Here is a 230,000-nt window from a genome sequence, read left to right as displayed (position 1 = left end):
TTTCATATTTTTAGGTCACCTGGGTATTTGTGATCTGCTTTTGTTTGGCATTATCTGTATTGCATAATCATTTGAACTTTTCAACTTTTTCCACCACAGGGCTAATTTTTACCAGGTTTGGTGTATTGTATAGGATAACAGTAACAGTACTTTGGAATTTTTCTGCTCCTGGCAGTGAAGTTCATTATTGTGAACACTTCTCCTCCTTTATGGCTTATCGGATAGATTTGAGACTTTGTACAGTGCTTCATTGCAATCATTTTCCTTAAAGTTATAGTGGATCTAAGAGGGGTGGAGGATGTAAAATAGTTTGTGAACACTTCTCCTCCTATATGGGTTATCGGATAGATTTGAAACTAAATTGTACAATATGCTTTATTGCCATTTATAGATGTGCATATTGTTGGGACAGGAGGATCCAATTAATTTCCTTAAAGTTATAGTTGATCTAAGAGGGGTGAAGGATGTAAAATAGCTTGTGAATGCTTCTCCTATATGGCTTATCCGATAGACTTGTAATTTTGTATGATACTTCATTGCCATTTGCAGATGTGCATATTGCAGGGACAGGAGGATTCAATTGTTGTTATAGTGGATCTGAGAGGTGGAGGGTGTAAAATATTTTGTGAATACTTCTATGTGGTTTATCGGAGTTCATAATATCTATGTTTCTGCTCATGCTTTCTCCTCCATACCACGCAGTACATTAAAGGGAGGAGGTTTCATTTGGAGCACTTCCAATTTGGGGAGCTAGGGAGACATTTGTTTTTCATAAAAACAATCTCTAGTTTTTATCAGTTTTACAGTTTCCTTTGCCCACTTCAACTGTCAGAGTTTAAACATGCTTTTTTTAGTGTTGGTGAGGTAGATTGTAAGACCCTGGGTTTGATTTTAGATCCCATCAGCTTCATTAAATTCTAAGACATATACAATAGGTAGCAACTGTTCCTCAGCCCGGCATTAGAAGCAAAAATCAATAAATCAATAGAAATAGTGATTATTCCTTCATCGAGTGCCCGACGTTAGGAGCAAAAATCAATAGAAATAGTGATTGTTCCTTCACTGAGTGTCCAGCATTAGAAGCAAAAATCAATAAATCAATAGAAATAGTGATTATTCCTTCACCAAGTGCCTAACATTAGAAGCAAAAATCAATAAATCACGAGAAATAGGGATTATTCCCTCACCGAGTGCCCGGCATTAGAATCAATAGAAATAGTGATTATTCCTTCATCGAGTGCCCGACGTTAGGAGCAAAAAATCAATAGAAATAGTGATTGTTCCCTCACCGAGTGTACAGCATTAGAAGTCGATGGTCTTTTGGATATGACCTTATAAAGTGGAGGTTCTATGTCATGGTAGGTATAGGCATGATAAAAAACTATTCCTGCTATGACTTGGAGTGCTATAGGTCAAAATTTGTGGCACTTCACCAACAGATGATTTCAGTGAAATTCCGTCAACATCTGTAATCTAAATTAATTCCGTGATACTCAGGTGACTGTTAAGACCCACTGTTTACCAAATTTGGTATTTTGGATCTTTAGGGTAAGGGCAACAATAGTACTAATCTTGAGGTCCCTGAGGTGCAGGGCTAAAACTGATTTAAAAAAGGCATAATCTTTAGTGTAGATTTAAATGCAATTACACCTAGTGTCATGGTGGGGATACAAGAGGGGTTTAAATCATCTTCTTCAGAACCACCAAGGAACAGTGTGTCAGATCACTATGGAAGCATCATCATGTGGTGGGGATTAAAGTTTATATTCACCATGACTGCCTGGACCACAAGAGAGGTTTAAAAATTTTGCATAGGATTATATGGGAATATTCTTTAAATGTCTTCACGAGAACCACCATGATTTTATATGTCAAGTTGATATGCAAGCGTTCTTGTGCAGTATTCATGTTTGTTCTATTTGGACTTTTTAAGTATTGGGAAGAATTTAATTTTATGCAAGAAAATCATAGAAACAAACTATGTTTGCAAATTCAACAGACCAGTAAAATAGATACTAGATTTCCTGTATCCTGTAGAGTTATAGAAAGCCTAAAACTGTTTCGTTTGTATTTCAGACATCTAGGTATGTCCTATGCTTTAGCTACCACAGGAGCAGTTGGAACAGCCTTAACTATCAACAACATGGTTAAGGTAATTTTCTCTCATCAAACATCAGTAATTAGCTCACCAGAGTGAAATTCATGGCTCCAGGGTAAGGGATTAATGTACCAGGGTAGGGCTAGGTAGGTCATACAGAGAAAATGTGTATCTTTTGAACTGAGTTCATAATAGAGACTTCTATCCATATTGTGAAACTTGTGGTGTAACTTTTGGTCTGTAGGTAAAAAATGAGATAATTTCTCACACCTTTGTAAAGAATCGAGACACATACAAAGTCCTTCCTTGGCACAAAGGTTGCTTATAGACGAGGTAGTGAGTCTCGGCCCTTTAGCAGTATCTAGTTCACTGGTATATATAAACTGTTTTTCTGGCAATAATCTTTAATGAGGAGTCTTTAGAAGCTGATAATCGACACAAAGACCTGTTGTGCCTATACATTGAAGTAAGGTCATTTTTGGTCAAGGTCAAGCTCACTGATGAAGAGTCACAGACTGTTACTAGAGAGTTTTTTTGGTTAAAAGGGATATTGTCACGTTCTTGAACCAAAATTATTTGATGAGGATGAAAATTAAACGATCTGAAACTTATAGGTTGTTGTCTAGGCTATAAAATTAGAGGTAATGATCTTTGCTTTTGATGACGAAAACCCTGATAGAATCTTTTTCACAGAGTTTGTAAAGATGCATTTTTCAGAGTGAGATTCGATTGACCATTAAGACATCGGCCTCTTGTTTATGATGCCAGGTTAATTATGATTCAGAGCCTATTGAATATCCGCCACTGGAAATCTACCGAAATCTATATAATACTGTTTGATGTTGGATCCAATCAGATTATTTCATTAATTTTATCTAAATTATGAATGACTAATTCAGTTGTAGAAATGACCTATCAAATGAAATGTTCCCTGTGTCAGCGTCACACATATTCTGTTTCCTTTTGTAGAAATTCCCTCCTCTGATTGGTCGATTTGTACCATTCACAGCAGTGGCAGCAGCCAACTGTATCAATATCCCCAGTATGAGAAGCAGGTAATGAAAAACGTCGATTGTGGAAGAGTAACTTCATCTGATATCTGTTTGTAGAATGGGTTAATTTCAAAGTCTTCAATTTTGTGAACAATTAGATATTGAAAGAGTCAAACTTTGTACATGTATGATGTATCCCAAAGATAAAACTCAACTATACCAACATGTATTGAGATGACCGTACTCAAAATGATGGTCCATGATCTTGCCTTTTTTTGAAGAGAAAAAATTCCTATTGAAAGATTTTAATGAAATATATGGTGACAAATGTTAAGATGATGTATTCATTTATGGCACCACACTACGCTGTTCCTTGTAAATACCATGGACAACAACCCCCCCCCCCCCCCCTTCCCTCTAAGGCAATGACAGGCTAGAGTTGGGGTTTGCATGGGAAGTATGTTCAGCTGAGCATTGGGCCCCATGCGTTTCTTGTGTTCAAATTGCTGAAAGTACTTTAAATCAGAGTTTATTTCAATCTTGCAATCAAATTTTCTTTCATTTTGACAGAGAACTTATGAATGGAATACCAGTATTTGACGAAAATGGCAACCGTTTGGGAGAATCTAAGATGGCTGCCAGAAGTGCCATATTTCAGGTGGTGGTATCCAGAATTTTAATGGCAACTCCAGGAATGAGTAAGTTTGTCTTATATTTGCAGATGAAGAAGGTTGGGGTCAATGACATTGCACTGATTTCCAAAGAAAGTTTTAGATTACTGTTTTTGTATTGAAAGTAATCAATATTACTTTCATGCAGTTTGTCACTCAGAATTGCTGTCTGTGATCCTCCATCACACATTTAAACATTTACACGTATTATTCGTTATATTACACATTTGAATATTTGAAAATCAAGTATTCACAGAATTTGTTTGAACAGCACTATAAATTGAGATGTCATGTCTTGGTAGGTGATAAGGAACCCATCAGTAAGACCATGCCTAAGGAAAAATTCATTACAATTCAACAAAAGCTGATGTCTCTATGTGATGTATTATTAGTTATCTAGATTCTTGGCAGAGTATGTGGACTCACATTTCCTGCCAAAGTTTATATTCTCCCGAGCCGTTCATGTATATAACAAATATGTCCTACAGCCAAGCGATGTTTATAATGTTTGTTGTACGAAGCAGTTTTAAAAGTATATATGTAGATCTATCGAAGCCATTCTATATCCCATCTATTCTTGGCAGGGTACATTGCCTCATATTCCTGGCTTGTCGTCCAGTCAAATGCCTAGATTTTCTTTTACAGGAGGACTTAAAGGGACTGATTCACGATTTTCCCCAAAATTTTGTTTTTCACTTTTAATGATGAAAATCTACTGTCTATTGTGTTTGAAATATTTCACATGAAAATTAAGGTTATATATTATCACAGAAGCTCATTTTAGAGAATTTATTATTTGTTTTGTAAACAAAGATTTCGGTATGCTATTGTTTACAAAATTTTCAAAAGAAATGGATATTGATCTAAGTTTGTTATACTTTTCACATTTCAAGCATTTTTAGGATAAAATGTGTCAGGTAAAAGTTAAAATTTGTGACTATGCAAAATTAAGATGCATTATATTGCAAAATCAATATTTCACTTGTTTGTTTACATAAAAAGACTCGAGTCTTTGTTTACATAACACAGATTTAAGGCTAAAATACTGCTTTTATTCTTGCATTCAGAAGGTCACAATTTTGGCTGTCAACATTAAATGGGTTATATTTTTAATGTTTAACATCAAAAATGAAAAATATTTTTATCAAAAATCGTGAACCAGTCCCTTTAATTATATATACTGTAATCCAACTTTTATTCGCGTGCAAGAAAATTTTGCGAGATTTGCAAGAACCTCATCCTCACGAATATTTCTCTTCGCAAACCAGCCCTTGAATATCTGTCATAGGCTCGAAAAAGACTCGATCACGAAAATTACTCGCCACGAACCAGTTTACCACAGGTGAATCACGAAATAAAGTAACCGTGAATAAAAGTGGGTTTACAGTATATATTTCATACAAAGTTAAAGGGACTGACCCAAAATTTTCTTTTTCACTTTTAATGATCAAAATCTACTGTGTAATGTGTCTAAAAGATTTCACATAAAAATTAAGGTTGTACATTATCACAGAAGCTAATTTTAGAAAACAAAGATTGCGATATGTTATTGTTTACGAAATTTTCAAAAGAAATAGATATTGATCTAAGTTTATTATATCTTTCACTTTTCAAGCATTTTGGGGGTAAAATATATCATCTAAAAGTTTAAATGTGTGACTACGCAAAATTAAGATGCTTTATATTACAAAATGAATATTTCACTTGTTTGTATACATAAAAAGACTCGAGTCTTTGTTTACATAACATAGATTTAAGGCTAAAATATTGCTTTTATTCTTGCATTCAGAAGGTCAAAATTTTGGCTGTCAACATTAAATGGGTTATATTTTAAATGTTTTAACATCAAGAGTGAAAAATATTTTTTATCAAAAATCGTGAACCAGTCCCTTTAAATTTCTGTAAGGACAATAATCATTTAGACAAGTTTCCTTATCTATAGCTGCTGTGGTTTGCATTGTCTTGACAGACACTGCTGTTTATTCATACCAGTCACATGTAATTAATTAACAGATTTATTATTTCAGTGATTCCACTGTTTATATATACCAATCACATGTAATTAATTAACAGATTTATTATTTCAGTGATTCCACCCTTTATATATACCAATCACAAGTAATTAATTAACAGATTTATTATTTCAGTGATTCCACCCTTTATAATGAATCAAATGGATAAGAAAAGTTTTATGAAGGTAAGATATGTTTCATGTTTTTGTCAGAAAGAATAGATACACGTCAAGCAGATTATTATCTGGAAGTTTTTTAATCCATCAGAGAGATCCATTAATGCTATAATGTTCTTTATTAATGTTTTTCTCCCAGAGTTTGTCTTACTATAATGTTCTTTATTAATGTTTTCTCCCAGAGAATGCCACTATATTGCTCTTTGTTAATGTTTTTCCCAGAGAATGCCGTGGCTGAATGCACCTGTTCAGGTTCTTCTAGTGGGATTTTTGTAAGTATATTTTATTTCACTTCTACGAATCTGTTTTATTAGCTCACATACATGTACATGTTTAGTTTTTGAGTCTCACCAAGAGACGTATGACATAAATAGTCTAACTTTGTTACTGATCTGCATCTAGATTCTCTCAGTGTGTTGTTTTCACTTCAGACCAGACTAAAGACTGATTACTAAAAACCGATTTACCTCTCGGATTTCATACTTATGATAATCTGATACATATCAATACACAGATAATCCATATTCCTTAGTAGGTCAGTATAACCATTACGCGATTACATCGCTCCACGGGTTACTTTAATTGTTAATTCGAACCCGAACGATATAATTGCCTGTGAGTGTAACAAAGGTCAAGGTTGCTACCACACCAGACTGGTTTTTATGTATCTCCCACATTTCTTGTGTATTGGAAAAGCAATGCATTCATTAAATTTGGGTTTTTTCGTTTTCACCATGCAGTTTAATTCTTCAGTGTCGTGCTTTGTGGGATTTATTCACTGTATATTGTTTAACGTCCCTTTTGAAAAATTGATTCATTGTATATTGTTTAACGTCCCTCGAGAATTTTTCACTCATATGGAGACTTAGGCCTATATGCTTGGCACTTACGGCCATTGAGCAGAGGTGATTTTTATTGCACCACCCCTGCTGTGACATGGGGCCTCAGTTTTTTCAGTCTCATTCAAAGGACCTCCTCATTTAATTGCCTCTTATGACAAACAAGGGTTACTGAGGACCTATTCTAACCTGGAACCCCATGGAAAGTGCTTTGGGGGAAGAGCATGTTTTACAAACACCTCTAGCCGTAAGAATTTCTAGAAAAAGTTTTTGATTTATATACACGTATCTGATAATGGATGAAGTGCAGCAAGGTAAAAAAAACATGGAGGCATATCTTCTCACTTAAAAAATGATTCGACTTTTGTTGTTGCAGTTTGAGTGCTATACAAGGGCCTGCCACTTTGATATTTCTTATAAAGCTTTTTGACACCTGCTTAAAAAATTCTAAAGACTGGTTGAAGCTACATAATAGATCCCACGATGAAATTCAGAAAATTTACAGGAGTCTTTTGGAGAGGCTTGAGCTGAAAACTTTTCTAATCAAAATTTGTAGTCTGCCTGTGTGTTGTCTGTTATCTTCTTAGAAATAAACTTCATTCTCAGATTTCTTATTTTACTTTCACTCATGGTGAATTTTCTTCTCACATTAGTTACACCATTATCAATTGCATACAGGGCCATTTTCACACAAGTTGACACTTTGCTTACCATTATATGACTTGTAAGTATATAGCGCATCGCCCTCAGCAGCAGTTCCCTTTTGGTCAGGAAGTAGGGAGTGGAGGCCCCAACTTTTGGTCAGGAAGTAGGGGATGGAGGTCCCAACTTTTGATCAGGAAGTAGGGGATGGAGGCCCCAACAAGCCAATTTTGTATCATATTATAAACTGAATGAACCAATTTTCAAAATATAGTATTTTAAACACTAGGTAAAGGAAGACTTTCATCTCACCTGAGCTCAAGTGAGCTTTTCTGATCAAAATTTGTCCGTTGTCTGTTGGTGTCGTTGTAAACTTTTCACATTTTCATCTTCTCCAGAACCACTGGGTCAATTTCAACCAAACTTGGCACAAAGCATCCTTGGGTGAAAGACTTTCAAGTTTGTTCAAATGAAGGGCCATGCCCCTTTCAAAGGGGATATAATCACAAAAATGCAAAATTAGGGTAGGGTCATTTAAAAATCTTCTTCTTAAAAGAACCACTGGGCCAGAGGAGCTGTATCATGAAAGCTTTCTGACATAATGCAGATTCAAGTTTGTTCAAATCATAGCCCCCGGGGGTAGGATGGGACCACAGTAGGGGATCAAAGTTTTACATAGAAATATATAGGGAAAATCTTTAAAAATCTTCTTCTCAAAAACCAATGAACCAGAAGAGCTAAGATTTACATGATAGCTTCCTGACAAAGTGCAGATTCAAGTTTGTTCAAATCATGGCCTCCGGGGGTAGGTTGGGGTGACAATAGGGGATCAAAGTTTTATATAGAAATATATTGGGAAAAACATTAAAAATCTTCTTCTCAAGAACCACTAAGTCAGAAAAGCTAAGATTTACATGAAAGCTTCTTGACAAAGTGCAGATTCAAGTTTGTTCAAGTTTGTCCCCGGGGTCGGTTGGGGTCACAATTGGGGATCAAAGTTTTACATAGAAATATATTGGGAAAATCATTAAAAATCTTCTTCCAAAGAATCACTAGGCCAGAAAAGTTTACAAAAAAATGAAAACTTCATGACAAAATGCAGATTCAAGTTTGTTCATATCATGGCTCCCTGGGGGTAGGTTGGGGCCACAATAGCACAATAGGGGATCAAAGTTTTACATAGAAATATATTGGAAAAATCTTCTTCTCAAGAACTACTGAGTCAGAAGAGCTGAGATTTACATGAAAATTTCCTGACATAGTGCATATTCAAGTTTGTTTAAATCATGGCCCCCGGGGGTAGGTTGGGGTCACAATATGGGATCAAAGTTTTACATGGGAATAAATAGAGAAAATCTTTAAAAATCTTCCCTCTCAAGAACCAATGGGCCAGAAAAGCCGACATTTACTTAAAAGCTTCCTGACATAGTGCAGATTTAAGTTTGTTCAAATCATGGCCTTGGGGGGTGGGGGGGGGGGGTATAGGTTTTGCATACAAATATATAGGAAAAATCTTTTAAAACTATCTTCTCAAGAACCATTGAACCAAAGAAGTTGACATTTACATGAAAGCTCTCTTACATAGTGCAGATTCAAGTTTGTAAAAATCATGGCATCCAGAGGTAGGTTTGGGCCACAATAGGGACTAAGGTTTTGCATGCAATTATATATGGAAAGTCTTCAGATATGGGCCAAGGTGACTCAGGTGAGCAATGTGGCCCATGGGCCTCTTGTTTGTTGAAATGATCGAAATTTGGTGTTGATTTTCAATATGATCTAAAAGGGGAGGGGCTAAGCCCCACTGGTTTCAATACCTATATATATATTAACAAATACAAAAATTGTGTAGATTTAATACAACACTGATAGCACTATTTCTTGATTGTACCAAGTAGTCATTAATCTACAGAGTAATGCTAAAATAAGTGCCCATACAGCATGTAAGCATCAGTATGTAATGAATGTACCAAGTAGTCATTGATCTACAGAGTAGTGCTAAAATAAGTGCCCATACAGCATGTAAGCATCCGTATGTAATGAATGTACCAAGTAGTCATTAATCTACAGAGTTGTGCTAAAATAAGTGCCCATACAGCATGTAAGGTTTGTTCAAAATGCAGGGCCTTAGTAGGGTTTATAGTTTTACAATATCCCAAACTTCTTAGTCTTTATTTATGAGAAGATGACTCAGGTGAGTGTTGTGGCCCACGGGCCTCTTGTTCATGTCTACTATTACTATTCCTTTCTTTGTTTTGCAGCTTAGTTTTTGCAACGCCCCTATGCTGTGCATTGTTCCCACAGAAAAGGTGAGGCTCTGAGACTGTCATTTTTATACATCTTTTCTGTATATTTTTTATGTATGGGGAGGAGGCATTTATGTTCTAACATTGTTTCATCATAATATGGTTTTCATAATATTTCATTCATTGATGATATTAAAGTTTGATGACTTTAGTTACAAGTTTTAAATTCAAATGTGTAGTCCAATTGCCCAGAGACTGCCTGCTTAATTATAATGAATTAGAATCATCTACCAAAATTTTGGAAATTTTTGATTCTTGGTATTTAAAATCTAAGAGATAAAGGAAACGGAAGTAGTGAATTTCATTTCCTGTGACCCGTCAAGGCTGGGAGTTGTGGAATATGCAAATTACCATGTACCCTAATCTACTGATCACATATACCCCTAAATCAAGGCAGCTATTCCCTAATCATAACTTTCTGTGTTTTGATAAATGTAATGGTAATGAAATCTTGACTTTATCATATTGATTTTTTATTTCTTTATAGTTCCTTAGCTGTTAGTCACTTAGAGACAGAAGTCCGGGAGAAAATTCAGGCCATGCCAAACCCACCAGAGAGAGTTTACTTCAACAAGGGTTTATGAGGATTCAACATTCTACTATTACTACTTAAAGTGAAGTTCAGGGGACCAGCTGGTTATTTTCAATATATCCAAAGTTCAAAATAAATTGAGTTGATCTCTTTTCATCCATTTTGGAAAAATGGACTGTTGATTTTTTAATTTTTCATCTAAATGTGTAAGTGTACTTATAAGTATATTCCTACACATACATGTAAGCAATTCCAACCTTTCTAATGTGTAGTACAAAGAACTGCCCTCAGTCTACATATCAACATGAAGGATTACAGACTCAGAAGAAATATCATAAAGCAAATGTACGAAACTTTTTATACCCAGGGACTAGTGACAGTATGGAACTTTTTATACCCAGGGACTAAAGTGACAGGCTGTTTCTATCTCCTCCAACAGTTTTCAGTCTAAGACTTTAATTACAATCACAAAAGTCTTAGAGCTTATTGTCTGGAATTTATTTTCAACAGAAAATTACAGCTTCCTTTATAGACTATTTATAAATTGATTATTATGAACAACTTGTCATTTTATGAAAGAAAACTACTCTTTTAAGTTATATTTATTTCTTACAGGCCTGGTCACAAGCATTCAGTATTATACAACCATCAAATAAATACTCCATAACTTAAGGTATAGTTTTAATGTATGATAGACTGTTGAACTTGGGAAGTTTTTTAGTGAAATGATGCATTTCAGTGAACTTGAGTTGGGTTTTTTTTTTGTGGCTTTGCACAAATGACTGGAATGGATGTGGAAGTTTTTTATATATATATAGTTTTTGGAATTTTACCACGTTTTGCATTTATTTATAGCCTTCACATTTTCATTTTACCTCCTGTAACTTTGAAAAAGATCATTAGAAAAACAACAAAACATAAAATTGTCCTACATAATAGAGTATGGGGGCATTAAATGTCTCCCAGAAACACATATGAAGTTGTATTTCAACATCATTATAATGTTTTATACACCTCATTTAAATCAACTACAGGGCATCATCTTTGCTTAGGTCTTATGAAAATTTGCTGTGAATTTTGTGGATTTAACCACTGGTTATTGTGTGATAAACAATGTTTTAAGAATAATGTTTTAATATTAAAACATATATTGTGCACATAATGTATATGGTGTGAAATTATTTTTAATGGTTGGCACAATTTGCTCAATTAAACTTTTCTGATCAAAATTTGGTGCATCATCTGTCATTGTAAACTTTTCCACATTTTCAATTTTTTTTGGGGTTTCAAGCAAACTTGACACAAGGTGACCTTAGCTTAAGAGAATTATGGTTCATACTCTTACTGAGGAGAGATAAATGGGAAATGGTATGAGATGCTTAGAAAATGCTTAAAATAAAAGCTTCCTATTACAGGATAAATTTAATTTTGTTCAAACCATGACCCCTGGGACCAGAATGAGGCCACAATAGAGTGTAAAAATATTCTCGAGATCCACAAGGATAAAAGTTAAAAAGGGATCAAATGAACTTTAAAAGTATCCTTTTCCAGTGGAGATTCAAATCTTATCACATCCTGATGCCTTATATAGTTTTCTCTGTAGGAAGTACAAATCATGCAATATATTACATTTCTGGATTTGTCTGTGAAGTCCAATGATGTTTCCCGCTTTGGCCATTGTTTTGTGGAGTAAATTGAAATTTTAATATATTGCATGATTTGTACTTCCATATAGGACAGACCAGAACCAAACTAGCCGACCATGTGAGAGTCCACAAACAACAAATACGGGACCCGTCCGTCAGGAATACACCCTGCTGTGAACATTTCGATTTATGCGCCAATGGAAACTTTTTAATATTTCCGTTTTATAAAGTTTTAGAAAATGATGAACACTTACGGAGAGCAAAAGAGGACTATTTTGTAAAGTTATTCAAGCCGAAATTGAATGTAAATTAATTATAACTTGGATGTTATATCTCAAGTCATTGCTTTATTTTTGGCGCCTTCTTGACTTTAACTTGCGCCAATTTAGTATGCTGCCTTTATGACGTCACAATAACGATGTCTTAGCTACAATGTCATAACAAGTACATTGTACTCTTTTTGTAAAACTTGTTACATTCTGAAGAGCCGAACTACATGGCGAAAGCGCTAAGTGTAATTAATTAAATGTGGATCATGTGTACTTAGTCATTATTGGATATATCTTATATATATATATATATATATATATATATATATATATATATATGAGTTCTAGATATCTGGGAAAATTATTGAATAATATACATACAATGTATTTCTTTCTACGGTATGTATGCAACCATTGTCAAATGCTAACAATGCATCATAGATCCCAGCCTTGGTGAGACAAATTGAGAAGACTGGATGTGGACTGGTCAAACAAAACTAAGAGACATGGAACTTTTCTCAAATTTGTCCTCCTTTCAATTCTTGATGTTTAAAATCAATACTGTATAAATGGTGAAGCTGTGTAAGTGATGAAGCTGTGTAAGTGATGAAGCTGTGTAAGTGATGAAGCTGTGTAAGTGGTGAAGCTGTATAAGTGGTGAAGCTGTATAAGTGATGAAGCTGTGTAAGTGATGAAGCTGTATAAGTGATGAAGCTGTGTAAGTGGTGAAGCTGTATAAGTGGTGAAGCTGTATAAGTGATGAAGCTGTGTAAGTGGTGAAGCTGTATAAGTGATGAAGCTGTATAAGTGGTGAAGCTGTATAAGTGTATAAGTGATGAAGCTGTGTAAGTGGTGAAGCTGTATAAGTGATGAAGCTGTGTAAGTGATGAAGCTGTATAAGTGATGAAGCTGTATGAGTGATGAAGCTGTGTAAGTGGTGAAGCTGTATAAGTGATGAAGCTGTATAAGTGATGAAGCTGTATAAGTGATGAAGCTGTATGAGTGATGAAGCTGTGTGTGTGGTGAAGCTGTATAAGTGATGAAGCTGTATAAGTGATGAAGCTGTATAAGTGGTGAAGCTGTATACATTGGCATGTATACTTGTAGATGAGTGTATCCAAAAGTTTATATGCATTGTATTAGAAACAGATTTCAAGGTTTGGTATAAGTATAGCAAGAAGTTTGGTAAAGAATTGGACATAGATATAAGACTGCCATGAACTTGTAAGAGGCAAACGTCAAGAACATTTCAAAACCAACATAGCAATACCTTATTTGCAAGATGATCGACCTAGATATTCTGTCGGTAGACAAAATATTGTCCCTCTGTGTCTTAAGAACCATTCACTTGATGGTAATGATATTTCATGTGTTGGTTGTTTATGAGCAGAAGAGGACCCCTATTGATTTTGAGGTCAAAGGTCAATCCACTCAATATAGGGAGATACTGTCTGCTCAATATCTGAGAACCCTTTTCTTGACAAACATCAAACTTGGTACACTGGTATACCCTAAGGAGTAGATGTCCCCTATTGATTTTGAGGTCATATAGTCAAGGGTCAATCCACTCTGGACATGGGAAAATACTGTCTGGTCAATATCTTAAGAGCCCTTTGCTTGACAATAATAATAATAATAATGATTGGTTTTTATATAGCACCTTTTCCAGCGTATGCTGCTCAAAGCACTTTACAATGCATTATTACCCTGGCAGACCTTATATCAATCTAGAACTTTCTCAGCCTCTTAGGAAGCATACAGTGCAAGCTGCCGTTACAAGCGCTAGAGCACTAACATTCTAACAATACCTTTCACTGTCTATAGCCAGGTACCCCTTTTACACTTGGGTGGAGTGAGGAAATTCATGTAAAGTGCCTTTCCCAAGGACACAACGTCAGCCCTGCCGCGACCAGGACTAGAACTCATGACCTTTCGGTCAAGAGTCTGAAGGTCTAACCACTAGGCCACCGACGCCACATCAAACTTGGTACACGTACACTAGTATATTTGAGGAGTAGATGACTCCTATTAATTTTGGGTTCACTAGGTCAAGGGTCAAACTGGACATAGTAATATATTGTCTCCTATATTTTATCAATCATTTGCTTGATTGTCACCAAACTTGGTACTAGCTGGTACATCATAATGAGTAGATGGCCCCTATTGATTTATAGGTCACATGGTCAAAGACTTTGGGTCAATCCACTCTAGACATTGGAATATATTGTCTGATCAATATCTTGGATTGTTTTGGCACTACTATCTATTAGATAATGCATATGTATAACCTTTTCAATTTTGCACCACTGGGGGTGGGGTGGGGTTATATATGTTTTACAAACATTTAAATTCATTTTAAATAAAACATTCTTGTTGAAATCCTATTACTGTAATGGAAATGCACAAAGTTGAGTTGTAGACTACTTCTTTGCCTAGCTGTTGACAGAATATCAATTTAACACCCCCCCCCCCCCCCCCAAACACACACAAAATACAAGGTAGAGAGAAAATCATATTCTGAAACATGATGATGAATTTTATGCCATTTTTGATAACGTATGGCTCAAATTCTTTGTCTTGATGTAAACATTAAAAAGTCTTGCTTTGCAAAGATATTGGAACACAAGCAAATAAAACAGTAATGAAAACAGATTAAACTTTATTAAGCCTATGTCAAAATTTAATTGTCCAAAGGTACATTATGTAATACATATATAAACAAGACAATCATTGGCCTTCATAATGGTCACCTGAGTTAAAGACAACAGAAAACTGAAAACTACACTTAAGACGTGTCACTAGAAGTGAATCTCCTTCAAAATTGGGTTTATTGCAGTTTCTGGTAGTTGGAAATCCTCAAATGTTAAATGTAATAGGTATAATACACAGTAATCAACCTGCACTGATCACAACAGGTCATCACTTGAGTGACCTGACTCAGACGACCTATGAAAAGTTAATTCTTTTGTTTTAGAGAAAATCTACTGAAAATACACAAGTCAAGTTTATCACAGTCAGAATGTATGTGTCTCACAATTTCCTTTTGAATACGGATTAAAAGAACGATGTCTACGTCTGGTCCACATCCTGGGTAAGATCCACTTTAACCATACTGGTTGCAGTGGACATTCCACCTCCCCGTAATCCGGCCAGGAAAACCTTGGGATGTGGCACGTTGGTGGAGGCATCCGTCTTTGTCTGGGTCTCTTGTTCCCTGTAAAAGTAAACATTATCCGTTATTGTGAATTCTTTATTTTAACGGGGATCTTATATTTATTGCTATTTGAAAAATTATAGACAGTGTAGATTTTTGCTTGAGTTTTCCTGGATATTCCTATGTAAAACTTTAAATGCCTATTGTAGCCACACCAGGCCCATGTCTAATCTTGAATGTACACTTTATGAAGAAACTCGGATCTTGTATCTATGACAATACTTTCATCTTGATTCTACACTTTATGAAGATGATATCCTTAACAAATTGAACCTTTGTTGTTCTTGTAAAGAATATCTTTAAGAATTTCCCATAACATCTCACCCAGATTTTCACTTAAATCTAAGATGTGTCATAATCCTTGGGCTGAAGTAAAGAGTTTTAAAGGTTTTAAGCTGACCCCTATAATCCCCCAAAGACATTGAACAAAAAATAACCAAGTTGGCACCCTATCCCCCAAAGATGCTGTACAGCAATTTTGGTAAATTAATCATGCAGTCTCTGAGAAGACATAAAAAAAATGCTCAAAAGTTTACAGCACATGACAGCTGATCTGAGTGACTTAAAAGTTTACAGCACATAACAGCTGATCTGAGTGACTTAAAAGTTTACAGCACATGACAGTTACAGCACATGACAGCTGATCTGAGTGACTTAAAAGTTTACAACACATGACAGATAGCTAATCTGAGTGACTTAATCAATGCTCAAAAACTGCATTTTGTTATTCAGCAGAATGAACATGAATTAAGTACTCAGAATGCATTCATTTCATATTGTGTATATGTGGAAACCAAACGTAAAATACTATCTGAAAAGTTGACCATGAATTATGACTTACTTTGGAGGCCAGACTTGAATGGCAGTGTCCCTTCGCATGTTACTGAGGTTGGTTTGCACTGAATGAGTGATGCGTGTTCGAAGGTTGGCCTAAAAAAGAAAAACACATCTTGTAAAAACTGAGAGTCCATTGATAAGGACTCTCTCACAATACTTTCTCCACTGTCAAAAGTAATTATTAAAATATACAAGGTTACATTGCTAATGGAACTTATTTTGATATCACTCTGATGAAATACACCACACAATCATTTACTGAGACCAGTTTAATAGCTTTTCTCACCACACGGCCATTTACTGACCAGTTTAACATTTTCTGACCAGTTTAACAGTTTTCTTCACCAAACGGTCATTTACTGACCTGAGTTTAACATTTACTGACCAGTTTAACATTTACTGACCAGTTTAATAGTTTTTCTCACCACACGGTCATTTACTGACCAGTTTAACATTTACTGACCAGTTTAACATTTACAGACCAGTTTAACATTTAATTACTGACCAGTTTAACATTTACTGACCAGTTTAACATTTACTGACCAGTTTAATAGCTTTTCTCACCACATGGTCATTTACTGACCAGTTTAACATTTACTGACCAGTTTAATAGTTTTTCTCACCACACGGTCATTTACTTACCAGTTTAACATTTACTGACCAGTTTAACATTTACAGACCAGTTTAACATTTACTGACCTGAGTTTAACATTTACAGACCAGTTTAACATTTAATTACTGACCAGTTTAACATTTACTGACCAGTTTAATAGCTTTTCTCACCACATGGTCATTTACTGACCAGTTTAACATTTACTGACCAGTTTAACATTTACTGACCAGTTTAATAGTTTTTCTCACCACACGGTCATTTACTGACCAGTTTAACATTTACTGACCAGTTTAACATTTACAGACCAGTTTAACATTTACTGACCTGAGTTTAACAGTTACTGACCAGTTTAATAGCTTTTCTCACCACATGGTCATTTACTGACCAGTTTAACATTTACTGACCAGTTTAAGAATTTTTCTCACCACACGGTCATTTACTGACCAGTTTAACATTTACTGACCAGTTTAACATTTACAGACCAGTTTAACATTTACTGACCAGTTTAATAGTTTTTCTCACCACACGGTCATTTACTGATCAGTTTAACATTTATTGACCAGTTTAACATTTACTGACCAGTTTAATAGCTTTTCTCACCACATGGTCATTTACTGACCAGTTTAACATTTACTGACCAGGGGTGCGTTTTACAAAACAATTTACGACTTGCGACCAACTTTACATAATGGGATTTTTCAGTTTATTGCAAGATCATTCACTCTAAATGCAAAATATTTTTTTTTAAATGTTGAAAATTAAGCCTCAGAAAAGTTTTACTTCATTCACTCAAAGAAATAACAGTGTAATACAATTTAAATTAAGACTTGCGACTTTGTCGTAAGTTTTGTAAAATGGGCCCCAGTTTAACATTTACTGACCAGTTTAATAGCTTTTCTCCTGAGTTCCCATTCATTCCACTCGTAGGACTTGACAATATTGGACTCCATGAAATGTGTGTCTGTCTGTGTGCCACTATCACACTTAGTGACAGGCTTCTCTATCATGCGGCCTTGATCCTTTCCCTGTCAATAAAGCATCACACGACTCTCTTAATACCACTAATGTTGCACATTTTGAAATACTGAATATTTATTTGTTAACTATATTCAATTGAGACTTTTCGGAGGAGTTATCCACCCTTAGTAAAAATAAGAAAAATCTAATTATCTAAAAACATGTGCAGTAAATGATAAATTTTAATTCATATTTTCATAAAAAGAAAGTTTATGTAACTTTTTATCAAAAGATTTGTATGAAAATATATTTCTTTTAAAAAGATCAATATCTAATAAAGCACGTGCATGTTCTTCCAATAGACTTCAATGTAAATATCTAGGTGAAAATCAAAATTTTGTGAATTTCTATTGTGGATTGTTTTTGTTCATTAAACACTTCAAAATGATTACAAAAATCATACCATCAATATATTAGATATGAAATATGATCTTCGAAATATTCATTGAAAAAGTTGAAAGCCCCAGGAAATACCAAATATCAACTGAGAGAGTTGAAAGTGAAATACCAAATATCAACTGAGAGAGTTGAAAGGGAAATACCAAATATCAACTGAGAGAGTTGAAAGGGAAATGCTGAATATCGACTGAAAGAGTTGAAAGGGAAATGTGAATATCAACTGAGAGAGTTGAAAGAGAAATGCTGAATATCAACTGAGAGAGTTGAAAGGGAAATGCTGAATATCAACTGAGAGAGTTGAAAGGGAAATATGAATATCAACTGAGAGAGTTGAAAGGGAACTATGAATATCAGCTAAGAGAGTTGAAAGGGAAATACTGAATATCAGATTAGAAAGCTGAAGACATCTCCATCTACACAAAATCTATCATTACTTATATTTCACATTTCAGACTTTTCTACATTCTACATACACAGAAATGACACACCCAAGTAAACACTATACATAAAATTCACTTGATTAATTTTAGACAAATGTCACAGGTCAGTGTGCCGGTTTCGAGATATGTTCGAGTTATTTCCCTTTGAAGAACTCTCGTACATAGTAAGGCGCGAAACAACTTGTTGCACGCGGGAGTGGGACAAATATCCATCACTACATAAATAAATGTACTCAGTATGTTTCTCATGCGCTGTTTCGTCACCTGAACTCAACTGATACACAACTAAGTAAAAGATAAGTATTCAGGGAGTAATTAAATACATGAAATTCTTGTTATATCACATAATTTCGTTGATTGTAGGTATCATATCACTTTCAAATATGACATTGTTTTTATATTTCTACTTTAGTAAAACATTCTTTCGATAGTATTTTGTATTTCCTACATTTACATATTAAAAGAGAAGCCGCTTTTAATACATTTCATCGTCTTCCTCATTGACTGTAGGTTCACTCTATCCCACTTAGGCACTCAAAGTTCCACTAAATGTACCTCCTGCACAGGAGAGCTCCTATCTCGAAACTGGCATATTGAATCTTGTCATGCAGCATTGATTAGCCTGATATCCACAAATGTTGAGGACTTGATAATCTACAAATCTAAACACAGTAACACTAATATCCCCTGTTTCGTTACCTGTGAATACGGTGTGATTGAAGCAAACTGGGTGTGTAGTTCTAACAGCTGAATCAGTTCTGGACTCTTTTTAGCAGCTTCTGCTACCAGTCGAATGTAACTGTCAATGATAAAACAAGATATTACATGTATATTGAGTATTTTACAAGAGGCCCATGGGCCTTAATGGTCACCTGAGTATCACACCAGGAAAAAATGACAAATATCAATAATCTACATTGTTAACAAGAATGGAACACCGATATATTGAATGGAGAAAAATGGATGTCTTCGATGTAAGCAAGTCTACAAATGATGGTGTAGAGAGTTTGTACCATTACTGGGTTGGGATGAGAACAGAAATATTTTATCAAATTTTCTTTTTGGCCATGTACATCTATCTTTTTAGATCCGACACTGAGAAAGTAGGGTGTTAATGGATTTCCGTTCTTTTATATATATAAATTCTAGTTGTAGGGTGTTACTGGATTTCCGTTCTTTTATATATATAAATTCTAGTTGTAGGGTGTTACTGGATTTCCGTTCTTTTATATATATAAATTCTAGTTGTAGGGTGTTACTGGATTTCCGTTCTTTTATATATATAAATTCTAGTTATAGGGTGTTAATGGATTTCCGTTCTTTTATATATATAAATTCTAGTTGTAGGGTGTTAATGGATTTCCGTTCTTTTATATATATAAATTCTAGTTGTAGGGTGTTAATGGATTTCCGTTCTTTTATATATATAAATTCTAGTTGTAGGGTGTTAATGGATTTCCGTTCTTTTATATATATAAATTCTAGTTGTAGGGTGTTAATGGATTTCCGTTCTTTTATATATATAAATTCTAGTTGTAGGGTGTTAATGGATTTCCGTTCTTTTATATATATAAATTCTAGTTATAGGGTGTTAATGGATTTCCGTTCTTTTATATATATAAATTCTAGTTATAGAGCTCCACCCTTGCACTATAATCCCTGATCCCAGAGACATGAATTTCATTATCCCTGATCCCAGAGACATGAATTTCATTATCCCTGATCCTAGGTGCATGAATTTCCCAATCCCTGATCCCAGAGACATGAATTTCATTATCCCTGATCCTAGGTGCATGAATTTCCCAATCCCTGATCCCAGAGACATGAATTTCATTATCCCTGATCCTAGGTGCATGAATTTCCCAATCCCTGATCCCAGAGACATGAATTTCATTATCCCTGATCCTAGGTGCATGAATTTCCCAATCCCTGATCCCAGGGGCATGAATTTCCCGATTTTGGCGGAGGTCTCTCTCATTATTATGATTATGAAATCAATTTCATCATTTGATGGCCAGCTTAATATGGACACTATAAAAACATCAACACGAGAGGGTCTGGATTTCCGTTACTCCATGTGGATGGCTACAGATGATTAAATTGTGGTGCTACTAACCTTTCAGGATTCTGTGTAAATTCTGTTGCTGCATTCTTGTTGTAGAAAGCATAATACTGGTCCTTGTATCTTAACACTCCCACTTCCGGATTTGATGGTATCAGAAGGCGATCATATTTTGCTAAGGATAAAGCGCAGTAACCCTGGAGAAGAACAAAATTAGGTTACAATGTCTCTCAAAATGAAATACAGTTGTTGGCCAATCTTTTTTTTATGAGAAATTCTTTTTATTGCAATTAAAAAAAAATGTCATAAATTTTGCAACATAATTACATTAATAAAATTTGTGCTTGAATGCAAAACTTTTGCAATCAAAACCAATAACTTTTAATACAATTAAAGGCAATAACATAGTAACATTTATAATTAAGTATTGATTTAGGAAATGATTATCTTCTCATTTGTTACTTGCAATCATTAATGCTGATTTGATATGGTTACACACTGTGTTTTACTGGCGATGCGTTACGCCATGAAATTTTTACAATTGACATTATGTTTTAAGAAAAATGGTGTTCTGTGCTAGCTACAAAAATGTAAATTTAACCCAGTCCCCTTCTTCGCTAGCCAAAGGGAGTGGAGTGGACTGAAAGCCCAGTCCCACTAAATATAAAATTCATGTTTATACTACATGTATATATACAATCAGGTCTGAACATGCAAGTTAAACTAAATCTCATTGTGATGGCAAGTATCACAAAAGGCCCCACTTTGTGGCATCATCTGCTAAATTCAACGTCCATAACTTTCAAAAATAGCTCCAACTTGATCTGTAACCCACTGATATACTTAAGTTTTATGTGCTATATATTTTGAATACAGTACCTGCAGGGATAGCCAAATAAAGTTCGGAAAAGCATTTCCATGGACACACACATGGGTGAGCACAATAGGGCACCCGAAAAGGTTGAGAATTGAATTGAATCTTCAATAGGAACACCACTGATGGCAAGAGTTTAGCATAAACTCTACCCGACTTGTGGAGGTGAGCTAACACAGGAGAAATTGGCTGCCTTTCTGCCTGTTTCTTTACTATGGATATACTCACCCTGTACTGGAGTGGCAGTTTGGTAAAGTTTTTTGTGGTTTCTGAAAACAACCAGTCCGAATCTTTGAAATCCTTGGGATTTATTCTATTTTCAGGTCCAGATGTCTATAAAAATTGTCATAGAAAAGAAATAAAGCTCTCTAAACACATTCATTAAAACATTCAAAATTGGATCTGCTCAAGCTGCATACAAGGGTTGTTTAGAAAGTTCACTGACTTATGATGCATATGACGCGAGCCTTCCCATTTATAAGGAATTTAATTTCAGGGTTAAAAAGACTTGTCACAGCTAGCTAACTCCTTTGCGATATCTGAATTTGGTATAACCAAATTTCTAAATGACAAAAACAAAGGATCTTGATGGGATATGCAGAAAAAACTTAGTTATATCCATATATTTGCTACATTCACATTCATACTGCACAAGTTTTTTCTAATACTATCAAATGCTGTTTTATCCATGTGTGAAATATCTCTGGGCCACAATCAAAAAATATTTATATTGGCAAAGAAAAGTTGAATATATGAATGTAATGTCACATCCCTATCCCTTTTGATTAAGTACCTAATCGGAAATGGAAATCTATATATAGCCTGCTCTCTTATCATCACCAATACAGGTCAGCCATTAAAGGAAATTCCCTCTTACATATCACAGTCTTTCAAACATGTGGTCCATCTCATAATTTATCACATTTTTCTGTGACTTTGCTACAGTAGCACAAAACTTAAAAGACATCCTGTGATGCTGAATGAAATTTACAGTAACTACTTATAGCACAGGGGAAAATAACTTTCTCATAGACAATGGGGAAGTACTGAAATTATTGATTTATTCAACAATAAATGTATATCATAGACCCCCAAAATTTTACTGATGATTAGCATACACCTACAAACTTTCTCAACAGCCCTTGTAATGGTGACCGATTTTAAAAATATGTGAAGTAATTAAATTTAAACTATTAGCAAACCTCTTGAATTCTCTGCTCATCTGTTTTAACATTTACACCCTCTAAGAATGGACTCAGTGCTTCATCGCTGAACAATTCTCTGTGGCCCTGTAAAAATAACAGAATATATCAATACACAAGGCATAGAAGAAAATGAACACATTTTGTATGGGAGAAGTTTATATCTTTAATTCACAGGGTTCATCTGGTCACAGGGTTCACTCAAATTACATTATAACATTCATCATCTTGTCAGTCTTATGTAATCTTAATAATATAAAAAAAAAACACCCAAAAAACTGATGTAGTTGTGCCTTCTCATAGTTACTATGTTAACCTCAGTTTTAGTTTTAGTTTTATGCTGTTGTATTTATTGTTCTCTGTTTTAGTTTGTTTTTATTGTTTTACATGTAAGCACTTTAGAGTAATAATTGTTATTGTCTTAATTAGATAAAGCGCTATATAAGCGTACATGATAATAATGTAACATAATACATGTACACTATAGATGCAATTTCTTAGAATTTCTATCATTTCTAATACTAAATCAGACTGGGATCAAATTCAAAATCTATTTGTCCAAAATGGATGAGCGAGATCAACTTAATTTATTTTGAACTTCGAATATATAGAAAAATAATCAATTGTGTTCCTTGAATCTAAACTGTTAATTAGCTATCCATGTTTATTCATATTGAGCATGAAATATGATATCACAAAAATGGTGGATTTTTGTAGAGCAACACAAATGATTGAGTATTTGTAAAAACAAGGTAGTAATAATTAAAGTCTAACCGTACACAAATAAGATTAGCAAATTGTAAGGAAATAGAGAAATAAGTTGTGTTTATGACATCAAAATAAAAATTTTTTTTTACAACACGTACAATACATATCAATTTCATTTATTGTATTTCATGTTGGAGTCACTGAAGGAATCTATTGAAGGTTTTTAGGATTTTCAAGGACAGATTTTGACAATCAACACATTTATTACTTTCAAATAACAGAAAAATTTTGACCCATTTGGTTTTCTATTATAATGAGAGATAGAGTTTGCATATACATTGTATGTTCATAGATGTAAATATATAAAACTATATTTAGATATAGAATGTAAAAACCATTTCACCAGATTGGACTGACAGAAATAGACAGATGCAAAAAGATAAAATTCAAACTGAATAATTGAATTTTATAAATGCCTTACCTCATGTGAATTAAGAAAGCATGCACATTTTTAAACAATGAAATGTTGTTGGATCGGGTGATGAAGTACCAGCAAGCATTGCAGAAAAAATTCATAACCCACGTTAGCAGGCTATGCAATTTTTTCCTGCAATGATTGCTACCTTCATCATCTGATAAAACAACCAAGAAAGACATTTTATTGTTTATATTTATTATTCTATGTATTTTTTGAAAATATAAACTAAATTTAAGTACTAAAATATATCACTGACAATTTCATTACTTTAAACAGAACAGTAAAATACAGCCTTTGACCTTGACAATGCTCCATATTTGGTAATGATTATGCGGAAAGGTGATACTAAAAAAACGGATCAAACTAGTTTGCAACAAACATGTATTCATTGTCAATGATGAATGCAATGTCAATTTCAATAGAAATGTAAGATTCAGTGAATATAAATGTTGATGCAATAATAATTGTTTATGTTAAAAATTTTAAATGAGGACAAAACACAAACCCTGGTATATGGTTCTAGACTGGCCAGAATGTTACTTAGAACACTGAGTAAGACCATTTCATCCTGAAACCCACTCCACAGCTGAGAAAGGTGGATAAACTGTGGCTGTAAGAGAAAAAGGATCAATATTTATTAACTTCTTCATATACACCTGAATTTCTGAAAGCATTTTAAGTAACCTGCATTTCCTCTCACTATATTTACTAAATTAAAGTCATAGACTTGTACAGTAACAGAACTTACATAGACTTGTACAGTAACAGTACCCACATAGACTTGTACAGTAACAGTACCCACATAGACTTGTACAGTAACAGTACTTACATACACTTGTACAGTAACAAAACTTACATAGACTTGTACAGTAACAGAACTTACATAGACTTGTGCAGTAACAGAACTTACATAGACTTGTACAGTAACAGAACTTACATAGACTTGTACAGTAACAGAACTTACATAGACTTGTACAGTAACAGAACTTACATAGACTTGTACAGTGACAGTACTTACATAGACTTGTACAGTGACAGTACTTACATAGACTTGTACAGTAACAGTACCCACATAGACTTGTACAGTGACAGAACTTACATAGACTTGTACAGTGACAGAACTTACATAGACTTGTACAGTAACAGAACTTACATAGACTTGTACAGTAACAGAACTTACATACACTTGTACAGTAACAGAACTAATATACACTTGTACAGTGACAGAACTTACATACACTTGTACAGTAACAGAACTTACATAGACTTGTACAGTAACAGAACTTACATAGACTTGTACAGTAACAGAACTTACATACACTTGTACAGTGACAGAACCTACATAGACTTGTACAGTGACAGAACTTACATAGACATGTACAGTAACAGAACTTACATAGACTTGTACAGTAACAGAACTTACATAGACTTGTACAGTAACAGAACTTACATAGACTTGTACAGTAACAGAACTTATATACACTTGTACAGTGACAGAACTTACATACACTTGTACAGTAACAGAACTTACATACACTTGTACAGTGACAGTACTTACATAGACTTGTACAGTGACAGAACTTACATAGACTTGTACAGTGACAGAACTTACATACACTTGTACAGTAACAGAACTTACATACACTTGTACAGTAACAGAACTTACATACACTTGTACAGTAACAGAACTTACATAGACTTGTACAGTAACAGAACTTACATACACTTGTACAGTGACAGTACCTACATAGACTTGTACAGTAACAGAACTTACATACACTTGTACAGTGACAAAACTTACATACACTTGTACAGTAACAGAACTTACATAGACTTGTACAGTGACAGAACTTACATAGACTTGTACAGTAACAGAACTTACATACACTTGTACAGTGACAGAACTTACATAGACTTGTACAGTGACAGAACTTACATACACTTGTACAGTAACAGAACTTACATAGACTTGTACAGTAACAGTACTTACATAGACTTGTACAGTAACAGAACTTACATAGACTTGTACAGTAACAGTACCCACATAGACTTGTACAGTAACAGAACTTACATACACTTGTACAGTAACAGAACTTACATACACTTGTACAGTGACAGAACTTACATAGACTTGTACAGTAACAGAACTTACATAGACTTGTGCCGTAGGAACAGCTGTTTTAGACTGAACAGTTGCCTGAAGCTGCTCCATTCTTGTTGCAAGCTGTTGCTCTAAAAGTTCAACTTGCTGAGCACAACTTATGACATCATTCTGTAAAATAACAACAGTTTTTATTTTTCCAATTATTTTTTTGACAATTAAAAACAACAAAAGATGAAAAGTTGAAAATATCACACTTAGCTATAGATCCATTCTATTGAGAGAGAGAGAGAGAGAGAGAGAGAGAGAGAGAGAGAGAGAGAGAGAGAAGGGGGGTTCTGATAAGAAATTCTCTTTTAAGTCCTTGACTCAGGTGAGCTAAACAGCTAGACCCTGGGTACATACCAGAATAACCCGGAGGAATGCCTCATGCTGTCTAGTATTTATTAATGCCTCCTTCAGCAGCTGTAACGATGGCCCCTCTTTGGAGTCTCCAGACATGCTCTTCTCAATCAAAGCTATCAAAAGACATTCTCACTGTACCATTTAGAATGTTTAAACAAAATTATTTTATACAAGGTGAATATCAAATCAAAAATTTGAATTTGAGAGGACATGATGCAATGTTTTAATGATATGTTTTTATCCAGTCAACCTGTATATTTATTGGCTGATTTGAGAGTTGCTTGGATTTCAGCATCAACATTCTGAGTGGTAGCAGGAACTGCTTCATTCAAAATGGCAGGCACTGTATAACAAAAAGAAATAGCAATAATTATAAACAACAATATTCCAAGGAAACATGTTGCCTGTGATGGTGCTAGTATGAGAGGGCATCAGTGATAAAATTCTCTATGTATCAAATTACATTCAAACAAGACATAGACAAACTTATAGCCCAGATTGATATTCAGAAGTAAAAAACTGGTTTTAAAAAATTCCTTGCATTTTTATCATATGATCTACATAGCCCAAACCTGGAGTCCGAGCATGCCTGGGCCATTAATCTCATTAACTATTAGTATGCACCAACCTTTTTTCTTAAGAGTTCCCGAGTAGGGAAGGAAAATTCTAAAAGTTCAATGCATTTTCACTAAACAATCCTTACCATGAGCCTCCCCCTCGGAACTTGATTTTTATTTTTATTTTACACAAGGGGCTATGAAATGAATTTCAAATTTTTAAGAGAAATTTCTTTCTTCATTATCAAAAACAATATGTAAACAGTTTATAATGTTCCATGTTCAAAAGTCTAGAATTACTTGTTTTCTAAAAAGGAACAATGTACCGGGTATTTTTCAATGTAAGTTCACAGTATGAATGCCTCACCTATGGGGCATGACTTTCAAAATTTTGTATATTTCCATGAATAATTAGTGTAACAGGAAGGGAGAAAATGTGATGGACCAGACTGGGATTCGAACCCGGACCCCATGAATCTCTAGTCAGGTGCTTTACCAACTGAGCTATCTGGACACCAATGATCAAACTCGTCTGATCGCCACATTAAATGTCTTCACACTTGAATGTATCAGCCCAGGATCTTTATCCCCTGGCAGGCATTTTCACCTGTTAACTCCAGGGGTTGTTCTACAGCACCAAATATAACAGGGAGAAAATCAAGACCAGGATATAGACAAGTTTTACTGTATTTCCCAACGTCCTCCAGGTGGAGGAGAACATGACCCTTCATTTGACATTTGAAGAATGAATTCTCTCTGCACAAGAATACTACATGGTAAGTTTGAATAGTTAACATTCAAAACAAGAACAGCAACAGACAGATGACAGACTAACTTTGATAAGAAAATATCACTCAGTTGAACTATATTGCAATCAAATATAATGAGCAAGCTAGAATCTTTATTGACACATTTTTCCATCCACCTAAAACTTAGAAATTAATTAAATCTAAAAACTTTTAAGATGATGAAATTAGTACGTACAGTCATCGATGCCTTCTCCTCCTTTACCACATTCCTTGTTAAATAATCTAATTCCAGTTACAATCATCGTCAGCTCCAGGAGTTGTCTTTCCTTATCTCGCTTTGTCAGTGACATGAAAGTTCCCAGCTCTGTCTGGGGGAAAACACTCTGTAAGGCAGCTACAATGAAGTTAGGGGAAATGATACCAAAATTCATTTTGATACATTAGGAATACTTTTGACTAGTTTGTACATATTGTAACCGGAAAGGGAGAAAATGAAATGGACTACACCGGGATTGGACCCCCCCCCCCCCCGAATTCTCTAGTCAAGTTATCTACCAACTGAGCTAACTGGCCATCGGAGATCAAACCAGGCTAACTGCCTACAATATGAAATCAATACCCCACAAAGGTTACATTCTGAGAACAAGAACTCTATTTTTCACATAATATATCAACTATGAATTTGTGTGTTCAAGGTAACATGACATCAGACATTACACTTAATACAATAAATATGAAGCATTGAATAGAATGAAAATCAATCAATATACATCATATACTATAATCTCATACCAGTTGCCTCCCTGACAACAGCAATATCAGTGGGACTGCCTAATCCGGACCTCAGTAACACTGCTGAGACGATCTTTCTGTACAAACTCTCCAACTCTTCTCTGGTTCTGGCTCGACTGTCGGTGATTTCTCTAATGACTGGTTGTAACCGAGACTCTAACACCCTCCTATGTTCCTCCAGAAAATCAGCTGAAAAGGTTGAGTCATTGTTATTTTTGTATGCAAATACATAATTAGACTTATTCTAGTATGATTTGAGAATTTTGAAAATGTCTTTTTTCTTTCTTTCAACTTACAACGTGTTGTGTAGTTCATGTCGAAATACACCTGCATTTTGACAGTTTCCAGAGAGGGTGATCTGGTGTCCATAAGTCTGTCAACACAGAGCTGAAATTAGAAAATTTGGAAACTAACTTACCTAAAGATACAAAAAGTTTACATAGTGAAACAAAATATTATTGAGAATAGCAGTCTTAACAAACTTCATGAATTTCATACAATAACAAAACGATAAATGCCATTAATATTTTCCCCATATATGTGAATTAATGCTTGAATAAAACTCCATAATTTAAGAATACATGTATATATTATGCAAAAAAGTATTATTACATGTACAAATACATATAGATAGAATCTACCAGTTGTTTGCAATTGTCCTACACTTTCCAAAAGAGACTACCATGATCTTAATTAGTTTGGTGGAGTACTTCTGATTGTTTGTTTTACATCCATTTGTGAAATTTTCACTCATATCAAGATGTCACCAGGTAAAGTCAATCAATCAAATAAGAAATAATCAAATATTGTGCTAATGTGTGATTGGAAGCATGTCCTTAGAATATAACTGGCATTAATTCGATACTTTTTTCCCCATCTGTGAAGTCCCTGGAGTCAGTGTTCAATTTCTTAAGTCAATTATTCCTAAACTGTGTTACCCCTCTTGCAAAGAAAATACAGAAACAGTGTTCACTGCAGCTTAGCATTTCTGGAGGGGGGGGGGGGGGGGGGGTCCACTGATTCACAATACTAATAACCAAAAACAAAGTTACTGGTCCTGTACCCGATCTGTCTATCCTTCTGTTGACTGAAGATTAAATGTAATGTAGTGCATTAAAAGATATTAAAATGAAAATTTTAAAAATCTATTTTGATTTATTAAGAAACTTTCTTCATTACCACATACCTTAATAAGTTTTTGTACATCATCTTTGGTGAGTGTCCGATCCACATTGAATTCATTTGATGGATCCAAAACAACAGCTTTTACCTTTCAAAGATCAAAATAAAGTTACATGATATGAACAATCAAACTTTCATAATTATAATATTTTTCATGAAAAAGTATTATTTGCATTTGATCTAGCAAGTAACCCCTGTACAAGAACTCGCTAAAAGTCCATGGCCTATATATTGTGAATGTGGGCCGTTTCGACCCTAGAATATATGAGTCGAAACGTCTCACCTAATTTTTTTTATTGATAACTGGGACGTTTCGACCCAAAGTTTAATCTTAGACTCTCTAGATCTCTCTCTCTCTCTCCATGCATATGTTTATATAAATTATTTTGTTTTATGTGTTTTTATGAATTGATTTTGGAATGTCAGTGTTATGTATCTATGATGTTAAATAAATATGTTTCAATGTTTGCCACTTGCGTTGTTAGTTATGGAGATTGTGATTTACATAATGATTTTTGTAAAGTTTGAAAACAAATGCTTATTTCTTCATTGGAATTCATTATTATAATAATTAATTGTCGCTGTGACTACAAAAAGCAGCGTGCGAGATAACTGCGATTAAACGTAACAAAATTGGCGCTAATTGGTGGACTCGAAAGCGAAGCCTTTAAAAAATAATTAAGAGGCAGTGTTTGGCGTGGAGATCATAATGATGAGATCAATGTATACACATCCAAATACATATGAAAGTCACCCCATCCAAATACATATGAAAGTCACCCCAAACAACCTTCGCTACACCCTTACAAGTTAGAGTTGTTGACAATTCAAGATGTCTGGTAAGATGAATTCATATTATTCTTCTGAAGACTGATTTTCACATAAGTGTGAGATTTCCTCATTAAGGACATGCGGGATGCTGTGGCCAAAAATAACTCGTCAATGAATATTGTTTCTTTTTTTCATGAAGCACCATCAGGATGTACTTTACAATGTGTATAAATTTCATGGTCACTTTCTAGGTATACAAGGGAGATAATAAGGTTTGAATTACCCCCCTTTTTGAAAATTGTGAATTTTACAAGATAATTCTGATTTTCATTTCAAAAAAATAATTTGATGGAATTTTTATATATATATCTTTTACAGTAATAATCTTTAAAATATATGCAAAATATAAAATGAATAATAATAACATGCTTAAACATAGCCGTATGATAGGAAATTGAGAAAATTGAAGGATTTGGGGTGGAAATTAGTACTCAAAAACAGGGTAGTCCAGATACTAAATGAAGTACTGCTCGAAAACCTCTCAATGAATTTTTTTGCAAACACTGCAATTAAAAGATATTCATATACTTAACTTCCTGTAGAAATATGAAGGAATGAAGCTAATCTTGATTTTGAGGTAGCTAGTCCTTGAAGTTATTCATTGATATGTTCACTTGGGGTTAGGGTTGGCGTAATATTTTTTTAATAATAACTTTCAAGCTTATATTCTTTTCATCTACAACTACTGTTAAAAGTAATGGGAGAGGGGACAATCTCAATATATTTGCACTACAATTTTTTAATTTTTTAAAAGATGCTCATGCACTGTCAAAGACGGGGAGGGGGGGGGGGGGGGGGGGGGGGGGGGGGGGGGGGGGGGGGCTAATGCTTTGTGCCCGTTTTGGAATACATAGTTTGAAACTATATTTGTTTTGATCCTATTGAAATATTTAGAATTTTCATGATCATGGAACAAAAATTGAGTTAATGAAAACAAATTAAAATTTTAATCTTTTTTAAATATACATGTATATATCTGTATTATATATGACTTTGGACAAAACCTCTAGCTCTACAATTGGTCTTCCTTCAAACCACGGGGTTAGATTTAGTTAACGTCAATATAAGCTACTACTTGTTTACAAGATCAACAGTACTTCCGTGGCCAGGGTAGCTAGTGTTGCTTGACTCGATCGCCTCCATCCTATTTTTCAAGGAATTTATGTGTTGCACACATTGTGACTTTGCACTTTTTTCTTTTGCACACGTTTGCTTCTCGCATACTTTCCGACGTGTATAATATTTATTACATTAGTTACCATTTTCGCAGCAGTGTTTCGTAAAGTTAGTAAAAATAATTTGTATTTAAAATAGTTTGAGAGATAAAGCGTACTTAGATTTACATGAAAATGCCTGGGAAAATTAAACATTCCTAGCATGGACGTTAATATTTGACCTAAAGTATCGATCTTCGGCATATGGGGTGGGGGTGGGGTATTTTTCGCAAATAATGATCGATTATAAAAGCATCTGAATTATTCGTACGTTTCGCAAGCAAGATTCGGAGAAATGTGTGCCCAGTTTTAGTTTCATACTATTATAGTAAATATTAACAAACGATCATCATCTTACACTTGCACCGAGTCATTGTTTACAGACGGTTGACTTTCCTTTTGTAAATGCCTAGATTCAAATTGCATGTATATGTAGGAGCGATTTCGGCTATACTATCAAAATTACTGTGGTGCATACTGTATATATATAATATATACAATGTATATGAAAAGGGAGACTTGTAATCAATATGAAATAGAAACAAAAATTATCATTTGACAAGAATTCAATCAACAGATTTACACATGACACTTGACAGCAGTAGCAAATCACGACAAAATATGATGACATTTTCCCCGCGGTACAACGTCGTGACGTACTTTTTTATTGTGACGTCATATAGTGTGTCTGTAGAGCATTGTGATTTTTCTCGGAAATCTTTAACTATAGCTGCGCCCGGTTCTAAACTTATACTAAATTTGCAATCATCACATGATCATCGTCCCGCATATCCTTAGAAATAGACTAAAACCGTCAGATGAAATGAAACACAATTGATCATCGAAACATATGAGGTCGAAATGTCTTTGGGGTCGAAACGTCCTAGTTATATCTATAAAAAAAATAATTGGACGCTTACACCCAAAATGGGGTCGAAACGTCCTAGGTAGAAATGTCTTTGACGTCGAAACGTCCCGTTACCCATATTGTCACCCCAGTTCCACACAACAAATCTGGGAATTCTAGGGTCCCAAAAAGTATACAGAGGCCACTTAATGAGGCCAAACCCTTAAAGAAAATCTAGGATTCTTTTCACTCTTGTGTCCTCTAAAAGCTAGTGCATAAACAAAGCCCATGGAATGACTGAACTGTAATTGTAAAACCTGATGTACATATTTTCATTTTCTATAACTCTGCTTACATATCGTCACTTACCATAAAGGCAACAAGAGTTTCTGACACAGCTTGTCCTTTGCTAGCACATTCTTGTGCGATTTCCCTGATGATATTTTTTATCACACTCTCCGCTTGCGCTCGAGACATGATTGCTTTTTTTGATTTTGTAACTATCTGAAAATAACAACATCAAAGGACTGATCAAGCCAAAAAGCAACCTCGGTGATGAAACAATAATAAATTTTCTAAGTTTAAATGTACCTTTCAGGGGAAATAAAATCCATTAACTTACCAAAATATTACTTAGTCCTCCATATTGTTTATCCCTAGATACAAATGCGTACGCTTGATCCGGAAATGAAAGTCCCACGTGACCCAGATGATGATCTCTCATTGGAAAAACTAATTTATCGCTTATATAAACACAAAACAACGAGCCCGATTAAAAATATTGACGTTATGGTATAAAATACAATTTGTACACAAAAAGGCTATGAAGTATTTTTTGTTTCTTACAAGCAAAAGGCCTACATACAGTACTTGGCCATAAGTATGTTCCCAAAGAAAGTAGATGTATCTTTTTGCTGATGAAATATAGAGTTTTAAAGGAATATACTTTACATGACTCTTTATGTACCACAATCTTATTTATAGTATTCAATGTATTGAACAATTTCAAACTATTAAATCAAGATACATGTTTATTGTTAAATGATGATCAACGTGAAATAGTTCAAATTCACATAACTGGTAAATAATTGGAAGTCGATGTTTTTGCACTTGAAACTTTATCCGCCCTAGATATAAATTAGAAGAATCTAATTTTCTATAAAAATTTGCATTAGATTATTAATTTTATTTCATATTTTTGATAGAGAGAGGGAGTTTATTTAACTTTATACAGAGAGATTTTTATGAAAATATAATTTCTTTTTAAAAATACATGCATGTTTTTCCCATAGACTTCATTGTAAACTTCCAGGTGAAAATCAAAATTTTGTAAATTCCTGTTAAAGTTATTTAAGTTAAACCCTTCAAAATTATATACCTTGGTTACAAAAAATCATACCATTCTTTCATTAGAAATGAAATATGTTCGAGATTTCCCGGAATAATGTTTTAAAGGTGTTTTGTTTGCAAGTTAGATATTTTAGCGAGTTTTTTCCCCCATGGTTTGATGCATGATATTAATATCTTATCAATATTTGCATAGAAGACTGAAATGGACTACTTCAAATAAATGACCTTTTATGTCAAGGATAATAAAAAATGGGACAATTTCTATAAGTATGCAGATTCCTCTTTCGTGTGACGAGAGTTAAGGTTAGTATTAACAAAGTCTTAGTCCAGAAAAGTCTTCACAGATTCCTCACCTGGGAGCAAGGATACAAAGATTACAATCACTCCGTACCCTGACCACTTTGTACCCACGTCATTTCGTACCTTGACCACTTTGAACCCACGTTACTTCAATTATTTGAAGATATCATCAATTCATTTGATGTGCGCAACAATTTAATTAAAGATCTCTTCAAATAATTAATGATATCTTCAATTTTGAATTATTGCACGCATTAATTGAATTGATAATAGCATTAATTCTTCAGCTGATGCGCGCTTTAATTGAATTAATGATATCTTCAAATGAATTAATGATATCAACATGCAATTGAATTGATGCGCACTACAATTCAATTGAAGAGAGCAATAATTGATATAATGCGCACATTAAATCAATTGATGAGAGCAATAATTGAATTGATGCGCGCATTAATTCATTTGACGAGAGCAATAATTGATTGAATGCGCGCATTAATTCAATTATTGCTCTCTTCAATTGAATTAATGATATCTTTGAGTTATTTGAAGAGAGCAGTAATTTTTTTAGAGAGAGCAACTATAAAATTAAAGATATCTTCAATTCAACATATCCACAATTGAATTAATGATCTCTTTAATTGAATTGTTGCTCTCTTTAAAAGAATTGATGCGCGCATTAATTCCGTATACAAAAGCATTGTAAATAATTAAAGATATCTTCAATTGAATTAAAGAGATCCTTAAATTATTTATACCGAGCTCTAAATTAATTATTGCGAGCAATATTTCTACGAAATTGATACTCTCATCAATTGAATTGAAGAGAGCAATAATTGAATTAATGCGCGCATCAAATCTATTATTGCTCTCATTAATTCAATTGATGCTCTCATCAATTGAATTGAAGAGAGCAATAATTGAATTAATGCGCGCATCAAATCTATTATTGCTCTCATTAATTCAACTGATGCTCTCATCAATTGAATTGAAGAGAGCAATAATTGAATTAATGCGCGCATTAAATCAATTATTGCTCTCATTAATTCAATTGATGCGCACATTGATTCAATTGATGAGAGCAATAATTGAATTGAAGTGCGCATTAATTAATTTGATGAGAGCAATAATTGAATTGATGATATCTTCAAATAATTGAAGATATCTTCAATTATTTGAGTTTATTTATGTTAATTTGGCACTCCATAATTATGGTGTAGGGTACAAATTAGTGACTTCTTTGTATCTTGGTGTTGGTGATGATGTATGCAATTAATTATTTGTTCACCTGAAGATATTGATTGGTCCTACTTAGAAGGGAAACCAAGAAATGTGGACAATCCAGTCATTTGGTTTCCTCCTGTCTGTGGTACAGACAGGTTTATCTGTAAATGGCTTTCAGTTTTTGAAAGGATATGATATGATATATCTCAAATCTCTTCACACGGGTATATAGAATGAGCGCTACATGAAACATTTGCTGATGTACAGCCAATATTTTGATTAACGAATGGGTCATTTAAGAAGACCTTTCGAAGGTTCATTTTCGTGTTAAATTCATGTATCCATTTGCCCTTCGCAAGGTCATCGTGGGAAACATCTATAGTAAAATCAGGGCATCGTCGTGCTTATATCGTATTTAATCATTGGCAAATATCACCTAACAAAACACCAAGCTGTCCGATTACCGCAGGGAGGCAAAACAACGACATGGGGCTCTCACAGTGCCGTCGTTTGGCCATCGTATTGTAGTACGATCACATCGGGAACATGGCGTCGGCAAATACAGACGAACTGAGCAGCCCAAGCGTTTTACGTGTGACATGGTAACATGGGTATATAAAGGGCTGGTCTCGGAGCATCTTCCCCGGTCAATCCTGAGCAACTCTACAGATCCGAGGCGTGTGCAACCTTACAGCTTAGATATAAATGCAAGATGGCATATTTTGATGATGCGACAATTAACCAGGAAAACGATATCAGCAGCACTGTTTCCTTTGATGCATCTCTGAGAACACGATGATCAACTCCAACAAGCTCAGAACCTCCTGTACAACAAGCTCAGAACCTCCTGTACAATAAGCTCAGAACCTCCTGTACAATAAGCTCAGAACCTCCTGTTACGGCTAAAACTGTCTTATCTAATTTTGTAATTTCTTGCTATTTGTAATTTCAGCATTCGACATTATACTAATCTTGTGTGGTTTATTCTCCCAGGCAAACCGAAACGAAGGGTGAAATCGAGGTCTATATGGGACCCCTCATGTCTGACTAACAAAAAAGAGAATGCTGTGACCACTTTAGCACCTTAACTAAGCAGCTAGAAACAGAGGATTGGTCCCTCTACAGCTACAACGGTAGATCCTGCGAGGGGTAGAGGGAAGGCAGAAGAGAGAAGGACACAAATCAATCATTTACACGTTGGTACATTGGCTTCGCGTGTGGGTATAACATCATCCGTCAACTTGTATTGCCAAAGCAACTTATACCTATTGCTTTAACAGGACTACACAATAATATGGGTCACTCAGGGAAGGATAGAACATTTTGAGTCACCCAGGGAAGGATAGACCATTTTGAGTCACCCAGGGAAGGATAGAACATTTTCCTTATTAAGGGACAGATTTGTCTGAACAGACTCAGATGTAGAAATTGGATTAAGAACTTTGAAAGATGCTTAAGAAGAAAATCCTCATGTCACAAGGCACCAATGGTGAATATCACATCGTCTTATCTCCTAGAATTAGTTTGTTTAGACTAGCTAACCTTCGAGAATCGCCAACATTTCAGTTCTTACAGACCATTACACAAGATATGCTCAGGCAATTCTGACAAAGAATCAGACTGCGAAAACAACAGCAGAAGCACTTTACAATAATTTCATCGTACATTATGGTATTCCGGCTAGCTTACACAGTGACCAAGGTGCACGGTTTGAGAGCAATTTGATTAAAGAATTATGCCAGATAACAAAGATGGAAAAATCAAGAACAACACCATACCATCCGATGTGTAATGGCATGACAGAACGATTTAACAGGACCCTCATCAATATGTTAGGAACTTTAGAAAATAAAGAAAAGCAAGATTGGAAAAAATATATCTCTTCATTGGTTCATACCTACAACTGTACAAAACATGAAAGTACTGGTTATTCTCCATTTGAGCTGATGTTTGGAAGAAAACCTAGATTACCAGCAGATTTAACATTTGGGTTACCTGAGGAGCACAGCATAAAGGGATCACAGCGAATTTATTACGGAATTAAGGGACAGAATAAAAGAAACATTTGAATTAGTAAAATGACAACAGAATCTCCCAGGCACAAACAGAAAAATGAATTTTGACAAGAAAGCTAAAGCAAAGAAATTTAATATAGGAGATCAAGTCTTCTTGAAAATATTGGCATATGACGGCAAACACAAACTTGCAGACAAATTTGAAGAAACAATTTACACTATCAAATCTCAACCGAATACCGATATTCCTGTGTACGTAATTACAGATGAGGATGGGCATGAGAAAACAATTGACAGGAATCTTATTATTCCTATTGGAACGACATTTAGGCCTAAAGCAGGAGAGAGAAAAGCCTCGGAGAAAGAAATCCGCGGATCGAGGAGAAACAGGACGAACAGAGAAAGGAATCAGATAGTGAAGATGAAGAACAATTTGTCACAATACAAATTGAAGGAGTAGGACACACTGATAAACAGAAGGATACGACTATGGCACCACAGCTATTGGAAATCCACGAGCGCATGATCATGCAGAAGTACAAGCTGAGGAGGAGCTAGCAGAAGATGATTACTCAGTAGAGGAGGTTAGACGTTCAAGAACAAAGAAGAAACCAAAGTGACATGACGCTTATGTTATGTCTCAACACAGGAGGTTGAAAACAGAAAAGAGAGAGCGCAGATGTTAACAAATTTATTTTGCTCAAATATTTTAAAATCTACATCTCCTTTACTGATTGAAAACATTGTACATAGTATCATTAAATGATGGGACATCATTTTATGGAGAGGGGGAGAATGTAGCAGTGGAAATTTTTTGCAATTTTATGATTAAAAGGCGGCCCCCAGCCTCATAAAGTTGCACCCCCTTAACCGCAATTTCTGGATCCGCCTCTGTCGGTTCTATTGAATATAGCATTATATAGAAATCGATTCTTGTACGGGGAGACAATGTAATTTCACTTTATTCCGAGCCTCTGGATAGGTTTTCCAACACAAATATTAACAAAAGCTTATTAACGCCATTTTATCTGTCAACACAAATATTAATAACAAAAGCTTATTACGTTATTTTATCTGTCAACACAAACATTAATAACAAAAGCTTATTAACGTCATTTTATCTGTCAACACAAATATTAATAACAAAAGCTTATTAACGTCATTTTATCTGTCAACACAAATATTAATAACAAAAGCTTATTAACGTTGTTTTATCTGTCAACACAAATATTTTAAAACAACAAAAGCTTATTAACGTTATTTTATCTGTCAACACAAACATTAATAACAAAATCTTAATTATTAACGTTATTTTATCTGTCAGTGTTCAAAATACAGTGTAGTAAATCACAATTTTGCAACCAAAAATTTTGACATAAAAAAATGAGAGCTACAATGTAGTATAACTTTAAAACAGGCGTATATACTGATATCAAGTTTCATACACGCATTGTTTACAACTGCATCGTATTCATGAGGAAATGGCTCTCAATGTGAAGAGATATCAAAGAGTTACTATTAAGTAAAAATATTCACCGTATGTCATTGGTAGTTGAGTTATGTAAACGGGTTTCTCAGCCATTGGTAGTTAAGTTATGTGAACGGGTTTCTTAGCCATTGGTAGTTAAGTTATGTGAACGGGTTTCTCAGCCATTGGTGGATGAATTTAAGTTTTACCAATGACGTACAATTTTAAAAACTAATAAAAATTTGTTACAAAGGTAATCTGCCAGGGCCGTAAGTAGGGTTCTAAATCAGGGGAGGCAGGGGATTGGGGGCCGCCGATTGACTTTACGACTGAAAATGACACTTTTTAAATCCCAATTTATCATGTTTGTGTTTCATTTGTACTATGTAAAGAATCGTAATATGGTGTCAAAGACAAAGGTGCTTGTCTTCATTTTAAACATATATCCTATAATATAACATTTATATAATTTTATTTTCTTTTTTGCCAAAAAATCAGACGAGGCAGTTGCCTCGTCTGCCTCATCGGCAGTTACGGCCCTGCAGTCTGCAGCCTATAGTAGTAACCGCAGTAGTTAATATGTAGAATGTAAATACGCTTTTGATTTCCATTTCTATAGCAAGTTGCTTTGCTTCTACTTTATCCTCTGCATTTTTTTTTAAAGACACTAAATTTTTGCCGATTTCAAAGCGCTTGGTGACGTGTTCAGTTGAGCGAATCAATAAGCTCTGTTACGTTTGGCGCTAAAATATTTAACATCTCGAACCCGACCTTATATAACCGATAAACGTAACATGGTTTCTGGTGACTTTACACGGCAGTAAATTCAAGTGGATACTGAAGATGCCCATCACTTTAAATTTATCAATTATGTGAAATCTGGTCAATCTGGATTATTTCAAGTGCAATGTGGCAAAAGACAGACAAAAGTAAAAAATATGGAGTTGGTAAGTTACAAGTTTCCATAATCAGTTACAGGGATAACATTTTAAAATGCGGAAAATAAATCAGGAAGTGAAGAAATTGGAAGTCATATAGAGCTTCATCATCACTACTAAATGACAAACGCAATGACTAATCAGTGACAATAACAAGCATATGTGTGCAGAGAATAAAGCATCAGTAAACTTTATTGTTTTGATATTTCAAAATTATTTATTGGACTGATGATGCGCAAATTTAGGTTGGCTGCACAGAACTGTAGCTCTATAGGGACTACATGCAGATCCGCCTATCCATCCATTGTAAAAACTTTTAAAACATGCAGTCTACTGTAATTGTTGCCTTTGAATTTTTATATCAAAGAAACCCTAACATATTTCCCCACTATGTATTTGGCAAGACATACCTTTATGTACATGTTTTAATTCTAAAATCCTTCTTGGAACTGAAAACTCTCAGCTTCAATAAATCTCGCCTGTCAATGAAAACTTTCAAATTTACTTTATTTAGTCAAAAAATGCAGTTTTTATACAAAGCAATCTGAAAAAAATTTAAAATCCTTGCTGGACTCAAACCTGTGATCTATAGTTCGATCAGTAGTCGACGTGCTAACCTACTGAGCTACTCAGCTAGGCCATGATTTTCGAAATGAATAGGCAAATATTGCTGATATTTACATTCTCATCCATGTTTTGAAAGGAAGTCGGCCATTACGACGATGTAGAGTACCTCCTTAACAGTTCAGTATATCCAAGGTCAAGGTCACTACCAGGTCAGACAGGTTTAATCTGTATTATGGATCTATGTAACAGATGTAGCAGTTAGGGCTATACGGACTATGGATATTGGCCTGGTTAGCTCAGTGGTTAGAGCACTCGACTAGTAATGCAGGGGTCCTTGGTTCAACGCCTGGTCCAGCCACAGATTTTTTCCTCTCCTACTATACTACGGTTGTTGCCGTTGACAACTCCTGCACTACAGGTTGTCCTGCCAGGGGCGAAAAGAATCTGGGTTGTGTGTCTTGGAGGACAAAGAGAAATTGAAGGAGGGAGGAATGTTGCAGTTAGGGCTATATGGACTGTGGATATCAGCCTAGAGAGCTCAGTGGTTAGAACACCTGACTAGTAATGCAGGGGTCCCAGGTTCGATTCTTGGTCCAGCCATAAATTTTCTCCTCTCATATACCTGTTTACTACACAAATAGTAAAAAAACTTTACACTTCTCGGACTTCATACTGTGTAGGCTGATAGTTAAGGATGCACATCAAGACGCAAATGATCCATGTTGCTTGGCAGGTCATTATGTCCCAGGTCAAGGTCACCACCAAGGTAGACTGGTTTTATGTATGTGTATAATGGATCTAGTGCAACAGATTACTAAAGAATCATTTACCTCTCAGTCTTCATACTCAGGACTTGAAACTAACATTTTATGTCACCAGTCCAGCCGGACTGATATGGTATAATTTCAACCAGTCTGCAGAAAAATTTACCAGTCCACCAGAATTTTCCAGAAATGATTACCGTATTTTGTTAATTTTATTAAAATTGAATAATGTAATTGAATTCAATTAAAGTTGTTCCCTGGGTCAGTGTAGGGCCACAATAAGTTGTTCCCTAGGCCAGTGTAGGGCCACAATAAAGTTGTTCCCTGGGCCAGTGTAGGGCCACAATAAAATTTCAAAGTTTTTTGTAAGGAAGAAAAAGGAAGAAGCTGTTTGAGTTAATATGAAAGTGTACTTTATGTACATGTAACACTCTTGAATCTAGTTAGCAAAGTCCAATGATGTACTTAGGGATGTCTTATGCACACCAATGAAGAAAGCCACGCGTTTTCATGCATGGGATTGTTCTTGACAGTGTATTTATCAACTGTTATGAAAAAACTATTTTAGAACTTTCTAGGTAAAAATTGGTTAAAAGTAGGGCCTGTAAGTGCCCCAGCCCTTTGAATTATACAAGATGGAGGTTATTATCACAATTCACCTTTGAATTAGAACGCTTTACCCGATATAGTATTGCGTTGTGTGACGACACAATTGAATGAGACGATTGAACAATTTGAATGACATGTTTGATGTAATACAACAAGAGTTTTCATTGGCCAATTACAGCCCGTCCACTTTCTCGAGCGGATTCAGTGTAGCTGGAGAACTGTACTTAGCTCTCTGGAAAGATCCACCTCTTATAAAAACCTTCGATTTACGGGTCACAAAAAGCTGCGGACGGTTGAGGCCTGAAATCGGTGTATTCTTGTGTTGCTGTCTCATAAACTCAATATAAAAAAATCTTAACATATTTTCCTACTACTTGCGTCCAAACATACCTTCAAATATTCATTAAAGCCACACACCACCCGAAAACTCGCAGCTTCAAATGATTTCGTTTGTTGACGTAGCCATGTTAGGTAGCTGGTCAATTCGAACTCTTGCTATTGGTATCTATTCATAAAATCGATTGTAAGTTATGTATTCGCTCTTCATTTATTATCAACACGAATAATTAATAGAAATTAAAACATTTTTGTACCAGTTTTTGTAAAGGTAAAATAAGCTCTAGATGAACGAAAATGCTACATAAGGACATTAGATGGAGACCGGCCAGCGCGGCCGCTCATGACTAATGAAAGCCGCACTGTCGTGAGTTTAGCTATTTCAATAATTATCATTTAATAGGACTGGGGTGGTATATTATTTAAACAATTTAGCTAAAATATTTGTGGGGTATTAGTACACATCTAGACACTATTGTGTCAGTATGGAAATGAACCGGGATTTGAATTGACTGGCTACCGAACATGGCTACGTCTACGAATGAAATCATCAAAAGCTGTTATCCGAGTTTTTGGGTCGTATGGGGCTTTAATAAATATTTGAAGGTATGTTTGGACACAGGTATAGTAGGAAAATATGTTAGGAATTTTTTTATATTAAATTTATGAGACAACAACACAAGAATATAACTTTTTCTCTTTCTTCCTTTGAAGTTTTTTTTCCATCTAGCATCTGGCCGTCATGTTTTCAAATGCTGACTACTCCTGTATAAGGGAATTTGGGCGGACTTATACATATGGACCAATGAGAGTTTCTGTTGCATTTCGCAATTGTATTACAAACGGATTCAATTGTGTCATCACACAACGCAATACTATATCGGCCAAAGCGTTCTAATTCAAAGGTGAATTGCGATAATAAGTACTGATAGAGACTGTGTTCTGGGAACTGTAAGAGACTGTGTACTGGGGACTGTAAGAGACTGTGTACTGGGGACTGTAAGAGACTGTGTACTGGGGACTGTAAGAGACTGTGTACTGGGGACTGTAAGAGACTGTGTACTGGGGACTGTAAGAGACTGTGTACTGGGGACTGTAAGAGATTGTGTACTGGGGACTGTAAGAGACTGTGTACTGGGGACAGTAAGAGACTGTGTACTGGGGACTGTAAGAGACTGTGTACTGGGGACTGTAAGAGGCTGTGTACTGGGGACTGTAAGAGACTGTGTACTGGGGACTGTAAGAGACTGTGTACTGGGAACTGTAAGAGACTGTGTACTGGGGACTGTAAGAGACTGTGTACTGTGTACTGGGGACTGTAAGAGACTGTGTACTGGGGACTGTAAGAGACTGTGTACTGGGGACTGTAAGAGACTGTGTACTGGGGACTGTAAGAGACTGTGTACTGGGGACTGTAAGAGACTGGGGACAGTAAGAGACTGTGTACTGTGGACTGTAAGAGACTGTGTACTGGGGACTGTAAGAGACTGTGTACTGGGGACTGTAAGAGATTGTGTACTGGGGACTGTAAGAGACTGTGTACTGGGGACAGTAAGAGACTGTGTACTGTGTACTGGGGACTGTAAGAGACTGTGTACTGGGAACTGTAAGAGACTGGGGACTGTAAGAGACTGGGGACAGTAAGAGACTGTGTACTGGGAACTGTAAGAGACTGTACTGGGGACTGTAAGAGACTGTGTACTGGGGACTGTAAGAGATTGTGTACTGGGGACTGTAAGAGACTGTGTACTGGGGACAGTAAGAGACTGTGTACTGGGGACTGTAAGAGACTGTGTACTGGGGACTGTAAGAGGCTGTGTACTGGGGACTGTAAGAGACTGTGTACTGGGGACTGTAAGAGACTGTGTACTGGGGACTGTAAGAGACTGTGTACTGTGTACTGGGGACTGTAAGAGACTGTGTACTGGGGACTGTAAGAGACTGTGTACTGGGGACTGTAAGAGACTGTGGACTGTAAGAGACTGTGTACTGGGGACTGTAAGAGACTGTGTACTGGGGACTGTAAGAGACTGGGGACAGTAAGAGACTGTGGACTGTAAGAGACTGTGTACTGGGGACTGTAAGAGACTGTGTACTGGGGACTGTAAGAGACTGGGGACAGTAAGAGACTGTGTACTGTGGACTGTAAGAGACTGTGTACTGGGAACTGTAAGAGACTGGGAACTGTAAGAGACTGTGTACTGGGGACTGTAAGAGACTGTGTACTGGGGACTGTAAGAGACTGGGAACTGTAAGAGACTGTGTACTGGGGACTGTAAGAGACTGTGTACTGGGGACTGTAAGAGACTGTGTACTGGGGACTGTAAGAGGCTGTGTACTGGGGACTGTAAGAGACTGTGTACTGGGGACTGTAAGAGACTGTGTACTGGGGACTGTAAGAGACTGTGTACTGGGGACTGTAAGAGACTGTGTACTGGGGACTGTAAGGTTGATTTGATAGATATTTTCCTGTGTATTGAACTAATATTGAAGACTGGAAGTAATTTAAACTGTTGTTTGATTTCAGTTCTGTATAACTACAGCTCCCGGCTGCCACACAGACTGACCTTGAATATCGGGGACACAGTTCACATCGGGGAGGAGTTAGATGGTATGTAGAGTTTGATCATTTCATCCATATCTGATTTGTTCTAATGTTTTTTTTTATTGCAATTCAATAATCAAAACAGAGAACCCCTTATTACTGTTTACCCATGACTGGTTGACAGGGAATGCTTACTCCTCTGAGGCACCTGATCCCACCTCTGGTTAGTTAGGGAAATTATTGACCAGAGGTGTGAAAAACATGAGTGGCCTCTATAATTTCTATTGTTTACCTATGCTGTCATGGGTGTTAAGTGACACTTGGCTAATCCAAGTGATCCTTCCAAATTCTGTACAAAATGTAAAAAACCAGGAACATACTGAATGAATACAGTATCAAACGCCATATTGTTGCCCCATACTATCTTATGGATATAAGCGGTAGTTAATAGAGAACAAACCTGTGACTATTAATGATGATTATTAAAAGATGAATTAATTTTCTTGGTTTCCATAGACTTAAAATTCCTTAGAAATATTCAAATTTTAATTTCATCTTTACTACTGTACTTTTCACAAACGTCAAAACAAATTTGTTAATGATATAAGCGATGAATGTAAACAGAGTGTTTATAGGTAAGAGGAATTCCAATAATATGCCTCTGTGTTTTCTTTATGTATCTTGTTATAGATTTTCAGTTTAGAATTAGATGATTTCAGCGAGAATATTTCTTGTTATTTATAATTATCTGTAGGTTCAAGCGGACTAATTTGATCTCCATCGATAATTGATCATAGGTCACCAGAACAAAGTGAACAGTGAACTTTGTGAATATTGAGATAAAATGTCTCTAAATGCTAAATTCTTAGTAAATCCCTCTAAACTGGCCATTTTTTCAGTCTGAGAGCCGGCCAGTTTAGAGACGTTTCACTGTACCTGATATCAATGTCAGAAAATTGCAATCTTATTTAAACAGCATTATCAAAATTTCACAAAAACAGGTTGTAACGATGTAATAGTACATGTGTTCATAACAATTTCATGAAACTGTTACTTTAAAAAATATACAAAATGTTTGTGAAAATAAAGGAAATCTATCGCATAATTGACTTGATAAATGATTTAATGAAAACAGAGTTATTGCCCTTGGATTCAATATTTTGAAACATATATTAATTGATTATTCATATATAAGATAGACTTTTGAAATATTTTATGGTTAACAAGATCTTTTACAAAGTCTCCCAACAAAATTTGTGTTCCAGTCATGCATAAATCTTATCAAAGCATTGACTTTGCGAAATCTTGTGACATACGTCACAAGAGGGTGGAACTATGTTAATTTAACATTTTCCCATGTGACTACCATTTGCACTTTTGAATTCTTACTAAAATTGTACAACATTAAGTACATAATAGTCCTCTAGAATTAACTTCAGGGGAAAAACCCTATTTTAAACTTCCTTAATATTTATCTCCAGCATAAAACACATTGAGCGGGTGTTTGAAATTCAGAGGCTGATCTAACTACCCCCCTCTGTAAATACATCATGACAAAGATTCAACACATAACATATTCTGAAGCAGCTGTTACATTCAGAACACTGATACAATTATTCACCAAAAAAACACCCAAATTTAAAGGATAAATTCCCTTATTAATTTAGCTCATTCTTGTTATGATGTTAAGGACATAAGAGAATTTCTCAATAATATATAATTTTTTGCGACATTTCCAAACAATTAATTCACTTGCATTCTATCTTGTTTCTACAAAAAATCTTGGGATTCATATTACCATATGTCTCTTTTAAAGTTTGCTAGTTTTTTTTTTATAGTTCATGGTTGTGACAAGTATAAATGTGTAGTCAGCTCTTATAGTACGTGTTCGTAAAGAGTAGATAACCCTTATTGATTTTGAGATCACAAAGTCAAAAGTCAGGGGTCAAACTAATTTCAGATGTAAGAAATTATTGTCTGCTTTTTATCTCAAGAACCCTTTACTTGATAGACATCAAACTTGAATAATATACTGGTACATGTATTAAACACCTAAGAATAGATAACCCCTATTCATTTTGAGGTCACAAGGTCAAAAGTCAGGGTTAGACTACTCTGGACATAAGAAAATTTTGTCTGTTCAATATTTTGAGAACCCTTTGCTGGATAGATATTTCAGACTTATGTGTGTACAGTCTTCAGATTTTAAGATGTACTTTTAGGCCAGGAAATAATGTTGTGAGGGAATTGTATTAAGAGAGGTTATAGTTTATTATCAGCTGTCTTCAAGGTTTGATTGTAAACAGTACAGAATACAGATGTACAGAAATGAAGGAAGAATATCGGTATTTAGAAGATGTGATGTACAGGTATGATGTACAGGTGTGGATGTACAAAGGGAGAATGTCAGGATTTAGAAGATGTGATGTACAGGTGTGATGTATAGGTGTGGATGTACAAAGGGAGAATGTCAGTATTTAGAAGATGTGATGTACAGGTGTGATGTATAGGTGTGGATGTTGTACAGGTGTGGATGTACAAAGGGAGAATGTCAGTATTTAGAAGGTGTGATGTACAGGTGTGATGTACAGGTGTGGATGTACAAAGGGAGAATGTCAGTATTTAGAAGGTGTGATGTACAGGTGTGGATGTACAAAGGGAGAATGTCAGTATTTAGAAGATGTGATGTACAGGTGTGATGCACAGGTGTGGATGTACAAAGGGAGAATGTCAGTATTTAGAAGGTGTAATGTACAGGTGTGATGCACAGGTGTGGATGTACAAAGGGAGAATGTCAGTATTTAGAAGGTGTAATGTACAGGTGTGATGCACAGGTGTGGATGTACAAAGGGAGAATGTCAGTATTTAGACGGTGTGATGCACAGGTGTGGATGCACAGGTGTGGATGTACAAAGGGAGAATGTCAGTATTTAGAAGATGTGATGTACAGGTGTGGATGTACAAAGGGAGAATGTCAGTATTTAGAAGGTGTGATGTACAGGTGTGGATGTACAAAGGGAGAATGTCAGTATTTAGAAGGTGTGATGTACAGATGTGATGTACCCTGGAGATACCAGAGGTGGGATCAGGTGGCTAGGAGGAGTAAGCATCCCCTGTCGACCGGTCACACCCGCTGTGAGCCCTGGGTGTGATGTACAAAGGGAAAAGGGAGAATGTCAGTATTTAGACGGTGTGATGCACAGGTGTGGATGTACAGGTGTGGATGTACAAAGGGAGAATGTCAGTATTTAGACGGTGTGATGCACAGGTGTGGATGTACAAAGGGAGAATGTCAGTATTTAGAAGGTGTGATGTACAGGTGTGATGTACAGGTGTGATGTACAGGTGTGGATGTACAAAGGGAGAATGTCAGTATTTAGAAGGTGTGATGTACAGGTGTGATGTACAGGTGTGATGTACAGGTGTGGATGTTTGAAAAGTGGGAGAAGGGACAATTGTTAGATGTTAGTAGAGACAACCTGGATAAATTCTTTAACATGTTTAACTTATATATATTAGTGTCATAAAATAGTAATTTCTGAAAAAGTTGACAAACTGTCAATTGGTATTATCGAATCAATGCAAGAGGTAAACAGTGATTTTCTGATGTATATTTATGAAGGATTGATGTTTATGGGGTATATGTGCAAGTGTGAAGGAAAAGTGTTATAAGAAACTTCACAGAGGATTTTTAACATGTGTAGTTGTTATACTAAATATGAAATTTAACTCCCCCTTGTTGCTCAAAGTGGATCTGCTTACACAGTTCCCTGTCTGACTGACAACTGACAAGTCTGTCTTTTTTCTCTAAATGTTCTGCTAACAGCCTGCAGGCCATCTAAGCTTTCATGTTGCTGTAATTGTTAACTACTTTCTGAAATCAGCTTGCAACATTACGGGATCATAAATATTTCGAAATGGGGCATTTATTATCCCACTCGAAGATAAATGAATGAATAGAAAATAAGCTTGATTAACTTTTTAGTTTTAATACTTGAAGGTGACCTATTGCTGTTGGTTAGCATCTGTCGTTTGTCGTCTGTTGTGCATTAACTATTGAACATTTCTAACTTCTTGATAACTACCATTCCAATTCTTTCTGAATTTGGTAAAAGGCATCTTTGAACAAGGGAGACTTAATTTGTAAATTTCAGGACTCCTCCACCATTGAGGCCTTACGGGCAGGGCAAAAACTGCCAAATATTGACCTATTTTCAAAAATCTTTATTTCTACAACCACACATAGATCTGTAAAAAAAAAATGTAAAGCAGAAAGGCCTCTACCAGAATTGTAGATTTCGATCATAATTCCCAGGGTAGAGGTTCTGACTCCAGGGCGGGGCCAAATTTGGTAAAGTTTTTAAATAACATCTACTTTAGTGCTATTGATACTAAATTAAAACTGATATTAGAAAGAACAATAGTCCTTTACCAAAAATTGTAAATTTCATGATCCCAGGGGTAAGGGTTTTGGTTCAAGGGTGGGGCCAAAATTATTATAGTGATTATTGTTTTTATCATTTGAAAGACGTCTTTCAATTTGCTGACATGGTATAGAAATTAAAAGTGTATATTTAGGAAAAGCAGAAAAAGGTGTACAAAAATTGTGAATTTCGCAACACCAGGGTTTTGACTCTAGGACGGGTCCAAATTATTCATATTGTGTTAATGTTACATATATATAAAGTCTTTCATCAGTATAGGCACTTTGGGGGGCATTTAAGGTTTTAGTATACTGTTGCTGAATATTAGAATTTAGTTTAGATATATGCAGAGCAGGAATTTTTTCCCTAGATTTTGTAGCCCTTGGGGCTAGTGATGGATACTTTTTACCTAATTCTCTGGTGACTGATAAGACCTGTGGACCTCTTGTTTGTTTAAGTGAGTCAAATTGCATAATTTGTATAAAGTGTATAAAACCGATATACTTTAATAGCTTGAATAAAAAGAACTCACACTTTAAATTTATATTCAAATAATAGCAAGCGAAGCTCGCTCCAATGATTATACATTTGAGTCATGTGATTTGCTCTTCATCAGCTGAAAAATTAAGAGTATTACCCATAATGCTTCTGGAAAAATGTCGCCATCACTGTGGTATACCTCATAGACAATCCCTTAGATAAAACAAATAAATAGTTTGGAAAGTACCACAAATGACTTTAAATTCCAGACAAACTTTCTCATACCTTTGTACATTTTGTTGTGGATAAATGCTTGATTTGAAAGAAAGAAAAAAACCATCGCACCTAATATGACTTCACAATGCACTATTTACATTGATCATGTTATATTTCCCACGTTTAATGAAGAGGCAGATTAAATGCCTAAAGTCATGTTGCAAGATGTTATGGATCCTCACTCTTCTCAACGGTCACACTGTAAAACATTAATATCCAGTTAAATACGACATATATAGAGCTCGCTAAAGATGAATGATGAACCATAGAAAACTTTTGTGGATTGAAATGGAGAATATGAACAAGAGTTTGAAATTGAAAACTTAATTTTTTTTACCTTATATAGGGGGAAAATGCAGTTTAGTAGAATGTAAACTACTTAGAAAAAATTCAAATTCCTGCTAGACTTGAACCCATGATCTGTAGATCTGCAGCCCCACACATTAACCCACTGAGCTATATGTCTCGGTGTTAAGAAGGCGAGAATCGGCCATTATAACAGTGTCTTCCTCTGCAAGATTTTTACAACTCATTGAAAGACAAAATCTGTTGTTTTAGATTGGTTTTTTGGATACAAAATCAAGAACAAGAATGAAAGTGGAATCTTCCCGAAGTCCTACGTTTATGTGCGGGAGGCGGTGGTGGCCAAATTTGGGTAAGTTAAAATTGTTTCTGGTTTGATATCGAAGCTGACATGAGGTTGTAAATATTCTATGATTTATTTTTATGCATGTCTGTATAGCAGCCAATTTTCTCTGTCAGATTTCTTTAAGATACCAATTAAGTCTTAAGGAAACAATGTACATTCTACTGTGTTTGTAACTATTGATTGATTCATTGATCTAGAACTCTCATTTTTTTGCATATCGTCTCCGATAGATATGTACATACTGGCAAGATGCCAGTATGTACATATCTATCGGAGACGATATGCAAAAAAATGAGAGTTTGTATGTTGTTTTACATAGAGTACAGATGTCACCTGCGTTAAGTGACAGCACGGTCACTCCCCTCAAAGTTTGACCAAATATTAGACCCATTCCCATTGACAAAAATTAACTCATTTTTTCTGATTTTAAAAATATATTGTATAATGTAAACTGACATTGAAAAAATTGATAAAAAGAGTCGAGAACTGAAGAAATATAAATTAAATTTTTTTTTTTTTTTTACATACTTATGTTTTAAATTGTATTTGGATGGAAAAGACAGTAAACTAAATTTTCCCAATTTATCAAAAAATGGCGATGATTTTCCCAATTAAAGGGCACTTGGTCCATGTACATGTACCAAAAAGTGCCGTTACAGCCGGGTGTGAAGTGTTACGAATTTGACCTATACATGGCACTTGAAACCATAGCAACCAGGGTTCTCTATTATACCAACACCTGCCACAACAATGGGGAAATTGGTTTTTAAAGTCAAATCCAAAAGACCTTTGACTTTTGCATGCCATATCTCACAGATATGCACTCTGTGCACATTGGACATAAACAGGTGAAAATAAATGTATTGTAAGATTTACTTATATAATATTTTGATGGATAGAGCATTGCAGAAAAATTTGAGTCCACACAAGTAGCACATAGGCTAACTGCGTGGTTTTAATGGTTTGGAGGCATCAACCAAAACAGAAATTTTCTGGTTCCTAGATCAGAGGTCAAATTAGAGGTCAGACTCAAGGATTGGGCTATATGGATCATTTATAGTGAATAAAAAGTCATTGAATTTCTGAAAATCTTCTTGACTCCTGAACATACTGTATGTGTTCTTAACATTATTTAGAATTTGGGGCAGCTGAAGCTGATGAACTTGTTTGGTGTAATCATGATATAGCATTTGTTCTGTGTTCAATAATGGATAAACTTAGATTTTCTTATTTTATTGCAACCATGTCATGATGAACTGGTGCTCTTGCTTCACCACCAAAAGTGCTAAAGTATGGACTTTGATTCAAAATAAGTATATCTTGTGTACAATATTGCAAAAAAAATCAAGTTGATAGTTATAAATAGGGGACTCGCTGTGCCTGTCTACAATGCAGTTGGGGTGACAGTGTTGTATTGAACAAACAAGCTGATAATGTAGTAGTAAAGTGGCTTATGACCAGGTGATGAGTAATATGATCATTCACAAAATCTAGGGCCCCCTTCTGTTCTGTGGGTTGGAAACTTGCACTTACTGCACCATCAATACGCATCACTACCTCTCTACTCGTCAGAGTTTTGTGTGTGATACTTAGGAGACCATTAAACCTCATGAGCCTCTTATTTTACAGACCATTGAATCATTGGCTCACCTGACTGAAGACTAAGTGAGCTTCTCTGAAAAAAATTTGTTCATTATTAGCCATCATTGTTTTTGTTGTGAATTTTTCACATTTTCTACTTCTTCTCAAGAACCACAACACCATTTCCAACCAAACTTGCCAAAAAACCTCCTTTTGTAAAAGGGTCTAAGTTTGCTGAAATATCAGTAACTGCTGAGTCAGGAAACAAGACTTGTGTTTGAAAGTTTTCTTTTACGTTGAAGATCTCAAGTTTGTTCAACCTATATGACCAGGATGATGGAGCCACAATTGGGATTCAAAGTTTTAAGTGGGAGTATATATATATAATATATATATATATATATATATATATATATATATATATATATATAAAGAACAAACAAACAATTATAACACCCAACCTTACGTTTACCCCTAGGATCTAAACGATACATGTGAAAATCAATTAATTAATATATAAAGCACTAAATAATCACAACTAGGTACTGAAAATTTTCGCCCCAGCCCGGGGTCGAACCAGCAACGTACGACACCCACCGCCTAGCAAGATTGTCAAACCAGTGCGTAAGTCCCATTTAGTGTAGAGGGATTGTTTGTTTGCACCATGACCTCGGAAAAAGTTAAAAGTGACAATAGAGGATTAAACCTTGATAAAGGAATTTATAAAGGAAAATTCCTTGTAAACCTCTTCTTAAGAACAGGAAGGGTTCCATTTGTTGATCAACTATATACACATCCTCGCATAGTAAAGATTCTGACCATGTTCCCCAGGGCTTTAAAGATTTATGCTTTTATACCACTTCATGTACGTGTGTATAGTGAATACTTAAACGGAATTATAATACTGCGGGCTGGATCTTATAGAACATAGTTATCTCAATATGTTAGGATGTCTTACGTAATCATGAAACTTGATCCTGTTTGCTTTTGTTTTTGCATGAAATAGTTCCTTGGAACGTGTGATGTCCACAGAATCCCCTATAGCTCAGGAAATTAACACAGTCCTCCGAGAATGGTACAACATATGGAAACAGTTTTACCTGGTATGTACAAATCTGTTCTGCAAAACTGTAGATTTCTAAATATATACGCGAGAAATTTATCATCACGTAATTTCACGATACACATCACTCATGAAATAAAATTATTCGCTTTTAATTTTCTGGTGTTAAAGTACATGCAAGTACTTTGTACTCTTGATTAACAGACGACACACGCAAATTCATGTTCTCACGATTTGACATATATATGAGTCATTTCACCATATTAAGTACTCGCGTAAAATAAGGAATCTACCGTATCATGTGTGGATAATATGTCAAAAAATGTTATCATCACATGCATTATATTTTAATCTTAAACTATTTCCCTCACCAAGTCAGGTGACAAATTATTATCTTTTTGTCAGTAATTTCATGCCCACGAGATTGAAGGTTGGTAGAATATTTGCAATTGTCAGTCTGTCCTAACTTTATTTCTTTAAAAAATATGTCTATGGAATTATGAAATGCATGGTCAGGGTCTCATGGTGAAAATGCTGCATTTTATTTTTTTAACAATATTTTATTGTAAATACCTAGACACCCAACAATCAGACTGATTATATAGTAACGATAAGAAGAAAATCCCTTCCAGAATTGTGAAATTCATGGCATTGAATCAGGTGCGAGGGTGAAGGGGTTTTATGGCCACAGGGTCTGGTGCTCTGATGCGAGGGTGCAGGGGTTTTATGGCCATTGGGTCTGGTGCTCTGGTGCGAGGGTGCAGGCGTTTTATAGCTCATGAGTGAAACCCTAAAGCTCTGTTTGTTCAAATTATAAGCATGCACATGTTTGTGAGTAATGAATGCATATAAATGAGAATATTTACATTCACTGAAGCATTCCTCTTATATTTCTTTTGAACTTGACATTGCTTTCCTCATGCAATAAATACATGTTTGTTGCAAACTAGTTTGATCTGGTTTTCTAGTACCACCTGTCTGCAAAATCATTACCCAGGTTTTTTTTGTAAGGTTTTGATTTCAACGGCCTGGGCCTTCCCAACTGGGAAAAATGGCACATTTGGATGAAATTGGGTAAAAATGTTCTATTCATTGTTACAAAGAAGTAGGGAGAAACCCAAACCGTGCATTAATTAAGCCTAAGGTATAATTGGACGCCCTCTGACTTTCAAAGCTGACCTCATTCAAATAATCAGAGGCCAAAGAATTAGGTTTACCTAACAATTTTGAAGCAAAAATAGTAATTTGTGGGCCTGTGAAGAAGATTTATGAACAATAAGGCTACCCTGCTTTGATTTGTTTTCATTGTTTGGGAATTTTAAAGCAAAAATTGAGGAAAATATTTGCTTTTAGCATTGGGATTGGGGCCTTATTTTGGCCCCTAGCTTGTAGACCCTAAAAAAAATCCCTGTTACCAAATATGGAGTGTCATCAAGGTCAAAGGGTGCATTGGCTGTTCCATTTAATGTAACAAATGGGTCAACCATGTGATATTTCAGATCTTAATTAAGGTCTTCCGTCTCCTGCGGAAGACCTTACTATTATTGTTCGCGTTCTTCTTCTTCATTAAGGTCTTCCGTCTCCTGCGGAAGACCTTACTATTATTGTTCGCGTTCTTCTTCTTCATTATTATTAAGGTCTTCCGTCTCCTGCGGAAGACCTTACTATTATTGTTCGCGTTCTTCTTCTTCATTATTAAGGTCTTCCGTCTCCTGCGGAAGACCTTACTATTATTGTTCGCGTTCTTCTTCTTCATTATTAAGGTCTTCCGTCTCCTGCGGAAGACCTTACTATTATTGTTCGCGTTCTTCTTCTTCATTATTATTATTATTATTATTATTATTATTATTATTATTATTTTCCTTGGTAGTACACGCGTTTTTCTCAGCCATTTCTGGTTCGATTTTCACGAAATTTTCAGGAAAGATGCCGTTTGTTGACGAGACTTTGCTTGCAAAATTTCGTGCTTGACGTCACTTCCGGTCAGGAGTTATCTCTCTTTTAGTGACTTTTTGAAGGGCCTTGTTGTCCACGCATCTCCTCCGTTAGCTTTGAAGCTAGAGTCTTGAAATTTCTACACAAGATAGAGTAAACATTTTAGAAGATTTGTGGGGGATTCGATTTTACCGGAGGCGATTTGCCTAAACGCTCGCCTGGACCTGAAAAAATGGATGCCAAAATTTTTCGCCGATTTCGGCGATTTTTGACCTTTGATCTCCAATATCTTTTTTCTTGCAAATATTTTGTTAAGACATGTAGAACAAAAGTTGTGCACATTTACGAGATCTTTTCGAAAATATCAAGATTTAGGGGCTAGCCCCTTCAATTAGGGATCTAGAAGGGCTCAAAGTCTAGATCAAATATCTCAAAAATCGTTAATATTTTGGTATAAGTCAAAGAACAAAAAATGTTCATCTCAACAATCCAATCCTATTCATATAAAAATTTAGGTCATATGTTACGTAATAAGGGATTTTAAGGGCCAAAACCATAATTTTTTACCCCTTGTATCTCGAAAACGACAAATATTTTGAAAAGCAATAAAGAACAAAAGTTGTTCAGAATGATGATCTGAACAATATGCATATTTCGTTTTTACCCTATGTGGCCCCGTTAGGGAGCTACAGTTTGGCCCCTAAAATTACTTCTAGAAATAACTCGAGAACGGTAAAGAATTTCTAAATACTTGTTGAACAAAAAATGTTTGAAATGTCATGACCTTTCTTACGATATCAAGCAAAAGGGGCTGACCCTTTAAATTAGGGGCCCAGAAGGGTCCAAAGGTTTATGAGAATATCTCAGAAACTATTAATATTTTGTAATAAGTCATTGAAGCGGAAATGTTCATCTAAACGAGCTTGTTCTTATCAAATCAAAAAGTAGGTCATATGTTACGTAATAAGGGATTTTAAGGGCCAAAATCATAAATAATTGACGCCTCATATCTTGAAAACGACAAATATTTTGAAAAGCATTATTGAACAAAAGTTGTTCAGAATGATAATCTAAACAATATGTACATTTCGTTTTTTCCCTATGTGGCCCCGTTAGGGAGCTACAGTTTGGCCCCTAAATATTTCTTGTAGAGATAACTCGAGAACGGTAAAGAATTTCTAAATACTTGTTGAGCAAAAAATGTTTAAAATGACAAGGCCTTTCTTACGATATCAAGCAAAACGGGCTGGCCCTTTAAATTAGGGGTTCAGAAGGGTCCAAATGTTTTTGAGAATATCTCAGAAACTATTAATATTTTATAATAAGTTGTAGAAGCGGAAATGTTCATCTCAACGAGCTTGATCTTATCAAATCAAAAAGTAGGTCATATGTTACGTAATTAGAGATTTTAAGGGCCAAAATCGTAAATATTTGACGCCTCATATCTTTAAAACGACACATTTTTTGAAAAGCATTATTGAACAAAAGTTGTTCAATGTGTCATAACCTATCGATCAATATCAAAAAATGGGTCTGTGGGCCTCATGGCTCGCCTGTAGAGTCGATTTTTGTCGATATCAGTCGATTTCAAAAACTTGTAACTGGTAAATATTTTGTAAGGACATATTGAACAAAAGTTGTTCAGTTTATCGAGATCTATCGATTGATATCAAGAAATAGACCTATGGTCCTAATGGCTCGCCTGTAGAGTCGATTTTTTGTCGATATCGGTCGATCTCAATAACTTTTTACAGGTAAATATTTTGTAAAGACATATAGAACTAAAGTTGTTGAGTCTATAGAGGGCTAACAAATGACATCAAGAAATAGGCCCGCGGGCCTTATGGCTCGCCTGGAGAGTCGAATTTCAAACGAATTTCACCGCAACTTTGCTTCAGAAGCTTATGATATGAAAAATTGATTATATCTAAAGTGTCTTAAAGTCGGAAACTAAATTGGGACTCATTTGTCTTTTCTTTTCTTTTTTTTTAACTCCGAGTGCATCAACAAATCGGACGGAAGACCTACTCGTTGCTCGCAACGAGATCGTGTCTAGTTCTACTTTATATTTTTAAATTATGCATAAAAATATAAATACAAACAATAAAATGTCTTTCTTTGTTGTTTCATTGCAGAAAAAATTTGCACTTTTTCTGCAATGCTAGCTTCCTTCATCACCCTATGAAACAACAAAGAAAGTATTTTATTGTTTAAATGATTTTGGAATGGTTGTGGATTTCCAATGTGTTATATCTGTTGACACACAGATAGAATTGGAATCTGTATGACGGATGCTTGTTATGAAACACAACATCGTCTGATAAAAAGACGACATTAACCTTGGGTATCCGACAATTATTGGATTTTTATGCCCCCCTTTGAAAAAGAGGGGGCATATTGTTTTGCACCTGTCGGTCGGTCGGTCGGTCGTTCTGTCGGTCGGTCGGTCGGTCTGCAGACCATGTGTTGTCCGCTCAATATCTTGAGAACCATTCACTTGATGATAATGATATTTCATATGTGGGTTAGTTATGAGTAGAAGAGGATCCTTATTGTTTTTCAGGTCAAAAGGTCAAAGGTCAAGGGTCAATCTACTCTGGACATAGGAATATAATGTCCGCTCAATATCTTTAGAACCCTTTGCTTGAAAGACATCAAACTTGGCACATTGGTACATCCTAAGGAGTAGATGACCCCTATTGATTTTGAGGTCATATGGTCAAAGGTCAAGGGTCAAACTGGGCATAGGAATATACTGACCATTCAATGTCTAGAGAACCCTTTGCTTGACAGACATCAAACTTGGTACGCCAGTACATCTTCAGAAGAAGATGACCCCCATTGATTTTGAGGTCACATGGTCAAGGGTCAAACTGGACATAGGAATATACTGTCCGTCAAATATCTCGAGAACCCTTTGCTTGACAGACATCAAACTTGATACACTGGTACATCTTCAAGAGAAGATGACCCCTATTGATTTTGAGGTCACATGGTCAAAGGTCAAGGGTCAAACTTGACATGGGAATATACTGTCTGCTCAGTATCTTGAGAACCCTTTTCTTGACAGACATCAAACTTGGTACACTGATACGACTTCAGGAGAAGACGACCACTATTGATTTTGAGGTCACATGGTCAAAGGTTAAGGGTCACACTAAACAGGAATATACTGTCCGTTCAATATTTTGATAACCCTTCGCTTGACAGACATCAAACTTGGTACACTGGTACATCTTCAAGAGAAAATTACCCCTATTTATTTTGAGGTCACATGACTAAAGGTCAAGGGTCAAACTGGACATAGGAATATACTGTCTGTTCAATATCTTGAGAACCCTTTGCTTGACAGACATCAAACGTGGTACACTGGTACGTCTTCAGGAGAAGACGACCCCTATTGATTTTCAGATCACATGGTCAAAGGTCAAGGGTCAAACTGGACATTGGAATATACTGTCTGGTCCATATCTTGAGAACCCTTTGCTTGACAGACATTAAACTTGGTACACTGGTACATCTTCAGGAGAAGATGACACTTATTGATTTTGAGGTTGCGTGGTCAAAGGTCAAGGGTTAAACTGTACATAGGAATATACTGTCCGCTCAATATCTTGAGAACCCTTTGCTTGACAGACATCAAACTTGGTACACTGGTACATCTTCAGGAGAAGATGACTACTAATTATTTTAAGGTCACATGGTCAAAAGTCAAGGGTCAAATTGGACATAGGAATATACTGTCCGTTCAATATCTTGAGAACCCTTTGCTTGACAGACATCAAACTTGGTACACTGGTACATCTTCAGGAGTTGATGACCCCTATTGATTTTTAGGTCACATGGTCAATCCACTCTTGACATAGGAAGATATTGTCTGCTCAATATTTTGAATTGATGATACTACTCTCAATTAAATGATGTGTGTGTGTGTGTATAACCCTTTTCAATTTTGCACCATGGGGGGCATATGTGTTTTACAAACATCTCTTGTTTGATACTGGACATTGGAAAATAGCGAGAAATGTATTCTTCCTAATAGTTACAATGTATCACAGTTTCATTGTGCCTGCATACATTGTACATCTGTAATTTAATAGGAGTTTTATTCAGTGATGTTTTCATATCATTCAGAAATATGTTTAGTTGTTATGAACAGTTGTTTAAAGATGTTCGCACCTGAGATTTGGAGTAATGTGAAGTATCTTTTTGATTTCTACATTGAAGGAGAATTAGGAAATTTAAAAAAAAACTGGGGTTGCAATGCTTGTTATTGAGCTACGGTGTTCTAAACATGACCTTTTTGCACTTAAAATTTATTCAATTAAACTTGATTTGTCTGTTGCAAACTCCCTGTCGAGGCATCATTATGTCACCTACGAATAGACCTCTCCTATGTGACGCAGTACAATATACAGATTTGTATATTGTGAGTCCGCGATTATCACGCAGGCAAATAACACTAAAGAAGTAGTTCGTAGTTAAAAGTTTGAAGATATTGACATTAAGAGCATTAATATAAAAGTATGGAATTTATTTTAAACATAAAATGATCAAAAGATCATTAAAAAGTAGGGAGACTCTGTTCAAATTATTGTGTAATGTAATGAACTTGATGTTTACGTTCTTGTTTTGAAAGTTGTTTACTGTTGACGTTATGTTTTTTTGTCATTCTACAGTGACGTCACACAGTATACACGGCCTAAGAAATCGCTATCCCATAATGCCTAACTGGAAGAGTTTGGTTTGTAAGCAAACGAACTCTGGCGGAAGTTTGTTGTCTGTTGGTGTTAACACAACATAAGCAACACAAATCAACCATTACATAAAATAGATACATAATCATGTCTTCTAACATTACAGATTCAAAAAAATTTTAAAACTAGTAATGGAAATATATGATGACCTTTTTGCACTTGATATACGAAAAACTTATTGAGAGTTTTAAAGGGCATATTAGGAGTAATGTCAATTTCTAAAATTTTACATGATTTTCAAGGTCTGATCTTCCAATTTATGATGGATTTTAAAAAAGTGGGGGTTGGAGATAAAGTTTTTTAATTATTGTCAAAAATACTGAATTTTTATACAAAATTACGAGTAAATTAATTCAAACTTTTTGAAGAATTGGTGTTCTGTTTGGAAAAATATTTCACCCAAGTTAATAAATTACAACATTTGAACTAGTTCCAAATCTCAACTACCTGTATCATAAATTATAAAACTGAAATACAGGAGAATAAAAATAGACGATACATTGGATGAAACAGAAACTGTAACATCATGCAGATGTAGAACTTTTTGATTAATGAATATTTCCGCCACAAAATAATAAAATATAGTCCCTGTCAAACCCTTTCAAAATTTGAAATGACACGAAATTTTTCAACTGCATAGGGTTCAGCAATAGATGTGTTAATATATTTGCACCAATGGGATCAGTATTGAACCAGTAAATACTTAGTTGTAGCATCCTGCGCAGTTGTGCTCAAAAGCTCAGGAGCTAACTTCCTTTATTAGAAAAAATGTTTAATCAAAGTATGGGCCTGGAGGTTATAAAAATTGTTGAGCACATTTTCATACTCTAACTCTGTGCTCTAAATCATACTCATAAGTGAAGGTTATAAAACTTTTATAAAATCATTCTCATACTCAAATGGAGTACATGCTCCAGATTTTTTGAGTATGTTTTGAAGCTTGCTCAGAGTTGTACTCAAAACAAACAAGGCTGAATTTGAGTATGAGTTTTATAACCTCCAGGTCAGATCACCTGCTATGTAAATCTTGTCAGTTTAGCGAAAGACTATTTTTGCAAAGGATTTTAAAATTCAAAACATTAAAGTTCAATGATGAACAAGTGGTGAAGATTTTGGGAGGTAATGACCTTTTTAAGTGCAGATAAGTTGGTGACCAAAGAATAATGCTGTGTTGCTCAGATTTGCATTTTCTTGTATTTTTGCTCCATGCATTTAGATCAAAGCAAATTACTGTAGCCTGTAACGTATTCTGGTGAGACTATAGTAGAAAGTTATATGGTTCCTATCTGACCTTCAGCTGTACAATGCTTCCAGTATTCCTCAATATCGATGAGCCCAGTGGGGGTGTTAGTCATTTCAAGACAGGTTTAGTGCAATGAGTATTAACTCATATAATCTGTGTACCTTCATTTTTATTGTTTGTTTGAAATTAATAGATTTTAAGAGATTCTTTTATAGAATAAGTGATTTTGATTTTCAGTTCCCATGTGAATTTGCCAGAATTGAAATTGCAGTGGATATATTTGAATTGATGCAATGATTTCCAGATTACTCGGCATTGCTTAGTTCATTTATTTTTTTCCTGAATTGGTGCTTGATATTTGACTAAAATACTTGTTTTTCAGGAGCAGAATTGGTGCATGATATTAGACTAGAATACTTGTGTTTAAGGAGCAGAGTTGGTGCATGATATTGGACTAGAATATTTGTGTTTCAGGAGCAGAGTTGGTGCATGATATTTGACTAGAATACTTGTTTTTCAGGAGCAGAGTTGGTGCATGATATTTGACTAGAATACTTGTTTTTCAGGAGCGGAACGAGGAGCTGGAGAAGATCGAGGGGATGATGCTGGAGTTGATGGACTGGAGAAAGAAGATCATGTCCAGGAAACTCACCAATGTAAGAATGAATGTTACAGCAATTAACATATTAAATCATTAGTGGCAGCAAGTAATGGCAGCTACCAGACTGCAGATACAGAAGTCTGTACTAAATTAAATGTGTTAGGACAAAAAGAATGTTGTCGGTTCCTTTTTGGCCGAGTTGCAATGAAGTTGAACTCATTGGCGGGCAGACGGTTGGGCGTCAACAATTGGTTTCCGGATGATAACTCGAAAAGTTTACAATCTAATGAAACTTTGATATATTGTTGGGCACCAGGTAAGGAAAACCCCTCTTAATTTTGAAGAAAAATGGTCAAAGGTCAAGGTCACAGTGACCGAAAATAGAATGAAAATTTCAGAAAAATTTGGTTTCCGGATGATAACTCAGAAAGTTTAAATCTGAATCAAATGGTACTTAACGATATTGTTATGTACCAGGTAAGGAAGACCCCTATTGATTTTGGAGAAAATAGGTCAAAGGTCAAGGTCACAGTGACCGAAAATAGATTTAAAATTTAAAAAAAATTTGGTTTCAGGATAACTTGAAATTTTTTAATTTGAATCAAATGAAACTTGGATATATTGTTGGATACCAGCAAAGCAATGCCCCTATTGATTTTGAAGAAAAAAGGTCAAAGGTCACGGTCACAGTGACCGAAAATAGATTGAAAACTAGTTATATTGTTGGATAGCGGGTTAGGAAGACCCCCTATTGACTTTGGAGACAAAAGGTCAAGGTCACAGTCCTGAAAAAAGATTGAAAATTTTAGAAATATCTGGATCTGCATGCTAACTCTAAAAGTTTAAATCTGAATATTCACAATTATAAATATGCCACATCATTCCTGACTTTACAATGTATCCCATGCAACTCGGCTCATGCACCCCTGGGTGCATATATTGATTTTTATTTATGTGCAGGTGTACGGGTATTGTCCACACTAATGGGCCCCTTTCCAGATAGCTGGATAACTGCAGGGAAACATTATGCTTATTAGGCCAATGGGTCTTCTATTTGAAACACTACTTGCCAGACAAAGTTTTGGAAAACTGTTGATTCAAAGGCTATGTCCATCAAAGATTTCTTTGAATCTGTAATAAGTGACAGTATATTTCATTGTTCTGACTGGTAAATTTATCCAAATGAGATTTTAAAAAACTGCGGCTGAATTATTTTTCTCTTGATATTGACATTGTTTTAGGGTTGATATGAAATCCCTGTTATTGTGTCTAACACCTGATTATGTCACTGTTTTAGGGTTGTCTAACACCTGATTATGTCACTGTTTTAGGGTTGTCTAACACCTGATTATGTCACTGTTGTAGGGTTGTCTAACACCTGATTATGACACTGTTGTAGGGTTGTCTAACACCTGATTATGTCACTGTTTTAGGGTTGTCTAACACCTGATTATGTCACTGTTTTAGGGTTGTCTAACACCTGATTATGACACTGTTTTAGGGTTGTCTAACACCTGATTATGTCACTGTTTTAGGGTTGTCTAACACCTGATTATGACACTGTTGTAGGGTTGTCTAACACCTGATTATGACACTGTTGTAAGGTTGTCTAACACCTGATTATGTCACTGTTTTAGGGTTGTCTAACACCTGATTATGTCACTGTTTTAGGGTTGTCTAACACCTGATTATGTCATTGTTTTAGGGTTGATATGAAATCCTTGTTATTGTGTCTAACACCTGATTATGTATGTCACTGTTTCATTCATTGTCTGGTTTCCTAAACAATCTTTGGCATAATTATAAAAGTTTCACAAGATGTGTTCTATGATTCTATGACATATCTTTTAGAATAGTTCATAAGATGATCAGTAGACGGTATCCAGGTCATGGTAGAATGATCTTAAAGGTCATAGGAAATGGTTTTAGGGTCATTCAGGCTGACTCAAGTGACCGATTACAATCTGATTTCATCTGTTGCCATGCATCTATCATGCGTTAATATTTGAACTTGTTTAATTTCTTAGATACTACAGTGTCAATTTCAGCAATATTGACAGAATTAAGGATGATAAAGAACATGTGTAATTTTCAAGAGTGAATTTGTGTGAACAGAAAAGTCATCAGCACTGTTGCTAGAAACCAGTCTTCGTCTTGACTGAGCATTTTCTTCAGTCCAGGGTGTTTGATGTTTGAGAGAATGCTGTATTATTGTGTATGTTTTGATGCAATTCACTGTCATTATTTTGGGGTGGGTGGGTGATGGTGGAAATGGAATGCATAAACATGTGTTGTTAGAGGGATAATGGCATATAGTAAAACACATTTATAGTGAAGTCCTGGGAATTATTATCAGCGTGTTCACTGTAACCATGTTTTACTGTAATCATGAATTCATTATCAGCGTGTTCACTGTAACCATGTTTTACTGTAATCATGAATTCATTATCAGCATGTTCACTGTAATCGTGTTTTACTGTAATCATGAATTCATTATCAGCGTGTTCACTGTAACCGTGTTTTACTGTAATCACATATAATTAGAATTATTTGGTACGTAAACGTATCTTGTCAGAAATGTATTGTTGTGATATCTTACGTTCAGGAAGAAGTCAAAGATCTTCAACAAAAAGTATCGTCTAGGATAGACTCTGGGAATGCGTAAGTTTTTACTTGGTTTCAATAGCATGATGAAAAGTGTCGTCTTTTTTGCATGCTCAGGGATCGAAATTAACTTTTTCTACCACAGGCTAATTTTAGCCTGTGGGTAAAAATCCACAGGCTAAAATGAAAACCTACAAGCTAAAATAAAAATAATGAAGCAGTGCTCTTTTTTCATATGTTTTTTTTAATCAATGATTTCCCCCATCATTACTGGGCCTAGTGGGTCAACAGGCATCGTTTGAACAAGACACTAAGTTACGTAAGACATATGGTGCAATGTTTAGGTCTCTTGATTATCGCACCTCTAATCCACAACCTATTTACCACAGGTCTAGATCCAGTCTTCAAATTTCATGCCACATCAGGGTTGTCTTATGTGATTTTTCTATAATATAGTGATTTTTCAAAGCGAATCCAGGACTCGTGGTTTTATAAGCAGCACGATCACGAGCCCCATAAACATTTTTGATAATCGTCTACGCGGTGAGCAGTGCACTCATGTCATCACTATGTGACAACCCGACCTCAATATGACAATAAATTAATTTAGATAGGACATTCTCATGATTCTGATAAAAATAGCTACCAGAAGACTTCGTAAAACATAGACTCTGATTTTTTAAAAAGATAAATGAAAAACAAAAACCTCATACTTGGAATTCAATTTAATCACCCCTATAGGTGAACAGGACTTGTGGCACATGTCTATATTTTTCATCATAATGTGATACACGATGTCCGACCTGTAAAGCATTTGTTTGACTCCGATTTTCTTTAATAAATCATAAAAGAAAAATCCGGATAGAAACGGTTGTTGAAATCAGTCGTTCATGTAAGCGTTTGTATGATTCAGAGTGCAAGTTTAAGAAATGAGAATAGCGCATCACCGTATAAAACGGATATGATACGATCATAGTTTGTAAATCACCACTTGCTAAGATTTTCGAATGTCCACTATTTTTACTCGCTATTTTTCAAATGTACTCGCATTTTGTGAGTATTTCTCGCTAATTTCGAGCCCTGATGCTATAAGACCTATCTGATTTTGGTTAATAAAGCCTTCATATATGTATTAATTTGGTTAATTAAAAGGTTGAGGTCAAAGCTTTATAATCAAAATTGGGACTTGCAGCTGGTGAGAAGCAGAATTTAGATTACTTGTGACCTGAAGGTGTTTCATGATGTAGACCCAGGTCGTTGTGATGAAAGAGAGAACTGTAATGAATGGTATGAAATTAATGATGTCTTTGTGTTTGTAGGATGTTGGGTCTAGACTTAGTAGTTAGAGACGAACAAGGAAACATCCTCAATCCTGATGACACCAGCGTTATCGAGCTTTATAAACAGGTCAGTTTCTCCTTTTGTTCAATCAAATTCTTTGTTGCGACTGCAAACCTTCATCAATAGCTATATGTTGAGAGATATGCACAGGTAACCCGAAACTGAGATAGGTGTACATTTGTACACCATATCACTGTCGAATGTGGATAATTAATCAAAAATGATTTTAAACTTCAATTAAACCACCTTAGAAAGTTCCGGTATCCAATGCACAACGGTGTATTTTTAACATTTTTATAAATGATGCACTGGTAAAGCTATCATAATGTACTGACAGTTTATACCATTTGACTAGAAACAAATATTAGAAAGAGTTTATCTTCCCTTGCTCAAAAATGAGAAAAATTGAATTTAATCAGAATTTTGGAAGTAACATATAGATTACTTTGTATATTGTAATAAAGAATTATTTTCACCAAGATCTTTCTTGGGGAATTGTATTTTATTTCATTGATATACATTTCCTGTAGTGTTTCATGGCAGGTCAGCTGAATTCATGATAGAACCAAATGCAGTTTAAGTCTTACTTATAGAATTAGTCAATACATATTACACTGGATGGGCAGCATGTGAATTTTACCTTATTATTTAATTTTACTTGTAAAACACAATTTGATTGGTTTATTTGACTTTATCAACATTCTTTAGGCATTCTTTACACACTGATTTTGACTGTGGATTACTCCATTTACCTGATCAAGATATTGGGCTCATAGCAGGTGTGACCGGTCAACAGGGGATGCTTACGCCTCTTAGACATCTGATCCCATCTCTTGTGTGTCCAAGGGTCGGTGTTTGCCCAACTCTTAATTTTGTATTGCCTATAGGAGTTATGAGATTGATCACCATTCGTTATCTTCACCTTTTCATCTTATAAGTTCCAATGCCATATTGTGTATTTGTAATGACGATATGTCTGGCTCCGCTGTTTCCATTTTGTTGTTGCAAAATTTCAGTTATGATAAAATGTTATGTTGCAATGGGATAATTAAACATAATTGATTCAAATTACTTTAGATTAGAAAGCAAAACAAGTAAAACTACCATCTCTGTTCTACTTTTGATTCCGTAGTTTAATTTTGATTGCCTTAGTTATTACAAGCGTGATGTTGCAATAGGGTAATAAAAGACTCTGCATATATCAGGATTGTTCGTTAGAAATAGGCAAAATAAAAGTTTAATGCAATTCTAAAAACTGCTTTGTAACTTCTCTGTAAGCCATTCTAGATCATGTTGCAATTTTGATACATTTCAACCTCTTGCTGGAGTTTTTCCCCCTTATTTGAAATTTAATGCTGTATTCAAAGTAATTGATTTGTCTAACTCCTCCTACAGTTTTCAAGTGAGGACTGTCTTGTTTTACAGAGTGTTTGTATGAGTATTGAAGATGTGTATATAGCAAGGATTGTGATTTTCTTCAATTTTTGAGAAATTACAGGGTGTTGAACTTCGTCAGTTTTGAGGAAATATTACAAAGTGTGTACTTGGTTTCTCACTATCTAACTCCTTTCACATTTTTCAAGCTAATGCTTTTGTAAACCACTTTAAGATGTAATTTCCTTATTTTCTTTGATGTTTGAAAACATTACGTGTTATTGATCTTAGTCAATTTAGGGGAAATATTTAAGACACAGAGCTCTTGGTTTGTCTATCTAATTCCTGTCACAGTTTTTAAGCTTGGACCTTTTATTCATATGATGCAAGAGAAAGTATGTCGCAGTCTGATGATGGCTGATACTACCTAATAAGCAAAGTTGTACAACTAATGCTTTAAAAACCCACCCTACCTAAGCTTGTGATGGGTGTATTGTGATGGGTGTATTATGTACATTTTCTAGTACTCCTGTTAGATTTGGTGTGAAAAACCATGAAGTACACATTAAGATTGCCACAGTCTTTCTGTCAATTAATTGTTAAGATGCCTGATAAAAGTTTAACATTTTCAAGCAACAAAGTAATCATTTTAGGGGAAAGGTATCTTGCACAAGTTTAAACTTGATAGTATATAAATGGAAAGTGTCAGTTCTAATTCATATGAAAGTCAAATACAATCATTCTGAAATAGAATAGATGTTATAGACCAGAACTAGTCTACAAAAATTAACATACATGTATCTTCATCCTGTGTAGATTGAAGTTTATTGAAACCTATATTAAACCACAGGATTAGGGTGGGTCTAGAATTGAGAATTAAATTTCATGTAGTGGTTTGAGCTATACGGACAGTGGATATCTGCCTGGAGTGTAGGAGTCCCAGGTTTGATTCTTCGTCCAGCCAGAAATTTTCTCCTTTCATGTTACATTTGGTGCTGTTGACCACCCTTGGACTTAGCAGGGGCAAAAGAATCCAGGTTATGTGTCTTTGAGAGTGAAGACAACTTAAGGAGGGAGGAATATAGTGGTTTGAGCTATATTGACAGTGGATATCGGCCTGGATAGCTCAGTGGTTGGAGCACCTGACTAGTAATGCAGGGGTCCCGGGTCGATTCCTTGTCAGCCTTATATTTTCTCCCTGTTACATTTGGTGCTGTTGACCACCCCTGGACTTGCAGGGGAAGTCCTGCCAGGGACAAAAGAATCTCGGTTGTGTGTCTTCAAGTGTGAAGACAATTTAAGGAGGGAGAAATGTAGTAGTTTGGGCTATTTGGACCATTGATATCAGCCTGTATAGGTCAGTGGTTAAAGTGCCCGACTATAGTAATGCAGAGGTCCTGGGCTAGATTCCTGATCCAGCCATAAATCTTCTATCCTGTTGCATACTGGACAAGTACCAATTATTTCTTGGTACCAGTTTTTGCCACTAAGGCTATTCCATACGAAACCCCATATTGATGAAATTTTAGATATACCTAGATGTTGAATAAACTTAGTTGAAATACTGAACCCATTTGTAAAAAGGACATTTATCACAGGGGAGATTTGCATGCAGACCTAATTTTGAATTTTAAACTTAAAAATGGGTATGAATTTGGAACCTCTAGAGATTATTGACCTTCCATAGTATTGTGCATTTGAAAAAAAAAATCTTATTTGATAAACTTTTGGTAATTTTTATTGTGAAGGAATATATTTCACATATTGCTCATAATAGACTGAAGAAATTGTTAAAAATCATAGAAAAGCAGCCACTAGGATTGGATGTAGAAGAGAAATCTTTAAATTTTATTTTCTCAAGAACCTTAAATCTACAATTTGCTAAATTGATATACAAATAGTCTCGTGTAGTGTAAATTCAAGTTTCTCAACCATGACCATAGGTGCAACCTTAGTCACAAGTGGGCTTAAGTTCTGCATAGGAATGTGTGAAAACAAAAGGAAATGATTAATCTTTTACAAGTTTTCTCAAGATAAATGGTATAAATTGTTAAAATGAACTTGTCTTGCTTATAATCATTTAAGTTTGACTCCAGGAGCAGGACTTGGCCACAATAGAAGATTGCATATGAATATATTGTTTTTTTTCCTCTTCCAAATTCTTTTTATTTAAGAACTGAAAGGCCTCTGTTTGTCGAAATAACATGCAAGCATCCTTATGTTGTGTAAATTCAAATTTTTCAAACTTTCAAACTAGTATCTTCCAAGTTTTAGATGTATGTATGAACTCTGATGAGCATTGTAGCCCTTGGGTCTTTTGATTTTATACAAAGTGACTCTGATGAACATTGTAGCCTTTGGGTGTTTTGATTTTATAGCATGAAACAGCATCAGACAGAATAAGAATGGAACAAAATACAGTGTCTAAGGATAGAGATAGCTCAATCACGGGGCCCCAGACATTCAACCTTTTTGTTCAGCTTCGGAATTTCGTATGCCGCATTGGGGAAGATGCTGATATACTCATGAGCTTATACGATGCCAAGTTTAGCAAGTTTATCAGGTAAGATGGAATTAAAGAGAAGAAATATTTTACTGAATTTTACACATTGACCTCAGATACAAATGATGTTTTGTTTGTTCATTAGTGTTTTGTTTTTCGTCCCATTCGAGAATTTGTCACTGTAGAGACATCACCAGCTTTTGGTGAAGAGCCACAATTTTTGACCTGTACATGGGCCATAGTAGCGAGGGTTCTTCTTCATGTAAACTTACTGGGTGTCTTAGGTTTGACACGATCTTAGGATCGAGGACCTGTACATGGGCCATAGTAGCGAGGGTTCTTCTTCATGTAAACTTACTGGGTGTCATAGGTTTGACACGATCTCAGGATCGAGAACCTCCCTGTCGTAGTGAGCACCCTTACTGCTGTAGGCTACTGAAGGATGTTATGATATATAGTAAAACCTTGTTGGACTCATAACTAAGTAAGTAAGTAATTTTTATTTAAAGTCGGAACTATATACAGGTAACAATAAACATGAGCCAAGAGCTCTTTAACCGACTATATAACTCAGATATTTTGCAGTGTAGAGTCATTAAACCTTCTCAGTGGATGCATCTGAGGGTTATGGGGTGTGACTTAAAATTAACCTTTAAGAGCTTAATGAAATCATTTGAAACTGTGACTTTTGGTTGGCATGGGGCTTTATTGAATGTTTGAAGGTATATTTAGACACAAGTATAGTGGGAAAATATATTAGAAATTTTTTTTCACCAGTTTTGCAAGGAGATCTGGTTCTTGGATGGGCTCAAAGAAAGGTTCATTTAGAGGAATTTATTATTTCTGAAAAAAGTCCTATTTTCCCATTCTAGATGTTTAACAGTTGAACTGAATGTGTTTAGCTAAGTAAGCAGGGATTTTTCTATTAAAGTTCATGACCCCTGGGTCAGGAGTTCAGGCTCCCATGACTAGGCTGTGTCTTCAGTATTAAAAAAGGTGTGATATTGTTCAGAGAAGAACTCTGCAATGCAGAAACATTATGTGATGGTCTGTTGATGCTGTTATTCATGTACATTCCAAATTGATTAGGCCAATCTCTAGGTCAACGGTTAAAAAAAGTTGATTTCTTTGCACCACAAATTTTTAGTGGAGCAATATTAAAAGTTAATGCTAGGCACAAATTAAAGGTTTATTAAATCATTTCACAATATTCTGCTAGTTTTTATGGTATGCGATGCTCAGATGACCATTAAACTGCCTCATCATTTGCAGTGAGTGTTTTCCTTCAGAATTAAGAAGCTACAGTGTGATTTTTTTTTCAGTGAGAACTATATTGTTCATTGGAGTAAAGATGGTGTTCCGAAGGATATAGAAATGCTCAATAACTTCAGGGTTGTGTTCACAGTGAGTACTGTATCAGTAGAATTCAAGCTTCCACCATCAGCTGGACAAAGAGAGTTTATTATTTAATTTTTATATTACAGGGACAAATTTATACAGAACTATTGTCATATTCATGAAGTAATTGGTATTGTTTTTTGTTGTCCATGGATTTAAAGTTTTTTGTTTTTTTTTATATCAAAGTCTGTCGTCTGTTTTTGAATTTTTCGTATTTCCAACTACTTCGCAAGAACAAATGGGCCAATTTCAACCAAACTTAACCAAAGAGCATCTGATAGAACGAATTCAAGTTTGCTCAAATGAATGTCCATCCTGCCTTTCAAAGTGTGAAATGGGGAGGGGGGGGGGGGGTATGGGTTTACTAAAAAACAGAGAAAATAGGGTAGGGTGTTTAAAAATTTCAAGAACCAGTGTTCCAGGAAACCTTGCATGAAAATGAAATCTATGATACATGTACTACACTAGGAGTAAGCTTTTGCCAGCAATCACTAAGATGACACATTACATTTGAATATAATTGTGAAGTTCTTTCTTCCCAAGAAGACTTTTTTGCAACCTTATCTCCATGATTAAAGGATGACTGTTTTGTTTTGTTTGTTTATTGGGTAAGAATCAAGTTTCCTGATGATATACAGTATCTAAGCTTTAGAAGGAAACTTCACCTCAGTAGTTCGCATGACTTAAAGAGGACTCATATTGTTAGTCTATATCTTGAAAGGATAACTGATATCAAATGTCACCTCAAATAAGGTAACAAACAGTCTATGTATGCATAATTATCTCCTATATATACATGTAGTGATTTAGCACTGAAACTTAAACATGATAAAGGGGCATGAACACGATTTTTGATCAGTTGAAATTGATAGTTTTTTTAGTTACACAAATAAAGATCTTTTATAAATAAGTGGGTTAAAAATATTTTTTACACAGGATTATGCCCTTTGTATTTACAAATATCTTGCTCCCAAAATCTTGTTGTCAACATGCTTTTCATAGCCAGGAAACCATGTGCAGAGATGAGAACAAGATTTCTAAAAAGTATGTCAAATTGAAATTGAATAGTTTAACATACATTGATAGAAAATCAATTTAGGTAGCAAGCACAGAGAAGAGAGAACAGAAAAATTATGAAAGATTTCTTCACCGAAGCTGTCAACTATGGTGATGGGCTGATAGTTGAATCACAAGACTTGTAAACAGGGCTCTTGCCATCTTTGTGTAAAATTTTTGCAATATAGGGTTTTTGCTATATTTGACAAAATCATATACTATCATATCATAAATTCTTTATACCTAAATTGTGTCCATGCCCCTTTAATAAGAACTGTCTTTACCTACCAAAAAAGTATTCATTGGAAAAAGACAAATTCCAATTTTCTAGCATTTTCATTGAGAGGGTGCTACTTACCCCTTTATTAAGATTTAACCACAAGTTTCACCATAATTATGATGGTATAATGTTCACTCTTGATAACATTTGGTCAGTAATTGTTGGTTTATTGTATAAAAACTTCGGAACAATCGGTGGTCTAGAGCATTCGAGTTCAGAGCTAATGACTTAAGGTGAGCGTTGTGGCCCATGGGCCTCTTGTCTTTGTTCTTTCAATGGCTGTAACAAATTTATCATAATGAATTATTTTCTATCTAGGATCTTGGTTCGAGAGATCGCAACAGAGAGAAAGTCTTTCTAGTCTTCCAGATCATTAGAATAGGTACTGTGTATTATCTACAGTTTTACTCGGGGAAAATAATGGCATAAATTTTGATATAACTGAGGGTATGATGTCATCTTTCCTGATTTGTATTTTAATATTACTGAGTCTTATGAAGAATTAATACATGGATAATATGTATGTTTCAAATCCATACAACGGCAATGGTAGTTTTGTATGATTAAAAACTTTTATAAAAGAGACTAGCTACAGATCTGTAGCTGTCTGAGAAAATATTGGGACAGACCAGAGAACTACAGATCCAACCCTTTATAAAAACCGTCGATTTACGATGCAGAAAAAAAATGTGCACTGATCGCAGTTAGAAAGAAACATGAATAATTAAAGTATCAGGGTTTTCACTTAATAATCTTCAGATGGTTTACAGTACATTCAGTCAAGTTTAAGACTGTTACGTAGTAATGTCAGCTGTAGTACATTAATCAAAGTACTGATAGACGGTTGTAATGTCAGCTGTAGTATAACATTAATCAAAGTACTGATAGACGGTAGTAATGTCAGCTGTAGTAGAACATTAATCAAAGTACTGATAGACGGTAGTAATGTCAGCTGTAGTAGAACATTAATCAAAGTACTGATAGACGGTAGTAATGTCAGCTGTAGTAGAACATTAATCAAAGTACTGATAGACGGTAGTAATGTCAGCTGTAGTAGAACATTAATCAAAGTACTGATAGACGGTAGTAATGTCAGCTGTAGAATAACATTAATCAGAGTACTGATAGTACTGATAGATGATAGTAATGTCAGCTGTAGTAGAACATTAATCAAAGTACTGATAGACGGTAGTAATGTCAGCTGTAGTACATTAATCAAAGTACTGATAGACGGTAGTAATGTCAGCTGTAGTACATTAATCAGAGTACTGATAGTACTGATAGACGGTAGTAATGTCAGCTGTAGTAGAACATTAATCAAAGTACTGATAGACGGTAGTAATGTCAGCTGTAGAACATTAATCAGAGTACTGATAGTACTGATAGATGGTAGTAATGTCAGCTGTAGTACATTAAAAAGTCATGGCATTACTGGCCTTGGTGCCATTACTTCTACTGACTTAAATTTGTCTGTAAACTTTTCTTATTTTCACCTAATATTCTAGTGTAAAAGTCTCATTTTTTATTACAAAGAATTTTTTGGAATTTTCTGAAATGTTAAAGTGTCTAACAAATGTGTTTAAATTGTACACATTACATTTAAAAACTTGTAAATTAAGAGAGTGATAAATCAGTGAAGCAATTTGGTAGTGTCATTTTTACATTTTTATTTCTGATTGTCAAGTAGACTTTTCAAGCAGTCTTAAAATACTAAAATCATTATTTTTGATACAGTATGTGTACATTTTAAAACTGGGTATCACATTTCTTTTAAATTTGGACTTCATGATATTGGTGATATTTTTCTCATTAAAAAACTTACATAAGTTTTATGTGAGGTATGTGTGATATTAAACTGATGTGGTATAAATTTTGAATAAGCAGTGTGATAATTTTTTATACAGGTGTGATGGATTCCAAAGACTTGGAAGATAAAAAACAAACCCGGGGACTTCGCCGTCCATTCGGAGTGGCAGCTATTGATATTACAGAGTACATGAATGGGTCAAAAACCGATGCTGAGGAAGACAAGCAAATCTTCATCCCTTTCCAGCCGTAAGTCTTCATCTTTATTTCTCAGTTCAACTGAGTTAAAAAGGCTAAGTAATTTTGAGGAAGAAGTTTGTGGTGACATCAATACCGGTTTTGGCAAAGGCCTAATTTAGCTCCAAGATTACTTATCAACATTGGCCAAGGCCAAGCGTGGGGATTTAGACACTGTGCACAATCAAGAACCCTGTCTGCCCTTCTTAAAAATCTACCTTTCATATGGGGCCATCCACCTTCCCTCTCAGCTACAGACCTTTTGCTGGACCATGCATGTTTTCACCGGAATTTCTTTAGCAACTGACCACGTACATGTCTTAGTTTTGTATTTGCACCCATCTATATGCTAGGAATCATGGTGACACCATCATGTTGTATATTGACATTTTTATTAAGCACTTGGCTACATTGACATGTATCCTAAAATTATTGTATACATTATCACTTTAAATATGGGGTATTTCCATTTCTTAAAAAAGTTGAATGGGCCTATAGTGCAAATCTGTCCCCTGCTACCAAACAACACTTATCAAAGCAGCCCTATGTATCCAACACAAGAAATAAAGAAAAGGCATAAGAACATGAAAAATAACAGACATTTAAGATAAGATGTAAATAAATCAAGTGTCTTAGTCTTTTAAACAAAGAAACAGTCAAGATATATTCACACACACACCCCTTCACGGAGTATCAACGGAAGATAAACAATTTCCAAATGATATTTTGAACGGATTTTACTGGCAATGTATATTATGTTGCCCCGGTATTATGTTATGTTATTGTGACAAAATGAAAAATGTAATAACGGGGTTCCACTGTACTAAAATGAAAGATTAAGGATTCAGGTTTAAGGACAGGGTTATATGGATCATGCAGTGAAAATTCAATTTAAAAATGTTTTAAAATTACCTTTATTCTTGAATGTTCTAGACTGATTGATTGATTATGGTTTTATGCTGTTTTGGCAATATTTCAGCCATTTTACGGCGGGCGAAGGTTCTGGAAACTATGTGCATATAGGTACAAAAAGCATTAAGACCAATACTGAAAATATTACAGTTGTGGGCTCTGGGTCAGGGGCTGAAGCTCTGAAAGTTTAAAAAAAAAATCACTACTGCAGACCAACTGGTTTAGTAGTTCCGGTCCTAGGATATGTTTTTGTCTCCGCATCAGAACTTCGAAACTAATGTGCGCAGCTCAAACTGTGCTTATAGCTGGACAATTAGGTCATTTGATTAATATCAAATTCATTATTAATTAAAAATTGCTTTATAAAGTTTCTGAATCCTTTTCTGAATACTATATGATGATATACTGTGTGTTGATATTTTCAAATATTATTTCCATTTAAATAGTCATTCTTGTTATCATTTTTTATCTGAAGTAAAAATATGAAAGTCACATTTAATGTTGCTTTAAATATATTTTCATTGTAGTTGTGGAGAAAAAGAGTTCATGGATAGTCTGATCAAAAAGGTTGTAGTTGCCAAGGAAATTAACCATAAAGGGCAGGGTCTCTGGGTGTCTCTGAAAGTGCTACAGGGAGACGTCAAGCAGGTGGGTTTAAACATGGGGTGATTATTTCTCAGTCAAACTTGTCAAATCTTGTGGTGTTCTGCAGTCCTGCATGTTGCACTTTCTGGCAAAATATTTAGTCCCTAAAATTTTCTGTATTATTTTTGTTTAATTAATATCATGCTTTCTGGATATTTCCTCTTCTGTACATTGGTCATGTTGATAAGAACTGAATGTTTATTATCATGAGTAAACCACTCTCATACATGTTTATGTACCTGGGCTTGACTGAACATTTAAAGAGGTCTTTTGAAGGGTAATTAGGGCTGCACCTATATAGACAGATTGTGAAAGATGTTTAGTTGAATATTTTATGAATAGATTTTTTGTTGGAGTATGATCTATTAAATCAGCAGAGGAAAAAACTTGACTTCTCAAAATCTACTGGTGCAGAAAATCCTTAATTTGCATAACAACTTCCTTAAATAATGATCAGACCTGTGATTCTTCCGTCGGAAGACAAAATCTCCCGAATTTGAGCCCCCCTTCCGTTCCTTCCGTTAAAATGTAAAATCTTCCGTCATTTCAAATTTTCAACAACACAAATTTTCTAAGCGCCATTTTTCGATATTGATAAGGAAAAACCCCGAGACAATCGAAAGTCGTCTATTTTTCTGTCACAGTGACTGCACAGGTAAATGTCAATTAACGAGGGTACAGTAATTACTGAAGCCATTTGAGGAGTTTATTTATGATTACACAGCAATTAGTGATAATAAACAATTAGTGGATGATTAAAAAGATTGTTTTTGGCACACGCTCTGGTGATTAGGAAGTGATACCGACAGTTGAAGTCGGACGATCTTTGATGCTGTTGAAAACTTGGTAAGGAGCAGGTGGGAAAAGAAAGTGGGCACTGAAGATGTTCGTAATATGTGTGGACAGAATGACACAGTTGTATTAGAATGGATTATCTCTAACTGAACTGTATATTCAAAGATGGATACGGCAAGACGACGATGGGTGTGCACAGTTCGAATTTTCTCAATATTTATTTACACATGCATGTATAAATAGTACGTGGCCAAGTCTTGTAACATATATTTGTTCACTACACGATTCACTGAAGAAGAAAAAAAAACACGTTTTCAGATATGCAATGTAGTTCTTTTATGTGAGAACATGTTTTTTATACTATTTAGCTCACCAGTGCTGAAATCTCAAGTGAGCTTAAATTTGTTAGTAGGCCAAGATCTAATATGTTGGTCAACTTTTCTGAAAAGTGATAATTGTTATAACTTGTTATCTCTGTAATAAATATATAAATATAACAAGTTTTTTTCTTTTAATTGTGGTTTTTAAGGTATTGACTTAAGAATTATCAATGTTCTTAACACAAAAAAGGAATTATCAATGTTCTCAACACAAAAAGGATCTGATGATTATGAACTCAGACACTTGTAACACAAAAAACTACTAGTAGCATGATTTCATTAGCCAATGAACACACAAAAACGGTAAAAAAAAAATGTCGATAAAAAATCTCCAGTTATCAGACCAAAACTCCAGCTGAAAATTTTCAAATCTCCAGTTGTGGCATGACAGTTCTGTCACAGGTCTGAATGATCCCAATACCAGGATGGGGACATGATAGAATTTTAAAGCTGTGCAAATGAATATATAGAAAAATTCCTTAAAAATCTCCCATTGAACCACTTGAACAGAAAATTTAAGGCATAAATTGCATTGAAGCTTCTCTTCAATGGTCCCGGGTTCGTTTTCTTATAGATCCAAAGATTTATCTCCCATTCTTAGCTACAATAACATACAACCATTTATAGTACAATCAGGCCTACTTTACATTTTTACACAGCCAGGAACTTGTATATAGATATATTAACTAGTAATATTACCCAGGATGTTTATTTATAGAAACAAGATAGAATGCAAGTGAACTGTACCCGAAATGTCACCAAAAAATTTATTTGATTAAGAAACATCATGTATCACCCTAAAGTTTTATGTAAGAGTACAGCTTGCTCCACTTCTTTGAAATCAATTGTTTTGAAATATTGCTTTGAGATATTAGAAATAATTCCCCAAGAACATTTTCTTCTTTTCCTTGGCGTTAATATATTGGTTTATCATACCCCCCGCAACAAGTTGGGGGGGGGGGGGGGTATACTGGAATCGGGTTGACCGTCTGTCTGTCCATCCGTCCGTCTGTAGACGCAATGGTTTCCGGGCTCTAAAACATTATCCTTTCCACCTACCATCACCATATCATATATATGGACTACCCATGGGATGAAGATGTTCCCTATCGATTTTGGGGTCAAAAGGTCAAAGGTCAAGCGCACTGGACATCGAAGTAGCAATATGGTTTCCGGGCTCTAAAGCGTTATCCTTTCCACCTACAGTCACCATATCATACATATGGACTACCCATGGGATGAAGATGTTCCCTATCGATTTTGGGGTCAAAAGGTCAAAGGTCACGCGCACTGAACATCGAAGTAGCAATATGGTTTCCGGGCTCTAAAGCGTTTTATCCTTTCCACGTACAGTCACCATATCATACATATGGACTACCCATGGGATGAAGATGTTCCCTATCGATTTTGGGGTCAAAAGGTCAAAGGTCAAGCACACTGGACATCGAAGTAGCAATATGGTTCGGTTTGTCATGCCATTTGTTTTTTACACTCAGAAAAGAGGTAGTTTATACCTATTACCAACACTCTTTGGGAGATTGGGGTAAGCGGGGGGTATTCTTAGTGAGCATTGCTCACAGTACCTCTTGTTACAACTTGCTCCACTTCTTTGAAATCAATTGTTTTGAAATATTGCTTTGAGATATTAAAAATAATTCCCCAAGAACATTTTCTTCTTTTCCTTGGCGTTAATATATTGGTTTATTGAAATAGCTTATATTGAAATATCATTTAATTTGAAGTAAATTACCAGTCTGCTGAGTTGATAATTAGTTATTTGTTTTTGTAATGGTTATATTGAAGTACCCTACATTAGTCATCAGTGAATCATACAGGTAGATAGGTGTTCCATGACCAGTTTTATACCCGAGACGTATCTATCATGTATTTTCAGTACATAGAAGTGTATTTGAATGAATTTACAAAAGTTTGTAACTTGAACATGACTGTTGTTTCAGTCCACCACTTTGTACATGAAATCTTGTTCCATTCACACAGCAATGTTATGCTTATTGTAGGTAAAAGAGGATTACCCACACTTAGTGGGTCCAAATACTTGTGTCTCTAGAAAACTAGGCTTTCCAGACGTCATCATGCCAGGTCAGATTTTTTTTGTACTAATAAGAAAATTAACTCTACATTTTGATTGTCTGGAATGTTGAAACATTTTCATGTCTGAATTGAATTTTATCTAACGTTGTATTTGAATACATGCTGTTATAAGATCTGTGAAATGTTAAATCTGTATTCAAATTTTGACCCAGGAAAGGGAGGTAAGAAATAGAATTGGTGTTGTTACATGCATCCATATGTTTTTGACTTCTGAATTACTGTAAATGTATTTCATTTTGTTTTGGATTGAATTTCAGTATTTTTGTGTCTGGCAAAAAACAACAAATGTAAATCCAACATGAATTTTATAAATCCAGAAACTCTGTAGTTTTTTTTTTTTTTTTTTAGAAATTCGTTTCATTGGTTATTTATTTTTAAATCACAAATTTCATTGGTTTTTATATTTAAATCACATATTTTACCAGTATTGTCACCATTATGCTTTGTGTGTGTAAATATAGAGCTGTTATGATATGTGGAAGATTTGATAAAAAATACACAGGTGTAAATAAAAATAGATGTGCAATACTTCAGACTCTGTTTCCCTGGGGCCTGAGAGATAAAGCCAAAACCATCAACATTAATGCAATCTTCAAATATCCTCTCTACTCCTGGACATGAAGTTGTCAGACTGTTCGCACGATAGTAATAAGCAATGAATCCTCTATTGTGAAATTCATGACCCTTTGATTTAGGGTTCAGGCCATAGTGTGGGGCTAAGGTCGACATGTATAATTTAGTAAAACTTCTTTACTTCTGAACATCAAGGAGGCAGAATGATTGTATGCTTATAATGAGCATTGAGTCATCTACTAAAACTGAAATTTCATGACTTCAGGGTATAGGGATCAGGCCTCAGAGTGGAGCTAACTTTGTCACACTTCCTATATACATTTATTATTTAGTTTTTCTGTATGATGAGCAGGTGATTGTTAAGGCCCATGGGCCTCTTGTTCATTAAGACAGACTGAATGAAATTAATATCCCATGTTTTTGCTAGATCTGGGGATACCAATGAAGCACATGATATTTATCTGTAATGTGATGGCAGTGTCCTTGATCTTGCCTTTTTCATACATTGTTCTTAATGATATTGTATAGGTTTTCTTTATGATGGTATTGTATAGGTTTTTTCAACTTTGAGGTCTCTTCGTTCACAGGGGATGTGCGTAATGATATTTATGTCACAATCAAAGGCGGAGAATTTACTCGTGGACCAGCTAAAACAGCCGACAAAAATGTAGAGGTGACGATGGTGGTATGCAACAACAAAGGAGAAATTCTTCAGGTATATATGATGCAGCTGTTTCTATGGTGTTCTAGTGTTGTGTCTGCGGAGCATGGCAGACAGGTATATAGGGATCGCACTGTCTGCATCATTCATCTGAGTATACTTTTACAAGAATGCAATTTTTAAGAGTACATGTATATTACGTGACCTTGACATTTATAATGCCTGTGAGATTTGGTAATTAATATTTTTTCTCCTCTACCCAGACCCCATTGCCACCTAGCCAACACCTTTAAAAAGTTTCTATAGAAAGTACAGGAAAATTTACTAAATGGGAAGACACAGCAAAACAGAATGTTTTATTGTGTTCAGAACCATTGTCGAAACCCACAGGTTTTTTCTCCATTACACTGTGTAGTGTAACAGAGACAAAATCAATGGGGTCTGACGATGGTCCAGAGCATGGCAGATTTTAAATGCACATGTACAGAATGTTTTAGCTGGTCCGCCTCGTAATTGGGTAGATGAGTATACTGAATTTAATTGGATTGGTATATTTGCATAGATATTGTTTTTTTGTTAGCTTACCTGAGCTGAAGATGTAAGTCTGCTTTTCTTGATAAAATTGTCATCAGCATTGTAGTTGTATTTGTTGTAAAGTTTCACATTTTCAACTTCTCCAAAACTGCGGGGCCAATTTCAACCAAACTTGGTACAAAGCATCCTTTAATATATCGTTGACCCATGGTTTATTTTACTTCTCTTACCTCCCATGAGTCATGAGAATAAATATTTTATTGAAAGGTGTGTCTTAATCTGCATCTATTGATAGATCGCAAGTGAGAAGTCACATGACACCAATAGAGATCATTTCCTCCACAACAAATTATCATTTTCTATTTAAATACTTGTGACATTTCTTTCATGTCATGTATTCAAAATGTGAATTTTGAATCACAATTTTATACTGCTGATGCCCCCCTCCTCCCACCTCCCCATGCACTCTCTCTCATCAGCAAAAATAGAACAGATGAAGAATATACTCCTGATCAATTTCTGATGTAATCTACGGTACTTATTTTTGGCAAAATTAACAATGAATATAATTTATGTTGGAAATACAACGCAGTGTTTATTTAATCTGAAAGTCAAGTCAATGGATTTTATATCATCTTTGATTAATCTTTTGAGATGATATATTACATGTAGGTATCAATTTCTTGTAATAAGTTAACAAAGAATATGAAAATCACATTTTTGATTAAAATTTGTTTATGTATTGTATTTCACAAGATTACTGTTTACTGCTTACAATTTGAAAACTTTTTAAATGTCTGTAGCTGTAGCGTTTTTATTTTGTGTTTTTGCTCTGTAAATTGCAGAATGTGATAAGCCACGGCTGTGGAGGGGAGATGATGTCACATTACAAATCTCTGATCTACTACCATGAGGACAAGCCAAAATGGCAGGAAACTGTCAAGGTGATGGTTTATGATGTGCAGCAGATCAAGCATTGTCATATTTCATTGCTTCAATTTTTATATGATTTGTAATTTTTTGCTTCTTTAGGTTGCCATATCTACCGAGGAAGAATTTAAAGGGCTGCATCTTAAGTTCACTTTCAAACACAGATCAACAAGTGATGGTAAATTATTGTAAAGCTTGTGTATCCTGTAGTAGCTTCCCTGTGAACAGAAAGTGGAAAACTTGTTCTGATCGTGAAGTTTTCCTATCAATATCTGTTGTATATTTGTGTGTCTGTCAACCAAATGGAAAGTTCAGAGTTTTTCCTTAAGAGATGAGAATTAAAGTACAAATTGAGAGTCTAGGCTGCATGAGTTCAAGTTATTTGAAATGAATATCCTTATAGGACATTAGGATGACTGATCTTCAGATGTCTTGATTTCTTAAGCCAGGACTTTGTACTGGATCCCATGATATTTTCAATGTTGATACTTCATAGGATTTCGTGAACAATAATAGTCAGGAATTCTCGAGGTGTACATGAAAGACAAGATAATATATTACAAGGATATAGTTTTAAGATTCTTCTACAATTGGTTTTTAAAAGTTTTTAGCCTTGTATCCTTCAGGCTTTTCATGTTATTCAGTTATATATACATGTACATCAAATCGGCAAAATTCAAACAGTTGATGACCTGAAGGGAAAACAACCATCCCTTTAATAATCAAATTTCCCACAAATACCCCATCCTTCCTGGTTTTTATGGGAATATGCAGGCCTTAAAATTAAACGAATAGATTATGAATTTTATCTTCAATTCTGTTATGCTTGCATGATAAAAAAAATTGTTTTAGATATGAATTTAATGTGTTTTTTTCTGAATTGACTCAGCCATGATGATGTTTGCCCTTTAACCTTGGTTTGCAGCCAAAGACAGATCAGAGAGACCATTCGCAATGTCATTCATCAAGTTGATGAACAAAAACTCGACGACACTATCGGACACCGATCACAATCTTCTAGTCTACAAGGTAGGAATCGTTCCACATCAAACTGAATGTGTTGTCCTGTAAAATGATGACAATAGTGGCCAGCGTATCGTTAATTGGGTTGCTTGCTTTTTGAGATGTTAACTGTTTACTTTCTCTGAATGTAATGCCTTTAAGGTCACCTGAGTGTACTGACAAGAGGGCACTTATTGCGATCTGTGTCCGGCATTGTGTTGAGTCCTTCATTTCATTTTCAATTTCTCCTCAAATAGTACTGGACAAATTTTTACCTAATTTTGATGAAAAGTGTTTGCCAGGTCGACAACAAATGCAAATTCTGTGGTCCATGGCTCCCTTTGGTCTGAGGGACAGAGCCAAAATCTTTAAAAAAAACCCAGTAAAATCTTGAAAAATCATCTCCTCTATGAAATATAGGAAACAATTTACTGCGTGTGTAGTGATAATAAGCTAGGAGGCGTCTTCCAAAACTTTGAAATCCTTGGTCCCTGGGTCAGGTTTTTTGGTGGCAGGTATTCTTATAGTATGAAATACATTACATCTTACATCACAGAACCAGAATGAGTATATGGTGATAAAATCTCTCCCAAAAATTCATTGCACCTGGGTCTTGGATTCTGATACTAGGTTCCAGGATGGAGCTCTAATGGGTCATACACTGAAAATGCATTATTTTTCGAAAAATCTGGATGTTTAATTACGGAATTGAGCACATAGTAATAATTAGGAGAGATATTGATAGCCCCTGGTGTGTAGGGTTGGTCTTAGTATTGATTGCTCATGTACAATGTAGTAATGGGAAGTTGGAAATTGCTGTCTGGGTCACTACTGTTGAACATAGACATTAGAAGCTCTTGCTTGACACAGGGAGTTTTTTATATGATGATAGAGTTTGTTATTATCCAAACCAAGGTCGTATGGCCAAGATCAAGGTCACTGGAAAAAAAGAAGATTCTCTGGATATCAAAAATTCATGCTGTTTACAAAGTTAATATTGAATATGAGATGAAAACTTATTTTACCACCAACATGTTTGACCTCAGGGTGATGGAATGAAAAACCTGAATTTACTCTACATGAGGATGCTTTTTCAATGTTAAAGAAACTTCATTCACAAAAATAATCATTTGTCAAAAGAAAAATCCCCATACATCAAACATACCAAAACAAATTCAATAGTTTATACTTGTTTCTTGTGTTTTCATCCCAGTCTATATTCGGCAGCAGTAGTAACATCAAATACTAGCATTCAAATAGAATATTCTTTTGTCAAAAAATTGTTCTGATAGTGCTTTTTCGACACTTTGTTTTCTATATTTATAGGTTATAGACTTTGTATGGGAAATATGACGACCGAGTTTTTTGGCGCGTAGATGGACCGAGCTTGTCATATTTTCCCATACAAAGTCTATAATCTTTTTATCATATACTTTCAATTTCATTTAGAAACTACATTGTAACATAATTTTATTTTAAACAATTTCTTTATTTGTTTAATTGAGTAAAAGATGAAAAACACGAAAAATTTGAAAATTAACGGCATAGTAATTTGTGTCTAACTAAGTACAAGTTCAGAAACAAAATTACTACTTTTCAAAGTGAATGTGTTTAATTGCCCTATAGCTTTATTAATACCGATTCTATCTTATTTTGTGCCTACAAAATTACCCATATATGTGTCTTGACTTTTAACCTATGACCTTGAAAAAAAAGTTTTTTTTCTATACATTGAGAATATGTGTACCAAGTTGATGGCTATAGCCTTATAACCATGTAAATTTGAAATTGACCTTTGACCTTGAAAAACCGATATGCTTTTTCCTCTTCACCTCCAACATTTTTTGAATATCCACTACTTTTCTTTTCCTGAATTTTATATTTTTCATAAATCAAATAGTATTTTTCCAGCAACAAAAGTGAAATGAAGACTTTCCATGTTAAAATCTAAAAAAAGAAAAAAAAAAAAAAAAAAAAAAAATCTAAATATTGAGCTTTATTTGGCCTTTAAAGATTCATCCCGGAGTTCAATGCTATCATGTCTACAAATCACTAATTCTAATTCAGAATATTGGAAAAACCTGTACAAAGAGTAATACTTCACTTTAAAAAAAACTCTGAACCAAAAATTTGTCTAACCTGTTTTTCAGTCATTAAAATTCAGTTTATGAAGGCCTCCAAATTCTGGCTAAATCTGCCAAGATTGAAGATGAAAGTAGTGGACAAGATAGAAGATGAAGGGATCAAATCTTCAGTTGATTTGATGAGACATGTTGTTTTCTGGCAAGACTAATTATGGATTGTTCTATTTGTTGCGGTGTAATTTTCTTTACAGGTTTTATAGAGCAAGATTTGTCTGATTTTTTATTAAAACCCCACACTTTTCTTTACAGGTTTTATAGAGCGAGATTTGTCTGATTTTTTATTAAGACTCCACACTTTTCTTTGCATCATTCTCGACACCTGCAGTCAACAAAGGGCACAATATCACCACCCTGTCCACAGATGTTAATTTTGCAGTATCACACAGCTTTCAATTTTTGTTTGTTAGAAATTGTGGCCATGTTAGAATTAAGATGGCAATCTGAACAGATATAATGATTCTTCCCTCATAATTATGCCCCTTCAAAATTTCATTCACAGAGTTTTTTGTTATAATCATTTGAAAGGTAGATGAATACAAGAGGCCCATGGCAGCCTAATTATAAACCTCAGTCTGTACAACTCGTTTTTACTTCTGGATATTTTCTGTGTGCATGTAGTCATGACTCATGATGGAGAAAGAAATTAAAGAAATAAACATCATTTTAGATGATAGATAACTTGAGATAGCCAGCTGAAAGTTTGAAAGATGCACAATTAACATGCAGCACTTCTAATTTAGTTTATTGTTGTATGATGCTTAGGTGGACTGTTAGGCCCATGGGCCTGTTGTTGTTTTACCCCCATGGAATTTTACACTGTTAGTGTCTGAAATGTACGAGTCTTTTTGAGTGTTTCGGCCCTTTGTTGAGTGTTGTAGACCTTTGTTGAGTGTTGTAGACCATTGGCCTCTGATTTTGTTTTAATTTTTGAAGGAGTACAATAGTGCCGACTTGAAAAGTTCTAAAAAAATGAAGGTAAAGTACTATGATGATATTAACCCACTGTCAACTGGAGCTACCACCATCATATACACTCACGTGCGCAATACTAAGAATACCTAATCATTAACAGCTTTCACATCGCAGGAATCCATTGCATTCATTTGACAGGGCTTTCCCACAGGAAGTTGCTCAAACTTTGGGATTTTTTGGTACCTGGCTTGGATTTCTCTAACTTCAGTTACAATCTTCAGTTATTTCAGCAGACAAAATTTTTGTAAAATGCGCTTGCACTGAAGTCCAATTTTGCTTAAATTTTTTTTATTGGGAATCCAGGCCGGAATCACTCAGGTGACATACTGCGATGTGTTTTTGTGTGTTGTAGTGCTATTTGTAAACGTAGCTAGGTTACAACTTTATGCAAAATGCTCGTAGGTTAGCCTACATCTGCGCTTTGATCTAGTATGTTAAAGTTTATTATAGGATTAAACATTCATTTTGAAGAATTTATTGATGTGTAAACTCTGGACATTTTACTCACAAACTGAATAAAAGTGCTTTGCACTTTTATGTTAATTTTGTGAATAAAATGTCCAGAGTTTACACATCGATAAATTCTTCGAAAAGAATGTTTGATTCTTATAATTTCAATTCATTCCCTGTATTATCAACTTCAATAATTTGAATAGTTTCCCCGCACTATGTTATTTGTTTTCAGGCGCGTATGTATACAAAGTGTTTTTGGATTTATTGATGTGTTTTGATTTATCTTTGTCCAATCAAAACAATTGTGATAAATAACATTGGAATTATCCTTTATTAAAACTGTATCCTGCAATCAAACTAGGTAAATAAAGTAATGATGATTAGAGAAGTCAAATTGTGGTATTTATGACTCCTAGATCAGGGGTTCTTGATACTAACGATGCATTGTTTCTTTTAATTTATATTTTTCTTTTGTCCTGGATATCAGACAACCAAAGTTATCATGATGATAAGCACGGGAAATCTCCACAAATGTAGTGAAATTCCTGGCGCCCAGGTCAGGGAGTATGGTTGATTGATTTTTTGATGCCGTTTTGGCGATATTTTAGCCATTTTATGGCGGAGTATGGTAATAGAATGGGGCTCTGTAGATCGTGAAATGGGGAAAAATTTTTTGTGTTCTTAAACATCTGAGTGCATATTAATAATAAGCAGGGAAGTGTGAAGATTGATAAAAGTATGGTCAGTGAATCGCGGATTCAAGATGTAGGGTATGATGATAAATGTAAAAACTCCTGAAAATCTAGCACAGCCACAGCAGGAATTTTATAGTCCTAGAATTTCAAGGGGCTATTCAGGAATTTTTGAGGGGGGGGGGGGGGGTTCTCCCATTAAATTTGGTTTTCATAGAGAGGGGATTTTTACCCTCAAAATGCATTATTTTTTTTACCTTTTTTAAGCAAAATTTTTTGTCAAAAGAAGGGGTGGTGGTTCCGGGACCCCCCCCCCCTCTCTCTCTCTCTGGATCTACCACTGAATTGTTAAATTCCTGTCTTTAATCCCAAAAACTTTGTCTGCATGATTATACCTCAAGTAAGATTTAGGTCACTTAAGTCACTCAGGTAACATATTTTTATAAGAGCCTTTCTATCATTGTCGATTGTAAACTTTGAAACTTTTTCAACTTTCTAAGAAACTTCTTTATATTTTAAAACAAATTTAATGTGAACCTTTTTATGGGTAAGGAAAAAATATATGAATGACATGGTCACTACTCTGAGACCATGTGGGGGTCGGGGGTAGGACCAGCACCTCAAATGAAAGCAATCTTTCAAAATATTTAGATTTGTATGTATTTTTTTTTTTTTTTTTTTTTTTACTTTTGATCATGTGGCAGCAAAACTGAGTAGAAATTAGTTATAAGGAGCACAGAGACAAAAATCGTCAAATTCATGACCCCAAGGTCAAGACTTGAGAACCCAGAATCGGAATAAATGGGTACTAAGAAAATGAAACTGTGTGAAATCTTTTGAATTTTTTTTTACTTCCGGACTTTTTACATAAATTTAGGTACATATAATGAGCAAAATTATGAAAATCATTGACTCCAGGGGTTCATGTGATAATTAGTGTTAATCACTTGAGTTGAGTATCTATAATTTGATAACATGGTATGATATTTCCAATCATTTCTGAAGTTTTAACAATGTGCAGCGGAAATGAACATCTTTTCTGTCACTGTGGCCATTAATGAATTGTGTTCATGTATGCAAATTCAACGATATTTGGCTAACAAGATCCAAATCACACTTGCTTATTAATATTAAGTAATACTGTTTATTTATTTCTGTATCATAATTAATTCAGATATATCACTAACTAGAAATATATAGATTTCTTTAGTTTTTGGTCTGTATTACTTTATTTTCAAACAAAGTATATTAGATTTCTGGCACCATCTTAACATTGCAGACTAGTGTGTTGTTTTTTTTGTATAGATTTTGAAACACTTGGACAAATGAAGAGTCCTTGTGTTAATGTTTTAGTTTTGTATCACAATTTTGTTTACAGGATACAAAACCAATCCTGATTTGATGAAAAGATTGTAAATGAATCGTTTTTGAATTCCATTCAGATTATTAAAGATTCTTCTTTGAATAGTGTCACCTGATTGAGGTGAAGTATTGAATAGTGTCACCTGACTGAGGTGAAGTATTGAATAGTATCACCTGACTGAGGTGGAGTATTGAATAGTGACACCTGACTGAGGTGAAGTATTGAACAGTGTCACCCGACTGAGGTGGAGTATTGAATAGTGTCACCTGACTGAGGTGAAGTATTGAATAGTATCACCTGACTGAGGTGGAGTATTGAATAGTGACACCTGACTGAGGTGAAGTATTGAATAGTGACACCTGACTGAGGTGAAGTATTGAATAGTGTCACCTGACTGAGGTGAAGTATTGAATAGTGTCACCTGATTGAGGTGAAGTATTGAATAGTGTCACCTGACTGAGGTGAAGTATTGAATAGTATCACCTGACTGAGGTGAAATATTGAATAGTGACACCTGACTGAGGTGGAGTATTGAATAGTGACACCTGACTGAGGTGGAGTATTGAATAGTGACACCTGACTGAGGTGGAGTATTGAATAGTGACACCTGACTGAGGTGAAGTATTGAATAGTATCACCTGACTGAGGTGAAATATTGAATAGTATCACCTGACTGAGGTGAAGTATTGAATAGTATCACCTGACTGAGGTGAAGTATTGAATAGTGTCACCTGACTGAGGTGAAGTATTGAAATCAGTTCTAATGATATATTACAATTTTTAATTTTTTAGAAACTGTGTAGCCAAAGTTAAAAATATTGGTATGTAGCATCTTTAGGAAGGGGACAAAAATTTCACATTCCATGTCCCATGAGACCTTAGTGGTTGAATGGAACCCCCTAGAACTCTTTAAAGTGTATGTATGTAGCTGCAATGAATGCTTCAAGGAAAACCTGTGAAATTATTTACCCCTGTGTTAGGGGTTCAAACCCAAGGGTAGGGTTATTGGTGTGTGTATGAAAAAGGTCATGTTCTGAAAATGAATTTGTTAAAGATTGTTTACTCCTGAACAAAATGGAGGCCGATCAGACTTGTGAAATTGACAGGGATCCTGGATCTGGATCTATGACTCATGAAGTAAGGATTGGGGAAAAGTAGGGCCAGTAAATGCAAAACGTTGAGTGTATTATCGAACTGATCTAATGAAGAGTAGAACTGTAAAATTGTGTCTCGAGGAATGGGGTGAGAAGGTTTTCCAAGTGCAAGCTATTGGAACGTTTCACAAGCAAAGGTTTCTTGTATGGAGGGGTGAGGGGAGGGGGGGGGGGGGTGTTGAGGTCACCAAATGTAAAAATTTGATTGGAAAAAATAAGGGATATTATAATCTTAAAAGAACTATTACTTGCGGTTGTTGGAGAGAAAATTCACTTATTGCACCAGCAACAGGTCAATATAGTACTCAGGTGACTGACTATTCGGGCCAGTGGAAATCTCATTTAATCAAAATTAACTTTGCAGATTTCAGAGAAGAAGGAAGATCGGGACAAATTTTCTCCATACCTGGATTTGCCATCAACAAGAGAAAAATTTAATGAGGAGCAGAGTATGCAGCCGAACAGCAAAGTGACGCTTTTCTCAGGACCATTTACTCTCAGTTCAAAAGACAGCTTTATGATTGGTTCATTTGTGTGTTCAACAAAACTCACTCACAATGGTTAATATTTGATGGAAATATTTCACTAAAAACCAATTAGATTTTATGTTGAAATAGGGAGATCAAGTTAGGACAGAAGTCCTCTATCCACCCCCCCCCCCTTTTGAGATGATTCTGTACTATACAATATGTACTATAGTTTCCAATTTAAAACAAGAGAGGGTGCTTGTGAAAAATGGAATATTGATTTTAATTCAATATGGTGTAACAAATCAGTTTGAAAAAACTTTGCATTTTGATTTTTTTTCAAAGTAAATTGAAATTCTTTCAAATTATTGTAATATGCATTTAATTTAATGGTGTGCATTTAAAATTTATTGCTTTTTGCTTTGGGAGATTTCACTGTGCAATTTTGTAACAGGTAATGACCAAAACCTAATCAAATTCCACAAACCGTAGTTGTGCTTCATGTAATCCATTTACTTTGCACTGTTCTGAGGGGAGTTAGTTTGATTATTTGCAGCCTGTTTTTGTCTGTTGTCATGCATTATCTAATGTGTGTTTAATATTTGACAATTTTTCAACCCCTACTCAGATAGTACACAACCTGTTGAATTACTGGGTTAAGGGAACAAAAATTGTGAATATAGTGATCCTGCTTCCCTGGGGTCTGGGTGGGTGTGTGGTAGTGGTGGGAGGGGGAGGGGAGGGCCAAACCTAAAAGAAATGATGCAATCTTTGCTTGCAGACATCAAGCAGGCATGCATGATGTGCAAAGAGGCCTGTACCACAATTGTGAAATCTATGGTCACTGGGGTCAAGGGTTCTAGTATGAAGGTGGAGGTCTGTGACTCTTAAAGTGAAAATGCATTACTTCTGGAAAAATCCTCTTGACCCCTGGGCACCAAACAGCTAGTCTGAGTAGTTAATGAGAGAAGAATCGTTCATTCCCCAGGGTTAGGTATCTGAGTAGTTAATGAGAGAAGAATCGTCTATTCCCCAGGGTCAGTTGTCTGAGTAGTTAATGAGAGAAGAATCGTCTATTCCCCCGGGTCAGTTGTCTGAGTAGTTAATGAGAGAAGAATCGTCCATTCCCCCCCCCCCCCCCCCCCCCCCCCCGGGTCAGGTGTCTGAGTAGTTAATGAGAGAAGAATCGTCTATTCCCTAGGGTGTTTTGCTGCAAAGAAAGATTCAATCGTTCACATTGTGAAAATGTGTTATTTCTTTAAAACCTTTTGTGCCCCCTATCTTAGAAGCAAGATAAATCAGGTGAACATTACAGGCCAGGGGCTCTTGGTTGACTTATGCTTTGTCCACTACCTCTCACTGTAACATTATTTATGACAATGATGTGTTGTAGTTGTTTTGCTCGGGCTCCTCCAATGGCAGGACATTATGTCCGACACTGCAAAGCTTCGAGACCATCTTGAAAAACTCATGATGGTGGATGGAGAGGAAATTGTGAAGGTATTTATGATATACAATACTATGAAGCCATTTAAGCACACTGAGGCTCGAGTAAACTTTCTAGAATAATCAGATGGTTTTATGTTCATCATAGACTGACCATCTTGACAAAGCTCCTGATTCATGATAATGGAGGAAGTGACCCCCAAATCGTACAAAATTCATGCATTTATTGTAACACGGTCTTAAGAGATAGCAGGGAAGACTGACCTGAAGATATTGGCAAATATATCATTCTCCCAGTACTAAATTTCAAGTTGAATATTGTTCACACTTGGTACATGTATATTGGGTAGCAACAATCTACACGATTTGACCTAACTGTACTAGATAAACAACTGTAATGATGGAACTATATTAATTTGTATCATGTAAATGGTTAATGAAATCATTCTGTAAATCAAAGAAACTACCTTGTCTTATAATGTCAAAATATGTATTTTTGGAAAGGCTTGGCCATGAAACTGCACCTGATCATCAAGAAGAAACCAAGAATATGGAATAGTTTAATTGCTTTTGTTTTTCATTGTTGCATTTATGGGTTTATTTAATATATTATATATATAATTTTCATGTCTTCCAAATAGAAGGAAGATAATGAAATATCTAGATTGATTACAGTAGCAAAAAATTTTTGACAACCGATCCTAAACTGAACAATGATAATCAAAGAATTTTGCCCCAGAAGCATGACAGCAAAAACATTGTAGGGACTGAAGTGATTTTATGAATAAATAATATTGAGTTTTTATTTGTTTTAGTTCTTACAAGATTTGCTGGACTCTTTATTCAGCATTCTGATGCAGAATACCATTTCGGACGTTTATGACAATTTGGTGTTTGATGCCCTGGTAAGGACTGGTACAATTGTACTTGGTATACTCAGAATACAGAGGAACGTAATTATGTAATGAAAACATTTTACTGTACTTTGAGAGAATTTTTCAGTGCTCGTGTGAGACTTTCATGGGGAGATATGTATTTTTGTATTTTTTAGCCAACAGTATAAGATGTTCTTTGCTTGGCTTGTAACTTTATATCAAACTTGAATAGTTTCTGTGTATTTCAGGTCCATATAATTAGTTTGATCTCGGACAGAAAATACCACCAATTCCGACCAGTCCTTGATGCTTATGTTGAAAGTTCTTTCAGTTTTGCTATGGCTTATCAGTAAGTTGGAAATGTCAAACTTTAGAGAACTCCAGAGAATTTTTCATCCATTGATATATTTGCTTGGTGTAAAGGCAACCTAGATGGGCAAGAATGACAGTTCAATGTTTTATTCTATAGAAAGAGGAAATTTTGCACATTACTAAATTTAGCTCCTTTAGCACAAAAGCATTCACACTCCTATGAATTATTTACTGTTTTCTCTACTGAAGGATCTTGCTGGCAGGGTGTCTATCATAATAGGTGATCTCTGATTCAGATAAGAAATTAAATGAACTACTAGTTTTGAAAAATTATAATCAGGTTTTGTGTCACATTCTAAGATGAGCAAAGCTTTTCTCGTCAGAAGCTGAATATAGTACATGTACATGTATATTCCTTATTTTATGTATTTGTAAATTTGAACCCAGGAGAAGCTTTTCTCACTAAATCATATTGTTTTATTGATGATTAATCTACCATGACAAGTAAATTGAAGTCCCTGGGAGTACACCAGTTTTGTAATCGGATGAATTGATGCTGTGGTATGTTTTGCCATAAGATTGTACTGCTCTCATTTTGCAGGAAGTTGATGATTATTTTACGAGACTATGTTGACAAAGCCATGGAAACCAATCAGAAAATATTGAAGAGTGCCATGAAGTCCCTAGAGTACCTGCTCAAGTTTATTGTTCAGTCACGGAATCACTTTGCAAGGTAAATATTAAGTTTCATATGAATTCTTGAGTGAAGAAATGATTAATGCTAATTAGGAGATGACTGACAAACACCTTTAAAGTTAGTACTTGGAGGCATCAATATTAATTTTTCTAAGGGAATTGAATTGTACTATGAGAGACCAAGATCAAGTTTTGAAAGATTTCGAAGTGGAGAGGAATGAGATTTAGGTAGGGGGAAAAAGGTCAAGTCATCAGGACCCAGGACCATAAACTGAGAATTTACTGAAGTCTATTGGATTTAGAATCCAATTAACTTTTGAAATGATTTTTATAAGCAAATAACATTTTCAGTGTATGTTTGTATATGATTTGTTTTTATAAACCAGCAATTTTTTATACCCCCCGAACGAAGTTCAGGGGGGTATATAGGAATCACTCTGTCTGTCCATCCGTCCGTCTGTCTGTGCAGATTCTTGTCCGGACCATAACTTCTTTGTTCTTTGACTTAGGCATACCATATTTGGCACACAGGTGGATCACCATGAGACGATGTGTCGAGTGCCTTCATGACCTCTATGTGACCTTGACCCTTGACCTCAAGGTCAAAATTAAAGGTTTTTTATAATGGATTCGTGTCCGGGCCATAACTTCTTTGTTCTTTGACGTAGGCATACCATATTTGAGACATTAGTCTATCACCATGAGACGATGTGTCATGTACCTTCATGACCTCCATATGACCTTGACCTCAAGGTTAAAATTAAAGGTTTTTACAATGGATTCGTGTCAGGGCCATGACTTCTTTGTTCTTTGACATAGGCATACCATATTGACACATGAGTGTATCACCATGAGACAATGTGTCAGGTACCATCATGACCTCTATATGACCTTGAACTTTGACCTCAAGGTCAAAATTGATTACAGGGTTTTGACATAGTCATACCATACGACATGGGTGTATAACCATGAGACTATGTGTCATGTAACATTCATGACCTCTTTATTAACTTGATCTTTGATCTCAAGGTCAAAATTATAGGTTTATACCATGGATTTGTGTTCAGACTATGTCTTCCATTTTCTTCTACAAAGGCATACCATATTTTTACACTCGGGAAAGAGGTAATTTATACCTATTAACAACACCCTTTGGGAGATTGGGGTATGCGGGGGTATTCTTAGTGAGCATTGCTCACAGTACCTCTTGTTTTAATCTGTGGTCAAGAAATCTTAAGTTATAAGTAATAAAGATTTTGACCTAAGTCTATTCTCAGTTTATGGCCAGGAGTTTTGTAGATGCCTTTACATCTTTTCATTGTCCCTTAACACTAGATTACATGTACTTTAAAATAGTCAATTGTTCTTGATTTTTTTTTACAAAAATTTTAGATTGGTATTTTTTATTTTCCTGATTTGTTGTAGATTAAATGATGGCAGAGGAAAGCAGTCATTTGAGTTACAGCTCAAACAGCTTATCAAGTCCATTAGCAACATGATGTTGTACACCAGTGACAACACGCTGGTAGCTCAGGTGAGTGCGTGACAACATGCTGGTAACTCAGGTGAGTATGTGACAAAACATTGGTAGTTCAGGTGAGTGTGTGACAACATGCTGGTAACTCAAGTGAGTGTGTGACAACATGCTGGTAGTTCAGGTGAGTATGTGACAACATACTGGTAGTTCAGGTGAGTGTGTGACAACATGCTGGTAGTTCATGTGAGTATGTGACAACATGCTCAGCCTGGTAGTTCAGGTGAGTGTGTGACAACATGCTGGTAGTTCAGGTGAGTGTGTGACAACATGCTGGTAGTTCATGTGAGTATGTGACAACATACTGGTAGTTCAGGTGAGTGTGTGACAACATGCTGGTAACTCAGGTGAGTGTGTGATAACATACTGGTAGTTCAGGTGTGTGTGTGACAACATGCTGGTAGTTCAGGTGAGTGTGTGACAACATGCTGGTAACTCAGATGAGTGTGTGACAACATGCTGGTAGCTCAGGTGAGTGTGTGACAACATGCTGGTAGTTCAAGTGAGTATGTGACAACATGCTGGTAACTCAGATGAGTGTGTGACAACATGCTGGTAGCTCAGATGAGTGTGTGACAACATGCTGGTAGTTCAGGTGAGTGTGTGACAACATGCTGGTAGCTCAGGTGAGTGTGTGACAACATGCTGGTAGTTCAGATGAGTGTGTAATAACATGCTGGTAACTCAGGTGAGTATGTGACAACATGCTGGTAGCTCAGGTGAGTGTTTCCAGCTTATATAGATAATACTAATACAACATACAGATCTATAGAATATCACCCTATAGATAGAACATTATCCTATAGATAGAACATTATACTAATACAACATACATAATAGAATACCACCCTATAAATAGAACATTATCCTATAGATAGAACATTACCCTATAGATAAAACATTATCCTAAGGCACTGAAAAAAGAAAAGAATAAATGACAGTTTATGAATGAACGTTGATATTAACTTTAATAAAGATGTGATGAAAATGCTTTGTGGTGTAATTAAAAATTGAAATAATCCATTTAAAAGCCCATTTGACTTTGTTTTCTTTCTTTGTGTTACAGGGATCAGCTTTGAAATATATATGTGCCACAATACCAGACATCTTGAAGGTGTTTGATGCTGTTGAACTAAGGTACGACAACCTTATTCAGTCACCTGAATCACTGAGTCACCAGAATCACTGGGTCACCTGAATCACTGGGTCACCTGAATCACTGGGTCACCTAAATCACTCAGTCACCTGAATCACTGGGTCACCTGAATCACTGGGTCACCTGAATCACTGGGTCACCTGAATCACTCGGTCACCTGAATCACTCAGTCACCTGAATATAGGGATGGGCTAAAATGTTTGAAAAATAGCACAATCTTCTTTACTACTAGGAATGAAGGAAAAAACTACCAAAATTGTGAAATTCATATTAGTTCAAGGGTTCAAGGACAGGGCTGTATGGTTCCTGTAGTAAACTTTAATGTTTAAAAATCATCTCTACACCTGAACAACTAGGAAACAGATTGTACATAATTATGGAGCATGGTGACCTCCACCAAACTTGTGTAATTCATATCATAGGTCAGGTGTTCAGGGAGATTTCTAAACTTGTGTAATTCATATCGCGTAGGTCAGGTGTTCAGGGAGATTTCTAAACTCGTGTAATTCATATCATAGGTCAGGTGTTCAGGGAGATTTTTGAATTCTCGTAATTCGTATCTCTTATGTCAAGTGTTCAGGGAGATTTCTAATCTTTTTGCTGTATTCAGTAATTAGGCCACATGGGCCTCTTATCTCTTTCTACATGATAGAATATTTTGTTATGCATTGTGCAATTTTCATTTCAGTCATTTAATGGTGGAGTTTATTAACAATGTGCCAAAAGAGAGACTGACCAAACAGAAGCTGAAATGTATTGATGACCTTGTACATAGCAAATTATTCAGACCTCCAGGTGAGTAGTACAGCTGTGTTTAAAGAGTTTAAGGTAATATGTATATAGATGCATTTATGAAAACAAATGGCCAGGGTGTAACAAGTGTATATCAGAGCTCAGAGTGGTGTAACAAGTGTATATATAGAGCTCAGAATGGTGTAACGAGTGTATATTAGAGTGGTGTAACGAGTGTATATTAGAGTGGTGTAACGAGTGTATATATAGAGCTTAGAGTGGTGTAACGAGTGTATATTAGAGTGGTGTAACGAGTGTATATATAGAGCTTAGAGTGGTGTAACGAGTGTATATTAGAGTGGTGTAACGAGTGTATATATAGAGCTTAGAGTGGTGTAACGAGTGTATATTAGAGTGGTGTAACGAGTGTATATTAGAGTGGTGTAACGAGTGTATATATAGAGCTCAGAGTGGTGTAACGAGTGTATATTAGAGTGGTGTAACGAGTGTATATATAGAGCTTAGAGTGGTGTAACGAGTGTATATTAGAGTGGTGTAACGAGTGTATATATAGAGCTCAGAGTGGTGTAACGAGTGTATATTAGAGTGGTGTAACGAGTGTATATTAGAGCTCAGAGAATAAAATCATCATCAGAGATTAAAATCATCATCAGCTAGTCAGAGAATAGAATCATCACCAGCTAGTCGGAGAATAAAATCATTATCAGCTAGGTCTAGTCAGAGAATAGAATCATCACCAGCTAGGTCTAATCAGAGAATAAAATCATCATCAGCTAGGTCTAGTCATAGAATAGAATCATCATCAGCTAGGTCTAGTCAGAGAATAAAATCATCATCAGCTAGTCAGAGAATAAAATCATCATCAACTAGGTCTAGTCAGAGAATAAAATCATCACCAGCTAGGCCTAGTCAGAGAATAAAATCATCATCAGCTAGTCAGAGAATAAAATCATCATCAACTAGGTCTAGTCAGAGAATAAAATCATCATCAGCTAGGTCTAGTCAGAGAATAAAATCATCACCAGCTAGGTCTAGTCAGAGAATAAAATCATCATCAGCTAGGTCTAGTCAGAGAATAGAATCATCATCAGCTAGGTCTAGTCAGAGTATAAAATCATCATCAGCTAGTCAGAGAATAAAATCATCACCAGCTAGGTTTAATCAGAGAATAAAATCATCAGCAGCTAGGTCTAGTCAGAGAATAGAATCATCATCAGCTAGGTCTAGTCAGAGAATAGAATCATCATCAGCTAGGTCTAGTCAGAGAATAAAATCATCATCAGCTAGGTCTAGTCAGAGAATAAAATCATCATCAGCTAGGTCTAGTCAGAGAATAGAATCATCATCAGCTAGGTCTAGTCAGAGAATAAAATCATCATCAGCTAGGCCTAGTCAGAGAATAAAATCATCATCAGCTAGGTCTAGTCAGAGAATAAAATCATCATCAGCTAGGTCTAGTCAGAGCATAAAATCATCATCAGCTAGTCAGAGATTAAAATCATCATAAGCTAGGTCTAGTCAGAGAATAAAATCATCATCAGCTAGGTCTAGTCAGAGAATAAAATCATCATCAGCTAGGTCTAGTCAGAGAATAAAATCATCACCAGCTAGTCAGAGAATAAAATCATCATCAACTAGGTCTAGTCAGAGAATAAAATCATCATCAGCTAGGTCTAGTCAGAGAATAAAATCATCACCAGCTAGGTCTAGTCAGAGCATAAAATCATCATCAGCTAGGTCTAGTCAGAGAATAAAATCATCAACAGCTAGGTCTAATCAGAGAATAAAATCATCACCAGCTAGTCAGAGAATAAAATCATCATCAGCTAGGTCTAGTCAGAGAATAAAATCATCACCAGCTAGGTCTAGTCAGAGCATAAAATCATCATCAGCTAGGTCTAGTCAGAGAATAAAATCATCATCAGCTAGGTCTAGTCAGAGAATAAAATCATCACCAGCTAGTCAGAGAATAAAATCATCATCAACTAGGTCTAGTCAGAGAATAAAATCATCATCAGCTAGGTCTAGTCAGAGAATAAAATCATCACCAGCTAGGTCTAGTCAGAGCATAAAATCATCATCAGCTAGGTCTAGTCAGAGAATAAAATCATCAACAGCTAGGTCTAATCAGAGAATAAAATCATCACCAGCTAGTCAGAGAATAAAATCATCATCAGCTAGGTCTAGTCAGAGTATAAAATCATCAGCTAGGTCTAGTCAGAGATTAAAATCATCATCAGTTAGTTCTAGTCAGAGAATAAAATCATCACCAGCTAGTCAGAGATTAAAATCATCATCAGTTAGTTCTAGTCAGAGAATAAAATCATCATCAGCTAGTCAGAGAATAAAATCATCATCAGCTAGGTCTAGTCAGAGATTAAAATCATCATCAGCTAGGCCTAGTCAGAGAATAAAATCATCAGCTAGGTCTAGTCAGAGTATAAAATCATCATCAGCTAGTCAGAGAATAAAATCATCATCAGCTAGTCAGAGATTAAAATCATCATCAGCTAGGTCTAGTCAGAGAACATGGGTCCCATTCGGAATTATTCAAACCATTCATCTTTGATAGATCCCTCCTTCACCTTGTCCAAACTGGTTATTTCAAATGCACATCTACAGTAAAACATGGTTACAGGAAACATGTTTACAATAAAGTCATGCTTACAGTGAAGTAATCTTCAGTTGACAGTTTTTTCAAATATATCCAATTTTGGGTGTGTGTCTCATGAAGTCCCTTAATACCATGCTCTTAAGTTTAAATCTGAAAATCTTATCAAGTCCTAGGGAAGGAGATCACATAGTAAAAATGCAGTAAGTCTGTGAACATTTTCTTCAACTCTGAAAGTCTAACACACAGACATGGTGCATAGTTATAATGAGCTTGAGGCCTCTTCCTTAAGTATGAGGTTCATCACCCCGAGTTATTGGTTCCAGTCCTAAGGTTGAAGTCTTTGACTTATAAAGTAGAAATGCAGTACATATTCAGTCAAACCTTGTTATCTCAAACTTGATGGAACTGAGAAAAAAATTCAAGATATCGAAAGATTGGAGATATCGAGGGTAAAATACTTAAAGAATATTAAGTGGTTGGGACTTCTGAATCATGTCCACATATCCATGGTATTCGAGATATTGGTGTTCAAGATAACAAAGTTCAACTGTAGCTCATATGCGTGCTTTGCTTGTTACTAGATGGCTCTCTGGGTTATTGAATGAGGGCACAACTGGAAGTGAATAATTCACAGGGGAAAAACAGATATTTGCAGAGCACACAGATGTTGATGAATTAAACTGTTTGATTTTTGCAGGGTGCCGACTGATTCTACTTCCCATGATGCTGCAGCACACACGGACGTTGATGGAGCAGAGTGAAGAAGTGGAGGACTGCATTGATGTTTTATCTCATATTTTAGATCTGGCATTCCCTAGAGATACAGTAAGCTGATTCATATAATAATACATATCAGGAATCCGCAATTCAAAATTGGCTAAAGATTTAATGAATTAACATACAGTAAAAAATGGTTACAGTGAACATGCTTATAATGAATTCATGCTTATAATGAATTCATGCTTACAGTGAAGTGATTTTCATTCCATGTAATTTTAAAACATATAATGAACTTATTCGATATAATGAATTATATTAATGAATCAAAATGATTCATCCCAACGCTTCACTATAATTGTGTTTTACTGTAGTTATTGATTCATCCCAACGCTTCACTATAATTGTGTTTTACTGTAGTAATTGATTCATCCCAACGCTTCACTATAATTGTGTTTTACTGTAGTAAATGATTCATCCCAACGCTTCACTATAATTGTGTTTTACTGTAGTAAATGATTCATCCCAACACTTCACTATAATTGTGTTTTACTGTAGTAAATGATTCATCCCAACGCTTCACTATAATTGTGTTTTACTGTATTCAAGACTAATAGTCCGTAGAATCAGATGCATTCATTTCATTTAAAGAATCCTGTTATGTTCATAAAGCTTTATGTAGATTCAATAGCAATGCTTGTTATGGTGACAAGTCTAGTGAGGGGTAGTACAAGTTTTTAGCTCACTTTAAACGCATGCTCATGCAGGTGAGATTTCTGATCAATCAATTCAATAAAATAATGTAGTTTTAAATAGGGCAAAAACCTCACTATTCATTTACATATACATTATCTGTGTTAACAAAACTCATTTCTGTGGCAATTGCAATGTACATTGTAATTAAAGCTCTTTATTTATTCAAGCAATACTTTGTAATCAAATAATATCAATTCTGAACAATTGATGTAGCTATCTTTAATAAGAGGCCCATAGGCCTAGAGATGCAGATATGATATTTATATGTTCTCAAATATTGCTTCTTCTTGTGATGGGGGTGTTCCATTCTTGACAGAGTTGTCAGACTTCCAATGATGAGGATATTTCATTGATTGCTGGGATGAGCTTAAGAACTGTCATACAGGCCTGCATCAAACTGGATAAAAGCTCCAAAGAAGCTGTAAGTAATATCAACAGCTGTCACTTCATTCAGCTTCCTTAATCAAGTGTTGTAGATTGTCTCTCACAAATGAAGTTTAGGAGGGGGTACACTGGAAGTTTAGGAGGGGGTACACTGGAAGTTTAGGAGGGGGTACACTGGAAGTTTAGAAGGGGTACACTGGAAGTTTATGAGGGGGTACACTGGAAGTTTAGAAGGGGTACACTGGAAGTTTAGAAGGGGTACACTGGAAGTTTAGGAGGGGGTACACTGGATTGCCTTGTTCATCTGTCTGTCCATCCGTCCTGAGATATGATTTGTCCAGAGTATATCTGTAACACCAGTGATTAAAACTTAATGTAAGAATAATGAAATTGTGCACCTTCTATTTTAATTGAAATTTGTTAACATTCAATTCAAGGAAGCTTTTTTTCCCCATTTTTACTATGTGCGTGTATTATGTTTTATTGTCTAAAGTATATCTTGAAAACCATTTATTCTTCAATGAGCACAAATTGACTATTTCCCACCATCCGATGTGCCCGGGGATGGAGTGGGAAAAGGGAGGTATTAGTTCTGTTAGGAGAGTTAACAGGACAGTTTCAGTCAACTCACAGCCATATTGGCCATTTTGATGTCTTTTGAATATACTCAGTAGGTTAGATTTGTTTTTATACGCCCACATAAAAATGCAGCGTATTATGCTATACCGCTGTTGTCCGTCTGTCTTACCGTTTGTCCGTCTGTGCAGATTCGTGTCCGGGCCATAACTTCTTTGTTTTTTGACATAGGCATACCATATTTGGCACACTGGTGGATCACCATGAGACGATGTGTCGGGTACCTTCATGACCTCCATAAAAATTAAAGGTTTTTACAATGGATTCATGTCAGGGCCATGACTTCTTTGTTCTTTGACATAGGCAAACCATATTTGACACATGAGTGTATCACCATGAGATGATGTGTTGGGTACCTTCATGACCTCTATATGACCTTGAACTTTGACCCCAAGGTCAAAATTGATTATAGGGTTTTGACATAGTCATACCATAAGACATTGGTGTATCACCATGAGACTATGTGTCATGTACATTCATGACCTCTTTATGACCTTGAACTTTGATCTCAAGGTCAAAATTATAGGTTTATACCATGGATTTGTGTTCAGACTATATCTTCCATTTTCTTCTACAAAGGCATACCATATTTTTACACTCGGGGAAAGAGGTAATTTATACCTATTAACAACACCCTTTGGGAGATTGGGGTAAGTGGGGGGTATTCTTAGTGAGCATTGCTCACAGTACCTCTTGTTTGATTAAGCTTTATACACTCATGGAATACTTCTTGTACCTTGTTAACCAATATTCACATAAGGTCATAGCCTGGTGGGTAGATCACTGGGAAATCCGATGCCTGGTGGGTAGATCACTGGGAGATCCGATGCCTGGTGGGTAGATCACTGGGAAATCTGATGTCTGTTGGGTAGATCACTGGGAGATCTGATGTCTGTTGGTTAGATCACTGGGAAATCTGATGTCTGTTGGGTAGATCACTGGGAGATCTGATGTCTGGTGGGTAGACCACTGGGAGATCTGATGTCTGGTGGGTAGACCACTGGGAGATCTGATGTTTGATACTTAATCTTCGCTGTATTTACCTGTATATTACAGTTTATAACCATTTTGTTGTAGATTAAGTGTGTGTGTGTTCTGCTGAGCATGCTGCGCCAGATGAAGGAGAATCACTTCTCACAGTACATGGAGACGGAAGAGTTTGCCTTCCTGATAGATCTGAGGGATTTTCTTATGGAAATTCTCATGCTTTTCTTGGACCTGGTGTCCAACAGTGTCTTCCCAGATGACTGGATGGAAATGATTATGTTAGGAAACAGGTAACTGTAGAGCTGGGTCTCCCGTTAGGGCCCCCCCCCCCCCCCCCCCCCCCCCCCCCCATTAGACTCTGCCTTGGATATTGTTTTGGCCTTGGTGACCTTCAAATGCAGTTATTCCTCTCAGGAAAAGTCTTGTGTAAAGTCCAGGATATTTACTTTTGTTATGGGACATCAATTGTAATGTGTTACCACATTTTAAGTCAGGGGCATCCTCACAAAGGGGGCATAATTCATTTGACTTGCTCAGTTCTCCAAGTGTTTTCTAGACATACATGTATGTCTTGTTTACACAGGTTCATTTTTGTGCAAGTTCTTAGAGTTCAAAATCAGTACATGGAATGGAAGCAGTTTTTACTATTCATACTGAATGAGTGTCGGCAATAGCAAAATGCAATGTGTTCTATTAAAAAAGAAAGTAGAATGCAATGTTTCTATTAAAAAAGAAAGTAGAATGCAGTGTGTTCTATTGCAAAAGAAAGTAGAATGCAATGTGTTCTATTAAAACAGAAAGTAGAATGCAATGTGTTCTATTACAAAAAAAGTAGAAAGTAAAGAATTAGGTGTACATTAAAGGTTTTGATAACATTGAGTGAACTAATGAAAGCAGAGCTTGAAAGTATTTTAATTAAATGCGAAACAGTGGAATGAAGTAAGATCTGTATATATTTGTATATGATAATAATTATGTATATATTTTTTTTTAGCATTATACTGCGTGCCTTGCAAATATTTGCCAGAGTAATACATGAAAGATTTACACAGGAGTTTGAACAAGAGGTTTGTGTGTGACCTTTGCTAATCCAGTCCCTTAAAGGGACTGGTTCACGATTTTTGAAAAAAAATATTTTTCATTTTTGATGGTAAATTTTAAAAATATAACTCATTTAATGTTGACAGCCAAAGTTTTGACCTTCTGAATGCAAGAATAAAAGCAATATTTTAGCCTTAAATATGTGTTATGTAAACAAAGATTCGAGTCTTTTAATGTATACAAATAAACAAGTGAAATATTGATTTTGTAATATAGAGCATCTAAATTTTACATAGTCACAAATTTTAACTTTTAGATGACACATTTTACCCAAAAAATACTTGAAATGTGAAAGATATAATAAACTTAGATCAATAGCCATTTCTTTTGAAAATGTCGTAAACAATAACATACATGTACCCAATCTTTGTTTACAAAACAAATAATAAACTCTCTAAAATGAGCTTTTGTGATAATGTAGAACCTTTATGTGAACTCTTTTAAACACATTAGGCAGTAGATTTTAATCATTAAAAGTGAAAAACAAAATTTTGGGGAAAATCGTGAATCAGTCCCTTTAATGAAAGTGCTTTCCTAAAGGAAATTTGCCATGATTTAATGACCCTCTATACTTTAATTTTAAAGAATAAATTGTAAGAAAACCAAGATATTGGTACCAATAAAATTAAGTACAAGAGGTTTGTGTGACTTGTGCAAGTCCAGTCCCTTAAGGGAAGTGATTTCCTGAGGGAAATTTGCCATTTAATGACCCTCTCTACACTTATCAGAATAACTTCCTGGAAAATGAAAGTTATTATCTTGGTAAAATTGAGTACAAGAAGTGACATATTGGCACAGTATTTTTCTCATAGGGTACAGACCTTGTTATTCCAATATAGAATTCCTAGACCACGCCATTGCTGATTTAGAAAAGAGGGTGTATATGTTAGTATAGAGCAGAGTAATTTATAGCTCACCTGAGCTAAAAGCTCAAGTGAGCTTTTCTGATCACCCATATTCCTGCGTCCGTCCGTCTGTAAACTTTTAACATTTTTGACTTCTCAAAAACCACTGGGCCAATTTCAACCAAAGTTGGCACAAAGCATCCTTACGTAAAGAGAATTCTAAATTGTTAAAATAAAGGGCCAGGCCACCTTCCAAGGGGAGATAATCAAGAAAAGGTAAAAATAGAGTAGGGTCTTTAAAAAATCTTCTCAAGAACCACTGGGCCAGAAAAGATGAAATTTATAGATAAGCTTTATTAAGTAGTGCAGATTTTAAATTGTTCAAATCATAGCCCCCAGGGGTCGGATGGGGCCACAATAGGGGATCAAAGTTTTACATACAAATATATAGGAAAAATATTTAAAAATCTTCTTCTCAAGAACCACTGAGCCAGAAAAACTGAGATTTATATGAAAGCTTCCTGATATAGTGCAGATTCTAAATTGTTAAAATCATGGCCCCCAGAGATCGGATGGGGCCACAATAGGGGATCAAAGTTTTACATACAAATATATAGGAAAAATCTTTAAAAATCTTCTTCTCAAGAACCACTTAGCCAGAAAAGCTGGGATTTATATGAAAGCTTCCTGATATAGTGCAGATTCTAAATTGTTAAAATCATAGCCCCCAGGGGTCGGATGAGGCTACAATAGGGGATCAAAGTTTTACCAACAAATATATAGGAAAAATCTTTAAAAATCTTCTTCTCAAGAACCACTGAGCCAGAAAAGCTGATATTTTCATGAAAGCTTCCTAACATAGTGCAGATTCAAGTTTGTTAAAATCCTGGCCCCCGGGGGTCGGATGGGGCCACAAGGGGGATCAGTTTTACATTCAAATATATATGAAAAATCTTTAAAAATCTTCTTCTCAAGAACCACTGAGCCAGAAAAGCTGAGATTTATATGAAAGCTTTCTGATATAGTACATAATCCGGTTTGTTTAAATCATGATCCCCGGGGGTCGGATGGGGCCACAATAGGGGATCAAAGTTTTACCTACAAATATATAGGAACAATCTTTAAAAATCTTCTTCTCAAGAACCACTAAGCCAGAAAAGCTGATATTTGCATGAAAGCTTCCTGATATAGTGCAGATTCAAGTTTGTTAAAATGATGGCCCCCAGGGGTCGGATGGGGCCACAATAGGAGATCAAAGTTTTACATACAAATATATAGAGAAAATCTTTAAAATCTTCTTCTCAAGAACCACTGAGCCAGAAAAGCTGATATTTACATGAAAGCTTTCTGACATAATGCAGATACAAGTTTGTTCAAATCCTGGCCCCCGGGGGTCGGATGGGGCCACAATAGGGGATCAAAGTTTTACCTACAAATATATAGGGACAATCTTTAAAAATCTTCTTCTCAAGAACCACTGAGCCAGAAAAGCTGATATTTACATGAAAGCTTCCTAACATAGTGCAGAGTTAAGTTTGTTCAAATCATGGCCCCCGGGGGTAGGATGTGGCCACAATAGGGAATCAAAGTTTTACATATAAATATATAGGGAAAATCTTTAAAAATATTCTTCTCAAGAACCACTGAGCCAGAAAAGCTGATATTTACATGAAAGGTTTCTGACATAGTGCAGATTCAAGTTTGTTCAAATCATGACCCCTTGGGGTAGGATGGGGCCATAAGAGGGGATCAAAGTTTTACATACAAATATAAAGGAAAAATCTTAAAGATCTTCTTCTCAAGAACCATTGGACCAAAGAAGTTCACATTTACTTGAAAGCTTTCTGACATAGTGTAGATTTAAGTTTGAAAAAACCATGGCCTCCAGGGGTAGGTTGGGGCCATAATAGGGACTACGGTTTTACATGCAAATATATATGGAAAGTCTTCTGATATGGACCAAGGTGACTCAGGTGAGCGATGTGGCCCATGGGCCTCTTGTTTAAAAATTAAAATGGCAAACATTGTTTGATAATATTGCAGTGGATTTGAAAGACACTATAGAATTAGCATATTATTCCATGACAAACTAGGCAATATCGTTGTATATTACATCCAAGGGCAGATCTCTCTCAGCACAAAGAATGAAATGATGTATCATCTGTCGTCTGGGGAATTGATTTAATGAGTGTTTGGACTTGTTATACCCCCCGCGACAAGTTGTGTGGGGGGGTATACTGGAATCGGGTTGTCCGTCTGTCTGTCCGTCCGTAGACGCAATGGTTTATGGGCTCTAAAGCATTATCCTTTCCACCTACCGTCACCATATCATACATATGGACTACCCATGAGATGAAGATGTTCCCTATCGATTTTGGGGTCAAAAGGTCAAAGGTCAAGCGCACTGGACATCGAAGTAGGAATATGGTTTCCGGGCTCTAAAGCGTTATCCTTTCCACCTACAGTCACCATATCATACATATGGACTGCCCATGGGATGAAGATGTTCCCTATCGATTTTGGGGTCAAAAGGTCAAAGGTCAAAGGTCACACGCACTGGACATCAAAGTAGCAATATGGTTTCCATTTAAATTCTTTAACGGCTTTTTTCATCGCATGGAGATGCTGTGTTCCTAGATACCTTTTGGATCATAATACTGAAGTTTTTGGGAGATTGGGGTAAGCGGGAGGTATTCTTAGTGAGCATTGCTCACAGTACCTCTTGTTCAAATTCCCAGATAACTTTTTATTAGACCAAACTTGTGTACAGTATAAGGTCCATACAAAAATAGTCACTACCTTGGTGCTAGATTTAGATGATGCATTTTCCAATGTAAAATTAACTAGGTTTACAGTGGGAGGTTTCATTTTGAGACTTGGTTGGATTCACTAGAAAATGTTAAACAGATTAACATCAAACTTTTATGGTGCACTATGTAGATTACCAAAGTTTGCTCCAGATTCAGGAGTTGACCCGCTTTTAACAGATGAGTGATTGACCTGCGTTTGATATATGTGGTCAGTTTGTTAAGATTTAGGTCACTTAATATATTCAACTTTGAGTTAAGGCAGGCAAGAAATGTGAATTTCGTGGTTCCTGAGCAGGGGGCCAGATCGAAAACCTAGAAAAATGATACAAGCTTTAAAAGTATTCTTACCTCAGAGAAATCTAGCTGACAAACTGTGTATTATAATAATGAAGGAGGAATCTGAAAATTGTGAAATTCTTAACCCCAGGGGTGCTTGGATTAGACTTGACAGCTCAATGTGTAGTGAAAATGCACTATTGTCTATTTCTTTAAAAATCTCTTGCCACTAGGACACCAAACAACCAATAGAAGCACATAGAAACCTCAGCCAAAATTCTGAAATTCATGGCCCTGGGGTCAGGGGTCAAGTGCTAATGCAAGATTTGATGACTCATTTAGTGGCCACCAATCATTTCCTTAAAGTGACCTACTGGGGTATGAGCTACTGATCTCTCGATCTCTCGATCTCTCTCTCCCCCCCCCCCCCAATTGTCTAGCCAATTCTTTAGAAAATTTACACAGGACCTCAAATTTCACAGGGACTGGACTATAAATAATTTTTAGCTCACCTTTGGCTCAGGTGAGCTTTTCTGATTTGAATCTTTTATGCTTTTTGCAAAAGCTACTATAAGATCATTGTTCATTCAATTATACTTGCATTTTCCAGCTCTGGGGATTTTTCTTCAAGTGCTCCATATCATTCCTCACTCAGAAATCTCTGCAATTAGAACACTTCAGCAGCTCCAAAAGGACCAAAATAGTGTGCAGGTAAAGTCTCGGGTTCCAATCGTTTTCAGAATTCATTTCATTAATCTTATTCATTTGTTAATAATAGTGTGCAGGTAAAGTCTCAGATTCCAATCGTTTTCAGAATTCATTTCAGTAATCTTACTCATTTGTTAGTAATATACGTGTAACGGTTTCCAATTTCAGGTATCGAGATATGAGGAGGGAAGCTGGTTTTGAGATAAGACAAATGTGGTTCCACTTAGGTAAGAATGCATGTATATATGTTTCATAGAACTACATAGATTGATACATTTGAAATGATCTATAGATCAGCTTATTCAGAAACTGTGAGGATTGTGGTACAGGATTTGCGATTAGATAAGAAGGAATTGTAAGCCTCCTCTATAAATGATTTTACATTGTAAATTAAGAGAGGGGTTTGTGCATTATCAGGGTATTGCTTTATAGAAGATTTCCTGTAGTGATCAGTGCATTATCAGGGCCTTGTTTTATAGAAGATTTCCTCTAATGATCAGTCCATTTGATATACCTTGTCCATCTGTGTAATACATTCTAGTAGACACATACATTTAACTTTTTATAAAGTTATATTTTAAAAGTTGAGGAATTTCTTCAAATTTAGAAGTTCTTGTTGGCTCACCTGAGCTGGTTCAGGTGTTAAAAATAAATCTTTAGAACCAATGAACCAGAAAATTTTGAATTTGCATATAGACTCCTTTATTTAGTGCTGATTAAAGTTTGTTCAAATTATAATCCCTGAAGCCAGGATGGAGCCATAATGGGGTTTTTAAATTCATATAAGAATACTGGTGAAAATTCTTTGTAAAACATTTATTCTGAAGAATGACAGGGGTGCAGTTTGTCAAATTAATGTTCAGGCATTCTCAAGTATTGTAGATCATGTTCCCATGATGACCACCAGGGTCTTGGTGTTAATGCTACTGGAGGGGTTCAGAATTTTACACAAGATTGTGTGCAGAAATTCCTTAAAAATCTTGTGAAGAGCCATTGAGATTCAGTATGTCGAATGGAAATTCAGACATCCTTATTCAGTGTAAATTTAGATTACAAATGACATCTCTTTGAAGTAGAAACAGGCATGGTAGATTTTATGGATGTTGGGGAAAAACAGATTAGATCTCTTAATTAAAAGGGATTTTTACTGAATTCCCTTGTGCTCTTTTCATTGGAAGTGGGACTCTTGGAAATATGCATATATAATTTAGTATTTAGTAGACCATAAAGAAAGTGTTTTCTCAGTTAAAAAAAAAAAGATTGCTGTCTTAGCTAGTTACAGAAAATCACAATGTGTATTAACAAGATCTTCACAATGTTACAGGGCCGCAGAAAATCTCAATGTGTATTAACAAGATCTTCACAATATTACAGGGCCACAGAAAAATCACAATGTGTATTAACAAGATCTTTACAATATCATAGGACCACAAAAATCACAATGTGTATTAACAAGATCTTTACAATATTACAGGGCCGCAGAAGATCCACTTCATTCCGGATTTGGTTGGTGATATTTTGGAAATGACATTAATACCAGAAACTGGTAAGGAAAAGTTAAAGCTCCCGAGCTGAAGGCTCAAGTGAGCTCTTCTGATCAAAGTTTGTCTATTGTCCATTTATTTTTCATCCTCCAGTGAACATTTCACATATCAGCTTCTTTAGAACCATCAGGCAGATTTCAACCATACTTATCAGCAAGCATGCTTGGTGAAGAGGATTCAAATTTGTTTGAATGAGGAGTCAGGCCTCCAGGGGAGGAATTTCATTGTATATTAAGAATGGATTGATTAAAACATTTTCTCAAAATCCATTCAGATGCAAATAAACAAAAACTTGCCTGAAAGTTTTGCTCCTCTATATGATGAAGATTTTAAATTCTTTAAACCTTCTTCTCAAGAACTAAAAGGGTTACAATATGTCAAATGAATAGGCAAACATTTTCTTGGAGTATAAAGATTCAAGTAAGTTTAATCCATGACCCCCACAATCTTGGCATGGCCACAAGTTTTACATAAGGAAATTCTTCAGAAAGTGCAATTGGTCAAAATAGTATGCAAGTATCTTCATGTAGTGTAGGTATATGTTTGTTCCCTCCATCATTCCTATATCAGTGTGGGTCTACACAAAGAGTCTGATATAGAAAATCTTTGAAAATCTTCTTAATAACCACCAGGGCTTGATCGTGTATCAATAACCACCAGGGCTTGATCATGTATAAATAACCACCAGGCCTTAATCGTGTATCAACCACCAGGGCTTGATCGTGTATCAACCACCAGGGCTTGATCGTGTATCAATAACCACCAGGGCTTGATCGTGTATAAATAACCACCAGGGCTTAATCGTGTATCAACCACCAGGGCTTGATCGTGTATCAATAACCACCAGGGATTAATTGTGTATCAGTGTGGGTCTACACAAAGAGTCTGATATAGAAAATCTTTGAAAATCTTCTTAATAACCACCAGGGCTTGATCGTGTATCAATAACCACCAGGGCTTGATCATGTATAAATAACCACCAGGCCTTAATCGTGTATCAACCACCAGGGCTTGATCGTGTATCAATAACCACCAGGGCTTGATCGTGTATCAATAACCACCAGGGCTTAATCGTGTATCAACCACCAGGGCTTGATCGTGTATCAATAACCACCAGGGATTAATTGTGTATCAGTGTGGGTCTACACAAAGAGTCTGATATAAAAAATCTTTGAAAATCTTCTTAATAACCACCAGGGCTTAATCGTGTATCAACCACCAGGGCTTAATCGTGTATCAGTAACCACCAGGGATTAATTGTGTATCAGTTAACTGAGTTTTTAGGTAGTGTAGATTTATTCACATCGTGCTCTATGTGGCCAGGGTTGCCGATCATTTGGATTTAATGTTCATATGGGGAAAATGCAACTACTCAGGTGAGGGATGTAGCCCATGGGCCTCTAGTGTGTAGTTTATAGCTTCATGTACTGGATGCAATTTCTTTTGCAATTTACTTGGGATTAAAAGTTTTTTTCTGAAGGATTTAAATCTGAGTAAATCAGAGGTCAATAAACAAGAAGGGAGATATTTTATTTCACAATGGAGGATTTTCACAAATTGTCATGACTGATATTTACTCGTGTATAAATAGGAATTGGATGTACAGTGGAGCCTCGGTAATCCGGACGCTTCACCTTCCGGACGATTTTTCTAGGGAACGGAATTTTTATACATTATTTTGCATCATTAATCCAGAAATTCGCGTTCCGGATCCGGACGATAATTTTTTACTACAAAATGTTATAATGCATTGAAAATTGTACCGTTAATCCGGACGGTAATTTTGTTCAGGGAAGGTCTGTGTCGGACAATTTTAGCAAGGCGTAAATTATAAAGAAAACAAGCCAAACTGTCTAATTGAAGCGATTACCTGTACCCTGTCAACTCCTCCCTATAATTAGGTGGTGTGCGATGATATGTCAATTGGATAGCACGTGCCGATCGAGACATTGTATTGCCAATTTTCGCACATAAGTGTTTTATTGTGTGTAGTGTTGAATTTTGTAAATAAATCTGTAGCATATTATTTTATAGTCTTGATCAACAGCCTAATAGAATTAATAAATTAAACATCATGCCGTAATGATAATGTTTTTAACTGCTACACATATCAGTTGTACTGATTCGTAAATTGATTATCGGCTTATGTAAATCTAAGCAGTGTAGATTATACTTCTAGATTCTGGATTTTATACTTTTGATTGGCGTGAAATATACATGAATGTTCAAGCACATGTACATGTAGTAAGTTTCTAACGTTTAGAATGTCACGCATGTAGAATGTACCTGTGTACGATTGATTCTTGTTATGATGTTGTATAAGAGCTTTATTGCTTTCGAATTTTTAAACTCTGGGTAGAAGTGAGAAAATTACCATTTTAAGGAAAATGACAATTAAATTTTGTATGTACCCGTAATGTTAGTTTCACCCGAGTTTTGTTCCGTTATTATCACATCATGAAAATAATAGGTGCGTGTGACTAGATCAAAGCAGTAGTAGGTCTTGATATTACGAGCTTAAATGATTTTGTTCTCCCGATACTGTCTTGGATAATTATAGAATAAGAAATATAAACTCTGGCAGATCGAATTTGGTTAAAGAATGTTGTCAACTGACATGATAATCACGAAATTCTTATATAAACTTTGAACAATTAAGATTGTTTTAACAGACCGCCGAACCCGTGAATTGTGACAGATGGAAATTACCGGCCTCTTTAAGAAGTAAAAGTGTGATGAAATGTTTGAAGTTTAAATGATTATGTTAGATACTAATGATTTATTTACTTATAGTTTCATAAAGTGCTTCATTATTTGTTTTAGTGCATACGGTACACAGTTTTGTATATTTATTTGTAGGGCTCATATATATGCACAATGTAAGCACAGGCAAATACACTGAACACGTACATTAAATCTTAGTGCTTTGAAATACATGTAAATGTTAACATTATCATAATTTATTTACTAATGCAAATGGTCAAATCCAATTATAGAATGTGTTTAATTCACCATGCATCAATAAAGTAGGCATATATTGGTTACTTATGTAAAGATAGAAAATATGCGATTCAATTATCCGGACGCTTCATTTATCCGGACGATTTTGCTGGGAACCAAAGCGTCCGGATTAAGGAGGCTCCACTGTATATGTAAACCCTGATAAATGTGCAATTCCTCCCCAAACCTAAACTATGTAATCTCTTGCGTACAGAACTGAGGAAAGCAACGATGCCCATTTTTTTTGACATGATGGTGTGTGAGTACATGCAGATTGAGCCTGCCACTAGGAAGATAAAGGGCAACTTTAACCAGGTAGAACATGAGCTGATCATGTGCCTGGACGCTTTAGTGGAGGGAGGTCAAGGCGATGAGGAGTACAAGGATCTCTTCTGTGAAACGTAAGTCCTTCCCTGCAGATCTAGAAACCTTCTTCTGTGAAACATAAGTCCTTCCCTGCAGATCTAACGACCTTCTTCTATGATGATGTGGTCCATAGCTCTATTGTTTTACTGTTTCGCATTCTCAGTTTGATGTTGTAGATGGAACACTCTGTCGTGATATTGAGATTCTGTTTCACCTATCTGAATTTTGATGTGAATTTTTGTCTGTTTTGTGCACACGTTTAATGGCACCAGGATTCTGAATCAAACCCAAGACCTGGTCATGAAGCAAGCACCTAACCACTAAGGCTATCGTGAATTTGTAATGGAGAGACATTTAGTTCAAACATTGCACAAAGGTTGCTAATGAGCACACAAAGGTTGCTAATGAGCACACACATGTATTCTACTCAATTCTGAGTCAAAGTCTCAAACATTAATTAGGTCGAGAATAATTGTTCAAGCTACAACTTTCTTATCAAGCTACATTAGAGGGACAATATTTCAAAGATTTTTTGTGAAGAAAGAGTGTGCCATGACTTTTACTTAAAGTAAATTTATTTGGCCAAGGTCAAGGTTAAAAAAAGTTTTAAAACATTTCTGTATGTCATAACTTTATAGTAAGCCCTACTAGACACGGAGATTGATTGATTGATTATAACCATTTTGTCATGACCTTGGATCACTGTTAATTAATCAAGGTCAAGGTGACTGGTAAACATGTTAGCAATATTTGTATCAGGCTATAACTTTATAATGAAAGGATGACTGAACTCGTATTTGGTATGAAAATTGTGATATTTGCCTCAATCAAAGTTATTTTTGTCCAAACCATGATTTTATAATAGAGAAAATGTTAGAGAGATGAACATCTGAATTATTTTCGATCTCAAAAATTGATCTGAGTCCGAGAAATGCACCCACTGCACCATCAGCCTTTCTGAACAAGATTTCCCTCTCTCCCATTGAATTGAAGACTTGCTCATTAGATAAAATGAAATGTTTCTAGTTTTGTATTTGTTCTTCAGACTTTACAAACTGTGTAGTTATCATGTACAGTACTCTGTTTCTAGTTCTGTATTTGTTCTGCAGACTTTACAAACTGTGTAGTAATCACAGTACTCTGTTTCTAGTTTTGTATTTGTTCTGCAGACTTTACAAACTGTGTAGTAATCACAGTACTCTGTTTCTAGTTCTGTATTTGTTCTTCAGACTTTACAAACTGTGTAGTAATCACAGTACTCTGTTTCTAGTTCTGTATTTGTTCTGCAGACTTTACAAACTGTGTAGTAATCACAGTACTCTGTTTCTAGTTCTGTATTTGTTCTTCAGACTTTACAAACTGTGTAGTAATCACAGTACTCTGTTTCTAGTTCTGTATTTGTTCTTCAGACTTTACAAACTGTGTAGTAATCACAGTACTCTGTTTCTAGTTCTGTATTTGTTCTGCAGACTTTACAAACTGTGTAGTAATCACAGTACTCTGTTTCTAGTTCTGTATTTGTTCTTCAGACTTTACAAACTGTGTAGTAATCACAGTACTCTGTTTCTAGTTCTGTATTTGTTCTTCAGACTTTACAAACTGTGTAGTAATCACAGTACTCTGTTTCTAGTTCTGTATTTGTTCTGCAGACTTTACAAACTGTGTAGTAATCACAGTACTCTGTTTCTAGTTCTGTATTTGTTCTTCAGACTTTACAAACTGTGTAGTAATCACAGTACTCTGTTTCTAGTTCTGTATTTGTTCTTCAGACTTTACAAACTGTGTAGTAATCACAGTACTCTGAAGGACCAGGGCCTTCGGTTCGTGAACACTGTGAAGGAGTTACTGCAGCATTTACTGGAGTACAGGAAGATCATCCAGAGTGAAGTCAAAGAGCTTAGAATGAGCTGTATTGTCAACCTTCTGGTAGGTATTGGGGATCATTTGTAGTTATCTTCAATATTTGTTTGAAAACTTATCAGTTGTTTAAGACCAGAATTATCGTATATGTTTTGCTAATTTATTCATATCCTGCAGACTGTGTGGGTCATATAACTTTCAATTCTTTGAAATCCTGTGATCAGACTTTGTTAATTTATTAATTTTTTTGCTTCAGAATAGTAATTTGATAAGTACCCAATTTAAATATTGATTTAAACTTGTACCAAACTGAATTTTTTTGAACTCCTCTGTCTGATGCATCAGTCTGTGATATAAATATCTTAAGAAATATCTGGAAGCTTTAGAATAGGTGAAGAGGGAATGAATGATTTGAGATTTTGAAATGCGATTTGCTGAGATGCAGACCATTGTAATTTGTGTGTTACAAATACAGTAAAATATCTCTATCTCGAAGTGTGAGGGACTTCGAAAAGACTTCGAGATATCCGGGGGTTTGAGATATTCAAAATCGATCTTGGATATTTTGTTTTGAAGGAGTATATTTGATGCATAGTATGGGATTTGCATTATAAACAAAAACCCTGTTGCCGTTTCTTATAGTTTAATACAAGTTGATAAATTAATATGTGGAATTTCAAAGACAAACATTTCGTTTTTTAATATATATATAAACATCCAATTGAATTCACAATGTGTTTCAAAATTAAGATGATCGTGCCTGTATGCTGACTTTAAGTTTACTGATGTTCAGGCTCGACTGGGATGTAGTTATTGCGTTGTAATGAAAGAACCTATCACGTAAGAAACAAAAAAGACAGATTTAAAAAAAAAACCAAAGTTTTAGATGTTTATTAAATAAATTTTCGTGTTTTCTCTGTACTAGTTTTAATGATGAAGCGTGTATTATTAAATGCATTATCATTATTAAGAGCATTACTTTCAAGCGTACTTCGACGATTTTGTGCGTTTATCTAACCCACATGTTAATGATAGAGCGTGTGTCATTCAAAACACCATCCCTGGAATCGGGTGTATTAGTACATAATTGGCGGTGAACTTTAGCCGTTATGTTGGAAGGCTTCACTAATCACCCAAGCGGTTGAACCATTTATTGCGACCTGGGTCTATTTGAAAAAGGCGAGTGTGGATTAGCGGTCATTAATTATAATTGATGTAGCCGCGAGTGTGAATGTGTGACTTAACGACGCCAGGTATGGTAAGCAGAGCGGAAAATTGACTGCACTACTTCGAGATAAACCAGGTGAATTTAGGGTATGGGACCTTGAAAATATTTCGACATGAGCGGAGTAATCGAGATTACCGTGTTCGAAATATCAGAAGTTTTTTTAATCATTTATATAGGGAAAACGGCCGGGACCGGCGGTCGACTTCGACTCAAGCGGGGTATTCGAGATAAACCATATTTGAAATACAGATATTTTACTGTATATGTATATTGATTTAAATGTGCTATGTTGTGTTTTCCAGAATTTTTACCATGACATCGAGAGACAGGAGATGTATATTCGATACCTGTACAAACTTTGTGACCTTCACATGAAATGTGATAACTATACTGAGGCAGCAAACACTCTCAAACTCCACGTGGATCTTCTCAAGGTAAGGATTGTTTAGAAATCTCCTGGCAGACAGGCCTAGATCCATGTGGATCTTATTAAGGTGAGGATTGTATAGAAGTCTCCTGGCAGACAGGCCCGGCTCCACGTGGATCTTATTAGGTGAGGATTGTAAAGAAGTTTCCTGGCAGACAGGCCCGGCTTTGTGTGTTCAAATGTATTGTTAGGTAAGGAGGATTATAATTATACCCCTTACAACATGGGATTAGTAAGTTGCTAGTGCAAGTGCACATTCAAGAAAGTGTTTGGTAAACTTTTTAAAGAGTACTATATCATATGTATGTTTCATACTACTATGAGACTCAAGGATATCTATTTATCTTAGTCCAGGACAATTGTTGATTCATTGGAACAATGTTGACCATAGAAATATTACTTATCAGATGTTGGTCTTGTTCTTTCTACTTTGATAATAGGTAGAAAATTCCAATTAATATCATAGGTCAAGGTTACAGTTAGTATTTGTACATTTCAATGTGGTGGGCATTCCGTATTGCCAAAAATTTAGCTTGTAGATAGACATTTTGCTTTTAGAATTATGATTGAGAATCTGGGTAATTCAATTTTTCTTCGATGTTATTATTGGTTTCTTCTGTAAATTGAATCGTATTGAATTATGGCATACGTATTACAATATGTATCGTATCGTGAAGGGGGCGTATCGTTTCATTCCTACTAGCTTGTGTGCAGACCATGGTGCCCATGGACTTGGGTTTGTAACCTCACTGAATGAAAAGATACAACTTCATTATTAGTAAAATTGTGTAAAGTATCACTTGTATAATGGCAGAGAGACATGGCAATATTCTAGTGTATAATGAAATAATGGACGGTCAGAGAGACCTGGCAATATTCTAGTGTATAATGGATTAATGCATGGGCAGAGAGACATGACAATATTCTAGTGTACTTCCCACAGAATCTGAGGGGGGCGGGGCATAACATGAGACCCAGAGGCCCACTACACCCACCATGTTTTCCTCTAAATAAATGTCCTTTTAATAACAACCTTGTACTGAGTGGACCTGTAAGATTTGAAGTATGCTTAACATTGTTAAAGCATTGTTCAATTGTACAATTTACAGAAGAAACCAATAATAACATTGAAGAAAAATTGAATTACCAAGATTCACAATCATAATTCTAAAAGCAAAATGTCTATCTACAAGCTAAATTTTTGGCATTCCTAGTCAGTTTGATCAGAATAGGTCTAGACCACATTTAGATTCACACTCTTAGTTTCCACATTTTCATAATAGTGGTGAGACAGGTTTTGGTTCTCATAACAGACTTCCTCCTACTGTAAATGTACATTTTTACACGCAATACTTATTTCCGCTAAGTCCGCAGTCTCAGAAAATCTGCGTAAATTCTTACCAGCAGACTTAAAGTATATAAGTTAATTTCATGTCAGCTACATGTATATACAAATCAGCAGAATTTCATACCCGCAAACCAAACCAAAAATGATAATCCACGAAATTATTACTCCATGGAATTAAATACGCAAACAATATTTGTCAATTATTTTGTTCTCACATGAAGTAGTTTAAGTCCTTACCTTCAAATGATTTGGTGCCCTCTGTAATCTTATCTCGGAATATTCAGGTTACATTATGTGCATTGGGTATTTTGTGTTGACAGTGGACAGATGATGGACTTGAGCCCATGCTGCACAGCACGTGGTATCCGAATGCACGCACACACAGAGAACTCAAAGAAAATCTCTATTATGACATCATCTCTTTCTTTGACAAGGGAAAGGTAAGAATTCAAATATGAACATAAATTGTTATCAGGAAAATCTGTTTTCCTTAGGTGATGAAAATGCAAGGAAAATAGGGTTTACCAAGTGAGCTCATACTCATAGTCAGAATTCACACGCACACTCCATTTATCCAGGGCTCAACACTAACTTTAAAAACAAGTAAACCAGTCGGACCAGTAGCAAGGATTTCATGCAATTATACATGTGCACTTTTGATATTACAATTATACATGTGCACTTTTGATATTACAATTACATGTGCACTTTTGATATTACAATTATACATGTGCACTTTTGATATTACAATTATACATGTGCACTTTTGATATTACAATTACATGTGCACTTTTGATATTACAATTATACATGTGCACTTTTGATATTACAATTATATGTGCACTTTTGATATTACAATTATACATGTGCACTTTTGATATTACAATTATACATGTGCACTTTTGATATTACAATTATATGTGCACTTTTGATATTACAATTATATGTGCACTTTTGATATTACAATTATACATGTGCACTTTTGATATTACAATTATATGTGCACTTTTGATATTACAATTATACATGTGCACTTTTGATATTACAATTACATGTGCACTTTTGATATTACAATTACATGTGCACTTTTGATATTACAATTATACATGTGCACTTTTGATATTACAATTATATGTGCACTTTTGATATTACAATTATACATGTGCACTTTTGATATTACAATTATACATGTGCACTTTTGATATTACAATTATACATGTGCACTTTTGATATTACATGGGTACTGAACAAATTCTTCAAGTGATGTCTTGTCATCTGACCTGAGATACACTCAGTAATTTATTTGGTACCATCATTTTTAGCTCTTCTGAGCCAAAGGCTCAAAGAGCTAATGCTATGGCCATTTGTGTGGTGTGCGGTGTGCGTAAACTTTTTAGAAAAAGGGCTATAACTCAAGAACCCCTTGGCCAATTTTTTTCAAATTTGTTACAGGGTATCATTGGCCCAAGGGCTTTCATACATACTAAATAGAGGGATGTGACTGTTTAACAAGGGGAAATAATCAGGAAAATACAAACAAAAGTAGTGGTTGCTAAAAAAATCTTCTCCTCAAGAACCACTGGGCAGATTATCACCAAACTTACACATAAGGATGAGGATATGTTGTAGATTAAAAATTGTTCAAGGCGTTACCCTGGGGCAAAGGTCGTGGTCTCAAGGTCACTTCAAAGTTGACCTAAATTTATATTTCCTTAAATCTTTGATATTTTAGTCATTATAAGGACTAGGATCATCAAATTTTGACAGTTGATGCATCTTAGGACCTTGTGTCAAGTTGTCTCAAAAGTAGGTCAAGGTGACCTACTTTTTGAATTTTGCAGGTATTTATTTTAAAATTAATTTTGATGCATATCTTGGACACTTTGAAGCCTATGATCATCAAAACTTGTCAGTTGGTGGATCATGGGACCTTGAAATGCGTCAACTGAAAAATAGGTCACCGTGAACTACTTTCTGAATTTTATGGCTTATCATTTATAGATATATTTTAAGTTGTTATTTCAAATACCGAGAGGTTTAGAATCATCAAATCTTGTAAGTTGATGCATCTTGAGGCCTTGAAACATATTTATAAAAAAAGTAGGTCACAGTGACCTACTTTTTGAATTTTGCAGATATTCAAATTTCACATTTTCAATTGTAGATGCATATTTTGGGCACTGTAAAACCTAGGATCATCAAACTTTGTCAGTTGATGCGTCTTCAGTCTTCGGTTTGTGTCGACCAAAAAGTAGGTCACCGTGACCTACTTTTGGTATTTGACAGCTAAATTACTATATTTCAGACACTATTTGACCTACAATCATCAAACTTTGTCAGTTGATGCATCTTGAGTCTTCGGAGTGTATCGACCAAAAAGTAGGTCACTGTGACCTACTTTTGGCATTTGACAGTTATATTTATATATTTCAGTCACTAATTGACCTACAATCATCAAACTTTGACAGTTGATGCATCTTGAGTCTATGGAGTGTGTCGACCAAAAAGTAGGTCACCTTGACCTACTTTTGGAATTTGACGGCTATATTTATATATTTCAGATACTATTTGACCTACAGTCATCAAACTTTGTCAGTTGATGGGTCTTGCATGTTCGAAGGGTTTTGACCAAAAAGTAGGTCACCTTGACCTACTTTTGGAATTGGACGGCTATATTTATATATTTCAGATACTATTTGACCTACAGTCATCAAACTTTGTCAGTTGATGGGTCTTGCATGTTCGGAGTTCGCTGACCAAAAAGTAGGTCACCATGACCTACGATTGGAATTTGACAGCTATATTTCAATATTCAGATACTAATTGGCTTAAAATCATCAAACTTTGTCAGTTGATATTTCTTGGGTTCTCAAAATGTGTAAACCAAAAAGTAGGTCACATTGACCTACATTTTTTGAATTCTTAGGATTTAACTAAAGATTTAGAATACTAAGAGGCTAAGAATAGAAATGGTGGGGTTGTACAATTTATCAGAAGAGCAATTCTAGGCCCTTGGGCCTCTTGTTTTATCTAATTTTGAAAAACTTAAACCTTGGCCATAACTTATGATAGCCTAGTGCCAGGGCTTTCATATTTCACATGTGTTCCTAGTGAAAAGACTTTTCTTTTGGTACCAGAATTAATTAGCTACCCTATGAGGGCATCTTTGTTTCACAAACACATCTTCTTATCATCATTGAGTGCTTCCATATTTTTATGCCCTCCTTGAACATATTGGTTTGCGTCAGTCAGTCAGTATGTTGATCAGTGGGTTGGTAAATCAAGTGTTGTACTTTCAATCTTAAACCTTTGCTTGACAGACATCAAACTTGGTACACAGGTTCTACCAAAGGAGTATTTTGAGGTTAAAGCAATATAGTGATTAAGTACGTCAAGTTACTTTTGATCGCTTGAACTTTGATCTTTTGAAGTTTTGAATTTCTCTAGTGAATCTTAATAGATTTTTGTTGTTTTCTATATATAAAAGCAAATTTAATCTTGATCTCGGGAGCTTTCAATCTCTTATAGTTGTTGAAGTAAAATCAGGGCACATGCACATCTGTTTATTCTTTTTATAAAACAACAAAGTTGAACATTTTATTTGGAGATGAAAGAAAAGATACTGTACATTTGATGATATAATTTTGTATAATCTTAAATCATTTTCATTCATTCATTTTCATCCAACATGTGAAAGATGATTATCATGAAATGTACACTCCAGTACATTTTTCCTTTACATTCCTGTAAATTTTTGTTTCAGATGTGGGAAAAAGGTATAGAGCTAACCAAAGAACTAGTGCACCTGTACGAGGAGGAACTGTTTGACTATGAAAGGCTTAGTGTTATCCTGGTAAGTCATCCATCCCAATTTCTCAGGAGACTCGTTAAATTAGAATTCTGTGCACGCCTATTATCTCGCAGTAGTTTTCTAGATTCTTCTTTCTTGTACTCGAAGCATTTCTGAAAAGACTGATTCATTTTGGAATGGACTCCTTGCTGATACATTTTTCTTACATAATCACCAGTGTGAGACTGACATCAGTCATGTGACATGGCTGTGTGAGATGGACATCAGTCATGTGACATGGCTGTGTGAGATGGACATCAGTCATGTGACACAGCTGTGTGAGATGGACATCAGTCATGTGACACAGCTGTGTGAGATGGACATCAGTCACGTGACACAGCTGTGTGAGATGGACATCAGTCATGTGACACAGCTGTGTGAGACTGACATCAGTCATGTGACACAGCTGTGTGAGATGGACATCAGTCATGTGACACAGCTGTGTGAGATGGACATCAGTCATGTGACACAGCTGTGTGAGATGGACATCAGTCATGTGACACAGCTGTGTGAGACTGACGTCAGTCATGTGACATGGCTGTGTGAGATGGACATCAGTCATGTGACACCGCTGTGTGAGACTGACATCAGTCATGTGACACCGCTGTGTGAGACTGACATCAGTCATGTGACACAGCTGTGTGAGATGGACATCAGTCATGTGACATGGCTGTGTGAGACTGACATCAGTCATGTGACACAGCTGTGTGAGATGGACATCAGTCATGTGACACAGCTGTGTGAGATGGACATCAGTCACGTGACACAGCTGTGTGAGATGGACATCAGTCATGTGACACAGCTGTGTGAGACTGACATCAGTCATGTGACACAGCTGTGTGAGATGGACATCAGTCATGTGACACAGCTGTGTGAGATGGACATCAGTCATGTGACACAGCTGTGTGAGACTGACATCAGTCATGTGACATGACTGTGTGAGACTGACATCAGTCATGTGACACAGCTGTGTGAGATGGACATCAGACATGTGACATACATGTAGCTGTGTGAGACTGACATCAGTCATGTGATACAGCTGTGTGGGACTGACATCAGTCATGTGACACAACTGTGTGAGATGGACATCAGTCATGTGACACAGCTGTGTGAGATGGACATCAGTCATGTGACACCGCTGTGTGAGACTGACATCAGTCATGTGACACAGCTGTGTGAGATGTTCCTGTTTTGTGCTGCTATGACCACATATTTTCTTGATCTTTGTTAGATGGTTAAAAAAATATTGAATTGTTTTCATCATGCAATTTCGATTAGATATAGCTTTCTTGGGGAACAGCCTGGATTTTTTAGTTTATACAGGAAGTGAAACAGTTTTTGGCTTTTGGTTATGCTTTTCCTGACTGCATTCTTATAGTTCCAATGGGAATTCTGATGATTTACTCTCCTGATGTAATGCACTAAACTATGGATAAAATCTGAGAAAAATACTGTAAATGTATTACATTTGGCTGTGTATTCTATTTAGCCCCTTTGGCGGGAACGCAGCTTCCACTAAATCAAGTACATCGCTAAATGCCATCCGTAAATCTAGATGTTTAAAGTAATTCAGGAATGCGCTAAATCAAATCTACGCTAACTTGTTGAAAAAACGATTTCCGCCAAATATCGTAAACGCCAAATATAATACGTTTACAGTAATTCTTTATTATGTAAGTATTAAAAAGGGAAATTCCACTCCTGGGACAAGATTCAGCAAAGCTTTGTCCCAAACTGCAAATCTTGTCCCCTTGGTGGAATTTCCCAATCCCACACTTGTACTAATGAAGGTTTCTATTAATCTCTCTGAATTTCTCTGACAGTAGAGGATAGAAGTGGAACTGATACAACACACAGTGCATTAATATAGATGTAGTTTGAGCAGGAAATAAATACTTAGGTGATGTATTCTGGTCTGCTTTTGTCTGTTGCCTTGCATTAACATTTGAATGTTTTTAAATTGTTCGCAAGTACTACTGGGCTAACTTTACCAAAATTAGCGTGAAGCATTTTCAAGGGAAGATTGAAAAACAGGAACTGGGATTTTTTGGGGGTCCTTGGGTGTGTGGCCGAAACCCAAAATGATGCAATTTGTAAAAATTTTCTTCTGAAGAAAATCTAGCACTCAAACAGTGTGTGTAGTCATGGTAAGCAAGGAGGCCCAAAATTGTGAAAAAATTCCTGATCCTTTGATCAGGGGTTCTGGTTAGTGAGTGTCTTTTTATTCATATTGTGATGTGTTATTTCATAAAAATCTACTGGACAACCAACATAAACAAGATGGAACAATTCTCACATGCTTTGTGAATGAAACAATATTTGCATGCTTTATTGTAAACAGAATGATAATTAGACAAATGTGCTTTGTTGACTGAATGACAGCTATACACTTTAACCTTGGATTCAATTTCTACCTTAATTTTTTTTAAAACCACATTAATTTTTGCATAATTCATTCATTAACGTGAAGTAACCTGGACATATTTTGTGCAATGTTAGCTAGTGCTTTACTTTGTAACCAGTGGATTCTTAATTGTTGATACTGATGTTATGTCAAACCTGTGATATTTAACACGGATAATGACTATTTACCTGTCAGTGATATTTAACATGGGTAGTGACTATTTACCTGTGATATTTAACACGGGTAGTGACCTGTGATATTTAACACAGATAGTGACTATTTACCTGTGATGTGACTATTTACCTGTGACATTTAACACGGGTAGTGACTATTTACCTGTGACATTTAACACGGGTAGTGACTATTTACCTGTGATATTTAACACGGGTAGTGACTATTTACCTGTGATATTTAACATAGGTAGTGACTATTTACCTGTGATATTTAACACAGGTAGTGACTATTTACCTGTGATATTTAACACGGGTAGTGACTATTTACCTGTGATATTTAACATGGGTAGTGACTATTTACCTATGATATTTAACATGGGTAGTGACTATTTCATGCAAAAGTCATGAATGGTTTAGATACAACCAAAAAAAGAGATGGATGTGCTGTGTCATGGTAGATGTTCATGTGATAAAGAACTTAAACAGCTCTGTGTGATAAAGAACTTACACAGCTGTGTGTGATAAAGAACATACACAGCTGTGTGTGATAAAGAACTTACACAGCTGTGTGTGATAAACAACTTACACAGCTGTGTGTGATAAACAACTTACACAGCTGTGTGTGATAAACAACTTACACAGCTGTGTGTGATAAACAACTTACACAGCTGTGTGTGATAAATTATTTGCTAAGGTTAAACATCGATATCAAATGGGATGCAAGATAACAAACAAAAACCAACTCCTAAAGAGCCCCCCCCCCCCCCCCCCCCTCTTAAACACAGGACAAACTTGTATTTTATAAGTTCCTCGGGTACAATACCAGATATGGTGGATTTGTTGATAATAGTAGCAACAGGGAACTTTGAATGGAAAGCACTATTGCTCATATCTCATAATTTTGTAAGGTTCTACTGCTTTTGTTAGCACTTAGATTGTTTTAACTTTTATAGGTTCTTTAGCTTTGGCAGTAAGGTTATGTCTTAAGATTTTTGTGCTTTTTAGAAGATTTAGAGAGCTTGATTTTTTATTTTAGAGATATATAAATCAGATAAGGTATTGAATTCTAACATGTATGTTTTCACAGAAAAGGCAGGCCGAGCTGTTTGCCTGTATCATAAGAGAACTGCGTCCTGACCCGGAGTACTTCAGGGTGGGCTATTATGGCCTTGGATTTCCTTCCTTCTTGCAGGTTTGTGTTGTATCACTATGGAAACATAAGCAAAGAGATTTAAATTAAAAATGTCAATGTACAAAAAATTAGAGCAGAATTTTACCTTTCTACTTTACTTGATCTGGAAACTTTAAACTTTTGTGGCAATTATGGGATCTGTTAATCAGAATTCATTCTCCGCTAACATTTTCCATACACTTCTCCTGAATTTTAGAATTTCAGTAAATATCGTGTTGAATATGCTGAACATGTAGTTATTTTAGTGGGATTCAAATTTTTACAGATTTGATGAAGGAAGCAAGAGAGCTAATTTATAGTGGCATGGAAATTCTCTATTTGTCCATTACTATACATAGAAGAAGTGCTAAATTATGATTACACCGAATAGTGCATCAGTGGTGACTGCCAAATTTTAAATCCGCTAAAATAAGTACACATAGTACAGTATACCGGTACTATTTTGTACAATTTTAATGTTGCCTGTGGGAAGTATTAGTGCTGTAAGATCAGTTGTAGCTTGTCATGGTAAGTTCATCACACAAATTTTCATGTACGTGTTTTGTAGAATAAGGTGTACATCTACAGAGGCAAGGAATATGAGAGGCTTACAGATTTCAACCTGCGAATGCAAACCTTGTTTCCAAATGCAGAGGTAAATGAGTCATTTGTTAATGATAATGGTTTTAATTGTAGAGAAGGCTGTTTTGAATTCATATCATGGTTTACATTGAATCAAATGTCAAAGATCAAAGAATGGTGGGGTAATAAAAGATTAAAACAAATATTTCAAATGGAATAACTGAAATTCAACTTTGGGTCTTTTTCTTGGTGGTATATTCTTCCACAATCCTGGCTAGGTTTAAAGAGCTTGTCTCCTTTCCCAGTCAAACAAACAGTAACTCTACAGAGCTTGTCTCCTCTCCCAGTCAAACAAACAGTAACTCTACACAGAGCTTGTCTCCTCTCCCAGTCAAACATACAGTAACTCTACACAGAGCTTGTCTCCTCCCCCAGTCAAACATACAGTAACTCTACAGAGCTTGTCTCCTCTCCCAGTCAAACAAACAGTAACTCTACAGAGCTTGTCTCCTCTCCCAGTCAAACAAACAGTAACTATACACAGAGCTTGTCTCCTCTCCCAGTCAAACAAACAGTAACTCTACAGAGCTTGTCTCCTCTCCCAGTCAAACACACAGTAACTCTACACAGAGCTTGTCTCCTCTCCCAGTCAAACAAACAGTAACTCTACAGAGCTTGTCTCCTCTCCCAGTCAAACAAACAGTAACTATACACAGAGCTTGTCTCCTCTCCCAGTCAAACAAACAGTAACTCTACACAGAGCTTGTCTCCTCTCCCAGTCAAACATACAGTAACTCTACACAGAGCTTGTCTCCTCTCCCAGTCAAACATACAGTAACTCTACAGAGAGTTTGTCTCCTCTCCAAGTCAAACAAACAGTAACTCTACAGAGCTTGTCTCCTCTCCCAGTCAAACATACAGTAACTGTATGTACAGAGAGGTTGTCTCCTCTCCCAGTCAAACAGTCTCTGTAGATCTGTAGCTCTCTGGAGAAACAGTGAGGGAGACCAGAGAGCTACAGACCTGCCTGGTATACAATTTTTCACTTTATGGGGCAACTTTTTCTGCACATGATTCAGGATGGATATCGTAATATTATTGAGTTAGTGATGGTAATGATAGTAGTACGGATATACTCGGGTGACTCTGAAGTAATGATAGTAGTACGGATATACTCGGGTGACTCTGAAGTAATGATAGTAGTACGGATATGCTCGGGTGACTCTGAAGTAATGATAGTAGTACGGATATGCTCGGGTGACTCTGAAGTAATGATAGTATGGATATACTCGGGTGACTCTGAAGTAATGATAGTAGTACGGATATGCTCGGGTGACTCTGAAGTAATGATAGTAGTACGGATATACTCGGGTGACTCTGAAGTAATGATAGTAGTACGGATATGCTCGGGTGACTCTGAAGTAATGATAGTAGTACGGATATGCTCGGGTGACTCTGAAGTAATGATAGTAGTACGGATATGCTCGGGTGACTCTGAAGTAATGATAGTAGTACGGATATGCTCGGGTGACTCTGAAGGTCCGCAGGCCTCTTATTTATGACAGGTTTAATGCACACCTAACAAAAATGTTTCAAGAATCACTTTGATAGTAGCAAATTACTGATTTGCATAATGATTTACATAATACATTAATTTAACAGCCTTTTGATGAGATCATCAACTCTGTTTTACATTTTGTATTCTTAGAATTTATGAGATTGACCACTGTTCATTATTTTCACCTTTTTCAGACAAGATCTATTATCAATTCGTATGTAATGAAATACTAGATATAAAAATATTATACATTAAAAATTGCTTCAATCTGAATAATAAACAGAAAACTGTAATTTTAGTCATGTGTTTTATGATATGACTATGTGATCTTCATGTGATCAAAGTAACTTGTTGTAAGACCTGTGGAAGATGTTGTTCCTGTGATCCAGTGATAGCGAATTGACTTCCTGTGATCCAGTGATAGCGAATCGACTTCCTGTGATCCAGTGATAGCGAATCAACTTCCTGTGATACAGTGATAGCGAATCGACTTCCTGTGATACAGTGATAGCGAATCGACTTCCTGTGATACAGTGATAGCGAATCGACTTCCTGTGATACAGTGATAGTGAATCGACTTCCTGTGATACAGTGATAGCGAATCGACTTCCTGTGATACAGTGATAGCGAATCAAATTACCAGAGGTAACACATCAACAGAATAATATGAATTAATGCTGGGTTTTTTTCAGCTGCTGAAGTCCTTGTCTCCTCCTAGCAACGATGTAAAGGCCTCTGACAAGCAATGTATCCTTTTGTTTATATGTCTTTCCATAAAACCTTCAATTTGCAACACAACAGAACAAAATTAAAACCGATAAAAAACATAAAAATATGACAAGGTGAAAAACTTTTTTGGTGATTAATGAAGGGAAATTTTTTAAAAAGTTCATATTTCGTCCTTGGCTCATCAACATCTCAGCTTTATGTTTTGTTTTCACTCACATTGGGTTCGGTTTCTGCTCACTCTCTGCTTCCACAATTTGTTCATTGTTGGACACTTTCCTGTGATATTTTCTCTGTTGTTCTTGTGCCATTTTCTGTGTCTGATCATTCATCATTCTCTCCGTGATTGTTTATCTGTTCAGGGTAGTGGAACATATCACAGCTAGGACTTGTTTATCTGTTCAGGGTAGCGGAACACATCACAGGACTTGTTTATCTGTTCAGGGTAGCAGAACTTTTCACGGGACTGTGACGCCTGTTGTTTATTTGTTCAGGGTAGCGGAACATATCGAGGGACTGTGGCACCTGTTGTTTATCTGTTGAGGGTAGTGGACCATATCACAGGACTTGTTTATCTGTTCAGGGTAGTGGAACACATCACGGGACTGTGACACCTGTTGTTTATCTGTTCAGGGTAGTGGAACATATCACAGGACTTGTTTATCTGTTCAGGGTAGTGGAACATATCACAGCTAGGACTTGTTTATCTGTTCAGGGTAGCGGAACACATCACAGGACTTGTTTATCTGTTCAGGGTAGCGGAACATATCACAGGACTTGTTTATCTGTTCAGGGTAGCGGAACACATCACGGGACTGTGACACCTGTTGTTTATCTGTTCTGGGTAGCGGAACACATCACGGGACTGTGGCACCTGTTGTTTATCTGTTCAGGGTAGCAGAACGTAACAGGGGACTGTGACACCTGTACTCAGTAGAATCATGGTATTTATATCCAAAATGATGGTAATTTATTTTGTCCTTGACACAATCAAGATTTACAAATAAATGCCGTTACTCCAGTGTTGCAGTTACATGAAAGATTTCGTAATAAATGTGTCGATGAGAAGATCCTGAAGTAAGTATTAGATGTAGGTCATATAAGTCTCTCAGGTGACCTAGTTTTGTCTGTGCCTGTTGAGACTCATTGGATTAAACATGGCATTGACCGGCAATCCATCTCTCGTATAATGGCTTGTAGAATCATTTAAGTTCGTGGAAGCCAGTTTCATGGATTGTTGAAATCTTACAAGATTGTGGGGAGATAATTTCATGGATATGGTTTTGGAACATTAAAGCATGATATAGATTGTAAAATTTGTTAGGTTTAAAATTGGGAAAGGGGGGGGGGGGTATTCATGAAATCAATGAAATTTGGGACCACAATGAAATGTGTTCATTGTGAATTTTCAGGTTTACAAAGGGTTATTAGATCAGGATAAAATTTTAAAAAAATATTTTACCCAAGTTGACAAAGAGGATCAACTTTGTTTATTTTTAGCTGTGTGGTCCCCCCGGATTTCAATTCATTTAGAATAGACTTTGGTGAGTACTGTAGCCCACAGTGATGAACTATTTATATTGCAGGTATTTCTCTGTGAATGAAGTGCAGAAGTTTACATTTTCTAGGAGAATGGAGGAGAGCGGAGGGGATATTTCTGTAAGATATGTAACATAGTATGTAGTTAATCACATGTAACATAGTGTATAGTTAATCACATGTAACACAGTGTATAGTTAATCACATGTAACACAGTGTATAGTTAATCACAAGTAACACAGTGTATAGTTAATCACATGTAACACAGTGTATAGTTAATCACATGTAACACAGTGTATAGTTAATCACATGTAACATAGTGTATAGTTAATCACATGTAACACAGTGTATAGTTAATCACATGTGACACAGTGTATAGTTAATCACATGTAACATAGTGTATAGTTAATCACATGTAACACAGTGTATAGTTAATCACATGTAACATAGTGTATAGTTAATCACATGTATCGTAGTGTATAGTTAATCACAAGTAACACTGTATAGTTAATCACATGTAACATAGTGTATAGTTAATCACATGTAACACAGTGTATAGTTAATCACATGTAACACAGTGTATAGTTAATCACATGTAACACAGTGTATAGTTAATCACATGTGACATCGTGTATAGTTAATCACATGTAACATAGTGTATAGTTAATCACATGTAACACAGTGTATAGGTAATCACATGTGACACAGTGTATAGTTAATCACAAGTAACACAGTGTATAGTTAATCACATGTAACATAGTGTATAGTTAATCACATGTAACATAGTGTATAGTTAATCACATGTAACATAGTGTATAGTTAATCACATGTAACACAGTGTATAGTTAATCACATGTAACACAGTGTATAGTTAATCACATGTAACACAGTGTATAGTTAATCACATGTAACACAGTGTATAGTTAATCACATGTAACACAGTGTATAGTTAATCACATGTAACATAGTGTATAGTTAATCACATGTGACACAGTGTATAGTTAATCACATGTAACATAGTGTATAGTTAATCACATGTAACACAGTGTATAGTTAATCACATGTAACATAGTGTATAGTTAATCACATGTATCGTAGTGTATAGTTAATCACAAGTAACACTGTATAGTTAATCACATGTAACATAGTGTATAGTTAATCACATGTAACATAGTGTATAGTTAATCACATGTAACACAGTGTATAGTTAATCACATGTGACACAGTGTATAGTTAATCACATGTAACATAGTGTATAGTTAATCACATGTAACATAGTGTATAGTTAATCACATGTAACACAGTGTATAGTTAATCACATGTGACATAGTGTATAGTTAATCACATGTAACATAGTGTATAGTTAATCACATGTAACACAGTGTATAGGTAATCACATGTGACACAGTGTATAGTTAATCACAAGTAACACAGTGTATAGTTAATCACATGTAACATAGTGTATAGGTAATCACATGTGACACAGTGTATAGTTAATCACAAGTAACACAGTGTATAGTTAATCACATGTAACATAGTGTATAGTTAATCACATGTAACATAGTGTATAGTTAATCACATGTAACACAGTGTATAGTTAATCACATGTAACATAGTGTATAGTTAATCACATGTAACACAGTGTATAGGTAATCACATGTGACACAGTGTATAGTTAATCACAAGTAACACAGTGTATAGTTAATCACATGTAACATAGTGTATAGTTAATCACATGTAACACAGTGTATAGTTAATCTCATGTAACATATTGTATAGTTAATCACATGTAACACAGTGTATAGTTAATCACATGTAACATAGTGTATAGTTAATCACATGTATCGTAGTGTATAGTTAATCACAAGTAACACTGTATAGTTAATCACATGTAACATAGTGTATAGTTAATCACATGTAACATAGTGTATAGTTAATCACATGTAACACAGTGTATAGTTAATCACATGTGACACAGTGTATAGTTAATCACATGTAACATAGTGTATAGTTAATCACATGTAACATAGTGTATAGTTAATCACATGTAACACAGTGTATAGTTAATCACATGTGACATCGTGTATAGTTAATCACATGTAACATAGTGTATAGTTAATCACATGTAACACAGTGTATAGGTAATCACATGTGACACAGTGTATAGTTAATCACAAGTAACACAGTGTATAGTTAATCACATGTAACATAGTGTATAGTTAATCACATGTAACATAGTGTATAGTTAATCACATGTAACATAGTGTATAGTTAATCACATGTAACACAGTGTATAGTTAATCACATGTAACACAGTGTATAGTTAATCACATGTAACACAGTGTATAGTTAATCACATGTAACACAGTGTATAGTTAATCACATGTAACACAGTGTATAGTTAATCACATGTAACATAGTGTATAGTTAATCACATGTGACACAGTGTATAGTTAATCACATGTAACATAGTGTATAGTTAATCACATGTAACACAGTGTATAGTTAATCACATGTAACATAGTGTATAGTTAATCACATGTATCGTAGTGTATAGTTAATCACAAGTAACACTGTATAGTTAATCACATGTAACATAGTGTATAGTTAATCACATGTAACATAGTGTATAGTTAATCACATGTAACACAGTGTATAGTTAATCACATGTGACACAGTGTATAGTTAATCACATGTAACATAGTGTATAGTTAATCACATGTAACATAGTGTATAGTTAATCACATGTAACACAGTGTATAGTTAATCACATGTGACATAGTGTATAGTTAATCACATGTAACATAGTGTATAGTTAATCACATGTAACACAGTGTATAGGTAATCACATGTGACACAGTGTATAGTTAATCACAAGTAACACAGTGTATAGTTAATCACATGTAACATAGTGTATAGGTAATCACATGTGACACAGTGTATAGTTAATCACAAGTAACACAGTGTATAGTTAATCACATGTAACATAGTGTATAGTTAATCACATGTAACATAGTGTATAGTTAATCACATGTAACACAGTGTATAGTTAATCACATGTAACATAGTGTATAGTTAATCACATGTAACACAGTGTATAGGTAATCACATGTGACACAGTGTATAGTTAATCACAAGTAACACAGTGTATAGTTAATCACATGTAACATAGTGTATAGTTAATCACATGTAACACAGTGTATAGTTAATCTCATGTAACATATTGTATAGTTAATCACATGTAACACAGTGTATAGTTAATCACATGTAACATAGTGTATAGTTAATCACATGTATCGTAGTGTATAGTTAATCACAAGTAACACTGTATAGTTAATCACATGTAACATAGTGTATAGTTAATCACATGTAACATAGTGTATAGTTAATCACATGTAACACAGTGTATAGTTAATCACATGTGACACAGTGTATAGTTAATCACATGTAACATAGTGTATAGTTAATCACATGTAACATAGTGTATAGTTAATCACATGTAACACAGTGTATAGTTAATCACATGTGACATAGTGTATAGTTAATCACATGTAACATAGTGTATAGTTAATCACATGTAACACAGTGTATAGGTAATCACATGTGACACAGTGTATAGTTAATCACAAGTAACACAGTGTATAGTTAATCACATGTAACATAGTGTATAGTTAATCACATGTAACACAGTGTATAGTTAATCACATGTAACACAGTGTATAGTTAATCACATGTAACACAGTGTATAGTTAATCACATGTAACACAGTGTATAGTTAATCACAAGTAACACTGTATAGTTAATCACATGTAACACAGTGTATAGTTAATCACATGTAACACAGTGTATAGTTAATCACATGTAACATAGTGTATAGTTAATCACAAGTAACATAGTGTATAGTTAATCACATGTAACACAGTGTATAGTTAATCACATGTAACACAGTGTATAGTTAATCACATGTAACATAGTGTATAGTTAATCACATGTAACACAGTGTATAGTTAATCACATGTAACATAGTGTATAGTTAATCACATGTAACACAGTGTATAGGTAATCACATGTGACACAGTGTATAGTTAATCACAAGTAACACAGTGTATAGTTAATCACATGTAACAGTGTATAGTTAATCACATGTAACACAGTGTATAGTTAATCACATGTAACACAGTGTATAGTTAATCACATGTAACACAGTGTATAGTTAATCACATGTAACACACTGTATAGTTAATCACATGTAACACAGTGTATAGTTAATCACATGTAACATAGTGTATAGTTAATCACATGTAACATAGTGTATAGTTAATCACATGTATCATAGTGTATAGTTAATCACAAGTAACACTGTATAGTTAATCACATGTAACATAGTGTATAGTTAATCACATGTAACATAGTGTATAGTTAATCACATGTATCGTAGTGTATAGTTAATCACAAGTAACACTGTATAGTTAATCACATGTAACATAGTGTATAGTTAATCACATGTAACACAGTGTATAGTTAATCACATGTAACATAGTGTATAGTTAATCACATGTAACACAGTGTATAGTTAATCACATGTAACACAGTGTATAGTTAGTCACATGTAACACTGTATAGTTAATCACAAGTAACTCTGTATAGTTAATCACATGTGACACAGTGTATAGTTAATCACATGTAACACAGTGTATAGTTAATCACATTTAACATAGTATGTAGTTAATCACATGTAACACAGTGTATAGTTAATCACATGTAACACACTGTATAGTTAATCACAAGTAACATAGTGTATAGTTAATCACATGTAACATAGTGTATAGTTAATCACATGTATCACAGTGTATAGTTAATCACATGTAACACAGTGTATAGTTAATCACATGTAACACAGTGTATAGTTAATCACATGTATCACAGTGTATAGTTAATCACAAGTAACACAGTGTATAGTTAATCACATGTAACATAGTGTATAGTTAATCACATGTAACATAGTGTATAGTTAATCACATGTAACACAGTGTATAGTTAATCACATGTAACACAGTGTATAGTTAATCACATGTAACACAGTGTATAGTTAATCACATGTAACACAGTGTATAGTTAATCACATGTAACATAGTGTATAATTAATCACATGTAACACAGTGTATAGTTAATCACATGTAACATAGTGTATAGTTAATCACATGTAACACAGTGTATAGTTAATCACATGTGACACAGTGTATAGTTAATCACAAGTAACACAGTGTATAGTTAATCACAAGTAACACAGTGTATAGTTAATCACATGTAACATAGTGTATAATTAATCACATGTAACACAGTGTATAGTTAATCACATGTAACACAGTGTATAGTTAATCACATGTAACATAGTGTATAGTTAATCACATGTAACACAGTGTATAGTTAATCACATGTAACACAGTGTATAGTTAATCACATGTAACACAGTGTATAGTTAATCACAAGTAACATAGTGTATAGTTAATCACATGTAACATAGTGTATAATTAATCACATGTAACACAGTGTATAGTTAATCACATGTAACATAGTGTATAGTTAATCACATGTAACACAGTGTATAGTTAATCACATGTAACAATGTATAGTTAATCACATGTAACACAGTGTATAGTTAATCACATGTAACACAGTGTATAGTTAATCACATGTAACACACTGTATAGTTAATCACATGTAACACAGTGTATAGTTAATCACATGTAACATAGTGTATAGTTAATCACATGTAACATAGTGTATAGTTAATCACAAGTAACACTGTATAGTTAATCACATGTAACATAGTGTATAGTTAATCACATGTAACACAGTGTATAGTTAATCACATGTAACATAGTGTATAGTTAATCACATGTAACACAGTGTATAGTTAATCACATGTAACACAGTGTATAGTTAATCACATGTAACACAGTGTATAGTTAATCACATGTAACACAGTGTATAGTTAATCACATGTAACACAGTGTATAGTTAATCACATGTAACACAGTGTATAGTTAATCACATGTAACACAGTGTATAGTTAATCACATGTAACACAGTGTATAGTTAATCACAAGTAACACAGTGTATAGTTAATCACAAGTAACACAGTGTATAGTTAATCACATGTAACACAGTGTATAGTTAATCACATGTAACACAGTGTATAGTTAATCACATGTAACACAGTGTATAGTTAATCACATGTAACACAGTGTATAGTTAATCACATGTATCACAGTGTATAGTTAATCACATGTAACATAGTGTATAGTTAATCACATGTAACACAGTGTATAGTTAATTACCGTCAGACCGTGTCTCAATAGGACGTAAAGGTCAAAATGTCCATTATGTAATACTCCTAAGAAATATTCAAATATAGAAGATAGTGCTTCCAAAACTGTTGATTTTAAGAAAGACTCGGGAATATTCTAAGACTGATATTCTGATATGGGGATGTGTTTATGTATTGCCAGACAGTGTTGATAGTTAGTTTTATGTTTGAATTGTATTATATATGAAGCTGGTCATGCACTCCTAAAGGTGTCTGTGTCAATACGACTTTTTGATATGTTGATACAACTTTTTGATGTGTTCATATGACTTTTTGATGCATTAATACGACTTTTTGATGTGTTAATACAACTTTTTGATGCATTAATATGACTTTGATGCATTGATATGACTTTTTGATGCATTAACATGACTTTTTGATGCGTTGATACGACTTTTTGAAATTGTCAATTTTCAGCAAATGTGGTTAGAAAGGACCTTTCTAACGACCCTGTATTCTTTCCCTGGTATCCTTTGCTGGTTCCCTGTCAACAACACAGACACGGTAATATAGACGCTTTCTAAAATATAATTATTTTAAAAAATACTTTTCTCAGCTACAATTTTTGGGATTGAAAAATTATAATTATACTCAGTCTGCCAACATTTAGTACAAATTTCTGTCTTATTTTTTGCAGAAAAGTGTTAGTCCTTTGGAGAATGCCATTGAAACCCTGGAATCAACGAACAAGAGGATCAACTCACTGATCGAGCAGCATATAGCAGATGTCAACCTCAGCACCAACAACCTAGGGATGTTGTTGAATGGTGTTGTTGATGCTTCCGTCAATGGAGGAATATCCAACTACAAGGTAGCTACAATAGATAGTGCTCTCCGTGTTGCTGTTTTAGGTTGTAATAAAATGGCAGGCTTAATTCTAAAATTTACTTGCTGATGTGTTGTGACAGAATCCTGTGTATGTGTTGTGTACATAAGCAGCTTCACTTAAGAAATGAACAGCACTTTTGAACTGTTCATGGTCAGTATGAACGGATTTGGATTTGAGGCAAATTCTGTGAATTGTGCTGCCTCAAATCCAAATCCGTTCATATTGACCATGAACAGCTCAAAAGTGCTGTTCACTTCTTATATTTATACTCCTTTACTAAATCACCATTTGTTTACATTGCTTCTATTTTGTTGCATAAAACGAACTTCTAGCCTCTGTCACAGTCCTATTGTGACGCATGTCAACACATAACATGACATCACACTTCGTATGATTAGATCTTAAAGGTCATCAGAATTTATTGAAGTTTTGAATTGCTGTACATGGTGCTAAAAGGGGTGTATATAATAATGATGGGGGCAAGTTCAACAGTGAAGTCCTAGATATGGTCGTAAACTTTGAATATATGAAAGTAAAAACAACAGGTGACTATAGTCCCTGGTTTGCTTGAAATCCGTAACCAAATCCTAACAGAAAATTTAATGAAAATAAAATCAGGGAACAGATGTGACTGGGAGACAGCCTCAGACTGCGCATTGATAGCAAAAAATCCATACAGTCCATAAGTACAGTCCACAACAGTTGGGTTTGAGAGAAATCCTAATCTTCCAAGCGTTTGACAAGTCTCCATCTCTAGAGGGACCACAGAAGGTGCATTGGTTTGACAACACATAGAGGGATTACATTCAGCAAGGAACATCTTCCGCCTATGGTGAGAAAAATTGTGAGAATTCAAAGAGTACTGCAAAAACAGATTTGACAAAGTGGATACCAATACCAAAATGGTACAGCAAAGCATGGAAAGGTCCTGGTGTTGTCATCAGACCAGTGAGGGCTACATTGTTTATCAGGCATGGTGGAAGCTGTGCAGATCAATAAAAGTAACACAGCAAACTGAGAAGTTATATTGGATAAAAAAGAAAGGACCAAAGAGAAAACCTGGCCATTTCATTTCCAAACAATCTGAATTGATGATGAAGTACATTGAGGGATGGAAATTTCCTTTCAAAAGAAAATACAGTTTTAGAACTGCCATTTGCAACCCTTTGCGATTCGCTGCCATATGTGACCTGGATATTCATACTTTTTTCCATTTGAAGTGTCCCTTGATACAGATTTGACTATTATTCTTTCCATGTTTATATTGTATTTTTGGTCATATTTGTCTATACCTGGTGTTGGCCCACCAATACTTACCTATATGGCAATTATGGTATTGAAAGGCAAGAACAATCTGAAAGAAAATAGAATTATTCTGTTGTTGATGATCTGCACCTGTCACTTCAACATGATCTGACTCTTTGGATCAAGTTACTGTAGTAATAATATATATTCATTAGCAAAGGCAACATAAAATGTTGGTAAGCATGACTACATGTAACAGACTAATCTATGGAAAATCTATTTTTATCACTAATGGTTTTTGTTATTTATTCCTCAACAACAATTTGATAAGCAAGGTAATTTCTTTGAAGTCAGTTAATTTTCATAATTACCAATATGTACAATCAACTTGTCACTGTTACTTACTCCTGATGTTCATTTAACAGTTTACTGCTCATGCTCAGCTTGTTACTTACTCCTGATGTTCATTTAACAGTTTACTACTCTGAAATGCTTGTAATTTGCACTTGAGATTGGGAAGTTTGACCCCAATTTAAAAATCTATGCAGCATTTTGTCATCTTTTTGGATTCACACAATACATAAGACTAAGGTTTTTTCAGGAATTTTTTTCGCAACATTCAGGGTGCACACAATACACGATACTATACGGTATGTTTTTTCACTGGTGAGAGTTCATTTTGCGTTGGTGATTGTTTGCTGTGGCGATCATTCATTTTGTTATAGCATCTGTCGATTTTACTTTAAGCTGTTTATTGTATATAATAGTATTTGTTATGTTTGTTTAGTAACATATTCTGTTGATTTTATTTTGATTATTAAGCTGCTTATTTAATATACAGTAAAACATGGTTACAGCAAATACACTTATAATGAATTCACACTTACAGCAAAGTGATTTTCATTCCCTGTAGTTTTAAACATATTAATATGAACTTATTGGATTTAAAGAATTACATTTATAACAAATCAAAGTTGTCTGTCCCCAGCACTTCACTAAAAGCGTGTTTTAGTGTAATTGTTTGTCCCCAGCACTTCACTATAAGTGTGTTTTAATGCCAGCACTTCACTATAAGTATGTTTACGTATTATGAACTTATTGGATACATGTATAACAAATTATGTTTATAACGTATCAAAATTGTTCATGCCCAGCACTTCACTATAAGTGTGTTTTACCACAATGATGTTTGTTACAGTTTTGGGAATCGTTCCATTTCTCACAAATAGTTCTTTTTTTCAGAACAATATTCAATTGACGTCACAGTAAAGACCTGTTGTTTAAGTCACAGTAAAGACCTGTTGTTTAAGTCACAGTAAAGACCTGTTGTTTAAGATATGAGTATTGTTATGTACCTTCTGCTTTTAGGTATTTTATTCTGAGGGCTATGGAGAAACAGAAATACAGTTGCATTTAGTCCCTAAACTAAAGGAAGTCACCAGAAAGCAGGTCAGTGAAGTTTCCAGTCATTATAGCACCACAAGACAAATCATTATAGCTCCCTAAGTCATTATAGCTCCACAAGACAAGTCATTATAGCACCACAAGACAAATCATTATAGCTCCCTAAGACAAGTCATTATAGCTCCACAAGACAAATCATTATAGCTCCCTAAGACAAGTCATTATAGCACCACAAGACAAGTCATTATAGCTCTACAAGACAAGTCATTATAGCTCCCTAAGACAAGTCATTATAGCTCCCCAAGACAAATCATTATAGCTCCCTAAGACAAGTCATTATAGCTCCACAAGACAAATCATTATAGCTCCCCAAGACAAATCATTATAGCTCCCTAAGACAAGTCATTATAGCACCACAAGACAAGCCATTATAGCTCTACAAGACAAGTCATTATAGCTCCCTAAGACAAGTCATTATAGCTCCCCAAGTCATTATAGCTCCCTAAGACAAGTCATTATAGCTCCCTAAGACAAGTCATTATAGCTCCCCAAGACAAATCATTATAGCTCCCTAAGACAAGCCATTATAGCTCCACAAGACAAATCATTATAACTCCCTAAGACAAGTCATTATAACTCCACAAGACAAATCATTATAGCTCCCTAAGACAAGTCATTATAGCTCCACAAGTCATTATAGCTCCCTAAGACAAGTCATTATAGCTCTCCAAGACAAATCATAATAGCTCCCTAAGACAAGTCATTATAACTCCCTAAGACAAGTCATTATAACTCCACAAGACAAATCATTATAGCTCCCCAAGTCATTATAGCTCCACAAGACAAGTCATTATAGCTCCTTAAGACAAGTCATTATAGCTCCCCAAGACAAATCATTATAGCTCCCCAAGACAAATCATTATAGCTCCCCAAGACAAATCATTATAGCTCCACAAGACAAGTCATTATAGCTCCCTAAAACAAGTCATTATAGCTCCACAAGACAAGTCATTATAGCTCCACAAGACAAATCATTATAGCTCCCCAAGTCATTATAGCTCCACAAGACAAGTCATTATAGCTCCACAAGACAAGTCATTATAGCTCCCTAAGACAAGTCATTATAGCTCCACAAGACAAATCATTATAGCTCCCCAAGACAAATCATTATAGCTCCCTAAGACAAGTCATTATAGCTCCCCAAGACAAATCATTATAGCTCCCCAAGTCATTATAGCTCCCCAAGACAAGTCATTGTAGCTCCACATGACAAATCATTATAGCTCCACAAGACAAATCATTATAGCTCCCCAAGTCATTATAGCTCCCCAAGACAAGTCATTATAACTCCACAAGACAAGTCATTATAACTCCACAAGGCAAGTCATTTTCATAGTACTGTAGTACAGAGAATAGCTTTATAGAATACTGAAAGGATTTCCCCCAAATCTTTTTATACACTATCTTAGTCTTACTGTGGATTTACAGTAAGTGTGAACGACACATATCGGCAAGTACATGACGTGCTCCAGATAGTTCATTGGAAAGTCCCCGAGTGATTTTAAAGAGCGCTTTTGATTGGTCGGTTAAATTATAGGTAGGCGTTCCCAAGTATTTGCTTAACAAGTGTAAGTTTCACTATTTGATTTCAATGTAAGTTGCACCGTACGTAGCGTGAGATTCAATATCGGTTTTGAATTGACAATGGGGATTTGAGATTACATTAATTAAGTGTCTTGTAAAGTTTATCTTATATATACTAGATATCTACATGTATAAAAGTAATGGGATATCTTGTAAAGAAAAAAATATAAGATGTCTTATAAAAGATACAAGATATCTCGTAAACTTTAGAAGATATAACTTTTATCAGATACCTTATAAATTTTATCTTTTAAACAGGAATAAACGTGCCATACTAATATAATCCATCGCAGTATCAGTAGGTGTGGGAGGGGGCATGAAAGGAATTTGAAATAAAAGGTGGGATACAGGGTGAAAAAGGCGGGCTCCGATATGTAAAGAAAAGGCAGGATAGCAATATCCCAGAATTCAAAGTGTTGAATATTGAAAAAAAAGGACAGGATCGAAAATACTGCGGGAAAAGGCAGGATCCGCAGTTGCCTCTATATCCCAATAAATATTGAAAGGTTACTCCCTTAAATTCCTGTAGATACTTGTCAGTTTTAAGTGATCAGAAATTTCAGTACATGTTTCTATAGGGCTGGCGATTTTGTCCGTTTAAGAACAATGCGTTTGTTTTGTTGTCTCTTTCACATTCGCAGTTTCCATATCGTTATTTTTAAATAAATCTCTCAGAGGATATTTTTGAAATCTTACAAAGCATTGGATAAGGGCGAGATCAAAAGATCGATGTCGGAAAAATTTCTAAATTCAAATAGTTAGGGGGAGAGGGGGTAAAAATTCGTAAGTTTCTGTCATCCGACATCGATTACATATTAGTGGGGAAAAATAGAGAACTAACTTTAAAACCACATTATAATACATTTTAATAAACACCTAATAGTTTCAATGTACACTTTCATTTGTTTTACTTGTTAATCGATTAATTTCAACATACTTCATATTTAGTTTTGTATGGGGGGGGGGGGGGGGGGGGGGGGTCTCAGTTTTAGCTCTCAGTTTTCTCGAACATTGTACATTTGATCTCGCCCCTAAAATAATTTGTCAGATTAAGTAATAAGATCAATAGATATTCTACTTGGAGAAAACATTTATTTTCAAACACGGCAATTGGATGCTTTGATGTCTTTTACTGTTATATATATATATACCCACATTTTCGTAAGAAATTTGGAAATAACCATCGCTAGATACTGTTAATTGAATGAACAACTGCAAGTTCTGTGAATTCTAGCAAAAACTAAATTCCCAAACCATCCCTCTCCTGTAACACATTATTAAAGAAATTCAGCATTTCGTTAGCATTAACTGACTCGGCCTAAATTGCAATAAAATCAGTAGCAAAGAAGTTTTCAACACTTCGTTCGTGTTCAGACCACAGGGGCTCGCCACGAATTGACTATCTCTATTCCATATTTACATTTATTTGTAAATATAGAATAGACGGTGTCAAATTTTAAAAAGACAAGAATTTCGTGACGAGCCCCTGTGTCCAGACGAAATATGCTTCTCTTGGATTTTGTTTGCAGTTTCTTTAAAGTCATTCCCCAAAAAATTTCTCGCAGTTCTACAAATTAAAGACACCAATGGTACATTGTCAGGGGTACAAATATTGCTTCTTAATAAATTTTGTCTGATTCCTCTATTATATACACTCTTATTTCTTTTTAATTTCATACTCAATAAACAGAAGTACATCGGGTGTGAGCTTCGTTGGCGACACTTTCGGTGCAAGAGTTCCCATGATTGACAATTTTATAACGTAGCCTTTGCGACGCCTAATTTCTTACTGATTTTACCATAAAATTAACCCTCGGCATGTAATTTTAAAATCAACGTCATTGTTTTAGTTGGTATTGGTTTCCCCTTTTCGCAGAGTCTCTTCCATCGTGCTAAAAGATTATGTAATGACACGCTAGTGTAAAGACACGTGTGCCCATCTAAAATTATTTTTATTCCCACCCCTTTAAATATTGGTCCAATCGCAGTGATTGTTCTTTCCTTGATGCGTCATCATTGACAGATTTGTTTTGAAATCAACTATCCGGGACCGCGAATGAATTTGAGAAGCTGAGTCGTTCACACTTCTTGAAATTCACAGTAATGATGATAATGCTTCATTAAAAAAAAGGCAACTTGATTAGTGTAGAACACTGTGCTTCGTCAGGGCCTCTGAACTTCACGTGATCACAAGAATGCTGTACTTCGTCAGGGCCTCTAAACTTCACATGATCAGGTGTCAATCAAGTACAAATGTATAACACAACAATACTCCTTGATATTAGAGAAAGTTATTGAAAAACCCACTCATTCTGTCAGAGCTATTCTTTTACCGAGGAATGCTACATTTGGATGTGAACCCCTTCTGTCGTTACTATTCGTTACTGATTCTGTCATTACTATTCATCACTGAGTATATTGGATGAGAACCAATTCTGTCATTACTATTCATCACTGAGTATATTGGATGAGAACCAATTCTGTCATTACTATTCATCACTGAGTATATTGGATGTGAACCCCTTCTGTCATTACTATTCATCACTGAGTATATTGGATGTGAACCCCTTCTGTCATTACTATTCATTACTGAGTATATTGGATGTGAACCCCTTCTGTCGTTAACTATTCATTACTGAGTATATTGGATGTGAACCCCTTCTGTCATTACTATTCATTACTGAGTATATTGAATGTGAACCCCTTCTGTCGTTACTATTCATCACTGAGTATATTGGATGTGAACCCCTTCTGTCATTACTATTCATCACTGAGTATATTGGATGTGAACCCCTTCTGTCATTACTATTCATCACTGAGTATATTGGATGTGAACCCCTTCTGTCGTTACTGTTCATTACTGAGTATATTGGATGTGAACCCCTTCTGTCATTACTATTCATCACTGAGTATATTGGATGTGAACCCCTTCTGTCGTTACTATTCATCACTGAGTATATTGGATGTGAACCCCTTCTGTCGTTACTATTCATCACTGAGTATATTGGATGTGAACCCCTTCTGTCATTACTATTCATCACTGAGTATATTGGATGTGAACCCCTTCTGTCGTTACTGTTCATTACTGAGTATATTGGATGTGAACCCCTTCTGTCATTACTATTCATCACTGAGTATATTGGATGTGAACCCCTTATGTCGTTACTGTTCATTACTGAGTATATTGGATGTGAACCCCTTCTGTCGTTACTGTTCATTACTGAGTATATTGGATGTGAACCCCTTATGTCGTTACTGTTCATTACTGAGTATATTGGATGTGAACCCCTTCTGTCGTTACTATTCATTACTGAGTATATTGGATGTGAACCCCTTCTGTCATTACTATTCATCACTGAGTATATTGGATGTGAACCCCTTCTGTCATTACTATTCATCACTGAGTATATTGGATGTGAACCCCTTCTGTCGTTACTATTCATTACTGAGTATATTGGATGAGAACCAATTCTGTCGTTACTATTCATTACTGAGTATATTGGATGTGAACCCCTTCAGTCGTTACTATTCATCACCGAGTATATCGGATGGGTGTATTTGCAGCTTGTGTGATGTTCTTGTTAGCACACATGTTCCTTGAGTGAAGGTCATTGTTAGCACACATGCTCCTTGTGTGAAGGTCATTGTTAGCACACGTGCTCCTTGTGTGAAGGTCATTCAGTATATTCAACTTGTATGTAGATTAAACACATGTCTTTCTTGGGACACTACAGTTTCTTATGTCAAGAACTGCAAGAATACAGTTACATGTAGTCTGATGAATATTGAAAAATACAGTTAGTTTGATGAATATTGATGAATACAGTTAGTCTGATGAATATTGAAGAATACAGTTAGTCTAATGAATATTGAAGAATACAGTTAGTCTGATGAATATTGAAAAATACAGTTAGTCTGATGAATATTGAATGTCCTTATGTTGTGTAGATTCAATCTTTCTTCTTTCCACCACTCAGGAGCTAGAGCGAGACCTCAGTATTTAGGTTTAAAGAATTTGTAGAATATGTTGAATTATAATGCCCTGCACCCTGGGCGTGAGTTCCATTTGTGAATTATAATGCCCTGCACTCTAGGTGTGAGTTCCATTAGTGAATTACAATGCCCTGCACCCTGGATGTGAGTTCCATTAGTGAATTATAATGCCCTGCACCCTGGGTGTAAGTTTCCATTAGTGAATTATAATGCCCTGTACCCTGGGTGTAAGTTTCCATTAGTGAATTATAATGCTCTGCACCCTGGGCGTGAGTTTCCATTAGTGAATTATAATGCCCTGCACTCTGGGCGTGAGTTTCTTCTAGATTGCAGCAAGATCTTTCCAACAGAAAGACCTGAATAGTTTTGTTTGTGAAAATGATATACAAGCACCCAGAAACATGTTGTGGTCCAATAGCTAGCCCTGGCTTATTGTGTTAAGCTGCATATAATGTTTCAGTGAAATCTCTATATAAGCAGAGTAGCTCAGGTGGGCATTGCAGCCCATGGGTCGTTTGTTAGGGTATATTAATTTTCATTCAACAGTATATCTAAACACAATGATTTCAACAGATTTGAATTAAGTGGAATTCCCAGATTTTCCATCGCGGTAGCTTACTGAATTTTGCTTTTGTTTGCAAAGTTTACATAATCCAATATCTTGAATACCATGAATATGTTAAAGTGAATTGAAAGTCCCAACCACATTTTCTTATGTATTTTAACCCTGCTATCGGATCAGCACCTTCAAGTTTGAGATGGCGAGGTTTGACTGTTTATTCAAATTGAATGTACAGATTTTGTTGTTTCACATCCCATTTGAGAATATTTTACTTGTGATATGGATATGTTTTGAATGATGAATAAATGTGCATGTGGTCAGTTGCATTTGCTAAATTTGTACTGCAACATAGGCCCAGACCTGGGATTGGCATTGTACAGTCAGAAAACTGTGACTGAGATGGTGGTCCTTGTGTCTCTGAATCTACTTATAATCACAGACGTATGTTTGACAGGAAATGCTTATCGATGATCCACGAATCTTTTGTTTTTTTCAAAATGTATATTGAATATATGTTGTAATGCTTGACAGGTGGTGCTTTTACGAGAGGCATTAAATATACACAGTCGCAAAGTTTCTGAAGAACTGAAGCCTTTCCATGAACACATGGAACATAGATTCAAGGAAATGGTGAAGCTGATTCATAAGGAGTACAATCTGAATGTAAGTGTACAGTTTGTGTACAATCTGAATGTAAGTGTACAGTTAGAGTACAATCTGAATGTAAGTGTACAGTTTGTGTACAATCTGAATGTAAGTGTACAGTTAGAGTACAATCTGATTGTAAGTGTACAGTTTGTGTACAATCTGAATGTAAGTGTACAGTTAGAGTACAATCTGATTGTAAGTGTACAGTTTGTGTACAATCTGAATGTAAGTGTACAGTTAGAGTACAATCTGATTGTAAGTGTACAGTTTGTGTACAATCTGAATGTAAGTGTACAGTTAGAGTACAATCTGATTGTAAGTGTACAGTTTGTGTACAATCTGAATGTAAGTGTACAGTTAGAGTACAATCTGAATGTAAGTGTACAGTTTGTGTACAATCTGAATGTAAGTGTACAGTTAGAGTACAATCTGATTGTAAGTGTACAGTTTGTGTACAATCTGAATGTAAGTGTACAGTTAGAGTACAATCTGAATGTAAGTGTAAAGTTTGTGTACAATCTGAATGTAAGTGTACAGTTAGAGTACAATCTGAATGTAAGTGTACAGTTTGTGTACAATCTGAATGTAAGTGTACAGTTTGTGTACAATCTGAATGTAAGTGCACAGTTTGTGTACAATCTGAATGTAAGTGTAAAGTTTGTGTACAACCTGAATGTAAGTGTACAGTTAGAGTACAATCTGAATGTAAGTGTACAGTTTGTGTACAATCTGAATGTAAGTGTACAGTTTGTGTACAATCTGAATGTAAGTGTACAGTTAGAGTACAATCTGAATGTAAGTGTACAGTTAGAGTACAATCTGAATGTAAGTGTACAGTTAGAGTACAATCTGAATGTAAGTGTACAGTTTGTGTACAATCTGAATGTAAGTGTACAGTTTGTGTACAATCTGAATGTAAGTGTAAAGTTTGTGTACAATCTGAATGTAAGTGTACAGTTAGAGTACAATCTGAATGTAAGTGTACAGTTTGTGTACAATCTGAATGTAAGTGTAAAGTTTGTGTACAATCTGAATGTAAGTGTACAGTTAGAGTACAATCTGAATGTAAGAGTAAAGTTTCTGTACAATCTGAATGTAAATGTACAGTTAGAGTACAATCTGATTGCAAGTGTACAGTTTGTGTATAATCTGAATGTAAGTACAGTTTGTGTATAATCTGAATGGAAGTTTACAATTTGTGTAAAATCTGAATGTAAGTGTTCAATTTGTGTATATCTGAATGCAAGTGTACAGTTTGTGTACAATCTGAATGTAAGTGTACAGTTTGTGTACAACCTGAATGTAAGTGTACAGTTTGTGTACAACCTGAATTTAAGTGTACAGTTTGTGTACAATCTGAATGTTAGTGTAAAGTTTGTTAATGCTATTCTGTTGCTCTTGATGCACTCCAAAGCACTATATGTTTATTTTAATTATACCCCCCGAACGAAGTTAGGGGGGTATATAGGAATCACTCTTTCTGTCTGTCTGTCCATCCGTCTGTCTGTCTGTGCAGATTCGTGTCCGGGCCATAACTTCTTTGTTCTTTGACTTAGGCATATCATATTTGGCACACAGGTGGATCACCATGAGACGATGTGTCATGTACCTTCATGACCTCCATATGACCTTGACCTCAAGGTCAAAATTAAAGGTTTTTACAATGGATTCGTGTCAGGGTCATGACTTCTTTGTTCTTTGACATAGGCATACCATATTTGACACATGAGTGTATCACCATGAGACGATGTGTCATGTACCTTCATGACTTCTATATGACCTTGAACTTTGACTTCAAGGGCAAAATTGATTATAGGGTTTTGACATAGTCATACCATAAGACATGGGTGTATCACCATGAGACTATGTGTCATGTACATTCATGACCTTGACCTTTGATCTCAAGGTCAAAATTATAGGTTTATACCATGGATTTGTGTTAGGACTGTATCTTCCATTTTCTTCTACAAAGGCATACCATATTTTTACACTCAGGAAAGAGGTAATTTATACCTATTAACAACACCCTTTGGGAGATTGGGGAAAGCAGGGGGGATATTCTTAGTGAGCATTGCTCACAGTACCTCTTGTTACTTTTGTCAATATTGTGTAAACTTCATCTAATATCATTTTCGAACTGATTGAGATTTTTGTACATTTTAGCTTCCAGAAGCAAACACAGCCACCCTGAAGCGGTATAAATCTATGTCAGCTGTAAGCTTGAGTCGTGTCAGTGAAGCATTTAATAACCAGTTACTGATGACTGAGTAAGTTGTTATGCTGTTGGTAACACATCTTTTGTAGGGTTTAACATAGAACACACAGGGAGTAATATTACTACTGTTAATTGCAGTGTGCTGTGATGTGACACATTCTTTGCAATACTTTAGCTTCATTTAATGAATAGTGAATGACTGAATAGATAGGAGTTCTATTTTTGTATTTTAGATTTCTCACCTTTGATAAGAACTAATGAAATGGGATTATTTTGACATCTACATGATATCTATAGTCATAATTACAGTGTTAGTTTTTAAAGGAAAACTATTTTTAGGTCAACCTGAGTAATATGAAAAAAGCTACTTTGATATATGTCAATCTGTCGATCATCTGTTGTTGACTTCTTAACATACCCCTCTCAAGATTTACATGGTCAAAGGAGGCACGATTAATTAAGATGTGTTTGTCATTACGTTCCATGATAATTCAAATTACTTGTGAGTGATTTCAATTTCCATTGACAGATTATTTCCAGGCATGTGACATACTTTTTAAAACACCTCAACTTCAAATGCACACAGATCATGGATTAAAGATGTCTCAAAACAAATTCAAAACTGTTATCAGAATAGGGAGACAAAATCTGAGATGGCAAAATTCCTTCTATCATCAGTGCTCAGTTAAACAGTGGTTCATATGAAGTAATCACTCATGTTTTTCCACTGTGAAATCTTCTGAAATAGATATCACGTGTGTTCTGTTTGTAGGTACAATATGTGTATTGTGATTAAATGACAGCAATACTAAGTCTTCCATTCATGAAAAGACTAGCATGAAAATAAAAATACATTTCTCATACCTATACTTTGGGATTAACAATTCCCCATAATTACAATGAAAATGTAAAATTAAGAATTGCATAAATACTGTTCAAATACAGACCTTGAAGCATGTTGCCACATCAGTGTGGTATGTTGCCACATCAGTGCAGTATGTTGCCACATCAGTGTGGTATGTTGCCACATCAGTGCGGTATGTTGCCACATCAGTGCGGTATGTTGCCACATCAGTGCGGTATGTTGCTACATCAGCTGCACAGTGTGGTATGTTTCGTTTGTTGGACAGAACATGGAACAGCTTTCCCAGAGTGCTGGAGGGTTTGCATGGAACTGTTTGTTTTGTCTCTGATTGGTTGCTTTGTGGACAGTTTGCACACTGTGCAAAGTAGTATGAAGGCGGTTCGATATGTAATGTGTATTATACCACAGCACGATAATGCTTCGCACGATTTCATGGATGATGATACTCTTGAATAGCTCTATTCAATACCTTTCCAACAGTATAAACACGAGCCTTCAACTCCACATAGTTTTAAACTTATAGTCATTTCAATAGAGCCAGTTGTAAAAATGGTTGGGAAACGGGTTGAAAATATTGAAGAAAATTGAAGCTAATACATGTATAAAAGTTCGCACAAAACTTGGTCATTCGGTAATGTGAAAGTGATGGCAGATTCACGATTTGTGATAATGCCAAAGCTGTTGGCATATCGCTATCGCAGGTGCATTTCATTTTGAAGCGTATTTTGAAAGTACGAAAGATTTCTGCCAGATGGATACTGCATATATTGACAGATGACCCAAAACGGGTACAAGTACAAACTGCTAAACAATTGCTCAAAATGTTTCCCAAATTCAATGAAAGACAATTTGCAATCCTTGTTACTGGTGACGAAATATGGGTTCACTATTTTGAACCAGTAAGAAAAATTGGAAACAAAATGTGGCTAACTAAACACGGTAGAAGGCCTGTAGTTGCAAAAAGAACCAGCACAAAGAAGGTTCTTTATTGCATATTCTTCTCATGTGATGGTATAGCTGTACAAATTCCGGTGCCAAAGGGCAAAAGTGTTACAGGTCGGTATTACTGAGATGTTATACTAAAAAAGCTTAAGAAATATTATCATAAACGACACCCTGTGTCAGGGTTTAGGCATGTTCGTCTACTTTATGAAAATGCTCCATCACATACATCTGAGATTGTGAAGAAATTTTTTGAAGTAGGAGAAGGTTACCATCTTGCCACACCCACCAAACTCTGCAGATCGAGTCCCATGCGACTTTTAACTTTTTCCAAAACTTAAAAAGTTCTTATCTGGTCGTTGTTTCATTTAGTCCTGACAAGTCCTTGGCTCAGCCATCAGTCAGTTCCTCACTTAAATATTATCTTGAGCTAGCTGCATACAAAGTGGGGATATATTACCAGGTTTGTTTTTAGGTAGCTCATATTACAGCTCGTTAAAACACCTCTTATGAAGTATGATTTCACCATCGAAAGAGGATACAAGTTCAAAAGTATTTTATACAAATTATTTGTGTGTGGCTAACACAGGTTTATAAAGGGTAGGTGTAGCTTATACAGGTTTATAATGGGTAGGTGTGGTTTATACAGGTTTATAATGGGTAGGTGTGGTTTATACAGGTTTATAATGGGTAGGTGTGGTTTCTACAGATTTATAATGGGTAGGTGTGGTTTCTACAGGTTTTTAATGGGTAGGTGTGGCTTATACAGGTTTATAATGCATAGGTGTGGTTTATACAGGTTTATAATGGGTAGGTGTGGCTTATACAGGTTTATAATGGGTAGGTGTGGTCTATATAGGTTTATAATGGGTAGGTGTGGCTTATACAGGTTTATAATGGGTAGGTGTGGTCTATACAGGTTTATAATGGGTAGGTGTGGCTTATACAGGTTTATAATGGGTAGGTGTGGTCTATACAGGTTTATAATGGGTAGGTGTGGCTTATACAGGTTTATAATGGGTAGGTGTGGCTTATACAGTATGGTTTTGGAAGGCATGGCTTGTATGGTTTGCTTTGCGCAGAATGATTCAGTATGGTTTCGTTTCTTTAATACTTTCCACAGTACAGTGTAGTAGCATGTTTCAGGGTCTGTATATTTTCACACATTCGCATATTTATTGACATATTTTGTTCAAATTTATAACTCAATTGAGTTTTCTGATCAAAATTTGTATGATTGCTCAACTTCCCCAGAATTGCTTGTCCAATTTCAATCAAACTTGGCACAATACATCATTGCATGAAGGCATATTTGTAAACTCTCCAAGGTCTTGCTAGAAGACTTTCAGTTTTGACTACTTACATCATTTTAAAATCTCGCACTGTGCTTTTTTTCTTCATATCTTACAAGTAGATAACCCCCCCCCCCCCCCATTTAAATGAGTGTGGTATTTTATCTCTGTGAGATTCACCAACATTAGAGATAGTATTAACAGTGATATGTGTAATTTACATCATACTGTGTGATGATGTTTAAGATGCCTGACAAACTGATTGGTGTAAGTAATTGACATCGTACTGTGTGGGGATGTTTAAGATATCAGACCAGCTGAATGGTATGGGTAATAGACATCATACTGTGTGATGATGTTTAAGATGTCTGACAAACTGATTGGTGTGAGTAATTGACATTGTACTGTGTGATGATGTTTAAGATGCCTGACAAACTGATTGGTATAAGTAATTGACATCGTACTGTGTGGGGATGTTTAAGATATCAGACCAGCTGAATGGTATGGGTAATAGACATTGTACTGTGTGAGGATGTTTAAGATGTCTGACAAACTGATTGGTATAAGTAATTGACATTGTACTGTGTGATGATGTTTAAGATGTCTGACAAACTGATTGGTATAAGTAATTGACATTGTACTGTGTGAGGATGTTTAAGATGTCTGACAAACTGATTGGTATAAGTAATTGACATTGTACTGTGTGAGGACGTTTAAGATGTCTGACAAACTGATTGGTATAAGTAATTGACATTATACTGTGTGAGGATGTTTAAGATGTCTGACAAACTGATTGGTATAAGTAATTGACATTGTACTGTGTGAGGATGTTTAAGATGTCTGACAAACTGATTGGTATAAGTAATTGACATTGTACTGTGTGAGGACGTTTAAGATGTCTGACAAACTGATTGGTATAAGTAATTGACATTGTACTGTGTGAGGATGTTTAAGATGTTTGACCAGCTGATTGGTATCCATGACAATTAATTTCACATAATTAATTTTTGATGCGAGACTGATGTAATTAATGAGGAAATTTTTCCTAAAGAAGATAGAAGATAAGTGTTTATTGACGAAAGATATACATTGTAAAATCATTAGAGTGAGTTCGAGGATTATTACAGTTTTTGATACCGTGAAAACTGTCTATAAATCTGACACTATAGTGCAATCCATTTCCCTGAGCATTCTGACCCTTATTTTCATTCTCAGTTTCATACTTTCATTGTTTTATACACAGTTTATTCCGACAGACTGTGCATTCTGACAAGACAAAAACTGGTCTCCCAGTGTATGTCAGATTAGATAGGTTTCACGATCAATCTGTGCTACACTCAGTGACAACTTCAATGTAATTTGATATTAATATTTTCTTAGGTCTCAATGATTTCCTGAAATAGATACATATGTCTGACATATGTCTGACATAAACAACATGGCTAGATCTATACTTGGTTTAAAAATGATTGTTGTTGCATTTCAAAACTTTGATTTTAGTCATTTAACCTTCTTCACATTTTCCTGAATTTTCTGAAGACTTGACAAAGTCAGTTACAAAAAAAGGAGAAATTTTTGACAAACCCCTGTATTCATTTCAAAGATCTCCTGGTAAAGTATGGAAAATTTACAAAAATTATTCCCTCATTCACTGCACAGGCCTCTGAGGTTAGGTAATTAGAGGCCTCTGAGGGTAGGTAATTAGAGGCCTGAGGGTAGGTAATTAGAGGCCTCTGAGGATACGTAATTAGAGGCCTCTGAGGGTAGGTAATTAGAGGCCTGAGGGTAGGTAACTAGAGGCTCTGAGGGTAGGTAACTAGAGGCCTTTGGGGGTAGGTAACTAGAGGCCTCTGGGGGTAGGTAACTAGAGGCCTCTGAGGGTAGGTAATTAGAGGCTCTGAGGGTAGGTAATTAGAGGCTTGAGGGAAGGTAACTAGAGGCTCTGAGGGTAGGTAACTAGAGACCTCTGAGGGTAGGTAACTAGAAGCCTCTGAGAGTAGGTAATTTGAGGCCTCTGAGGGTAGTTAATTAGAAACTAGTGTAAATAGATTGGGGTGTTTCAGAAATCTTCTCAATACTCAATCACCATTTGCTAGAACAGCCAAAACTTTTCTACTTTAAAATTGACATGGATCCCCCACTTTAGTTTGCTTGTATCATTACTTGGACATGTCAAGCATATTAAGTCAATTGCAAAAAATAAAACATTCTCAATTAGTGTATCAAACCTAATATTATCTGACACTGTTAATGTGCATTACATTATTTTAAAACTTCATATTGAATATTGTCTTTCAACTTCTCACAATTGCAGGTCAATAAGTGAATTCAAAACAGATTGCTCAGGCAAACTTGAACAGCAAACAAGTAGTTCCAACACAACTGGCAGTGATAGGTCACGATCTGTGATTCGGTCTCTTAGCTTACCAACTACTCCAAGTTCTCGGTCCACATGTTTTTATATCCCTAATGTAATAGAAGAAGAAAATGTGGACTAGAGTTGTTTATTTCACAAGTCTTTAGGTTTTTTGGTTCAGGTTTAGTTTGTTTTTGTTGAAGGTGGTATTATCTAATCTGAGAGAAAATGAAAATTAGACAATTATAGAAAAACACACTTAGCTACATGTAGTAGATTTTATGTGAAAAGAAAAAAAAAACCCACTTAGCAAGTAGATTTTATGTGAAAAGAAAAAAAAAAACCACTTAGCAAGTAGATTTTATGTGAAACTATCCATTTTGAATGTGCTCTCTCAGATTCAGTCGTACTTAATTTCATTAAGATATATACTGAAATCTATATTTATATTCAGTAATTTGAATTTTACTGAATTTCAATTTAACAAAGTTACTTGCATAAAATTCAAACTGCATGTCTTTGCACTTATTTACTACTGTATAACATGTTGTAGAATTATCATGTAGTGAATTTATATTCCATAAATAATGTATACTATTCAAATGCAAGCTTTTCTCTGCTTCTAATCTATTTTGTATCATTGTATATATACTTCCTTGCACTGCAGCCTTTTCATAATGCACATGCAATAAAGGGCATGTGATGATGGTATTTTTGTACGTAGCATTGAATTCTTTCTTTTGAGATTTTTTGGAAATGTATCATACCTTATAAACATGTACACTTTATATTTTCTAATTGATTCATTCAGTTTTGATGAAGTTATGTCTATTTTAAGAAATTCAAAGAAACGCTTTTTCTGTATATTTTGTGGGGACTATTTTACGTTCCCAATACAGATAATGAGGTTGCTAATAATGTGCTTACAATACAGAGTGATGGCATGGAAACTGTTGTACTTGATATGTAGGTTAGGATGTGGTTGTACTTGATATGTAGGTTAGGATGTGGTTGTACTTGATATGTAGGTTGCTAATGATGTGGTTGTACTTGATATGTAGGTTGTTTATGATGTGGTTGCATGTCCTGACCCTGATTGCTCGGGTCATTTTGGACAATTTAAAGGTTGTTGAGAAAAACATAAATTATATATTTGAAGATGTCTATACAGCTACACTTGCTGCAGATGTTTCTGATGCCGTATCGATGTTTCCCAATTATATTCTCAAGGTCATTTAGGCATCAACATCACTTGGAGAAATGTATATAGTGTTTTTATGTCATATCTTTGAAGCTGTGTCATCACAGTGTTGAAGATTAGATGTTCATTCCATTTTGACTTTTTCCATGTGACATATCTTTATCCAAGGTCAATTATAAGGTCAAGGTCATAAGAATTCCTTTTTTCCCATGACATGTTACATTTTAGTGCATGGATCCTTTAATTCCACAATTCATGTTGCCGATCTAACTGATGGCTATTTCAGCAAAGTATTCTCAAGATTGGAATATTGAAGGTTAATGGAAAAGATCCTGGAAGGTTGACCTTTTTCAATACAGATTCAAGTGGATGACCAAAGATACCATGTCACTCAAATTGGCATTTTCTTCATTTTATTCTCCATTTACATATACAGTGCTCCCTCGATATATTGCCAACTTTTGTTTACGACCAATTTGGGAAATAAAGCGGGGGTGGCATTATAACAAATTCACCATTACAAACAATTCACTGAGCAGTCGAAAGAAATTCCATTTTGTATATTTATTTAAGCTCCATTCTGTATAAACATTTAAATGATCTTGAGTTTAATTCAACAGTTATTTGTAATTAACTTTGAATACCTTGTCCAGACTGTCACACTTTTTCGATCCATTCTCAAAGTACAGGTGTGATTACAGATGGGTGTTAGGTAATTGGCATTATTATTGAGGGTAAACCCTTTAAAATTTGACCATTTGTTTGTGAAAATCAGTGGCATATGGCATTATGCAGGGTTGGCATTATAACGGGGGTGTTAACATGGGTAGAAATCTGTTCTTCAGGATTAATTTTCAGGCAATAAGTGGGGGTTGCATTAGAGGAGGGGGGGGGGGGGGGGGGGGCAATACATGTATACCAAGGGAGCACTGTATATTGATTAAAAAAAAGAAAAAAAAGATCAAAGATATTTAGTGACCTGTAACTTGTATTTATTCAGGTGAAGCATGATTTATGTTGAAGGTCATTTCACTTTCTGGTCTTCAAACAGACAATATTTCAAGTGTACTCCAATATGGAGGAGTCCTGCAGTGGTATTAGTACAGCTTTGATAGGACAAGTCTTGTTGCTATCAGTTACATATTGGATTTTTTCGCCTGTATAGCTCACCTGAGTTGAAAGCTACTAGCTATCAAAAGATAGGCACAATTTAAACAATCATATTTTTGTTTGATGTGTATTTTACACTGTTGCAAAGCAGTGTTATGCATGTTAAAGTGACATCTATATTTAGGCCAGATCCCAAAGCTGCATATTTACTGACGAAATATTGCCATGTAGTGTAATTAGTAATAGCTCTCAACATGTAATATGTACATGTGCATGTTAAAATGTTATGAACTATTAAATGAAAAACAGGCAACTTTCATAACAATTGCAATGAAGTTATTATATTCATTTCTTGACACCCCCCCCCCCCCCCCCCCTCCCAATCATATATTGTCAATCTAGCTTGTATAGTAAATTCAAATTAATGATTATTTCGATGATGCATTGACATTTGATTTGGCCTGTCAGTTGTAATGATATTTGTGCCAATAAACTATTTGTATAATATTGTATTTGTCTGAATTATGGTAAAAGTCTTCTTTGAGAGTGGTTGTTTTTTCTCTACTGTAGTGAAATCGCAGTTCTAATCTAGAAGGGACAAGAAACCTTTTTATTTTTCAGAGTTTGTAATTATGTTCAGATATTTAAATTTGTTATGCTGATCAAATCCACAGTCGACCTGTCAGCCAATGAGAAAGCACTAGGTGTGATCATTGACAGCCATTTCTGGTCCTGAAATTCGGACTCTCTTCTGTTTCTCTGAATTTCAGAAATTTTCACGTCAAAAATAGTCAAAATAGGCAGAAATTAGAATTGGTTCCTTTACAAACTGATCCATATTTTAGAATGTGATGTCACTTTCAACGTGCCAAATTTTATTCTAATGAATGTCTTGTCAACCTCTCTGGCACTTTTTCAAGTAGAAACAATGTTTTTATGTACCAATAACATCAAAATGAGTCGGGAAAATAGTGATTTTTGGCCCTCAGTGGCAGGATATTCACATGTTTTTGAGGTAGTCAAACATGTATGTGATAGTACGTTCATAATTATAAATTCCTGATTTGTTGCTAGAAGTATGCTATAGACATTTTGTATCCATTGTGGTTTGATCAAATTTCTGTAATCTACAGACACTAACAGATAGTCCAAGCATGTAAAGATTTAATACCTACTGTAATCTTGATGACTCTAATGATTTAGAGTGATTTAATTAAGTGCCTAAAATAAATTCAGTCACAATATTTTTATGTAGCAATATTCCATTATCACTTTCGTACATGTATGTCTCCCAGCTGATTCAATTTATGAGAGCATATTCTGGATATGATCAATTTCTAAACCGAGGCAGGCTACTGACAAATAAATTGACGCTACAAGGGTTTCACAGTCCTGTTTAAAATCAGCGTTGATCTTATTTGCAAATACAACCTAATGTTAGGTCAGGTGTCTGATGTAATTCACACCAATTGTTAAACCATTATTTTTCATTCTGATTTTGACTATGGATTACTCCATTTACATGATCAAGGTAGAGGGCTTATGTTGAGTGTGACCAGTCAGCAGAGAATACTTACTCCTCTTAGGTACCTGATCCCACCGCTGGTATATCCAGGGGTCCGTATGTGCCCTGTTCTCGATTTTGTATTCTTTATAGGATTTATGAGATTGGTCATTGTTTGTTATCTTCACCTTTTTCATTCTGATGCAAAACAAGTAAAAGCAGTTTATGCAAGTTGAAAATAGTCTGTTTATATCCATCCATCCATGACTGTTTGAAATTGATATTTTCGTTATACATACAAATCTGCAGAATTATGAAACCCACAGACTAATTTAAACTAAAATAGTGAATTCACGGATTTATGAAGCTGCGGATGAAAATACATTTGCAGTTATTATTTTCCTTTCTTATACTTCTCTGAATAATCACAAAGTGGGTAATTACTGTCAGAATGTTAGGACTAAATGAGAGGCTGTTGGTAAAGCTGCAGTCCTCTCTTAATGTTCATTTACTCACAACATTATTAACAAGTGTGAGTGGTACCTTTGCATTCTAAATACTCGTAGCATTATATGCATGTCATCTACTTCATATCTGCATGGATTTTTATGCACTGTGACCTTGATCAAAACCTTTTTGAACTATCACTGCCAGAGTTAGTTACTTTTTTGAAAATGTAAGTATATATATATACTACCTTTGAATGTTACAGCTTTTGTTTATCTATGTATGATATATAAGTGCTTTGTAATCATAAACAAAATGTTGTTTGTGGCAGAATTTCTTGATATTCACTGCGGAGCGTGAAGTCGGAAGAGGTTCTGTGTATGCAATCTCTGTTCATCATAAAGAAATGCTGTCCATTGAGTTTATATCTCCATCTGTAGACAGAGGTGATATGAGAATGTCGGTTAGTCACTGAAAAGTGGACAGTTCACTCATGCATATATATTTTAGTAAGAACTTGATGGCCTCTTCTAAATTTGTGGGGCTTTCATTTGAGGCTCATGAATTGAAACTGTACAATGTAAGTGGTGTACACTTGCTGTAGTGATGCATCCTAGGATGCTTGCTGTCATATGAATGATATGCCTGACCTACATTTTCTAAATGAGTGATGAGGTTAAAGGTTTTCACTGCAGGGGTAACAGAAACTAAAGACAGTTTGGGGACGTCAATACCCATCATCATATCCACAGTACATACACATGATAATTCATCTCCTGTCAATACTTCAGTAGGAGTTATTTTGGGTATTTTTATGCCCCCCCCCCCCCCCCCCCCCCCTTCAAAGAAGAGGAGCATATATTGCTTTGCACATGTCGGTCGGTCGGTAGACCACATGTCCGCTCAATATCTTGAGAACCATTCACTTGATCTTAATGATATTTTATATGTGGGTTGGTTATGAGTAGAAGAGGACCCCTATTATTTTTCAGGTCAAAAGGCCAAGAGTCAATCAACTCTGGACATAGGTACACTATATACTGTCCACTCAATATCTTTGAGAACCCTTTGCTTGGCAGACATCAAACTTGGTACACTAATACATCTTCAGGAGAAGATGACCCCTATTGATTTTGAGGTCACATGATCAAGGGTCAAATGGGACAAAGGAATATACTGTCCCTCAATATCTTGAGAACCCTTTGCTTTACAGACATCAAACTTGGTACACTGGTACATCTTTAGGAGAAGATGACCCCAATGATTTTGAGGTCACACGGTCAAAGGTCAAGGGTCAAATTGGACATAGGAATATACTGTACGTTCAATTTCTTGAGAACCCTTTGCTTGACAGACATCAAACCTGGTACACTGGTACATCTTCAGGAGAAGATGACCCCTATTGATTTTGAGGTCACATGGTCAAAGGTCAATGGTTGAACTGGACATAGTAATATATTGTCTCCTATATTTTAAGAATTATTTGCTTGATTGACACCACACTTGGTACATTGGTACAGCATAAGGAGTAGATAACCCCTATTGATTTTTAGGTCACATGGTCAATCCACTCTTGACATAGGAAGATATTGTCTGCTCAATATTTTGAATTAATGATACTACTATCAATTAAATGATGTGTGTGTATAACCCTTTTCAATTTTGCACAGATGCGGCATCACAATCATGGAGTTTATGTTAGGAAATGTGATGTTACGATTGAGTTAAAGTAGACATCGAGTATTTACAGTGTGGGTTTTTATGGCTCAGTAAAAGCCTCCATGGAATCTATAGGGAAAATATCAAAACATTTGATATATACATGTTCAGATATTATAGTTCATAGGTATAGTGACAGACTCTGTGGCATTTTTGTCTGTGATTTTAGTTAATGTAGATGGAAATTTATAAAAAACAAGGTACAAATGCGTACATTAAAAGACCCAAAAAAATTCTCTGTTTTAAATGTGTCTTGAATTAAGCTTGATCTGTGTTTTAAGTAAGTTAAATATATGCCAAGTGTATCTTAACTTAAATCAAAGTTATTGCTTATTCAATAACATTATTACGTCATGAATAAGACTTTTCCCTGCCTTTTTTCAAAAGGAACTTGATAACTGTTAAATTTCATCCGCATTATTGCTTCGGAAAAGGTGTGCCCATCTGTTGAGCAAAATGAAATTAATACATATATATATTGTGTACTAATAGAAGAAAAAAATGTATTTGAATATGAATTTGCTCGACACATGGGCTGTATATTTTCTGAAAGGAAAACCCCCCGAATTTATGGATTTTTTCATTGATTTTGGTATTTTTGCCATTTTATGCCAACTTCATACTCCTTTCTTACAACACAAAGCAATTTTGGATCAAATTAAATGTAGTTTGGACTTACCTATATATTCCTTATTTGAATGCCAGATTTTAGGACCTCCTACTGAAATCATCCATTTTCTAGGCTAGATGACTGTAGAAATTGTACCTGCTTCTTTGTATATAAATCATTATTAATCATACTATATACATGTAGGAGTAATATTTTGATACTAGTATTTTAGCTTTCAAAAAGCGGGATTCGCTTGATGATTGATTGATTGATTGTATCTTGCTTAACGTCCCTCTCAAGAATTTGTCACTCACATATGGAGACGTCACCAAGACCGGTGAAGGGCTTCAAGTTTATAGACCTATGATCGGGGCTTACGGCCATTGAGCAATGAGGGTTCTTTAGCGTGCCACACCTACTGTGACATGGGACATTCGTTTTTAAGGTCATCTCCGAGAACTTAATTGTGACATTCACACCTGATGCCGAGCGTCTGGTGATGGAGCTTCTGGCGATAGAACTGTCACTACCTGTTTTAATGACTTAGGTCTGTTGCAGCCGGGATTCAAAACCCCGATCTTCCGCATGTGGAGCGAACGCTCTAACCACTAGGCCACCGCGGCAATGAAATGTGATCATTTAACAATCCTGTTGAATCCATGCAGACACAGTTTTATGTGATATGATAACATTGAAGTGAACATCATTCCCTGTTTAGTGACATTCAGCTGGCATGACAGACCCATGATGACCTCTTGTTCTGTGTAACTTCCCTTGGTATCATGTGATTTAGTTAAACATGCGCTATCTGATATCTGCATGAATACGCATGACTTGAAACATGACTAGATATTTATAGGGCATGTTTCATAATATTTTCACAGCTATTTTACAGAGAGATATTTGATCAATATAGGATCTCCTTGAATGAATTTAAATAATTCAAACAACTCTCACCAATCCCATCCCCCCCCCCCCCCCAAAGTAAACTGATCACTTGGCTATCATGAATTTATTCTGATATTGGAATACTTTTTAGTAGAGAAATATTTTCAATATAGAAAAGTGATACCACTGAGTAAGTTTTATCTTCTTTACTCCCAAGCATTGAAAATTAACTTGTACGTTTCTCAGATGGAAATAAATAGTTGACAGACTGATAAGTTAGTGGATGGAACACAACTATAAACTTTCTGGACAGAAATGAGCTTGTCTGTGCATGCTTTTCAGGTGTAGTGCATGTACATTTCGGGTATAGCGTAAGTATGTTTCAGGGATCTTGTAGCTGTTTCAGCATCGCAATGTTACTTACATGTCAAGGAAGCCACAGGCAATTGCATCGCTTGGGGTCGAATTTACTATATAAAGAGTATATGCCTGTGAAGGAAGCGATAAACAAGTGCTTTATTGAACTTGAAATGGGATGTTTCTTTGACAAGAAACACCTGCTGTGAAATCAAAAGGTGAACACTAGCTCGTGCTTTTGATAATGACTCTTTGCTTTTGATGACAACTCGTGCACTTTCAGAAACCACCCTCGATTTTATTTTTTTGTGCTTTTGATGGTTGCCCTATTGTACGCTGGTGCCATTCATAATTTCATAGCTCATGCATTGCTCTAAGGAATTTTTCTTAAAGTTCAATGAGCAGAGTGATTTACAAATTAGGTAATTTCATATCTTGATAATTGTTTCTCATGCTGTTTTGAAGAAAATGAAGAAACTAAATGTCTGCATGGTCTCTACTTTCAGAGCCGCGTTTCCTGTTACCAACTCCAAGATTTCTCCAAGTGGCCGGTCTCCATCTGTGTTCATCAAACCGGATAAATCTGCCTCCGTCACCCCTATGAGAACGGGGGGGATAGGCAGGATGAATCTCTTCAAACGTACATCAGTGGCCTCCACAGCGAATTTGTCAGACCACTCTAGCAGTGAGGGAGGGGGAAGCAATAGGAATTCGCTGGAAGCACCTATTGAGCTATCTGAGCAGGCATGTTGTGGAGTTATTTTCTGTTCAAATGTATTTTACTATTTCCTCACAATTCATGTATGTGTGTGAGTGTGGGTGTAATACTGAGCTTGTAGACACTACAGGCCGCCTATTTTGCTGGATTGATTTGATACTTCACATGTAGCTTTATTATCAAGAGGAAGAACCCTATAGAGTTTGGGATTTAAAGGTCAAGGTCACAACACTGAACAGGGCTGCATTCAAGATTGTAGTGGCTAGATAGTGCTATGAAATTGAACAGACATCTGGGCTAGCACTACAGTTAGGATAGCAAGCGTTAATTCGCTAGACCTAGATATCGAGCCTACATGTAGCAGCTAATTCAATGCAACTCAGGACTAATTCATAGTAAAAGCTTATAGACACTCATTATAAGGGGATATGCCCCACCTTGCAGAGCTCTTGTTAATTATTTTACTTACTATGTTATCGGTAGTAAGGGAATTGTGTGTGTGTTAGTGATTGATTGATTTGAACAATATTTATTTTAACAATAAAATGCTTTCTTTGTTGTTTCATCGGGTGATGAAGGTAGTTAGCATCGCAGAAAAAAATCATAACCTGCGAAAAAAAGATTTTTAACTTTTTTCTGCAATGATTGCTACCTTCATCACCCAATGAAACAACAAAGAAAGATATTTTATTGTTTATATATATATTTTTATGCAATATTTAAGAATATAAACTAGAATTAAGATCTAAAATATCATATGGTTGACCCATTGGTTACATTAAATGGAACAGCCAATGCACCATTTGACCTTGATGATCCATATTTGGTAATGATTACACAGACAGGTGGTACCAAAAAAACCAGATCAAGCTAGTTTGCAACAAACTTGCATTCATTGTCACATATAAAAGCTATGTCAATTTCAAAAGAAATATAAAAGAAAAGATTCAGTGAATGTAAATATTCATCATTGATTATCATATATACAGGCAACAGCTTAGCTTATAAGAGCCCTCTCCATCAAGTGAGTGATTTATAATGATTTCATGCAGCAGTACAGGTGTCCACTGGTTCTATTTACTTGTGTTGAATATCCCTTCAACTAATGGGGGGGGGGGGTAAACTGTGTTATTTATTAAAGTTTCAAATTTTCTGTACCTGTGTAAGACTTGTGACCTACAAGTTGGCTACAACCATAGATATCAGTTAGCAGACATTTGATAGATATTGGATAGAAAAGTACAAAGAAAACCGGCTACAACCATAGATATCAGTTAGCAGACATTTGATAGATATTGGATAGAAAAGTACAAAGAAAACCACTAACTAGTATTCGTTTTGTATAAACTTATTGTACAACAATGTACATCGTACTCTTTACAGATTACACCAAGAAGACCCTTGCGAACAGATGACCAGCGCCGACTAAGTCGTCCAAACAGCAGCCAGTTAATGCCCCCTATCATGAACAGCGCAAGCAACTTAAGTCTAGTCTCCAACACATCATCCACCAATGGTAAGTCTAGTCTCCAACATATCATCCACCAATGGTAAGTCTAGTCTACAACACATCATCCACCAATGATAATTCTAGTCTACAACACATCATCCACCAATGATAATTCTAGTCTGCAACACATCATCCACCAATGATAATTCTCGTCTCCAACACATCATCCACCAATGATAATTCTCGTCTCCAACACATCATCCACCAATGATAATTCTAGTCTCCAACACATCATCCACCAATGGTAAGTCTAGTCACCAACACATCATCCACCAATGGTAAGTCTAGTCTGCAACACATCATCCACCAATGATAATTCTCGTCTCCAACACATCATCCACCAATGATAATTCTCGTCTCCAACACATCATCCACCAATGATAATTCTAGTCTCCAACACATCATCCACCAATGGTAAGCTGTAAGTGGTGGTGGTTGTTTTCTTTGTTTTTTTTTTTTAGCTCACCTGTCTGATAGAAAGGACAAGATGGGAATAATGGGATTATTTGGACCCTGGTTTCCACAGTTTTGAAAAAGTTCTTGTTGAAACCAGTTATCCCATACGACAAAATACGTTTAATGTCTTGCCTAGGTAATGCCCAGTATTAAAAATTCCTCCATTCTACTTCATGCAATTTGGCACCAAAATTGGTTGAATTAGTATTCCACATACTGTATTAATAATGTTCTACGTGGAACTTCACCACTAGCACCAATATAGACCATTGAGAGGATTTTATGAACAGCTAGTGCTTTGAAATGCCTCATATCATACCTAACGTCAAGATGATCTGGTAATGGACCTGATATTTATAATAGAAAAAAAAAGTTGTGAAAAATGTGTCTTAATTTATATTACTAATCGTATTTTCCTCTATTTTCCAACTTCAGCATGCGACACAATCTGTTCATATTGACCATGAACGGATCATGAACTAGTCACATCGTGGACAATGATGGTGAACTTACATGTATTATCATCCCAATCTTGTGGTCTCCTAGCTCCAAAATACAGTGCACCATTAGGCCTAATGTTTAACAAAGTGCAATGTTGATAGACGATGTGTGATGTCATGTCTATGTTTTGACATACAGATGAACACCATAATGCGATCTAAGGAGTTAGTTTTATGCAGCAAAAAGGGGGGGGGGGGGTTGTTTTATCCATGTCAAAAAATAAGAAATGCACAAATCTATTTACTAATTTCAAATCCTTGGCACGTCCTGCTATTCAGAACGTGATTCACAGAATTTGCTTCAAATCCAAATACGTTCATATTGACCATAAACAGCTCAAAAGTGTTGTTCAAATCTTAAATCACAAGAAGTTTAGTTTTGATTATGTCATGATGAGATGAAAGACGTTTAAGCTTACACCTATTCAACATATAGGAATATAGCTATACATTGTACATCTACTTTTTTACAATGTAATGTTTATGAACTGGAATAGACATGAATTTTTAAATCAGATTAAAGTTACTGTGGGAGATTCCTACATGTAAATACCCCCCCCCCCCCCAACAACAACAACAAACCATTATGGTTTCTTCATGGATCACTGAATGTGGGTGGAGCTTTTCTAAGGTCACTGTTATTTTTCTGGAATTTAGAGATCAGATCATTGTGTATACTTTTGATATACACATAAAGTGTCTTAACTTATTGCTGTACAAATTGTTCTCAGTGCAAGTTGAATATCAGAAGAAAAAATAACTCCTCTGAAACTACTCAACAGAATTTTATGAAACTTTGAAGTTAATAAGGACATACTGTGTAGATGTGCATATTCACAGGAAATTCTTATTCAGTGTTTTTTTCTTGGAGCCATGTCCCTTTTGAAGAAAGGAGTTTTGCCAAAATATACCACAGTGTTTAGTACAACTTGCATGAATTTGACTGGTTTTCAAACCATATCTTCCTTATTGAATATTTCTGTTTTAATATTTTGCACAATTTACATCTGTAAACAATATTACATATGACTTGAGTAGTCCACGTGCCATTATATACATGCAATGAAAATAAATGATTGATGTAGTGCAGTATAGCACAGAGGCATAAGAATTTTTTGTATTTTATGCATAGCATTGCCATTCATTATGCATACTGTATTTTGCCGAATATAATACGCAGTTGTATTTAGTACGCAACCCCCCCCCCCCCCCCACCACCACCACCACCACCCCCACCCCACTTTGGCCCTAAAAGTTGGTGAAAAAATGCAATTCGTGTGTATAATAAAAATTTTGACCAAGCAGTAATCTTAACTTTATACTTTGCGGTAATTTTCATTCAATATTTTTGTTTGTTTGAAAGTAATGATGAGGAGGAGTTCGAAGGGTTTTGAAATGTGTATTCACAACGATATATTACAAACATTACGACTGTGTTTATATAATATAGATCTACCTGTATATATTGCTATGCATGCTCACAAATGGTAATTTATGTCTCTGACAATCTGCATGATTTCTTGTATCACTTAATAAAATGTGTGAAAAAAAATTCTTTTTGGTATTTCTTTACCCTGAGGGGGTATCTAACAAAAGCACAGTGTACACAACAATGGCTTCGTAAAACGCATGCTCAGGTCACCCTCTCATTACAGTAATTACTTCTATTACGCAAGAATAGTTATTTCAAAGATTCAAATTGACATTTCATTAAAAATTATTCATAAAACTTACGGTAAACTAACTTTAAATTTAGCCAAGTGACCAAATTATTTTCCAACTATTTTAGCATGTGACAAGGCATTATTGTGTACACATGCTTTAAATAATGGCGGCATACGATGTGATGAAAAGTCAGATCTAATGCAATTTAATTGTCTGTTTCATGATAATTGAATTATTTAGATATTGTAAGTATATATATCACATTTTCTGCAATTTTACGTTTCTGTAGTAATTTTCTTGAGGTCAATTTTTTGGGTTTTTAAATAGATGAACGTGAAAAGGCGTACAGTATCTGAAGCCTAGGTTTTTGAGAGAAATATTACACTACTTAATCGCCGAGTTTCATCCTAAAAAAAGGTCAAAAACCTATTGTGGTACATGTATATAATACGCACCCCTTTCTGGCACCAATAAATTCTCTTGAAAAATGTGTATTATATTTGGCAAAATACGCTAGCATTGTCATTCATTGTGTGTAGCATCGTCATGTGTAGCATTGTCATTCATTGTGTGTAGCATTGTCATTCATTGTAGGGGCATGGGGTACGTAAACTTGTTCACATTTTCTGTCCTATAATATCTGTTGATATTGATTTTGTAGAGAACAGTGATGCAGAGCCAGTGGAGGAACTGCCCACACCGCCCCTTCCCGAGAAAACAGCATATTCAGACTACAGCAATATAGAAATCTCACCTGCCCCATCACATCACCGCTCCAATAGCGGTAATCGTAAATCCAAGGTTAGTTTTCTGCGAATCTTCCATCGAGGGTCCACGGCCAGTCTGAATGAAATCGATGGACATGATTCATAAACTTAAGACATTGAGAATATGGGTTCAAAGAATGCAGCTCTGGGACTTTTGTTGTTCATTTGTGTTTAGAAATGTAGATAAATACATAATAGATCATAGACTGCTGTCTAATGATTAGATCAGTGCCTTGTACATGTATATATAGATGTGTGGGTGTGGGTGTGTGCTGCGAAATATACCATCAGCTACTCTCTAGAGCCACAGCTATTCTCCCGATATACTGTGATTTCATTATTTTCATGGGCATCAAAGTTTGGTGGAAAAAGACACACAGTTTGTGGACACCCTTGCCCTTTTCCATCCATCATGCTGTAATAGTTACTGCTTGCTAGACTTTTTTAGCTCACTTGAACCCAGTAAGATTTTGTGGCTGTGTCTACTGCCCAATCCCATTCACTTATTTGTGAATAAAATTATTGTTTTGATACAGTTCTCCCTTGATATATTGCCCACCCCACCCCCCCCCCCCCCCACCCCCGTTATAATGCCACCCCCGCTTATTTCCTGAAAATCCTAAAGAACAGATTTCTTCCCATGTTAACACCCCCGTTATAATGCCATCCCCGCATAGTGCCATATGCCACTGATTTTCACAATCAAATGGTCAAATTTTATAGGGTTAATTAAGATTATTTAAATGTTTATACAAAATGGAGCCCATATAGATTTACAGAATTTAATTTCATTTGACTGCTCAGTAAATTGTCCATAATGTGAATTTGTTATATTGCCACCCCCGCTTTATTGCCCAAATTGGTCTTGAACAAAAGTTGGCAATATATCGAGGGAGCACTGTATATTAAAACAGGGGGGGGGGGGGGGGGGCACAATAGAATTACAAATGGTTTCAGAGGATATTATATGAGGGATTATTTCTTTATTCTTTAAGAATCATCTTCTCAAGATGGAATTCTGAACTTGGATCAGACTGATAACAATTGTAAATTAAATGAAAAATAGGAAAGTTACAGGCTGGTTTACACCGAGGCCCTCATTCACTTAGTAAACCTTTTCTGTTTTCATTTGAATAGCTTTTTCAAACTGGAATATTGCTGGGAAAATTTGAAATGCATACATTTAGGATTGAAAAAAGTAGAGTGAATAGAGTCATTATGAAACATGTATCACACACCACCCCACTTCCACAAGAGTTAAAGCTAAAGGCAAAATTTCAAAATATTTTGAAATCTCAGGTATTTTGGGATTAGTGTTATACTTGAGAGTACATATAGGCCCCCCAGTGTTGTGATGAAAAAGTTACTCTTTTGCATTGTTTAAAAAAAAATGTTTTTTTGTCATTCAAGCCCCAAAACTCTGTATAAGCAATCGTCTATTACTTGTTTATTGTTCACTTGGGGAAGCAAATTGTTTCAGGAACATATTAACAAAATTACAACTTTACAGTGAAAGTAATATTAAAAAATAATTTTTTTAAAAATTTCAAAGGTTTGTAAATGCCAGAAGTAAGGAACAGATAGTAACAAATCATGGTAGGTAGAATTTTAGTGAGGGTCCTGTCAATCCCCGAGAATCTCAAACTCAGGCAGTTACTCTCAAACTAAGTCTCATCAACTATACAAGCTTTTGAAATGAATAGGAAGTATGATTGTATATTTTAGATATCATATCCTGAAGTTACAAATGCTCAAACCTTTCATGCAGTCTGATAGTAGGTTTTTCTAAACTCGACATAATTTCATGAATTGTTGATGGAAGAACTCAAATGAGCATTGTGGTCCAGGAGCCTTTTATTGCATACAGCCAAAGGGCAGTAAATAATCCCAATCAGTAGTTTATTTTGTCCGTATTTTAGTTACATGTATAATCCTTGGTTTTACATTACACCAGAAGGTACTTGATCAGTAATGATAAAATCCACCATACTGAGCTAATGTAAATATTATTTGCTTCCCCTTTGTGACCCTCCATGACCTTTAGGTAGGGGAATTAAGTAATTACTGTCAGAAGTGGATAAGGATACATGTATACCATTCTTTGATGCAGCTGATGAAAACTGTTATGAACAATTTAATTCATCATACATTTATAAATGTAGATTCTGGGAATGGTTTCATACCTACCCTAGTAATTCCAAAATGTTTAGCCTGAGTAGAAACCTGTGCATGCCCTCAAAATGTGGTTGTTGTGTGGAATTCAAGTGTACTTATTTCAGTGTATTTAGAATTTGGCACAATCAGAACTGAACTATTTTGTATAATGTCTTGATTTAGGCCCTCTTCTGTGTATAATATATAGATAGGGATTTTCATACTTTTTGTGCAAATACCAACTGGCACTTTTTCTTCAACACCAAATGCTTTAGAATGTAAATCTCACTGAAATAAGTACATACACATGTACAGTATTGGTATGAATGGTGCATGTCTTACTTAGTGAGTTATTGTTTTGATCATATAAATAGGTATATTTCATTAAAAATAAAAATCTTGTGTAATCAATTTCTGTGTGATTTTGTAATGCATTTATAATTGTGCTAAGATTCTTCACAAATGACCTGTAAATATTCAAGGGAGGGACATGTTATTTCCTTTTTTTATCCATTGATTTCAATGAATGATTGGTTAACATCATATTATCTGAATAGAACCAGATTTTTATCACATTTAATGCAATCCCTATTCATTTAGCCTATTAATTGTTTTAATTGATGTTATAATCCATCACAGTCTCTAAGGAAGAACTTTTGAAAAAAAATGAGAGGAGGAGAAAAATTACACACAAAGAATTACACTCAAAACTTTTGAGTAGGAAATATTTTTTAAGTCAGTTAAAATTGTGAATTGAGCAATGTTTTGATTTAGGCCTTCATGCTGTTATTATAAAAATGAAAATTATTTTTAAAATCATTTAGTGTAAGAAAGTATAATGTGATGAATAACTGCAGTTGTCATCCTTCTGAAGATAAAGAAATATGTATACACTGGGACTTTGTTTGGAATCATTATACCTCTTTGATGTAGATGCACAGGATAAAGAACTTTTCACTTCCATGACCTTGAGTACCAGCAAAGGTCATACTTTGTAGCCCTTTACCTACAGCTGGTGAACAAACAAAAATAATATGCACAAGTATTCCTTTAGAATAAATTAGTAGTCTAGTCTGATATGGCTATAATTTTGAATAATTTAAGCTCAAAGTATTCTGTTGATCTTTGAAAAGAATTGTCATGATGAATCGAAACCACCAAATATGGCCTCATGGTTTGCATAGAATTAATCATGTTTTATAATGGATGGTATGTGCTAAAGGTTTGTTCACTTTATAACAATGTAAAGATAAAAGAAATTGGATTTCAAATTAATTCGGATATACCAGTAACCGTTCATTTAAATGAGAAAAAAAATGGATGATTAATGTTAAAGTGAATGGACAAAGAGAGATAATTTGAAATGATGCATTATCATTGATAGAAGAGGAGCAGATTGTGTGGTTAGCTATCTAGGTGCAGGGAGAGAAGTCAATCATTTGCATGTTTTCTGTGTATGTCTCCTTCACTGGTACAGAATGTTATGTTGTTGCGCCTGTTGTGAAAATTTGTAACTCTGATGGTGCTTTGAAACTATTAGCTTTAAAAATATAAATATTGATTGCATTAGGTATTTTCAAGTGATTCTTTGTGATCAAATTTTTTGACAAAACCAATTTTCCATTTCATGTGTATTTCATTTTAGTTTTATAACTTTCTTTTTTCTTCTCTATTTTTGTTTTTTATTTCCATATAAAATTCATCTCCTATATTTATCATTACATTCTATTGAAATTTAATGCTTAACAAGAAAAATGGTTATGCATACTAGAATGTTTCCTCTATTTCCAACTGTGATTAAAAAAACATAGACATCATTTAAATTTTAGACAAAAAATTCAAATTCATGCAAGAGGTTGATTTCTGAAATAGTTTGACGTTGAGATCTTATCCCCTTCAGTTCATTAGACAAGATTTTTAATTTTTGTTGTTAAAAGATTATTTGATTTTCTGATAATAATTTTCCCTTTACAATTTCTTTGTTTCTAATTCATGTTGTGGATCATATATGCATGTCAAGGTGTTTTGAGATTGAAATATTGCTTATACCAAAAACTTGTAAGGAATAAAAAAAAAATCATTTAGTTTCTTTTGTAGTATTCCCCAGATTTCAGTTTTGTAATCATGTTAAAATCATCCAAAATGAAATTTTTCATACCTGTGATATTTCAAAGTGTGTTATGGTGATGAAGCATTACTTTTGATAACTTTAAAACTTTTCATTCATGGAAGTTTTATCATTTAGCACTTTTGTAGAGGTTATGAATGACTTGAACAAATGGGACATCATATTTTTGTTGTTTATTTGTTTTGTTTCCCCATCAAGAATTTTCACTCATACTGAGACACCACCAGCTGTAGGTAAAGTGCCACAAATTTAGACCTTTGCATGATAGTCAGGGCCGTAGCAGTGAGAGCTCTTCATCATGCCAATGTCTACCGTGACATGCGACCTCTGTTTCTAAGGTTTAATCTAAAAGAAAGACTTACAACTCTAATCTCTTAATGCCAAGGGAAGGAGAAGTCACTACATATTTTCACTTCTTGCTTGGGTTTGACTAAGACAAAGATATTAGCTGGGCTCAACTTGCAACCGTTTGAATGGGATCTAAAATAGTATTGAAAACAAAATGTGTAACCTATAAAACACTTCACAGTTGTTGAAAATCTCTCTCTCTCTCTCTCTCTCTCTCTCTCTCTCTCTCTCTCTTTCAAAATGGTAAACCAAAGGGTTTATATAAGAATTTCTACACCAGTAAAGCTACAGTTTCCACAGAGACTTCTTATTAAGTAGTGGTTCAAACTATTCCATGTTTCATTTTGTGCTTACATTATTTACTTTGATTTTATTTTTGATATGACTCTCATAATGTCAGTCTTGATGCCATAAAGTGAATTAAAAATCATTCTCAACTGAAGCAAGAAGATTGAGATGAAGATCGAAATACAGATGCTGAATTTGAAGTGTTAGAAATTAGTCTTAGACTGTGGAACATCAGATAGAGATTTTTCTTATTGTCTGTTGTCATGGTCAACTAGTTTTAATAAATACAGATAGGTGAAGATATTGATTTTTGATACCGATTTTAAAATAAGTTTGAGATGAGGGATAACCAAATACAGTCTACTCTGGATATAATGAAATTCAGGGGACCGACCTGAATTGTTCATTATATCCAAAGTTCAATATAACCAATGCTGAACTATACAATTATTGCTACTGGGGGATTTATTTTAACTTCAATATAACAGATAGTTCAATACAACGGACTTCAGTATAAGTGGAGTGGACTGTAACTCATTGAGATTGCTTCGACTCATGTTAGTGATAATATAACATAGATTTGTGAATTGTACTTGTTTACACATAGCCTACCAGTCAAGTCTTAAAAAGTGGCACTGAGTGTATTGTAGGTAGCAGAGAGAGAGACAGAGAGAGAGAAAGAGAGAGTGTTGTGACCATCAAAGAAAAAAAATTTGAATTTGGTGGAAAATAGGAGTAACATATTTGAGTTAGAGTATGAAATTATTGTTCATAGTGTAATGGTATAAAGATTGGTTGTTTCTTAATAACAGCTCATATAAACAATGCACAAACAACAGCTCATATAAACAATGCACAAACAACAGCTCATATAAACAATGCACAAACAACAGATCATAGAAACAATGCACAAACAACAGATCATATAAACAATGCACAAACAACAGATCATATAAACAATGCACAAACAACAGATCATGTAAACAATGCACAAACAACAGATCATATAAACAATGCACAAACAACAGATCATATAAACAATGCACAAACAACAGCTCATGTAAACAATGCACAAACAACAGATCATGTAAACAATGCACAAACAACAGATCATATAAACAATGCACAAAGAACAGATCATGTAAACAATGCACAAACAACAGATCATGTAAACAATGCACAAACAACAGATCATATAAACAATGCACAAACAACAGTTCATATAAACAATGCACAAACAACAGCTCATATAAACAATGCACAAACAACCGCTCATATAAACAATGCACAAACGACAGCTCATATAAACAATGCACAAACAACAGCTCATATAAACAATGCACAAACAACAGTTCATATAAACAATGCACAAACAACAGATCATATTGTGACAGAATTCTTCTTGTTCTCTGTATACAGTGTAGATATATCTTGTATAAATTTAAAATTTGTAATATGTCGATCAGCAGACAGACAGACAGACAGACCATTAACAGTTTATATTTCTGACATTCAATCAAGAGGACAAAACAAAAACCACAGAATTTCCTATTCACGAAACGGTGACAAAACAGGTTTCTGTGTTTGAACTTTGGAATGTTGAAGTCGGCCACCTTCAATGTGAAATATAAACTTGTCATAAAACTTTAATATGTTCACATCAGTATGTTTTCTGCATATTCCTATGCCTAGAGCTTGTGGTAACTTTATGATATAACTTCACACAATAAAGGAGAAATGTACGTGTTTTTTTAAGTAGAGCTATATTTATATAGCTAACAGAAATGTACAGTTTTTTTTTAAGTAGAGCTATATTTATATAGCTAACAGAAATGTAGGGAAAATGTATGTGTTTTTTTTAAGTATAGAACTATATTTATATAGCTAACAGAAATGTACGGGTTTTTTTTAAGTAGAACTATATTTATATAGCTAACAGAAATGTACGGGTTTTTTTTAAGTAGAACTATATTTATATAGCTAACAGAAATGTACGGGTTTTTTTAAAGTAGAACTATATTTATATAGCTAACAGAAATGTAGGGAATCATCAAACAGACATTTTATATACCATATGCTGCTTCCATTGTTTCTCCGTCTTCCATTATCATAGTACAAAGAATCTCGACATCATTTATCATTATTTTGTTTATAGTTTTAAAATCACCTATACATTGTACATTATGTGGGTAGACACACATGCTCTGAATAACTTTCCATACAAAGCTAGCTTCTCTTTGACATAAGCATGAGTTCCTATATAAGTATTTATAGATATTGAACTGGTAAAGGGTTATTAGTGACAGAACTTTGGTGAATGATCTGTGTATGATGCATGAAACTTTCTCTTTAACTTTTTCAGCCTGTTCCTCCTCTGCCTACAGGGACGAATGGAACTCCACCGCCTGTGCCAAAAAAATACACTTCTAAACAAGCATCTATGACATGAGTTTCCCACTTCTCTGTATTATTCCTAACTGCTGTTGCATGGATGGAGTTATAAAACTGGTGCACAAATTTCAGTTATCTTAATCTGCATTTCATTAATTAATACATGTACCATATTGTATGTTTTCATGGGATGTCGATACAGTGACTGTTTATATGATCTTGTGTATTTCTGTGTATTTAAAATTTCACTCTGTCAGGCTCTCATCATAAATATCGACATACAGCTTGCTTTATATTTATGCAGACTCAGGGGCTGGCAAATTTATTTTTTAAGCATTTGCCTTGGGCAATGACCAAATCACTTGCCCTAGCAGTAAATTTACTTGCCCGACCAAAAACTTTATTAATTATACATGAATAAATAGAAATTGAGTTTGATTGTTTTTATTTTTCACCCTCATACTTATCATGATTTACAATGAGCACATCTTCCACAGTTTGAACAGATTTAGGGGCTGTCTCGACTGGTTTTTTTGTCAGTTTTATTTTGATGGCAGCGATACAGGAATAATGAAAGATTTCTATAGATACGTCAGAGGCTGTATATATAATCCCAGAATTCCCCCTCTGGATTTGAGCATTTTCGTGGGAAACACATGCTGACAATTGATATGAATAACTGTGTGTCATGTGGTATTGTGATTTTACTAGTCATGTGAAAAATAAGAAATTTACGGATGGGATTGGTTAAACTGGAGGCTGGATTTCCGGTGCTCGAGTACGAGGTCAACAAACCTAGCTGTCTAGCTGGATCATTGGGGTATTTTTGCTACATTCATGCTGAAGAACTGTTTTACAGATGTGATGATGTCCTTGACATTCTTCACATCAATATTTGAAGCATATAGGAAGCAAGCTTGATCCTTTAAATGTGTTTGATTATGATTTTTAATATTTATTGTTTTACAGAAACACACCTTGATATATCCAGATAGCATCAGTCATAAAATGTTAAAGTCAACTATTAATATTGTTTTTAAACCATTATATATATGCTTTTGAATAAGTCATTGTTAGAAAATTTCGAAACTGTTTGGAAAATGTATACGTATTTCTTCTTTTATATTAAAAAAAAAACCCCAAACAAACAGGACTCATAAGGGACAAATAATTACAAACCGGTTTCACTTTTTGTGTGTGAAGTAATGGAAAGAGTTGTTATTTTAAAACATATAACTTTTTCACACAAACCATCTATTTTACAAGCCGGTTTTTGACCAGGTCATTCCACAATATATTAACTAATTGTTAAAAGTATAGACGAAGGTAAATCATGCTGTATAAGGGTGGGGTTTTTTTTTGGGGGGGGGGGTGTGACTTGCAATACCTTTGATTGAGTTTGACATGAAAGACTTCTGCTTAAATTACAAACATATATATACATGTATATATAGAATATCTGGAAATACATATGTATATTTATAATATGTAAATTATTCATATGTCAGAGCTGTAGTGTACAAAGAAATGCTATCTTCTAGGTTGTTTGATAATACTGGTGTGTCCCAAGGCTCTGTGTTAGGACCACTTTTTTATATCTTTATTTAATGTTTTAGCTGAAAATATGGTTTTAACTCAATACAAAATACGGATGAAACGTTGAAAGAAACGTTGAAAGTCACTTGAATCAAGATTTCGATTTCTAAGAAACATGGTCAATTGACTGGTTGCTTATGTAGATATAAATCGTCAAAAAATAATGGTATTTTTCACTGAAAAGTAACGTTGAACTTTCTAAAATATATTTTACTAGAAGCTCAGTCAACAGTGCAACATCTAGGGTTGCTTTTTTCACATGATTTGATTTGGTCTGTGTTTGTATACAGGATATTTGGTTATTTGAAAAACTTAAATTTGCTTTGATCTAACATCATCTTTCTCAATCATACACTTTTTTTCCTTATACCTGTTTTAGAGAATACCTATGTGGTTTGGGATGGATGCACAATGTCTGGTATTGAAAAAATAGAGAAGGTACACTCAAGCACCGCAAGATCTGTTACATGCCTTCCAATATTGGAATCTAAAGAACCTTTACATTCTAAGACTAGGTGGGAATTTCTGTTTAGGGGGTGCCACAGAGCTAAAATAACCACAATGCAATGTGGTTCCTGAATATCTAAGGAAAGAAGTTTCAAAATCTAATACTGGCAATAGTGAAAATTGCACTACAAATGCGGGCTTGATATTTTCAGGAAGTCATTCATATTGGATGACACAAGTAAATGGAATTTTTGAAGTTTAGAATTAAAGGAAGATACTTCTATTAGTAAATTTTGTAAATATATCTCCACACACATTCATAAAACTCCAATTCCCTTTTCCTATGGTTACCGTAAATGTGCAATAAATATAATTCCTACTACATGCAGACCTAGCCGTGTACTCGGTTTTAATTTATATAGACTTAATGTTATTGACACACCTGAATATTCATATGGAAAACCTGAAGATTCATACCATTTTTCTTTGCTTGCAAAAAAATCCAAACAAAATCTTTATCTGCTAGACACAGGCTTTGCTTCATACTGTGTATCATTGGTACTTCTTTGTTACTTTGTGTCAGCAAAAATCTGTCATATTACCTAGCTGTATTACTTTGACTCGGTTCAGTGAATCATTTCATTTAGTCATAGTTACCTGTATGTAATTTTATGACAATTTCTACTGTATGAATGCATTAGGAGAAGAACTTCCTTTTGTATATTTACATAATAAAATATGTTCAATTCAAAATAGATGTTACTGAGATTTTTTTCTTTTAAACCAGTGTTGTGCACTTAAGGATGGAGACTTTTCAGCGTTTTTTAACTTAAGTGGGTCTCCATAGTTTGAGTGACGTAAAATTTTTGTTGTTAGTGCAATTTCATTAGATATATATATATATATACTGCAGGATGATTTCTGCCCCACTGTCATGTTATTGCAGGGATAGGCATGCTTGAATCTTAATTTACAGCATGCTTAGAAGGAGTGTTTTTTGACTACAATTTTACACAAGTCATGCTCCTTTACTAGCTGATTTATTTGTATTCTTATGAGGCAGAATTTAATATTCTTATAAATATTTAATATGGGGACATTTGATTAACTCTCTCTCTCTCTCTCTCTCTCTCCCCAGATTTTCTTTATGTGCAATTATATTTTAGGAGTTATTTCTTCATCCACCAGAACTATCCGGCGTATGGTATTTAAAGTGTGTATATGTACTGTATTTACAACAGCACAGGGTGTCAAAATGTGGATACCGTAAAAATATGCACTCCTGAAAATGTTCCCTAAATAGCCCACAGTAAAGGCTGACTGGCCCTGGGGTCAAACAATGCCATTCATATTTTTTGCCTGTGGGCAACTATGATATATACACCCGTGATGAAAATGAGGTGCAAGTATTTTACCAGCTGCTATTATTGGAAGAAAACAAGACCATTTAAACCACGAAAAGAATAAGACCTTAAGTTACAGCTTAATCATGTTAATGGACGCTGTCAGTGACTGTGTATATCACACCGGTAATTATTTTTACTATATATTACTATAGAGGGAAAAAAATCAATAAAAATAAGTTTACTAAATTGATGCCGAATAACGCAGTCAGACACGTTCTGTTACCTATCTCATCTGCCGACACCAGAAAAACAACACCCTACGCGGCATTTTACCCGCAAACAAGACTACCCTCAAATCCACGTGTTTTTCACATGTGTGTAAACAGTCGGAGTGCACCTCAGGAAGTAGCCTCAGCTACCAACAGCAAATAGTTCCTTTGTATACACTTGTTATTTCTACAAATTACACAAAATGTCCTAATCAGGGGTACAAAAATCAAGAGAAAAGAAGAAGAGGAAATGAGAAAAATCGCGCAAGGAAAAAAAAAATTTCTTTAAATATATGGAACTACAATTGACTAAGTTCATTTTGATGAACAATTACCTGTGTGATACCTGTAAGCACATTCCGCTCAGCCTTATTTCGGTGACCAGTCAGTCCTGTTTAACTGGCCTTTAAGTCACTAGTCACCTGTAAGCGCTGATCCAGTCACATTTCTTTGACCATCACTTTAATGACCCTCTCAAGTGATGCTTCACTAACCTTTACTGGTAAATACAGTAAAACACGATTACAGCGAAGTGCTGGGGGCCAATAATTTTTATTCGTTATTGGCACAATTCGTTATATCTCCGTTAAATCATAACAGATGTGTTAAAATTACAGGGAATGAAGATCACTATGCTGTTAGCGTGAATTCATTAATTCGTTGTAACTGTGTGTCACTGTATACAGGAAAGCTGTCATTCTGTTGCACCATATCGGGGCGTCTATTATTAGATCGTAATCTCCGGCTTTTGCGTTTAAAGATGCGAAACGCCGGAAACAGGCACGGGAGGACTCACAGCGGGAAAAATTGAATCCGGGCCATGAAATTTCATCCAATTTAAAGTATTAAAAATGGAAATTGGATACTGACTAAACGTCATAAAATGTACTTCACAGACATTAATTTATACATATGCATTGATAGAATCGCAGAGAAGATAGGAAATTGTGTGCATTGCTTCTTCCGTTTCATCCTTTGGTTGGACAATGTTTTCTTTCAGGGGCGTTCACATCACGAGAGAGAGAGAGAGAGAGATACACAGTGAAATCAGCATCACTATTATATTAAAGTTCGCAAATTTTATACATGTATATGTTTATGTACAAAATGTACGTGTGTTTTATCACTGGCAATGTATTAGTCAATATAACCGAGTCTGCATGCCACTACACTAAAGTACACGCAGAGCTGATGATAATTCGATAATTATCATTAAAACTTGAAACACTGCAAAATTATGTAATCTTTGGGAGGAGTTAGACAAATCTTGTACACTCTATGTAATATTTCCTCAAAACTGACAAAGTTCAACAACCTGTAATTTTCTTTTTTAAAAATTTAAGAAAATCAAAATCATCAACTGCGCCATACACATCTTCAATAGCCTACAAACACTCTGTAAAACAAGAATGTCCTCACTTAAAACCGTGGGTGGAGTTAGACAAACCATGTATTCTCCTCGTGACATTGATTCACAAAGAAGCTCCACAGCAAGTTTAAGCTTGATATGTAGGCGTTAGCTTTTATATTTCAAAATGGCAGTTTCCGAAACAGACTAGACCTTCAAGTTTTTAGCTGACGAAAAAGGTGAGATGGTAGAGTATACTTGATATTCTTTGAAAAATATTTCAAGTATTTAGTTTGATGTTGACGGATAATATCAACTGCTTTGAATACATAGTCCAAGAAAACTACACATACGTGGAAGCATCGTCGGAAACCCAGTTGATTACGCTTCGTTCCTTTCTCCCGTGGGCCTATTCATTCCTACTCGCTCGTTCTCATGAATAAATATTTAAAAATATCGTTCAATCAAAATAATCGTTATAGTAACGGAACTCTTCTGTTTTTAAAGATAGCATTAACTTAACTTTGCTATCACAACAATTGTATACCGAAATTGGGCTGAAAGCGTCTTGTTGATTGGACAAATTCGCTCAGGGTATACTATGAGCGTCCAATCAAATTGCCTCATTAATTATTCCTGAGAACGATCGAGAAGGATTGAATGGACCTACGGGTGATAGAGAGAGGAACGAAGCGTAATCAACCGTGGGTTTCCGACGATGACGTGGAAGAGGGTTACATAGTAACGTGTCTGTCCATCGTCATGGTTGTTTAATTGTGTATCGATCTCGGAAAGGCAGACGATTGATGTATATTAAATGATAAATATTTTTCGTTTGTTTTGCACGAACATATAATTCCACTTTTGGTAATCGTACTTATACTATAACTGCTCTTTCAAAAGACGAAATTCTTCAAAACCATGCTTCAGTTTTAGTCACATTTAATATTCCAGTCAATGGGTTAACACTGTACCTATATTGGATTCCTAAAACTTCATAAAAACCCTTACAAACAAAATTAAGATACATTGCTGAATCTAGTAAATGTTCTACCAATCCCCTACCTTTGCTCCTCACCAACAGAGATATTTTTAAATTGAAGTCCGTAATAACTCCAAGTGACTGCAAATTGAAACGATTTAGAGATTCGAATATTAATTTTGATTGATAATAATTCAATTTAGTACATAAATTATGCTAATAACAGGTCTTTATAAAGATACGCAGCTCTTGTTATGTCCAGTTTTATCCAAACCATATAATATCGAGTCTCTAAACCTTTTGGGTCCTTTCATTTATTTATATATTTTTGGTAAATAAAAGAACCGGTCAAAATGGCCGCGATAAGTGAAAGTGCAGACAATTTTTCAATTTTCAGTCATTTGGAGCTATTACGGACTTCAACTTAAAAATATTTCTGTTGGTGTTTTCCGCAGAATTATTGCACGCTGTTCCGTTCGCATAGCTGATGTCGTTTTCTCGGGCGTTTTCAGAGACATTATTTCTTCCGGCGTTTTCTTGATGCTTCCTTTACAAAGGTTTTATTCGTCAAATAACCACTACTACTGACATTAGAAAATGACATCAGTTGTTTTCGTTACGTCACGACTAAATTCTATTTAGGTTTGACCTGTTTTATGAAAAATGTAACCTTTTGAATGCAAAAACTTAATTAGAAAGTTCATAACAATTTTTACCCTGGGCCGTCCACGACCTTTAAAGACCACAATTTTTTCTTTTGATTTATTTCGACTAGGAATTTAACAACAAACATTTTGCCGCATAGTATGTAAATCTAAACCCATTTAAAAGGCAAAAACGCCATTATCCACGAACTTTTTGGACAGCCCTCGTTCTGATCTATAACAGAATAAAATGCTCAGATACCAGAGCTGGGTTGTCGGTCCTGATTCTGTACATTGCATAAAAATAAAAACTAATTATATTTGGTAAGATGTATAATCTCATTATGCTAAAAAATATATATTCTAGTATACAGTCAAATTGATGCATTTAGTATATACCATCACAGTATTTATACATTACTGATTTATATATCTTGTTCATATTCTTCAACATTTTCCGTCACATTGGATATTGTAAACTACAGAGACATAATGGTATTATACACTATAATGAAAAACACATATATCTCAATTATTTTAAAACAGCACACATATAAAATACACCATTAGCTATATGAAAGATATGTAAACCGACATGTCAATCTCTCAGCGATCCTTCCCTGTCGTCTGCTGTCCACCACTCAACGCTGCCTGGATATACCGTAACTAAAGTAATTTCCTTCGCGTGCATTTTACTGATCAAACACTTATATCCCCAGTATATATATATCACGTGATGTCAGAATTGATATATATTAATTATATCTCTTGCCTACACGAAACATAATCCAAGATTATAAATTGTATTCCAAAAGTGTAGCATATTTCGATTGGTCGTCTCCAAAGCTCGCTACTAGGACCGCTTTCGTTTCTCCTTGTGCGGTTTCTATGTGAATGTCGCCCTCCCATACCCCATTCTCATTATGATTTAGAGGCGTCCAATCATTATTTACGACTACTGCAACCGTTGTCGCTTTAGGGATTTGGACTTTGAACGGAACCACTGAGGCAACCTGGGTTGGGTTTAGAGCAAGTGGCTCCATCATTGAGCATCCCTCTTTCCAGTAACCATACTGTTTTGGATACGGAAAAGCTTGAACTTTCACTTCCTTACAGTGTATCAAGTAATTGAAAAGTCCGGGTATTTGTTGACTGTTGTCAGTTAACAGATTTCCATGGACACACAGCGTAAAGAATCCTGTTTTCGGAAGACAAACTAGAAGAGTGATGACATTTGTGTCGGACTGAATGAAGACGTATTGAGAGCATTCAGCTTTTGTTTCCGTTTCGAAGAGACTTGTCGTGAATCGCATATTCTGATATGTTCCAAAGCGTATCTCTAGATAATTCGTATCGGCGTGGATAACTGGATCTGAATGTGTGATGGTGCTTACTCCATATTTGACCAACATCGGTTGCAACCCTAAGAATCCAGATGGCAGTTTGGGCAGCTGTACAGTCTGAATTTCTTCTTCACAAATGATCAAATATTGAGCAATATGTCTCATTTTCTTGCCGTCTGCCTCCGGGTCCTTGGTGTATATCTCTAACCCAAATTCACCTTTGCTAGGCGCGGTAATAGTAAACATGGTCCTGAGTTCTTGGATTTTATGTGTAACGTAGCCTTCGAATTCAGAAGTCTCTTGGTGCTGAAGAAGACGGGTTCTAAACTGCATTGGCTTTGGCGAGAGGATTTCGAATTTTGCAACGCCACCTGTAGTTTTAACGACTGCTGATGTAGTTTGGGTGAACATGTTGAACTGGTAGAAAGCTATGCCAGGACCCCAGCTCTGGTAAGCACATGGCGGGTAAGGTATGGGCTCCGGTGACACCACATCACTTTGTTCTATCTGATATTCACATACATGAGCAAACATATTGTCAGATTTATTTGGATTATCTTCCTTGGCATATACACAAAATGCATACGTTCCTTTCATGGGCAATCGTAGCCTAAAGGTTACTTTGCCATCATTAGCTTCCAGCATGGCGTACCTGTTCAATTTAGTATCTCCAAAATCTTCTTTTCCATCGTCAGTATTAACACTGAATGTGAAATACAACATTTTTGACTTTGGGTATTCAAGCTCAATAGTAGAAATGGAAGAGCTTTTCACGTACGCTTGTTTGTGGCTTAAAAGATCCATACCCAAAGCGAAGAAATGTGGAGTTATGACAGGCATATTGCAAAACTCCTCTACAGTAACCAGCGGATCTAACATCTGCCATTTTGAATCATCTGGAAAGTGGGTGTAAATAAACTTTTGAGGATTTGTCATGAAGAAGTGATTGTCTAATTGGTACTGTACGTGAGATCCGCTCCCAATACTGGTGGTAATAGGTCTCCTAGCAAATCGTGTATCCACCAATTCCCAGACCCCATTAAGTAGCACTGCATTCCAGGTGTGGTGATTCGATCCTGGAGTAAACGTTTGTCCCGGTTTATAATCCATACCCTTTGCTACTCCAAATATTATCTTTGAAACCAAACCACTGTGTCTGAAACACATATTTCCATATTGCTGTTAAGTGGAGTATGTCTACCTACATAAACTGCATTATGATGATTTGCATACCTAAGTAATTCATTTTGAAAGCTAATGGGTTAAATTTCCTTAAGCCTTGTACAAATATAGGCACTTCGTTAAAATTTACTTATAACTGAACTTAATTAATTAAACAGAAATAATTATACATACTTGCATAAGGTGTGGTAAGCCATTGCGTAGGTGGTTCGCTGAGTCTGCAGTCCTCGGAGAGCTTCTTCAGCACTACCGCTATCTACTGAATCGAACGTCAAATTCTGGGGCTTCATGGTCGCCAACCATTGAAAAAGAATTCTGAAATTGAGATTCGTGTACATGTAGACTGTGCAGTCAGCTTCAGTCTGGATCATCTTGCTTGATTCATTCATGAGAAGTAAGCCAGCAATATACTATCTCAACACAAGAGGTCCACGGGCCTTAAAGGTCACCAGTCTTCATGAAACTTAAAATATTACTTGGGCACCAAGTGGATCATTTATCTGAGACAAAATTTCATCTTTTCTGTGATCCGTTTTGAAATATATATTTGTTGTATATTGTTTTACGCCCCTTTTGAGATTTTTTCACTCATATAGAGGCCTAGCTGCAGAACTGTAGCTCTCTGAGAAAATATTGGGACGATCAGAGAGTTACGGATCCACCCCTTAAAAAACCTTCGATTTACGGCGCAGAGAGCTACAGTTCTGTAGCTAATAGAGATCTCATCAGCTTTAAGTGAAGTGCCACAAACTTTGACAAATGCATGACGCTCAGGGCCGTAACAGTAAGGCTTCTTTAACATGCGAATGCCTACCGTAACACAGACACCGTTTTTAAGGTCATGTCCCAAAGAACCGGTCACGGTAACACAGTGGTAGAACGTTCGCTTCGTAACCGGGAGGTCGTGAGTTCGAGCCCCTCTCGTGCAATGGCAACGTCAAACCTAAGACGTGAAAAGAGGTAGTGATTGCTCCTTCGCCAAACGCTCTGCATTTAAAATAGGGAATCACGGGTCTTTCAGATACGACTTTAAAAAGAGAGGTCCCGTGTCATGACAGGCGTTGGTACGTTAAAGAACCATCTAACGGCCCTGAGCGTTAAGCGGTGGTACTTCACCTACAGCTGGTGACGTCTCAATATTCAAGTGAAAAATTCTCAACATAAGCAAACAAATAACCGACCGCAAAATCCGTGACTTTCACTTCAAACGTCGGGCGCTTCCTGTCACTTCAAACGACGGGTGCTTCCTCTCACTTCAAACGCTGGGCGCTTGGCGAAGGAACAGTCACTGCCTTTGTTAAACGTCTTTGATTTGATGCGACGCCGGGATCGAACCCGGACCTTTCGGTTGAGAAAGGAACATCTTAACCACTAGGCTACCTCCACCAGTCAGTTTGAATGGAGACAAAAAAGTTGTACATATACTTGATATGACTTTTTTCTTTACGCAGTAGACGTGGGTATAGTCCCCTCCCCATCCTCCTCTAGATACAGCCCTGATGTTATTAAAGCTAGTCTTCATCTATATTACAGGATAGCGATATTGTTGGGATTAGTCAGACTGGTATTATACCTATGTAATTAGCTGCAATAATGTAGCCCTATCCGATTTTTTTATTCTGACGTTTTCAGGATAGCCTCTCCAAAAAAAAAAAAAAAAAAAAAAAATCGGAGAGGGGCTACATTATTGCAGCTACTATGTGGTGACTGCAGAGCGAAGAAAGAATCCCCTGTGATGTAATCGTTTTAGACCTTAGCCTAAGGGTGAATTCAAAACTCCAATAATCTTGGATGGTTACATTCACCTAAAAGCTCTTCAAACGATCTATAAAGTGTGCTTGACGGAAAGGCCGAGCGACAGTATGGTTTTAAGATATAGGGAAGACTTGCTTACAAAGATACACGTAATTAATGAAATCCCTAACTTGACACTTTTGTGTTTGTGATATGATTATGCCTGCTGTATCTTCTGGTTTTGAGAGATATTCAAAGCAAGGTTTTTTTATTCCGCTATACCTGGCTTTAATGACGTCACTCTCCACATTTCTTGAAAACACCAGATCCCAGAGGAGTTGCTCTAACGTTCTGTATGTTTTCTCACAGACCTGCAATGAGAAGTGTCACATTCTCTAGACGCCCACACACTCGTGATTCATATTAGACAGGCATTTCTAAAATTAATGATTACATTTTTGCATAATGAATGAAGATGAATCAATGGAAGAAATAAGTGCTTTTATAAAATTATCCCCCTAACTGAGGATAATCATTTATGCAATGTGAGTGAATACATTTTTATTTCGTTCATGCAATAAAACTCTTTATTTACCGATTCCACAAACTACATTATACTGTAACACAAGTTTGCACACAGGACCTGTGCTATATCGTCATCTCACGTCTAGATTGGATGTTTTATCGTTAAAATGATAATGTCCTACGGACCGGGTGTGGTGAGGGCCTGTCCCGAGACACAGGTTATTCTCACTATGTCACGTCATGGTTGTGTATGTTTCAATATATTACAGCTCTGACATCAACAATGTAACTGTGGAAAATTATAGCGTAACTTTTAAACAATGGGCCACATCACTCACCCAAGCAGATTGTTTTTTCTCATGCAAATCTCAATTACGTGATCAAACTTGAATATACACAACATAAGGACTCTTGTGTGTATCATTTGGACGTATAATATTAATATAACCTTGTTGTTCATGAAAAGACTTTCCACGTTTTTCCGACATATTCATATCGATGTGGAACCTTCAAATCCCCCACTGTGATTCTGACCCACACTGAGAGGTCATGTTGTGAACGCGTGCAGTATCTTTGTTCACAACACATTGAACACACAAAAGTAATGAAGAAGATATTCAAATGTCCGATGTATTGATCTTTCCTAGATATATTGGTTTTAATCCTACTGTCAGGCCCCAGGGGTGCTGTGACCACGAAATTCATGATTTTCCAATGAAACCCAATTTAGATAGAAATAGTCATGTACTTTCAAAGATCAAGTTAATCAAGCCCAAATATTAAGTACGATGGGTGACGGGAAATAATCTCCAACTGAAGTAGAAATACATGTATGCATAGGCGCTCGGGTCATGGATAATGTGCACTATATCATAGAGGAAATTTGAACTGTGATCGTGACTTCTTTTTTCACTCCGTAACGTGGATTTTTAGTTTTCTGTAATCTATATTGTTTAATATACACTAGTATGCTGTAAAATTTAATTTAATAAATGTTTCAAAATTGACTTCACCCACCGTTTAGTAAAAGAGAATCATCTTCACTTGCAAAGAGTTTTCGGTCCATTCCGCTCCCCATACTCGCTATGGGGAGCGGGGTGGACCGAAAACCCTTGGTTAGCGAAGATGAAAGAGATTTAAAAATTACAAAATAAGATACGGAATTTCTGTCACTATTTAGATTTTTTGGAAGTTTTTGTACGAAAACACTGGTATTAGTTACACAGTCAGTTTGGGACGTAATAGGAATCATCCAGGGTGTGAAATGGAAATCCGTACTGGGCGAAGCGATAAAATAAAAGTAGGGGTAACGGATAAAATAACACAAAGTAGGGGTAACGAATGATGTACGAAAGAGAAGATGGTTTTCACAATTTTTCCTTCTGTTTGAAAAATATTACGTGTAAGTCAGAACGATTAATGTGGCTTCACTTGGAGATACTGCGCATGTCATGTAATTTGTCTGAATCATACCTTAATGGCTGCTGGAAAAGTACAGGTTATAAGTATGCGTATACTCTGAACCATGGAATAAAACAAATATTAGTGGTGTAAACTGAATGAAAACAAACCCATACTAGATGAAAATTAACTACATTACACTAAAAAGAAATCCACATGCTAAAACTGGGATCTAAACATAGTATATATATAGTATATATAGGCCTATATACAGAGGAATTCACAATACCCCGGTATAACTGACGATGGTATTCTCGCCACGCTGTCACGCACTGTACACCGTCACTGAGAATGGAAATGGGATATATTCCGTTGACGTCAATTTAGGAGAATGATACACACCGCCTTTGGAATATTTTATAAAGCACAAAGATAGCAATGAACTCTTAAAAACATAACTGCCTTAAGTGAAAAAAAATCTAATATAACGCACAGAGAAATTCCCCATAATCCAAGTTTTTGGATTTGGATAATTTATTCATGCAGGTGGAAAATGCATGCTATCTTCCTGTTTTCAGCCTCAAAACCAGACAACTGTAAATCAAGGGAACACTATCACCCTGCCACAAATCTCATGTATTCTGATTGGACAATCTCATGTGCTCTGATTGGACAATCTTATGTATTCTGATTGGACAATCTCATGTGCTCTGATTGAACAATCTCATGTGCTCTGATTGGACAATCTCATGTGCTCTGATTGGACAGAGCATGCTCTCCTGCTTAAGATTGGTTGAAATAAAAAGTAAATAATTATGAAACCACACAAAACATTACATCCATACTAGCACAATTATTTCAGAACAGTTGTCGACATGAACGAGTGCTTTATGTTCAAACAAATCGGGGTATTTGGGAATTTAAGAGAGTGGGTTGAAGTTTAATAAATGACTGATGATCAACTTTTATATATCTTACTCGCTATGTTTTTGTTAATAATATTCAACCAAAGGGGGTTGCTACCCCCGTGACCCCGTCTAGATCCACCACTGTGTCATACCGTGGAATCACTTTAATTCGTGGGAGGCCAATGTTCGTGGGTAAACAAAATTTTTCTGGTTCGTGGGGACGTAATTTCGTGGGTAAGCGATACGATGCCACTTGCCTCTAGGAGATATAACTCTACTTGGTTTAAAAAAAAATGTTCGAGGACACGTAAATTCGTGGGTAAGAGTGACCCACAAAATCCAGGAAAATCAATCCCCCACGAACAATGATGATTCCACAGTGTTCAGGGACAAAACATATTAGTACATGTAATTAGACCCAAAAAAAATGTTGAGCTAAAAATCAAAAATATTAATCTTGTTCTTGAAACGCAAGAAAACGCTATTCATTTGCCAACGGAATGTGCAGCTTGAAGCATGTACACTTAAAAAGATAGATGACCCAAACTACATTATTTTCACCTCATCAATTACTTCCCAATGGAAGATGGCATGATTCGGCATTGGGGGAAATACATTCCCCTTATATTCGAGGATGTTATTTGAAAACATTAGACGGGCAAACAGTTCTACCAAGAAGACAAGTTCTGTCCACAACAGGAAGCCTTAGTGAAACCTGCAGTAATAAACTCACAGATCTGTATAACAGTGACAGTTACCGACTTCACGTGATTCTTTATGTTACCGATTTCACGTGATTCTCTATATTACCGATTTCACGTGATTCTCTGTTACCGATTTCACGTGATTCTCTATATTACCGATTTCACGTGATTCTCTATATTACCGATTTCACGTGATTCTCTATGTTACCGATTTCACATGATTCTCTATGTTACCGATTTCACGTGATTCTCTATATTACCGATTTCACGTGATTCTCTATATTCTGAGTCCAGTCGACCTGGGTGGCTGGTGGAAGGGAACTGGTTGATCTCGGGGAGGGTTCTGGAACTAATGAGTCGTCAACCTTAACGTCCGGCAACTGGAAGTGAGCTGGAAGACTGGCTGGTTCTTTGTTTTGGAATACCTATAAGATATTCAAGGTCATTTATTTGCATGAGCTTTATTGGGCAACATTCTTCCTAAAAACAAGTTTTGTTTTGTGTGTTGTCGAATATGGGTGAGGATTTTAAAAATTGGTTTTGATAGACTTTCAGTGAAGTTATGACCTTGAACATTTTAAAGAATATACAGGGATTTTTTTCAAACCTTACAGATTGTTAAATTAAAGTGGCCTGTGGGGATCCGGGTTAGAATAGGTCCTCAGTACCCCTTGCTTGTCGTAAGAGGCGACTCATTAGGGCGGTCCTTCGGATGAGACCACAAAAACCGAAATCCTGTGTCACAGCAGTTGTGTCACGATAAAGATCCCACCCTGCTAAAAGGCCATAAGAGCCGAGCATTGGCCTATATTTTGCAGCAATGGTGAAAATGAGTGAAATATTCTCGAGAGTCAATCAATCAAAAATATTAGTATCTATTCTATGAAAAAAGTCAAGTAAGATCTATGGCATAAACAGAAGGCTAAATCATAAGTATTTTTACTTCCTGTATCATTGACTTTGATCGGGAAAAATTCTAGTTATCATATAATATGTATATCAAATTAATACGTGCGATTATCAGGCACGTAGCACCGGGGGTGAGTGGAGGAGGCCTGAACCCTTCTCCCACTCTTTTACAATGTTCATTTTTCGTTAGTTTAATATTTTCACATGAAACGTAAGATATATTGGCTGATTGCCTCTCTCACCTTTTGGTGGTGAAAATGTAGGATTTTGAAATTTTCAGCGAACGAACATTTTTAAAATGACTTTGCTTGTTAGGAATCTTTGACAATATAGTGAAGTCAATTTCCCCGGCGGCTTCTCGCTACGTACCTAATAATCCATTAACAAATTGCTCAGCAAAAATTAAACGTTAGATCATTAATAAAAAATTAACCATATCTTCAGGTTCCTCTGTTTCAAGATACTCTTCCAATTGCGCTTGTGTGAAGTTTTCGTCCCTCCAGGAACAGCTGATAAGAAACTGACAGACATGGTGAAAGCCATGCTGTTTCCTACTTGGGAAACATCCAAAAATCTCCAGTCCGTACTCTCCCGCGTAAGGCAAAGTCACAGTCAAAAACGACTTCGTGTCATCGTCTTTTATATCTATACATCTCTGCAATTTTGATTCTTTCCATCCGTTTCGGCACAAACGGCAAAGAATATGGACTGGTCGGGTTTTGTTAATTTCAATTTTGATTGCCTTTTCATCTGTAGTTATCAAGCCTCGTTTCTGCAGCGGGTATAAACAGAACTTATCAGTACGTTGACCGGGTCCCCAGGTAGTGTCCCAACATTTGGGCAAGGGGTCATCCTCGATACAGGACTTGCTGATTTGAACCTTGTATTCTAACACTTCCAACATCCGGGTATTTCCAGTATGACCGTTTCTCTCCTGTAAACTTTTGGCAAAAATTTTCAGAAAATAATCTCCAGGTGCGGGAGTACGCAGAACAAAAGTTGCCCTTCCATTTTGTACTTCGTGGAATATAAAATACTTCAGCAACACCCCATCAAACCTGTCACTGGACGTGTCAGATGTGACTAGCTGATAGCTGAACTTGGCAGGATGTGTCACCCCTAAATCCCACTTCACTTGGCCTCTCTTTGTTTCGATTACGCATTTCACATTCGAAATGAAATTAAGCCCTACTTTGAAAAAGTGCGGTTTGACAAACGGGTAGTTCTCAAATTCGTTGATAGGGATTGGCCTATCAACCAACTGCCATCTTGGTTCCTCCGCCCAGTGGCTAAACTGCAACTGCTCCGGGTCCGTCAGGAAGTAAAATTCGTTAAACTCTGACGAATTCTGAAACAAGACAATCAGGAAGTAAAATTCGTTAAACTCTGACGAATTCTAAAACACGACAATACTATGGCGCTTTGAAATTACAATTCACAACTGCTTGTCACTTGAATTAAAACACAACGCTATTAACTCCATAAATATATGTATCTGCTTTGACAAAGGATTGAAAACTCACCTTGTTTCCGTTTAAGGCTCCCCATTTCGCATCCACAAGAAACCAGTCCCCATCAAAATACACAGCGTTCCAGGAGTGTCGGAACTTAGGGTCCAGACCCGAATCTCCAGGGCGGAAGGCTTTTCCCTTTGCGTAACCCGTGATTATCTTGCAGTGTAGTCCCGCAAACCTACGAAACAAAGAACACATGTCAGTGCGCAGGCAGAAAAAGTACGATCTAGCTCGTCAATACAACCTATCATTGGGTCAAATGCTGTCTGACGTGTGTCATGCCGATTCTTAGGCCGTTCTTAGCACATTGATTTTGACTACAGATAACTCCGTTTACCTGATCAAGATATAGGGTTCACGGCGGGTATGACCGGTCGACAGGGAATGCTTACTCCTCTTAGACACCTGATCCAACCTCTGGCATCTCCAGGGGTCTGTGTTTGCCCAACTCTCTGTTTTGTATTGCTTATAGGAGTTATGAGATTGATCACTGTTCATTATCTTCGCCTTTCACGTGCGTGTACCGGTACGTGGGTAATCAAAGGAAAGAGCATCTAACTACCCCCAATATCCATGTTATACGCATATTGTATCTTTCGCAGCCATGCATTACTGTGTGAACTGATAGAACATAGGCTTGAAAACGGTGAGAGGATCAAGAATGTGCCCTCTGACTTTAATTGTAAAATTCCTACAAGATTTCAAAAATCAGAATTTCTTCAAAGCTTACAACGAAATTATCTTTCTTGTAGGTAGGCTATTTTTCCAATAGCAATATTTTTAAAGGTAATTTTCTTGCTTGTCAGGTGACGAAGTTCTTGTTATATGTCAATTTTTTTATATTCTCAAAATATAAAGGAATGGTGGTTCCAATAGGCCACTTCTTAGGTAGATTTTTCTGAGACCGTGTGTAAATTGTATCCTTGAAATTTCTGTTCGAGAGACGATATTTTTCTCAAAATGATATCAAAATGCGTAAACAATATTGACAGAAAAGACAACATGCGTAAACAATATTGACAGAAAAGACAAAATGCTCACGTGCACAACAATTGAAACATTTGAGAATGTGCAATTTTCCCGGCCTGGAACTTGTTGATGTATTCCTCCGCAGTATTTCCACTCGGATCATTTTCAAAGCACTGCTTGACACCGGCAGTCATGGACGTCCATCTGTATATGGCCCTGTAGTTTGAAACGAATAGAACATGTCCTGAGAGTATCCAGACAGACTTAAATTATTACAAAACTTTAAAGATCAAAATATGTCGGCATGGTAGTCGTTGTCATTAAATTTTCCCATTTTCATCTTCTCCAGAACCACTTCGCCAATTTCAACTGAAACGTAGCACATGGTGAATATGACTTTTAAAAAGAAAGCTTCCCCGTCAAAGTCTCCTACTCTCTATCCAGGAATGGTAGAGGCCTGGCTCCTCATTATTACGAAATTTGATTGTTTGATGTCCAAGATTTTAACAGGAAGGAGTTTAACTACATACACGACTTACGAAGTTCCTCCCTAGTATTACTTGTATAATTACTAGCCAGGGACCAATATATTTCATATATCTGGTCAATGATTCTGCTCTTCTCAATTAAGTTGGTTGTTTGATGTCTGGGAGTAGGAGAGATTTTTAAAATAAAATAACACATTTTCACTATATGAACATAACTCCCCACCCTAGCACCAGACTCTCTGACCATGCATTTCACAGCTGCAGTAGTTCTTTCTCTCCTCAAGATTACTATGTAATGATGTTGTTTGATGTTCAAGAATGAAAAAAGATTTTAAAAGAATCATACAGTTTTCAACATGTGTGCCATAAAGCCTTGTTAAAGCACCAAATCCCCCGACCACGGAGCTATGAATTTCACAGGTGTAGCAGAGCGACCACGGAGCTCTGAATTTCACAGGTGTAGCAGAGTCCTCTCCCTAATATTGCAATGTACTCGGTTCAGAGGTCAAGAAGATTTTTAAAAAGTAATGCATTTTCATTATAGTATGAGGCTTAAAGCAAAGCTAGCACCAGAGCCCCTGACCGAGGGTCCATGAATTTTACAATTTTGGTAAAGACCTCCTTGTCTATCATGACTATAGACATATTTCCTTTGCTAGGTGTCCATGAGTAAAGATTTTTTTAATAGATTGCATCTTTTTGTTTTGATCTGATCTCTCCATGTAAAATGTGGTAAATCAGATCAGATGTCGACAATGTCCGAATGTGGACACAGGATGGACGACGACGGACAAAAACGTCGAAATATTACACATGTAGGTCCCTAAAATCTGCTGAAGTCATCTGAGGAAATAGCAGCATTGCTTTCAGAAATGCTCCCACCATCATGCCACAATTTTAGAATTACTCAACTATCTACTGCAACAATGTCATGAAATTTATTTTGAAATTATGTCAGCAATCACGAACATTTCTAAAGTTAATGGTATTCCTTTTATCAAAATTGAGAACAAAATGGCTTCAAGGTGATTTTACATGAAATATGCAATGATTTTTTTTCCTTTGGGAACTCACTTCTGCTACACGAAGGTAGTTTTAACTTATCTTATAAAAAAAAATTATCAGCTTCCGGAAAATGAAAAGGGCGCTAGTCTTGTACCACAGTCACGTTTGCCTGTTTATACCAAAAATGACTGAAACAGATTAATATCACATAAAAAGTCCCCATTGATATGTCAACATGTATACATCCTGCAACATGTGGAGTAAGAAAGTTTATAGAAACAATACGGGAATATCAGTGTGTGGAAATAAATAATTTATTATGGAATTTATTTAATTTTCTCAAAAATCTATCAAATCAATCAAATGTAATTTTTTTTACTTTGAGATTTATTTTCCTGCATTGCAAACACATTCCAGAATTGAACTAGGTTTCAGAATTTAAACTTTGTACTTTCTTTTCAGGAAGAGAAAGCAATTTCATATTCACTTTTTTCTTCTTAACTCTTTAACCCATGTTTAGAGAAACGGTTGGTGTCGACCTGCTTTTTCTCTAAAATTTTCTCCGCCAGAAAACTGTTCAGGCGTACACGATCCTCTATCGTCGACACGCCTAGACGAGATAGTTCCATGTATTATGTGTCAAACAATGACAGCCAGTAAGAACCACACTTTCTTTTTGAAACATGTAGTTAGTCAGTAGTTAGTCGGTAGTTAGTCATTAGTTAGTAAGTAGTTAGTCAGGAGTTAATCAGTAGTTAGTCAGTAGTTAGTAAGTAGTTAGTAAGTAGTTAGTAGTTAGTCAATATAGTTAGTAAGTAGTTAGTCAGTAGTTAATCAGTAGTTAGTCAGTAGAAGGTACTCCTTCCAATACAGAGGTCAGTGTCTTCTCGTTCACGTTGTGTGTCATTTACAAAGTAAAAGACAGAACTGAATATGAGTCATAACTTAATTTTTCAGGACATGATACCTTATTTTGATATTAAAGTTATTTCAAAAACTGTAAATAAGTAAAAATCATTTAACAAAGCATATTTTATCAAGACATAATCAATGCACAAATGGAAGACCTAAGGCTTTACTAAACTGGCACAGGCAAACACCGAGAAATGATAGAAAGAAAAACCCCATCTGATAATATTCAACTGTATGTTATGGTGTAATGGTTCCACGAGTTTATCATTAACATAAATAAGTTGTTTGTCATCACGATTAAGTTGCATGTTAACATAAATGTATTGCATGTCACAGGAATAAGTTGCATGTTAACATAAATGTATTGCATGTCACAGGAATAAGTTGCATGTCAGTGCAATTAAATTACATGTCACATGTGTAAGTTGCATGTCATCATAATTAATTTGCATGTCAACATAGTCAAGTTGCATGTCATCATAAATATGTAACATGCGAGAATAAATAAGTTGCATGTCAGCATAATAAAATTGCATGTTACATGAATATCATTAAGTTTCATGTCGACATAAATAAGTTACATGTTATATAATAAAGTTACATGTCAACATAAATAAGTCACATGTCAATATAAATAAGTCACATGTCAACATAAATAAGTCACATGTTATATAATAAAGTTACATGTCAACATAAATAAGTTGAATGTTAACATAAATAAGTTGAATGTTAACATAAATAAGTTGAATGTCAACATGAATAAGTCGCATGTCAACATAAATAAGTTGAATGTTAACATAAGTAAGTTGAATATTAACATAAAAAAGTTGAATGTTAACATAAATAATTTGCATGTCAACATGAATAAGTCGCATGTCAACATAAATAAGTTGAATGTTAGCATAAGTAAGTTGAATATTAACATAAGTAAGTTGAATATTAACATAAATAAGCTGAATGTTAACATAATTAAGTTGAATGTTAACATAATTAAATTGTATACTGCATATCAAACGTTGGCGATATTTGATCTTTTTTTTGCGAATTTTTCTAATCCATATCATTTAACATTTTCAGTGCATTTTAAAAAATAATTAAGTTGCATGTTGACATATTTATGGTGTATGTCAACATAATTATCTAGTTAATGAATATAATCTATAGAAAAATAATTTGTTTTAGGGGGCAGAGTATGCCACCATACTTTGATTTGATGGATTGCTTGATTGTATCTTGCTTAACGTCTCGCTCGAGAATTTTTCACTCATATGGAGACGTCACCAAGACCGGTGAAGGGCTTCAAATTTAGGTATATGCTCAGCGCTTACGGCCACTGAGCAGTGAGGGTTCTTTAGCGTGCCACACCAACTGTGACACGGGTCATCCGTTTTTAAGGTCATCTCCGAGGACCAATGACATTCACATCTGATGCTGAGCGTTTGGCGATGGAACTATCACTATCTGTTTTACCCGACTTAGGTCTGTCGTGGCCGGGATTTGAACCCCGGTCCTTCTGCATGCGGCTCTAACATCTCGGCCACCGATGGAGTAAACGTTTTTAAACTAAATGTGCACCTCATACAAACTGTAGGTCAAGTGGGGAAGGGGGGGGGGGGTGTTTTAAAAACAGCCGAACTTAAGGTCTACCAAATCCAGTACTTCATGTCATAACGTTCTAGGATATTTGAAATGCACTTGTAAATAGAACGGACTTATATTGTATTACGGCTATATGTAGGTGGATATTTATATAGCACATTGACAGAGACTGTGAAACTTTGTCCCGTTTTCTCTAGTTGACTTTGATTCTTGTTCGAGTTAAACACCATAGATAGCGTTCGGACTGAAAATTTTACAAGTACAGGAAGCAGCATTTTGTTTAAGAAAATAATAAAAAAGAAGAGAAAACTATATCAACAGACGCATCTCAGTTTGACACGATGAAAGCATGCGATATCTACGAATTTGCAGTCCGTGACAAAGCGAACATTGATCGACACTGATTAATTGAAATGGTATGCACATTTACCGTATTTATAAATTTACCTCACTTTATCCAAGTCGCATTTGATTTGTTTGTCAGAGTAAAGCAAATGCCACAGCAGCCCACGAAAAGATCGGTGATTGACAGTTCTCACCTGTAAAAAAGACTCCGTTAGTATCTGTTCTATTTTGTTTTTCTCGATTATGTCCCAAGTCAACATAAGTACGTACAGGATCAAACAAGCATGTTCTGTGATAACCAAGCGAGGGGCCCTTGGGCTATAGTGCTCAACCATATCTTATTCATAAGTTTCACTTACAGTGGAAAAAATTACATTCAAAGCTTAAGCAAATATTAATCTACATGTACGCTACAAGATGATACTTACAATTGAACTAATTGCGTTTCTTGACAAGATTTGTAAATATTTTCTCATTATGTTCTAATGTAAAATTCTATTGTCTATAAGGTGATAGTGGTTTGACCCTGATCACGGTTTGAAGAAAGGTGAAGATAACGAACAGTGAACAATCTCATAACTCCTATAAGCAATACAAAATAAAGAGTTGGGCAAACACGGACCCCTGGAGATACCAGAGGTTGGATCAGGTGCCTAGGAGGAGTAAGCATCCCCTGTCGACCGGTCACACCCGCCGTGAGCCCTATATCTTGATCAGGTAAACGGAGTTATCCGTAGATAAAATCAATGTGCCAAGAACGGCCTAACAATCAGTATGAAACATGTCAGACAGCATTTGACCCAATGATAGGTTGAATTGGTAAACTATATCGTTATAACGACCATAGAATTTGCGAAATGTTGACTTAAAGGAGACTGTTGGAACCCCTGCACATTAGAACTGTTCTAATGTAGAATTTTGTTGTTTATAATGTGATAGTGATTTGACCCTGATCACGGTTGAACTGTTCTAATGTAGAATTTTATTGTTTATAATGTGATAGTGATTTGACTCTGATCACGGTTGAACTGTTCTAATGTAGAATTTTATTGTTTATAATGTGATAGTGATTTAACCCTGGTCACGGTTGAACTGTTCTAATGTAGAATTTTATTGTTTATAATGTGATAGTGATTTGACCCTGATCACGGTTGAACTGTTCTAATGTAGAATTTTATTGTTTATAATGTGATAGTGATTTGACCCTGATCACGGTTGAACTGTTCTAATGTAGAATTTTATTGTTTATAATGTGATAGTGATTTGACCCTGATCACGGTTTGAACTGTTCAGGATGTACCTCACATGACAAGACTAACTGTAACCTTGTTCTTAAGAAGATTTAGAGAGAGTTTCCTTATACACATTCCTAAGTAAATTTGTATTGTGACCAAATCCCGGCTCTGGGGATCAGAGTTTGAACATGCACTGTACTTTACAGGGGAATACTTGTAAATCAATTTGGCAGGTTATACCTTAAAGGCTTTGGATCTCGTGATTTTTTTTCAAAGTATATCTATACCCTTAAGCTTTCTGTTGTCCATCTCTGGCTCCTGGGAGTCACGTTTTGAACAAAATAATATCTACACAGCAAGAGGATTTGTGTGTAATTAATTAAAGGAGGTATAAAAACCAATCAATGTTATCATGGATGAAAAGTATACTTATAATATGTATGTTTGATCAAGTTGCGGTGTTGGAAATTCTTTAAAACTTGCCTAATCAAGATAGCAAGCAATCGCAATTTCAGTGTAAAATAATTAAGAAATTAAAACAGTTTTTGGACAGAACAAGTTTCTTGGACTCTTTCCACCTAAAATCCATTCTCCTGATCGATCAAGCAACGTACAGAAAATGATAAAATCTTACTTTCTGCACATGCTCATCAACATGTCGAAATCGGCTAGGTTCAGAGTACAAGTCATGCTTTCTCGTCCTACATCTTTTCGGTTGTGGAAATTCCAACGATTTCTTCAACAAATTCTCTGGATCAAAATCTGACGGAATTTTCATCTTTTCTGCCAATTCTGTCTGCAAAGAGAAAAATCAATCTTAAACTCCCTGAATATATAGACTATACATGTAACGGTAACACCGACACTTTTGGACACACAGATCTACATGTAGAATAATTGTAATTTCAAATCCAATATACATGTAACGGGAATGGATGTCGAACAAGGATTTCAAATCCTTCCTATGAGAATATCAGGAAAATATATTTCCTTTCCTCCAGAATATTAAAGTTGGATAATTAAAGATAAACCAAGCTTTCTCCGTGATTCGAATAAAAACCACAAACAATTTATTTTCTATGTCATACATTTACCAATAGTACGTTCTTCCTCTAGCCGACTGATTTTAAAAACCTACCCTTTTCCCCGTTCTATTTACGTTAACCTAGCAACGTCACCGGCCCCGCGCGTGACACAGCGGTAGTGACGCAAGTGACGGCTCTATCGCGTAGTTCTCACGAAATTATGCAAATCAAAGAAAATTGATATAACATATATATATATATATATTTGCTAGACTGCGTAAAATTAAATGTCATAAAAGATTAGTGACACCGATGGCGGCTATATCGCATTAATTTCACTTCTTACGAAACATACATAAATGTACGTATTTTAGAATAAGAAATATAAACTCTGGCAGATGGAATTTTGGTTAAAGAATGTTGTCAACTGACATGATAAACACGAAATTCTTAAATCAACTTTGGACGATGAAGATTGTTTTAATAGACCGCCGAACTCGTGAATCGTGACAGATGGAAATGACCGGCTTCTTTAAGAAGTAAAAGTGTGATGAAATGTTTGAATTGTAAATGATTATGTTAGTTGCTACACTGTAATGATTTATTTATTTATAGTTACATATATGATAGTGCTTCGTTATTTGTTTTATTGCATACAGTACACAGTTTTGCATATCAATTTGTAGTGCTAATATAAATGTACAATGTAAGCATAGGCAAATACACTGCACATGTATATTTCAATTTTAGTGTTTTGAAATGCATGTAAATGTTAACATTATCATAATTTATGGTCAAATCCAATGATAGAATGTGGTTAATTCACTACGCATCAATAGAGTAAGCATATTGGTTACTTATGTAAAGATAAAAAAAAATATGCGATTCAGTTATCCGGACGCTTCATTATTCGGACGATTTTGCCGGGAACCAAAGTGTCCGGATTAACGAGGCTCCACTGTAGTAAGTTTGGCCCTGCCCTTGGGTCAGAATACCTACCCCAGGGATCATGAAATTTACAATTTCGGTTGAGATCTTCCTGCTCTACATCACTATGCATTTAGTTTTTCTTCAACGTGCGGTTCTAGAGAAGAATATTTTTGAAAATTGGTTAATTTTGGACAGTTTTTGTCCCACACTTAAGGCCCCAGGGGTGCAGGAATCCTGAAATTTACAATCTATGTCCCCCTTGTTCCAAAAATGCTTCATACCAAATTTCAAAATAATAGGAATGAATTGTCTATTGTTCACACATTTAATAACTGAACATTTTGGTCCCACCCTAATACCAAAACCCCTACCCCTGGGATCATCAAATTCATAATTTTGATAAAGGAATGCATGTTCTTTATAAATATCTATTCAGTGAGTTTCAATTTAGTATTAATAACACTCAAGAAGACCTTAGTTAAGTGTTTTACACATAAACACTATGTACAATGTACCAAGTTTGGCCCCACCCTGGAGCCAGAACCTCTACCTCGGGGATCATGAAATATATAATTTTGGTAGAGGCCTTCCTGCTCTACATCACTATGCATTTAGTTTTCCTTAAACATGTGCGGTTCTAGAGAAGAAGATTTTTGAAAATTGGTCAACCCCCCTGCGCCCCAGGGGGTGCAGGAGTCCTGAAATTTACAATTTATGTCCCCCTTGTCCCAAAAATGCTTCATAACAAATTTGAAAAGAATTGGATAGACGTAGTTATCAAGAAGTTAAAAATGTTCAATTGTTAACGCACGATGACGGATGACAACCAATTGCATGTAAATGGTATTTACGACAGGAGACCACGTGCGCGAATACATGGTCGAATTGACATTCATGTAACGTAGGTGTTTCGTGTACATTGGCGCGCTAATGCTTCACTTTGTAAGATATCTCTGACAGAGATGAATCTGCTGCAGACATTGACGATTTCGTTACTAAATCATAAATGTCCAGATTTTTACCTCCAAAATTTTGTTATCGGTTAAAATGTTTTGGAGTGTTTATTTTTCTAAGGATCTAGATGCTGAAAAAACACGGAATCACGGCTCAGGGGTCAACACCAACTCTGACCTCCAAGTAGTACGCCACCACTCCCAGTCATTCATATCTTTCACGCCGGGAACATTAACTCTATCTCTAACTCTCACACTAGATATTGCCAAGTGTATTCACACCAATGTATCCTTAGCCACTTAGGAGATTGTAGTAATAAACTCTGGCATTCCTCATTGCCGTTCTTTGATAAATTGGTTTAAATGTGTTACGCGATTATGGAATTTTCTTCCCCAAATATTTCATTGATGATTGGCCCCGTTCAAAAGTGTTTGCAATAAAACTGTCTGTTTTGTTTTGCCAATGAAGGTGGCGGATCTAACATGTGTATATTTCATACTAGAGATCAGCTTTGTATCTGCTATATCAGCTGCTAAACATCAAAGGAGAAAGACCGCGATATCGATAAATACATGTATAAATTTTTCTTGGCTTTCCTACTTTAATAGTGGTTTTCCCCGCGTTTATCTTGGCTTTCTTACTTTAATAGTGGTTTCCCCGCGGTTTTTTTTTCTTGGCTTTTCCACGTTAATCTTGCTTTTCCAACAAACAGGAATAAATACCCTAAGGGCATAACATTCATAAATTTTAACAGGTTAGCCCCAATCGCCCAAATGGGCTTTGGCGTGTGTATACATCTCGGTGCATATGTAAATTAATAATGCTATTTTCTTTATAATTACTATTAAAGTATTCATACACCAGATGCATTCAAAATAGATGAAAACAGCTACTACTGGGACTCCCTTCAGCGACGTGAGAACAGGGGTAGACAAGGCGAAGAAAAGGGGCACTATACCAACAGGTGTACGAACATAAGCTCGCATATAAATCAAGATTTATTGAATAATGATTTTTTTTCCACGGCCCTTAATGGGTGAATAAAAACATATTTCCTATAAATCAAGATTTCCGCATAAGACATTAGCATATAGATAACAAGACTATCGAATATAAATCAGATTTTCGCCAATAAAATATTGCAACGTTTAAACACCATAGTCAGCAGTCGTATTTTCTTAGCTATATATACAACAGGCCTAGATGTTAATATTAAGAAATCATCCGGACAAAGTGCTCTTAGCACAGGGTCCCAGCCATCTTTAGTCAATAAAAAATCCTCATATACTCCACCATTGAGTCTACAAAATGCGCAATGTTTTTATAAACCAGAAGATTGCGATTAGAGGAAAATAAGTATTTACATGTTCCAATGGTATATTGCATTAGACGAAACCATTAGAAGAGCAAAGGACGCGATAGCAAATTTCAAAAGTAATTCATTTCTCTTCAGAGAGAATAAATTTCAATTTCCCCTTCCATTTTTCTTTAGGGCGAATAAATTTCAAATTTATTCCTTTGATAAAAAAGTACATGTCCCCCCTTTAATGATTTAATATCCGGTAAATCTGTCTGAGAAAGCGCTGTTTAGCTTATGATGAAAAGATACACCACTTCTCTTCAATATCTATATATAATGTATCAAAGGTGCCGTTCAAACGTAGATCTATACTAGATAATTATTCATAAAAGTTTCTGCTTCAGTTTTAATTGGATTGAAGTGAATCTTCACACATATGTTCAGTGACATCCCAAGTGTTATTTCCCCCCGTAGTTTTTTGGGGATTTCACTCAATATCTGCAGTGAGAATCATTGTATGAAACGGCGGGTCAATGAGTGGTAGTGCATTCTACCATGCACGGCGGGTCAATGAGTGGTAGTGCATTCTACCATGCACGGCGGGTCAATGAGTGGTAGTGCATTCTACCATGCATTATATGAATAATTTTGATTATAACGAAATATATAAACAGGGTTTGTGTCGTCTGCGAAGCAAAATACTTAAGAATCACTTTGTTTAAGTTCTTAAAAACTGTGAGAGGTTTTAGTACATAAGTACACATGTATCTTGTGTGAAGATAATTCTAAATTATATTTACAAAAAACACAGATGCCCCTGCAAGCCATTGATATGTACATATGCACCTTGTTTAAACTATGGAAAATGATCATAGTAATATTTCCCAATCATTCAATCACGTGACCTACGTTATGTATCAAAATACTATCGTGTGTTTATCATATTTGTATGAAAAGAAATGCTTTTTTTTAAACCGGAAAAGTGTAGTGTTCTTTGTTATCACTGCATTGTTACTATTGAGATTCATGTAGGTTAAATAAACTAGTTGCTCTGTGTTGATTTTATAGATTCTTAATTATATCAACAAAGATTACAGTGGCGATTAACAAACAATAATTTCTAAACTGTCCTTCTTCCACAGTACACTTGCCATAGACCTCTGGTATATACAGGGGTCCATGTTTGCCCTTCTCTTAATTGTGTATCTTTCTTAGGGTTTATGAGATTGATTACTGCTCTTTATCGTCATCTTTTCATGCATGTGTAACAGGAAGGGAGAAAATGCAACGGACCAGACCGGGATTCGAACCCAGGTCCCCTGAATCTCTAGTCATGTGCTCTACCAAATGAACTATCTGGCCACCGGCGATCGAATCCGGTTGACTGCTACACGTGCAAACTGATTCCCACCGAAACTTTGCGCGGGAGTAATCAAAACTTTGCGGTAAGGCCACACCAATTTGTAAAATAGTTCTTCGGATTTTCAAACAAAAAAAGTGAGGCGAGAGGGCGAAATTATTTTACAAATATTATTTTTAATTTTGGAGATAAAAATTATGAGGCGAGCGAATACAAGAAATATAAATATTTTTAATTGAATTAAGTGTGATTTTAAAAAGCGGGCGCCTAAAAATAAAGATCTAAAATCATCAGATATCATTTGTTTACCACATAAACTTAATATTTTTCAACTTTGTTGATATAGTTTACAATAAATAAGAAGTATTTCAGGTTTCAAAGACTTATTTTCTTTATACCTAATACATGTACTTTGCAACATTAACTGATAAGGTCTTTTTCAAGAATTCTATTTAAGTTTCATTTCTACAAATTTTCGATTCGGAGATATGCATATTGCTAGGGACACATCCAGTTTTGACATTCATTGCAAATGCAATATCCATTGCATCGCTTTGAGCATTTTCTTGAATTTTGATAGGACATCGCCAAACCTTTTGTGAATTTGTCGTTAACTGTCGGTCCGGTTTAAAATAGTCATCGATCAGTACCCCTTGCTTGTTGTAAGAGGCGAATAAATGGGGCGGTCCTTCAGATAGGACTGCAAAAACTGAGATCCTTGTCACAGCAGGTGTGGCAGGATAAAGATCCCTCAGTGCCATAAGCGCTGAGCATAGGCCTAAATTTTGCAGCCCGTCACAGGCAATGGTAACGTCTTTTATGTGAGTGAAATATTCTCAAGAGAGACTTCAGTCAATATATAGGCTAATCAAACAATCAATCATACGCTGTCAATGTTCTCTAAATAGTGGCATCGAATAGCGCTTCAAAAGTTTCATCGACTTCCAGTTCGATTCCAGCATAAGGAACAACTTCCAATCCAGTGTTATGAAGTATCGAACATATTAAGATAGACATCATGAATAACTTAACCGTATTACACTGTTAGGAAATTTCTCGAGAGCCTGCGCTTTAATCTCAGCGAGATTCGTCGAGGCTGGATATTTGGACTGACGCCTCTTCCGAATCTCAGACCAGTGTCACATAAAGTGATTCGGGAAATCTTGCCTGAACTTCGGCCGCTTGTTGCGATTAAAATGGGTTAAATTGAATTTCTTGCCCGTTTCAACTTTTCGCCTCAGACATCCTATTAACTCCCTATCACAATGAAACATGCATTTCTTACCTTTACAAGGTGTAAATCCCACAGTAATTCAAGTTGGCTATTTTCGAAGCCATTGCAAACGGCCACCATTTCATATTTTACCTTCTCAACACTGAAGAGTTCCGATATACTACTTCATGACAATTTGTACTATGATTGAAAATACAGAACTTATTGGTTGACAATTACTTTGTACAAAGCATTTAAGCATAAAAATTAAAAACAATAAAAAGAAAACTGTGTAATATTTAATCAATCTATTAGAAGGCGTCCTAAACTATCGGAACTCTTCAGTGTTGAGAAGGTAAAATATGAAATGGTGGCCGTTTGCAATGGCTTCGAAAATAGCCAACTTGAATTACTGTGGGATTTACACCTTGTAAAGGTAAGAAATGCATGTTTCATTGTGATAGGGAGTTAATAGGATGTCTGAGGCGAAAAGTTGAAGTGGGCAAGAAATTCAATTTAACCCATTTTAATCGCAACAAGCGGCCGAAGTTCAGGCAAGATTTCCCGAATCACTTTATGTGACACTGGTCTGAGATTCGGAAGAGGCGTCAGTCCAAATATCCAGCCTCGACGAATCTCGCTGAGATTACCTGCGCTTCTGTCATTTCTCAGCATATACATCAAGGTTATTTGTGCGCTTGTTGTAAAAACTAAAAAAAATATTTACGGATATTTTTTAACACGCGGGCGGATATTGTTTTTGATAATATTATAATTTGGATTTGTTACAAATAGAAGCGGCGAATCCGACGAACTAGATTACAAATTGACATGGCATAACTACAGGTATTAGAAGCCTGTGTATATATGTACAACAGTCTCTACAAACTGAAATTCTGTAGAAACTTATGTTTCAGCAAGTTCCTTTGCAGATACTAATTGTAAAAGTGGACATCTAAAAGTTTCTGCAGTGAAACCTGATGAAACAAAGTTTTAATTCTGTGCGGAAACCATTTTATACGTACAATTAAGATTATGCAGTATTTCAGCCATGCGGAACCTGTATTTTCCCTCCAGTGTATAACACCTTTGTATTCTGTCCATTAAATTACAAGCCTTGTGTTGTAGGGGCTCTGTTACAGAACCGGTCACATCCGGGCAACACCCGGTGTTGCTGTTCTGTCAATTTCCTATTCATTTACATACAAAACATTCCATGATTATTTTGTGGTATCTTTTATGCAAATAAAACGAGACGTTGTGTAACTAGTGATAAAGCGCTAACAAGTATTACTCAATTAGATTGCGCACAACTCCGTGTTGAGGAAGGAGAAAAAAACACCAGAAAACACTGATATGGATGGAAGTAAATTATTGTTTTGAAATTGAAAACTTTCAAATTTACTTCAAAAGTAGAAAGTAAAACAGCAGAAAGTAACCTGGACAAAAAATGAAACTCCCGTTGGACTCAAAGATAATATACATACTATCATGATACATTGACATCTCTGCTACATTGAAACTTACAATCTACATGTATCGGCAGTATGACGACACGTTAACCCGCTAATGTATTGCTGAATTTTATTTTTCCATGTTTGTTTCTAAAGGAAGTGAGCCATTATGTTAATGTGTTACTCATCTTTAAGCATTGAATTACTTTTTTGATTTTTATTGTGCAATCAAATAATGCAATGTCCTTCAACGAAGAAAGAGCAATCTGCCACACCACGAGACTCAACAAGGCGCGAATCGACAGGCAAATGGTTCCCTTATCACCGAGAGATCTGTTTCGTATCCATAAGAACAGATAGGCAATGAAATCAATTCTGCAAACAAACATATGGTAATCATTTAACTGCTGTTTATATCAAGTGTGAAGTGTACCAAAAGGTTTTATCGCTTATTCTGCCGACTAATTGGCACTCAGGTTATTCAAATAAAGTTGCGCGACAGAGATGTCTTGAACATTATTGTAAATTCACTTCAGAGTTAAAGCAAATTTAAGCCAAGTATTGAACAAGTATTAAACAAACAGACACAATATGGTGTCAGGTTCAGAGTGAGCTCTTTGACTGTCTTAGGAGTTTTACCTCACCAAAGTCCCTCTAAAATCCGCAAAGAAACCTACAGAAATGAACCCTTTTAATGAAAAGATCATATCAACCTGTGTATTTACATAGTCACTAGAAGTTGTAAGGAAATATTCGAGAACATTGAAGTCCTTAAACGAAGTATACTAATATCTCCTAATGATATTTCTTCAGGGACCAAATCAAATCAAGCGTCCAAGCTCCTTTCCTGTTCAACGATAGTGAAACCTAGGGACACTTTCCGAATCTCAAAATATTCTGCGTTCGGAGAAGCTATCAATATTTCTCCCGTTTTAGTAGCAGACCTTGTTTTTGCATTCAGTAGTTTTGCACTGCTTTGCTTGCTAATTAAACATAATCTCCTTAATCGATATTGGGATATTTTGAAAGTGAAGCAAATGAAAAAATAATGATTTTACCGATTTATAGAGCCAAGTACATATTCATAGAGCGGAGTACGGCAAACAATAGATATAAATTCACACAGTAAGCATTTATTAACCACATTCTAGACACACACTCCCCCAAAAATTAGGACGCATGGGCCTCATTGCTCACCTGAGCAGTTATATTTTCATTTTGGGTTAAATTTCGAGAAGATTTTTATAGATGTGGGAAATTTGCGTGACGATACTTGCATCAGTTGAAACAAATATCCTCTTTTACTTTCTAAGTAAGTACTAAGAATATAAAGTAGATAGTTCATACTTTTACTAACTATCAAGCATTTTATCAAAGGACTTCACTTTTGGAAAAACATGACTAGCGAATTTGTAAAGTTGCTGGTGTTTTTGTTTTTGTAGGGGTATCGTATTTGTAAAGTTGCTGGTGTTTTTGTTTTTGGAGGGGTATCGTATTGAGTTGATCGTGATTCTATATAACGGCATACTAAACCTCACCTAGAGTTGATCGTAATACTATATAACGGCATACTAAACATCACCTAGAGTTGATCGTGATTCTATATGACGGCATACTAAACATCACCTAGAGTTGATCGTGATTCTATATAACGGCATACTAAACATCACCTAGAGTTGATCGTGATTCTATATAATGACATACTAAACATCACCTAGAGTTGATCGTGATTCTATATAACGGCATACTAAACATCACTAGAGTTGATTGTAATACTATATAACGACATACTAAACATCACCTAGAGTTGATCGTGACACTATATAACGACATACTAAATATCACCTAGAATTGATCGTAATACTATATAACGACATACTAAACATCACCTAGAGTTGATATTGACACTATATAACGGCATACTAAACATCATCTAGAGTTGATCATAATATTATATAACAGCATACTAAACATCACCTAGAGTTGATCGTGATTCTATATAACGGCATATTAAACATCACCTAGAGTTGATATTGACACTATATAACGACATACTAAATATCACCTAGAATTGATCGTAATACTATATAACGACATACTAAACATCACCTAGAGTTGATATTGACACTATATAACGGCATACTAAACATCATCTAGAGTTGATCATAATATTATATAACAGTATACTAAACATCACCTAGAGTTGATCGTGACATTATATAACGACATACTAAACATCACCTCGAGTTGATATTGACAATATATAACAGAATACTAAACAGCACCTAGAGTTGATCGTGATTCTATATAACGGCATACTAAACATCACCAAGAGTTGATATTGACAATATATAACAGAATACTAAACATCACCTAGAGTTGATCGTGATTCTATATAACGGCATACTAAACATCACCAAGAGTTGATCATAATACTATATAACGACATACTAAACATCACTTAGAGTTGATCGTAACACTATATAACAGCATACTAAACCTCATCTAGAGTTGATCGTGATTCTATATAACGACATACTAAACATCATCTAGAGTTGATCGTAACACTATATAACGGCATACTAAACATCATCTAGAGTTGATCGTGACACTATATAACAGCATACTAAACATCACCTAGAGTTGATAATGACACTATATAATGACATACTAAACATCACCTAGAGTTGATCGTAATACTATATAACGGCATACTAAACATCACCTAGAGTTGATCGTAATACTATGTAACGGCATATTAAACATCACCTAGAGTTGATCGTAATACTATATAACGGCATATTAAACATCACCTAGAGTTGATCGTGACACTATATAACAGAATACTAAACATCACCTAGAGTTGATCGTGACACTATATAATGACATACTAAACATCACTTAGAGCTGATCATAATACTATATAACGGCATATTAAACATCACCTAGAGTTGATCGTGATTCTATATAATGACATACTAAACATCACTTAGAGCTGATCATAATACTATATAACGGCATACTAAACATCACCTAGAACTGATCGTAATACTATATAACGACATACTAAACATCACCTAGAGTTGATCGTAACACTATATAACAGTATACTAAACATCACCTAGAGTTGATCGTAATACTATATAACGGCATACTAAACATCACCTAGAGTTGATCGTAACACTATATAACGACATACTAAACATCACCTAGAGTTGATCGTAATACTATATAACGACATACTAAACATCACCTAGAGTTGATCGTGACACTATATAACGACATACTAAACATCACCTAAAGTTTATCGTAATATTATATAACGGCATACTAAACATCACCTAGAGTTGATCGTGACACTATATAACGGCATACTAAACATCACCTAGAGTTGATCGTGATTCTATATGACGGCATACTAAACATCACCTAGAGTTGATCGTGATTCTATATGACGGCATACTAAACATCACCTAGAGTTGATCGTGATTCTATATGACGGCATACTAAACATCACCTAGAGTTGATCGTGACACTATATAACGGCATACTAAACATCACCTAGAGTTGATCGTAATACTATATAACGACATACTAAACATCACCTAGAGTTGATCGTAATACTATATAACAGAATACTAAACATCACCTAAAGTTAATCGTGACATATATAATGACATACTAAACATCACCTAGAGTTGATTGTAATACTATATAACAGCATACTAAACATTACCTAAAGTTGATCGTAATACTATATAACGACATACTAAACATCACCTAGAGTTGATCGTGACACTATATAACGACATACTAAACATCACCTAGAGTTGATTGTAATACTATATAACAGCATACTAAACATTACCTAGAGTTGATCGTAATACTATATAACGACATACTAAACATCACCTAGAGTTGATCGTAATATAATGGCGTACTAAACATCACCTAGAGTTGATCGTAACACTATATAACGGCATACTAAACATCATCTAGAGTTGATCGTGACACTATATAACAGTATACTAAACATCACCTAGAGTTGATCGTGACACTATATAACGACATACTAAACATCACGTAGAGTTGATCGTAATACTATATAACGACATACTAAACATCACCTAGAGTTGATCGTGACACTATATAACGACATACTAAACATCACCTAGAGTTGATCGTAATATAATGGCGTACTAAACATCACCTAGAGTTGATCGTGACACTATATAACAGAATACTAAACATCACCTAGAGTTGATCGTGATATTATATAACGACATACTAAACATCACCTAGAGTTGATCGTAACACTATATAACAGCATACTAAATATCACGTAGAGTTGATCGTAATACTATATAACGACATACTAAACATCACGTAGAGTTGATCGTAATACTATATAACGACATACTAAACATCACCTAGAGTTGATCGTAATATAATGGCGTACTAAACATCACCTAGAGTTGACAGAACTAATCAAAATACAGTCCAGCTTAAAGGACTGAAATTTGTTGACAGTACGTCAATAGTTAGTATTGTCACTTATCAATCATTTAATATCAGATCAATATTACACTTGTTGCAAGACCATCTCAGCATTTATTATACAATGGCGATATGTCAGACGGTCCACTATGAACTGACAAATAACGAGCAAGCAGGGGGCATAATAAACAGTGTGAATATTATCCCAGCCACCGTCCCCTCATTTTTGTTATAAATATTGTATTTTTGGTAAAACCAATATCTGGAATGAGGATAGTGATGTTAACTTCCTACTCCCTCAAGTTAGGACTTCATCACTATATGAATAGCTTTCTACTTCAACAATGAGATCATAGAATGATGTACATGCACCTATCCATAACCCCCTTACACTACTGCTATTAAAAATATGTACTACTTCAATGATGATAATATCCCGCATAGTCAATTCAGAAATAACGCTAATATATTTTTAAAATACGAATCTACACGGCCACATTTTACGAGATAATGCTACTTGTGAGACAAATGGTCATCATACAGAAAATGCTTTTCGGTTTTGCTGTTGAATGCGCTCGGTTTGAGAAACTCTGCTGGAGTCTATCAATGTAATGCAACTGCCAGTTCCTATATCACTCAAGTTATTTCTTTATCGTAGTGAATATCTTGGCTTCAAAGACAATTTCAGATTTTTTAAAAATCGATTCGAAAATACATTTTGGAAACCAGGAGGTTTTCGTATATGCATACATTTTCACGGAGTGTCTGATTGTTCAAGTTCTAAATGTATCGCATTTTGTATATACTTCACTTCTTCCTGCTAAATCGGTACCCCTCCCTTTTCTATTATTACCCTCCCCCCCCCCCCCACTCGCTCTTTGTTTTACGGTTCGTTCAGTTTCCTTTAAACATTTGTATGGGAAGAAATTTTTGTGTTTACTAAAAATCCTTACACCACTATCAAACTTTTTCCCTGTTCATAGTCTTTTCACCGAGATAATATTATTCTCCATTATATAATTTTTCTATCATAGTATTACGTGCCTTAAAAGAGAAGGCTTATATAGGCGCAGCCTGCTGCCTGTTTATGTTTTATATCATGTTTATGTTTTACATCATGTTCATGTTTTACATCATGTTTATGTTTTACATCATGTTTATGTTTTACATCATGTTTATGTTTTACATCATGTTCATGTTTTACATCATGTTTATGTTTTACATCATGTTTATGTTTTACATCATGTTTATGTTTACATCATGTTTATGTTTTACATCATGTTTATGTTTTGCATCATGTTTATGTTTTGCATCATGTTTATGTTTTACATCATGTTTATGTTTACATCATTTTATGTTTTACATCATGTTTATGTTTACATCATTTTATGTTTTACATCATGTTTATGTTTTATATCATGTTTATGTTTACATCATTTTATGTTTTACATCATTTTATGTTTTACATCATGTTTATGTTTACATCATGTTTATGTTTACATCATTTTATGTTTTACATCATGTTTATGTTTACATCATTTTATGTTTTACATCATGTTTATGTTTTATATCATGTTTATGTTTACATCATTTTATGTTTTACATCATTTTATGTTTTACATCATGTTTATGTTTACATCATGTTTATGTTTACATCATTTTATGTTTTACATCATGTTTATGTTTACATCATTTTATGTTTTACATCATGTTTATGTTTTACGTCCTGTTTTACGTCATGTTTATGTTTTACATCATGTTTATGTTTTACATCATGTTGATGTTTTACATCATGTTTATGTTTACATCATTTTATGTTTTGCATCATGTTTATGTTTTGCATCATGTTTATGTTTTACATCATGTTTATGTTTTACATCATGTTTATGTTTACATCATTTTATGTTTTGCATCATGTTTATGTTTTGCATCATGTTTATGTTTTGCATCATGTTTATGTTTTACATCATGTTTATGTTTACATCATGTTTATGTTTTACATCATGTTTATGTTTACATCATTTTATGTTTTACGTCATGTTTATGTTTTACATCATGTTTATGTTTACATCATTTTATGTTTTACGTCATGTTTATGTTTTACGTCATGTTTATGTTTTACATCATGTTTATGTTTACATCATTTTATGTTTTACATCATGTTTATGTTTTACATCATGTTTATGTTTTACGTCATGTTTATGTTTTACGTCCTGTTTATGTTTACATCATTTTATGTTTTGCATCATGTTTATGTTTTACGTCATGTTTATGTTTTACATCATGTTTATGTTTTATATCATGTTTATGTTTACATCATTTTATGTTTTACATCATGTTTATGTTTATGTTTACATCATTTTATGTTTTACGTCATGTTTATGTTTTACATCATGTTTATATTTTACATCATGTTTATGTTTTACATCATGTTTATGTTTACATCATTTTATGTTTTACATCATGTTTATGTTTATGTTTTACGTCATGTTTATGTTTACATCATGTTTTACATCATGTTTATGTTTTACATCATGTTTATGTTTTACATCATGTTTTACGTCATGTTTATGTTTTACATCATGTTTATGTTTTACATAACAAAAAAATCGATTAAATCAAATCAACATAAATTACTGAGGGTTGGGATCAAGTCAGTTTTACTTAACGGGACCTTGCCCCATATATCTTCATCCGGATAAAGTGCAATGTGAACGCACGAGACATCACAGCTGACTTTGGACTAAAACTTATAAATTTGCGACGAGGTTTAGTAAGTTATGCAGATTTTCACCACTGAAAAGTTTACAGATTTCATAGTGACTTTGAGGCAGGCTAGGTTAACCAACTTCAAACTTACATGACGTTAACTTGGGTCCAATCGAGAAAAATATTGTGGACTATTGTAAGTTCAGGTTAAGTTGAAATGGTGTTATGTCGTAGCTATATTCCACCGCAGTAACCCACCCCCCCCCGGAAAACTGGCTATACATGTATCTGGAGTAGAGTTGTCTATCCGAAGGGGGGGGGGGGGGCTACTAGCTCGTAGAATTTCTTCCTTAGTGGGGTTTTAGATTTGAATTATAAGAAATATATCTGGAAGGCCAACAAGGGTTTTAAATCGATGGTTTGTAAAACGAATGCCGTAAAATTACATTATATCTGTGCATGAAAACTCTTGTATTATATAACATTTATATAGACAAGTATGTTTTAATTTGTTTCATCGGGTTACTTAAATACTCCAATGTTCCTGCATGTAAAATGTCTGCAAACCCATGCTTCCGCGTGTTCTAAATAGGATTTTAATCTTATTGGCTAATTTGTTAATGACAACTATACTTTCTTAATTTCAACTAAATAATCTAAACTTAACTTGAATATTTGATACAAAATCTGACATGCATGATAATTACGTACAAATTCTGCACTCCCTGTTTCGATATTCCCGACTGTTTGGTAAAAATGGCACTCTCACGGTCCGATGTGTGTGGGCGTTCCTAATCCACGAAATTCAAAAGCAGTCTCTTCCAACATCTGTGTTATTCATAATTTTTTTAATAAGATAGGCTGATATAAATGCCTACAGGTAATTAATGAATCACCGTTTGAAGCTCGTTGGGAGTGTTTGGAGACCATTTGTTACGAACTTCTTTGCAATTAGCCCTTTAAGCTAGTTTATACTTTAGTAATGCTGCTGATGAAAGCATGCTCAGGGACAAGATATGCCTTCACACGCGTCATGTCTTTGAGTGCATTTCAGCAAACATAAAAAATACTGTACGTACAAAGAAGGTGCACGTGGAATATTCATATTCTACACGTAATTCGTATAAAAAGCGCTTGCGAATCGACGAATGTATATTCTCCTGTAAATATTGTTAAACAATGTGTTTGTACATGTAAGTACATGTATTGGTCAACTCTAATAGAGAAACTCAAAATATCTTCTTCCGGAAATGATACCAAAGAGTCGTAAATTCTTAATTAGATATTCCTTTTACTCGTAGACATAAGATCAGGAGTCTGTCATTGACTGACCGGAAGGGACTGAAAAAAAGAGAATACATGCATTCTTCTATTTGGAAATGTCGTTTTTGCTGCCTGAAGTTACAATGTACATATATATCTTTCCATAATTGTAATATATCTAAATAACAATATTAATGAATTGATTTTAAAATAAGGAAAGAATATGTATACTTTATTAAGAGATAATGAATAACTTCTCAAGTATTGCAAAGAATGGTTCGCAATAAACTACCCTTCCAATTTTCTATCATAATTATGACTAATCACAGACGAGCAATATTTCCAGATCGTCTAAAAGGTCGTTGATTATACGGAATGCGTCTGTTCACCTATGAAATGTTTTTCTTGCCTATACCCACAGTTCAAAATGGTAGGTCACATAGTGGAAACAAACAAAATTTAAAACGCGGTCTAAACCGAAGTATACATAGTACAAGATATACTTCTATTTACACAGTAAGATAAAGTATATAACGATTTAAGATTAAAGCGAACACGGAGTGTGGGGAGTGTAATACTGCCTATTGAAGCAGAACGGTAACTTTTACTGTGCAGTGCAACGCTAGAACCCAAGTCATATGATTCCATTTGTCACATTTCATTCTATTTTTAAAACGATTAATGCAGAAAACCATGGGGAAAAAAACCCCATGAAATAGAAATAACAAAACATTATTACATCCTTTGATCCAGCCAATCCGGATAACTGTGTGTAAAATCGTTCCACAGTCTACCTTGAAGATTGAAGTTTTCGACCTACACACGTATATAAGTTTCCCTACCTGACGGAATCAATTCCTACAGTATTCCACGCATTAAAATCTTCTGTGTTCACGCTTGGGTCACGGTCACAGACGAGAAATGTAAATCCACAGTAGAAAGTTCAATTCTTGTCGGAAGATATACAGGGATCAGGTAACCTCAGACGACTACAGTGAAAATTAGAACCGCCTGTTATCGGCGCTGTCAATCACACTGGACGGTGGAAAGCGATAATACGATACCGAACCGATTATGAGGCTGGGCTACACATCTCCTCATTTTTTTTACGCTGATAGCATGACTTTGTGATTAAATACAGGACCCCCCATTCAATACACACACACACCTGCAAGTCACTACACTATTTTCTATTGGCATGCTAATAAAAACCTGACACCCAAAATAAATATTACACCTTTTCCTACTGCCACTGGATTTAAATCCCAGCGATGAATTGTAAAATTTTAACTTTATACTTAAAAGTCATGCTCACTCGTAGCTGCACATATCTATTCACCTCTCTTTACAACAGAGGACTGCAATTTGTAGCGTGAACAGTTGCTATCTTAGGTAAAATCATTCCTACCCTTCTCAGATAATGTTAAATTATACATGTAATTACAATGTGTAGTTGTGCTAAGATGTGCAGATTCACATAAGAGTAAACTAAAACAAAAATAAAAGTTCTAAATTACTGAAATAAAACACAACCTGTGTTATTAGATTAAATCCGATATCATCACACCATCACCAACAAATGACCTTGCTGTTCTGGAGAAGGTCAAAGACATTGCAAAACAATATGGCGACTGTAATCGCGGGGGCATAAAAACTTGAATCCACACAACTTGAGCTCATTTGACAGTGAAGGAGGAGAAAGCATGCGATTGTGGATTACGAATGATGTATCCTTATTTATCTCGTATAAGTGCAATAAAAACAAAACAAATCATTGGGTTACATTTATTTGGCGTTTATCGTTTATGTGGGCAAGGATGATAATACAAACAAGTCCGGACTTCCAAAACAACGGGTAGGCCTAGCAACACAATCTCAACAACATTTCAATGCAAAATCATTATAACTTTATATGACCTTGACCCTAGGAGATGCAGAAGTCATGGTCAAAGAATAGAAGGTTCAATGTAGCAACAGTCTTAAATGTCCATGACCTTGCGAAGTGCAGAGGTCAAGGGAAAATAAATCAAGCGTCACAATATTTACGTGATATTCAACTGTGACTCTGGGTGGTGCAGTGGTCCAAAACAGACAATTAGCCAGAGTTAAACTGATGTATGCCGCTCAGTTCGCCAGAAAGTTGATGTGACATTCGAGCTAGGAATGGAAGAAGAGTTGACTGTAGAAGGGGTTTCCCCTGAAATAAAAGAACATGCCAACAGTACCTGTTCCACAATAATAATGTGGGGAGTGGGGGTCTGGGTGGGGTTTTGAATTGTATATTTAACCGCTAATGATAAAACATTTGTATTCAAAAATCACATCCAACCTCAGAACTGGATTGTTACAAACGAAGAGAGATGTTGCTGCAACAGCGCCCCGTTTATACCGTACGTCAATCACCAAGGGAGATCACTCAATGATAATTACACTTCCTCGATAATAATCTCGGCTGAGATTCGGCTTGGTTGAATATTTGGACTGCTGCCTTCACCGTCAGTCCAAATATTCACCCAAGCCGAATCTCAGCCGAGATTCACCTCGATAATAGAATCTTATTCTCATAGTGCGAAATAGATGCCCTAGTATGTAATTTTTTGTAAATTGGACTACAGGCTTATCAACGTTATATATAACCAGTGCCGTCACAGGGAGAAGGAGCTTTGTGCCATTTTATGACGATTGGATTTGATTTGGTGTGACTGCTAAAAGAATTTATATAAATAAATTTCCTGTGTATTCACATACAAAAAAATCTTGAATAATTATGCTCCATGTCGGGAAGTTTTCACGTAAATTTCAACTTTTCTGACGCAGTGGTTCTTGAGAAGATTTTTCCTATAAATCTACATGTAGAACTTTGATCCCCTACTGTGGACACAGCCTACCCCCGTGGACCATGATTTGAACACTATATCAGGAGACTTTCATGTAAATTTTAACTTTTCTGGTCCGGTGGTTCTTTAAAAAAAACAATTAGAAAGGACTCGCCCTATTTTTGCCTTTTCTCGATTATTTCTCCTTTCAAGGGGTATGTCCATTCATTTTAATAGTTTGAATCCCCTTCAACTAAGGATAGTTTATACCATGTTTGATTGAAATTGGTCCAGTGGTTCTGGAGAAGATGAAAATGTGAAGTTTATAGACGGACAGACGACAAAAGGGGATAAAAAACGCTCACTTGATATTTTCGCTCAGGTGAACTAATTTTTTTTATTTAATCAGGAGTGTTTAACTCACGTGAGGTAAAATTTATTCATGGAATCAGAAACAATGTTAGTGAATATAGAATTGTGAGAGAAACAAGTCGGACCCCGGGCGACTTCTGACCCAGTTGCCGGTGTTATAGAGCCAGACTTCCCCCCATAGTGAGACTTCCCCTCGGAAGTCTGGCTCTATAGTGAGCCTTCCCCTCTGGGGAAAGGCTCACTCTAGAACCAGACTTCCCCCCAGAGCCAGCCTTTCCCCCGCGGAAGTCTGGCTCTAGAGTGAGCCTCCCCCTGCGGACGTTTGGCTCTAGAGTGAGCCTTCCCCCGGAAGTCTCGCTCTAGTGTGAGCCTCCTCCCCCCCCCCCCAGAATTGCTCTAGAATAAATCTTACCCCCAGGGGGGAAGATTCACTGTAGGGCCATAACACCCTCTTGAAGTCTCGCTCTAGAGGGACATCCCCGCTTTCATCCCCTCCTGCGCAAACTATAAAATAAATTTTAGTTTATCGGACAGGGAATTTTCTACCTACCTACATATCTACCTACCTAATGTTGTACAAGTTTAAACCATAACCGATATTTGTACGCAGATGAGAAGAAACATAAATTCGAAATTTCCTCATTTCATTTTTCAAACTTCTAAAACTAACCAAGGTATAGGTATTGTGTGGGTCAAAGTTCAAGGTCTATGGGTCAAACAAAATGCCTTATCAATTCCAATGTGTTTTATTCACCGTTTTTTTCTCTCTTGAGTTTAAAGAACGACTTAAGGAGGTATGCTGCACCAGAGAAATTTTATATGGATGAAAGGTGGAGGATATGTATAACAATATTTTGAAATTATTTTAAACTTTACTTTATTTAGTCAAAAATGCAGTTTTAGTAGAAAGCAATCTGAGAAAAATTTAAAACCCATGCTGGACTTGAACACACGATCTACAGTTCAGCAGTCGACGTGCTTTTTTTCCTCTTTTATTGCAGTCTACATGCTAACCTACTGAGCTACTCAGCTAGGTGAGAATTTTTTAAATGATTAGACAAATATTGCTGATATTTATATTTCCATCCATGTTTTGAAAGGAAGTCAGCCATTATGACGATGTAAAGTACTACTTCTTTAAGCAAAATCATTTAATGCCCTGCTGAAAAAGGTCTTGGTATCTAAACAATCTCCATAAAGTGATAGTGGTTTACCAGGAATAAATGAAGGAGGAAGTCCTGTTATGGGGGGGGGGGGGGGGGGGGTCTGACTCTACAACTAGTGATAGAAAAGGTCTTAAGTTTAGCTCTAGAGTGAGACTTCCCCGGAGGTTCCCCTGCTCTAGAGTGAGCCTTCCCCCAGAAAGAAGGCTCACTCTAGAGCCAGGCTTCCGGGGGAAGACTCATTATGGGGGAAGGCTCACACCGGCACTTCATATCACATCCGTACGGTCATTTTGAGATGGTAGTATTTGTGGGTTAGACTCACCCCTGGGTAGATTGAATCTGCGGAGGCGGTTACGTGTCGTATATTGGGTACACGCACATAGGAATGTTTACTAACAAGTCCTACTGTTTATCTTTTGTTCTTGTAGTAACTTTATATTCTACATTGAAAATTTGACGAAGCCCGACAGAAAGAATATAGTCAGAGTTATCGTTCTTTACGCATATACTTTCCGAAAAAATAACTAATTTCTCTTCACAAGGAATTTTTTGTTAATTTTTCACATAATGTGTACATATAAACCATATATGAAAGACTATAATATTATATTTAATGAGTATATAGTCTGATTTTCTGTGGATCTTTCACATGTCTTAATTGCACGTACATATAGTCTTTAATTGGGCGGGGCGGAGGGAAATAAATATTAGTTATATGTGAAAATTTATAATGCGTAACCGTTAGTAAATAAAAGCGATATAACTCGTTCTTCCAGACACTCAGCTGTTTCTGTAAATTTTCGCGAATAAACGCGTAACTTTCGCGTTATAACGCAAAATATTTCAGAATGTTTTATTCTTCTTTGTTATTAATAAATTATTTTATGCTGCTTCTATAATATTGCTCGCATTTAATCGATGAATTGGGGTCTATGCCAAAGTTTCGCGTTAATAAGCAAAATTTACGCGTTATATTTATAACGTAAACATTACACACATATTAGCAAAAGCTTCGTTTTATAACGCAACGGTCATATATATTCGCGAAAGTCTCGCATTTTAAAGCCAAAAATAAATTTTTAACTACTAAAACTACTTTCGTATCTTTTAAATTCAATGTTTGTTTTTGATTTAATAATTTCGCTTTTACCGGTGTTCAATTATATATATAACTTTGTTTTACATAAAACTTTGGTTTCCTAATCTAAACTTTAAAAAAATAGAATTGGCATGTAAATACAGGTTTCCGTAAATGCATAGTATGTCATAGGAAAGAAATACAACCAGTATTCCACCCCAGATCCCTTCAACCTTGCTCAACTTAGTGACTGCTTTCAATTTCTACATGATGTCCTGGCCCCAGGATCATGAAACATCTTAAGCTTAAGTCAAAATCTGAATATTGTGATGAAATGATTGAGAAGTCAATCATTCCAAAATAAATTTGCTATTCAATATTGTTTCATTGAATTTCTAGTGTCTGCAAATTAAGAGTTTCAGTTCAAAAGTAATAAACATCTTACAGGTGATTGAAATTTTGACTTAAGTCTGAGTTTGTTACATGATCCTGGGGCCTGTTGTGGTATTCCAGAGAGAGAGAGAGAGAGAGAGAGAGAGCGCTATCTATGTTCAGTGAATGCTTTATCCAGCAACCACCTGTTCTGTACAGCCATGTATTAAGTAGGGTCTGTTACACCCCAAATCGTCGCCCGTCCCAAGTCGTCGCCGGCGACGATTTCGGCATACCCTCACACCCCAAATTGTCGTCCCCCTGGCTGTAACCATTTGGAAACATCATTTAAATACAAACTGGCCCTGTTTGTTAACTCCTTCTCTTCTTCTTTTTTCTTCTGTGGTCCAGCTATGTCCACAAAAGGTTCTCTGGACCTTACAAGCATTTTAATCTTATACTTCGTCTTCTACTTGTTCTGTTGTATAATTAAACAAGAGGCCCAGGGGCCTTATAGGTCACCTGAGTATCATGTAACAACCTTCCAATGTTTGAATTAGGTTTGTGTTTAAATATAAGAATTTTACTTTTGGATGGAAGAAACATTGAATAGCTATGTGGTCAGCCCCGCCTTTGCACCAGAACCCCTGACCCAGGGGCCATAAATCATCATTATCATACTATTAGTTTGTCTACTTAATACCCAGCAGCAGAGGAGAAGATTTTCAAAGAAATAAAATGCATTTTCACTATATGATCAATAGGGCCCCACCCTAATACCAGAACCCCTGACCCAGGGGCCATAAATTTCACAATTTTGAAAGAGGCATCCTTGCTCATCATAATCATGCTATTGGTTTGTCTACTTAATACCCAAGGACAGAGAAGAAGATTTTCAAAGAAATAATGCATTTTCACTATATGACTTATAGAGCCCCACCCTAGCACCAGAACCCCTGATCCTGGGGCCATGAATTTCACAATTTTTAACAAGAGGTACTGTGAGCAATGCTCACTAAGAATACCCCCCGCTTACCCCAATCTCCCAAAGGGTGTTGGTAATAGGTATAAACTACCTCTTTTCTGAGTGTTGCTACTTTGATGTCCAGTGCACATGACCTTTGACCTTTTGACCCCAAAGTTGATAGGGAACATCTTCATCCCATGGGTAGTCCATATGTATGATATGGTGACTGTAGGTGGAAAGGATAACGCTTTAGAGCCCGGAAACCATATTGCTACTTCAATGTCCAGTGCGCGTGACCTTTGACCTTTTGACCCCAAAATCGATAGGGATCATCTTCATCCCATTAGTAGTCCATATATATGATATGGTGACTGTAGGTGGAAAGGATAACGCTTTAGAGCCCGGAAACCATATTGCTACTTCAATGTCCAGTGCGCTTGACCTTTGACCTTTTGACCCCAAAATCGATAGGGAACATCTTCATCCCATGGGTAGTCCATATGTTTGATATGGTGACTGTAGGTGGAAAGGATAACGCTTTAGAGCCCGGAAACCATATTGCTACTTCAATGTCCAGTGCGCTTGACCTTTGAACCCTAAAATCGATATTGAACATCTTCATCCCATGGGTAGTCCATATGTATGATATGGTGACTGTAGGTGGAAAGGATAACACTTTAGAGCCCGGAAACCCTATTGCTACTTCGATGTCCAGTGTGCTTGACCTTTGGACCCCAAAATCGATAGAGAACATCTTCATCCCATGGGTAGTCCATATATATGATATGGTGACGGTAGGTGGAAAGGATAATGCTTTAGAGTCCGGAAACCATTGCGTCTACAGACGGACGGACAACTCGATTCCAGTATACCCCCCAACTTGTTGCGGGGGGTATAAAGAGGCATCCTTGCTCATCATTACCATGCTATTAGTTTGTCTACTTAATACCCAGAGACAGAGAAGATTTTCAAAGAATTTCTACATTTTCACTATATGACCAATAGAGCCCCACCCTAACACAAGAACCCCTGCCCCAGGGGCCATGAATTTCACAATTTTGGTAGAGGGCTCAATGCTCATTATAATTATGCCCACAGTTTGGCTTCTTGATGTCCAGGAGTAAAGAAGAAGATTTTTTAAAATTACACTCATTTTGATGGCTTTTGCCCCACCCCTCAGGCCCCAGGGGGGCAGGGACCACGAATTTCACAATTTTTGTTCCCCTTCACCCACAGATGCTATATGCCAAAATTGGTTGAAATTGGTTCAGGGGTTTCAGAGAAGAAGCTGAAAATGTTCAAATGTTAACGCACGACGCACAACGCACGACGACGGACAAAAACAGATAGCAATAGGTCACCTGAATGAATTCAGGTGACCTAAAAAAAAGATTTATTATGATCACAGTATTTGTTGTTTTGGTTGGTAGTGGTGTTGTTACTATTGAATGAATTGTATTTGTTGTTGTTGGTGGTGATGTCATTGTTGTGTATATGAATTTTTTCGTCCAGTCAAAGAGAGAGAGAGAGAGAGAGAGAGAGAGAGAGGTGTCCAACAATAAATCATTTTGCCTTTTGTAGTAGGTCATTCTGCTGAACATGGGGTTGTTAGGTCTTGTGCACCGCAGATTTGTTAGTGACATCAGATTATGTTAGATTACGCCTGTTAGTCGCCGTTTGGACACTCGTGAAAACCTTGAGAAACACCCAACCTTTCTCTTTATTTCTCAATATTTTTGTTTAACTCGTTGCTCTCCGCCCCTTCTCTCTAAATAAGTAAATGAACAAACAAGCAAACAAACAAATAAATGAAACCTATTGCTTAGTCCCATATACATGTAACCTACACACAAAATTTAGCTCAATGGGTTCACAAACACCAGAGTGACAGTCGAAAATAGTTCGCTATAATTACGGCTCGCGGTGCTTTGAGCTCGCGATCAAAAGATTTCATGTGACGGGAAGCACATGCCAGGAACACATGTATAACCCACATATCGGTTCACAAACAAAAGAGATTGCAGAGTTGTTGAAAATTATGCAAAAGTAGGTCAAATGTCAAGGTCAAAAGGTTTAGAGCCCACGGAAAGGTCTTGTCACAAGGAATACTCATGTGAAATATCAAAGCTCTATCACTTACTGTTCAAAAGTTATTACCAAGGTTAAAGTCTTCAAAAACTAGGTCAAACTCCAAGGTCAAAGGGTAAAAAATATTGGTACCCATCGAAAGGTCTTGTCACAAGGAATAATCATGTGAAATATCAAAGCTCTATCGCTTACTGTTCAAAAGTTATTAGCAAGGTTAAAGTTTTCAAAAAGTAGGTTAAACTCTAAGGTCAAGGTCACAGGGTAAAAAATGTTGATACCCACGGAAAGGTCTTGTTAGAAGGAATACTCATGTGAAATATCAAAGCTCTATCACTTACTGTTCATAAGTTATTAGCAAGGTTAAAGTTTCAGACAGAATGACAGACAGGACAAAAACAATATGCCCCCCAATCTTCGATCTCGGGGGCATAAAAATCATTAAATAGGCATACTGAAGACCAGTTTCTTCTATTTACTGAAAGTAACGGTTGATTCTGAATGAGGACACAAGAATTTGAATTTGTAATGTGGCCACACCTGTCGAGCAAAATACCAATACAATTTCCCAACTAAGGTTTTGCTTCTTTATTCAGTAACATAAATGATCTTTTTATTCAGAGGGTATGGCCACACTGAAATATCACAAACAAGTCACATATACATAAAAATTTTTCATGCCATCAAAACGAGACCTGTGGGCCATAATGCTCACTTGAGAGTAAAATTAACTTTACCAAATTATAAAATTCTAAACAGTAACACGACATAGCGGTCAGTAGATCAATATACATATATATATTGTAAAGCAAGAAATGTGAATGATTTCAAGGAATTGAATAACTTTTTTTAAAGAAAAAAAATATTAAGCCTAATTTTGCTTTATGTATCAAGACTTGAGCCTTGTTTATGCTTACTAACAAACTAGTGAAATGTTCAATAAATTTTGTAATTTAAAGCATCCTACTTTTGCAGACACAATTGAACTTTTGACTGCGATATTTTACCAAAAGAATACTTAAAATATGGTACATACACTGTAACATAAACTTATATTGATAACAATACATATTTAAAAAATTGTAAACAATAAGATACCCTAATTTTTGTTTTCACAACAAATAAGAAACTCTCTATAATGAACTTCTGTCATGATGTATAACCTTAATTTTTTTGGGGTGAAACCTTTTAAAACACATTTGACAGTAGATTTTTATAATTAAAAGTGAATAACAAAATTTTGGGGAAAATCATGAATGAGTTCCTTTTACACTGAACTGAGAAGCGACAGTCACAGTGTATCCTTGTAGCCTTCTACAACAGGAGAGCCACAGACTGTCCATTCTCAAGAAGCAATTCATCCTGGCATGGTTCAAGCTTGCACACAAAATGTGTCAACTAAGCACATGGAAAAACAATTGGAAAGAAACTCTACACGGGGATGCTTTCATTTGAACTGTGTAGCCTTGCTTCTCTCGAGAATTTAAAAGAAATTCCCTGTTTCTGCCTTTGTTTGTGGCCTCTTCCTGAGACATCACTTGAACAAAACTGAATCTACACTATATGCTTATGCTTATGTTTGTTGTCCTAGATCCAGTGGCTGAGGAAAAGATTTTCAACTACGCTCTCTCCATTTTCTCTATTTCCCAATAATATCCTCTTGAAATTCTAAACTCATGAACAAACTTGAATCTACACTATATGATGTTTCTGCAGAAGTTTAACCTGCCCCTGTTGTCTAGTGGTTGTGATGCACTGTTAACAATCTGGATGGTCGAGTTCGATTCTTGATCCTGGTGCCCTTATCCAACCTAAGATGTTTAACACAGGTAGTCCTGTTCCCTCAACTTGAATCCTCTCCAACCAAGGATGCCATAAAATACATTTTGATAGAAGAAGTTTTAAGAAGAAGTTAATTGCGTGAAAAATTAACGATATCAAATTTTAATCAGAAAAGCTCACTTAAACTTTCAGCTCAGATGAGATAAAATCAGAATGTAACTTAGAGTTAACTACTCTGTTATGATGACATCAAATGATCTATATGGTTAAATGTTCGTGGATGAGGTTTGATGCGTATTGTTTTATTGCCACAGACAAGTTCGATTTTCACGAAAGTACTGGACTGGATATTCCTCACTTCGTAGTCCTTGCTGCATCAATCAAATTCTGGAATATCATCATATGAGTATCCTTCATATCCTTTGAATGCATAGTAAGCAATTCTCACATGGTAGGCCCCGGGAATGAACATAAGAGCTCCAATAATCAACACTGGCCAGGTTCTGTCTGAGTACTATAAATATATGAAAGCAAATTCAGACAATGTTCTAAATAATCAGTGATTATATTGTTATCACAATTAATTGCCGTGTACAACAATAGATGTAAGCTTCCTTTTTAAGTGCAAATAAAATGAGAGGTTTGTAGGCTTTAACCTGCCTAACAAATAAAACAAGAGGTTTGTAGGCTTTAGCCTGCCTAACAAGTAAAACAAGAGGTTTGTAGGCTTTAACCTGCCTAACAAGTAAAACGAGAGGTTTGTAGGCTTTAATCTGCCTAACAAGTAAAACAAGAGGTTTGTAGGCTTTAGCCTGCCTAACAAGTAAAACAAGAGGTTTGTAGGCTTTAACCTACCTGCCTAACAAAAGATACCATTACAAGCTACATGTAGATGTATGGAAGAAAAGAAGATTTTGTTCTGGATTGTATATTTCTAGATTTTGCTCTTGCCCCTCAGTTGTCAAGAGGCCCGGGACAAGGACACAAATGCTATACACCAAATTTAGGGAAAACATAGCATAGTAGTAAATGAGAACTTGTTAAAATGTTAATCCACGAGACATTGATGAACAAAAACAGGTCACTTTAGATTACCTGGAGAACTCAGGTGACCTGAAAACACCTTTCTGCACTTAAAATCTACAAACTGAAGGATTATCTGAAGTGAATTTACTGATGAAACATGCCACGGGCCACTTGTTAGCTACAAGGCCATTACAGATCTTAGTCATTGATGTCACTGTTTGAAAACCACACAAAAGGATTAATTAATTGATTGTATATTGCTTAACATCCCTCTTGATAATCTTTCACTCATATGGAGATGTCATCATTGCCGGTGAAGGGCTGCAAAATTTAGGCCTATGCTCGGTGCTTACGGCCTTTGAGCAGGGAGGGATCTTTATCGTGTCAAACCTGCTGTGACATGGGAGCTCGGTTTTTGAGGTCTCATCCGAAGGACCGCCCCATACAGTTGCTTCGTACGACAAGCAAGGGGTACTGAGGACCTACTGTGGAATCATTAGAATTCGTGGTGGCTCAATTTTCATGGAATTCGTGGGTACCCCTCACCCACGAATTTACAGCCTCAACGAAATGAAGACAACTATATTATTCCAGAGTTATCTTTCTTACAAATATATAAATCCACAAATTATGTCTCCACGAACCCGTAAAAATTCAGTATTCCACGAAAATTGGCCCCCATGAATTTAAATGATTCTACAGTATTCTAACCCGGATCCTCATGGGATCACACAAAAGGAAGAGAAAAAGTTTTATATATGAATGATACGCTTGCCTGTATCAAAAGGAAGAGATAACATTTCAGTATTGACCGAAATGTTTACAAATAAAATATATACATGCTGTAGCAAGTAGGCCTAAATGCCAACAGACAGCTACTGTTGCTAAGTGTCGACAGACAGCTACTGTTGCTAAGTGTCGACAGACAGCTACTGTTGCTAAGTGTCAACAGACAGCTACTGTTGCTAAGTGTCGACCGACAGCTACTGCTGCTAAGTGTCGACAGACAGCTACTGCTGCTAAGTGTCGACAGACAGCTACTGTTGCTAAGTGTCGACCGACAGCTACTGCTGCTAAGTGTCGACAGACAGCTACTGTTGCTAAGTGTCAACAGACAGCTACTGTTGCTAAGCGTCAACAGGCAGCTACTGTTGCTAAGTGTCTTATTGATGAGTAGTTTTATCTTTGGGTGCCCCTTAGCAACTATCTAGTGACCGAAGACAAAATTTTGATTCATAAATCTAATATCAAACATCTACGTAAATTTAGTAGTCTAGCGGTATGGGTGCTTGTTTTTACACCAGGGAGACCCCAGGTTCGAATCTTTGTCCCTGCATCACGCCAAGCCCAAGAGATTCAATATACATAGTTACTGTTCTTTGCTCGGCATTAAAAGGGAAAGTGAGGGGTCTTTTGAATGTGACCTTAAAATGAAGACAGTGTAATGGTAGGCAATAGCATGAAAAAGAACCCTCACTGCTATAGCTTTAAGCGCCATGCTTAGGTCAAAATTTGTGGTACTGGTGACATTTCTGTGTAAGTGAAAAATGCCTGAATGGGATGTTAAACAACCAGATAAGTCAGGACAGAGTGAGTCATTTCATTGTACATGAGTTGTTATAGGCTCTGGCTTTGCCCCCCCCCCCCCCCCCCCCCCAAAAAAAAACCCAACTAAATGGGCCATATTCATCTATATGATGTCATCTTTGAATGGGCTAATCATTCACGTAAAAAGTTGCGTTACTCTTCACATACTTCACTTAGAGCTGATAATGTGTTGATGTGAGAAATGCTAGGTATGAGACAAAAAACAACATAAAAAGAAATAGCCGTGAAATTTCACATGACAAAAAAAAATCATTATGACAAAAGCATGACCTAAATAATCTAAAAAGAAGCGAAATATTGTCATGATAGCTGACAAATTGAAAATAAATATTAGTAATACATATGCATGTTCCAAATCATGTTTTAAAACTGGTTAGCTCATTGAGTTAGTGTGTAAATTGGTTAGCTCAGTGAGTTGGTGAGTAAACTGGTCAGCTTAATGAATTAGTGTGTAAGATGGTTAATTCAGTGAGTTAGTGTGTAAGATGGTTAGCTTAGTGAGTTAGTGTGTAAACTGGTTATGTGAGTTAGTGTGTAAGCTAGTGAGCTGAGTGAGTTAGTGTGTAAGCTGGTTAGCTGAGTGGGTTAGTGTGTAAGCTGGTTAGCTCAATGAGTTAGTGTGTAACCTGGTGAGCTGGTTAACCATACTCTTTCTATTAATTGAATAGATAACACATTTAGTGCTTTAGATTGCTCCAGTTTATCCATTTTACCAGCTTGTTTATTCAAAATAATTCTGATAATGAATATTGTAAATAATTGCGTATGTGCACTTACATTAGTTATGTTTGTAGAATAACTCATAGTAAAATACAATGTTTGTAGAATAACTCATAGTAAAATACAATGTTTGTAGAATAACTCATAATAAAATACAATGTTTGTAGAATAACTCATA

At 35.6% G+C, this 230,000-nt stretch overlaps 5 protein-coding genes across 14 annotated transcripts in view; 2 read left to right on the top strand and 3 right to left on the bottom strand.

Moving 5' to 3' along the window:
• LOC125659536 (sideroflexin-1-like) overlaps positions 1-11,427 on the top strand; it is a 20,235-nt gene extending 8,808 nt beyond the window's left edge. Inside the window, exons 5-11 of the mRNA XM_048891221.2 lie at positions 2,077-2,152; positions 3,068-3,153; positions 3,661-3,788; positions 5,909-5,958; positions 6,172-6,221; positions 9,689-9,736; positions 10,221-11,427. Of these exons, the coding sequence (XP_048747178.1) occupies positions 2,077-2,152; positions 3,068-3,153; positions 3,661-3,788; positions 5,909-5,958; positions 6,172-6,221; positions 9,689-9,736; positions 10,221-10,317 (535 nt within the window). The 3' untranslated portion in view covers positions 10,318-11,427. The remainder of the gene's footprint in view (positions 1-2,076; positions 2,153-3,067; positions 3,154-3,660; positions 3,789-5,908; positions 5,959-6,171; positions 6,222-9,688; positions 9,737-10,220) is intronic.
• Positions 11,428-14,822: 3,395 nt separating this feature from the next.
• Positions 14,823-33,403, bottom strand: LOC125659535 (cilia- and flagella-associated protein 206-like). Its single transcript, XM_048891220.2, has 17 exons — positions 33,325-33,403; positions 33,072-33,206; positions 29,815-29,898; positions 28,925-29,015; positions 28,629-28,817; positions 28,072-28,230; positions 26,781-26,873; positions 26,531-26,643; positions 26,177-26,296; positions 24,530-24,634; positions 22,839-22,925; positions 21,865-21,969; positions 20,817-20,959; positions 19,400-19,499; positions 17,726-17,869; positions 16,236-16,324; positions 14,823-15,394 (listed from the first exon to the last, which is right to left on the bottom strand). The coding sequence occupies exons 2-17, from the start codon at positions 33,177-33,179 to the stop codon at positions 15,250-15,252; spliced, it is 1,875 nt and encodes a 624-aa protein (XP_048747177.2). The 5' UTR covers positions 33,180-33,206; positions 33,325-33,403; the 3' UTR covers positions 14,823-15,249.
• Positions 33,404-39,830: 6,427 nt separating this feature from the next.
• On the top strand, positions 39,831-178,516 carry LOC125660039 (dedicator of cytokinesis protein 1-like). Of its 5 annotated transcripts, XM_056149696.1 has the most exons (52): positions 39,831-40,003; positions 44,798-44,881; positions 50,554-50,650; positions 53,232-53,328; positions 61,790-61,879; positions 64,430-64,485; positions 65,748-65,835; positions 69,522-69,706; positions 70,969-71,050; positions 72,699-72,762; positions 74,285-74,435; positions 75,863-75,983; positions 79,174-79,255; positions 80,428-80,555; positions 81,881-81,979; positions 82,068-82,143; positions 82,891-82,994; positions 86,045-86,086; positions 90,110-90,305; positions 91,606-91,712; positions 92,474-92,563; positions 92,782-92,882; positions 93,447-93,578; positions 94,967-95,075; positions 96,142-96,212; positions 96,920-97,026; positions 100,296-100,423; positions 101,388-101,492; positions 103,169-103,368; positions 104,073-104,145; positions 108,721-108,821; positions 108,987-109,045; positions 110,293-110,364; positions 113,577-113,763; positions 115,498-115,654; positions 117,119-117,250; positions 118,912-119,031; positions 122,355-122,444; positions 126,106-126,210; positions 126,758-126,844; positions 129,022-129,076; positions 130,051-130,132; positions 130,642-130,714; positions 137,382-137,468; positions 137,602-137,775; positions 140,407-140,487; positions 147,173-147,304; positions 149,453-149,556; positions 163,302-163,539; positions 164,897-165,029; positions 168,306-168,445; positions 175,692-178,516. In XM_056149696.1, exons 1-52 carry the CDS (start codon positions 39,964-39,966, stop codon positions 175,776-175,778), a joined length of 5,601 nt encoding a protein of 1,866 aa, XP_056005671.1. In that variant the 5' UTR covers positions 39,831-39,963; the 3' UTR covers positions 175,779-178,516. The 5 variants fall into 5 exon arrangements, with proteins under 5 accessions (XP_056005671.1, XP_056005672.1, XP_056005673.1 ...); XM_056149697.1 differs by lacking the exon at positions 86,045-86,086; XM_056149698.1 differs by lacking the exons at positions 163,302-163,539; positions 164,897-165,029; positions 168,306-168,445; positions 175,692-178,516 and adding an exon at positions 154,918-155,324 and having other exon boundaries at positions 39,842-40,003.
• A 4,156-nt stretch (positions 178,517-182,672) lies between these two features.
• LOC125658533 (uncharacterized) lies at positions 182,673-217,516 on the bottom strand. 3 transcript variants are annotated; one of them, XM_048889812.2, is made up of 10 exons: positions 217,364-217,516; positions 199,760-199,921; positions 197,993-198,084; positions 193,614-193,757; positions 192,582-192,750; positions 191,492-192,406; positions 190,410-190,574; positions 186,894-186,982; positions 185,052-185,192; positions 182,673-184,851 (listed from the first exon to the last, which is right to left on the bottom strand). In XM_048889812.2, the coding sequence occupies exons 2-10, from the start codon at positions 199,901-199,903 to the stop codon at positions 183,147-183,149; spliced, it is 3,564 nt and encodes a 1,187-aa protein (XP_048745769.2). In that variant the 5' UTR covers positions 199,904-199,921; positions 217,364-217,516; the 3' UTR covers positions 182,673-183,146. The 3 variants fall into 3 exon arrangements, with proteins under 3 accessions (XP_048745769.2, XP_048745766.2, XP_048745768.2); XM_048889809.2 differs by lacking the exon at positions 217,364-217,516 and adding an exon at positions 216,673-217,187; XM_048889811.2 differs by lacking the exon at positions 217,364-217,516 and adding an exon at positions 206,933-207,158.
• Positions 217,517-225,259: 7,743 nt separating this feature from the next.
• LOC125659273 (transmembrane protein 230-like) overlaps positions 225,260-230,000 on the bottom strand; it is a 13,896-nt gene continuing 9,155 nt past the window's right edge. For all 4 annotated transcript variants that reach the window (XM_056149715.1, XM_048890887.2, XM_048890886.2 and 1 more), the window contains one exon: positions 225,260-226,982. In XM_056149715.1, the coding sequence (XP_056005690.1) occupies positions 226,845-226,982 (138 nt within the window). In that variant the 3' untranslated portion in view covers positions 225,260-226,844. The remainder of the gene's footprint in view (positions 226,983-230,000) is intronic.

Source organism: Ostrea edulis, chromosome 9, assembly GCF_947568905.1.
Source record: "Ostrea edulis chromosome 9, xbOstEdul1.1, whole genome shotgun sequence".
Classification (NCBI taxonomy): domain Eukaryota; kingdom Metazoa; phylum Mollusca; class Bivalvia; order Ostreida; family Ostreidae; genus Ostrea; species Ostrea edulis.
This window is presented reverse-complemented; position numbering and strand designations above follow the sequence as displayed.

Excerpts from the sequence above, each read along its gene's own strand:
- LOC125659535 (XM_048891220.2), bottom strand. The coding sequence starts at position 33,179 with ATGTCTCGAGCGCAAGCGGAGAGTGTGATAAAAAATATCATCAGGGAA. Across the intron at positions 28,231-28,628 it reads TGTTGTCAGGGAGGCAACTG|CTGCCTTACAGAGTGTTTTC; the intron begins GTATGAGATTAT and ends ACTTCATTGTAG. Across the intron at positions 21,970-22,838 it reads ATGAGCAGAGAATTCAAGAG|ACATCTGGACCTGAAAATAG; the intron begins GTTTGCTAATAG and ends CAATTTTTATAG.
- LOC125660039 (XM_056149696.1), top strand. The coding sequence starts at position 39,964 with ATGTGGCAAAAGACAGACAAAAGTAAAAAATATGGAGTTG. Across the intron at positions 96,213-96,919 it reads TTTGATGCTGTTGAACTAAG|TCATTTAATGGTGGAGTTTA; the intron begins GTACGACAACCT and ends TTTTCATTTCAG. Across the intron at positions 130,715-137,381 it reads AGAGCGGAGGGGATATTTCT|CAAATGTGGTTAGAAAGGAC; the intron begins GTAAGATATGTA and ends GTCAATTTTCAG.
- LOC125658533 (XM_048889812.2), bottom strand. The coding sequence starts at position 199,903 with ATGAAAATTCCGTCAGATTTTGATCCAGAGAATTTGTTGAAGAAATCG. Across the intron at positions 193,758-197,992 it reads TGCGACTTGGATAAAGTGAG|GGCCATATACAGATGGACGT; the intron begins GTAAATTTATAA and ends TTCAAACTACAG. Across the intron at positions 192,751-193,613 it reads ATGTTTCAATTGTTGTGCAC|GTTTGCGGGACTACACTGCA; the intron begins GTGAGCATTTTG and ends TTTGTTTCGTAG.